Source organism: Schistocerca serialis, chromosome 10, assembly GCF_023864345.2.
Source record: "Schistocerca serialis cubense isolate TAMUIC-IGC-003099 chromosome 10, iqSchSeri2.2, whole genome shotgun sequence".
Lineage (NCBI taxonomy): Eukaryota > Metazoa > Arthropoda > Insecta > Orthoptera > Acrididae > Schistocerca > Schistocerca serialis.
In genome coordinates, this window is record NC_064647.1 from 129886631 (window position 1) to 130174988 (window position 288358).

The following is a 288358-nucleotide window of genomic DNA, read 5'->3' on the forward strand; positions in this document are numbered from 1 at the left end:
CCCTCCTTTTGCAGCAATGCAGGCTGCAATTCTCCCATGAAGAAGATCGTAGAGGTGCCGAATGTAGTCCTGAGGAATAGCCTACCATGCAGTGTCCACATGGTGCCTCAGGGGGGGCAGATTTCGTGCAGGTCGTGCAGACCCCACAACATGACGTTTCATCCGGTCCCAAACGTGCTCAATGGAGGACAGATCTGGGGATCGTGCTGGCCAGGGAAGTTGGCGTACAGCTTGAAGAGCACGTTGGGTGGCACGGGAAACATGTGGACGTGCATTGTCCTGTTGGAAAAGCATGTCGTCTTTTTGGTGCATGAACAGTAGCAAGACTGGTTGAATAATGGTTTCAACGTACTGTTCACTGTCCAATGTTCCCTCTACTATCACCAGAGGAGAACAGCCCAGTGTAGGATATGGTTCCGGGTGTTGCTCCTGTGTGTCTCTGTCGTACAGACTCCAGACGCCACAAACGCGTTCGACCGTCATTGGCATTAAGGCAGAAGCGACTCTCATCCCTGAAGACGCCACGTCACCATTCGTCCTTCCATAAACGCCTATCGTGACACCACTGGCGATGGGCTGAGCGATGTTGGGGCCTGAGCGAAAGACGCCCTAACGACACGCGGGATCGTAGCCCTACTTCACGGAGACGGTTGCGAATGGCTCTCTCCCGGAGCAACAGTGTCCCTAATTTGTTAAGAAGTGACGATGCGGTCCTGTACGGCACTTCGTACGATTCGACAGTCTTGGCGTGCACCTGTGCATCGCCGCTATCCGGACAGAGGTCGACGGCATGTGCACCTTCTGCTTGTCACTGGCGACAACATCGATGCAGTGTGGAGACCTCTCACCCCACGTGTTGCGCTGTTTTGCGGTATGTCCATCTGGCCTCCCACAGGCCCACTATACGCCCCCCTCTGACTCCGTCAATTGCACAAACGGTTCACGTACACGCTGTCGCGGCATGCTGACAATGTTGAAGACACACAAGGAACTCCGCATACCACGGCAAACTGGCTGCCACTGGCTCTAGCGGTGATCAACCGCTGAGCAGCTTGCAACATTCCAAGGCTGATAACGTAGTTCCTGGTGTGTCCGCAGTGAGGCGCGTTTGATCATCGCATGCACTGCCCTCTCATAGTGCCCCGTGCAAGTATAACAGATCTTATTCACTTGCGTCAATGTGTCCTTTTTTTCATTTTCCAGGAGTTATAGTGCTCGAACAGCAATTCCTGTTTTTATCCCGTGATGGTACAACTGTAACGGAAATACTATATTACTAAATCACCGGGAAAGACACGTGTTGTTACGTCTTGCACCTATCGATTAATATTTGAAATCTTTGGCACTACATCTCTGGAACCCGCGCTCATCAAACGGCACGTATAAAAGCAATTCGAACGGCGAAGCGCTGTCAGTGTGGACGCTGTCACAGCGGGTACTGGTATAATGTCTGGTGAGCGTCCTATATTTCTATTCTGCTTTATTTCCAGAATGTGGCCTTCTTCACGCTTTCTTAAATTTTATTTTGTATATAATTGCTTCTAGTGTATCAAGGATATGTGAAGTAATGAAACACGGAATTTTTTTCGCATAAGTTTAGCGAAATAGTTTGAATGAAATAACAGAAACCAGCATGAAGGTCTTATTTTGCGATCCGTAACTGTGGGATATTCTGTTAAGATCTCGCTTGTAGAACACAGCAAATTTTATATCTGCAAAACCTTTCTTTATGCGTAAAAACCGTGTTGGACTATAATCTCGTGAAGTATTTCAGTTTCGTTTAGGATGCGTGCTACACGTGGAGGCTAAGCACGTAAAAATATCTCGCTCGTGACGCTGTGTTTTTGGAGCATGTGTTTTTTTATCTCTGACTATTCTTACTTCCTTTAAGCGGAAGAATCAGGTTGAGCCGTGATCTTGAGAAGAACCGTATTTGAATACAATACTGTAGGTGACCATAAAGATATTATTTTGCGAAATATTATTTTCGATGGTCACATTTTGTTAGGGGTGTTAACTGAATCACAAATGTTCTGAATTCGTTAAACTCACATACAATGTGGTTAAGATAGCGCGTTAAATTTAGGTCCTTATGTAACTAATTGGTTGACTCAGTATTTGAGTCAGAAGTAAGCGAGAAGGAATCCCTTCCACCTGGAATACTGTCTAAAGTAGATAATTGTACTTCTTCCAGAAGCCTTTTTCAGGTTCTGGGTACTTTTACACTCACCTCCCAGTACTGATTCGTTTACTACTTAACGGTTTTTGTTGATGACAATAAAAATAATTTTCATCCACTCTGTGATGTAGACAGTCGCAATACAAGACTCAAACATATTTTAATGTAGCTTCCCCTCCTTGTCTAGGATTCAGTGTGGAATCGTTGTATTCGCTTCAGGCAAATCCCGGGATGGTTCCTTTGAAACGGCACGGCCAACTTCCCTCCAAACCCTTTCCCTTGCTGTTTGGTCCCCTCCCCCAAATCAACCATGCAACCAACTATTACAGTTCAATTTGGATTCACTTTATGCATTCCTTACAAATTACATCAAAGAGGAAATATTCTAGTGCATGCCTGTAAATGTATTGGTAAGTTTAAATTAGCTTTTGTGTATTGTTTAGTTATTGACGTGTACAATACAATTTCCAGAGTTAATATTTTATTGCTGCATGTCGCCTAGGAAATGCCCTCCAGCAAGTAGTCAAAATTTACAGAATGTGCAATACTGTTTAACTGTAGGTAAACGCAATAAAAGGTATACTAGCAGGAAATGGAAAAATGGACACACTGAGACTTAGCTATCATGTGAATAAAGTTCTTGTAACATACTATACAGATTAAATACTACATGCAATTCCGAAATTAAGAAAATTATACATTCTCTCAAAAATAAAAGGTCATATTATTTTGATGATGCTTCCAGTAGAGTACTAAAGATTTGTTCCCATATAATAAGCCCTGTCTTAAACGAAATATGTAATGCATCACTAACACATCACATTTTTCTGGAGAGACTGAAATGCTTCATTGACAGACCACACTATAAGAAAGATAATAGGAGAGTTGCCAATAGCTACCAACCTGTTTCACTTTAGCCTTCATTTTCCAAAACTTTTGAGAAAGTGATGAATTATAGAACATTATGTCACCTGAGCAACAATAACATCTTTAGCAAATCACAGTTTGATTTTACAAGTTTACTCACCATATTTTACAAGCATTAAAATTGTGAGAAAGTAGTGCCGGCTGGTATTCTCTGCGACCTAACTAAGGCTTTTGACTTTGCAGATCACAGCATCCTCCTAGATAAATTAAAGTTTTATGGGATTGATTGTACATCCAAGCAGTGGATAATGTAATGTCTAACCAGAACAGTGCAGAAAGTTGTACCTAGTAATTTAACCAATGTAGTCTGGGGATATTATTCTAACTAGGAAGAAATTCCATGTTAGATTCCCCAAGGCTCAATTTTAGGTCTGCTATTGTTCCTCATAAATGTAAATGATCTTCCACCTAGTATACAGTAAGCAGGATTTGTTCCTTCTGCAGATGAAACTAGTACTGTATTCAGTCCAAGCATTCAAAAACAGAAGAAATAGTAAACAGTATTCTTAAAAGTATCATTGGTTTTCTGTGTGTGAATGGCCTCACCCTCAAGTTTAAAAAGACACAACATATACAGTTCTGCACATCTGCATTAATGATAAGTCTAATACATGGTGAGGAAATAATAATAATAATTTCTTAGGTGTTCATGTTGATGAGAATAAACTGGAAAGAGAACATTTTGGAACTCCCAAAACAACTTTGTTCAGACACACTTGCCCTTAGCCCATTGCAAATATTGAGGAAAGAGAAATCAGTTAGTTGACAATTTTGCATATTTTAATTCAATAATGATGTAACTCATCTTTAAGAAAGAAAGTTTTAATTTTTCAAAACATGTAGTTCATTCCTTTTTAAAGAGTTCTGACTGCTGCTTCACAGAATATTCATTCCCATATGATGTTTGTTGCGAATAATCCACTGCTGTTCAAAAGGAACAATGATGTACATAATTATAATAACAGAAGGAAAAATGAGACTCATTACCAACATTAAGGTTGTCTTTAGCACCAAAATGGATGCATAATGCTGCAATTTTTTTTTAAAAATGATTTACCAAGTCATATAAAATGTCTGACAGACAGCAAAGGAAAATTGAGACAAGTTTAAAAAAAATTCTCCCTTCTGTTCTGTAGAATAATTTGTTACTGTAATGTGTAAAACGTGGTGGGTAGCGATCACTAACACACGTAAGAAAACTTCGTAAATGTTCATCACACAGGTATGTTTAAAAATTAAATTGCAATGTGAATCTAAAAGGACTCGTTCCACATCATTAACATTTATTGTGCAAGTAACCTATGGAACATGAAACTAACTAACGAACTCATAATCACAGAGTCGCACAGCCATGGACAGACTGTTCTGCTAAGAAATGTTTGTAGCTGGTATAGCATTATCTATCTACAGTGCTGTCCTACACGCAGATATAAGACGTGGACAATTGTAGAGGTGTAGGTCAGTACCTCAGCCACTAGTATTCCACATTATCTCAACCTATTGTCGCAGTTGGCCAAAGGTTGTTGCAGGTAATTCAACCTGGGCCAGAACTCTCTTATGTATCACACACCATCAGTAGAAAACATGTCTACTGATCATACTGATTAAACAATCATATAAATGTTTTGAGATAGTGTTGCATAAAGGCATTGCCCTGTTGGAGGAGCACGTATCCCTTATGTGGTAACAGCCTAGAATGGGCTAGATCAAGGGTAGTCAACCTTTTTTACCTATCTCCCATTTTTGTACTTGTTAGCAGGAAATTTTCTAAGCACCCACTAATTCGACAGTAAAGGGGATTTAGAAAGTAGGGAAGTAACTTTACATAATAAAATTTATAAATCAGAGTTGCAGCAAGTTAAAGCAAAAATGAAAATATCTGTAATCCCCAACGCCTGCCACACACCATGGAAGCTGGAAGGAATGCCCACTAATCAGTGGTACTGACCAGGTTGACTACCACTGGGCTATATGATGTTCTTGGATGTATTTCACATTTTTCAGTGTTCCTTTTAAAAAAAAAAAAAAAAAAAGGATGCATATAATCATCTACATTACTCCATGGTCCTAGTTGCATGTTGTCTACAGCATGGTTTGCAGGGAAAACAAAAATTTGATTTTCAATATTTCATATAATTATTCACAGAATTTAAAATGCTGGTGTAATCTCGTAATTAAGATGTATAATCTTATGTTCAAGATGTGTTGTTGTTGTGGTGGTCTTCAGTCCTGAGACTGCTTAGATGCAGCTCTCCATGCTACTCTATCCTGTGCAAGCTTCTTCATCTCCCAGTATCTACTGCAGCCTACATCCTTCTGAATCTATTTAGTGTAATCATCTCTTGGTCTCCCTCTACGATTTTTACCCTCCATGCTGCCCTCCAGTACTAAATTGGTGATCCCTTGATGCCTCAAAACATGTCCTACCACCCAGTCCCTTCTTCTAGTCAAGTTGTGCCACAAACTCCTCTTCTCCCCAATTCTATTCAATACCTCCTCATTAGTTAAGTGATCTATCCATCTAATCTTTAGCTTTCTTCTGTAACACCACATTTCGAAAGCTTCTATTCTCTTCTTGTCCAAACTAGTTATCGTCCATGTTTCACTTCTATACATGGCTACGCTCTGTACAAATACTTTCAAAAACGACTTCCTGACACTTAAATCTATACTCAATGTTAACAAATTTCTGTTCTTCAGAAACGCTTTCCTTGCCATTGCCAGTCTACATTTGATATCCTCGCTACTTCGACCTTCATCAGTTATTTTGCTCCCCAAATGGCAAAACTGCTTTACTACTTTAAGTGTCTCATTTCCTAATCTAATTCCCTCAGCATCACCCGACTTAATTCGACTACATTCCACTATCCTCATTTTGCTTTTGTTGATGTTATACCCTCCTTTCATGACACTGTCCATTCCGTTCAACTGCTCTTGCAAATCCTTTGCTGTCTCTGACAGAATTACAGTGTCATCGGCGAACCTCAAAGTTTTTATTTCTTCTCCATGGATTTTAATACGTACTCCGTATTTTTCTTTCGTTTCCTTTAGTGCTTGCTCAATATACAGATTGAATAACATCGAGGATAGGGTACAACCTTATCTCACTCACTTCCCAACCACTGCTTCCCTTTCATGCCCCTTGACCCTTATAACTGCCATATGGTTTCTGTACGAATTGTAAATAGTCTTTCGCTCCCTGTATTTTACTCCTGCCACCTTCAGAATCTGAAAGAGAGTATTCCAATCAACATTGTCAAAAGCTTTCTCTAAGTCTACAAATGCTAGAAACGTAGGTTTGCCTTTCCTTAATCTACCTTCTAAGATAAGTCGTAGGGTCAGTAGTACCTCACGAGTTCCAACATTTCTATGAAATCCAAACTGATCTTCCCCGAGGTCGGCTTCTACCAGTTTTTCCATTCATCTGTAAAGAATTCGCGTTAGTATTTTGCATCCGTGACTTATTAAACTGATTGTTCGGTAAGTTTCACACCTGTCAGCACCTACTTTCTTTGGGATTGGAATTATTATATTCCTATTGAAGTCTGAGGGTATTTCACCTGTCTCATACATCTTGCTCACCAGATGGTAGAGTTTTGTCAGGACTGGCTCTCCCAGGGCCGTCAGAAGTTCGAATGGAATGTTGTCTACTCCCGGGGCCTTGTTTCGACTCAGGTCTTTCAGTGCTCTGTCAAACTCTTCACGCAGTATCGTATCTCCCATTTCATCTACATCCTCTTCCATTTCCATAATATAGTCCTCAAGTACATTGCCCTTGTAAAGACCCTCTATATATTCCTTCCACCTTTCTGCTTTCCCTTCTTTGCTTAGAACTGGGTTTCCATCTGAGCTCTTGATATTCATATAAGTGGCTCTCTTTTCTCCAAAGGTCTCTTTAATTTTCCTGTAGGCAGTATCTATCTTACCCCTAGTGAGATAAGCCTCTACATCCTTACATTTGTCCTCTAGCCATCCCTGCTTAGCCATTTTGCACTTCCTGTCACTCTCACTTTTGAGATGTTTGTATTCCTTTTTGCCTGCGCTCATTTACTGCATTTTTATATTTTCTCCTTTCATCAATTAAATTCAATATTTCTTCTGTTACCCAAAGATTTCTACTAGCCCTCGTCTTTTTACCTACTTGATCGTCTGCTGCCTTCACTACTTCATCCCTCAGAGCTACCCATTCTTCTTCTACTGTATTTCTTTCCCCCATTCCTGTCAATTGTTCCCATATGCTCTCCCTGAAACTCTGTACAACCTCTGGTTTAGTCAGTGTATCCAGGTCCCATCTCCTGAAATTCCCACCTTTTTGCAGTTTCTTCAGTTTTAATCTACAGTTCATAACCAATAGATTGTGGTCAGAGTCCACATCTGCCCCTGGAAATGTCTTAAAATTCAAAACCTGGTTCCTAAATCACTGTCTTACCATTATATAATCTATCTGAAACCTGTCAGTATCTCCAGGCTTCTTCCATGTATACAACCTTCTTTTATGATTCTTGAACCAAGTGTTAGCTATGATTAAGTTGTGCTCTGTGCAAAATTCTATCAGGCAGCTTCCTCTTTCATTTCTTAGCCCCAATCCAAATTCATCTACTACGTTACCTTCTCTCCCTTTTCCTACTACCGAATTGCAGTCACCCATGACTATTAAGTTTTCGTCTCCCTTCACTATCTGAATAATTTCTTTTATCTCATCATACATTTCTTCAATTTCTTCGTCATCTGCAGAGCTAGTTGGCATATAAACTTTTACTACTGTAGTAGGTGTAGGCTTCGTATCTGTCTTGGCCACAATAATGCGTTCACTATGGACAAGAAGAGAATAGAAGCTTTTGAAATGTGGTGCTACAGAAGAATGCTGAAGATTAGATGGGTAGATCACATAACTAATGAGGAGGTACGGAATAGAATTGGGGAGAAGAGAAGCTTGTGGCACAACTTGACTAGAAATAGAGATCAGTTGGTAGGACATGTTCTGAGACATCGAGGAATCACCAATTTAGTATTGGAGGGGAGCGTGGAGGGTAAAAATCATAGAGGGAGACCAAGAGATGAATACACTAAGCAGATTCAGAAGGATGTAGGCTGCAGTAAGTACTGGGAGATGAAGAAGCTTGCACAGGATAGAGTAGCATGGAGAGCTACATCAAACCAGACTCTGGACTGAAGACAACAACAACAACAATGCTGTTTGTAGTAGCTTACCCGCACTCCTATTTTTTTTTTATTCATTATTAAACTGACTCCTGCATTACCCCTATTTGATTTTGTATTTATAACCCTGTATTCGCCAGACCAAAAGTCTTTTTCCTCCTGCCACCGAACTTCACCAATTCCTACTATATCTAACTTTAACCTGTTCATTCCCCTTTTTAATTTTTCCAACCTACCTGCTCGATTAAGCGATCTGACATTACATGCTCCGATCCGTAGAACGCCAGTTTTCTTTCTCCTGATAACGACGTCCTCCTGAGTAGTCCCCACCCGGAGATCTGAATGTGGAATTATTTTACCTCCGGAATATTTTATCCAAGAGGACGCCATCATCATTTAACCATACAGTAAAGCTGCATGCCCTCAGGAAAAATTACGGCTGTAGTTTCCCCTTGCTTTCAGCCGTTCGCAGTACCAGCACAGCAAGGCCGTTTTGGTTAGTGTTACAAGGCCAGATCAGTCAATCATCCAGACTGTTGCCCCTGCGACTACTGAAAAGGCTGCTGCCCCTCTTCAGGAACCACACGTTTGTCTGGCCTCTCAACAGATACCCCTCCGCCGTGGTTGCACCTACGGTACAGCTATCTGTATCACTGAGGCATGCAAGCCTCCCCACCAATGGCAAGGTCCATGGTTCTGGGGGGTATGTTCAAGATATAATACAATAAAACAAGTATTACAGCTAGAAACTGTGTATATGTCATGAGGCAGTGCAACTAATGGCAAACAAATTACTCAGACTTATATTCATTCAATATTTGAGAATGAGAAAGCATTTAGCAACTCAGAACAAACTTCACACATTCATGTATTTACAAAACAATTTAACTGACATTCCTCACAAAATATGGAAGGAAAAAAGTTCATCACTTCCTACATTTTTGCTGTTCATACAGTAAAACTTCACAGTCAAGCATGAGATTTTAATTCATAACTTCTTTACTACTAACTCAGTTCACAAGTTTTGCAGACCGTATCCATTTGTATCATTAGATGTATTTGGAAAATTATATCAATATATGACACCTAGTTCACAAATCAAACAATGGAAAATCCAGGATGGAATGTAACTCAGAGGAGCATTCCCCTCGTAACTCAGTACCATCCGGGACTGGAGCAACTGAATTACATTCTCCACCAGGGTTTTGATTACCTCTTGTCTTGCCCTGAAATGAGAAATGTCTTGCCCACTATACTTCCCACTCTTCCTACCATAGTATTCCAGCGTCCACTGAACCTACCCAATATATACTCGTCCATCCTTACACAACTCCTGCCCCCAGTCCCTTACCTCATGTCTCATACCCCTGTAATAGACCTAAATGCAAGACCTGTCCCATACATCCTCCTACCACCACCTACTCCAGTTCAGTCACTAACATCACCCATCCCATCAAAGGCAGGGCTACCTGTGAAACCAGTCGTGTGATTTGCAAGCTAAGCTGCAACCACTGTTCTACATTCTATGTAGGCATGACAACCGACAAGCTGTCTGTCCGCATGAATGGCGACCGACAAACTGTGACCAAAAGACAAGTGGACCACCCTGTTGCTGAACACGCTGCCAAACTTGATATCCCTCATCTCAATGACTGCTTCACAGCCTGTGCCATATGGATCCTTCCCACCAACACCAACTTTTCTGAATTGCGTAGGTGGGAACTTTCCCTGCAGTACAGCCTACGTTCCCATAACCCTTCTGGCCTCAACCTTTGTTAGTCACTGTCGTCAACCATCCAGCCCCCTCCTTGTTCCCATTCCAGCACTACACAGCCATCATTTTACCACCACACCACATCTTTTAATTTCTTTTTATTTCTCTCCTTTCCACTGCTTACCACCTCCCCCCTCTGCACCTTCACTCCTGCCCTTTGTCTAAACTGCAACACTCTACTGCCTGCCACTCCCACCATACTATCCCTCCCCCTCCCCGCCCCAGCCTCCTCCTTACCACCACCCATTCACTACTCCCATCATGCACTGGTGCTGCTGCTTGCAGTGTGGTTTCAGTTCTCTGAGACTGCAGACGTGTGTGAAAGTTGCATTTGCGTGAGTGTGTGTGTGTGCATGTGTGTATGTGTGTCTACTGCTGACAAAGGCCTTAATGACCGAAAGCTATAATTGTGTGAATCTTTTTGTTGTGCCTATTGCGACTCAGCATCTCCGCTAACTAGTTCAGGAAATATGCCATAAACATTAATATGTGAGAAAAACTACCTTTTGCTTAAAACAGGCAAATTAAACAGGCTATACTCTTCCAGTGTTTCATAATGACAGCTCCTTATGAATTTCAGTAAATTTTAAACATAATTTCAAACTTTTTCAAAATTTTTTCTTGCTTACATCTGAATGTGAAATACTTGACACATTAACTCATTTGTAAAGTAAACCAAAGTCCAAAGCTAATATGTAGCTGGGAATTTGATTCTTTAAATAATTGGGGCGCGATTACCAGAAATGTTCCTGTAAGCCGCTGTAAGAACTGATCACATAACTGCTGCTCAGAATAAAATCTTCTCAGTTTTCAAACCACATCATTTTGAATAGAGTCCTCAAGATGTGGCAGCTGTCTCTGCCATCATCACCAGGAGTAATACTTCACATCATTAAGCCATCCAGCCATGACTTCCACTACATATTAAGAGGTGGTCTGCATTTGCATTTTAGTGATGAGTGAGAGGAAGCCTTGGGAGCAATATTCTTACTACAACCCAGTTTCCAACTTCTAGTTTCCTAATGGTCTCTTTTATGTTTTTGTTTTGTTTTTAATGGGCGGCTGAGGAGGCAACCAGTCTTCTGATTGGTTTCATGCAGCCTGCCATGATTTAATTTCCCATACCAATCACACCTACACCTATTACGACCATCTCCTCCATTATCATGAAAAACAACTAAATGTTCAAAGCTGAGAAATCATTGTAGATGTTGTTTAAGATGAGTGCACTTTTTAGTTATTGCTATGCTAATAGAAACAGTGGGAAGTAAGATCAAATAATAAACATTGTTTCAGTCATACACTTCTTGTAGCTCCTTGTCAGAAACATGTCCTACTGAAGAACATGCCTTTCTGAAACAGCAGTTTCCATCTAGGAAGCTTGATCGAGGTAATAGCTTAAATCAAAACACTGTGTGTGTCAATTTTAGCTTTCTGTCTCTTTATTATGTTTTTTTCTCATATAGTAATTTGTAACATTTCATATTGTCCTCCTTTCCCTTCAGTTGATAAAACCACAACTTACTTCCAACAAGTATGAAGATAATAAGAGAATGACCAAAGATGCAAATCCTAGAGTTCAAAGATAATAATGTTTAAATATTGATTGTTCACATTCACAGGAATTTATAAATGATTAGTAATTAGCATTAACAAATGTTTTTTTATCTTTCAAAACAATAACAGAAACATTGTATTAGTCATAAGTTATGTCATGACTAAATTTTTAAATAAGTGCAACTTATACATCAAATGTGAAATTACCACTTATGCTTTACTAGAACATTTTGTGAATTTCTTGTATGTATCAGATACTCCCATACATCTCAAAAGAAGGTCCATTGACCAGTTCAATTACACACCCAATGCTGTAGATTATTAGTTTTGTTTATACAGGGTGATCCATTGATAAGTGACCAAGCCAAATATCTCGCAAAATAAGCATCAAACGAAAAAACTACAAAGAACGAAACTTGTCTAGGAGGAAACCAGATGGCGCTCTGGTTGGCCCACTAGATGGCGCTGCCATAGGTCAAACGGATATCAACTGCGTTTTTTAATATAGGAACTCCCATTTTTTATTACATATTCATGTAGTACATAAAGAAATATCAATGTTTTATCTGGACCACTTTTTTCAATTTATGATAGATGGAGCTGTAATAGTCAAAAATGTATAAGTGTGTGGTATCATGTAACATTCTACCAGTGCGGGCGGTATTTGCTTCATGATACATTACCCGTGTTGAAATTGACCTTTTACCAATTGTGAAAAAGGTCGATATTATGTTGATGTATGGCTATTGTGATCAAAATGCCCAACAGGCATGTGCTATGTATACTACTCGGTATCCTGGATGACATCATCAAAGTGTCCGGACCGTTCGCCAGATAGTTACATTATTTAAGGAAGCAGAAAGTGTTCAGCCACATGTGAATCGTCAACCGCGACCTGCAACAAACAATGATGCCCAAGTAGGTGTTTTAGCTGTTTCGTGGCTAATCTGCACATCAGTAGCAAACAAACTGCGCTAGAATCGGGAATCTCCAAAACGATGGCGTTGAGAATGCTACATCAACATTGATTGCACCCATACCATATTTCTATGCACCAGCAATTGCATGGCAACGAGATTGAACCTCGTGTACAGTTCTGCCACTAGGCACAAGAGAAATTACGGGACAATGCACGCGTTCTATTTAGCGACGAAGCGTCATACACCAACAGCAGTAACCTGAATTGGCATAATATGCACTATTGGGCAACAGAAAATCCACGATGGCAGTGACAAGTGGAACATCAGCGACCTTGGCAGCTTAATGTATGGTGCGGCAGTATGGGAGGAAGGATAATTGACCCCCATTTTATCGATGGCAATCTAAATGGTGCAATGTATGCTGATTTCCTACATAATGTTCTACCGATGTTTCGTTGCATGACAGAATGGCGATGTACTTCCAACATGATGGATGTCAGGCACATAGCTCACGTGCGGTTGAAGCGGTATTCAATAGCATATTTCATGACAGGTGGATTGGTCATTGAAGCACCATACCATGGCCTGCACGTTCACTGGATCTGACGTCCCCGGATTTCTTTCTGTGGGGAAAGCTGAAGGATATTGGCTATCGTGATGCACCGACAACGCTTGACAACATGCATCAGCGCATTGTCAATGCATATGCGAACATTACAGAAGGCAATCTGCTTGCTGTTGAGAGGAATGTCGTTACATGTATTGCCAAATGCATTGAGTTGATGGACATCAGTTTGAGCATTTATTGCATTAATGTGGTATTTACAGGTAAACACTGTAACAGCAGGCGTTCTCAAAAATGATAAGTTCACAAAGGTACTTGTATCACATTGGAACGACTGAAATAAAATGTTCAAAAGTACCTACATTCTGTATTTTAATTTAAAAAAACCTACCTGTTACCAACTGTTCGTCTAAAATTGTGAGCCATATGTTTGTGACTATTACAGTGCCATCTATCACAAAGCAAAAAATGTGGTCCAACTAAAACATTCATATTTCTTTACGTACTACATGAATATGCGATAAAAAATGGGGGTTCCTATTTTAAAAAATGCAGTAGATATCCGTTTGACCTATGGCACCGCCATCTAGTGGGCCAACCATAGCGCCATCTGGTTTATACCTTCAAGCTAGACAAGTTTCGTTCTTCGTAGTTTTTTCATTTGACGCTTATTTCGTGAGATATTTAGCCCAGTCACAATCAATGGACCACCCTTTATTCCAGTCATCCTGTCCAGTTTTTATTCTTTTCAGCTCCCTCTAATATCTTAATACACGTCATATCAGACTGTCCTTTCTTCTAGGCAATGTCACCCACATTTTCTTGTTTTTACTTATTCTGTGGAAAACCTTCTCATTTCTTATCAGACAAAATAGACCAAAACATACAACATGCTATTCATGTACTACAGCATCAAGGGTGGGAATGTCATTCTGCTGAGAATCATAACAAATAAGAATCATGGGAAAGGAGCAAGCTGACTCAGCAACAAGAGACACACTCGAAGAAAGTAACTTTGCCATTTCCTGGAATGCTGTTATCTCATTGTTGGGGAGATGAGTTATATATGTGCAGGAGAATGTGTTGCTAGATGTACAAATTAAAAAATTAAAACCAGTGAAGCCCACAGTTTTGGCATGGTAAACGTAGTTCCAAACACGCAGAGGGAAGATGTGGCCTTAACACAGCTGAGAATTGGGCACTGCCCTCTGATACGCAGGCACTTCCTCACGTCTTTGCAGAGATCGTGGTGCACCAGTTTCAGTGTGCCACATCGTACGTGATTGCATTTTAGATTCTGACAAGGACACTTAAATTTTTTTTATAATAATTTGCTCCGTGTGTTTGGTAACAATGATTGTGAAAAAGGTCTGAAGATTTATGTATTGTCAAGAATCCCATCCAGATTACTGGGATGGTATTTTAATGTGTTTCAGAGTGACTGGTTCATTCACTTTTGGTCAATGGATCAAGCCAGCCACAACTATCTGAATCATAATTTTACAGTTCTGCTTGAATATTCATTTCTCAGTTAGTACCTATTTTTAAACTCAGACTTGGCTTTTTATTTGAGTATTTTTAATACCCATGTATATTACTGTTCACTAAAATTTACTTGTTCTCACAGTGGTTGGCTCTTTGTGTATTCTCATTAGTGGTCATCCAGCAACTAGAGAATACTTTCAGAACTTTTTTCAGACAATTCTCACTTTATTTAGTATCCTGTAACTGCACTATTGTTTTATTTAAATGTGATCAAAAGGAATGAAGATGTATGTAGATGTGCATACTCTCATGTGTGATTCTGAATGCATTTTAGTACATCGAAAGGGAACCATTGCCTGTGTTTTCATTGCCAGACTGTCTCTGAAGTCTCTGATGTGTGTCCATGGGTCATTTTTGCCAAGAAGATTGCTTATGGGAAAAGACTTTGCTTTCCCTAAATATTTAGTTCATATACTGTGAGGATACTGAGAACCACATCATTCAGCATCTTGTGATTTTTATTTTCATCATTGTCACTATTGACTTATCAGCCCAGTCCAATATGTAAGCACAAACTCTATCACCTCTATGACTGCTTACTAAAACTCAACTCTGCCTGCTGTAATGCAAGTTTCTAAATTGTTGATGTTATTAAAATGGATGTTCCATTCTTACACTCAGTTTTTCTTTTTAAGCCTTATATAAATAATCTTTCGACGTTTCTTTTACTGCTACATAATTATGAATTATTATAAAAAATTCATTCTGATTTATTGGCTAGGACTGCAGACTATCTTTGGATTATAATTCCCCCTTATTATGTGGAAACATAATGAAAATTGCTTTGGGGAAAACTATCTGTTGACTTTACCCATGAAGAAGATTAGTTTCAAAAGCAATCAAACACAGCTATTAAAATTGTGCTGCTGCTGGTGCTGCCGATTATCAGCAATTTTATATAAATATTTTTGAATTCATCTTTCCCAGGACCTGGGATAGAATGTAGGCCTAAATATTATTTCATACATATCTAAGACATTTATTTGTTTTAAACAATGGAAAACCCAGGATGGAATGCAACAATATTATGAAAAGGATAGTTGCTACTAACCATATAGCCCGCCCCCAGTAGATGAGTGGTCAGCATGACAATGTCAATCCTAAGGGCCCGGGTTCGATTCCTGGCTGGGTCTGACATTTTTTCCACTCAGGGACTGGGTGTTTTGTTGTCCTAACCATCATCATTTCATCCCCATTGATGCACAAGACACCGAAGTGGCGTCAAATCGAAAGACTTGCACCCGGAGAATGGTCTACCTGATGGGAGGCCCTAGTCGCACGACATTTACATTTTATTCACTAACCATATGGCGGAGATACTGAGTTGCAAATAGACACAGCAAAAAGACTGTCACAAAATGAGCTCTCCTCCGAGAAGGCCTCTGTCAAAAAAAAAAATTATATTAGTAAGTGCTGCTCATGGGAGCCTGGAGGGGTGAGATGGAGAGAGGGGTGTGAAGAAAGGTGCTGTTGGGAGGTTAGACAGAAGGGGGGAGCAGGGGGTAGTGGTAAAGGAGAGTAGTGAAAAGACTGGGTGTGTTGGTAGAACAGAGGGCTGTGCTGTTCCGGAATGTGAACAGGGAATGGGTAAGGAGAATGACTAATGAAGGTTGAAGGTGGGAGGGTTATGGGAACATAGGATATATCTTAGGGAGAGTTCCCACCTGTGCAGTTCAGAAAAGCTGGTGTTGGTGGGGAGGATCCAGATATCCAGATAGCACAGGCTATGAAGCAGTCACTGGGATGAAGAATGTTGTTGGGCGGCGTGCTCAGCAACAGGGTGGTCACTTGTTTCTTGGCCACAGTTTGTCAGTGGCCATTCTTGTGGTGAGACAGCTTGTTGGTTGTTATGCCCGTGTAGAATGCAGCACAGTGGTTGCAGCTTAGCTTGTCGATCACATGACTGGTTTCATATGTAGCCTTGCCTTTGATGGGACAGGCGATTCTTGTGACTGGATTAGATGGTGGTGGGAGGACGTATGGGACAGGCCTTGCATCTAGGTCTATTACAGGGATACGAGCCTTGAGGCAAGGAAGGTGGAAGCAGAGGTTCTGTCGGAATGGATAAGGATATTGTGTAGGTTTGGTTGGAAGTGGGAAATGGTGCGTAGGACATTTCTGATTTTGGGCATGACAAGAAGTAGTTGAAATCCTGACAGAGAATGTAATTCATTGACTCAGTCCTGGGTGGTACTGAGTCATGAGGAAATACTCCTCAATGGCTGGACAGTGAGAATTCGGGAGGTGGTAGATGACTGGAAAGATAAGGCATGGGATATCTGTTCCCATCCCAGCACTGCACAGCCCTCTGTTCCACCAACACACCCAGTCCTTTTACTTCTTTTCCACTTCTCCCCCTCTATCTAAGTTCCCAACAGTACATAGCTGCCCTACCTTCTCTCCACCTCAACCCTGCACACTCCCACGAGCAGCATTTACCGCCCCCACCACTACTGTTATCCCTCCGCTTCCCCATCCCACCCTCCTCCTTACCCCCACCGGGTTTGGCTAAAAGTTCATTTTGTGGCAGTCTTTTTGTTGTGCCTATCTGCAACTCAGGATCTCCGCTGTATTGTGAGTAGCAACTATCCTTTTTACAGTGTTGTTACGTTTATTTGCTTAGTTTTCTTGTTCGCAGTACATGGATTAGATAAGTCATTTACATCTATGATGTCGATTCCTCTCAGTAACGAAGGGAATATTTAGGAAACTTTATCTTGTTTATGGTTTGATGCCTCATTTCTTCAAGAATTTAGTTTGATACTTTCATCAAAATGAAATGAAGAAAAGCAATAAGTAAAGTGTTACTGAATGTTTCAGGCACAAATCCTGAACACACATATAGTATGGACTGGTCACAAGGACACCCTTCTCAACAGGAAACAAGATGCATCTATGACTGTGGAACCTACAACTACAATCAAGAACAGTGGAGGTGAGCTAACAGGCATATTTCCCAAGAGATAACACACAACTCCATTTAGGATTTCACCCAAATCAGAAAACATTTTTATGCTATTTCACAATATCATGCTCGACCAGAATCTTTGAACTGCTGTGCAAAGAATATTACATTTTGAAGTCACAAAATGAAATAAGGATGACACAGTCAAAAATACATCTTAAAATTCCAGGAAAACTTCATTCACTGAAATGCAATAATTAATATATTAACCATACAAAACCATTGTACTTTGTGAACATATCTATTATAAAATCTCCCATTTGCATTGTGTTTGTGCAAATGCTACAGTAACATGGTAATTAAGAATATGACAAACCATGTGTTCATCAAGTAGTCCGAAAGTTTAATCAAGCTTTTGAAATTGGTATGACCACTATAACTGCAAATTACTACAGGCAAATGCACCACACTAACAAAGTGCAATATACAATTGCCAGGACAGCTATGCAACACACAAGTTCCAATAGAGATCCTGCTAATTCTTTCAGAAGTTGTCTATTTTAGATCCTAATATAAATTTTTCTGAACTCTGGAAACAACAACTAGCATGACAATTTTATCTTGCCCTTCATCTGATTATGTGCCATAGTGCTTATGTTTCTAGTGCCTCCACTCCCCCATTCTATCCACAGAATTCTCTTGTTTTTGTCTTTCCTCTTTCATCTTAATGCTCATATGATTTGTAGCAATTTGACCTGTATGTGTCTTTAGCTCTCGACTGCAATTAGTCATTTAAGCCATCATAAATTTGATCATTATATGTACAACTTGTACATATACAGTATATTAGTTATGAGGAAGTATCCCATAATTGTGGAAAACTAAATAACTTACAGAAATGTTTGATACAGCACTGAATGCAGTATGTCTTCAAGTTTTATTTACAAATGTTCATTGTGGTTAACTTTTGTAACCTGATAAATGTCCCATATGTACTCACTTTCCCGCCAAATCCTATGAAGCAAATCCTGATGTGTGGTGAGAACTCCTCATGTTATCCATTGTCGCAATTATCAATGTTCCCAGAAGTGGATGCATGAAAATTCTGTCTTTAATATAGCCCCATGCACCAAGTGGGGTTAAATCAGGTTATCATGGTGGCCAGAATATTGTTCCACCAAGTCCAGTCCAAGTCGGCTCATTACTATGGACACATGTCACAGCTTGGTGATGATAATGTGGGGGCACACTATCTTCCAGAAAATAAAATCCTGCTGTAATTGAGGCATTAGATAATGTTCAAGCATGTCCAGGTGTGATATTCTAGAAAAGTTTACTTGGAAAAAACCATAAATTATATTGCATCATACTGCACAAGGAAAAATTTACCTTAAGTGAGTCCTGTACATGTTCCATTACATTCTGCTCAGCCCATATCCGAACATTATGCTGCTTCCCTTTACTGCAGTAATGGAAGCTGGCATTGCCACTGAACACAATTTTATTAAGAAAATCATCTTCAGTGTGCATTTTGTTAAGCATTTCTACACAAAACTCATCTTTCTTTGTAGTTTGCCTTAAAGCTTGCAACATTTCCAGTTTGTAGGATCTGAATGACAAGAATTCCCATAATACCTACTGCATTGTAAAACTAGGCATATTCAATTCTAAACTGGCATGCCTCTTTGATTTCCCCAGGCATTTAATGTAAGACTGCCAAACTTATTCAGTTGTTGTCAGGGACTGCTGGCTGACCCTGACATGGTATCCTGTGTGATGTAAAACCAGTTTCAGTAAAACAGTTTTCCCAGTTAATAACAGTTTGCCATTGAAGTTGTGACTCATCACTACTTAGTCCTCATTGATTCTGAACTATAATAGCAGATTTGGTTTCATAAAACCATAAACAACACTGTCTGTGCTCTACTCCATTATACAACTCTATGATGACTGTTTGAATAACTCATGCGTGCACGCCACCTTGGAGGAACATCAGAAACTACCAGTGTTGGGTAGAAATAAAACTTGAATATATGCTGCATTCAGTGCTGTTTCAGACATTTCTGTAAGTTGTTGACACTTTTCATAATTAAAGGTTTCTTTTGTATAACTAATTTATAATCACTCTGTACTTCACCAGGGCTTCAGACTACTTTCATTCATGGGCTCAAAAAGAATTAACATCCTACCCACACTTCTTCCCATCTATCCCAAAGTGGTATACCCATGCCCATCAAATCTGTCATGAATCTTAGTCCACCGTTACTCCCCACCTAATCCTAACCCCTTGCCACATGGGTCATACCCCTGTGGGAGTCCTGTCTGATGCAACCACACAGCACATCCAACTTGAGTCCCATCACAGGTGTATCCTATCCTGTCAGAAGCAGGGCCACATGTGAAAGCTGTCATATCATATACTTGTTCTGCTGTAGCTTCACTATAGCAATATATGTGGGCACAACTATGAACAGGCAGACTACCTGTATGAATTACCATTGCCAAACTGTGACAGAGACCAGGGCTGACCAATCAGTGGTGAAAACACTGCCGTACACAACATGCTTGATTTCAGTGGCTATTTTCCAACCTTGCCATCTGGATCCTTATGGTCAACATCAGCTTTCCTAATGGGAATTGTCCTTCCAACACATCATTCAGTCCCTTAATCCTCCTGGGCCCAGTTGCCTTTAGTCCCTACCCAATGCCCACCACTGCCTCTCCCCCAAGATCATAATCTCACTCATCTTGCACACAGCCTCTCTCATCCTCTGTTCTACCTCATCTCCTAAGCCCCTTTTCCAAGTTATTATGTGCTGAACACAACTTTCCTTGCCTTGGACCAGACAAACTCATCGATTCCGCATTCGTATCCCATGCCCTTATTGACACTCCCATCAGTCGAGCATCTTCCCCTAATCCCTCTCTCTTCTCCTGGACCCCTTGCCCAATCAACCTGACACAAGGCTTCAGCCCTGTCAGTCTGCAGTGCTGGCACAATTAGTCAGGCAGGACAATGTTGACAAGCACATGCATGCTTGTGCATCTACTTACGTGTATGTGTATTCTGTTGGTTCTGTAGATGTTCTTTGTGAATGAATGTGTATACTACACTGATGCTGCAAAACATTTTGAACCCTGCCAGCAACAAGAATGAATACTGCCTGCTGGTGTTGGAGCTGCCTGATTCAGAAAGGAAAGAAGCCATGTACAAGAAAGCGAGAAAACATTGTTGTAAGATTGATATGGGCTGTAAAAGGGGAAATCCACTGATATAAGTGAATTTGGACATCATTGATACAAACAGAAATGTCTGTATGTAAGGTCAACTCACTCAAAACACTGGTAGCAGCTGTCCAGCAGGACCTGATAAATATGAGAATATCATTAGAACATAATCAAATGTGCAGCAGTGTGCATGTAGAGACTTTAGGTTACATAGCACAGCAGTTTAATAAATTTTTAGTGTAATTTCCTGTGATAAACTAGATGGTTAGCTATATATTGAGTGACTTTACCGCTTTCTCTACCTCATTCCCGTGTTTATCAACAATTTTTACAGTCTCTGCCACTCCTTTCTTCCTAGTTGTGACAATTTCTCTTCTTCACAATACTAGAGTAGCAATCTATCTTTTCTGTATTTGTTAATATTCCAACCTGTGTTTTCCATTGCTCTGTTAAAGTAACTGTTAGCTTTGTGAACATTCTATCATCACTTTGATGACAGAAAGTTAATTTAAGAGCAGCTAATACACATGCCTGTCAGTGTAGGGATGAGTCTTGATTCCACAAACAACCCAAATGTTGCACCAGGATCACTCTTAAATTACACAAAAGAGAGAGCAACCAAATGATATGATGCTCTTATCCACGTGTAAAGTACATTGAGTGAAACTGACTCCTGCCAAAATTGGTATGCTGCAGTTATCACCAGCTGGTGAATCCTACCTGTTAAAGCTGTAGCAGTCGGTCATGGGGCAGAGCACTGATCTTTAATTAACTTTCTGTCATCTAAGTGATGATAGGATCTTCACAAACCTAACCATTAGTTTAATGAAACAATGGAAAATACAGGTTGGAATATTAACAATTACAGAAAAGATTGCTACTCTCTGTAAAGACAAATTGTTGAGTTGCAGATAGGTGCAACTAAAAGACTGCTACACATCAACAGTTCTTCAATGGCAGCAGGTTCATTGCCCAGTAGGCTGAAGGTCTCACAAAGGCCTTCACAGACAGGGATTACCCGGACGTAGACAGCAAACAGATTTCCTGTGCCATATCTCTACACACACACACCATATCTTTCCACCGCTCCCAAGAACCTGCTAAAAAGAAGTGCCCCTTCCATCACTCAGTATCATCCTGGACTAAAACAATTGAACCACATCCCTCTTCAAGGCTTTGATAATCGACCATCGTTCTCTGATATGAGGGACACCCTACCCGAGATCATTCCCACTCCTCCTAAAGTGGTGTTCTGTCTATGCCACTCCCAATCCCAATCCCTTGCTGCAGTGATCATATCTCTGTGGAGGACCTACATGCCCAATCCACCCACCCTGCACATCGTATTCCAGTCTTGTCACAGGCTTATCCTGCCCCATCCGAGGCTGGAACTCCTGTGAAAGCATCCATGTTTTGTGCTCAGCTCTTTGTATTGGTATGACTACCAACCAGCTATCAACCTGGATGAATGGCCACCACCAAACTGTGACCAAGAGCAAAGTGGACCACCCTGCAGCACAACATGCAGCTGAACACAAAACGCTTAATTTCAGTGGCTGCTTCACAATCTGAGCCATGTGGATTCTTCTCTCTTCCACCAGCTTTTCTGAACTGTGCAGATGGGAATTATTTTCATGAAATCATCCCAGCCTCAACCTATTGTAACATACTGTCCCGCCCCCAGGGGCTCGGCATTCAGGTGCCGGGTACGGGCTTGGCAACCCCAGGGTTCCTGAGCTGGGGACTGGTAAGCGCCGCCAGTCCCCTGTCACCGTAAGCTCTGGGCATACTTCAGCGACCACCGTGTGGCACGGCAGTGGAATGTTGTGTGTCTCAGAGGATGGGGATCTTGGCTTGACCGCCCGGATCGCGAGGATGGAATAAACCTCTATAAACAACCCTTCAATCTCGAGGTGTGCTGCCCGCTGATGAGATGAATGGCTGTTGAGGTGGAACAGTCGTTAGCGGGCAACCTCTGGGGAACCTGCCGCACCTCAGTTGTATAAGGCTTACCTAGGCACGCGGGGCTCGGTCTGGGTGGACTTCTAGTTCCCTAGGTGCTCATGGGACCGAGATGGATCCTTCGAAATCCTCTTTTCTTCCTCCCAGCAGAAAGGGTGGGCCGCTGGAAGGTTCTAACACCCAGTCTCTCAAGAGGGCTCGTGCAGTCAGTCCCACTGACTCCGGCACTTCTTTGACAAGTCCAGTCTTAAGTAGCAGAATGCATTCTGGTAACCCAAATGTGTTTCTCATTGTGAAACGGAAGGAGGGTAGTTTTGAGAAGGTTTCGCCCTTCTATATACAAAAGGGTTTGGAGGGAATCTGTGGCTCCTTAAAATCAGTGAAGCGCTTACGTAATGGGACCTTGCTAGTGGAAACTTCCACTTCCCAGCAAGCAACTAACGTCCAATCTGCTAAATGCCTTGGAGAGTATGCCATAGACACTGAACTGCACAGCACCTTGAACTACAGCAAAGGGTTGTGACATGCCGGGATCTAGTTGACATTCCCAAGGAAGAACTGCAATGTGAGTGGGCTCCGGAAGGTATCGTTGATGTCCAACATATCATGAAGAGGGTTGATGGCAATCTTGTCAAATCCGACTCCTTTATTCTGACCTTCAGCAGCACGAAACTTCCTGAACATGTTAAAGTTGGCTTCCTTCGCCTTAGTGTGAGGCCTTATTACCCGACCCCAATGCGCTGTTTTAAATTCCAGTGTTTTGGGTATACCACCTTAGGATGTAAAGGTGAAGTGACTTGTGGCAACTGTGGTAAGGCTGCTCATGAAGGAGTTGGTTGCTCCTCTCCAGCCAAATGTATCAATTGCTCTGGGAACCACCCTGTTTGGAGTAGGGACTGCCGAATATTTTTAGAGGAATGCAAAGTCCAGGAAATAAAAACGACCAAGCGTATCCCCTATGGTGAGGCCAAGAAGATCTGTAAGTCAATACAACCTCCCACTTTTTCTACATCTTTTGCATCCCTGGTTAGAAGCCTACTCCAAAAGTCGATGCCTCAACACAGACAGAGGTGCTGAGTGTTGGCACTAATACCTGCAGCTGTCAGTGCACTTGCAACGCAGCCAGTGTTTCAGAGCCAGTAGCCCCTACTTGAATGACAGACAAAGGTACAGTCGCAAACTTGGGCCAGCCCCTGGCGCCTCCAACAGCTGAGGATGTTCCGAAGCCCAGTACAGCCATTACCACTCCCACATCAGCTCCCCCAAAGCCCACCAAACCGCAGAAAGCTCACGTACAGCAGCAGCAGTGGGTCAAATCCCGTGGTAAACCGTCTGACCATGCAGATGTTGTTTTACGTGAGGCTTAACCTGACTCTTCCCCAGAGTTGATGGAATACGATGTATGTGTGGGGCAATCATCTCGCCCCACGCCTGCCCCTCCACCTGCTGTGGTCTCCCCGCCCCGTCAGAGAGACAGGATGAAGGTGCTACCCCTATCATAGATGGCTCCCATACTTCAGTGGAACTTGCAAGGGTTCAGGACGCATGTGGAGGAACTTCATCTACTATCTCAGGGTAGACCACTGTTTCTATGTCTCCAGGAGACTTATTTCCATCCCTCTTACTCCCCTGAGCTACGAGGCTATACACTCCACAAAAAGGACGACCTGCGTGGAGAGAGAGCTAGAGGAGGCGTAGGTATTTTCGTCAGGACGGACTACCACTCCTCGCCTTTCTCACTTATGACGACTTTACAGGCCGTCGCTGTGTCCATGCACGTGTGTCATCCATTGACTGTATGTTCGCTTTACTTGCCCCCACATGATGCACTTGATGAAGCGGCCCTCACCGACCTTCTTACACAGCTCCCCCAGCCATTCATTATTTGTGGTGATTTTACTGCCCACAATGTGCTTTGGGTCTCTGCAATTACCTGTCCCAGGGGTAGAGCAATTGAGGGGCTTCTCCTGTCATCCTGTGCCTACTTGCTCAATGGAGGACAGAGCACTCATTTCTGCTCGACGACTGGGTCGTTCTCTGCGATTGATCTCTCGCTTTGCTCTCCAGCTCTTGCTGCGAGTGCTCATTGGGAAGTGGTCGCTGACTTGCACGGCAGTGATCATTTCCCAATCTGGATTCACCTGCCAGATCGCATGGGTCCTGAAAGGAGACCACCACGATGGGTGCTCCATGGAGCCGACTGGACATTTTATAGACAGTTGGCCCAGTTCGAACACTGTGCGAATGTTGAGGCGTGGGTGGATCATATTACCAAAACGGTCCACCACGCCGCTGCAACAGCCATTCCGCAGTCCACAGGCCACCGGAAGAGGCCACCTGTCCCTTGGTGGAGTGCCAAATGCAGCTCTGCAATCAGGACCAGGCGTGCTGCTCTGCGTTGGTTCCAGTGTCGGCCGACTGCTGATAATCTTGCAGCCTTTCGGGTGGCGAGGGCAAGATGTCGCTGCATTATTCATGAGAGCAAGAAGAGGTCGTGGCAAAAGTTCCTGAACACCATTAATCGTTCCACCAAAAGTTCCATTGTCTGGGAGACCATCAGGATAATTTCTGGCAGAGGTGCCCCATAGCTGCTGTAATGAATAATGGCCCTCTCCACATGGATCCGTGAGACATTGCCCAGACTATGGCAGCGTATTTTGCCACACTTACTGCAACAACCAGTCAGGATCCACGTTTCCAGCGCCATAGAGCGGTTGCTGAGAGATGTAGTCTGGACTTCCAGTCCACCTCCCATGAAGTTTACAACTGCCTATTTTCTATGTGGGAGCTGGATTCTGCATTGTCTGGAGATCGTGACACATCCCCTGGTCACGACAGGATCCATTACAGTATGCTATGGCACCTCATAATGCGCAACAAAGAAATCCTTCTCGCACTTTTTAATGCCATTTGGGCGTCGGGTGACTTTCCTGCCGGGTTTCGTGAGGCAGTTTTAATTCCTTTTTTAAAACCTGGGAAAGACTGCACGCACCCGAGTAGCTACCATAGTGTTGCCCTCACTAGTTGCATGGGGAAGACCTTGGAGTGGATGGTCAACCGCCACCTTGTCTGGATGTTAGAATCCTGGCAACTCCTTAGTCGCTTTCAGTGTGGATTCAGGAGGTTTTGTTCCACCTTCAATAACCTTGCCCTCCTGGAGGCGGCTATACAACAAGCTTTCCTACACCATCATCACCTTCTAGGTGTATTTTTTGACATCGAGAAGGCCTACGATACCACTTGGAGGTGTCTCATCCTGGAGCAGCTTCACAAATGGGGTTTTCGTGGTTGTCTTCGTCTTTTTATTCAGTTTTTCCTCTCGCCACGATATTTTAGATACCGAATTGGTGACGTCCTGTCTGATCGCTTTGAGCAGGAGAACGGTGTCCCTCAGGGTAGCGTTTTAAGTGTGACTCTCTTTGCCATCGCTATTAATAGCATTACGTCCATAGTGAAAATTCCTGTCCAGTGTTCCTTGTTTGTGGATGGTTTCTCTTTGTTTTGCTCTTCTTCAAGCCTTGCAACGACAACGCATCAGTTGCAACTTACTATTAGACGTTTGTGGATGACTGGGCGCAGAAGAGTGGTTTTAAGTTTTCCACCGAGAAGTTTGTATGTGTTCTTTTTCACCGTTCTCGTTTGATTTTAATTTTTCCTGAGTTGAGGATGAGGGACACTATTCTTACTTTTAAAGACACGGTGAGATTTCTGGGGCTCATTTTTGACTCGAAGCTTACGTGGTTACCTCATCTTAAAGACCTGAAACGGCGGTCGCTTCAGGCTTTAAGTATTTTAAAATGTCTTAGCCACAGTACATGGGGAGCTGACAGGACTTGTATGCTCCAGTTTTACACGGCATTTGTGCAATCTTGGCTCGATTATGGGTGCACGGTGTATGGGTCTGCGAGGCCTTCTTACTTAAAGATGTTGGACATTGTGCACCATAAAGGGCTTCGGTTGGCCACTGGGGCATTCCGAACTAGCCCCATACCAAGCCTATGTGCAGAGGATGGTGAACCGCTGCTTCATATGCGGCGGCGGCTACTTACAGTGCGCCAGGCATATAAAACTTTGTCCACACCGTACACACCTGCATACCATACCATTGCTCAGCCTCCTCTGGCATGGTTATTTCATAACTAGCAACATGCGACGCAGCCCTATGGGATTCGCGCACAGGATTGCCTCGCTGCGATGTCTACGGCTGGTCTTCGTGTTTTACATCGCTGTTGGAGCAGATCTCCACCTTGGCTCCTCCAGAGACCCAAACTTATTTTAGATTTGACTAATTTTAAGAAAGATGTCACACCAGATTTTACATTCCAGTCTCTGTTTTTTAACATTTTAGATGTGCATCACGGTTTCACTGTCGTTTACACTGATGGCTCCAAACAGGAGAATTTCCTTGGCTGTTCTGTGGTGTTCCCTGATCATGTTACCCAGATTTACCTCCCTGCTGAATATACCGTTTTCACAGCGGAGCTCCACGCGATCCTGAAGGCACTGGAGCAGATGACTCGTGTTCGGGGCGATCGATTTCTTCTCTGCTCCGATTCTCTTAGTGCCTTACAATCACTGCAGCACCTGTACCCGACTGAGGAGACGGTCCAGCTGATATATGACCAACTGTACTTGCTCCAATGGCGGGGTAAAGAGGTATCCTTCTGCTGGGTGCCTGGTTGTGTAGGAATATGGGGCAATGAACAGGTCGATCGTGCTGCCAAGGAGGCCTGCAGAGAGCAGGATGTGGTCCAGTGTCTTATCCCCTTGCAGTCTGTCATCTCTGCACTCCACAGGAAGTACATGGAGTTGTGGGAAGACGAATGGCTGGCGGTGACTGCCAATAAACTGCGGTCGGTAAAGTCAACCACTCGGCCATGACGTTCCTCCTGCTGGTTGCTCAGGTGGGAAGAGGTGGCCCTCACACGTCTTTGGATTGGGCACTGTCCTCTCACACATAGCTTTTTATTATGGTGGGAGGATCCTCCGTTTTGTGATGCTTGTGGTGTGCACATCTCTGTCCGGCACATTTTAACAGACTGCATTTTATACTGTGATGCAAGGGCAGAAGCACAAGTTGATTGGGATCTGCCTCATGTTTTAGCTAACGATGAGACGTGTGTGTCTAGGGTTTTTAAGTTTTATGATGTGTCTGCACTCTGGCCTAAACTTTTAGGCTGGAGGTTTTAGTGTATTGCAGAGTGGCTGACTCCTCCATTTTTTTCCTTGCGGTCAGCCAGCCACTTCCATCTGCTACATTGTTTTAGCTCCCTCTACCATTTTCTTTCTGTGTTGTCCACGTTTTACTGCTGACGCCCTGCTTCATCCCACGCTTCGGTGTGGGTGAGCACATATTTTTCAACGATTGTTCCCCGTGTTTTATGTTCCGTTTTATATTACTGTTCTGAGTTTTTTTCTTGACACCCGTCTCACTATGTTACTAAACGGGTGCTGAAGACCTTGCTGTTGTGCGCCCAAAACCCCCTGTACTACTACTACATACCGTCCCCACACCCTCCACCCAACAATTTCCAATAGAAGAGGAAGGGGGGGGGGGGGGAGTAAAGAGCCTCAGAGTGTGTCAGCAGAATACAGGGCTGTGAAGTGCGGGAATGGGCAGAGGAACTATCCTTTTCATAATATTATTACATTCCATTCTGGATTTTCCATTGGGTTCTGGGAACATAGGATATATTGCAGGGAGAGTTCCCACCTGTGCAACTCAGAAAAGCTGGCGTTGTTGGGATGTATCCAGATGGCACAGGCTGTGAAGCAGTCACTGAAATGAAGAACTCTATTTTTGATAAAGGCCTTATTGGCTGAAAGTTCACTTCCTGACAGTCTTTTGTTGTGCCTATCTGTGACTCGTCATCTCCTCTGTGTGATAAGTAGCAACTATCCTTCTCATACTGTTCCACCCCATTCTGGATTTTCCGTTGTTTAAATACTAGTGATTAAAGATATCTGACATCATGAACCAGCTACATTTAGATCAACTATCAAATCATGTGATGAACTGATTAGTGCTCTCAGATTCAGAGGAATAGGGTTCAAATCCCCATCCACCTATCCAGATATATGTTTTATGTTGTTTTCTTAATTCATTTAAGATGACTGCTGTGATGCCCCCTTTTTATTTTGTCTCCAGTCCAAGTCTGTACTTTATCTCTAATGAACTTCGGTTTCATTAAGTGCTAATCTTCCTTCCTTCAGGGTCACCAACACCATGCTTTAGTTTCAGAGTAAATATATAATGGAAGGAAAAAGGCATAACTCACTGTATAGCTGAGATGCTGAGTTGTTGAGTCACATAAAGAAGTTGATAGTTTTATGATGAACCCTTCAGAGCCTAATAAACTGAACATAAACATTATGACAAATTGCCCAAGAGCATGTTGTACCATCTTTTCAGTGCAATACTGTGGCAATTATGTATGGTTTGCAGTCAGCCAAGTTCACAGTAGGTTTCTGGAGGTATTGGCACCTGATGTCTATCCACAGGTCATGTAATTTCTATACACAATGGACTGGTGGTTAATGGGTTTGGAGCTTGTACCTAATAGCATCCCAGCTGTGATTCATTGTGTTCTGAGAGACAAATTTGGTGACAGGGCCTTCAAGGTGAGATTACTATCTTGCTCTACATAGCTTCACAAAGCTTCACAAAGAAGAATTGAAAGAAGTTGACATTACTAATGATATGCACTCACAGACTTCTGAAAATGTGTCTTATGATCAGAACTGTGTTTTCCATGCTAAAACTGACAGCAAAGAATTATTCTGTAGCTCAGGTGGTGTTGTCACCAAAGTTGAATTTACTGCAAGCCTTGAGGAATATGCTTTGTACAAGAAAAAGCAATGCATGCTGTGACTGTCAAACCTAAGCTCCAAACCAGGTATGAACAAAGTGGATGATGATGTTGGAAAAAATCAGACACCCCTTTTTAATAAAACTGTGTCAAGATATATTGTTGCTAGCATGCTGATTTAGGCACAGGGGTGGCTGTTGCTGCAAGAGAGGCACTCCCTGTTCCTGTTCCTTTAGCATTTAACAGTAGTTAAAGATGGGGAAGCTGCTGATGAAGTAGAAGCAATTCTGTTGTAGGAGGAACTGGAAGTGAGGTTAGCAGAAGGAACATTTCCCTTTTGCTTCTGAGGATAGCCTATCAGTGGACTGGCTGTGTGCTTACAAAGATGAACCCAACTATGGTAGCAGTAACAATGAAACAGGAGGAGCTGAATAAATCTGTGCAGTCACAGTATGCTATCCAACAAGTTGAGATGTCAAGCTTGAAGTACAATTGACATTGACACCAGAGGCTGTTACAACTGCAGAACCTATGATGACAAGCAGTGTGTGTGTTTTCCCCAGAATGCTTTTGTAGCTTTACCCGCTCCCACAGTGTCACAGATTAACATCACAACTGTTACACCACTGACTACAATTCTATGCCTTCCATCTGTGGTATCAGCATCAAATCTGATGAACCAGTGTACAAGCCAGCTGACTGGTTGTGTAAGTGTCCCATCAAATGGAATTATCATTTCTTACCTACCAAAGCCTGCTGCTGTGACAAGTCAAGTGCTGTGCTGTACCTCCCCTTCAGTAGCAGTACTCCTTCGTGAGCTCTGCCGATAGTTGTTCCAAAACGTCAAATCAAAAACAAACCAGTCTTCGAAACTTTTCAGGTATCTTTCAAGGTACAGTGGGAGAGGATGAAATTTTCAAGACTGTTCAAATAAGCCATAACCTGCTGCAGTTAATCAAGAATAAAGTTACCAAACATCTCTGGCTATCATACAGAACAGCCCAAATCAGGACCAGTTATATTGTCAGTCAGCCACCTCCATCTTTTTTAGCTGCTATCTCAAACACTACAGGTGTTCTAAAAAAAAAAAAATAAATAAAATAATATATAATCTCAGAAACCCCTGTTAGTGCTTGAGCTGCTGCCCAATATTGTGTGTTTACTTCTTCACAAACTGGAAATGAAACGACTAGTACCTCCACTAACACCAAGGCATTTACCATCATCTCCATGCTCCCCCCCCCCCCCTTCCCCCTCCTCGCGCGCGGCACACACACACACACACACACACACACACACACACACACACACACACACACACACACACACACGCACACACACACACCACCATGTTCTATCCTCTGGAAATACTACTGTTGGTCTGTTTGTTGATGTGTACCAGAAGAACAGACCATTAGTATATTTGGCTATAAATTACAGTGAACAACAATTTATGGTTAACTGTCTAAATCCAGCTATGCAGCCAGTCATCAGGAGGGAGAGGATGCAAGTTAATCCTAATTAGCTTGTGGTAATGTATCACCAGATGCTACATTACAGAGTTCTAGTGCCCAGCAATGGGGAAAATATGGCATCATGTAGTTGGACAATCTCAGATTTTGTTATGAAATGTGCACAACATATTTGTTTTTGTGAGGGGTGTATTTTTTGCAATGGAGAAAAATTGCTATAGCCTACTGGCTTACTCCTGTGACCCATATATGAGAAAGGGTTGAAAATGTTTCCACAATTGATATAAGTGTAAAGTACTTAAGTCTTGTGAAGGAGTGAATATTCTCATTTGTATTGTTAACTCAGGGAAATAGCATAGTACTTTGTGTTTGGCTTCCATTTCTGTATTTCACTGTCATTCTTCGATTGTCTATGATATCAGTTTTTTCTGACTTGCCAAATGGCCTTTCCTGTTCCACTCACAAATAGAGTGAGGGAAAAATGACTGTCCTTATGCATCCATATGAGCCCTAAATTCTCATATCTTCATGGTCCTTATGCACAGAATATGTTGGCAGTGGTAGAATCATTTGTCGTTTAGCTTCAAATGCTGGTTCTCTAAATTTTCTCAAAATTGTTTCTTGAAAAGAATGTCGCCTTCCCTCTGGGAGATTCTCAGTTGAGTTCCCAAAGCAATTCCATAACACTTACATGTTTTTCATGCCTATCTGCAACAAATCTAGCAGCCTGTCTCTGAATTGATTCGATATCTTTCTTCGATCCGACCTGGTACAGATCCCAAACACTTGAGCAGTACTCAAGAATAGGTTGCACCAGTGTCCCATGTGCAAGCTCATGTACACGTAACCATGTTGTTGTTGTGGTCTTCAGTCCTGAGACTGGTTTGATGCAGCTCTCCATGCTACTCTATCCTGTGCAAGTTTCTTCATCTCCCAGTGCCTACTGCAGCCTACATCCTTCTGAATCTGCTTACTGTATTCATCTCTTGGTCTCCCTCTACGAGTTTTACCCTCCACACTGCTCTCCAGTACTAAATTGGTGATCCCTTGATGCCTCAGAACATGTCCTACCAACCGATCCCTTCTTCTGGTCAAGTTGTGCCACAAACTCCTGTTCTCCCCAATTCTATTCAATACCTCCTAATTAGTTATGTGATCTACCCATTTAATCTTCAGCGTTCTTCTGTAGCACCACATTTCGAAAGCTTCTATTCTCTTCTTGTCTAAACTATTTATTGTTCATGTTTCACTTCCATACATGGCTACACTCCATACAAATACTTTCGGAAACGACTTCCTGACACTTAAATCAATACTCGATGTTAATAAATTTGTCTTCTTCAGAAACACTTTCCTCGCCATTGCCAGTCTACATTTTTACCCTCTCTACTTTGACCATCCATCAGTTATTTTGCTCCCCAAATAGCAAAACTCCTTTACTACTTTAAGTGTCTCATTTCCTAATCTAATTCTCTCAGCATCACCCGATTTAATTCGACTACATTCCATTATCCTGGTTTTGCTTTTGTTGATGTTCATCTTATACCCTCCTTTCAAGACACTGTCACCGAGCGAGGTGGCGCAGTGGTTAGCACACTGGACTCGCATTCGGGAGGACGACGGTTCAATCCCGTCTCCAGCCATCGTGATTTAGGTTTTCCGTGATTTCCCTAAATCGTTTCAGGCAAATGCCGGAATGGTTCATTTGAAAGGGCACGGCCGATTTCCTTCCCAATCTGTCCCTAACCCAAGCTTGCGCTCCGCCTCTAATGACCTCGTTGTCGACAGGACGTTAAACACTTACCACCACCACCACCACCACCACCACCACCACCACCAAGACACTGTCCATTCCGTTCAACTACTCTTCCAAGACCTTTGCTGTCTCTAACAGAATTACAATGTCATTGGTGAACCTCAAAATTTTTATTTCTTCTCCATGGATTTTAATACCTACTCCGAATTTTTCTTTTGTTTCCTTTACTGCTTGCTCAATATACAGATTGAATAACGTCGGGGAGAGGCTACGACCCTGTCTCGCTCCCTTCCCAACCACTGCTTCCCTTTCATGTCCCTCCACTCTTATAACTGCCACCTGCTTTCTGTACAAATTGTTAATAGCCTTTCGCTCCCTGTGTTTTACCCCTGCCACCTTCAGAATTTGAAAGAGAGTATTCGAGTCAACATTGTCAAAAGCTTTCTCTAAGTCTACAAATGCTAGAAACGTAGGTTTGCCCTTCCTTCTTTCCTTAATCTGTTTTCTAAGATAAGTCGTAGGGTCAGTATTGCCTCACGTGTTCCAAAATTTCTACGGAATCAAAACTGATATTCCCCGAGATCGGCTTCTAACAGTTTTTCCATTCTTCTGTAAAGAATTTGCGTTAGTATTTTGCAGCTGTGACTTATTAAACTGATAGTTCGGTAATTTACACATCTGTCTACACCTGCTTTCTTTGGGATTGGAATTATTATATTCTTCTTGAAGTCTGAAGGTATTTCGCCTGTCTCATACATCTTGCTCACCAGATCGTAGAGGTTTGTCAGGACTGGCTCTCCCAAGGCTGTCAGTAGTTCTAATGGAATGTTGTCTACTCCCAGGGCCTTGTTTCAACTTAGGTCTTTCAGTGCTCTGTCAAACTCTTCAACCAGTATCATATCTCCCATTTCATCTTCATCCATCTCCTCTTCCATTTTCATGATGTGGTCCTCAAGAACATCGCCCCGGTATAGACCCTCTATATACTCCTTCCACCTTTCTGCTTTCCCTTCTTTGCTTAGAACTGGGTTTCCCTCTGAACTCTTGGTATTCATGCAAGTGGTTCTCTTTTCTCCAAAGGTCTCTTTAATTTTGGTGTAGGCAGTATCCATCTTACCCCTCATGAGATAAGCCTCTACACCCTTACATTTGTCCTCTAGCCATCCCTGCTTAGTCATTTTGCACTTCCTGTCAATCTCATTTTTGAAATGTTTGTATTTCTTTTTGCCTGCTTCACTTGCTGCATTTTTGTATTTTCTCCTTTCATCAATTAGATTCAGTATCTCTTCTGTTACCCAAGGATTTCTACTAGCCCTCGTCTTTTTACCTACTCGATCCTCTGCCGCCTTCGCTATTTCATTCCTCAAAGCTACCCATTCTTCTTTTACTGTATTTCTTTCCCCCATTCCTGTCAATTGTTCCCTTATCCTCTCCCTGAAACTCTGTACAACCTCTGGTTCTTTCAGTTTATCCATGTCCCATCTCCTGAAATTCCCACCTTTTTGCATTTTCTTCAGTTTTAATCTACAGTTCATAACCAATAGATTGTGGTCAGAGTCCACATCTGCCCCTGGAATTGTCTTACAATTTAAAATCTGGTTCCTAAATCTCTGTCTTACCATTGTATAATCTATCTGAAACCTTTTAGTATCTCCAGGCTTCTTCCATGTATACAACCTTCTTTTATGATTCTTGAACCAAGTGTCAGCTATGATTAAGTTGTACTCTGTGCAAAATTCTACCAGGCAGCTTCCTCTTTCATTTTTTAGCCCCAATCCATATTCACCTGCTACGTTTCCTTCTCTTCCTTTTCCTACTACCGAATTCCAGTCACCCATGACTATTAAGTTTTTGTCTCCCTTCACTATGTGAATAATTTCTTTTATCTCATCATACATTTCATCAAGTTCTTCATCATCTGCAGAGCTAGTTGGCATATAAACTTGTACTACTGTAGTAGACATGGGCTTCGTGTCTATCTTGGCCACAATAATGCGTTCACTATGCTGTTTGCAGTAGCTTACCCGCACTCCTATCTTTTTATTCATTATTAAACCTACTCCTGCATTGCCCCTATTTGAATTTGTATTTATCACCCTGTATTGACCTGATCAAAAGTCTTGTTCCTCCTGCCACCGAACTTCACTAATTCCCAAATTTTAAATTTTCTAACGTACCTGCCCGATTAAGGGATCTGACATTCCACGCTCCAATCCATAGAATGCCAGTTTTCTTTCTCCTGATAACGATGTCCTCTTGAGTAGTCCCCGCCCGGAGATCTGAATGGGGGACTATTTTACCTCTGTAATATTTTACCCAAGAGGACGCCATCATCATTTAATCATACAGTAAAGCTGCATGCCCTTGGGAAAAATTATGGCTGTAGTTTCCCCTTGCTTTCAGCCGTTCGCAGTACCAAAACAGCAAGGCCGTTTTGGTTAGAGTTACAGGGCCAGATTAGTCAATCATCCAGACTGTTGCCCCTGCAACTACTGAAAAGGCTGCTGCCCCTCTTCAGGAACCACACGTTTGTCTGGTTTCTCAACAGATACCCCTCCGTTGTGGTTGCACCTACGGAACGGCTATCTGTATCGTTGAGGCACGCAAGCCTCCCCACCAACAGGTAACCATTACTTCCTAAAATTCTCCCAATAAACTGAAGTCACCTATTCGCCTCCACTATGACAGTTCTCACATTCATGCTTTGCAACTTTATACACTTAAATTTAAACGATGTGACTGTCAAGCAGGACACTACTGACGCTGTATCCAAAAATGACAGGTTTGTTCTTCCTACTCATCTGCATCAACTTATATTTTTCCACATTTAGAGCTAGCTGCCATTCATCACACCAACTGGAAATTTTGTTGCCTTTTCTTATTGTCTTGTATCATCCTTCAGTCACTCAACTGTGACATGCTTCTGGAGACCATAGCAGCATCAGCAAATAACCACAGAAGGCTGCCCAGTCTGTCCACCAAATCATTTATGTACACAGAGAATAACTGGTCCTATTACACTTCCCTGGGGGCACTCCTGACAATACCCTTGTCTGTGAATACTCACCATCAAGAACAACATATTTGGTTCTATTATTTAAGAAATGTTTCAGCCACTCACATATCTGTGAACTTATTTCATATGCTTGTACCTTCATTAACAACCTGAAATGGGGCACCACATCAAATGCTTCTGAGAAATCTAGAAATATGGGACCTGCCTTTTGCCCTTCATCTATTGTTTGCAGTATATCATGTGAGAAAAGGGCAAGCTGAGTTTTGTACAAGTGATGCTTTCTAAAACCTTGCTGATTCATGGACATAAGCTTCTGTCTCAAGAAAGTTTATTATATTGGAACTGAGAATTTGTTCAAGGATTCTGCTGCAAACTGAAGTTAGCAATATTGGTCTGTAATTTTGCAGGTCCAATCTTTTACCCTTCTGATATACTGGAGTCACCTGCACTTTTTTCCAGTCACTTGGGACTTTGCACTGTGTGACAGATTCAAGATAAATGCAGGCTAGGTAAGGGGTACTGCCATAGAGACACTCTTTATAAAATAAAACTTGGATCGGTGATTCATTTGCTTTCAAATCTTTCAGTTGTTTCTCTACACCAGGGGTGCTTGTTACCATGTTGTCCATACAGGAGTTCCTCCGATGGTCAAATGACAGTTGTTTGAATGATTATTCTGTGTGAATAATTTCTTGAACATGAAATTTAAAGTTTTGAATTTCATTTTTCTATCTTCAGCTGCCACACCAAATTGGTCAGCAAGGGACTAAATGGAATGCTTAGATCTGCTTTGCAATTTTATGTAAGAGCCTTAATGATGCTAAGATGGTAAATAAATTTTTATAGTTAAAATGTTTTGTGTGTTTCATATTCGCATGCTGTGCTGCCAGCTAAAATAAAATTTTGATTGTAATTTAATTTTCTTTCTAAAATTGTAGCCGTTCACAGAAATTGATCTGTTTTAGCATTATATACTATTTTTATTTACTTCTTTGATCATTAATTCTTTTGCTAGGTTTATTGTATTATTTCCATTATATTTGCTGTCTGTTGGCATGATGGTGGCCTTGTGACACAGACAGTTATTCTAGTTGAAGATACTGTCCCCAGTGGAGAACACATCAACCGTGAAGGGATGCACACAGTCCACAATAATGTTCACATAGTCCACAGTGTTCATGATACTTTCAGTTGCCATCGCAGGTCCCATGTAAGTTGAGGACAGTCTATCATATGGTGTAACACTGCCCCACTGGTCTGCATCCATGATACGGTGGATGTTATGTGCAGCCATTCACCTGGATGACAGCATATCCTGATACGACCATCAACCTGGTACAACAAGGAAAGTGGTTTATCCAGACAGATGAGATTTTCATTAATCCACGATCCATGGTCCAATCTTGATAATAACATGCCCACTGCAATCTTAATTGACAATAACCTGGGATCAGTATTGTTTGGTTGTCTGTTGCAGAACCCCATGTTCAGTAATGTATGCTGAACAGTGCACTCCAAAAAGCTTTAGGTGCAACAGCATTGTAGTCAGCTATCACACCTATCCTGCTTTACAGAGCAGGCAAGTCTCTGACTTCCACCTTCTGTTCTGAGGTGCAGACACCTGACACTTTATGAATTGCACAAGCTTCCACTAACCTTCACCCTCTCTCCATAAATGCTCACAACAGTGACATGCAATCAGCCAACCAGCTTTGTCATTTTTTCAGGCACCATGCTGTAACAATATGCCCTTTGTCAAATTCACTCATGCTAGCAGATTTCTCCACTTGTGACTTGTGTTGTTGCTAAATTGAAATTTTATTGTACCAAGCATATAAAAATCACTCATGGAAAGGTGTAGTGATTGTGGCAGTTGCAGAAAACATTAATATGTGTAATTCTTACAACTGGCACAAGCAATATAGGGTAAATCATATTTCAATAAGACATCTGGCAGTAGCAATCCATGTTGGTTTCATTTGACTGCAGTCTGAAGATGACTTTTTATGCAGTCTGATTCATTTATTTATTCACACATGATCTTCCATAAATGCCATCATTAAAGAGACCTTTTGGTGGTATGGAACAATTCAAGTTGTACGAAATATGATTTGCACACTTACAATGCAGGAAACAAAAATAATTTTCATTTTATATGTGGAATGATGTACTTTGGTGCAAACTTCCTCAAGTTTCAATCTAACATGAAGCAAGAAATTGGGAGTACCTACCAATTCAAAAGAAAATCATGAACATACCACACTAGCCACCCTTTCTACAAATTGTATGATTATTTAGATTCATAGCAAGTAGAAATGTTACTTATAAACTTGCTTGATAAGTGGTAGATACTGTGAACAGTACTTTCTTTTTACCAATGTAGACATTTGAAAATTGCCAATATCATCAAGTAAAAAATGAAACTACCATTAGGAAGTATTTCATATAACAGAGGTAGCAGCTACTTTTTCAAAGTACTGACTTTCCATCTAATTTACTAAACTATGTTTGGCTGTTATTGTTTTGAATCACGTTCACACTTTTACTTATAAAATACTTTATTAAAATATACATATGTTCACTTTACAAAAGACACACGAAGACTATCTATTGCGCCTCATCACTCACGCATATATACACAAACATAGCTGTCACCACAATCGATACTTCTCGAACATACTCGATATAACTTACTCTAGAACGATGTTCTGGAACTTTCTCATATCCGATATAAATGTATTACATAATTCCAACACACCTCCTTACATTTATATCGCGATGTTTAACATATTCCTAATTTTAATGAATTTTTCCTTACATAACGACTTTGTGAATATATCTGCAACATTTTCATTTGAATCTACTTTAACAATATCAATGAGTCCCTGTAAATAATACTCATTCACAAAATGGTAATGCACTTCTATGTATTTTGAATTCTTTGTAAAATTACCAAACTTCGCTATATTTAATGCTCCTGAATTATCTTCATATATGACAATAGGTTTTTCAAATTTAACATTAAAAATGTCTAAAATATCATGTACAAGTTTCACCTCGCTTACAGCTTCAGACAATGCTACATATTCTGCAAAAGTTGAAGCCTTTGTAACACTCGCTTGTTTTCTTGACTTCCAGAATACAACATTACCAAATAATCTAATTACATAACCAGAAGTTGACTTTCTATCCACACTGTCACCTGCCCAATCTGAATCCACAAAACAATCTAATCTCTCAGCACTTTCATTCCTACAATAGTTTAATTTCAAATCTTTAGTTAAATATAAATATTTCAAAATTCTCAAAGCATATTTAAAATGAGTACTACTGTAACAACTTTGGAATCAAGTAATTCACACTATAGCTAATATCTGGTCTAGAACCCGAACTTATGTACAAGAGTGCACCTATCAAGTTTCTATATCTAACGTCATTACAATCTTCATACGCTGGTTCTAACTTTAAATTTACTTCCATTGGAGTTTTGTACAAGATCGAATCTTCAATTTTATATTTCGCAGCTAACGAATCAATATATTTTTCTTGACTCAAACTCATAACTCTTGTTTCACAATCATAATTAATATCAATGCCAAGATATCTTTTTACCTCGCCTAAATCTTTCATATTAAATCGTTTTGACAATAAGTTCTTAATCTTAACAATTTTTTCTTTTCTCACACAGCAAATGAGCAAATCGTCGACAAAAATAATCAAATAAATCAAGACATCTCCATCTCGCAATACATAAAGACAATAATCATATTTACTCCTTTTAAAACCTAAACTTCTTAAAAACTCGTCAAGACAATTGTACCAAGCTCGTGAGCTTTCTCGCAAACCATACAATGCTTTATACAATTTACAGACTCTATCCATTCCAACAGTTATTAACACAAATAATATTAAGCACAGAACAACAGGTTTTTATTAATATTGCAAACAAATTAAGCATCTGTAGTCTGCTTAGGTTTTGTTGAAATACATCACGATTCTTTCGACATCCCTGATGGTTCTCCTTCTTGATATGATCCATAAAACTAAACTCCATCCAAATAGGCCATGAAGGCCCAACGGTACCAACCGGTTGCCGTGTCACCCTTCACCCCTCAGTCGTCACTGGATGCGGATATGGAGGGGCATGTGGTCAGCACACAGCTCTCCCAGCTGTATGTCAGTTTACGAGAATGGAGCCACTACTTCTCAATCAAGTAGCTCTTCAGTTTGCCTCACAAGGGCTGAGTGCACCCCACTTACCAACAGCACTCGGCAGACCAGATGGTCACCCATGCGAGTGCTAGCCCAGCCTAACAGCACTTAACTTCGACGATCTGATGGGAACCGGTGTTACCACTGCAGCAAGGCTGTTCGTATGATCCATGGAAAATGAATAAGAGAAATAGCAAGCAGAAATGGTCACTGCATGCGCTTTCCCTGCTTCTGTGATGTACACTCTGAGACAAAAAAAGAATGGAATCTCATTGGTTGGAGTTGAATTGTCTTCAGTGATGAATCCCACTTTGAAATGAGCAATAATGACCAGTGAAGACCTGTTTGGAGATTACCTGGACGGCAGTGGGATACCAGCCTGACTTTCATCTTCCATATGGCCTGCCAACCAGGAATGATGGCCTGTGGTGCCATTTCTTTTCATAGAAGGACCCCTTTAGTTGTCATTCATGGTGCCCTTACAGCACAGAGGTACATCGATGATGTTCTATGCCCCATTTTATTGCCCATCGTGGCTGGCCATCCTGGGATTACACTTCAGTGAGATAATGCCCGCGTGCATGTGGTGACGGTTTCTACTACTTGACTTTCTTGCGAAGCCCTACCTTGGCCAGCATGGTCACCAGATCTCTCACAAGGCACTCCAACCAGCTTGGGATTTTGACAATCTAACATGCCGATTGGATAGAATCTGTCACCACATCCTTCAGGAGGACATCAAACAGCTCTGTCAATCAGTGCCAGCCTGAAGAACTATGCGCGTAAGGGCCAGAAGTGGACCAACATGTTATTGTCTTGCTCAATTTTTGAAGCTCTTTTGCTTGAATAAATCATCCGTTTTTCTGAAACTGTAATCAGTTGCTTGTCTGTACATCCCATTACATCTACCAATTTCCATCCCATTCAGATAATTCCCATTGTAGTGTGTCTTTTTTTCTGAGTTTATATCAACCACTAATTCCTGTAAGTTCTACTCACATCAGTAACTATGGGAATTACTTCTAGATTTCTTTATATCACAAAGAGAGATCAATAAAGAAACTCTTAGACTTTTTGTCCACCAATGTGATACAATACTGATACATGTTCCTCGTGACACAGTGTTACAAATATCGCAGTTTTTATTGTAACAGAGGGTCAGCATAGACTGCATTGCTGTGGCTGAGTGTGTAACTACTTTCGGTTTCATTTATAAATAATTTAGAACTAAAGGAGACTACTCTCTGAGTATCAGAAGCGTTGAATCAATAACAGGCACATGACAAAAAGAAAACTTGCTAGCATTCAGAATAAATCCTTTGTCATGCTAGAGTACTGTTGCACAGAAAATTCAGTTCCTGGGTGTGGATATAAATTTTTAGAGTAAATATTTGGTGCAGACAGAATCAGGTCTGGTTCACATCATGTCACAGCCAATATTTGGGGATACAAAGAGTGCTGTGTGGCAGAAGGCAGATTGCCACTTATAATACATTGCTACAATGAGTTGAGCCATTATCCCAAAGCACAAACAGCACAGTATGGCAGCCCCTAATGTATCATTTGGCAAGCCATGCACTACAGAGCCGTAACATGTAACCACAATGCTCATGTGCTCCATGATGCCCTAGCATGGATGGAAGGTGTGAAAGCAATGGGAATGGGCAATAATTGAGGTACCACCGTGGGGACAAGTTCCCTGACACCTCTGGATAATGGGGGCAAATGATCACATCACCAGCCATGATGATGTTATCTCCAGCTTAATTACAACTGTTTCTGAAGCTTTAGTCTCAGTGTCTGGTCATCCTGTACGTATCCCTGATTCCAACAGAATGACAGTCTTGCTGATTGCAGAATAACCTGAACAGCAAATTGTGATGTGCTGCTTACAGCTGAAAGGAGACTTGCCTCCAACACCACATCCAGTCAGCTGTAGTTGTACTTAATGCTGCAAACTGCCATTGCCATTTGATCACCATTCTGACAGAAGAAGATGTGTGTGAGTCTGAGCCTGTTGAAGGGCCATAGCAAGTAAATGCTAACTTCCACTGACAACCTAGTAGGCATGAGATCTGAGTACCGGCTCCCTGGCTGCAGTACTATCTCTCAGGCTAAAGTTGTTGCCAGTCTGGGTCCTGGGCTTCTGCCTCAGTGACAGCTGCCACCCATGATACGCTGTCAACACTTACTTAAGTGCATGCCCCTCTTTGAGAGCACTAGGGCAAGCTATACTATAGCTCAATTCGCGCATGCCCACCCAGACGCCGGAGATTGCTGCGTTGCCAGTTGTACGCGCCAAGAGAAGCAGCGCCATAGTATAGTTCGTAAACTTATGTTTAGGGGGGAGCGCGCAGTTTATGAAGTAAAGCCACCACGGACGCATTAACCCTTTCGCTGCTACAGAGACGTGGTCCCCACATTCCACGATGTGCGCGATTTTGTCATCATTGCACTGCTCACCTGTGCAGACACATGGTGTTTAGACTGCTTTGACACACTTTATCATTCGATTTCACAAAAACTATTTGGCCCAAAAATTTGATTTTTACAAATCTTCTTGACTGATAACTTCCCCCCATAAATGACTTAATTTTGTTTCGAAGTTCAACGCAGTTATTGTGCAGCATTAGATGTAGTAAACCATTGCACGAAATTTTGAAGAGTTTGCAGAGGTGAAAGTCCATAGCATATACTTTCCGTATGGTCGACTTTAGTTGCCACTAGAAATTTCAAAAAATTACATTCAAACGAAAAAAATTCATGAAGTAAGGCACTTCGATTTTGTTTTTAAATAAAGAAAATATTAAGCGCTGAACAAGGCTTGAACTCAGAACCTTTCGCTTAGCAGCCATACACTTTAACCATTATGGTAACGCAGCTCGTCGTTCAATACATCTCCCGGAGGACTTTAAAATATCACGCAATATACCGACAAACACTGTTGGTATGACTATGAATTACTCACGTTTCGTCAAAGTACTATAGGAAATAAACAATTACCGCTGTTCTTTTTTGCGAGAAAGGGGTTAGTGAGAATGATACAAACACCTTTCCTTGCTATCGCCTGAAATGGGAGGCTTATTGCTTGTTTTGTTTAATTAATTAATAGAATATGAAGCAATTGGTATAAAGAATGCTTCTTCCAAACTTTCTATAAAAGAAAGTCTGCTATCAAGACACTGCTTTTGTTCAATTACTTTATTTATGACTGAACGTTTCTAAAACTGAAGGCAGTCGAGCTCTGGCAACTTCGTTCTCTGTTCATTGGCTGACTGTGTTTTGTGACGTCAGATGCGCAGAACGAACCTAAACTCGGCCGCCGTCATAAATGACGTGCACTTTAGCAGCCTGTAAACCACAGTAGGCTAGCACCTACAGATTCCTGTCTTGGGCTACCTGCATGACACCATAGGTGGTCCTTGACCTGCACAATAGTGTTGTAGTCAACGCAGTGCTGTGTCTGCATTTCTCCCCACATGAAAGTGTGTGAATCAGTGTATCTTCTGTCATACTGGAGAAGACATACTGTACTGTAAAATCACCAGTAATATAGATGATTCTAGATGAATCTGTTTAACTGATGTCATAGGGCACATGACAGCCATCCACACTAGCTCCCGTGCTGGGCCTCCAACACCAGTGGCGGTCGTCACCTCGCCTGCTCAACATCCACAACAAATACATGCACTTGCTGCCCCCCCCCCCCCCCCCACACCAAACACACACACTCCTGTGCCCCAACATTGTGTTGGTCAGACAGAAAACTCCAGGACTGCATTTTAACTGGTGGACTAGGGTGAAGTGAGGGTGTTGGGTGGGGTGGGTAGAGGAGAAGAGAGGTAGGATGCAGGAAGAGAGGTTGAGAATGGGTAGCTAGCCCTGAGGGAGGCAGCAGGTTTACTGGCTGTGAATGATGAATGCTGAAGGAAGGGGTGATATGTGCAGCAGCTACTTATCTGATTAACAGATGTTGGAGCCAGTGGGGAGCAGTGCACTATGAAGGTGATGTAGTGCCATGAAGGGAATCAAAAGATGTAGGGAGGCAAACTGTTAAATGGAGTGTGTGGGGACAGTAGGTTAATGGAGACTGAGGTCAGGATGGTTATGGGAGCGAAGCATATGTTGCAGGGATAACTCCCATCTGCATAGTTCAGCAAATCTGGTGGTGGGGATATGATCCTTGTGGAAAACCCAATGTGCCCCCCAGCACTTCCTATTCCAGTCCTATCACAGACTTATCCTACAGGTCTATCAGATGCAAGACCACCTGTGAAAGCAGCCATGTCATGTATCAGCTCTGCAGATATCATTGCACAGCCTTTTGTGTCATTGTGACAACCAACCAGCTGTCCACCAGAATGCAGGGCCACTTCCAAACTGTGACCAAGAATGAAGTAGTGAACATGCAGTTGAGGGCAACATGCTTGATTTCAATGGCTGCTTCACGACCTGGACCATCTGGATCCTTCCCAGCACCTGCTTCTTTTATAAACTACACAGATTGGAATTAGCCTTGCAACACATCCTTCACTCCTGTAACCCTCATGGCCTCAGTCTCCAGTACCCCACAGTCCCCACACTATACACCTGATGGCTTCCACTTCCTCTGTCCTTTCACTGCTCCACACCTCCACATCACCTTCATTATGCACTGAATCCCACCAGCTCTGGTCCCTGTGCATCACAAGTCTAGTCCATGCACTGCCACCCCTCTCTTCTACTAAAAAAAAAAATGGTTCAAATGGCTCTGAGCACATGGGACTCAACTGCTGAGGTCATTAGTTCCCTAGAACTTAGAACTACTCAAACCTAACTAACCTAAGGACATCACACACATCCATGCCCGAGGCAGGATTCGAACCTGCAACCGTAGCGGTCTTGCGGTTCCAGACTGCAGCGCCTTTAACCGCATGGCCACTTCGGCCAGCTCTCTTCTACTCAGTTAACCTACCTGCTGCCCTCTGAGACACTAGCTACTCATCACCAGTGCCACTTCATGCCTCCCACCACAATCTCACTCTACCTGCTCCACCTGGCATAACCCCATCCTTTCCTGGTCCATCTGCCGAAATGCAATCCTGATGTTTTCTTTCCATTCAACTCTCTCTCTCTCTCTCTCTCTCTCTCTCTCTCTCTCTCTCTCTCTCTCTCTCTCTCTCTCTCTCTCTCTCTCTCTCTCTCTCTCTCTGTGTGTGTGTGTGTGTGTGTGTGTGTGTGTGTGTGTGTGTGCGTGGTGAACACAGGAACCATGTCCAGGTCGACGTCGGGTGGGAGGGGAACACATTTCACCAGTTGGCAGGGAATGGCGGAGGTTGTGTCATGAGCACTGGATGAAGAGAAACACACAACGAACAGTGTATAATCACGCAGTATTATTGAGATGTCATGGATTATGTCCAGGGGGACAGGCACAAACACCTCGAGCAAGGGTACATTCAAGATGGGGGGCGTGAGAAACCTCGACAGGGTGAGGCAGGCGACAGTGGAGAGGTTAAGGGGACCGGCGAAGGGCCCGGCGGTGAGGGCGTGACCGTAGGTAAGCTCGATGTGGGGAGGCATGTGGTCACTCGATGTAGTGCGTGAGACCAGAGTAGAGGGCGAGGTCGGAGGAGATCTCGACGATTGGAGCTGGAAGTCACTCGATCGAGTGTGTAAGTCCGACGTGGAGGGAGTGGTCGGAGCATCGTGAGCCACGACAGTGAGTGGCGTGGTCGTGGCCTTAAGGGGGTAGAAGAAGTCTCGACATGAGCAGGCTTAAGTCTGTTGAGAGAGACTGTAACAGCTGAATATTTCATCTGGATGTCATAGGTGTTGGCTGAGCACCGGAGAACTCGGTACGGGCCGGTATATGGAGGTTGCAGGGGAGCACGGGCAGTGTCATCTCGGAGCATGATGTACTTGCAATTGTCCAGAGATTTCAGGACGTGAACCTTAGGGCGAGAATGGCTGGCGGGCAGAGGGATATGGAGGTTGATGAAGTGGCATCTGACGTGGTCCACGAAGGAAGGTAAGTCAGACTGGGGGAGAGAAGTGGAAGGGCTCACAAGTTCGCCAGGGAGAACAATGTTCTGACCGTATACGAACTCGGCTATTATGCCTTTGAGGTCTTCCTTATAGATCACACGAATGCCGAGTAGCACAAGGGGAAGGGCCTCCGTCCATAGAGAGTCGTGGCATCGAAGAGCCGCCTTGAAAGTGCGGTGCCAACGCTCGACTAGCCTGTTACGCACGAACACCAGGGTGGGCTAAATTATGCAATGCGTTGAAGACAGCTCGACGGAGCGTGGTTGGGATGAGGGGACGTAACGTGCCCGTACTGTCGTCACACCAGATCTCACCAGAAATGCAAGGGAAGGTGGTGCAGATGAAGTTTAGTGAAGAAGTAGAGTCTGAAATCAGGTTTTGTGTTTCCTTGTCGGCGGGTTGGAGGTTAGGCAGTTCAGAGAGGTCTAACAGCTAATGGATGGCGTCGACTCATGAAAGGAAATCAGCAACTATATTGTTAACACCCTTTATGTGTCTGACATCGCTGGTGAACTGAGATATGAAGTCCATATATCTGAAGCGGCGAGGAGGCAGGTCAGCTGGCGGGTTTGTAATGGGCACAGCCAGAGGTGTGTGGTCCGTTAAAACATAGAAAGGGCATCCCTCAATGTCAGTCTTAAAATGCTTGATCGCTTCATAGACCGCGAGCAACTCCCTGTCAAATGCGGAATGTTTCCATTGTGCATTGGTGAGCTTGCGCGAGAAGAACTGCAGAGGCGAAGTTTGGCCATCGACTGTCTGGCTAAGGACAGCGCTGATGGCAGTATCGCTCACGTCTGTGGTGATGAAAAGCTGCGCATTGGGATGAGGATGCGCAATGGTGCAGGCCTCGGCAAGATGATTTTTGTGGGCAGTGAAAGAGTCAGTTGTAGCAAGTGTCCATGGAATGGGCCAAGATCCAGAAGTGTAGGTGCCTACCAAGGTGCCCGTCAGTGGAGCCTGAATCTCCGCAGCCCAAGGTAGATGTCGGTGATAATAATTAACTGTCCCCAGAAAGTGCCGGACCTCTTTGAATGACGAAGGTCTGGGTATATTTAGTATTGTGTGTATTTTCTCATGAGGCGGTGAAATCCTGTCGGCAGAGACCCGAAAACCAATAAAAGTGACAGCGGGTTGATGTAGCTTCAATTTGTCCTGGTTGGTCTCGATGCCTGCTGTCGCAAGAGTGTTCATAACAGTTTGCATATGTCGAATGTTGTCCTCGATGGAGGAGCTGAACATAAGAATGTCATCAAGATATGCAAAGCAGAATTTTAGGTCGAATAGCACCGTTGATGAAGCGTTGCCAGGTCTGGGTTGCGTTTTTCAGACCGAAGGGCATGAATCTAAACTGAAATAACCCGATCGGGGTGGTGATTGCTGTCTTCTCAATGTCTTCAGGTGCCATGGGGATCTGGTGGTAGGCCCGTTTGCAATCGATGACAGAGAAAGTGGTTGCACCTGCGAGGGAACTGATAAAGTCAGCAATGTTGGGTATGGGGTAGGTGTCCATAATTGTTCGTGCATTTAGTCAACGGTAGTCTCCGCACATGCGCCAGGACCCGTCTTCCTTGGGTGTCATATGTATGGGTGTAGACCAGCTACTGGCAGAGGGTTCAATGACGCCGGAGCTTAGTAATTCAGAAATCTGATTTTTAAGGTCGGAGAGGCGCTCGGGACAAAGTCGACGTGGTTTCCTGGAGATCGGGGGACCTGGCGTGAGGCGAAGCTTGTGAACCGTGCCATTGGTGATGACGGAAATGTTGCTGGTGGCACGGGAGGCAGTTTGTTTACAATGTGTGGCAGGCGGGGCAGGCGAGGCATGGTCGTGGTGTTCGGAGCCATTTGGCGGATCCGACGGGAGCCGAGGTGGCAAAGTGTCCCAGGAGTCAATGCGACAAGATGGCCACTGGCCCGAAACAGTGGCACCGTGATCGGGTGAGCTCGGTAGAGCCTGTGAGCCGTTAGTGAATCCATTGTCCGAGGGCGTGGCCTGTGGCAGCTCGGTCACGGGTGAAACGCTTGGCACGAGTGCACTGTTTGTGTTGTCAGTGGTGGTTGCATGCCGGCGTGCAGGAGCCAAAGTTGTATAGTTTGAGGAGCGGTCCACGAGCCGTCAGTTCGGGAACACGTGGCGCATGTCGCGCATGCGCACTTGTGTCCGGCCGATTGTTAAACGCTGCCTTGTTAGGAGGGTGTGGCCCTGCGGAACTGTCAGTACTTGTTATGGCAGTCTTGATAGCACAGTTGCGAGGGGTAGCGGGAGGTTAACACATGGAGGCTCGATTGCTGGGACTGCAAGCAGATTCAGAGTGCTTACTGACCTTGCTTTGTCCTTGCTGTAGTGTCTGTAATTCCTTTGCTGCATCAGAGAGCTGAAGCTATGTTTCATGGAGCCGGAGGGAGAGCTCAAAGTTTTCCTTGCGTAGGTGAGCGACGTGTTCAAGCTTGACAAGGCACTTGTGCATGGTTTCTTGTAATGTCGTTGACAGAGATGAGCATGTACAGATGAGATGAGCCCAGACCAATGTGACATGGGGGGGTTTGCTCGACGGAGCACAGGGGAAGTGAGTCTTGGACGGATGATGAAACACGATGTTTCGCACTAGGTCCGGTGAAAGTTTGTGGTGTCGCAAGAAGTCAATGCCTAGTACAGGTTCGTCAATTTCACATACTAAAAAAGTCCACTCGATTTTGCAGTTTGCGGAGAGCGAGACAACATGGGAAGTTGAACCCGAGCATTGTAGTTTAGTTGAATTCATGGCTTGCAGTGAAGTATGATAAGGGCAGATGTTCGATGACGCTAAGGACGTAGGCAGCAGCGTAACATCGGCGTCTGTGTCCACAAGGAAAAGGTATCCTAATGAAATGTCTTTAATGTAACATCGTCCGCAATTATCTGGTTGTTCCCGGACAGAATGGAGTACTGGGGGGCCCCTGTCATGTTGTGTGCAGGAGGCGGCATCCGGACCTACCTGCGATTGGCATTTGGGAAGTGGCAGGGTGGTCTGCAGTTCTGTGCCGCCTCACCAAACCATGTGTGGAAGTAACAGTACGGGTAGTGTGGTTGTATTTCCTGCAGAACGTTTGTTGCCGGTGGCGGTGGCCAAGGTTCGGTGGCCGCAGCAGGTTCGGTTGCAGGAGGGTGCGTGACCGTGGGCGGAGCCGGTGACGTCCCAGTTGCTTGTTTACTGCTTCCCGGAGTGAGCAGAACGGTCGGCACAGTACGTCCCCGACCATGTCCGGCCACAGGACGATGAGCCTTAACCTGAGACTTGTCGTGTAGGCAGTGGCTGGCGAAATAGAGCAGGGATGCATCGTGTAGCTTGTTAGCAATTGTCATCCTTTGCTTGACAGGTTCGGGAGACCTTTGAGCCAGAGCAAAGCGGATGTGAGGGGAGAGTTTATCTGACCAGATGCCGAGGAGAGCTGTGTCAGAGAGCAGATCGGCGCTGACCAGGGCACGTAGCCGTCTACAGAGCTGGGAAGGTTTTTCGTTGCCTAGTTGCTTGATGTGGCACACTTGCTGTATTGCTGCCTCAGTTGAGCGTGCAAGCCGACGTAGAACTGTCTTTTTGGCTAGAGTGTACCGGGTAGATGAGTCCGGGGCATCGACCAGGTCAGCAATCAAGGCTACAGGTCGTGCAGGTGGGTGATGAGGCACAGAAACCTGGTTGACTCGTCGAGTTTGTAATGATCGAACACTTCGTCTACAATTTAGAACCAGGTTGTAGCTCTGTCGGGATTAAACGGCAGCAGCGTCAGTAAGCATTGTAGAATGTTCAGAAGAACAGGTTGAGTTGAGTTCGTCGGGGCACTGCCCGAATTGAGCTGTTGTTGCTGCATTATTCCAGGATAGTGTGCCTCCAGGAGGTGTGCCAATGACAGCTGTTCAGGTGGCAGCGTGAAGGTGACACGTTGTGATTGAGCGCGATCCGCAGGTGAGACACCATAATGTGTCGATTGTGGTCGCAGAAGCTCAACACGTTGCAGGTGTGTTCGGATTGACACATTGCAGAATACCGACGTGGATGAGGCACCGAGATGTGCCGAGAACGGTAGCAGAAGCTCGATTGGAGCCGGCACAGGGACGACACGTGAGAAAAAGTTCAAAGTTTGAGAACACGTGTTAGTCCGTGGAGAGCTCGAGGTATGGTCAGAGCCGGGGCCACCTGTGTTGCAGGGAGGCTGCAGAGGTGTGGGCTGTCCAGAAGCACAGTGTGGGAAATGATGTCGAACGTGGGACGGAATGTGTGAATGTTCACTGTTCATAGTCACTCCACTCAAAACGGTGTGCGGATGAGGTGAATGTCGTGGCACAAAACACTGAGGCGTAGCAGTGGGACAGAGGTGGAGGTCAGGCACAGATAACAAGTTATTGTTCCTGTTGCAGGCCGAGATATTGAAGTAGGAAGGCATGTGCAGATGCTGAACCAAAGCAGGCGAGGGCATGGTCAGATGCTGAGGGGGTTGACCTGTGAACAAAGCAGTTCTGGCCACGTGGCAGGTATCCGCATGGTACTGCACGGATTTCGGCGTGGCAAGTCATTGTCTGGCGGTAGTAGGTTGTCCGAAGAAGCATTTGCAGAAATCAGCATTGGTCCCGCCCTGCATGGAGATCCGTAAGAGGTAACTGCACAGTCGATGAGGGAGGGCACATGTGGCAGGAACAAAGGCATTTGATAGCCGGAGTCATGCACATTGCTAACCTCACTTATTGTTGCAGGCTCAAAAACGTCTGGCGAAATCGGCGGAATCATCGAGTGAGAGGCATTATGTTGCAGTCCTGGCGGGTGTACATTGCCCGCAACACAATGCATGTCGATCACAATATCCGGCATTAGGCACTGGGTCGAAGTCATTGTTCGAATGCGGTGTCGATGTAATACACACGAAAATAACCGATGTGGAGGTCGCGGACACAGTAAAATGGCGAAAATGGAAGACGTTACAACTCGGGGTCACCAGTGAGGAGGGTGTTCGGGTTGGTTGCACCATTAATCACACCCATTTAGCAGTAGTTCATTTATTAAAGTTAACACATACAAGGATCACAAAGAACTGACTGAACATGGCAGAACAGAGAAAGATAAGGCTTAGAGTCCAAAGATGAATGCATATCGATGTTGGTGTCGATTTCATCGGCACCACACTACCAAGTGCCTGTCGGCATCCCAGTGCTTCTGCTATTCAGCGAGTGGTCTCCTTTACTCCTAAATTATTTACATTCCACTGTCTTTGGTTTTGCTCAGATGAAAAAGAATAGTTACATTCCATACTATTTTTTAAAGTTCATATTATTTATTAATTCATGTATCTTCCAAAATTTACGTAACTAGAGGTTATCATGAATATTCTAAAACCTATGAGACAGTAGGTATTGAAATGTTAGAAAAATGTGGATACATATTTCATTCCTGGTTGGTGTTGTGGGACCCTGAGGAAAATTATTGCATCACCTTTTCAGTTCTTTGACACATAAATGTTTTTCAATTCATGGTTTGCTTGCCAGATCTCAGGCACAATTTAGTAAATTGGAGTACATCACACAGTCTGATTTACTGAAGCTTGACTAGTGTTTCCAGGTGTTCAAATGTTATCCACTGTTACTTGTAAGATCCTCATTATGACAACATTTATATCTACGTACATACTTTGCGAACAACTGTGAAGTTTATGGCAGAGCATACATAATATGGTACCACTGGTTGATGTTTCTCCCTGTGCCAATTTCATGCAGTGCTCATGAAGAATGACTGCTTTAGTGCTTCCATGTGTGATGTTATTAGTCTAATCTTGTCTTCATGATCACTATGGGGGCAATAGACAGGGGTTGAAAAATTCACTGGATTCTTCAAAATATAGTGTAGTTGGATAGATAAAAATCTTCTTCAGCAAACAAATCTACTCATGAAGCAGCAGCAGCAGCAGCAGGAGAACAAACGTTACAGAAATGTGAAGGTTTTTGGATAGAGGGGCTTTCTTCTGTGTCAGAACAGTTGAAGGGGAAGAAAGAGAAATGTAGGAAAAGGTGTTGCCCAGAATCCTGTGTCAGGGGAGAGTTAGCGGACAGTATGTGAAGGAAAGATTGATTGGTGAGGACAGCACCAGATGAGATTTGAAAACTTGAGAGGTTAGTGATGAAAGATAGGGCAATAAGCAGTACAAAGATTACCAGCAAAAAACTGTGCATTAGTTAACAAGAGCAGGAAGCTAGTGCATTGTGATCTCTAGACTTGAGAGGTTAGTGGTGAAAGATAGGGCAATAAGCAGTACAAAGATTACCAACAAAAAATTGTGCAGTAGTTAACAAGAGCAGAAAGCTAGTGCATTGTGATTCCTTGAATCTTCATTAAATACTGGCTCTTGAAATTTTGTTAGTAGGCTTTCAAGAGATAAATTGTGTCTGATCTCAAGAGTCTGCCAGTTCAGTTTTTTCTGTGATTCTCTCTCATGACTCAAACAAACCTGTGACCATTCACACTGCTATTCTTTCTATGCATTTGATACCACCAGTTAGTCCTGTTTGCTGTGGGTCCCAACACACTTGACCAGTATTCTGAGATGGTCCATTTGTAAGTAGTCTCCTTGAGAGAGCAACTGAATTTTCTGTATGTTCAGTCAGTGAACCAGTCTGCCCTATGCCTTAGTAATGACTGAGCCTTTGTGGTCATTCCATTTACACCCCTACAGATGATGTCACATGGGTGTTGTATTTATACGAGCAGACTGATGCTAACTGTAATAACTGTATGGTTATTATAGGATACTATTAAATGTGGACAGACTATAATGTGAAAATACCTTCTAGTACATGTAAGTCAGTGGCATTTTGTTGTAAGTATTCAGTCAGAACTAAGATAGTAGTTCATAGAAATAACAAACAATTGAACAGTTCAAATATTTTAACTACCTTGGATGTGAAATATCGTATAACTAAGAGGAATATCTGTAGATTAACTTGAATAGATTCAAATGTATTTATGGAACAATTAACAGAACTTCAAAGAAAAAAACACAGAAAGAAACACAACTGAAATTTGCCATCCCCATTATATCGAAGTGAACCCTTGAGTATTGATTAAAAGAAAATAAAAACAAATGCATGGAATAGAAATGAGATTTCTTAGAGCAGTGAAAGGAATGTAAAAGACTTAAGGAGTTGAAAATTTGGTGTGTGAAGGAAAAACTGGATGAAAACAAAACCAAATGGAATGAACATCTACAAAGAATTTTTCCAGAGAGACTACCATGTCAGATAAAGTGCTTTAAACCAAAACAGAGAAGAGATCTTGATTGACTGAGAAAAAGACGAAATCCTAACAGGCACAATTGGCCAAACGTGGAAAGTACAGAAGGAGAAGGGTACTACTTTTTTTCATTTTGCGAAGTATATTTAAAGCAATTTGCCTATATTTACACCGATTTTAATGCTTATCAAGATCTGACTGAATATTTATGCAGCTTTTCCTCAGACAGTACTTCACTACAGATAACTGAATCATCTGCAAAAATTACTATTAATATTGTCAGCCAGGTGATTAATACACACTATGAACAGAAAGGGTGCTAACATATTTCCCTGTGGCATGCCTGAAATAACTTCTGTATCTTTCAGTGACTCTCCATACAAGATAACATACTACATTCTCCCTGTCAAGAAATCCTCAACCAAGTGAGAAATATTGTTTTATACCCCATACAACCATACTTTTAATAACAAACATTGGCATGGTACTGAATGAAACTCCTTTTGTAACTCAATAAATACCGTATCCACTTGATTTGTTTGTTCCATGGCTTTCAGAATGAAATGTGACAAGTGCACATTTTGGATGCATGATCAGTGTGTCAGTGGCTGCAGAATTTTTTTGGAGTCACAAGGGGATTTTCCCAACTATGATGAGGAGCATTGGTTATAGATGTAAGTGGTTTTGCAAACTTTTGACCCTGTTTGAAGACTCCCAGTGGTAAAAATGCACTGCCATACTGGATTAACAGTCTACAATGACATCATACCGGATCAACAGTCTACTATGAGTTTCAAATGTAAATGTGTGTGAAAACCTAATAACATCACTCCTACATATTGCAAATGGTGCATCTGCTCAGTGCTGCCACTTAGTGAATGGTGGTGGTGGTGGTTAGTGTTTAACGTCCCGTCGACAACGAGGTCATTAGAGACGGAGCGCAAGCTCGGGTTAGGGAAGGATTGGGAAGGAAATCGGCCGTGCCCTTTCAAAGGAACCATCCCGGCATTTGCCTTAAACGATTTAGGGAAATCACGGAAAACCTAAATCAGGATGGCCGGAGACGGGATTGAACCGTCGTCCTCCCGAATGCGAGTCCAGTGTGCTAACCACTGCGCCACCTCGCTCGGTCTACTTAGTGAATCTCTAGCACAATATTGTGAACATAGTTATCAAGTATTGGCACAACTTTTCACTTTTTGTTGCACATTAAGGTTTTCACTCCAGTAGTACGTTTTAGGAGCTTAGTGACTCCTGTCATCTAATTTCTTGGGCCTATCAGAGGGTGGCTTTAGGGCTATCCTGAGGTTTCCAGAGAGCAATGTCTATATTACTGACTAACCCAGTTCATGGTTGGTTCATGATTCATGATTCCAGTTGCACGTAGCCTGTCTAACAGCTTCCAAGGGCAACAAAAATCTGATTTTCAATATTTCATATTATTACTGACCAGTATTGGAGCAAACATCTTGCAGCATCAGTAACCTCCCCATCATTCATGTACTGCTTCCCATGGAGTGAATCCTCCATTGGGCCAAAAAGATGGAATTCAGAAGGTATGAGATCTGGGCTGTAGGGTTGATAAGGAAGAACAATCCAATTAAGTTTCACAAGCTCCTTTCCAGTGCACAGACTTGCGTGAGGTTTTGTGTTGCCGTGGAGAAAGAGAAGTTTGTTTGGATTTTTGTGGTGATGAACTTGCTGAAGTCTCTTCGAATTTGCTGAGGATGACACAATACACTTATGAGTTGATCATTGCACCATGAGGGAGGACATCAAACAGAATAACCTCCTTCAGAGTCCCAGAAGATCGTTGCTATGACTTTACCAGTTGAGGGTATGGCTTTCAACTTCTTCCATGGATTGTTGTTTTGCTTCTGATGAACCCATATTTCTTTACCTGTAATGATGTTTGACAAAAAGTTGTCATAATTGGCCTCGTAATGTGCTAGCAGCTCCACACAGATGACCCTTCATTGCTCTTTACGGTCTCCTGTTTGGGCAGCGAGGAAGGCAACAGCTTAGAGTATCCTACCTGTGTTGAAAGAGACTTCCAGTTATGTAGTGAGGTGTTTGATTTTGATCCAGCAATCATCTCAAATGAGAGACTCCACATGTTCCAACATTGCAGGAGTTACAGCTTTGTGCAGCTGGCTGGCATGCAGGTCGTCTGATAGGACCACTTGACCTCATTGCAGACACCCCACCCAACAAGTTACCATGCTTTTGTTCATTGTCAGGTCTCTGTAGACATTTTACAAGCGCCTATGAATGTCTGTGGTAGTCTGGTTTTCCACCTGAGTAAACTTAATGACATCTCTCTGCTTGGAATACACCTCCATTACAGATACCATTTTTAAGGTTAAAGATAGTGGTGCCACCTATCAGAACTTCATGAAAGTATTGGGGCTGAAGTGGGAATATTCCGTGATGCCCCACAACAAACTCTGAGGGTTTTTTTTTTTTTTCCCAACAGAAATTGGCTGAGAAAAAAAGTTATTGGATTTCTTAATGAACAGTCTGTGTATAATGTTGTGTTAAACCTTTAACACATACAGGTAGTGCTGTTAGAAGCCATGTATATGTCTTGAGACAGCATAGCTCAATAGATGCAAATTACCCTGATTATAATCATCCAGTATTTGAGAATAAGAGCCCTTACTATCCTCCAACAAATTTCAAACAGTTTCAAACGTTTTTGAAACTTTTTGTCACTGACAGCTGCCGCAATACGATGTGTATCGAAATGAATCGTCCAATTAAAAAAAAATCGTAACTGTTATGTTATTTGAGATATGAGCACGAACAGCACACTGTCGGAAAGAGAAAACTGTTTTACGTGGTTCCTGCTAGGTAGCAGCAGGATGTGCCCACTTCAGTTCTAGTAAAAATGGTTTCGGGACAACAGAATGTGTTTTGTGTTCTATGTTTTGCACATTGAGGGTCAGTAATAACTGTTCAGCATGAATTTCAAACTAGGTATGGTGTGGAGCCTCCTACAGCACAGAACATTAAATGATGATGGCATGAACAACTCCAAGAAACAGATTGTTTGTGTAAAGACAAATCCCCGAGTGTCTGACACGGACATTGAACACGTCTACCGTAGTTTCACAAGGAGTCTGCAGAAATCTGTTAGCCCTGCAGCTCGACTGCTCGACCTGCCGCCCCCCCCCCCCCCCCCCCCCCATGTCCATCTGGTGTGTGTTGCTTTGACGTTTTCATGTGAAACCGTACAAAATTCAGCTTCTGCAACCTCTTCGTGAAGGTGACAGACAACAACGTGTGGAGTTTGTAATTTCGTTCTTGGCAAGATGGAGTATGACAGTTTTCTTCTGTACTTAGCGTTTAGTGACAAAGCAACATTCCATTTAAATTGAAAGGCGAACCATCATAATGTGAGAATATGGCGTATGAAACAACCACATCAAGCTGTACAACATGAGTTGTTTCACAATGAAAGGTGTACGAGCTATTTTGCTTTGTCGAGAACACTGTTACAGGAGTCTCGATATGCTTGAGAACTTCCTTCCTCCACAGTTTGAGACTGATTCAAATGACTTAATTTACCAACAGGATGTGACACCATTACATTGGCATCTGGAAGTGTGGGAATTTTTAATTCAAAGGATTACTGAACGATGGACCGGTTGGACAGGACCAAATGATTCAGCCTTACATTACTGGCCTCCAAGGTCACCAGACCTGACTGTATGTGATTATTTCTTGTGGGGGCTTATGAAAGACTCTGTTTATGTGCCTCTGTTAGCAACAATAATGAATGAACTGAGACATTGCGTAACAGCAGCTGTGGAAGCTGTAACTCAAGACATGCTCACTGCAGTGTGGGAACAATTTGAATACCACATTGACATGTGCTGTGCATCTCAAGGAGGGGGGGGGGGGGGGGAGGGACATATTGAACACCTATGACAAGGTATGAAAGAAACATTTTGAGTTTCCTGTTCATCAAAAACAAATTTCATTGTATATGATTATTAGTTTCTGAAATATAGACATGCCAAATCAGATGATTCGTTTTGAAATGCCCTGTACAATTAAACTTTTTTTATCACTTATTGAATTTCAGCTGATCATGCAGCAAAACTTCAGCATCAAGCATGGCATTTTAATTTATTTCTGTACTACTACTTCTATTTACAACATACTTCACAAACAGTATCCACATATTTCCCTGATTGTGTCAGCAAAATTATATCATTTCACAACACACGGGTTTAGCAAATATGACATTATAAACATTGAGATGCATGAAAAACAAGCTTTTGATTAAAATGGAATACAAATTACCCAGATCATATTCATCCAGTGATTCACAGTGATTCATAATGAGAGCACTTACTGGCTTCCAGCAACATTTAAACTTAATTTCAAACCTTTCCTAAACCTTTTCTTGCTTATATGCATAACGTCAAATATTTAAAATATTCACTCATTTGTAATGTAATCAAGCATTTGAAGCTATTTTACTCACAGGAGTCTGGTTCATTAAAGACTCAGGAGGTTACTGGACATCACCAACATTGGCTGTTGGCTCATATACCTCCTCTTTAAGCTCTCTGCCCAGAATAGGTGGGCAGTGCAATCTCTCAATTGCTTCCATTATCTCTCTCTGACTAATAGGTGAGTAACTTGATAAGTATCTGCATTTTTATCCTAATCATCTTTAGGGGCGGTACAAATAGTGTGATGGTGCTGATAACTTCACTATTGAGCACCAGTACACTCCAAAAACACCACCACCAACAACAACAATAAATAGTATGCTTGCCAGCTTCTAGAAGGCACCGTTTTCTTTGCTTCAGGTATCTTTCAGCACAGTCATATGTCATTTGATGCTTTTGCAAAATATTAATTGCTGCATGACTCTTCATTTGTGCAAATGAAGAACAGCAATCTACAATCAATTTTTTGTAGTCTGAAGTTGTACCATGAATTGAAATCCAAGCAAGATTGTCAGCACAGTACTGGGAAAAGTGTTACTATAATCCTGTATGCAATACTTGGGTATGTGCCACAGCACCAGGACACTGGTGTGCTATAGCCTGAATATTCTGCCAACAGTATCTGCATGGGCCAGCCATCAGAGGCCGTCTGTGGAGGGTCACATGACTTGTGCACATGACGGGGCATCTACCATGCTCTCTGCCAGAGCCCTCATTGTAAGCACAGTGTAACTGGCATTCATCCTCATATTGTGTACATATTTATTGTCAGCAACTGCTTGTATCAGTACCTGGATTATTTCTATGTTTTTCTTGTATTCTTGTATGTGGAAGAGGAATAAACTTTGGTTCATAGTGGGCATTCTGCTGTTTGTCCCTTACAGCATGATACAATTTGCAAAGGGTATGGTGTTCAGTGTGCTCACTCTATCTGGTTGTTCCTTCTGCTCATAGAATCTCGTTCAGGAGCAGCAGCAGAAGCAGCAGGAGGAGGCTCTTAGAATTGCTGTCACAAACTTGTCAGCCACATATTCTACACTGTCTTCCACACCTACCTACTGCACTTTCCCAATTACAACAATTCAGCTGAAGACTCTTCCTCACTTTTGGTGTCACTGATGCAAGCATGTGCAATGCTTTGTTTGTTTCTTGAGTTTCTTCTCAGATCTGCCAATTGTTGTGAGAGTTAGTTGAGGAATCAGTGTAACTTTTGTTCAATGAAATGTGTAGGTTGTTGTCCAATTATCATTGTAATTGCACGCATCATTGTAGAGCATGTAGAGTTCCATCATTGTCATAAAATTGCCCTCCAGGCATACCAGGCTCGGGCAGCTGACCTTCAGGACCTCAGTCGCAAATGTTAGTTCCTTTACAATGATTCCTGTGTTGATTGTATGGGCTGTGACACTGCCATTCGAGTGGATTTGGCACGGAGGTGTTTAATCGCACACTACAGTGCAAAATTCCATCTTTGGCTGAAGTGTTTAATATAGTTCATTCTTTTGAGGTACCTCTTGCCGCTGGTGATTGGGCTGAGGCGCATGTGACATTGCCGTGGTGGCTGCTGTTTCTGGTCAGCAGGCGTCAGTCAGTTCTTGAGGAGAGCATGACATGGCAGCCAGATAAATGTGGTCTCTGTGTCACACTGGATGGTGATGTGCCAAATGACCATCACAACAACAGCAGCACTTGACACTCCCATGTTGCCTGTACTGTTTAGTGCAACATGACAGGGCTGTGTGTCCTAAATGCTGGGTAACGTACAACAACTGTAGGAAAAAAAGGGCATATAGCATCTGTGTGTCATTACCAGCCTCTCTTACACATTGGACATGCATGTTAACTTCATGTGTCCAATGCTTGTGAACCATAACAAACTCTTTATCAAATTGCAAGTGCTGGACAAAGTGCTCTGACTACAAGTGCACATGAGTGCAGCTGTGACTTTACTGGACACACAAAATTATGTGGATTTGGTATTTTCAGCATTGTCTCTGGTTACTCAGTGTTTGTTTGGTCATAAAAAGCATTATTATGGCAAAGTGTTTACCAGCCAAAAAAGCATGAAGGTTGGAACAATTCAAATGCAGCTGAACAAGCATGGCGGAAAAGAAAAGGATGGGATGTAGAGTTACATCCATTATGAAGCCAATGTTACATAAGTTTGTAATCTGATTTTGATTTTCCACTGTGTGACTATTGATGAAGTTCCAAATCAAATGAATATAAGTCATGGTTCTGCATAGGAAATAATACATAACTAGATGAGGACCATCATACTAATGACGGTAAAATATTTTTGAAATAAATCGTCACTGGCGATGGAATTTATCTCTTCAAACCAGAGAGCAAAGGAAAGTGCTTGGAATGGAAACAGCCCAGATAGCCAGCCAAAAAGCAATTCATGGAGCAATCCTCTGCAGGAAAAGTGAGATTATAGTTTTCTTTAGGTGTACAGGACAAATTCTGGAACATTACATATAAAAGGTAAACAGTAACCATTCAACAGTATAGTAGCAGTTTTGTAGCTAGTTGAAGCCAGAACGGAAGTTTTGTTTCCAAATGGTATTCTTTAATTTTGCGTGATAGTACATGTCCACATATTACTGCTTACACTGTTATAACTTTCTAGAATACACATTTAGAAGTCTTGGAGTGCGCTGCACATAATCCTAGTTTTGTCCTACAGGATTTTTGGATGTTTGACCACTTAAAGATGGATTAAGAGATCGCTGAGGTGGAGGAAATACTGGCTACGTGACTTCTGCTCAACCAGAGAGCTTTTTTCTGAAAATATTGGAAAGCTTGTGCAATGATGATCCACATGCATTGAAGAGCATGGAATTTCTGTCATTGTAAATTTTGTACTGTTGTTATCATAAACTGAAAAAAATGTCAGCTGATACTTTCTGATCTACTGTTACAAGGTGTTGATGCTCTCAGCCTGCACTATTCTCATGTGTCCAACAGGGGGCATTAACAGTGGAGTTATGGGACTTTGTCACATAATGTATGTGTTAATAAGCCTGCATTATGGTGATCTCAAAATAAACATAAGCTATTAGTTAGTAAGTGACTCTCAAATTTCCTGTTCAGTACTTCTTGCCCAAGCCTAATTACTTAATTGTTAACATCCATCATTAATTTGTGTAATTGTTTCCTTCTGCCCACAGAGAAACATTTGTATCTCAAATGGAGAAATCTACAAACACTGACGGATTTTGTGATGCCTTGACAGCGGATTGTGGAGGACCAGAAGAAAGTGACAGTGAAATAGAAACTGAAGAGCACAAGGTATGCGCAATGATTGATGTAGTCTCACAAGTGGAAATAAAGAAAAAGGATGAAGTTCAGGTGTGAATAAATTTCCATTCTTCCATTTCTCTGTGGCTAACATTACTCACTGTCATTGATTAATGCATCCACATTTCTCTGTGACAGGACAACACACAAGACTTTCATGTTAAAAATGAGAATAAAGTAGCTTTGCAAGGGAATTGTATGCCACCAGGAAAGTGTTTGTATCATGTGAGTAACAATTTGTATCATGCTACTTTTATGTCACTGACTATACCAGCAAAAAAGTCATGACGGTATTCCAACACCATATCAAAAAGTGGTGAAGAATTTGAATCTAACTTTGGATCAGCGTTTCAACTAGGCAGAAAATACTTTTGCTACATGCAACAGGGAGGGCAGCGTGGAGGGTAAAAATCGTAGAGGGAGACCAAGAGATGAATACACTAAGCAGATTCAGAAGGATGTAGGTTGCAGTAGGTACTGGGAGATGAAAAAGCTTGCGCAGGATAGAGTAGCATGGAGAGCTGCATCAAACCAGTCTCGGGACTGAAGACCACAACAACAACAACATGCAGAAAGACTTCCTCTCCCTTAACGCCCTCAGAATGTTTTGTAACCTACTTCCACAAAATGCAGTGCATAAACCAGTGCAATTACTCATTCTCCTACAAACTTCCCCTTCACTTCAGGCATGGCAGTAGTAGTGAGAAAACTATATTCTTGGAACCAGCCATGAATATGTGTGTCCATTACATCTGCAATGACAACTTGATAATACCAGTTAGGTTGGCTGTGGCCAGACAAGTTAAGTTACCTGACTACCATACGCTATGTGTACTTCATCAGCTCCTTTAGGCATAAAATACAATGCCTCATAAAAGAAATTAAGCAGCTGTCAACTCATCATTTTTTTGAACACAAGGTCTCATTAATCTTGTATCCTACATGTGGCTATTCATAAAACAAAATCATTCACAAACTATTCCTCTGTTGGTACTGTCAACCTCAAAATGTGCTACCCTGCACTCCAAGTGCAACTCAATGCTGTGTCGCTTTTAAGAAGAAGCTGAAGAACTTACTTCTGTTACCTTCACAAATTTTCCCAACCAAGTAACATGAATGGTCAGTTTTCCTATTGTCATACAGTAAATACTCCAGTCTCATCCCATCATACTTAGGTCTCTCATCATTTTTCAGTTATGCCACTTCTCTCTCCCCCCCCTTCTCTCCCGTTATTAATTGTTTCATCATATTTATCACATTTCTCTTTCTCTACCTTTTCCATGATTAACTCTTGTCCATTGCTGCTAGTGTTCATAGTTTAAATATACTTTCTTGTCGTTTGTCTTTATTGTTATACTTGTCATAAACGAATGTAAATGTTTTTTTCTTATTTTGTATAATAATTTCAAAATATTGTGATCTATTGTATTAACTGACAGAAACACATTTTTAGCCTTTTTTCGCTAACTTTATTCTTACTTTATGACTTAAGTTTCAGGTTGTAAAGCTATTTTACAGTATACAACTGATCCCAAAGATGAGAAACAGGCAAATATAAAAAAATCAGCATCTTAATTTATTGACTCTTAAACTATAAACACAATTGCATATGAATTTACAAAATTCATTAGGACATCATTTGCAATAACTATGACTAAACAGGGAGCAAAAGGCAATTTACAACTTGGTGAGACAGCAGGTGGAAGAGTTGAGGAGCATGAAAGAGAAGTAGTGGTTGAGAAGGGAGTGAGACAGGGTTGTAGCCTATCCTTGATGTTATTCAATCTGTACATTGAACAAGCAGTAAAGGAAACCAGGGAAAATTTTGGAGTAGGAATTAAAGGTCAGGGAGAAGAAATAAAAACTTTGAGGTTTGTCGATGACATTGTAATTCTATCAGAAATAAAAAAAATAAGTTGGAAGAGCAGTTGCACTGAATGGGAGAGTGCCATGAAAGGAGAATGTAAGATGAACATTGTTATGTCCGCACTATAACACAACAAATATTCCATGATAACCAAATTTATTTGACCTTCTGTTGCTCAAAACAAAACTTAAGTTTGACTATACAACACTTCGCTGGCTGTAGCGCCAAGGAGAAATCTGAGTCACTAGTAAAGAAGACAAGTCCAAACCACTGCCGGGTAGTAACACAGTCATCGGTGAAGATTGAACTGGTTAAACATGCTCAGGGAGCTTGCTTAAATCTGCAGGTCCAACCAATCAGAGTGTTGGTAGATGGCGCCCTTATATGTTTGCTAACTCTGGTGGCACGGGCAGTGCCGCCAGGGTAATCCGTATCGATAGTTGTGTGTACGCTGCCGCTAACCCAACGATGGCGTGTTCACTTGCGCCAGTTGTTGACATCGTGTGCGGTGCCAGCGGTACTCACTGTGTGCTATGCGTGTTGTAGCACACCGCGCTGAGTTGACGGCTGCTGTGCGGCAGCCGATACGACACTCCTCCCCCCTTGAGAAGCTGTAAAACAGCGAGAATGTATGAATGACACATCCATTGGTTCCTCATCAGAGCTATGTGGGCGGGTTGTGGAATACGGTCGGAAATGACCTTTTTTGTGTCGAGGGACTCGTGGTTGTCGGGGAGGAAGGAAGGAACAAGGTGTGTAATGGCATTTCCTCGTCAGAGGATGGAAGAGACTTATGTGGAGGATCTTCCTGCTGTACGCGGCAGGTCCGGCGAGGGGCAGTGTAGGAGCCGGATCGACTGCAGGGGGATGTGGTGGCTGGCTGGCCTCGGCTTCCCTTTCGCCGTGAGGCTGTGTTGGATGCGGTCGAGGCCACCCGAGCACTGCCAAAACGAGCCCATCAATGGCGGTGGGTGTTTGCCGCGGAGACGTGCGGAGCGGCGGAGTGGCGGATAGGGTGGGGGCTACGCAATGGATGTCTGCGACAGCCATTGACTCTCCGAGGTTGTCTGAAGGCTGCCCACTGGAACAAAGAGATCAGATATAGGTGGAGGTGGGCTAGGTTGCTGGGACACAGCCGTGTGGATTTCCCACTGATTGACATCCGCGGTCTGTGAGCGCATGGACCGGAGGCGGAGTTGATTAGAGTGCCACAATACCTCCCGGTCCTGGAGTTGAACCTTGAAGACTTTCCTTCCACGTTGTTGTAAGATGTGGCTCGGCACCCAGTTAGGTTGGTTGCCGAACCCCCGGGCCCAGACAGGTGTGCCGGGACGGAAGCGTGGCATCTGCGGTGGTGGCACAGGCTTTGGGGCAGGCAGCAGGAGATTCAGCAGTGTCCGAGGCTGCTGGCCATGGGGCAACTCCGCTGGGCTCTTGTCACCCGTGGGTGTGGATCTATAAGAACAAAGAAACAGCGTTTGTGCAGTAGCGGTAGAGTGGTCTGTCACGTACTTCTTCATCTGTTGCTTAAAGGTTCGCACCATCCGTTCCACCTCACTGTTAGATTGAGGGTGAAACGGTGGTGTCGGGACATGGCGGATGCCATGATGGAGGCAAAAGTCAGAGAACTCATGGCTGCGGAATTGTGGGCCATTGTCTGTCACTAGTATTTCCGGCAGGCCTTCAATGGTGAAAATCTCTTCTCCATTGCCGCAAGAGTGACAGAGGTGGACATGGAGCTGCATCGGACCACGAATGGAAACTGGATTAAGCATAGACGAGTACCCAAAACATTTCGTTGGAAAAAGGTCCCACAAAATCGGCATGCACGCGTTCCCAAGGCCAGGAGCAGGGTGACCAAGAGGTGAACGTCTGCCGGGGTGCCGCCTGCTGGTCCTGGCAGGCGGGGCAAGTGCGTACCAAATCTTCGAGGGCAGTGGTTAGTCCCGGCCAGTAGACAAAACGATGAGCAAGGAGTTTGGTTGTTGTTATGCCCCAGTGGCCAACATGAAGTAATTTAAACACCTACAGGCGGAGGGATTGAGGAGCCACAACCCGCAGATGACGATCATCTGATGCCAGCAAAATCACTCCATCAGTTAGGAGCAGCTGATGTTTCACAGAGAAAAATTGGCGGAAAGCAGGCGAAGAGTGTGGAGGTTGCCGCTCTGGGCAACCTCTGATCATCAAGCCACGGACTAGTTGAAGATCCTCATCGGTGCATGTGGCTGTTGCAACCATGGAACTGGTGATAGGAAAAGCATCCATTGCAGCCTGTGCCTCCTCATCGATCTGAAAGCAAAGTAATTATTCAAAGTCGAAATCCTGATTTGGGCCACAAGGAAGTCGTGACAGGGCATCGCTATTGGCATGTTCTGAGGTTTTGTGGTAGTGGATTGAATAATTGTAGCGAGCTAGAAACAGTGCCCACCATTGCAGGTGATGCGCAGTTCTGTCCGGAACTTTAGACGCCGGATTCAAAAGGGCTATTAAGGGTTTGGGGTCAGTAATTAGGTGGAACTTGATTCCATACAAGAAAACGTGAAACTTCTTGAGGGCGAAAATAATCGCCAATGCCTCTTTTTCAATTTGTGAATATCCGCGTTGAGTCTGTGAGAGTTTTCGAAGCACAGGCGACAGGACGCTTGGAACCATCAGGATATCTGTGAGCCAAGACAGCACCAATGCTGAAGTCCGATGCACCTGTTGCTAACACTACCTGTCTGCCCGGCTCAAACCATGCCAGACAAGGAGCTGTGAGAAGGTGACTTTTTAGAGACTGGAAGGCCTGCTCACAAGCGGGTGACCAGATAAATGGGACGTTCTTTTTGCATAGATGAGAGAGCGGTGCAGTTTTGGTTGCTGCATCCGGTATAAACTTCCTGTAGTACACAATTTTTCCTAAAAATGAGTGGAGTTGAGTGAGTGTTGACGGTCTTGGAAGCTGAAGGATAGCCTTGATGTGTTTGTCCAAAGGTTGGACGCCACTCTGGGAGATACGGTGTCAGAGGTATTCAATTTCCCACTGGAAAAAACAGCATTTCTCTTTACGGCAGTGAAGACCAGCATCGTATAATACTAGAAACAGGTGGCGGAGGTTGCGTAGGTGGTCTGCTGGTGTGCGTCCCGTCACAATGATATCGTCCAGACAGTTGACACAGCCATCAATGCCAGCGACCAGTTGTTCGAGGAACCGCTGGTAAATAGCTGGGGCACTGGTGATACCATACATGAGGCGTTTAAGTCGATACAGCCTATGAGGCGTGTTAATGACCATAAAATCTTGTGATGCTGAATCCAAAGGCAATTGTAGATATGCTTCTGCCAAGTCAATTTTGGAAAAATATTTACCACCTTGGAGTTTGGTTAGCAATTCTTCTGGGCGAGGCAGGGGATATGTGTCAATCTCTGTCTGAGCATTTATGGTCACTTTGAAATCACCACACAATCTGATTTTCCCAGAAGGCTTCTTGATGACGACTAAGGGCTTCGCCCAGAACTGTATGAAATTGGTTCTAAAACCCCCATGGAAGTGAGACGGTCGAGTTCTTTCTGCACTTCAGTGCGTAGTGCCACAGGCACTGGGCGAGCGCGAAAAAATCGGGGCCGTGCATTAGTTTTCAAGGTGATGTCAGCTTCAAAGTTCTTCGCTGTTCCCAATTCTGGCTTGAATAATACCTGAAATTCTGTGCATAGGTCGTCCAATTCTGCGTAAGGTACGTCATCGGATATCAAGTTAACTGAGTCTTTGATGGAGAATCCAAAAGCTCTGAACGCATCCAGTCCAAACAGGTTGGCAGTGGAATCGCTATGTACAATGAGAAAAGGTAGGGTGCATGTCACACCATGATAAGTAGTTTGTAGATCGACTTGCAGGGTGTATACGACCCGGACATCCGGGAAAAACCCGGGAATTTTTTCGTCCAGGAGAAAACCGGGAAAAACCCGGGAATTTTTTTGAATATAAGGAATTTTTCATTGTTTTAGTTACCAGTTAAATTTATGTGATTTTGACTGGTAAGAACCAATACTCCAATGAAGGATATTTCTGTACCCCGCTTCTGCAGAATGATACTGCAGCAACAAAACATGAACAAGAGAGAGAGAAAAAAAAAAAAATAAATAAAACTTAAGTCGCAAAGGAAATGCGCCATATACAGCAACAAAACACAGTGCTCATATAAGCGTCTGCCAACCAAACTGTGTCAAAGGCTTTAGGAAGAATATGCAGTGCTTTCTAACAAGAAATTGCCTCAGATGAGTGTGACCTGACAGCTGTTTTCATTAGATTCAGTTGCGGGCGGGTTGTTGCGCATCCGCAGTTGAGTCGCGTATGAGTAGTACCTTCTCCCGCTTCTGGCTACAGATGTTTGCCTGGCCGCCACTATCTAAATTTCCCCAGTTTGGAAATAATGTAGATCCGGGGCTGATGCACAGAGCAGACTGAGTTGTAGTGGGGAGGTGGGTAGTCTCCTCGTGACCTGTGGTTACGTTTAGTGAGTTTGCTGATTCCTCTTCGTTTATTGCTCTCACAGTAAATGAAAACAAAATGGATTTCTGTGGCCGGGAGCTACCAACTTAATTAAAATATGTTCGTATAATTACAGAAGGCTAAAATATGTTGTTAGTTTTAGGTTTTATTTCCACCTTTCTGACAGTCAAGCATCAATTGCCTTGCAGAACAATGAAGTTATTTTTGTCGGTTTGCTAAAGAGATTTGGCTTTTATTAATATTTTGCACAGAGGCAGTCAATTTATTTGAAACGAAGTGTTTAATTTCACACTGTTGGCTAGTTTCAACTGTTCCCTGCATTTCAAGTGCACTTTTTCCATCTTCTAGCTCGTATGGCATTGTGCCATAATAAAGAACCAAACATGAGATAATACAGTACTGGTACTTGAGAAAATTTACATCCGAATCTGGACATAACGATTGTGCAGCCGAATTATGGTTTTTAGTATGGTTCACCAAATTCTGATGCTCTTGAAGTATCCTTTGATGTCTTGTTTCTATTATGACATAATGCAAGATCTTTTAACGTTTTACATGTACGAAGTTGCGGGCTTTCTGCATCGTCGTAGCTGCGCAGGCGCAGTGACGCCTGTTATCTGGCGCTCTCTGGCAACTGCTGAAATGAACCAATTTCTGACAGGTCACGGGAAAATATTGCGAATGGTGGCTTGAAAAGTGTTACTTTCAAAGTAAATTTCCTTTTACGCAAGATGAACCATGTGCGAGCATGTATGATGAATTTCTTAAATCACAGAGCATTTGACTCTCATTTAAAAATCAACTCTTTGAGGACAACCATCTGGAAGAATTTCGAGCCCAGAACAGACATTTATGTCGTTATTAAAAATTTTACTGGCGCATTTGTGTGATGTATCTTAAAGTGTAACACACGCAAAAAGATCAGCATTATATGTGGAAGCTTAGCTTCTCTTGCAGCGTATTAATCTTTGAGACCAATATTATTTGTGAAAGCTTTGTTTTTCTTGTAGCAACACTATGTTTATTAATGTAAACCATTAACTTTTCTTTTTTGTGCGTTTGCGCTACTAAGAGTGATCTCACTATTGGTTGACTACATCACGTGCCCTATGGTGTCATCATCTGGCGAGAACCCGTGACATGAGCCATGACTGGCTTACAAAAGCACATCGCAATCTCGATTTCATTGCTTCAGAAAGTAACATGCACTGTTTGGTGGAATTCGAATTTATACCTGCGCAAGACGAAAAAATGCAGCGTGCATGTTGCTGCACATCAAAGATCTTTCCAAAATGTGTTTTTTCCCCCCTCGGTTTCGTTTTCTAAAGTGCTGCCAATTTCTACGTCTGTGTAGAAAACCATAAACATTCTAAGGATTCATAAGTTATACAGAGCTGAGGAAAAGTATACTGTCACTTAAAACGTAAAAAGTGTATTTTCACCCAGGAGAAAGTGTATTCTCAACAGGGAAATCCGGGAAAAATCCGGGAATTTTTTTTCCTTGTCCATGTATACACCCTGACTTGACCTCGAAGTGGAATGTTCATCTTATTATAAGCTACCAGCCGCCTGGTGGGTTCCTGGAGAGGTGGGGCGCCGAGGCGAGCATACGTTTTTGAATTCAATAGACTAATGGCAGCCCCCGTATCCACTTGTAATTTTATCGGATGATTACTAATGCTGACGTCTATGTTCAGTTTGTTCGCTGGGTCTAGGAATTCAATGGAAGCTACCACATTTACATCCATCGGTTGTTCCGCCATGTATCGGTTTTGCCACTTATTTGCTGCCCGACAGACGGTAGCAAGATGGCCATTTAGTGAACAGTTTGTACAGTAGGTCCAACTGTCAGGCAGTCCTCTCTCTCGTGTCATTTGAAACAGTCACGGCAGGAAGGCAGTTTCTGGTGTGGCCGCTTTTTTGTACCGTGCGACGTGATCGTGGAGAAGGTCGGCCTTTCTTAACAGCATCATCATCTATTGCGGCTTCCGTGCAGAAATGGCGTTGCAGTTCCTCGGTCTCGCGGCTGCAAACCGGAGTATGTACTGCGGCGATATCGGCCCAAGTTTCTAACCGTTTTCCTGCGGCACTGGACACTTCAAACGTTTGGGCTAATTCTAGGACCTTATCGAGTGTCGGGTTTCCCAGTTGTAAAGCATTGTTTCGGAGTTCCTTATCAGGGGCACCATGTATAATCATGTCTTGAATCATTTCCTTGGCATAGGACTCCTTGTTCTGGGGAGTAACGAAACAACATTTCTGACTGAGGCCCTGTAGTTCCGCTGCCCACTCCCTATAAGACTGATTGGGCTGTTTCTTGCATTGGTAAAACTGATCTCAGGATGTAATGACGTGAGAATAACATTGATAAAACTGCGTTAGCAAGTCACACATGTGCTTGAAGGAGAGTTCTGAAGGAGTCGTGAGCGGAGCTAACTTGCACAAGAGCCAGTATACTGTAGGTTTGGACCAAGACAGGAAAAGAGATTTCATTAACTTGGCGTCGCATACCTGAAATGCTCGGAAATGTTCCCGTAGTCTGGTTTCGTAGGAGTCCCATTCTTCCAGTGACTCGTCGAAAAATGGAAAAGCAGGGACCTGCTGCTTCTGCTGGTTGAGGGTGATACTGGTAGGTATTGGTTCCAACTTGCTCATCAGCTGTTGTTGATTTACGGCTTGTTGATTTATCAGTTGCACAATAAGCGCTTCCAACGTCGTTGGTTCAACCTCCGTCGTCACCATTTCTGTTGTGTTATGTCCGCACTATAACACAACAAATATTCTGTGATAACCAAATTTATTTGACCTTCTGTCACTTAAAACAAAACTTAAGTTCGACTACACAACACTTCGCTGGCTGTAGCACCAAGGAGAAATCGGAGTCACTAGTAGAGAATACAAGTCCAAACCACTGCCAACCAGTTGATACCGACGCGTCGCAAGTTTCCAGCCAAGGAGGCCACAGTACGGTTCGGTCGTAGTGAATCCAGCAGCCGGATAATAACACAGTCATCGGTGAAGATTGAACTGGTTAAACGGGCTCAGGGAGCTCGCTTAAATCTGCAGGTCTGACCAATCAGAGTGTTGGTAGATGGCGCCCTTATACAGTTGCTCACTCTGGTGGCAAGGGCAGTGCCGCCAGGGTAATCCGTATCGATAGTGATGTATGTGTACGCTGCCGCTAACCCCGCAGACGATGCATTCACTTGCGCCAGTTGTTGACATCGTGTGCGGCGCCTGCGGTACTCGCTGTGTGCCGCGTGTGTTGTAGCACGCCGTGCTGAATTGACGGCTGCTGTGTGGCGGCCAATATGACAAACATCAACAGAAACAAAACAATGAAAACAGAATGTAGTCAAATTAAATCACATGATGCTGAGGGAATTTGACTAGGAAATGAGACATTAAAAATAGTAGGTGAGTTCTGCTATTTGGGCAGCAAAATAACTGATGTTGACCAAAGTAGAGAAGATATAAAATGTAAGACTGGCAATGGCAAGAATAGCATTTCTGAAGAAGAGAAGTTGTTTTAAAATCAAAATTATTTGTCTGGAGTGTAGCCATGTGTGGAAGTGAAACATGTACAATAAACAGTTTAGACAAGAAGAGAATAGATGCTTTTGAAAGTGGTGCTACAGAAGAATGCTGGAGATTTGATTGGTAGATCATGTAACTAATGAGGAGGTACTGAATAGAATTCAGGAGACAAGGAATTTGTGGTGCAACTTGACAAAAAGAAGGCAATGGATGATTATAACATTTTGATCTGAAGGGATCACCAATTTCATATTGGCTGAAAGTTTTAGGGGTGGGGGTGTGCTGGGGGGAGGGGTGGACCGGGGGTCGGGTGGGGGGGTACCGTAAAATCATTGAGAGCTGCATCAAACTAGTCTTAGGACTGTAGATCACAACAAGAACAACAGCAGGACTAAACAGACGTCTTGGTGGGGATATGCTTTATCTACGTGGAATGTTTCCCCATATATATATATATATATATATATATATATATATATATATATATATATATATATATATATATATATATATATATATTTTTTTTTTTTTTTTTTTTTTTTTTTTTTTTTTTTTCCCCATGCGGGAAAAATATATCTAAAAACAAAGATGATGTGACTTACCATACGAAAGCGCTGGCACGTCGATAGGTACACATACATACACACAAAATTCAAGCTTTCGCAAACAATGGTTGCTTCGTCAGGAAAGAGGGAAAGATGAAAAGATGTGGGTTTTAAGGGAGAGGGTAAGGAGTCATTCCAATCCCGGGAGCGGAAAGACTTACCTTAGGGGGAAAACAGGACAGGTATACACTCGCACACACACAAATATCCATCCGCACATACACAGACACAAGCAGACATTTGTAAAGGCAAAGAGTTTGGGCAGAGATGTCAGTTGAGGCGGAAGTACAGAGGCAAAGATGTTGTTGAAAGACAGGTGAGGTATGAGCAGCGACAACTTGAAATTAGCAGAGGTTGAGGCCTGGCGGATAATGAGAAGAGAGGATATACTGAAGGGCAAGTTCCCATCTCCGCAGTTCTGACAGGTTGGTGTTAGTGGGAAGTATCCAGATAACCCGGACTGTGTAACACTGTGCCAAGATGTGCTGGCCGTGCACCAAGGCATGTTTAGCCACAGGGTGATCTTCATTACCAACAAACACTGTCTGCCTGTGTCCATTCATGCAAATGGACAGTTTGTTGCTGGTCATTCCCACATAGAAAGCTTCACAGTGTAGGCAGGTCAGTTGGTAAATCACGTGGGTGCTTTCACACGTGGCTCTGCCTTTGATCGTGTACACCTTCGGGGTTACAGGACTGGAGTAGGTGGTGGTGGGAGGGTGCATTGGACAGGTTTTACACCGGGGGCAGTTACAAGGGGTAGGAGCCAGAGGGTAAGGAAGGTGGTTTGGGGATTTCATAGGAATGAACTAAGAGGTTACGAAGGTTAGGTGGACGGCGGAAAGACACTCTTGGTGGAGTGGGGAGGATTTCATGAAGGATGGATCTCATTTCAGGGCAGGACTTGAGGAAGTCGTGTCCCTGCTGGAGAGCCACATTCAGAGTCTGATCCAGTCCCGGAAAGTATCCTGTCACAAGTGGGGCACTTTTGTGGTTCTTCTGTGGGAGGGTCTGGGTTTGAGGGGATGAGGAAGTGGCTCTGGTTATTTGCTTCTGTACCAGGTCGGGAGGGTAGTTGCGGGATGTGAAAGCTGTTTTCAGGTTGTTGGTGTAATGGTTCAGAGGTTCTGGACTGGAGCAGATTCGTTTGCCATGAAGACCTGCCTGTAGGGAAGGGACCGTTTGATGTGGAATGGGTGGCAGCTGTCATAATGGAGGTACTGTTGCTTGTTGGTGGGTTTGATGTGGACGGACGTGTGAAGCTGGCCATTGGACAGATGGAGATCAACGTCAAGGAAAGTGGCGTGGGATTTGGAGTAGGACCAGGTGAATCTGATGGAACCAAAGGAGTTGAGGTTGAAGAGGAAATTCTGGAGTTCTTCTTCACTGTGAGTCCAGATCATGAAGATGTCATCAATAAATCTGTACCAAACTTTGGGTTGCAGACCTGGGTAACCAAGAAGGCTTTCTCTAAGTGACCCATGAATAGGTTGGCGTACGAGGGGGCCATCCTGGTATCCATGGCTGTTCCCTTTAATTGTTGGTATGTCTGGCCTTCAAAGGTGAAGAAGTTGTGGGTCAGGATGAAGCTGGCTAAGGTAATGAGGAAAGAGGTTTTAGGTAGGGTGGCAGGTGATCGGCGTGAAAGGAAGTGCTCCATCGCAGCGAGGCCCTGGACGTGCGGAATATTTGTGTATGAGGAAGTGGCATCAATGGTTACAAGGATGGTTTCCGGGGGTAATAGATTGGGTAAGGAGTCCAGGCGTTCGAGAAAGTGGTTGGTGTCTGTCATGAAGGATGGGAGACTGCATGTAATGGGTTGAAGGTGTTGATCTACGTAGGCAGAGATACGTTCTGTGGGGGCTTGGTAACCAGCTACAATGGGGTGGCCGGGATGATTGGGTTTGTGAATTTTAGGAAGAGGGTAGAAGGTAGGGGTGCGGGGTGTCGGTGGGGTCAGGAGGTTGATGGAGTCAGGTGAGAGGTTTTGTAGGGGGCCTAAGGTTCTGAGGATTCCTTGAAGCTCCGCCTGGGCATCAGGAATGGGATTACCTTGGCAAACTTGGTATGTGGTGTTGTCTGAAAGCTGACGCAGTCCCTCAGCCATATACTCCCGACGATCGAGTACCACGGTCATTGAACCCTTGTCCACCTGAAGAATGACGATGGATCGGTCAGCCTTCAGATCACAGATAGCTTGGGCTTCAGCAGTGGTGATGTTGGGAGTAGGATTAAGGGTTTTTAAGAAGGATTGAGAAACAAGGCTGGAAGTCAGAAATTCCTGGAAGGTTTGGAGAGGGTGATTTTGAGGAAGAGGAGGTGGGTCCAGCTGTGACGGAGGATGGAACTGTTCCAGGCAGGGTTCAATTTGTATAGTGTCTTGGGGAGTTGGATCATTAGGAGTAGGATTAGGATCATTTTTCTTCGTGGCAAAGTGATATTTCCAGCAGAGAGTACGAGTGTAGGACAGTAAATCTTTGACGAGGGCTGTTTAGTTGAATCTGGGAGTGGGGCTGAAGGTGAGGCCTTTGGATAGGACAGAGGTTTCGGATTGGGAGAGAGGTTTGGAGGAAAGGATAGCTACTGAATTAGGGTGTTGTGGTTCCAGATTGTGTTGATTGGAATTTTGGGGATTTGGAGGGAGTGGAGCTGGAAGTGGGAGATTGAGTAAATGGGAGAGACTGGGTTTGTGTGCAATGAGAGGAGGTTGAGGTTTGCTGGAAAGGTTGTGAAGGGTGAGTGAGTTGCCTTTCCGGAGGTGGGAAACCAGGAGATTGGGTAGTTTTTTGAGGCGGAGGGTGGCATGCTGTTCTAATTTGCAGTTGGCTTGTAGGAGGATGCTTTGAACAGCCAGTGTGGATGCGACAGAGGAAAGATTGTGGACTTTTATTATTTGCCTCTTCGTGGCAAACGAATCTGATCCAGTCCGGAATCCCTGAACCATTACACCAACAACCTGAAAACAGCTTTCACATCCCGCAACTACCCTCCCGACCTGGTACAGAAGCAAATAACCAGAGCCACTTCCTCATCCCCTCAAACCAAGACCCTCCCACAGAAGAACCACAAAAGTGCCCCACTTGTGACAGGATACTTTCCGGGACTGGATCAGACTCTGAATGTGGCTCTCCAGCAGGGACACGACTTCCTCAAGTCCTGCCCTGAAATGAGATCCATCCTTCATGAAATCCTCCCCACTCCACCAAGAGTGTCTTTCCGCCGTCCACCTAACCTTCGTAACCTCTTAGTTCATTCCTATGAAATCCCCAAACCACCTTCCTTACCCTCTGGCTCCTACCCTTGTAACTGCCCCCGGTGTAAAACCTGTCCAATGCACCCTCCCACCACCACCTACTCCAGTCCTGTAACCCCGAAGGTGTACACGATCAAAGGCAGAGCCACGTTCGAAAGCACCCACGTGATTTACCAACTGACCTGCCTACACTGTGAAGCTTTCTATGTGGGAATGACCAGCAACAAACTGTCCATTCGCATGAATGGACACAGGCAGACAGTGTTTGTTGGTAATGAGGATCACCCTGTGGCTAAACATGCCTTGGTGCACGGCCAGCACATATTGGCACAGTGTTACACTGTCCGGGTTATCTGGGTACTTCCCACTAACACCAACCTGTCAGAACTGTGGAGATGGGAACTTGCCCTTCAGTATATCCTCTCTTCTCATTATCCACCAGGCCTCAACCTCCGCTAATTTCAAGTTGCCGCTGCTCATACCTCACCTGTCTTTCAACAACATCTTTGCCTCTGTACTTCCGCCTCGACTGACATCTCTGCCCAAACACTTTGCCTTTACAAATGTTTGCTTGTGTCTGTGTATGTGCGGATGGATATTTGTGTGTGTGCGAGTGTATACCTGTCCTTTTTTCCCCCTAAGGTAAGTCTTTCCGCTCCCGGGATTGGAATGACTCCTTACCCTCTCCCTTAAAACCCAAATCCTTTCGTCTTTCCCTCTCCTTCCCTCTTTCCTGACGAGGCAACCGTTGGTTGCGAAAGCTAGAATTTTGTGTGTATGTTAGTGTGTCTATCGACGTGCCAGCGCTTTCGTTTGGTAAGTCACATCTTCTTTGTTTTTAGATATATTTTTCCCCACGTAGAATGTTTCCCTCTATTTTTTTTATATTTAGGGAAACATTCCACGTGGGAAAAATATATCTAAATATATATCTAAAAACAAAGATGATGTGACTCTGCCTTAAAACCCACATCCTTTTGTCTTTCTCTCTCCTTCCCTCTTTCCTGATGAGGCAACAGTTTTTTGCGAAAGCTTGAATTTTGTGTGTGTGTTTGTGTTTGTTTGTGTGTCTATCGACCTGCCAGCGCTTTTGTTCGGTAAGTCACCTCATCTTTGTTTTTATATATAATTTTTCCCACGTGGAATGTTTCCTTCCATTAATGTCTGCCTTGTGTCTGTATGTGTGGATGGATATGTGCGTGTGTGCGAGTGTATACCTGTCCTTTTTTCCCCCTAAGGTAAGTCTTTCCGCTCCCGGGATTGGAATGACTCCTTACCCTCTCCCTTAAAACCCACTTCCTTTCGTCTTCCCCTCTCCTTCCCTCTTTCCTGATGAGGCAACAGTTTGTTGCGAAAGCTTGAATTTTGTGTGTGTTTGTGTTTGTTTGTGTGTCTATCGACCTGCCAGCGCTTTTGTTCGGTAAGTCACCTCATCTTTGTTTTTTTATATATATATATATATATATATATATATAAAATAATACCTCTGAGTTTTTGCACCCTTTCCATCTATGTGTAGGACTTCTATATCTGTTACGTATTTGTTGTTTTTGTTCAACCAAAACTCCACAAAGGTCAAATGTTGCTGCTTTAATCTTCCAGCATCTGTGGTGTTCCCTGAGCCTTGTACAGATTGATATCCCCATCTAACCAACGTAGCAAGCAATAAATTAAGAACTTGACATGTTTATCTTTCCTTGGTCCTCATCTTTGGTATCTGTTATCTACTAGAAAATGTGTTTATAACTCAAAACACAGATCATACAGTAATAATAAATTTCGTAAAACAAGTCTAGAAAAGTGTCTTCTTTAGTTATAATGATAGAAAATGTTTTACCAAGAACCTACTATTGGATTAGTTAAAATATTGTGTTCTGCACTTGATATAACTTATGACACATTAATCCTGATGAATTTCATGTAAAATATGAGGTGTCTAGTATCAAAACTGGCCAAGTTGCTGAAGCCACATTTTTCATTAAGGATGAAAAACCTCTAGAGGTAAAACAATGATGGTCACACATGGTTTCCTTTCATAGTTGCATCCTTAATGGTTTAATATTTAAGTTCTATTGTTTCACGAAATGTAATCATAATGAGCCCATTTGTTTTTGTTAACTTAAACTGGCCATTGTTGTTGCAGTTTTGCATAATTTTATATATATATATATATATATATATATATCTCAGGAAAGAGGGAAGGAGAGGGGAAGACGAAAGGAAGTGGGTTTTAAGGGATGATGAGGCAACAGTTTGTTGCGAAAGCTTGAATTTTGTGTGTATGTTTGTTTGTGTGTCTATCGACCTGCCAGCGCTTTTGTTCGGTAAGTCGCCTCATCTTTGTTTTTATATATAATTTTTCCCACGTGGAATGTTTCCTTCTATATATATACACTCCTGGAAATTGAAATAAGAACACCGTGAATTCATTGTCCCAGGAAGGGGAAACTTTATTGACACATTCCTGGGGTCAGATACATCACATGATCACACTGACAGAACCACAGGCACATAGACACAGGCAACAGAGCATGCACAATGTCGGCACTAGTACAGTGTATATCCACCTTTCGCAGCAATGCAGGCTGCTATTCTCCCATGGAGACGATCGTAGAGATGCTGAATGTAGTCCTGTGGAACGGCTTGCCATGCCATTTCCACCTGGTGCCTCAGTTGGACCAGCGTTCGTGCTGGACGTGCAGACCGCGTGAGACGACGCTTCATCCAGTCCCAAACATGCTCAATGGGGGACAGATCCGGAGATCTTGCTGGGCAGGGTAGTTGACTTACACCTTCTAGAGCACGTTGGGTGGCACGGGATACATGCGGACGTGCATTGTCCTGTTGGAACAGCAAGTTCCCTTGCCGGTCTAGGAATGGTAGAACGATGGGTTCGATGACGGTTTGGATGTACCGTGCACTATTCAGTGTCCCCTCGACGATCACCAGTGGTGTACGGCCAGTGTAGGAGATCGCTCCCCAAACCATGATGCCAGGTGTTGACCCTGTGTGCCTCGGTCGTATGCAGTCCTGATTGTGGCACTCACCTGCACGGTGCCAAACACGCATACGACCATCATTGGCACCAAGGCAGAAGCGACTCTCATCGCTGAAGACGACACGTCTCCATTCGTCCCTCCATTCACGCCTGTCGCGACACCACTGGAGGCGGGCTGCACGATGTTGGGGCGTGAGCGGAAGACGGCCTAACGGTGTGCGGGACCATAGCCCAGCTTCATGGAGACGGTTGCGAATGGTCCTCGCCGATACCCCAGGAGCAACAGTGTCCCTAATTTGCTGGGAAGTGGCGGTGCGGTCCCCTACGGCACTGCGTAGGATCCTCCGGTCTTGGCGTGCATCCGTGCGTCGCTGCGGTCCGGTCCCAGGTCGACGGGCACGTGCACCTTCCGCCGACCACTGGCGACAACATCGATGTACTGTGGAGACCTCACGCCCCACGTGTTGAGCAATTCGGTGGTACGTCCACCCGGCCTCCCGCATGCCCACTATACGCCCTTGCTCAAAGTCCGTCAACTGCACCTACGGTTCACGGTTCACGTCCACGCTGTCGCGGCAAGCTACCAGTGTTAAAGACTGCGATGGAGCTCCGTATGCCACGGCAAACTGGCTGACACTGACGGCGGCGGTGCACAAATGCTGCGCAGCTAGCGCCATTCGACGGCCAACACCGCGGTTCCTGGTGTGTCCGCTGTGCCGTGCGTGTGATCATTGCTTGTACAGCCCTCTCGCAGTGTCCGGAGCAAGTATGGTGGGTCTGACACACCGGTGTCAATGTGTTCTTTTTTCCATTTCCAGGAGTGTATATATAGACACACACACACAAAAATGTCCTCTTTTTAAATTCCAAAAGTTTCTGAAGAAAGCAGTTAAATTAAAATAAAGTGACACTGTAATTGCTTTTCTACACAGTAATAAAAAATAATTTCAACAAAAATTGAATAATAAGTTATCAAAAAGAACAGCTGAAAACTGAGAACACAAAATAGGAATTCTTGCGCTCAAATTTTGTAGTCTACTCAGACCTTGAACACTATGAAAGAAAATGACCTTCAAATAACCAGGCACATTAACAGAATTAATATGATAGATACTGTTCACACAGACTGAGTAATATTGTTGTTTTAAGTCTTCAATCGTTCTCATTCAGATAACAATATCGAGCATTTCACATCAACCATTGATGGACTATGTTGGAACTCTTATTACATGTGTGACCTGTTTCACTAGCTGATGTTACTGTTTTACAAAACTGCAATGACTTAACATCTTCCCATGTTGAGCCAAAGTACCATGATGAAAAGGACCACTTCAGCTGTGCGATAGATCTTTATTTATGATCCAACTAGTTTTGCAGTGTGAGCTACATCTTCAGTGATATCTATTTATTTCATAATTTATTACAGTGGGCCAAAGTGTTTCTGCAGTAGATTTTTATGTCTCTTGTTTTAGAGACAGGAAGAGTAATGCCTTTGATCATTGTGTGAGGTGTCATTTGAGCCAGCAGTTTTCCTCTTTTATGCAGACGTCAGTGCTTCCCAACGCCAGTATTGCAGTATACCACACAGTTTACATGGACAGAATTTTTTACCTTCTCTGTTTTCTCCGTAATAATTATTTTGGTGTTAGCTACTGCAGAATACCATTGAGGAAGATGTTTGAGTGTATCAGCAACCTGTGATTTCCAATCACGTATCTCACAAGCCATATCCAGATGAAAAACATTTCAATGATTTGATAACATCGGTTCATATTCATCAGGGTAAACACCCCTTAAAATCATTAGTTGATACAAGAGATTGGTGTTGCCAATGTAAAAATGAATATTATGACTCCAAAGAATATACACTATAAGGAATTATTTTTCCTGCTGACATAATAACACTGTCTGAGGTGTGTGCTGCTCAAGCTACACGCTACAGAAACCAAAATTGTAGTTTAACCAAAGCTACTCAAAGGGGATAGGAAGCTAGGGATCTTTGCTGATGGACAAACTTGTGGTTGGTACATAATTTTAATTTCAACCAAAGAACAAATTTCATTATTACAGAATTACAGAATCAGAATAACAATATAAAAATTTAATTCGGACCTTTGGCCTCTTAAGGAAACATACAACTGACTTCAACAGTCTTTAAATTTCGGACGCTTGTCTTTCACCAAACTTAGAAAAACTATGCGATTGGACCATGATTTAATATAACAAACAGTATTTTAAAGATAATAATTAGATCTGATTGCAAAAGGATCACAGACAGTCACCAACATAAGCGCACTGTTAAGCTCATTGCTTATGTAATCAAAATTTCCGGTTACTTATGAAAAGATCTCATCTGTCTTGGTGGAGAGGCCGGATATTTAACTAAACGATGGGAGCGCGACATATACAAGGTGGCACTCGGAACAAACAAGTAAAAGCGACCGCTAAGTAATTTCGAAGATGATCAGGCTGCAAGCCAGGGCAGAAAACATGCCGAACACAGACACGATCTCAGCCTGCCCGCCAAGGCGACAAACCCCATCTCCCCCACATATCATTTCTGCAACAGCAAATAATTTATCCGGCAGACAAATTCAACTCGTGATTCAGCGTTTTCAAGACAATTTAAGGCTTACTACGTGTGTGATTATCTTTAACATAACTGAAAACCAAACTCAGACATTTACCAAATACATGAAAAATTAAAATTACACTGACTTAACGTAGCTGTGCCCTTCATATTAAAAGAAAGTATAAAACTAAAACTGGGCGAAGAGCACACTTATTAACATACTACATCAAATTAACACTATTCCCTTTTGCATTTGTTGAAATAATTACTCTCTGCTCTGCAGAAACAACACTTTGAAGTCTTAGAAATCTTAAGTTCAGTATAACACTCTCTTATTCAGAACCATGCTTAACTGATCTATGGCAGATACAACATACCACCATAAGTTTCACAAATCTTCACAGGTTAACAGCAGGATATGAATCGTACATAACTCAATGCTTCCTGTTACACAATGAGAAGATGTCCAGCACGAGATGATGGACCCACCACAATTTTGCACGCCAACTCGTCGACTAATCAGCACCGTACACCCGGCACGTGGCAAAATGGCAAGGACGGCAAGTATGGTGAGGCCCCAGGCACAGTGGATAGAGACATGGGCCTGCCTTCAAAACATATTGCCTCGTTGAACGCTGACCGGAGAGAGCCTTCAGCCACGCTCCAAGCTGGAAAAACAAAAGCGGAACAGTCAGAGATGCAAGACCAGACTAGTGTCACTATCGGCGACACAAGTGGAGCATAACTAGTGCCAGTTGCCAATCTCACCCTCCTATTCGAGATCCACCCACCAGAGGAGCCAATGGTAAAAGACTATGATGCCAACTTAACCTGGCTCAAGGGGTACTCTTGAAACCCTACCCGAGCTAAGCTCCTTTACCTGGAAATTCACTGGACTATGAATCTTACAGTTTTGGCACAGCCCACGATATCTTGGCTTAAGCTTGCTCTTTACATCCTGATCCATGGGAGTGGCCAAATTGCGAACAAATACCTAATTGCCAAATTTCCTCGGAAAGGGTTTTCACCCTTAATTGTACCTCTTTGCCTGCCGCCTGTGCAATAAATGTATGTTATTCTGAGCCCGCTGCCAATTTTCTCTCAAATCTTCAGGAGTGATCGATGCTGGCAACAAATCACTGATACTTCACAAGTTCGAGAGGGGAGAATTAACAGAATACGTGAACATTAATGCATTGGGTGCAACACCAGTGGCCTCATGTCTCGCAGAATTAAATGCCTGATTAAGCCAGGGAAGACTCAAATCCCATCTACTTGGTGACTTAGAATGGTGTATAGTCAAGGCTGCCTTTAAATTCTGGTTGACCCTCTCCGCAAAGGACACCTTCTGATTATATGGAGTGGTGGTAATATGTTTGATCCCATGGTTGAAACAAAAGGCCTTAAAGATCTTCAATAAAAAGGCTGGGGAACTGTCACTCACCAAGGATTTAGGTGGTCCAAACCGTGAAATTACTCTAGCCAACCCCACGAGTTGGTAGCAACCACACAAAGCAAGAGAAGGCATCGGCTACAACCAATACATATTTGTTACCCCTTCTAGTGCGTGACAATGGTTCTATGTATTCAATAAAGACTCTATTGAGAGGATAATAGCCCATGAGAAGTGCTTACATTGGGTTTCGGCCTTTTACATGCCTGACAACTTGCAACCAAATGACGCACTTCGTGATACAGTGAGTGCCAAACAAATCTTTCAAGGACCTTGGCTAAGGTCTTACACAGGCCTAAATGGCCACCAACTACAGACTCTCGGAAGTACTTAAGTACCATAGGTACCAAAAACATCAGCAAGCAAATCTTTAACTGCTGGTCCTTGCCCACCTGCTTGCAAAGGATACCACGACTGAGACAATAACCCGGAGAAAACTCCCTTAGCATTAACTTCTCCGTAACCAGTCCCCAGACCAAGTCCTCCAACTGCTTTTCTTGCAGTTCACAAAATAGCTCAGGAATATCCGACAATGTATCTCCCACCACAAATTGCGGTTCAGATCTTTGGGCCTCGGAAGGCTCCTCAGCAAACATACGACTTAATCCATCAGCTACTGCATTATCAGAACCCTTAGTATGTTTGATGTCAAAACAAAATGCTGAAATATGCACAGCCGAATGAGCAATTAAACTAATTTTTCATGACCTAGCCAGAACCCAGTTCAAACCCTGGTTATCTGTCTCTAGGAGCAATTGCTTATGATCAAGATAAAAGTTGAACTTCTCTAAGACAAATATAACTGCTAGGGCCTCTAGTTCATAAACAGAATAATTAGACTCAGGACCAGATAAACGGCATGACGCATAGGCTAAGGGCCTTCTTTGTCCCTCCTCTTCCTGGAATAAGACAGCTGCCATACCCACATGGGAAGCATCAGTTTGTACGTCCCAGTTCTTATCAAAATTTGGTACAGCCAGTAAGGGTGGATTAGAAATGGCAGCCTGAAAGGCAATTTGCTGGACCTCACCCCAAATGAACTCCCTATCCTCCTTACGAAGATTGTTGAGGAGAGCAGCTAATTGGGCAAAATTCGTTACGAACTTGTGAAAGTAATTCACCATTTCCACAAAGCGAGCGATTTCCTTCTTACTTCATGGAAGGGGGGAACTCGCGCAAAACCTTAGTTCTTTCCTGATCAATGCTGACCCCTTAGCCGAGACTAAGCGTCCCGAAAACGAAATCTGTGACCTACAAAGGGTAATTTTTGAGGAATTGATGTAAGCGGTCAAAAACTTGATCCAGATGATATGTGTGATCCTCTAGGGTTCGACTATAAACCACTATGTCATCAAGATAATTATACACGCAGACAAAATTCAGCTCGCCCAGAATGGCATCTAGTAAATGAGATAATACTGCTGTACCCATGGTCGAACCAAAAGGAACTCGATTGAATTCGAAAAGGTTCCAGTCAGCGGAAAATACTGTGACCGGCTTTGATGCTTCAGATAGGGGATCTGGTAATACGCCTCATTTAAATCGAGGATGATAAACATAGTCGCGGCAGAAAACCAGGTGAAACAGTTGTGTAAATCTGGAAGCGGCACAGATTCCAGGACTACCTTCTTGTTAAGATGACGGTAGTCTATAACAACATGAAAATCTTTGCCTTGTGTTTTTGGAACCAAGAAAATGAGTGTAGCATACAGCGAGGTGGATGGCCTAATCCTGAAGCATTTTATTAATTTTTTGCTTTAATATCCCCATCTTTGGAGGTGAAGACCGAGCAAGGTGGCGCAGTGGTAGCACACTGGACTCGCATTCAGGAGGATGACGGTTCAATCCCGTCTCCAGCCATCCTGATTTAGGTTTTCCGTGATTTCCCTAAATCATTTCAGGCAAATGCTGGGATGGTTCCTTTGAAAGGGCACGGCCGATTTCCTTCCCAATCCTTCCCTAACCCGAGCTTGCGCTCCGTCTCTAATGACCTCGTTGTCGACGGGATGTTAAACACTAACCTAACCTAACCTAACCTTTGGAGGTGATAATCTATATGGTGTCTGGTGAACAGGAACACTTGTCAGTCAAGATTATCTCGTACTCCAAAAGTTTCATCTCACCTAACCACTGGGACATCACCTGTGGGTACTGCTCCAGGCCCTCTCTCAAACCCCCTGCTTGCTCGATGGAAAGGTGACCTATCTCCACCTACACATTATCCAAATAGTCGTCACTAGTCCCCAGTGACAGATTACATGAACAAAGCGACATGACAGAATCAGGAGCAAATTTAAAATGGAAAGCACCATCTGCATAATTAATAACCAACCTTACATCCCAATATCATGGGAATCTTCAAATTACTAGCAATGATAAACTTATGTGGCCAGGAAAACCCATTAATGTGCCCAAAGGCAACTCACACCCGTCTGCAACATGACATCTTTGACAGGAGGGACTGATAAGGAAAATTTACACAAATGTCGGAATTCTAGATACCATGTCTGGTCAATTAAAGATAACGAACTATTGGAATCAACTAAATTACAAACTGGCTCATCTCCAATATGAGCATAAACATATGGCAAGGGAGAATGACTCACACTCTTAATCGCCTTACACTTCAAAGGCCAGTTACGGTCTTTGCTACCCTTACCTCACCTCTGGAATCAGCTATTCGGCCTAGGGCTCCTGGACGCGGGACACTGCCGCATTAAGTGATCGGTAGTTTGGCAACGATAACATCATAACACACGAGGACTATAGGACCCCCTTTCTCTATCACCACCAGAAATTACCATGCAAGGTTGTTCAATTGGCATTTCAGACGTTGATCAACTAGGGAGACCTTTTCTATGTAATCAATTAGATGCTGGAACTGTGCCAATGAAGTTGGACACTGCACAAATGTTAAGCGTGAATGATCTTGAGGATGCATGCCCTCAAGCAGATGTTCAATATTATCTATTTCTGATACCAAAATGTCAAGAGCAGCAACTGAAGTATGCACTCGATCAAAATATTGGGCTAGCATCTTATCATCTGTTTGTATCCTCCAATAGAAATCACATTCCAACTCTACCCTGTATTCAATGCGGGAGCTTTCTCCATAAAATTTTCCGACAGAGTTCAAACCAATGTTCCTTAATTCTGCAAGTCCTCTGCTAAGATCTTACCAAAGCACCCTCGAGCGATCTGATACAATAAAGACAAAATTACTCAATGCTTCACCCCCAATGCATCAGCATGAACTTGTAACCAGACAAACAACCACAACAATTCCTGAATATGATCTAAGGTTTCAATATGTGATTCAGAAATCCCTTCAAACAATTTTACAACAGGATTCAGTAATTTCAAAAAACAATCAGAATACACAGTTTTACATTGCACTCCCAGACCTTTATCTTTCATCTGCACAACGAGCTCATCTCCCAAACCTCCCTCACCCAAAGCAAGTGTGACAGTAGAAGATTTTAAATCACGAATGTCGCAAACAAGTTGATTTCAGAGTTCCTGCATTGCGTCACTGAGATGGACAGTTTATAAATCTGTTAAACAGTTATTATAGTGACTTAGGTGAGCCAGCACACAGTAAATTTGCTTCTGCGTAACTTGAGAATATCTTAAGAAGTCGAGTGTACGACCAATGTCATCCACTGACACTTTAATGTGTGCAAGCCACTCAGCCACATCAGCAAGGTAATCAACAGGAAGGGAGGCCGAAGTATCCGCCGCCACCGCCTGGAGCCGCGCCGCCAACTCAACATTGCCCTCCACGGGCAAACCATGGGTGCAGCTCGTAAATTAAATGTTTGTGGCACAAATATGAAATTCCAGGGCAGGTCCATCCACTCATGCCGGGCAACTGTGCAACTTTCTGAAACAGCAAAACATATTAGCTAAATTTACCAGACACTATTATCAGAATCTTTGACCATCAATACTAAGGGTATGAAAGGAACCCCCCCCCCCCCCCTTTTATCAGCTCTGTTACCAGTTGAGCTGTGCAATGCTCAAGTTACATGCTAGAGAAACCAAAGTTGCAATTTAACCACATCTACTCAAAGGGAACAAGAAGCTAGGGATCTTTGATGATGGACAAACTTGTGGTTGGTACATAATTTGAGTTTCAACCAAGGCACAAATTTCATTATTACAGAATCAGAATAACAATATAAAAATTTAATTTGGACCTTTGGCCTCTTAAGGAAATATACAACTGACTTCAACCGTCTTTAAATTTCGGACGCTTGTCCTTCAGCAAACTTAGAAAAACTATGTGATTGGATCATGAATTAATATAACAAACAGTATTTTAAAGATAATAATTAGATCTGATTGCAAAAGGATCACAGACAGTCATGACCATAAGCACACTGTTAATCCCATTGCTTATGTAATCAAAATTTACACAACACTAATGACTCACCTTGAGTTACTTATGGAAAGATCTCATCTGTCTTGGTGAACAGGCTGGATATTTAACTAAAAGATGGGAGCGTGACTTATACAAGAGGGCACTCTGAACAAATAAATAAAAGCAACCGCCAAGTAATTTCGAAGATGATCAGGCTGCAAGCCAGGGTAGAAAACATGCCGAACACACACACAATCTCAGCCTGGCCGACAAGGCAACAAAACCCCATCTGCCCCACATTTCTGCAACAGCAAATAATTTATCTGGCAGACAAATTCAACTCGTGATTCAGCGTTTTCAAGACCATTTAAGGCTTATTATGTGACTATCTGTAACATAACTGAAAACCAAACTCAGACATTTACCAAATACAAGAAAAATTAAAATTACACTGACTTAACAAAGCTGTGCCCTTCATACTAAAAGAAAGTCTAAAACCAAAACTGGGTGAAGAGCACACTAATTAACATACTACATCAAATTAACACTGCAAGGAACATTTAAAACAATCAGTAAAACTCTATTCCCTTTTGCATCTGCTGAAATAATTAGTCTGTTCTGTGCCAACAACATTTCGAAGCCTTAGAATTATTAAGTTCAGTATAACACTCTCTTATTCAGAACCATGCTTAACTGATCTCCGGCAGATACAACATGCCACCATAAGTTTCACAAATCTTCACAGGTTAACAGTAGAATATGAATCATACATAACTTAATGCTTCCAGTTACACGATGAGAAGACTTCCAGCATGACATGATGGACCCGCCACCATTTTGCACGCAAACACGTTGACTAATCAGCACCATACACCCGGGACACGGCAAAACGGCAAGGGTGGCGAGGCCCCAGGCACAGTGGATAGAGATGAGGGCCTGCCTTCAAAACATATTGTCTCATTGAACGTCAACTGGAGAGAGCCCTTGGCCACACTCCAAGCTGGAAAAACAAAGGCAGAACTGTCTGAGATACAAGACCAGACTATTGTTGATATCAGCGCCGCAAGTGGAGCATAACTAGTGCCAGTCGCCATGGCTCACTGTTGGTAATCTAAAAATATAAGATTTGGAAAAAAAAAAGTGCTGTGATACGGAGACTGTTTCTTGTTGCTTGACATGGCTGGTTATGCATTCACTGTCTGCAAGGCTTGGCCCATCCTGTTGCATGACTAAGAGTTGAATGCCCTGTAATACAAAGATTTTGATGCATATTGTTGTTTCACCCGACAGCAGTGGTGGATACAGAAAAGCCTCAAGAAGGGGGTGATGCGGATACTTTCAGCTACCTTTTCTTTTGCCATAATAAAAAATAATCAAGTCACATGCAAAGTTTAAGGAAGTTAAAATAAAACTTATTATACACATATAGAAGACAATGCCATATTATGATATAAAAAAGTTACAATTGTGGTTCTTGTCCTTAAATGATGAATTCTATGGACCTATTCTTCCTGACAAATTGTTTAATTACGTTGTCAATAGAACCATCACTGTGAGGGTGAGTGTTCAACAGACCTAAGCCATTAAGTTGATCCTCCTTTGTAATGTATCGTGATCACTAGAATGGCTACAACTTTTCTCGTAGGTATGTGTTAGGTATCTATATGCCAGACAGAAATGTATAAAATACGATGATGCTGGTGCATGTGCTACGTAGGAAAGTACATGATTTGATTTGATTTTGACAGGGAAGCTAAAACAGCTGAGGTCTAACCCGCCACTGCCCGCACCGAAGTTTAGTTTATTGTGCGATATCGCTCCCTGTATATCTAGTAAAGCCAACCAATATCCTCAAATAGTGCAAGGAGTCCCTTCACCAGTTTTTTGTTAGACATAATTTCTTCAGGTTTAGTTGTCCCAAAGATTCTGTATCTTTTGCTCTCCAATGCCGTGCAATCAAAGATTTGATGTGATGCAGTTTCTTCATCCTCATCACAGAGCCTACATTTTGCGTCTTCTCCATTATACCCATTGTGTGTAGGAGGTTTTTGAAATTCCCATGGCTGGTCATCAGTCCAGTCATGAGTTTGATCTCTTTCCTGTTCGATCCCAGGATTACAGAGCTTCTTTTAAAGCATTGCTTGGGCATCATTACCTTACCATGTTTTTGTTTATGGGCCTTTGTACAGTATCCTATGTGCTCTTTCCTAAGCCAGTTCCATAGTTCTAGTTTGATCATAGCCTTGGTGATTGTCAGGACAGGTTCCCATCCAATATATGGAGTCACTGCCCCCATCCTGGCCAATCTGTCAGCTTGTTCATTGTCACAGATCCCTGAGTGGCCAGGGACCCACACTACATTTACCCTATTGCTTCCTCCTAGCTCTGCCAGCGCCCTGTGGCATTCTACAGGAGCTGCCAGTGATTTCAGTGCTGCCTGACTGTCTGAATAGATGTAGACACTGTGGTCCTTGTAGCACCTACGCATATTCTCCTCCACACATGCCCTGATTGCAGTAATTTCAGCTTGTAATACTGAGGCCAGTTTTCCTAGGGATCTGATGCCCTCCAGTCTCGGCTGAACCCCGTACACCCCTGCCCCAACACCTTGGTCTGATTTCGACCCATCGGTGAACAATTGATACCTTTGTAGTCTTAAGAAGCTCCGCTACTGTCTTGACCAGCAACTTTGCATCTTCCCTGGGGGATATCATGGGCATCTTGTTCTTAAGCTATTCCACCATGTGCAGCCCCTCACAGACAAAAATGAGGACACCACAATCAAGGTAGACCCTCCTGAAGATGGATCCAGGACCAGGGTCTGCCTCTCCACCCCCACCCCCACCCCCACCCCACAGTCTTTTCAAATAGGACCATCTGTACAAGTTCCTCTTGCTGTAAGATGATGGCTACAAGTGGAAGCCTTCCTGAATGACTGCCATCTTAAAAACCGAGACTGCAGTACAGTATGTCTGTTTCCTTATTTCTTGCCTCGGTTTTTTCTGGGCTCACTTCTGCAGGGAGGAGGGAGTCTTAGATTCCTCCCTTATCTTCTTGCTGCCAGTCTTCGACATTGTGGGGGTCTGCATATCCCCTTCAACCTGAGGCAGTTTTTTCTTGAGGGTCTTAGGTTCAAGCCCCTTTAATTCCCTCCTCTTGTCTTAAGGAAGCTATTCTTTCCCTTCCTTTTTTCTCTGTTCCTTGAGCAGTTTCCTCCTCTGGCCCCATGCAAGACTTTAATCTAGATCTGGTCCAACTTCTCGGTTACAGTTCCCACGTCTGGCTTAGGTCTAGACCCTGATTCAATAGTGTGAATGCCTTCCATCAGTACTGACCCCAATGTTTGAGTGTCTGAGGTCTCAGTTTGCCCCTCAGTTTGTTTTATTTTCTTTAATCGTGTCCATATTGGTCCCATGAGATTTGGGGATATGTATGGTTCACACCACGAATATCCCGCACGGTGTAAGGCTACTTACTCAGGGAGGTTGCCCAGTATCCCTGAGGCTCCATTTTTGACGCATCCTCCCACATGCCACACCCCTCTGCATGGATTGCATCACACCTTGGGTTGGGAAATGGAATTGGGTAAGGACTAGGAGGGGATAGGGAAGATGGGATGTTATGGTACATTCTTAGTCTGATCCATCAGTTGAGGCCTTCCCAGCTGTAGGTCCTCTACCTTTGGCATAGCCCTCAGCTTCACGCAGATATGCAAGCATGGAGAGTGCTTCGTCAAGGTGGTGTCCCCCCAGAGAGGATACCCCTCATATGTATCCACCACTGCCTGAAAGTGGTGTACTTTACTTCAAACTGATAATGTAACCCATTTTCATAAATTCTGTAACTTGGCCAGTTTTTATACAGGGCACCTCATATATAGAATGCCTGGTTGTATGTAAGACAAGACCTGATGGCTCTAAGCTTCCCAAGTTAAATAAATCAATAAATACGAGGGCGGTTCAGAAAGTAACCTCCGATTGGTCACAGTGCGGGTTGTGGGGGGAGTAGCAACGCCATCTGTGCGTTCACGCACTCAACAGGTCAGTCGGCATCAAGCCGTGGTCGAGTGAATGTCGTACCTGCGCTAGTTTAGTTTTTGTGGCAGTTTGAAATGTGTGCTGCAATAGAAAACCCCGCCAAATGTGAAGTGCGTGCTCTCATAAGGTTTTTTACAGCCAAAGGATATTCTGCAGCAGCTATTCATCGTGAGCTTTGTGCCATGTACGGACCAAGAATTATGAGTGAAGGAGTTGTCTGTGAATGGGTACGTTTATTTAAAAGTGGACGACAAAACGTTCATGATGAAGAGAGGAGTGGTAGACCATCATTGGTGACTGACGAACTCGTTCAGACAGTTGATGCAAAAGTTCGTGAAAATCGACGTTTCTCAATGTCGGAGTTGTCTGCTGGTTTTCCACAGATTTCTAAGACTCTCTTGTACGAGATAGTGACAGCAAGATTGGGTTACCGTAAGTTCTGTGCACGATGGGTGCCCAAAATTCTTACCGACCACCGCAAAACTCAAAGAATGGCCTCTGCATTAGACTTTCTGTCACGTTATGAGGACGAAGGAGAACCATTGTTAAACAGAATCGTGACCAGTGACGAAACCTGGATTAAGTACGTGAACCCTGAGACAAAAGAACAATCAAAGATGTGGGCACATTCAAATTCGCCTACCAAACCAAGGAAAGCCTCACAAGATTTTTCTGCCAGAAAACTGATGGCAACGGTGTTTTGGGATGCCAAAGGGGTGTTGTTGGTTGAATTCATGGAACGTGGTACGACCATTAATCAAGACGTGTACTGTGAAACAATAAAAAAGTTACGACGGGCTATACAGAACAAACGCCGTGGTATGCTGACTTCTGGTATCGTTTTTTTGCACGATAACGCCCGTCCTCACTCTGCTCGCAGAACAACGGCCCTTCTTGAGTCCTTCAAGTGGGACGTTATCAACCATCCACCTTACAACCCAGACCTGGCGCCAAGTGATTATCACCTCTTCATGCATTTGAAGAAATGGCTCGGGTCACAGCGGTTTGATGACGATGAAGAGCTCAAAGATGCGGTCACAGGCTGGCTTCAGGCACAAGCGGGTGATTTTTATGCAGAAGGAATTTCAAAGCTTGTGAAGAGATACGATAAGTGCCTCAATCGCTATGGAGACTATGTAGAAAAATAGTGCAAAGATGTAGTTGTAAGATGTATATATTAAAATATTTTTATTTAACTTGGTGTATTTTTTTTAAATCAACCGGAGGTTACTTTCTGAACGGCCCTCGTAAATTATTAAGAAATAAAAATGCATGTTCTTAAATCTCAAAGAAATAATGTGAACTTCCCTATGATTTATTTTTCTTATTATTATGCATTTGACAGGTCATCTTAGACACCTCTCACTCAGTTCATGTATCACATTCATAACAATTATCATCATTCATTAAATGACTGTATAACTGACATAAAATTTGGCAGTTCTGTTTCTAAATGTCAAAGAGTGGAAGAGATTTACCATTCTATTTTTGTATGGTTAACTTCTGGTGTTATCACTGATTGATGTGTATATATTTTTCCTTAACAGGAAAGGATACTACCATGTTTCATAAAAAATGAAACAGCTTCACCAGCAAGTTTTGTGTCACCAGGGTGCGAAGCAAAATATGACTTTGAAGTGAGTATTGCATTATGTCACCTCCATCTTACTATGTTTATCACTAATTAATGTGCACATGTTCTTAATTCTAACTGAAACATAATCTCCTTCTGTTTATTTTTTCCATTTCATCTCATGTCTGGTTTTGATGGATCCTACTAGAATTCACTATTCAGTGCCAATGTCTTCAGCTCAGAGTAGAACTTAATTATTAATTTGTTACATTCCAAGGTCTGCCTCTACCTTCGGTTTTTGTTCTGTATAATTTCCACTAGTACCACAGATGTTATTCACTGATTTTTTTTAATGCATGCACTATCATTCCATTCCTTCTTGTTTTGTTTTCTATGTATCCCTTCCCTCAGTTGTCGTTTTGTCACTTCATTTAATTTTCAGCATCTTCGATGCTGTAATTCTCTTTTTTTTCCCTGTGTTTCCTTTGTTACAAACATAAGTTCTTAAAAATGTGTCTTTCTCAAATAAATGCCTGTGTTTGATAGTAGCTGACATCTTCCAGCAAGGAGTACTCTCTTTCACAGTGCTAATTTGATTCCTGTATGCCTTGTGCATCTCCTGTAATGTGTTAGTTGTATTTTGCTTCAAACGTTGTTGTCAGTGCTAATCTGCTTCCTGTTTTCCCCATGCATCTCCTGTGAAGCATTTCTTTGTTCAAAGGTTGTATAATTCCTTCACTTCGTGTACTGTGTCGTTCCCAGTTTTGATATTAAGTTTGCCACTAATTTCATATCCACTACTACTCGGGACAAATGTAAGGATGTAGAGGCTTATCTCACTAGGGGAAAGATAGATACCGCCTACAGGAAAATTAATGAGACTTTTGGAGAAAAGAGAGCCACTTGTATGAATATCAAGAGCTCAGATGGAAACCCAATTCTAAGCAAAGAAGGGAAATCAGAAAGGGGGAAAGAGTATATAGAGGGTCTATACAAGGGCGAAGTACTTGAGGACAATATTATGGAAGTGGAAGAGGATGTAGATGAAGATGAAATGGGCGATATGATACTGCGTGAAGAGTTTGACAGAGCACTGAAAGACCTGAGTCGAAACAGGGCCCCGTGAGTAGACAACATTCCATTAGAACTACTGACGGCCTTGGGAGAGCCAGTCCTGACAAAACTCTACCATCTGGTGAGCAAGATGTATGAGACAGGAGAAATACCCTCAGACTTCAAGAAGAGCATAATAACTCCAATCCCAAAGAAAGCAGGTGTTGACAGATGTGAAAATTATCAAACTATCAGTTTAATAAGTCACAGCTGCAAAATACTAACGCGAATTCCTTACAGATGAATGGAAAAACTGGTAGAAGCCAACCTCGGAGAAGATCAGTTTGGATTCCGTAGAAATTTTGGAACACGTGGGGCAATACTGACCTTACAACTTGTTGTTGTTTTTGTGGTCTTCAGTCCTGAGACTGGTTTGATGCAGCTCTCCATGCTACTCTATCCTGTGCAAGCTTCTTCATCTCCCAGTACCTACTGCAACCTACATCCTTCTGAATCTGCTTAGTGTATTCACCTCTTGGTCTCCCTCTACGATTTTTACCCTCCACGCTGCCCTCCAATACTAAATTGGTGATCCCTTGATGCCTCAGAACATGTCCTACCAAGCGATCCCTTCTTCTGGTCAAGTTGTGCCACAAACTTCTCTTCTCCCCAATCCTATTCAATACTTCCTCATTAGTTATGCGATCTACCCATCTAATCTTTAGCATTCTTCTGTAGCACCACATTTCGAAAGCTTCTATTCTCTTCTTGTCCAAACTATTTATTGTCCATGTTTCACTTCCATACATTGCTACACTCCATACAAATACTTTCAGAAACGACTTCCTGACACTTAAATCTATACTCGATGTTAACAAATTTCTCTTCTTCAGAAACGCTTTCCTTGCCATTGCCAGTCTACATTTTATATCCTCTCTACTTCGACCATCATCAGTTATTTTGCTCCCCAAATAGCAAAACTCCTTTACTACTTTAAGTGTCTCTTTTCCTAATCTAATTCCCTCAGCATCACCCGACTTAATTCGACTAAATTCCATTACCCTCGTTTTGCTTTTATTGATGTTCATCTTATATCCTCCTTTCAAGACACTGTCCATTCCGTTCAACTGCTCTTCCAAGTCCTTTACTGTCTCTGACAGAATTACAATGTCATCGGCGAACCTCAAAGTTTTTATTTCTTCTCCATAGATTTTAATACCTACTCCGAATTTTTCTTTTGTTTCCTTTACTGCTTGCTCAATATACAGATTGAACAACATCGGGGAGAGGCTACAACCCTGTCTCACTCCCTTCCCAACCACTGCTTCCCTTTCATGTCCCTCGACTCTTATAACTGCCATCTGGTTTCTGTACAAATTGTAAATAGCCTTTCGCTCCCTGTATTTTACCACTGCCACCTTTAGAATTTGAAAGAGAGTATTCCAGTCAACATTGTCAAAAGCTTTCTCTAAGTCTACAAATGCTAGAAACGTAGGTTTGCCTTTCCTTAATCTTTCTTCTAAGATAAGTCGTAAGGTCAGTATTGCCTCACGTGTTCCAGTGTTTCTACGGAATCCAAACTGATCTTCCCCGAGGTTGGCTTCTACTAGTTTTTCCATTCGTCTGTAAAGAACTCGTGTTAGTATTTTGCAGCTATGACTTATTAAACTCATAGTTCGGTAATTTTCACATCTGTCAACACCTGCTTTCTTTGGGATTGGAATTATTCTTCTTGAAGTCTGAGGGTATTTCGCCTGTTTCATACATCTTGCTCACCAGATGGTAGAGTTTTGTCAGTACTGGCTCTCCCAGGGCCATCAGAAGTTCCAATGGAATGTTGTCAACTCCGGGGGCCTTCTTTCGACTCAGGTCTTTCAGTGCTCCGTCAAACTCTTCACGCAGTATCGTATCTCCCATTTCATCTTCATCTACATCCTCTTCCATTTCCATAATATTGTCCTCAAGTACATCGCCCTTGTATAGACCCTCTATATACTCCTTCCACCTTTCTGCTTTCCCTTCTTTGCTTAGAACTGGGTTTCCATCTCCGCTCTTGATATTCATACAAGTCGTTCTCTTATCTCCAAAGGTCTCTTTAATTTTCCTGTAGGCAGTATCTATCTTATCCCTAGTGAGATAAGCCTCTACATCCTTACATTTGTCCTCTATCCATCCCTGCTTAGCCATTTTGCACTTCCTGTCGATCTCATTTTTGAGACGTTGGTATTCCTTTTTGCCTGCTTCATTTACTGCATTTTTATATTTTCTCCTTTCATCAATTAAATTCAATATTTCTTCTGCTACCCAAGGATTTCTACTAGCCCTCATCTTTTTACCTACTTGATCCTCTGCTGCCTTCACTACTTCATCCCTCAAAGCTACCCATTCTTCTTCTACTGTATTTCTTTGCCCCTTCCTGTCAATTGTTCCATTATGCTCTCCCTGAAACTCTGTACAATCTCTGGTTCTTTCAGTTTATCCAAGTCCCATCTCCTTAAATTCCCACCTTTTTGCAGTTTCTTCAGTTTTAATCTACAGGTCATAACCAATAGATTGTGGTCAGAGCCCACATCTGCCCCTGGAAACGTCTTACAATTTAAAACCTGGTTCCTAAATCTCTGTCTTACCATTATATAATCTATCTGATACCTTTTAGTATCTCCAGGGTTCTTCCATGTATACAATCGTCTTTCATGATTCTTAAACCATGTGTTAGCTATGATTATGTTGTGCTCTGTGCAAATTTCTACCAGGCGGCTTCCTCTTTCATTTCTTAGCCCCAATCCATATTCACCTACTACGTTTCCTTCTCTCCCTTTTCCTACACTCGAATTCCAGTCACCCATGACTATCAAATTTTCGTCTCCCTTCACTATCTGAATAATTTCTTTTATTTCATCATACATTTCTTCAATTTCTTCGTCATCTGCAGAGCTAGTTGGCATATAAACTTGTACTACTGTAGTAGGTGTGGGCTTCGTATCTATCTTGGCTACAATAATGCGTTCACTATGCTGTTTGTAGTAGCTTACCCGCATACCTATTTTGCTATTCATTATTAAACCTACTCCTGTTTTACCCCTGTTTGATTTTGTGTTTATAACCCTGTAGTCACCTGACCAGAAGTCTTGTTCCTCCTGCCACCGAACTTCACTAATTTCCACTATATCTAACTTTAACCTATCCATTTCCCTTTTTAAATTTTCTAACCTACCTGCCCGATTAAGGGATCTGACATTCCACGCTCCGATCCGTACAACGCCAGTTTTCTTTCTCCTGATAACGACATCCTCTTGAGTAGTCCCCGCCCGGAGATCCGAATGGGGGACTATTTTACCTCCGGAATATTTTACCCAAGAGGACGCCATCATTATTCAATCATACAGTAAAGCTGCATGCCCTCGGGAAAAATTACGGCTGTAGTTTCCCCTTGCTTTCAGCCGTTCGCAGTACCAGCACAGCAAGGCCGTTTTGGTTATTGTTAGAAGGCCAGATCAGTCAATCATCCAGACTGTTGCCCTTGCAACTACTGAAAGGGCTGCTGCCCCTCTTCAGGAACCACACGTTTGTCTGGCCTCTCAACAGATACCCCTCCGTTGTGGTTGCACCTACGGTACGGCTATCTGTATCGCTGAGGCACGCAAGCCTCCCCACCAACGGCAAGGTCCATGGTTCATGGGGGGGGGGGGGGGCCTTACAACTTATCTTAGAGGAAAGATTAAGGAAAGGCAAACCTACATTTCTAGCATTTGTAGACTAAAAGAAAGCTTTTGACAATGTTGACTGGAATACTCTCTTTCAAATTCTGAAGGTGGCAGGAGTAAAATACAGGGAGCGAAAGGCTATTTACAATTTGTACACAAACCAGATGGCAGTTATAAGAGTCGAGGGGCATGAAAGGGAAGCAGTGGTTGGGAAGGAAGTGAGACAGGGTTGTAGCCTCTCCCTGATGTTATTCAATCTGTATATTGAGCAAGCAGTAAAGGAAACAAAAGAAAAATTCAGAGTAGGTATTAAAATCCATGGAGAAGGCATAAAAACTTTGAGGTTCACCGATGACATTGTAATTCTGTCAGAGACAGCAAAGGACTTGGAAGAGCAGTTGAACAGAATGGACAGTGTCTTGAAAGGAGGATATATGATAAACATCAACAAAAGCAAAACGAGGATAATGGAATGTAGTCGAATTAAGTCGGGTGATGCTGAGGGAATTAGATTAGGAAATGAGACACTTAAAGTAGTAAAGGAGTTTTGCTATTTGGGGAGCAAAATAACTGATGATGGTCGAAGTAGAGAGGATATAAAATGTAGACTGGCAATGGCAAGGAAAGCGTTTCTGAAGAAGAGAAATTTGTTAACATCGAGTATAAATTTAAGTGTCAGGAAGTCATTTCTGAAAGTATTTGTATGGAGTGTAGCCATGTATGGAAGTGAAATGTGGACAATAAATAGTCTGGACAAGAAGAGAATAGAAGCTTTCGAAAGGTGGTGCTACAGAAGAATGCTGAAGATTAGATGGGTAGATCACATAAATAGTGAAGAGGTATTGAATAGAATTGGGGACAAGAGTAGTTTGTGGCACAACTTGACAAGAAGAAGTGATCGGTTGGTAGGACATGTTCTGGGGCATCAGGGGATCACAAATTTAGCTTTGGAGGGCAGCGTGGAGGGTAAAAATCGTAGAGGGAGACCAAGAGATGAGTACACTAAGCAGATTCAGCAGGATGTAGGTTGCAGTATGTACTGGGAGATGAAAAAGCTTGCACAGGATAGAGCAGCATGGTGAGCTGCATCAAATCAGTCTCAGGACTGAAAACAACAGCAACAACAACTACTCAGTACTTTTGTCTTTGTTTTACTGCAAATATGTAGTATGTGCTCGATAGACTGCTCATTTCATTAAAGAATTACTGTAATTCTTAAAAGTGGTGTGATGAGCTAATCTTGTAATTTGATTTTCCTTCACCCTAAATTTTAATCCCACTCATGGACATTTCTTTTACTTTCTGAATTGCTTTTCAATGTACTGGTAAACAGTAGAGCAGAAAGACTGCACCCATAGCCTTACACCATTTTAATTAGAACCTTTCTCTCTTAATCTTCTATTCTCATTGTCCTCTCATGGTTCTTGAGCACTGCCCATCTTTCGCTACAGCTTATAGTAGTGTTTCTGAGGATTTAAAACACCTTACAGTGTTTTTCATTGTTGAACACAGAACTGATTATTTTTTGACACTATTGACAGGTGTAGAAAAGAACTGCTTCTTTCCTGTTTTAACATTTCATAAAGCCAAATTGACTGTCATCTAATAAATCTAATAGACCCTCAAGTTCCTTTTCCATTATTTTGCGTATTATTCTTGTGATGTTAATGAGAAAATAAATAGCCAAAGGTAAGAAACCTAATAATAAATCTGTAAAACCACTGTGTTTACTGTTTGTTTTTGAACTCTCTAATCTAAACTAGTGGATGAATTCTCATGGTTTTTTGCAAGTAATTTGATCATATTTTGAGGCACCATTTAGTGCTTAGTTCATGAAAATGTAACCAAGGAAAAAAAATCATGATTTAAAGTTTTACTAAAATTTTCTTGTGTCAGTCTGGGTACACTATTCTCCAAAACAACTAGATAGCTTTTCATGGAGTTTTCACTGGCAACTTCAGTATAGTTAGGGGCACCATATAGGCTATATGTCACCAGAATTGGATGATGGAAAATAAGCTATTCATTCATAATACAAAAATGTATGTATGTTTGTAATATATGTAGGTATGTATGCATGCATGCATGCATGGTTGTATGTATGTATGTATGTATGTATGTATGTATGTGTTTAACCAGCATTTGAGGACTAGAACACTTAGTGACTTGCAACAAACTTTATACATAATTTCAAACCTTTACAAAACTTTTTTTCAGTGACACACTCTACATAATGCTAGAAGGAAAAAAGCTTATTGCTTACTAAGTTTTCCCTGTTCATTTTCACATCATGAATGACGTTTTCATTTATTACTCCTTTACTACTAACTGAATCCATGACACATTTTCCATAGTGTTGACATATACAACTGGATGTACCTGCAAAATTATATCATTGTATTACACATAGTTCAGAATATATGATGTCATAAACTTTGAGAACTAAACTGGAAGACTCTAAGAGATAGACATAAACTATCCTGAGAAAGTCTATTAACAAAGTTTCAAGAACTAGCTTTAAATGATTATTCTAGTGATATGCTACAAACCCTTATGTATTGCTTTCATTGGGATTGTGAGGATAAGATTAGAATCATTACTGCACACACACAGGCATTCAAACCATCATTCTTCCCATGATCCATGGGTGGATGGAACAGGAGGAGTCCCTAATAGCTTGTACAATGGGACATACCCTCTACCATGCACCTCACAGTGGTTTGCAGAGTATAGATGTAGGTGTAGATGTAGATGTCAAAATATGTGAAAAGCTCTTGCATCATGAATGATGTTTTAATTTATTATTACTAACCTGCTGAACAGATTGTTATGAAATTTGGTAAGGAGATAGCCTGCATCCTGAGGAAGAGCTTAGGGCACTTTAAAAAGTGTGCAGTACAAGATACTTACTGATTTGAAGAATATTGTGGGAGTTAGGAGAAAATATTTACTCTTTGTAAAAGCTATTTACTTTTTCACTTTGGAATTTTTCATATTTGTGAAAATGCTTTTCTTGGTTGATATGTGCTACATCATATGATTCAAAGTAATGAATGTAATGCTTGTTCAGTCTTAGATGTGTTTAATCCTTGTTTCCATGCCGTGTGTTGCATGGTGAAAGCTACGCATTTTATACTGATGGAAAAAAAATCTTAACACCAAGAAGGAGTTATATGACATAAACAAAAGTTGGTAGGCATGTTTCTACAGCTGAAAGATGACGTCTATTCAAATTTCACACCAGTCGCATAAGAGTGGCACTAGTGGTGCCACTGTGTGGACGCAAATCAGATTTGCTTTAAATACACACTGTAATGGTCATGAACATTAGTTACCTTCGAGATTGGATTTGATGAGTTGATGTCAGTCAAGAATGACTTTAAGGTGACAAAGACACCATTATCAGCACCTCACTGAATTTGAACAAAGTCATGTAATAGCACTACAAGAAGCTGGATGTTCCTTCTGCAGTATTGCAGAAAGACTTAGCAGGGATGTAGTCATTATATTTGATTGCTGGCAGTGGTTGTCACCAGAATTTACAGTAACTAGAAGACTGGGCTCTGGACGGCCTCATAGCACTACAGGGAGGTAAGATCGTGATGTTAGGTATATGAAACTGGCGCTTCGTACTGCATCTGCAGCGTCAGCTTGAGCAGTAGTTGGCACCACAGTGACATAACTGTTAAAAATCAGTTACTACAAGGACAGCTCTGTGCCAAGTGCCTTGTAGTATGCATTTCACTGCCCCAAACCACCACTGATTGTGACTTCAGTGGTGTCAAGCACTAGCTCATTGGAGGGCAGAATGGAAGTCTGTTGTGTTTTCAGATGAAAGCTGGTTCTGCCTCAGTACCAGTTGTAGCGTCGCCACCATTTAGGATAGGGAAAGTTAGTTTTGTGCAATATTCTGGGCACAAGTTACAGCCAGGTGCGGGCCAGATTGCAGCGAGTTACGTGTACCGACAGTTGCGAAGTAGAATAGAGGCCACAGGGCTGTCAGATTGCTGGAAGAGTATACGTAGCGGTTTTGCATGTCGTAAATCATAGGCAGAAGGGGCCCACTGCATAGAGTAATTAGGCATTGTATTTTCATATGTTGTACGTATCTTCGAATATAGCCTGCTGCGGACAGCAGTCCTTTTGAAGAGGGAGGAAGAGTGATGGTGATCCCTGTCCTCAGGTCACTGAAAAGGGGAGTGTTGGTGGTGAATCGGGGTGGACGCCATATGGGTGCAGCACCTGCATGGGGGTGGGCTGTACTCAAGGCAGGAAGATGTGGTGGTGTTGAGTCACCAGTGGGCATTAAGGTTGGTATGGAATGTATGGGAAATGCAGAATGAAGTAAGGAGGCTTGAGGAAGTGTTCGAAGAGCTTAGGCAATGTGCAGAGGGCAAGGGAATGCTGAAGGAAGTTACAGGGGAGAATAAGAAATTGCATGAGGCTTATAAGATGCTATGGAAGCAGGTAGGATGGATGGAGTAAGCGGTGCCACAGTTAAGATGGAAACAAGGATGGCTGAATGCAGGGGGAAAAATTTTAAAGACAGTTTTTGGAATCGCAGATGAAAGCAATATGAAAGAACTGAACAACACGATGGAAGCGGTGAGGCTACTTGCAGAGGAGAGTAGGGCAATGGAAGCTTGGCATGTAACTCAGATAGGGACATTGGAAGGGGAAGTCCCGAATAACACACAGTTGCTCCACATAACCTGGGAACCCTACAGGGGCATCTAGAAGTACTAGATAGCAGGATGTTAACCAGACTTTTGCAAGGAGTAGCTGACAGTTTGTGAGATCTGCGGGGAGTAATAACGTATCTGCAAGAACCGCTGCAGCATGCATTGCAAGGCCAAATAAGTACCAATTTGTTACCGCCGGACCAATATTTATGTGGGTTCTGCAAGGCGCAGAAGGAACTACAGTCAGGGTTATATTTAATAATGAAGCCCAGTGAGCAAAATTTGCCGTTTTTCTACCATGTCACAACAGTAAGGGTGACAACCGACCGCTCACGAGTATATATTTTGGTCCAATTCCTGGTTATGGGGAAGAACGCGAGGTTTCAGTGTTACACGGACCACCCATATCCAGTGATGTGGGGAGCATTGAGCAAGTTTGTGGAAGTGAAAACCAAAGAGGTATTGCTGATATCGGCAACTAGAAACCAGTACGCTGAGATGGCAAGGGAGGAATTACGAATCTGCCATTGAGGGAAGGCAATGGTATGTCCAGCCACGGTGGTAAGTACCAATCAGGACACATGCACAGTGCAGTTATTTTTAGCCAGGGGGAAAGGAATAGACTGTCCAAGGAACATCGTTGAGCCAAAATTGAGCTTGCAATGGCCCAGGATGCATTGGATCTTCTCCACCTACGAGAATTTGGTAGTAGTAGCAAGTTGTTTTGAGTGGAGAGTATTTGCAAAAGTGAAACATATAGAGCTTAAGGGAAATGGAATTTTAATCAATGGAATTGAGTGTAACATAATAGGACTAACCTTCCACCTGCCAGCATCAATTTCAGGAGTCACGCAATTGAATGTTACGCAGCCACAGCTGTACTGGCCAGAAGCCACTTTAGAGTTTTTCTCAAGGCAGAATCTGACCTTGTTGAATCAAACTCTGGAGCCGGGTCTGTTGAGATCTGTAAACCAGTTCATTTTAGAGCACGAGGGGTTCATATCACCCGAACGGCTTGTGCAACATGTTGCTCAGTATAGGGAAACAACGATAATTTTGAGCACCACTATGCCAAGTGTCATTGCAGACTTAACTTTTTTATGTGTTGTTTTCTTTCTGATCAGGCGGAGAGCTAATTCCAAGAGGGAACCAAGGGTAGTCCAAGTCTCAGTGGATTGGATACCGAGGGTGTGAGACGAGTAGGTACGAGGTTGATCAAGTAGTGGTCGTCCAGTAAGGAATTTTTATGTTTTGTTTCATGTCACAGTTTTAAGGGGCACTAGACCACATTTACGTTTTCTGATAGTAAGGAAATATGCCATAGGCACCAGCCCAAACAAGTTAAGAGCTAGTTAAGGGTCGACCCGGGGACCGAGTTTTTCTGAAGAGGTGAATAATAGGGAAAGTTAGTTTTGTGCAATATCCTGAGCACAAGTTACAGCCAGGTGTGGGCTGGATTGCAGTGAGTTATGTATACCAACAGTTGTGAAGTAGAATAGAGGCCACAGGGTTGTCAAGTTGCTGAAAGAGTATACGTAGCGGTTTTGCATGTCACAAACCACAGGCAGAAGGGGCCCAATGGCCAATCTAGCATGTTATGAGTACGTGGCACAAACTGGCGCTTATGGCAAAACAGAGGCCCACAGCTGCATATAAATAGGTGTGGGTTTCTATCGAGATTCGTTCAAGTGTGGCAGCTCTTGTGAATGGTGTGGCATGTTACACCACCAGCTACATGCAGCAGCAGATGGGGCACCAGCGTTCCAGTCCACTGCGTGTCACTGGTTCGACCCTCTGAGGCTGACACTGGGTTTGTAGCCAGCCAGTGGCGGGTCACTCCATGGCTCACTACTGCGAGCAGTCGTCCTTGTTTCCAGCACATGCAGGAGGCATCCCGAGGCGAGGGCCACAGATTCCGACTCCAGATCGCGGGCGCTTGTTGTCACTGTAATCTTAGCCATGCCCGTGAGAAGCACACAGTTGGCCGCCTGCGGCTCACACAGAATGGTGCTGAGTCGGCAGGGACACAGACCGCTGAGTCAACTGCCGGCATCCTGATGACACCGCAACTCCGCTGCCGTACAATGCCGACACACAGCAGTGTGGACACAGGTCACTGAGGCAGCCATTCTGTGCCAAGCTGTTTTGCAGACAGCGAAGTGGTGTCCTCAGTATTGTGGAACCCAGTGAAGCAGATCGAGAGGAACTGGGGCACTGCAGTTGGAAACAATAAATCACTTGGAAAGTTCGGACAAGTCTTAATATGGTGCCCTCTACCCCTTCCTGCTAAATTTGGTCATCCAGATACATTTGGTTGCAGAAGTTCCCACTACACAGTGATGGTGATTGGTTAAAAGGAGGCTGAGTAAGGGCAACCTGACTGCAAATTTGTACATCAGTTTGGTGATTCGACCTGTTACGCTGCCATTCATGAACAGCATTCCAGGAGGAAATCTCCAAGATAACACTTGTCCACATAATGCTATTGTAACCCAACGTGCTCTACAGTGTGTCGACACATTGCCTCAGCCAATTTGATCACCAGATCTGTATCTGATTGAGCACATATACCGTATTTACTCGAATCTAAGCCGCATTTTTTTTCCGGTTTTTGTAATCCAAAAAACCGCCTGCGGCTTAGAATCGAGTGCAAAGTAAGCGGAAGTTCTGAAAAATGTTGGTAGGTGCCGCCACAACTAACTTCTGCCATAGAATATATGTAGTGCAACAACAGGCATGTCTTGCAGGCACAAAGATAAATACTGGCGCCAAAACCTCTTGGTCAGTAAAAAAATTTAAAAAAAAAAAGGTAGAAAACGAGCTTTTTTCTCCACGCCGATTTTCGATCACTGCACTTTCATACATTATCCAACAAAGTAAATAGAAATTTCGTGTTGTTCATCTTCTAGCAGCATTTCAATGTACTACGAAAATCCGACTGGCAAGACTGTTTGGAGTGTTTGTCAATATGGGAAACTTTACGTCCTGAATTTTTTTCCTACCTGTGACAAGGGATGGTTGCTGCTAGGAACTTTTATGAATTGTGAATCACATGCAGTATTCTCTTCACCATAACAATAATACAAATATAAACATTTTGCCATGTATTCTTTCGTGTTTGCTGCTGTCTCATTTAAATCCTGTCTGCCTAATAAACTACGAAACTAGAGCGAGAGCACAGCAAATGCGGAAGAATACACAAATCATGTCATGTTTATATTCGTATTATTCTTATGCCTAATAGTGATACAGTCAGAAATGAAGCACGGCAATTGACTAGATTTTTAAATCTAAGATGACTCTAATTTCTGTGCAGAATATAATGTACTAAAGAGACGTCTGCAAAGATTTTCAAATGGAGAAAAATGTTCGCTAAACTCTCGTTCAGAACATCTTCCATCATATGCAGTCTATTATTTGGTTCTTGTTGATCATTATCAAAGAAAGCAGCAGTGTAAGTAACCGCGCACAAGAGCAAGCCATTATCAGAATGCGACAAACAATGCATGACACAGTACAGTAATGCATTTTCAGCTTAGAGTGACGTAAACACATAACGGCACTTATCAGATCAAAGAAAAATAAGCAATCAATTCAAACCAGACGAAGCACGTGAAAAAGGAAGGGTACCCGTATAAATACGGACAGAGCACCTGACACATAGCAATGGCTTCCTGGTAAAGCTTAACTGCTAAGCTTACGACTCGAACCAAACTACTGTAGCTGTATCGTCATTCGTTCGACCTCAATTGTGTCTCGTATCATAATGGAGCAACTTAGATTCGATTTCGAGGTGCGGCCTAAAACTTTTCTCTCCCCTTGAATTTCGAGTCTCAAATTTCAGGTGCGGCTTAGAATCGGGAAAATTTTTTTCCTTGATTTCGAGTCTCATTTTTCAGGTGTGGCTTAGATTCGAGTGCGGCTTAGATTCGAGTAAATACGGTAAGACATCATTGGACGATAACTCCAGTATCAATCACAAACAGCATTGACTGATCAGAAGCAACAGAGATGGAACTTTTATCCCACAAATTGACATACAGCATCTTTATATCACAATGTATGCACATTTGCATGCTTGCAATCCACATTCTGCCTATTACATCAGTTATTACTCTATGAGGACGGTTTGAAAAGTTCTCGGAAGCACCACAAGAGGTCAGTGCCAGTGCAATGAGTTGTTCATGTGATATTCATTGGGCTGTTGCTTATAAACATGTGCCATATCAGTGCTCTTGGAAGAGATCTGTGGCAGTGACGTGGCTCTGTTGCTGTTCCCATGCAGTGACTTGTGAAGATGAAGATGGAAAAAAATCAATATTCGAGCTGTGATTAAGTACCTCATAAAGAAAGGTATGAAAGCAAAGGACATTCATGTCAATTTCCAGAATACACTGGGGGACTCTGCTCCTTCATATTCAACTGTTGCCAAGTGGACAAATGAGTTTAAATTTGGTCGGGAGAACTTAGATGATGATCCGCGCAGTGGTCGGCCAAGATGTGTCACTACTCCATACATCGTTGGAAAAGTGCATAAAATGGTCATGGAGAATCACCAATTGAAAGTGCATGAAATTGCTCATGCTTGTCAGATGTCATCTGAAAGGGTATATCACATATTAACTGAAGAATTAGAAATGAAAAATTATCTGCAAGATGGGTGCCGCGACTCTTGATGTGCACCCGCACACATGTGCCGTTGCCATGGCAAAATCACGTGACCTGTGGTATGAATTGTTGCCGCACCTGCCTTATTCACCAGATATGTCCCTGTTAGACTTCCAACTCTTCCAAAACGGAAAATATTTCTTGGTGGACCAAGATCCACTTCGAACAAAGAGGTGACAGCCGGAACTGACAACTATTTTGCAGGCCTGGAGGACACTAATTTTTAAATGGAATCAAGACACTGGAACATTGTTGGAGCAAATGCATTGCTTTACAAGAAGACTACACTGAAAAATAAAAAAAAAGTTTCAGTGATGTAAGTAGTTTTTTTCTGTTCCATTCCGAAAACTTTTCAAACCACCCTCATATCAGTATTTCACATCTGCAAAGGCTTCTCACTCTTGCATTAACATCTGATGTTGCAATGTTAATCACTTAAATATTTTACCTAGATAAATGTGTTTCTCCAATTTCATTATCCTACATGAATTATTTTTCGGTATTGCAATTTTTTCCATCGGTGTATAATGTGTAGCTGCCCATTAATTTGTAATGTGGACCTCCTGCTATCTCACATTCAGGTAGACCTAGTAGTAGCAATTTCAAAGTAATCACAGACACTTAGCTTAATATATTAACATCCTCCATGGTAAATGAAATAGTACAGATGGACCCTACTAAAATTATGAATTGTAAGTATCCTTTAAATGAGAACAGAGGAAAATTTTCAATTCATTTTTATATGAGAAATTTACCAAATGGAGTAAAACCAAACTGTAAATTGCTTGCATATTTGAAACCTCATTACAAAGTTTTTTTGTTTTAGTTGTAAGCTTTTTGGGTCTCCTTCAAACGAGCTGTCAAGTGATCGAGTTCATTTTGGAAATGGGCTTCAAGAGTACCAACAATCATTTAAGCACATAACCTGTACAAAAAATTGATAGAAGTGAGATTTTTTGAAACAAAAAAGTGGTATTGACCAAACTGACTTTGAACTACTGGAAAAAGAGAAGGAACATTTGCATCAGGTTCTAAAATGAATTATACTCACCATCAGGCACCTAACTCAACATGATATGGCCTTAAGGAGAGATAGCAAAAAGTTCTATCAAGAAATGTAATGGTAAGTTTCTTGGTTTGATCGAAATGATAGCAGAATCTGACTTCATTTTGGAGAGAGATTTAAGGTGGGTAAAAACTTGGGAAATGCATGACCATTTTCTTGGGAAAAACATTCAAAATGAGCTCATAAATTTGCTTGCCAACAAACTAAAAACAGCATTATTAATTTTGTAAAAGAAAGTGAATATTTTTTGTTACACTGGATTGTACTCCTGATACAAGCCATAATGAACAAATAACATTGGTTGTTAGGCTTGTAAATTTATCAGAGGACACAGTGACTGTAGAAGAACGTTTCCTCCACTTTCTGAACATCACTTCAATGGCAGGAGAAAGTTGGACTGAAACGATTTTCTCAAAACTAGATCAACTAGGACTCAATATTCACGACTGCAGAGGCCAAAGCTACAATAATCACACAAAGATGAAAGGTTATTTATGTGATCCAAGTACATTTTATTTGCCATGTGCCAGCCACAGTCTTAACCTTGTGTTATCAGATGTGACAAAACCTACAACACACGCATTCACATTTTTTGGTGTAATTCAAAGAATATATGTTGTTTTTCAGTTCATCCATTCAGAAATGGAATATCTTATTAAATAGGATACCATCTTCAAATGTGAAGAATCTTTCTGATACTAGATGGGCTATTAGGGTGGAGAGTGCCAAAGCTATAAGATAACACTCAAGAGAAGTCAGAGATGCCCTTCTTGAGGTGGGCAATAACACTGTTGAATTGAAAACAAAGAGTGAAGCACACTAGCTTGCTGTGAACAAATTAGAAAGCTTTGAGTTTGTTCCAGGTGTTGTCATATGGTGTGAATTTCTCTTTGCCATTTATGCAGCAGAAAACACAAACATGAAAGTAGCAACTAAATACCTCAAAAGTCTATGGAAGTTTATTGAGGATTACTGTGATGAAGGTTTCATTCATGTGGAGGTAACAGCAAAAGAGATAGCTGAAAATTTACAGATTGAACCAAAATTTGGAGAAAAGAGAATCGGCAAGAAGGTGAAGCAATTTCATTATGAAGGTGATGAAATGGTTTGCAGAGCTCAACATTCAGAGGAGAAATACAAAGTCGATTTTTTTCTACCCTGTTGTTCAAACAGTGTTAAAGAGTTTCAAAGAAAGGTTAGGCCAACTGGCTAAGTATTCCAAAATATTTGGCCTTTTGTTTTCTCCAGAAATTTTAAAATAAATACAGGATGAAGAACTGAAAGTTCTATGTAAAAACCTTAAAGAGCTAAGTGTAAACATAAATGATGAATGTTCAAAAGATGTTGCCTCACACCATTTGACAGAAATGAAAGTGTTCAGAGAATGATGCCGAAGGAAGTGAAAACTTCTATGATAATATTAAAATACTTGAATGGCATTAATTTCCCAACATTTATTTTGCCCACTGAATATTGCTATCTGTTCCAACAACTGTCACCTCAACTGAAAGAATCTTTTCACATTTAAAGCTTATCAAGGATTATTTCAGAAGCAGCATCTTGCAAGAACACATGCCTTCTATTGCCATGCTGTCAGTGGAACACAACACAATTTCAAAATTGAATTTTGAAGATATTGTAGATGAATTTGCTCATTGAAAAGCAGGGAAAAGATGTTTCATGTAAAGTGTATAAAGCAGAAACCCCTTAGTGTTTATGACCTACAACTCATTTAATTTCTTGTAAATACGTAACACAGTCAAGTGATGAAAACATTTATTTGTATATCCCAAACAACACTTGTTAATCTTAATTGATTTTGAATTTCATTAAATTGGAAGGATTCCCATAGCTAAGTTAGTTTTTAGTATTAATATTTTAGTAATTACCATACCTATTAAGATTCCTTCTCTGATTAATTATTTTCCTATCACAACAGTAGGTCTGCTGTAGTAACAGTCTTTTGATATACTGGAAGTATGTCAATGATGAAACTTAGAATTCTTTTAAAAGTGTGTTAGGTGTATAACTTATGTTGTAGAAGTGGCGGTGAGGAGGAGGGACGTCAGAGAGCCCCACAAAGATTCGCATATGGCCCCATGCCTGTTGAGGCCAGCCCTGCACATCTCTTCCTCCCTCCTCTCTCTCTGCCCACCTCTTCCTCCCCTCATCTCTCTGTCCACCTCATGGAACCTCTGTCCATCTCCTCCTCCCTAAATTCTCTATCTCTCTGTTTCCTTCTCCCGTCCCTCTTTGTCCCTTCCTCTGCCCTGCTCTTCCATCTCACCTGCTGACTATCCCTCTACACCTTCCCTATGCGTTCTGCATCTCTCTCTCTCTCTCTCTCTCTCTCTCTCTCTCCTGTCCATTGCCTCCCCTCCCTCTGCCTATCCAGCTCCTCCTCCCCATTCTCTTTGTCTCCATATCTCCCTGCTCCCCTTGCTCTATCTATCCCCTCCTCACCACGTCTTGCTATTCATCTTCTCCTCCCCACATTTCCCTATTCATCTTTTCCTCCCCACCTCTTCCTATCCATCTCCTCTTGCTCCCACTCCCTATCTTGTCCTTCTCCAACTCTCTGTCTCCTTCCTTCCCATATCTCTTTGTCCTTATTCTCCTGTACTTCCTCTCTCTATCCATCCAATTCTAATCCCTCCCTCTGGCCATCTCATCCTCTATTTATCCCAACCTCCCATTAGCAGTATCCATCTACACATGTAGTCCTGCAAAATAGGTTGATGAAGCCAGCTGATACTACTGTTACAATACATCTGTAACGCAGGAAAGCCTACATTTCAGGGGCTTAAATTTTTTTTTTTAACCCCTGAAGTATAAGTTGGCATTTGGCATTTAAGACAGATTTATATAGCAGTCCAATAGTAATCCAGCACAACATGCCTGATGTGGAGGGCTGCCTACATGCTGGGGCTTGGAGAAATGTCCCCCCCCCCCCCCCCCTCATAATCCCCCTCCGTACCTCAACATGCAGGGTACCCTGTAAAGCAGGTTGATAAGGCTGGCTGGAACTGTTCTCTCACAACATACGTGTTACACAGGGCAGACTATATGGCAGACACTGAAAAAAGAAAAATATAGTTTTTCCCTGCACCTCCATTCCTAGTGGAGCTATGAGATTATAAACTCCCCAGTGCTGATATTTGTGAAGCTTGATGTTAGTGTGCCAAATTTGAATGAAATCAGTCAAGGGGTTTGGGAGGAGATCCCAGACATTCAAACATACATACAGTGTGCTTTTTATATTTATCAGTTAAGTCCCATAAGATTTCACACACACATTTCTTTTATATTTATATTTTTCCCCAAGGCTTTGACCACATACTTGTTAAACACATACATTTCACACATCTTTCCGATGCCCACTCTATGCCTATCTCTTCCTGCCACCACTCTGCCCATCTCATACTGTCCCTTTCTCTAGCTCCTTGTTCTCCCATCTCTCTGCAATGCCTTTCTCCTCCCGCTGTCCATTTCCTCCTCACCTCTCGATCTGACCCATCTCCTCCACATCTCCTTGTCAGCCCATCTCCTTTTTGCACCCTCTTCCCATCTCCTCTTACACCCTCTCTTGGCCCATCCCCTCCTGCCACCTCTCCCTGCCCCCCTCTTTCTCCCCCCTCTCTGTCCATCCACTCCTGCCCCTCTGTCAGTTCCCTGCCCTTCTCTCTCTGTCTGTCCTTTCTGGCCCCCTCTCTCCCTATCCATCTACTCCTGCCCCCTCTCTCTGTCCATCCCCTCTTCCATCCATCTGATATACTGGAAGTATGTCAATGATGAAACCATTTTTGTTTCACGTGTAGGGTGCCATGAAAACCAGATGAAAGAGACAGACCCATGCTGTTACCACCAGAACACACATGTTCTGTTGGGCAGCCCATATGTCGGGCCCTGACAAACCTTTTTGTGCCCCTGACAGATAGGCTTCCCTACAAAGCAGGGGGATAAGATGGGCTGATAGTATTACAACACAACAAGCCTATCATGCATTGCAGCCTATATGCCAGGGGCTGTAAAATGCATGTTAGGTGATATCTCCATACCTGTTGGAGCTAGGAGGTTATAACCCCACAGTGCTGATATTCCTGAAGCTTTCTGTTTGTGTGCCAGATTTGTGTGAAATAGATCTATGGGTTATAATAGCATTTTCCCTGTGGCTTCATATGCACTCATGTATGTCACTTACAATGCATACATCTCTTGGTCCATCTCCTTCTCCTTTCTCTCTCTGCTCGTCACCTCCTCACTTTCCTATTTGTCCATCTCATCCTCCCACCTCTCAAGCCATCTTCTCTTCCATCCACTCTTTCTGTCAATCTCCTTCCCTCCCTCCCTATGCCCATCTCACCTGCCTCTCTCTTTGTCCACCTCTTCCTCCCCCTCTCCTACCACCTCTTGTCTCCATCTCCCCATCTACCCATCTCAATGTTCCCCTAGCAAGCCCATCCACATATGTAGCCCCTGAAAAAGAGATTTATAAATCACGTTGGCACTGGTGCCAAAACATGTGTCTTTTGCAGCACATCCTCTATGCCAGGGGCTTGGAACACCACATTTCCATGCCATGTAGGCTGCCATGCTAAGCAGGCCAATGAAGCAGACTGACATTACTCCAACACAACACAACTGCTGTGCTGGGCAGTTTACGTGTCTGGACTGGAAAACAATTTCTTGCCCTTGATGTGTTGGATGCCTTGCAAAGTAGATCAATAAGACAGATTAATACTACATGGTAGGGACTTGCAAAATATGTATTTCTGTATCTCTGTAAATATTAGAGCTAGACCATTATAAACCACCAGAACTCCATTGCAGAGTGCAAATTTCATTCTGGAAACATCCTCCAAGCTGTGGCAAAGCCATGTCTCCAAAATATCCTTTCTTCCAGGAGTGTTAATTCTGCAGATTTCACAAGAGAGCTTCTGTGAGGTTTGGAAGGTAGGAGAGAGGTGCAGGTGGAAGTAAAGCTGTGAAGATGGGTTGTGAGCCATGCTCGGGTAGCCCAGTTCGTAGAGCTCTTGCCATGAGAAGCAAAGGTCTCAAGTTTGTCTTGATCCAGCGCACAATTTTAATCTGCCAAGAAGGTTCATTATAAACCTCCCTATGTTGGTCCTCTTGGGACAAGGAGTTTGTTTGCCAATTTGGTCCACTTTGTTCCAGGGGAATGGGAGGAGTTCCTGGATCAACCGAGGGTTGGAACTTAAATAGTGGCAACTATTTATTCACAACCAATACAAAAGAGTTACAGGTTTTCACATGTTACTGTCCTTCAAAGTAGTCACCAGCATTGTGTAGAATCCGTAGCCAGTGATGTGGAAGGTGTAGTATACTGTTAGCAGAGCCTGTTGTGTTGATGGTGTGAATGGAGCCATCTGCTGCCTGTTGAATCTCTGGAACAATTCTGAAGCGAATGCCACAAAGTGGTTCCTTCATCTTCAGAATCAAATCAAAGTCACGAGGACTTAAGTTGTATTACTGTTCGTTTTTGGAGCATCACCTGTGACCAGCTTTGCAAAAGAAGCGGCAACACTTCCTGAGCAACCCACCCATCATTTTGCATGACAATGTGTGGGCGCATACTGCACAAGCTGTGGCTGCTCTGTTCGGTCGATGGGACTGGGAAGTACTGTACCATCCACCATACTCCCCAGACTTAAGTCCTGGTGACTTTGATTTGATTCCAAAGATGAAGGATCCACTTCACGGCATTCACTTCAGAACTGTTCCAGAGATTCAACTGGCAGTAGACCGCTCCATTTGCACCATCGACAGAACAGACTCTGCTAATGGTATACTACGCCTTCCATATCACTGGCAATGGGTTCTACACAATGCTGGTGACTACTTTGAAGTACAGTAACAGGTGCAAACATGTGACTCTTTTGTATCAATTGTGAATAAACAGTTGTGACTATTTAAGTTCCAACCCTCATACATATTCCCAGCTGTATTCATATTAAGATAGAGATTAAATTAGATTCATAACATCAATACATAAGGCAACAAAGATTGATGTGGCTGAATGCTTCACACTTTTATATGAGACACCAAGACTCTCCATGACTTGCAGTTCACAGACTGAGTATATATATGTTTATCATTGATGTTCAGTGTAATTAATATACATATAACTTGTGTTTTTTTTGGAAACAACAGGCCATTAAATGTGTTTTCTTTTTACTCAGTGCCTAGACAGGGGCATTCAATTACTCTCAACTAGCAACAGTGGTTTAAAGATTTGTTTTATCCTTCCAGAATAATCATCTACCTCAACCAAGCACGTGTCCTTGTGCAATAAAGCGCATTTGCCCATATGAAGTATGTAATGGACTCGGGATCTGCAGCACCTGGTGAGTAAATGAAATTTTCGAAAGCTCTGATTTTACAATAGGTAGTGGCTCACCAGTTTTGCATTTTTTTTAAAATTAAGTTCTTCAGTTTATTCTTCTTTAACACTGATTTATTTGCTGTTAATTACAAAACACTGCTTTTGGTCACTGAAGTAAACATCATAACTGAGTCACAACCTCCAGCTCATAACACATGAAAAAACTCACAAAGATTTGTATTTGCTTAAATTTCTATAGGGGATTATCAAGGTTTTAGCTCAACAGATTAAAAGAAAAGACGGTTTTTTTTTCACTGCATTATAATACATTGCACCAGCCAAACTGCAGTTCCCCCCTGTGAATGCTGTTCTTGAACATGGGATAAATTGGTTGACATTTATAAGTAGCTGGAAATCACCCTGACTAGTGTCAAATGATTGGCAGCTGCTGCAAATCGGTGTGTTGGAAGAGCTCTTCAGATTCATGTATCTGTGATACCTGTAGCAGAGGTACATCAAGTATTATCATCTCCCCTAGTTTCTACCTCCTCTGCAGACAGTACAGACTCTGTCGTTACTTGTCCACTTGACTGCAAGTGGCATGCCAGTGTTAGATCTAGGAAATCTAGATCTAGATCTGGTGTGGTCCAGAGAGGACTCAGGGTGTTGTACCAATCCCTCTAACCGACAAGTTAGGAAGGTTAAGAAGACCAGCCTTGCACACGGAGTTTCAACAAAGTTCACAATTTTCAGCATTGTCACCAGAACTGATCATGGACCTTTGTTTCTGAGTCGAGTTGAAGGGCTGAACTAGAGGTTTTGAAAGTTCTGTGACAAGGTAGGCTATGACTTCCTGGACTTGAGCCATAGTGATGAGAAATGTAGGGTCCCCTTAAATGGATCAAATGTGCACTACACACAGATGCTGTTACTCAGGTAGTTGTCTGTGAGTGGGATGCACACAAGGGTGTTTTGGATTAAGTGACACTCTATGCAATCCAAATAGCAATAGCTATAGGAAAACCAGAGATATCAGTGTAAGATCGAAAGAAATGCTTCCCACAGGTGAGAATATTAAAATCCTAGTGGTAAACTGCCAAAGCATTGACAACAAAGTGTCAGAGTTTGAAGTGCTCATGAAAAGCAGTGACAATCACAATACTAGGTACAGAAAGCTGGCTGAAACCTGAAATTAATAGCCATGTGATTTTTGGGGAAAATTTAAGTGGATGTGGAGTTGGTATATTTGTCACAGTAGACAAGAAACTCAAAGACACTAAGGCAGAAATTAAAGCTGCATGCGAGATTATTTGGGTATGACGCAGTATCAGATATGGGGATAAAATAGTAACTGGATCCTTCTATCACCCATCAGACTCATCTCCTGATGTAACCAGAAATTTTAGAGAAGACATGAGTTCAATTTTCGTAAGTTACCCAATCATACTGTAATCATTAGTAGAGACTTTAATCATCAAACAATTAATTGGGAAAATTGCAGTTTTGGTAGTGGTGGGTGTTATAAGACATCCTGTGAAACCTGACGAAATGCCTTCTCTGAAAAATACCTAGAACAGATAACTGGAAACTCCACTCATGATGGAAATGTATTGTATCTGATGGCAACAAACAGACCTCACCTCTTTGAGGATGTACACATTGAAATGGTATCAGTGACTATAATGCAGTTGTGGCAACAATTACTAATAAAGTACAAAGGATAACTAAAACATGCAGGAAGATGTATATGTTCAGTAAACTAGATAAAAAAAATCAGTCATGTCATATCTCAGTGAGGAACTAGAAACTTTCGGCATAGGGCAGGAGCATGTAGAGGAACTCTGGCTTAACTTTAAAAGAATAGTTAGCCATGCACTGGATAGATATGCACCCAGTAGAACTGTTCATAATGGGATGGAACCTCTATGGTAGACAGTCACGTATAGCAACTTCTAAAGAAATAGAGATTACTGCATAATAGGTATGAAAACAAAACATAGAGCTATAGATTAGAGAGATGCCGAATGAAACACATTTGGCTGTGAAGAGAGCAATGTATGATGCCTTCTGTGACTAATGTAGCAGAATATTGTCAATTGATCTTTCACAAAAACCAAAGAAATTCTGGTTGTACAGAGAATCCAAAGAAATTCTGGTCATATGCAAAGGCTTTCATTGGCACAAAAGCTAGTGTCCAGTTCCTAGTGGATGAGACAAGAACAGAAATTGAGGGTAGCGAAGCAAAAGCTGAGATGCTTAACTCTGTCTTCAAATGTCGCTTTCAATGGGAAACCCAGGAGAATTGTCCCAATTTAATCCTCATACCACTGAAAAGATGAATGAAATAAGTATTAGTGTCAGTGGTATTGAGAAACAGCTGAAATTGTTTAAACTGAACAAAGCTCCAGGGCCCAATGGAGCCCCTCTCAAATTCAGTACTGAATTTGTGGCTGAATCAGCCCCTCGTCTAACTATAATCTATCATAGATCCCTTGAACAAAAAACCATGCCCAGCTCTTGGAAAGAGGTACAGGTCACACCCACCTACAAGAAGGGTAGTAGAAGTGATGTAAAAAACTACTTTCCAATATCCTTGACATTGATTTGTTGTAAAATCTTATAACATATTCCGAGCTCAAACATAAGGAGGTATTTTGAACAGAGTGGCCTCCTCAATGCCAACCAGCATGGATTTTGAAAACATCACTCATGTGAAATCCAACTCTCACTTTCCTCACATGACATACCGAAAGCTTTGGATCAAGGCAATCAGGTAGAGACCGCATTTCTTGATTTACAAAAAGCTTTCATCTCATTATCAACCTACACCCTATGATCATATGGGTTATCAAGTGAAATTTGTGACTGGACTAAGGGCTTTTTGGTAGGGAGGATACAACATGTTCTCCTGGGTGGACAGTCATTGTCAGGTGTAGAAGTAACTTCAGGTGTGCACCAAGGAAGTTCGTTTGGACACTTGCTGTTTATATTGTATATTAATGACCTTGCAAACAATATTTATAGTAAAATCAGGCTTTTTACAGATGATGCAGTTATCTACAATGAAGTACTATCTGAGAGAAGCTGCGTAAATCTTCAGTCAGATCTTGATAAGATTTCAACATGGTGCGAAGATTGGCAACTTGCTCTAAATGTTCAGAAATGTAAAATTGTGCACTTCACAAAAAGAAAAAAAAAGTAGTATCCTGTGACTATAATATCATTCATACAAATAGCTGGGTGAAACACTTTGTGGGGATTTGCATTGGAATGATCACATTGGTTCAGTCATGGGTGAAGTAGGTGCTAGACTTTGGTTTATTGGTAGAACACTGGGGAAGCGCAATAAGTCTACAAAGAACATTGCTTACAAATCACTCTTGTGACCAGTTCTAGAGTATTACTCAAGTGTGTGGGACCCATATCAGATAGTACTAACAGGATATATTGAACGTATACAAAGAAGGGCAGCACCATGAGTCACAAGTCTGTTTAATCCATGAGAAAGTGTCACAGAGATACCAAATGAACTGAACTGGAAAACTCTTGAAGATAGACATAAACTATCCCAATAAAGTCTGTTAACAAAGTTTCAAGAACTGGCTTTAAATGGTTACTCTCAAAATATACTACAACCCCTTATGTATCACTCACATATGGATGTTGAGGATAAGATTAGAATAATTACGGCATGCAGAGAGGCATTCAAACAATCATTCTTCCCATGCTCCATACGTGAATGGAAGAGGAAGAAACCCTAATAACTAGTACAATGAAACATACCCTCTGCCACACATCTTCTTGTGGTTTGCAGAGCACAGATGTAGATGTTGAAGTAGATGTAGAAAGATATATTGAACATTCAAAATTAGTAAAATACAATGATATATTTCAGTCTATGGCAGTCATGAAATCACCACAGCTTTCTTGCAACTGCTACTGCAGCATTGTCATGTAGCTGGAATGTATAAAACTACTGTGAATGGTTTGGCATTATATAAATGTGGAGTGTAGAAGCACAGTCAAAACACAAATTAGGACATATTTCAAAGTTAACCACACCATTATAAAGAGTAGCAGCAATAAAAAGATCTCCAAGATTGTGGTAATTGTGCCTAGTTTCAAATGTAATTTTTGAAATCTGCAAAGAAACTCATGAAACAAACTGTGGTTGGTGCAAAGCAGCATTAAATTCCAAGCATACAGATATATTCGTAATCAGACCCTTTTGAACTTAAACACATCAGGCCACAACGTATTTTCCATCTTAAACAAATTTCAGTGATATGATTACAACTCTGCTACTGTGAAATGTATATTTTACATTGCACTGAGATTTGGTTATTACATGTTGAAATTAATGGGAGACAGGATATTAATTTAAACACATTTTCCTTCTGGTATTGGAAAAGTAACAGCCAAATTAAGTGACTTGGAAATATGGACGTGAAACAATTAAAAATAGCAAGTTCTCCGTTTATAGTATTCCATTCCTCTGTTACCACACACAATATATTTGGAGCAATAGCACCATTTCAGCTGTCAAAATATTTGACAGCTGAAATGACACTCGTGCTCTAATTAGCTGATGTGCATTAACTTGACTCAAAAGGTTGCATTTTTTTATCCTATAGAGTTTCACGACTATTTGTCATAGACTGTGGCTATATCTTGATTGATATAAAACATTGATTTACATTTTAAACTTTTGTATGCTTGATACACAGTTTGGATTTACAGAAATTATTTTTATAAAATGAAACATGTTTCAGAAAATAAACAACTCCAGAATATGATAGAGGAAAACATTAAAATTTATTACATCATTGGTCTGAATGTGACAGAAACACATGCACAAGCATTATCATCCAATTATTACATCAAGAGATGTGTAAACTAAAACAACTGACCCCACTTACAGAAATGCCATAATGAATAGATGAGTGCTGCAGTGAGATGACAAATGATGAGACTGACACACGACAGAACAATTACTTGTTTGAAAATTCTATTTATTTTACCAAAAATGCTCCCATTCAATTTTACTCTTATTTTTGTTTATTTTTTTGTCCATTCAGTCATTATCTTCAGCTACCCAAAATATTCATCAACTCATTCTGTGGCTTCATTGACAATTTATATCATTTTCTTCTTGATACTGGACTTGGCATGTGAGCTCACCAATCATCCACTTTGTGTTGTGAGAAATGAACAGTGGCTGCAATGAACTTCTACAGAGACAGCTGTTGACTGTTTGTCAAAGAAGTTAAGATGAAATTGCCACTCCTAGTGGAACCAGGTTTTAAATTGTAAGACATTTCCAGGGGCAGATGTGGACTCTGACAACAATCTATTGGTTATGAAATGTAGATTAAAACTGAAGAAACTACAAAAAGGTGGGAATTTAAGGAGATGGGACCTGGATAAGCTGACTAAACCAAAGGTTGAACAGAGTTTCAGGGAGAGCACAAGGGAACAATTGACAGGAATGGGTGAAAGAAATACAGTAGAAGAAGAATGGGTAGCTCTGATGGATGAAGTATTGAAGGCAGCAGAGGATCAGGTAGGTAAAAAGACGGGGGCTAGTAGAAATCCTTGGGTCCTCGGGTAACAGAAGAGATACTGAATTTAATTGATGAAAGGACAAAATACAAAAATGCAGTAAGTGAAGCAGGCAAAAAGGAATACAAATGTCTCAAAAATGAGACAGACAGGAAGTGCAAAATGGCTAAAATGGAATGGCTAGAGGACAAATGTAAGGTTGTAGAGGCTTATCTCACGAGGGGTAAGACAGATACTGCCTACAGGAAAATTAAAGAGACCTTCGGAGAAAAGAGAACCACTTGCATGAATATCAAGAGCTCAGATGGAAGCCCAGTTCTAAGCAAAGAAGGGAAAGCAGAAAGGTGGAAGGACTATATAGAGGGTCTATACAGGGCCGATGTTCTTGAGGAGAATATCATGGAAATGGAAGAGGATGTAGATGAAGATGAAATGGGAGATATGATACTGCGTGAAGAGTTTGAAAGAGCACTGAAAGACCTAAGTTGAAACAAGGCCCCGGGAGTAGACAACATTCCATTAGAACTACTGACAACCTTGGGAGCGCCATTCCTGACAAAACTCTACCAACTGGTGAGCAAGATGTATGAGGCAGGCGAAATACCCTCAGACTTCAAGAAGAATATAATAATTACAATCCCAAAGAAAGCAGGTGTTAACAGATGTGAAAATTATCAAACTATCAGTTTAATAAGACACAGCTGCAAAATACTAACGCCAATTCTTTACAGGCGAATGGAAAAACTGGTAGAAGCCAACCTCAGTGAAGATCAGTTTGGATTCCATAGAAATGTTGGAACACGTGAGGCGATAGTGTCCCTATGACTTATCTTAGAAGAAACATTAAGCAAAGGCAAACCTACGTTTCTAGCATTTGTAGGCTTAGAGAAAGCTTTTGACATTGTTGACTGGAATACTCTCTTTCAAATTCTGAAGGTGGCAGGGGTAAAATACAGGGAGCGAAAGGCTATTTACAATTTGTACAGAAACCAGATGGCAGTTATAAGAGTCGAGGGAAATGAAAGGGAAGCAGTGGTTGGGAAGGGAGTGAGACAGGGTTGTAGCCTCTCCCCGATGTTATTCAATCTGTATATTGAACAAGCAATAAAGGAAACAAAAGAAAAATTTGGACTAGGTATTAAAATCCATGGAGAAGAAATAAAAACTTTGATGTTCGCCGATGACATTGTAATTCTGTCAGAGACAGCAAAGGACTTGGAAGAGCAGTTGAACAGAATGGACAGTGTCTTGAAAGGACATCAACAAAAGCAAAACAAGGATAATGGAATGTAGTCGAATTAAGTTGGGTGATGCTGAGGGAACTAGATTAGGAAATGAGATGCTTAAAGTAGTAAAGGAGTTTTGCTGTTTGGGGAGCAAAATAACTGATGATGGTTGAAGTAGAGAGGATATAAAATGTAGACTGGCAATGGCAAGGAAAGCGATTCTGAAGAAGCGAAATTTGTTGACATCGAGTATAGATTTAAGTGTCAGGAAGTCGTTTCTGAAAGTATTTGTATGGAGTGTAGCCATGTATGGAAGTGAAATGTCGACGAAAAATAGTTTGGACAAGAAGAGAGTAGAAGCTTTTCAAATGTGGTGCTACAGAAGAATGCTGAAGATTAGATGGGTAGATCACATAACTAATGAGGAAGTATTGAATAGGATTGGGGAGAAGAGAAGTTTGTGGCACAACTTGACCAGAAGAAGGGATCGGTTGGTAGGACATGTTCTGAGGCGTCAAGGGATCACCAATTTAGTACTGGAGGGCAGCATGGAGGGTAAAAATCGTAGAGGGAGACCAAGAGATGAGTACACTAAGCAGATTCAGAAGGATGTAGGCTGCAGTAGATACTGGGAGATGAAGAAGCTTGCACAGGATAGAGTAGCATGGAGAGCTGCATCTAACAAGTCTCAGGACTGAAGACAACAACAACAACAGTGGAACTGAAATAGTATTCTAGTTCTTCCTTTCTAAAAGAACATTTGAATATGGAATTGAGCAATTCTTCTTCATTTCATTACCCTCAGTTTTATTTTCTGTGTTATCTATGAGTGATTGTACCCCAAATTCAGTACATATGACCAGAATTTCTTTTGGTTTTAAATGAGATCTTTCAATAATATTCTGCTTGCACTTCTGACAGCCAAATCCATTTTATTTAGCATCTCTCTTTGTACAGCTCTAAGCTTTGTTTCAAAGCTATTGTGCTCCAGCCACTGTTTCTTTGGAACTTTGTTTTTAGAGATTGTATATTGTAGAGGGGGTCAACTATTTATCAAAACTTCAGTCACAATTCCTCTAGAAGCTCCTGCCCAGAGCTAAAGATTTCTCATCGAGATATGGCACTATCACCTATTTACCTACCTTGTAGAAAATGTCAGTCTTTATACTTCTTTTAGCCGCTCTTTGTACTTTGGTAATTATTATTAAAACAATGATCTCATGTTCTATGAACCAGTTTCAATGTGACTAGCGTGCAAGGTGGTCAGATCTTGTTGTCACCAGTGGATCCAGAAGACTGTCATCACGAATGGGCTAGCTGCCTGCACTAAGTAATTTTCAGAGAAAGCATTTAGTATTCTTTCATGGGATGTCTTGTCATGCTCACCACTTGCAAAACTGGAATATTCCAATTGTTTGTTGGATGATTAAAGTTTCTTCCATGATGATAGTTTGACTCAAGAATGTATGTATTGGTGAACAAGTTTTTACTTATATTTTCGGTTACATATGGGAGTGAGTAGCAAACAGCCACAGATTGAGGCTCACACTGTCTGTCAGATCATTTTTGTAAACAGAGAACAGGAGTGATCCTCTCACAATTCTCTGGTGATACCCTTGTCTGCTGTGAACACTTGCTGTCAAGGACAGTGTACTGGGTTATATTACTCTGGGAGTCTTCGAGCCAGTCACATGATCTGAGGACCTAATGCATATGCTCGGACCTTCCTTAACAGTCTCAGAGGGTTACATATGGGAGTGGTGGTCAATAAAAAGATCAAATTAAATGTTTATGCTCACCATTGATCCTGAGTCTTACGCAAATGCAGTTTTTGTCTAAGTGGGGTTTGAGTTTTTTTTATTACTATGTCAAATACACTCCTTCCATTTCACATTAGCCTGTTCTTTCAATGTACATTTAGATTTAAAAATCTCAGTTTGGGGTACTAGCCAGCTTCCTGTATCTATTATTGTGTCAGATCCCTTGTTGGATGACCACTTCAAACATCTGGAGTTCAATGCAAATGCTTCGGCAATTGATCACTTTTCTTTTCTTCTTCTTTTTCTTCATCTTCTTTTTTTTTTTTTTTTTTTTTTAAATAGTCTCATTAGTGAGGCTCATGTCTTTGGATCTTATATGAATATCTTAGTGTCTCATACATCTATCATTATCTGAGGGTCTATGTGCATTCTAATGCATCCCTGGCCCTGCTAGGGGGACACAAAGGTTCTCCATCCTATTGCACAAAACAATAAACTAACAACCTAGTTTGTCGCAGAATCTTCAATGCCTGTGGTGCAAACAGGTTTTTAATCTGCAGTAACCACAGAACATGGTGTCAAATATCCATTTAATTCAGTCTACCAAATGCCTCTATGTGCATCACGATGTGATTGGTAATCACTCTTTTCATTATATGATAACCTCCTTAAGCTCTTCATACACTGTGACAAGAAATTTAGACATTGACCAGTACAACTTGCAAGCTTTCTATCTCTACATTTACAAACATGCTCAGCAAGCCACCATACAGAGCATGGTGGAGGGTAACTTGTGCCTCTACTAGTCACTTTGTTTCCACTTGCATATAGAGCAATGATGTCTATATGCCTCTGTATGACCCCTAACTTACCATATCTTCAGCATTCTTATCCTAAACGTGCATTGGCGGCAGTAGAATCATTGGGCAGTCAGCTTAAAATGCCAGTTCTCCAAATTTTCTCAATAGCGTTCCATAAAAGAATGTCATTCTCCATTCAGGTATTGCCGTTTCAATTGATGATCAAATCTACCAATAACAAGCACACTTCTGAACAGCTCTGATGTCTTCCTTTAATCCAATGTGGTGGCAATCCCAAACACTCAAGCAGTACTCGAGAATGGGTCAAAATAGTGTTCTATCCACTGCCTCCTTTGCAGATTATTATCCTTACATGCTTTCTCCATTCGTACCTCTTTGTAATGTTATGCCTAGATATTTAATTGACATGACTATGTGAAGCAGCACTCTACTAATGCTGTATGGGACTGTCTTTCCTACTTATCTGCATTAACCTACAATTTTCTACCTTTAGAAGAAGCTGCCATTTATAACACCAACTAGAAATTCTTTCTAAGTTGTTTTGTATCCTCCTGTAGTCACTCAACAATGAAACCATCTCCCTTATCATACACTACATCATCTTTAGCAAACAGCCACAGATTGAGGCTCACACTGTCTGTCAGATCATTTTTGTAAACAGAGAACAGGAGTGATCCTCTCACAATTCTCTGGTGATACCCTTGTCTGCTGTGAACACTTGCTGTCAAGGACAGTGTACTGGGTTATATTACTCTGGGAGTCTTCGAGCCAGTCACATGATCTGAGGACCTATTGCATATGCTCGGACCTTCCTTAACAGTCTCAGAGGGGCACTGTATCAAACACAATCTGGAATTCTAGGAATATGCAATCTGCCTGTTGCCCTTCATTCATGGTTTGCAGGATATTATGAGGGAAAAGAACAAGGTGGTTTTCAGATGAGTGATACTTTCTAAATTCTTGATGATCTGTGAACTGGAGCTATTCTGTCTCAAGAGAATTTATTATATTCAAACTCATAATATGTTCATCATTTCTGCAGCAGACTGAAGATAAGGATATTAGTCTGTAATTTTGTGGATCAGTGTTTCACCTTTCTTATATATAAGAGGCACCTGCTCTTTTTTGCAGTCACTTAGGACTTTGCACTGTGTGTGAGATTTGCAATAAAGCCAGCTATGTAAGGGACAAGGCCATAGAGTACTCTCTGTAAAACCAAACTGGGTTGCCATCAGGATCTGCCAACATCTTTATTTTCAGCCCTTTCAGATTCCTATTACTATGTCCCCCGTCTGTGCCAATGGTTAAACAACCCTCCTTTGTTAATGATTTCTTAAATGCAAAATTTAAAACTTCATCTTTCATTTTGCTGTCTTCCATTGTCACACCAGACTGGTCAGTGAGTGACTGGATAGAAGCCTTTGACTTGCTTAATGATCTTACATAGGAATAGAATTTCCTTGGTTTCTCAGCAAGATCTTTTGTTAAGCTATGATGGTGGTGACTGTTGTATGCTTCACACACGAATATTTTTACATAAGTGCAAATTTCTAACTTTTTCCTTTGTCATTTGTGTGTTCTTTATTCAATGGTGAATGCAAGTCCCTGTTTACTCGGCATTTTATGAGTTTTGTTATTAAACTATCATGGGTCTTTTCCATCCTTAATCCACTTACTTGGCACATACGTTTTCAGAGTGTGATTTATAATACATTTAAATGTTGCCCAGAATTCTCTTCAGCCATCATATTAGAACTAAATGATGACCATTTATTTTCTAAGTGGGATGCTCTTTCTAGAAAAATTACTCTCCTATCCTTCTTCATTTGTTTATTAACTTAAGAACTATTGTTACTCTGATGGCATCATGATCTCTGTCTCTATACTGACACTGTCAATAATGTCTAAAATATTTCCATTGCACGTGAGCTACAGAACTAGCTGCTCAAGACAGATAAGTTAAAACTAATCTTTAACATGGTGGAACTGCGTGCCCACAAAATGTCACGCCACCTGTAACTGGCTCTATAAAGGTTCAGTACTATACATTTCTTCATCAGTGGCACGGGAGTTGTCCAGCCATGTGGTGACACTCTAGCAACCAGAATCGAGCGAGACCAGAGTGTACACGCCGATGGGTTGACAGCGCTAGGGGGAAATCGGCAGTACAAAGCAGACACGCACAACAGGAACAGCACAGACCACACAGTGAAATACCAGGATCAGAGAGCAAAACCAAATCGGATACCAAGACATAGCAACTGACAGTGAACAGAGCAACAATGAATAGGTAAATGATCATTAGCAGTGTCAGAACATGACTGCAGTCTGAGCCCCTGTGCTGCTATCTTTTTGGGTCCACCGTGAGGACAAATAGGCTGGCATGGTGGATGTGACCCACGCATGGTGCTGTGGCAGTGACAGCAGTGCTCACAGATTATAGGGGCATTGCCTAGTGGCTGTCGTCTACATCCATGCCTTCTGGCGGACTGTTGAAGTTGGCAGACTGGGAGGGATACCAGATCCCTTCTCCACTGAAATGGGTGCATAAGGACAATGTTTTGGGAGGTCAACAGGTGGTGTCCCATCAGTGAAAGCTACCAGATGGTCAAATGAAGGTGGAATATCAGACATTGGGCTGGGGAACTGCAATGTGGGGGATGACCCCATACTAGACGGAGACTCTGGTGATGTCTCAGCCTCGATCTCCATGCCCAATGGAGCTGCTGACCATGCCCTGAGCACAAATAGTACTCATGAGGTGGAGAGATGTGTGAGGGCAGGGACTCCAACTCAGAGCGATCCACCACTGGAGAAGTAGGCTGGAGGCTGGGAAGGAGTTGGTTCATGTGCCAATGCTCCAGACCTCTTGGGGTATCAACCATCGTAAGGCACCACCTGTGAGTGGCCACTTCCGTACCCGACATCTATGAGGGTTTTGCCCCATAAGAACATGCCCAAACAGTGGAACTTGGAAGGTTTTTTTTCAGCATGTCTGGAGTTCTGTGGGTTGGAGTGCCAGGAGATGGAGGAGGGCACATAGCTGCCGAGTATGGAGGAGTTCTGCTGGCCTGCGCTCATGGACAGGGGTGGACCTGTAGGTGCTCAGGAACATAAAGAGTGCCATTCTCATGGTAGATGCACCCATGGCCTTCAATATTTGTTGCTTAAATGTGTTCATCATCCACTCCACTTTGTCATTAGAGGAGGGATGAAAAGGAGAACTACACAGGTGTTTGATGCCATTGGCAGTGCAGAACAATTCAAAGGCTGTAGCCATGAATTGGGGCCCATTGCCAGTTACAGTGGTGTGGGGAAAGCACATCAGTGGTGAGAATATGCAGAAGGGCATTGAGTGTGGCAGCTGTAGTGGCAGATGCCATGCTGGCTGCTTAGTGGTAGTTTGGATAAGTGTCCATGACAATAAGCCACATAGAGCCAAAGAAGGAGCCAGTAAAGAGGAGATGAATGCAGTACCAAGTTCAATGGTGAGTAGGCCACGTGGTGAAAGACAGAGGTGGAGCAGCCTGATGATAAGCACTTGCAGCATATCAGTGCACCATAGCCCCCATGTCCTTGTTCAGTCCTGGCCCATAAACATGTCCCATGGCAAGGGCTTTCAATCATGACATACCCCAATGCCTGCGATGGAGGAGTTCAGAGAAATGAGTGCATAAAACAGTTGGGATGACAACACAGTGGGTACCTGCCTCCACATCCAGCAGGAGCGCATTGGAGATGATGGACAAATGATAATAGAGGCGAGCCCAGGGCAGGAGCTCAGGGTCAGCTGATTTCAAAAACTAAGTGGGCCCCTCTATGGAGTACACAGTGTATGACATGCCAAAAGATAAGACAGCAGTGTGTGTCCTTCGCAAAGTGAGTAACGGTAATGGGAAACTCATCCGAGATGTGTTGTCACTCCATATCGAAGTGAAAACAGGAAACCTCCAGTTGGTCAAATGTGCATCGGGTCCTGCGGATAAATGTGAGAGGGAATTTGCGTTTGCATGTTGTGCAGTAGGCTTGTACTTGATGGTGTAATTGTGGGAGCTAAAGAAAAAAGCCCAGTGCTGGGGCCTTTGAGCCATCCACTCTGGAAGCTAAGAATATGGTCCAAAGAGTGCTATTAATGGTGTATGGTCTGTAATGAGGGTAAACTGGGTCCCAAATAGATACACATGGAATTTCTTCACAACAAAGATGATTGCCATTGCCTCTTTCATGATCTGGGAGTAATTGCATTGGGCAGGCTTCATCATTTTGGATGCATAGGCGATCAGTTGCTCCACACCATCATCATTATGGTGTGCCACCACTGTTCCAATGCCATAGAGAGAAGCATCTGGTGCCAAAACAATGAGGATGGTGATGATGGGGAAAAGGGAGCTAGGCAGGCTGCAGAATGTAACATGTGCTTCAGGTGTGTGAAGGCCTGCCCACTGAAACAGAATGCTTTCCTTCCACAACTGGTTGAAGGGGTGCATAGTGTGTGCAGCCTGAAGAAGGAACGTAAAATAATAATTCACTTTCTCCAAGAAAGTCTGCAACTCCTGGAGGGTTTGGGTACATGGGGGAGAGTCAGTAGTGGAAACATTACTGCCAGAGGATAGAAACCTGTCTTTGTTGAGCAAGAGTCCTAGATAGAGGCCCTGCACCACACAGCATAGTAAAGAGGATACATTGGTTACACAGGTGGTCTTAGTGTGTGGTACCCATAACAATTAAGTCATCAAGGTAACTGGTAATGGACATTGTTAACTGTTCCAGGTATCTCTGGAAGATTGCTGGAATATAAGAAATCCCTAAAGCCAAAAGCTTGTCTTTGTATAAGCCGAAAGGCATGTTGATGACAACAATGCATTATGATTCCTCATCTAGTGGAATCTGTAAATACACATCAGCAAGGTCTAGTTTAGAAAATTTGCCTCCAACAAGCGTTGAGAGGAGATACTCTTGATGCGGTATGGGGTAGGTTTCCACCTGAGCTAGTGCACTGATTGTCAACTTAAAATCTCCACAAAGCTGGAGGGAGCCATTTGGCTTCTGGATCATGACCAGGGATGTAGCACGAGCACTAATGTTGACTGTTGTGAAGGCGATGGAGTTAGAGTTCATGCACCCTCCTGTGATGCAAATTAGGAGTCTGGTTTGACTACCTGATGCCTGACAGCAGACAGTTCAGAAATGTTCATCCATTCCACAAGTGCAGTGTGTCCAGTGATGATGGAAGTTGGCATGTTGGAGTATCAAAAACAGTCAGGACAAGAAGTCATACCCTGCTGTTTGCACCAGTCCAGCTGGACTGGCTGTTAAGACATCATTGACACATCCAAAAGTGATGAAACATGATGCTGCCATTGGGAAAAAGACTTCCGAGAATTCCGTCACTGTGGTGGTGGTGGTGGTGGTGGTGGTGGTGGTTGAACTGTTGCAACCTGGAGGTGAGCCATTAGATGTTCATTTGCTGCCTGTGCAATCTCAAAACAGTGCGTGATTTTCAGTATGTCATCTGAGGAAGGATTGTCCAGCCTGAGGGCTGTAGTGTGAACTTCTCGATTGGGATCTAATTGGACTTTACATCACAAATCAGGGAATTGGCAAGTGATGTTTTGCAAGACAGATTGGCACAGGTGAAATCACAAAAATGACTCAGACCTGGCAAATCCATCAACCGTGAGTGATAAGACTGGCTCGAAGGCTTGTGGTACTGATGGAATTTGAGGCACAACCTGAAAACTTGGAACCATTGTGAATAATAGTGTGACAGCAATGAACACATTTCCTGGGAAGTGAGTGCAACTGGGTTTGAGAGAGGAGCCAATTTCTTAATTAAAGAAAAGGTCTCTGACAAAGCCCAAGAATGGAAGAATGACCGTTGGAGAATGTCATCAGAAACCCAAAAAGCAGCAAAGTGCTGTTTCAGCCACTACAAATATTAGTCCCAATCTCCCTTTGTATCATTAAATGGTGGAAATGTGGATGGACAGGACTCTCTTTGGGAGGTGACCACAGTCTGGATGGGTTATGAATCTTGTACCTTTAATCATTTGGACAGAAGCTGAATTTACTGATGCAAAATGTCTGTTTGCTGCTAGGACTGCTGTTGCAATTGCTGTTGCTGTTGTTGTCGTTGCTGTTGCTGCTCCGTGAGGTGTACCAGTTCTGTGTCCATAATGCACTGTTAACCTTTCATCCTGTTACCAATTCTAGTAACTGGAATCGAGAGAGACCGGAGTGCTCTGGTCAACAGCATCAACAGGAAATTGCTGGTACAATGCAGACACACACAACAGGGATGACTGACAACACAGACCACATGGTGAAATACCAAGACCAGAGAGCAAAACTAAATCAGATACCAAGACATAGCAACTATCAGAGACCAGAGCAACAGTGAATAGATAAACAATCATGAGCGCTGTTGGAACATGACTGCGGTCGGAGCCTCTGCTAGCTTTATAGGACCACTGTGAGCACCGATAGACCAGCACAGCGGACATGGCCCATGCATAGTGCTGTAGTGGTGTCAGTGGCACTTGTAGATTATAGGGACATGGCCTATTGGCTGTCATCTACATCCATGCCTTCTTGCAGGCTGTCAAAATTGTTGGACCGGGATAACAGACACCCAGTATGGTTGACTCTCAAATTTAATTGGTTATAAATAAAACCTAACATTGCTTTTATTCTATAGCTGTGAACATTAATTGCATTGTTCACAGTAAATTAATGTTTAAACTTGACAGTATATTGACTGCACATTACGTCAGTGTTATTGTTGTTTATTTTGGAGGCTACTTTCAAACTTGCTTTATTGAGCTCTTTAATTTGTTTGTGATGTTTTCTTCATTAGAGGCAGACAGTACAGCATCGGATGAAATGTAACTACAAATAGCTATGACCAGTCACTTTTGAAATATTACTGTATTTTTACAAACTAGTTCTTGAGCTTTTTCAGGCCCATCTTCACATGTAGGATGTGGAAGTACACATAATCCTACTAGTAGCATGATGCTTGACACCGAGTTGCTTCACTGTGAAAGCAAAATAGGAAGTACTTTATTGTACTGCTGTATGTGGTAGTTGTTTGATAGTTGAATATGTTTACTTACTGTAACAGCATGGCAGAAATGGTGTTGACATCCAATTGGCAACTTCTTTTACTATTGCCTCTACTTTGCAGGTCTTCATGCCCATTGTATTTCTTCTCCAAAATTCATCCCAAAATGGATTTTTCATCCCTCTACTGGTATCTTTCTCAGGAATCATTTGGTGTCACTCAGTGGCTGAAGACCAAAACGCGTCAACCTCACTTCCACTTATAAAAGGATGTTTTCCCCACTGTTTTGATGAGGAATTTTGCCAATAACTTTTCCTGAGTAAGATCACAGCAGAAGGGTCAAAATGTCATGTTTTGGAGAATGTGTTTGAAGAATATTTACCTCTTCCTTTTTCCACTTGACTGCAACCTGTCACTGGCCTATCAACTGAAAGTGGCTATTCAAGGAATCTGTAGTTCAACTCCAATAATTTTCCTTTTGCAAAAGCATATTTGTATTCAGGTCTGTTGTCTTCATTTTGGTGTTTCTTTTTCTTTTCAATTTTTCTCACTTACGAACTACATTTCTTTTTGAATTTAAAGGTTATTAGTATTTCTTTTTGAATTTAAAGGTTATTAGTATTTTGCATTTCTGCTGCTAGGTTACTGAAAGTGAAACTTGCAGAGTAGTGCACACCTTTATGTATGATGGTGAAATAAGTGTTACCCAAATCCATATCAGTTTCCTACCTAGTTTTCATTAAGTGAACATTACAGTTAAATTTCCATGAATCGCAATGTTGACCACAAATCACATAAGGGAATGTCAGACATACACTCCTGGAAATGGAAAAAAAGAACACATTGACACCGGTGTGTCAGACCCACCATACTTGCTCCAGACACTGTGAGAGGGCTGTACAAGCAATGATCACACGCACGGCACAGCGGACACACCAGGAACCGCGGTGTTGGCCGTCGAATGGCGCTAGCTGCGCAGCATTTGTGCACCGCCGCCGTCAGTGTCAGCCAGTTTGCCATGGCATACGGAGCTCCATCGCAGTCTTTAACACTGGCAGCATGCCGCGACAGCGTGGACGTGAACCGTATGTGCAGTTGACGGACTTTGAGCGAGGGCGTATAGTGGACATGCGGGAGGCCGGGTGGACGTACCGCCGAATTGCTCAACACGTGAGGCGTGAGGTCTCCACAGTACATCGATGTTGTCGCCAGTGGTCGGCGGAAGGTGCATGTGCCCGTCGACCTGGGACCAGACTGCAGCGACGCACGGATGCACGCCAAGACCGTAGGATCCTACGCAGTGCCGTAGGGGACCGCACCGCCACTTCCCAGCAAATTAGAGACACTGTTGCTCCTGGGGTATCGGCGAGGACCATTCGCAACCGTCTCCATGAAGCTGGGCTACGGTCCCGCACACCGTTAGGCTGTCTTCCGCTCACGCCCCAACATCGTGCAGCCCGCCTCCAGTGGTGTCGCGACAGGCATGAATGGAGGGACGAATGGAGACGTGTCGTCTTCAGCGATGAGAGTCGCTTCTGCCTTGGTGCCAATGATGGTCGTATGCGTGTTTGGCGCCGTGCAGGTGAGCGCCACAATCAGGACTGCATACGACCGAGGCACACAGGGCCAACACCCGGCATCATGGTGTGGGGAGCGATCTCCTACACTGGCCGTACACCACTGGTGATCGTCGAGGGGACACTGAATAGTGCACGGTACATCCAAACCGTCATCGAACCCATCGTTCTACCATTCCTAGACCGGCAAGGGAACTTGCTGTTCCAACAGGACAATGCACGTCCGCATGTATCCCGTGCCACCCAACGTGCTCTAGTCAACTACCCTGGCCAGCAAGATCTCCGGATCTGTCCCCCATTGAGCATGTTTGGGACTGGATGAAGCATCGTCTCACGCGGTCTGCACGTCCAGCACGAACGCTGGTCCAACTGAGGCGCCAGGTGGAAATGGCATGGCAAGCCGTTCCACAGGACTACATCCAGCATCTCTACGATCGTCTCCATGGGAGAATAGCAGCCTGCATTGCTGCGAAAGGTGGATATACACTGTACTAGTGCCGACATTGTGCATGCTCTGTTGCCTGTGTCTATGTGCCTGTGGTTCTGTCAGTGTGTCATGTGATGTATCTGACCCCAGGAATGTGTCAATAAAGTTTCCCCGTCCTGGGACAATGAATTCACGGTGTTCTTATTTCAATTTCCAGGAGTGTAGAATTCTGAGACTATTGAACAATGGCCTGTACAAAGATGATATACAGATGCCACAGGTCAGTTTGACTGTCCCTTCCTGAGCTAAGAATACTATTTGTGATCTCACAAAATGTGACACCATACAATATACTGAAGTGAATGTATGCAAAATAAACAAGTTTTTGTGTTCCAGTGTTAGAGACAGAGTAAATTATTCTTATAGTTGAGTTTCTGTACTAGTTCCTGAATGTGACGCTGCTTTCTAAATAGCTTTTCATCTATCTTGAGATGTATCAGTGTTAATTTTCACTGTTTACGTGATTACCCTGTGAAAATAAAATTTCACTTGTACAAGAGTTCCACAACAGAAACTGTGTGTACATTGTTTTGAATCATAGTGTTTTTTTTTTTTTTTTTTTTTTTTTTTTTTTTTTTTTTTTTTTTTTTTTTTCTATAGCTATGCACCAAATTTTTTGTCTAAGGTAATTCTGGAGACCTATTTGCTTTTATTCAACAAGTATGAACTGATTTTTCCCGCATTAGATATTTATTATACTTGTATCAAGACACTGAAAATGAGACTAACATCAAATGTGATGAAAATAGTGCAGAAGTGTTTCATACGCTGTTTGAGACTACAGCCGTGCTGTAGAAAATTCACAGCACTGGTAGATACAGTTGGTCTACGCACACTCTGTTGTAGAAGGAGCTAATTAAATAAATATTAGTTTACATTTTGTAACAAATTAAAGTGACATTTTGTATTTATTACATTTAATTAAGATCTCTCTTACTCTCCCTCTCTCTTGATCTCACTCCTTTTTTACTTTTATGTTTTTTTTGCAGTATTGGAATTTGTAATGTGTCCTGAATTTTGGTCTAAAAAATATGGCCACCTTCAGTCAGCTTCAATCTGTTATCTGTAAGCCACAAGCTAATATTATCCAGTTCCTGTTACCTAAGACATTGCATCCCAAATCTTTGAAAATGACCCTAGTCTCATCTGCAAGTAGAAAATGATTTGAATCACATGCATTGTTCAGTGGGGGGTCATTGACACATATTAAGAAAAACAGTGGACCCAGAACAGAATCCGGTGGTATCATCTGCTTTACAGTACCTCAGTCAGATTCAAAACTGTTCTGTATTTGTCAACACTGGTGGTCTACATTTCTAGATATGAAGTGAACCACAGTTCAGGCATTTCTCTATTCTATAAAGTTCTAACAACTGCCAAAACATAGCATGCTAGACTCAATCAAACAGTAATCTTGGCTCATAAGCTTTTAAAATATCTACTTTCTTGCATGTGCTAACAAAGTATTATTTAACTTGCCAGCTGTTGACTGTTGTTATTTTAATCTAGTTGTTTATGAACAGCTTCTGAAACAATGCTACTTAAGGAAGTATCACTGCTTTTCTGGCAGACTTATGTTCACAAATGGAATACAGATACTGTTATTATTCTCAGGCATAATAAGTGTATGATATCTCTACAGTGCAACTGCTCATCATCTACAGCTACTAACTCTAATAAAGGTAGTTGTTAAGAGAACCATTATATATGCTTGCGTAATAGAATATCTTAGGCACACAGAGAAGTTAAGGAGCAATGATGCTATGTAGAGTGAGAAGGGATCCAGAGTCCCTGCTGGAGGACAACAACAAATACAATAATAATAACAAAAGTTTAGAATAAAAGTGTTGCAGGTAGAAGGATTACAAGAAACAGGGAACAGGAAAGCTGGCTCATACAATATGAGATATCTTGAACACCATAACCTCCTCCATGTGAATGAACATCATTTCAGGAAACAATGGTCATTTGAAACCCAACTTACACTTCTCTCAAATGGCATACTGAAAACCATTTATCACGGCAGTAAGGTGACTCCTGGAAAGCATTTGGCTCTGTAGTGCCCCAACACTTAACTAATAAAACTGTAACGATGTGGGGTATGAAACAAAATTTGTGACTAGATTGGGGATTTCTTGCTGTAGAGGATGCTCCATGTTACCTTGGATGCAGAGTCACCAAAAGGTGTAAAAGCATATGAAATGTATTCACACTTCAGAATGCAAACAACCATCATCTGTATAAGGGGATGACAATAATGAAAATTTGTACCAGACCAGGACTCAAACCATATTAGCAGTCACCTTTAATTTTGTATCTGCACACAACTCGTGGCCAGACCCAATCTTCTGTGTGACACCATTCCTGCATTACAACCTGTACTCGTAGCCACATTATGTAATTCCTGTGCAGGTGAGGATATTTTAATTGAAAGTTGCTGCCTGGTAGCTGCAATGTTAAGCAGAATTGTGCAATGTTGCTCCAGACAAGCATGCATGTCTGAAGGAACATTGCATTGTTCTTCTCAGCACTTCAGGCACTGCAGTGTTGTACTGGTGTAAATGTAAAATTAGTTTGAAGTGTACCCTATGCAAGTAAATTAGGATCCATGCTGTTCAGCTTGTGTGTTAGTTACCCGGCAGGCAGTATTAATAGTAACTTAAGACTTTTGTAGAACATACAATTATCTGTAAAGAAGAGCTGCCTGAAAAAATGTTCCATTCGTATTCAGTTAGATCTTAATAAGGTTACATAGGGTGCAAAGACTGACAAGGGGCTTTAAATGCTCAGAAATTTAAAACTCTGCAGTCCACAAAAACAGCAGTTTTAATGAGACATTCTTGGAATAAGTCAGCTCACACAAATACCTGGGAATATCAGTACGTGAGTATGCGAAGCAGGTTAAGCCCATAGGCTCAGTTATAAGTAAAACAAGTAATAGACTTTAATTTAATGGGATAGATAATTGGATAATTTTGTCAATAATTGATTGTTTTCATTGTTATATTAAGTCACAGACTTTGGATCATTAGTAAGATACTGAAAGAAATGCTGTCAGTCTACAAAGAAGATAGGTTACAAAGCTCTTATGTGACCTGTACAAGAATACTGTTCAGGTGTGTGAGACCTATACCAGAACTAACAAATAATACTGAAAGTATAGAAAGAATGGCAGCCTATATGGGTTGTTAGACTTATGAAAGAGTGTCAGAGAAACGCTGAAAAACCTGAAGTGGTAGATCTTTGAAGATAGATGCCAATTACCCCAACAAAATTTACTTTCAAAGATTCAAGTGTATGTATCAGTTCAGTATGGGCTGTGAAGACAAGATCGTAGCACACCACAAGGCATGTGAGTCATTTTTCCCAACTCCATATATTAATGGAAACCAGAGAAATCCTAACACATGGGAGAATGGGAAGTACACTCTGTCATGCACTCCACTGTGGCTTTCAGAGTGTGGATATGGAGGTAGATGGGAGGTTAGAAATGTTCTTCAGGCTATCTATAAATTTGTTTGAGATTCTATCTCTATACACTGGTAATTAAAATTTATTTCAGACCTGCAAACTCCCTCCACAGAGTATACATTGCAGTATAGAGCCAGTGGTTCATTCTTATTTCTTCTTTAATTGGATTTATCTAGAGGTGCCTTAACAAAAAAGTACACATTCAGGAACCAGCTTCTAAAAAAATATGTACTTATTGCTCATCAGCATTTTACTCTTTCTTATCTGCTTCTCTCTCCATCTTTTGCATGTGTGTTGAACGTCACTCACTTAACATTTTGCTCCTGTGTCCAATTACTTCTTTACATTTTATTTTGTACCTACCTTTTAATAATCTTTTGGTCATATGTCTGTCACATACAGCTTCTATTTCCAATTAGAACTTGTGAACAGCATCGCTTGATTTCTTTATTAAAATTTCTGGATTTTAACCAACTGACTGCCACCTGCTTCTTATCAGATAACTTCATGTTAATGCTTTCTAAATTCATTTTCAAGCAACAATAGAGAATGATTTAAATTGTGGATCTATGTCATCAACAGATGCGCATAAAGAAGTTTGATGCGAAGGAAGAACAGGGCTCGCCATAGCTTGGCCCTGAGGTATAGCGTAGATGCACTTAGTACAGAACCTAAAGATAGTGATACATGCACAAAATGTGATGTGTGGTTTCAAAACCCAAATTCTGCTATCTCAGCAGGTATCTATACTGAGAAGATATGGTTACTAACACTGACACCAGTTAGCACACTAAGCAGCAGATACAGAAATGCATATCCACCTCCTCACATTATTTGATTTCAAAAGCTAGTAAAATAAAGAATGAGAGAGATATTTGTGCATGCCCAGACTCTTACTGTGGGCATCTGTTGTAAGATGATACACTTACTGTTGCTCTGGAATATTACCTAAGTGATGGCAAAGATTTCAGCTGGTGAAGTCCTAACCAGACTGATGTTCTCTCTTTTAGTGAAAATAACGAACAAGTTAAAAAGGTAAAAAGATATATGACAAGATCAATAATAGAAGCATATCTCCTAATAAAAAAGGCAAACCTGGATTTAAAAACTGGTCTCACAAAATTCTACTCCTTATTACCAAATTGGGTAAAATACCAGCCAGTGAAGGAAGTATGCAGATGTATTTGCTGCACAAATTTTAAGCTTGTTTGTTACACCATAAGCAGCATCACAGGAAGGAAGTATGCAGAGCCGGACCTGATACTTTTGTGTATATGTCAAGAACCACAAGATAAATATTGGTTGCAAGGGTGGGCAATGTGACCTGGTGCTGAAGTGATGACTGTCAAAGCATTACACCTTAAGGATATTGACAATGACGTAACCTTTGCATTGTGGGATGGAGGAAAGTTGGTGAAAAAGGCAGTAGAGCCAGAGAAGTTTGTTTCAGAGGTTAGACATTGGGTCATGAAAGGAATAGCTCAGCATCATATCTGGAGGATTCAGAGACGTCACAGCAGAATTAAAATTGGGCACATCCCAAAATATTGGTACATTTGTTCTACATTTCGATTTTGCTGTGAACTGGTCTTTTGCTTTGTAGAATGAAATTCAAAGTCACCATTGGCATACATCACAGGTATCCATATTCACACATGTTGCTCACTTCCTTGGAACATCACACTGTTTTGCATGCTATGCTGTCAGCATTATAATTGATGACATAGCATCTAGAGGTCATGCATTTCCTAAACATGTGTGTGTGACTGATGGTGCGGCACCTCATTTTAAAAGCCACTTTCAGCTTTATGTGCTTGGTTGGTGGGTTGGTTGGTTTGGGGAAGGAGACCAGACAGCGTGGTCATCGGTCTCATCGGATTAGGGAAGGATTGGGAAGGAAGTCGGCCGTGCCCTTTCAAAGGAACCATCCCGGCATTTGCCTGGAGTGATTTAGGGAAATCACGGAAAACCTAAATCAGGATGGCCGGACGCGGGATTGAACCGTCGTCCTCCCGAACGCGAGTCCAGTGCCTAACCACTGCGCCACCTCGCTCGGTATATGTGCTTGGTGAACACTGCAGTACAGGAATTAAGACAAAGAAATGGATATTTTCAGCAACAGGTCATGGAAAAAGTGCATGTGATGGGGTAATAGATCTCTGCAAAAATCTTGCAACAAGAATTAATTTCCAGAATGAAGCTGTTGATGCTATAAGAGATGCTGCTGGATTTGTACACACCATATCAATATTAGTAACAAACATGAAACTCTTAATTCTAAATGAAAGTACATTAAAGTAATTCTGTTTAAATAAGATGGAAGAGTGGTCTTTTACGAAGCCTGTGGTAGGAATTCAATCAAGTCACTACTGAGTTGCATCTCAGAGTGGCATATTTATTGCAAGAACAGTTCTCCCAGAAGTGCAGCCTGTTACTGTGTGTGAAATGCAGAGATCACAGTACACATTAAAAGACTTTTTAGTGAGCCACATCACTTCTTGTGTATGATAATCAGTGGTGGGTGGGATATATAATAAGTCTCTCTCATGAGCTGTGAGATACAACTGTCTCCTTGATGACACATCAAGGTCCTGCTAATGCTTTCAAATGGCCATTACCAAAATATTACTGTGCAGTTCCCATTTCCCAAGTACTGCTCTTGTTGGATCATCCTTGTCTGTGTGCAAATTCAACTCAGCTATACAAGTTCAATGAGAAGCAGATGAAAACAACAAATGAACACTTCTCAACAGTGCAGTGTTAATTGTTACATTGCAGGCAATTTTAATTCACAGAAAGTCATGGATAAGTAAAATCATGACTGAAGACAACAGTAATTTGTGAATAATATTGTAAAAAGAAAAATGGGTATAAGTATTCTGTATCTCATTTTTGTTATAAAAGGTTTTTGAACAAAATTATGAAATGTCTGCCCTTCACTTATAATGTTGCAAAGTAATTATTATGATTCAGAAATACAGTTTTGGATGACATTTACTTAAAATCAGTGATCAGTTTAAGTATTTAAGCATCAATGATGTTCTGACCTTAAGATTAGAGCTATGTCTATCTAAGAAATTTCCCACATTTTATACTGATGAGTACTGTCCACTCTGATTGTACATTCCCTAAGAATCATGAAATTTTTAGAACATTTAGGATGGAGGTTTTGGAGAAAATAATTTGTGAATAACCAAACAATTTCAGATTCTTTCATCTTTAAGCACAAACATTTTGGCAGTTTAAGATTTTCGTGCATTAATGTCATAGCTGACAGTTAGCAGTCCTTCCACTTTATCATTTCTCAAGACAGTTAACATTCTGTGACTATTCATATTTTCAAAACATAATTTTGAAATTAACAAAAAGTTACAAATTTTCATAGTTTATTTTTCCAAAAAAAGAAAAGAAAAGAATGAAAAAAAAGGTGAGAAGTGTGTGTGTGTATTATTCATGTCTCATAGTATTGGGAACAAAACATTTATTGAAAATAAATTCAGATCTCTATCATTATGGTTTATTTATTTACTTACTTACTTACTCCATGTCACTATGGGCCTCTGAGGACCTTGGCCTCCTCAATCACAGATTTCCAATTGCCTCGCCCTTCAGCATGCCTGCACCACCTCCTCACTCCCACTGCTCTCAGGTCGGCTTCCACATCTTCCAGCCATCTGACACGGGGTCGTCCTCTCCTCCTCCTACCACCAGGATGTCCCATCATCATCATCATCTTCTTCGGGAGCCTGTCATACGCTGAACATGTCCTAACCATTTTAGCCTTCCCATTTTGATTAGCTTACCAAATCAGGTTCTTTCTACAGAGCCCTTATTTCTTCATTAGTCCTAATTCTCCATATCTCAAGTTCTTTTACAGGACCAAAAATCTTCCTCAGCACTTTCCTTTCCCATATTTTTAGCTTCTTCTCCAAAGCCTCTGTCAGCACAAATGCCTCACTGCCATATATAAGAACTCGTTTGATCACTGTTTTGTAAAGTGTCAGCTTTAGTTTCCTACTTCAGACACTTTTGAGCATGGTATATAGTGCTCTATATGATCTGTTGGCAGCCTTTCTTTGGTTTGTTATATCTTCCTTCACTTTGGTTTCTTACGTTACTACTCAGCCAAGATAAATGAAGCTATCTACTCTTTCAAAGTTGTACCCTTCTAATTGAAGATCATCTGTGTTCTTTCTAACTATCTGTTACCATATACTTAGATTTTGTCTCACTTATTTCTAAACAAAGGTTCCTGGCAGCGGCTTCAAACTCTTTGAAGGCTGACGTGTGTGCCTTCGTACTTCTAGCACTTATTACTACATCAGCTGCATAGGCTAAGATTTGCAGAAGTGTATTGTAAATATTAGCTTTCGGGTTTGTGGTTACTGATCTTACTGCATTCTCTAGCACAGGTTGAATAGTGCTGCGGCTAATGGGTCTCCCTGTCTTAGGCCTCCTCCTGTTGGGAATGATCTCGATAGACATCCCTGAACTTTAACGTGGCTTTTGCTGTTTTCCAGGGTCATCTCAGTTAATTTTATTAGCTTCTTAGGAAAATTGAATGCCTGCATTGTTTCCCACAGTGCTGATCTTTTAACTCTGTTATAGGCCTGTTTAAAGTCTATAAAGAGATGTTCTAACCTTATGTTATATTTGTAAGTCTTCTCCAGCATCATACATACAGTAAAGATATGGTCACCTGTAGACCTCCCAGATTTAAAACGTGCCTGGTACTTTCCTAGAACCTTTCCTGCTCTTTTACTTACTCTCCTTGTTATAGCCATAGAAACGATTTTGTAGAAGATATTAAGCAGAGATACTCCTCGGTAGTTCTTACACTGCATGCACGATCCTTTCTTATGTATAGGAGCAGATGGTTGCTAATGTCCAGTCCTCTGGCATTTTCTCTATTTCCCAGGCCATTGTAATTATTTTATGTATCCTCCGTACTAATATTTCACCTCCATGTATTATCAGTTCTGCCATTACCACGTCTTGTCCAGGGGCTTTGTTATTCCCAAGATGTTTCAAAATTTCTCTTAGCTCTTTTATCGATGGTGGTTCTGTGTCCACTGCATCATACTCTCCATCCACCTCCTGTTGTTCTTCAGTTTCTGGTCTATCTGTTTGACAGTAACACTTAAAAATGTTGTGCCAATGTTTCTATTATTTTTTTCCTTTCCAACTATCAAACTCCCTGTCTCATCTTTCAGCATGTCCATCCTTCTCTGGTATCCTCTCTTTATTTGTCCCATCCCATAAAAGAATTTCCTCCCCTGCTTATTTTCAAAGTTATTCTGTATTTCATCCATTCTTTCCCTTTCCTCTACTCTCTTTTTAATCCGTGCTAAATTCTTAGCTATCATTCTCTTCTCTTTAAACATAGCCACATTATTTTGTGTGGGTCTCTGTAACATTCTTTGTCTAGCTTGATTTCTGTCATCTATCACCTATCACCTTCGACCTCTTCTCATCAAACCATCCATTTCTTTTCTGTTTTCCTCTTTCTCCAAGTACCTCTTGAGCTGTTGTGTTTAAAACTATCTTAGTTTGCTCCCATAGTATGTTGATATCCTTTCGCTCCACCCCACTGATCTTTTGCAACTTCTCTTGCACTTTGTTCCTATACTCTTTCTTTTTCTTCTGATCTTTGAGCATCTCCACATTGTAGACCATACTTTTCTCCAATCCAGCCCTTCTGGCTTTAACTTCAATCCTTTCCTAGGTTTTGATTCTTACCAAAAGATGGTGTGAGTCAATATCCACTCCTTGGTGGCTAATCACATCCATCTACCAGTATATGATCTATTTGATTTCTTATCAACCTGTCAGGTGATCTCCAATTCTCTTATGAATGTCTTTCTGTGGGAAACACATGCTTTTAATCACTAGTCCTTTGCTACAAACAAATTAAATGTTTCCAACCATTGTTATTTGATTCCAGATGTTTACTATAAAGACCTGCCACCTGCTGGTTCTCTTTGTCTTTACCTACTTTAGCATTACAATCCCCCAGGATAATTTTGACATCATACATTGGCAGCTTATTATACACTTGCTTCAATTTCTCATAAAATTCTTCTTTCTCTTCATCAGCTTCATCTTCCATTGGGGCATGCACACTAATCAATGACAAGTTGGAGAATTTTCCCTTCAGCCTCAGTCAACATAATCTGGGATTTACTGTTTCATATTCCACCATGGCATGACTGGTGGACTTCTTTACCATAAAACCTGTTCCTAATCTATTTTCTTCTTCCCCACTATTGATCAAGGTTTAATGCTGAAGACCAACCACCTCTGTTTGTTTCCACCTTATCTCTTGCAATGCTGCAACATCAATTCGGTACCTCAATAATTCCTCCTCGAGCTTCCTACTGGTTCCCACCTGAAAGATACTTTTTCCATTCCATGTTCCGATATACCAAAATTGCTGCCATTTGACATGCCTCAGTTGTCGTAAGTTTGAGACAGTCTGGTTCTCGCTGTGAATTGGTTGCTGAACAACGAGTTTTTCCTGATATGGGGTTGTTAGCCCCAGGATCAACCCCCAATTGAGAGGACATGGATTTGTATCATGTTTACTCCCTCAGGGAAACTGGCTTCATCATGCCTCAAGAGCCCTCCGTGCCCTATGTTGTAGGGAATTGGAAATGACAAGGAAAAAGGATAGGATAGGACAGGAGACAGGATTGATAGGTTATTATGGGACACACTTCGTCTGGATCCTCCCCTTTTTCCTGTCCGGCATGGGTGACCCTGCTGGTAGCTACGTTACCCCGGCATAACCCTCTGCATCCAAGGCACACGAACCTCCTCACCTGCACTGACAGTGCTACATTAAGGCAGTGTCCCCTGAGGAGGGGTTTCTTTATTACAATTTCTCGATTTTCTGTTTCGTTACAACATTTTCACAAGTACAGCAGAGTCCCCGAACCCTGGTAATCCGAATGTTTGGTTAATCCAAAACTGTTTCTATACTCGCACTGCTCCCAAATCCTTGTCACAGGGATCATAACCCTGTGGAAGCCCTGGTGCAACATGTGATCAGTCCACTCACCAAACACTTCCTGGCACAAGTTTATCCTACCCCATAAAAGCTGGGCCACCTGCGACAGCAGCTATGTCCTGTACCATCTCTGCTGAAATCATTGCACAGCTCTTTATATTGGAATGGCTACTAATTGGCTATTTACAAGGATGAATGGTAACAGCCAAACTGTGGCCAAGAGCAAAGTGGTCTGCCCTGTGGCACAACATGCATGAGTTACCCTTACAACACATCCTCTGCTCCCAAAATTATCCCAGCTTCAAACTGCGGTAACCTACTGGTCCCTCATCATTCCACCCAACAGTTCCCACGCTATCTGTCCTATGACCTCCTCCCACTACACAATCTCTCACCCCCCATTTTGCATGTTATCTGCCAACACACTCATTGGCCCTTTCCCCTTCTCTGCTCCTCTCCTTTTCTGCTTCCTGTCCCCTGCCCCCTCCCTCACAGCCTCCCACAGCTGCTCCTGCAGCTGTCTAGACCTCACACGCTGTACCAGATAACTCTCTTCTCTCTCCACACAAGAAACTGCGCTATCCCTCCCCCTTTCCCACTCCCCCTGGCTTACTGCTCTTGTCCAGTGCAACAGTTGCATTGTCGCTGTAGCAGCCAGAGATAGTGGTCATGTGTGCATGATATGTGCACGCTTGTGTTAACTGTGTGTTTTCGTTTCTGAAAAAAGCTTTGGCTGAAAGTGTAACAGTGTTTTTGTTTTGCCTGTCATTCAGCTCAACATGTCATCTTTACAGTCAGTAGCAATCTATCATTTTAATGACATTGTTGATTTTCTGAGAAGGAGAAAGAAGTAGTATCCTTCTTTGTTCTACTTCCTTTTGGTGAAACTAAAGTCAGTCTCATTTGTCTTTGTATGATTGCAAAAGTTAACAATATGTTTTCATGTTAATCTGTCTCTGTCCAAGTTATTTATTTCACTCTCATTAATTTATAATCTTGCAATAATACATGTGTCACATATACTTGTCTTGTTTTTTGAACTGTATTAGGATTTAAATTTTCCAGGGCTGAAACAAGAATGCATGTAGATGCTGATATCCAGGCTGATTGTAAGTTGCATAAAAATAGTTCAATTAATTTAATCTTGTGTGCTCTGTAAGATATAGTTTCTGGTGTGTATTTGGTGTATTAAGAGAGTAATATAATACACAAAAAATGTATTTGCAGCTGTGAATACAAGCAACCATCAACTGTATAAGGGAGTAATGACAATGAAAATTTGTGCTGGACCCAGATTTCCCACTTTGTGTGAGTGGTCATCTCAACTGCTTTGGCTAGCTATGCATAACTCATGGACAGACCCATACTTTCATATGTCCTCATTGCTACATCACAGGTTGCACTTGTGCACATATTATATAACATGCATGCATATCCAAAGAAAGATTGCTTCATTCTTCTTAACAGCACAGGCACCAATACCAGACAGCGACTTTCAATTGAAATGTCCTCTCCTATAAGGGAGGACATAGTGTGTGTACAAATACAGTTTGTAATGCAGGAATGATGATATGTGGAAGTTTGGGTCTAGCCATGAGTCACACGTGGGTAGCCACAATGGTTAAGGTGACAGCTCGTATAAAGTGATAAATCTGTGTTTGAGTCCCAGAACGGCACAAATTTTCATTGTCATTATTCCTTTATACACTGCAATACTGTAAGTGTAATATAAGTTTTACTGTTTATCTTGCATGATACCCCAAATGGTGATGTCATTATTGTCAACGAATTTTTGTAAAAAATAATAGGATTGCATTAGATCTCTTGTATATAAAAATAAACAGACATAATTTGCTTAAATTTATGTAAAATATGGGCCTACAATACAACTGCATAAATTAATTGAAGTTGTGTGCAAATATAGCCTCTAAAGGACACACCTTTAAGATAAGAAATTGTTATACTTCTAATAGAATTAACAGACCTGTGTGTGTGTGTGTGTGTGTGTGTGTGTGTGTGTGTGTGTGTGTGTGTGTGTGTGTGTGTTGAGAGAGAGAGAGAGAGAGAGAGAGAGAGAGAGAGAGAGAGAGATACAACAAATTTAGGTCACTTACTCATTAACATTATCCGTTGTGGGCAATCCATGAGGAAGGAGGAATGCAAAGATGACAGTTTCGAGAAATGTGATAGAACTGATAAAGTATCTGAACTGGTCCACTAGAATAATATCATCAAAAATTATTTTTCTGCAAGAGTGATTGATTTTTATTTGGTCCTACATGATTACATTTTGTAAAGAGTGTGTACTTCTAATGTAGGGCAGATCTTAAAATATTTAGAATACAAGTTATAATGTGATAGTAATTTTGTAGCTACATATACTCTACATTTATATTTCTTAAGAAGCCTTTAACTACTTTTTAAATCAAATGACAACAACACAGACCTAAAAGAAAACATTATATATAATCATTTTATATTTAGCAGTATGTTTATATTCAGGTATAAATGTTATCTCCAAACACTATTTTGCACAAGTAAATACAAACAATTACTTAATGACAATAAAACATTTCCTGTTATTTACATTAACACTGCTCTACTCTGTGAATTTTTTTTTACTCGAAATAACCCGTAAGACATTTCTCAAACTTCCTTTCAGCTTTTGTATCCCATATATCCTTAGGTAGACACTTTTCCATATGTGTAGCTGACAACTATCAGTCTGTGTAGTATACTTCTCAGCCATTCTTTATTTATACATAGACTGAAACATTAATATCTTTAAATTTTGGAGGGCAGTTTTTATGAATCTCCTTTCTGTTCAGAATGATCCTAAAATGAGAAGAGCCTTGCCCCCCCACCCCCAGTGATGTGACCCTCCATGAATTCCTCTCCTGTGACAACCTTTCGATTTTGGAGTAGCACTTTTTGTTGCAAGCTATGTCCTCAATTACTTGCTGGATGTATACAAATCTCTGCTGCCTTCCCCTACAGTTTTTGCATTCCACATCTCCCTCTAGTACCATGGAAGTTATTCCTTTCCCTACCAGTCTTGCTGAGAACCTCCTCATTTCTTACCTTATCAGTTCACCAATTCAACATCTTTGTGAAGCACCACATCTCAGATCCTTTAATTCCCTTCTGTTCCAGCTTTCCCACAGTCCATATTTCACTACCATACAATGCTCTGCTCTGAATGTACATTGTCATAAATTTATTCCTCAAATTGAAGCATATATATACTAGTAGACTACTCTTGGCTAGGAATAAAAAGTCCATTAAATGCTAATAATTGATGCTAACTAGAGAATCAGACCATTAGCAAGAGAATGTGAGAAAAATCAGACCATTAGCAAGAGAATGTGAGAAAGGGAACCAAAGGAAAACATTATTTTAGAAGGTCTGCCTGAATAAAATTTCTGTATTACATTTATTTCTACCTTGTGCCCTAGAAAGTAATGCAGAAACTATACACCATTTATGGTATGGCTGCAGAAAACTTAGTTAATAGTAAACCAACTTTCACTTTAGCTATAATTTATGTGGGGGAGGTTTGAATAGAAGGGTGTCAAAGTCTTTGAAGATACCTCTTGAAAGCATACTGTTACAAAATCTAAATTTTTTGTTATCTTTTGTTTTAGAGTGACAGATACTTTATTGCCCACAAGGTATTTTTAGGGTGCATAAACTGTGGTGACAGTAATCAGTTGTATTTGGAATATAGTATCATAAATACACACACTTTTGAAAATAAGTGTAATAAAAAAGGAATACATCAGCATAAATCTGTGAGGTTTGTATGTAGCTTAATAACTTGTCACACAATTCAGTTAAATGAAGCTACATGGTTCCAGAGACATTTTCAAGTCTCAGGCATCTACGATGTATATATGCAGAACGAATAAACAAATGAAAATTGTTATCGAGACTGAACACACGACTCCTGCTCGTTCCTGCCTTTGTGCAAGTTTATATTCATTGATTCAGTCTGCATATATACATCATAGATGCCCGAGACTTGAAAAGGTCTCTGGAACCATATAGTTTCATGTAATTAAATCACCTACACATGGGTTTCAGGCAGGACCCCTGTTTCATTTGATTCTGAGCCTCTGCAATGCTGCTCGTGTTTAGGGGAATAGCTAGTGGGCTGAAGTAGTGTGTTTACATTTTACAGCATGTGGTTGTAGCTGTAGCGGTTATAAAGCTAAGTACTGACAAAGTTGTTTGTGCACTGTTATACAGATATTAAATTTAATAGTTTTCAGTGGTGTTTCATGCTGTTTGTGGCAAAATAACGATTTAAAAAACTTTTGGAAACGTTTGCTCGCTATGTTTTTTAGAGTTTTCTGTGCATTGAAGTTGATTAGTAAATTTTGTGCGGTAGTTTTCAGCTGATGATTCTTATTGTTTGTAGCAAAATATTTTAGTAAAATTTTCATTCACTGTTTTAACTTTGAGTGTTTCAGTGGCCACTTGAATTTTCAGGTTTAGCTAGTAAATTTTGTGAAGTTTTGTTGGTGTTGGTATTGGTTTTGGTTTAGTAGTATTAATAAAAGTTATTGCTTTCCTAGTAGAGAGAGAATTTCGAGATCAATATTCTTAGTTCTACAAATAGTTCTACTAGTGTAACTGAACTTAGGTAACGTAGGTGCTCAGTTTTATTCCGTAATCGTAAAATTTCAGCACGAGTGACCTCTGTCATAGATTTGTGAGTAGTGGGTTATGGTGTGGAATTTGTTCAAAGTATTTTCATTGGGGGGAATGCAGTGGGGAAGCCAGTGGGCATTCTAGCGAGACCCTCTCCTGGCTATGTAGAATCTGTAATAGAAATAAGTTGATAGAGGAGCAGAAGCATAAGATCTGTGCCATTCAGGTGCAGTTACAGTACACAAAAGTGGAACTGGACGGGTTGAAGAGAGTAAATGGTGCTGGGGAATGGGAACTGGCAGTTGCCAAGAATACAGCTAGCAGGAGGAGGTATACAGACAATTGTACTTTGCATATATACGATATGCGATTTGACCAACTGTCAGAGTTGAGAGGAGTCTCTTGTAGCTGTAGGTGTAAGAAACGTGAAACAATCCTCAGCAGTTAGGAGGCCTAAGGCAGCTGCAAAGTCTAGCAGAAAGAAGAAGGTTCTGCTGTTAGGTAGTTCACATGGTAGAGCTATGGGCCAGCAGTTGCAGCAAATGTTGGGGAGTGAGTACCATATCACCAGCATTGTGAAGCCTAGTGCAAGGTTGGCTCACGTGCGTGACAGCATAGGGGAGTTATATAGGAATTTTACAAAGGAGGATCAGGTAGTGATAGTGGGTGGAGCAGGGAAAAGTCTTGATAGGAACAGGTAATATGATGTAGGTGGTGACCTAGTAAAGATAGATACTCAAATTGGTGGCACTAATGTGCATTTGGAGCAGCTGTTTCAGCGTCATGACCGGCCTCATCTCAATGTGGCTCTTAGGTTGTTAATATGGGGCTGGAGAAGGCACTGGTTGGAGAGGGCATGAGTCACAATCCATTGATGCCAGTTGAGTCTATCAGTAGATCGGGTTTCACTAGGCATGGCCTGCACCTCAATAGGTATGAGAAGGGGAGGCTGACAAAGCTTATAGGTGACAGTGTAGGTCATGGAAAAATTCATGTGGTAGTTGGTGTTAGAGCTGCACCTTTTTTAGATTGAAGTCAGCTGATACGAGGGGAAGGCCTCAGAGACGGCCAACCGATTCGGCTCAGATTTGGCAGGTCGCTTGTGTACAACCTAAAACGAAGGAATCTAAGATATTTTGGGTCAACACCTCCATGTTTTTGAGAAAATCACCCTAAAGGTTATGATGAGCGATCGACTCAAAATTGGCGGGATCGATAGATAATTGTAAATAGAGCATTTTTCATCATCGGGTATGGGATCCGGAAACGCATACTTTTCCAGAAATCGGGGTAAGAAACTTTTAAAACTGCCGCGTTTGTACCCACATGGTTAACGCCTGTCGCCGACGGCGCCGATAGCGCAATGGCCAAGGTAACTGGCTAGGAATCGGAAAACCCGGGTTAGAATCTCGAAGAAACCTAGCGGATGTTATTCTTCTCGTTTGTATTTTTCCATATCTCAATTGATAGGGATAGGAGGGTTAACAAGGTAAGTAAATCAATAAGGAATGTTAATAATAAGGTAGGCAAACTAATTTCCCAAACACTGTGAGTTAGTAAAGTATTAAACTTTTAAGCCTTGTCACATGAAAACAACTCTGAGTAAAAGTGCTGTGACTTCCTCACAAGGGATCATAGATAGCCAACAGTGCGACACTTGTATACAGCGAGGCATGGGATGGAATGCACGTGGGGAGAGTTATGTTGTCCCGGTTGCCTCTTCGTCATATCATAGGGAAGGAACAGTGTAGCTGTCGAAAGATTGCATTCGTTAGATGCTCCTGGTGCCATAAGTATATTTGTTTGGAATGTTTATATGACAAGTATCATCCATCTAGTTGTTCGAAGAAAAGTGAGGACACGTAACAGTAACTGGAAGAGCCATTGTAAAGTGACCTGGAGTAGCATTTTAGTTGTTTACTATCCCAAGAGGTATGAGAATTTTATTTGCCTACTTTATTATCATTCCTTGTTGATTTACTTACGTTATTAACCCTCTTATCCCTATCAATTGAGATATTGAAGAATACAAACGAAAAGAATAACATCCACTACGTTTCTTCGACATTCGCAACCAGGTACCTTGGCCGATGCGCTATCGGTGCTGTCGGCAAAAAGCGTTGACCATGTGGGTACAGACGTGGCAGTTGTAAAAGTGTCTTACCTTGATTTCTGGAAAAGTATGCATTTTCGGACCCCATACCTGGTGATGAAAAATGCTCTATTTACAATTATCTATTGATCCCGCCAACTTTGAGTCGATCGCTCATCATAGCCTTTAGGGGTGATTTTCTCAAAAATGCGGGGTTGTTGACCCAAAATATCTTAGATTCCTTCGTTTTAGGTTGTACACAAGTGACCTACCAAATCTGAGCCGAATCGGTTTGCCGTGTCTGAGGCCTTCCCCTTGTTAGAGGGACTTCCTTTAAAAAGATATACCTAAGGAATCACCTTCAGAGGACGTCATGTTTCCAAGTAGAGAAGGAATTAGCATATTTCATCAAAATATAAGAGGTATTAGAGATTGAAGTTAGTGAAACACATATAGATGTTGACTCTGAAATTATTGGTATATCGGAGCACCACTTAAATAATTTGACAATTCAGAGGCTTCCTTTACCAGGATACAGATTAGCTGTCTGTTTTTTAAGGAGTTCCTTGGGAAGTGGGGGAGTGGTCATGTATGTAAAAAAAGCAGTATCCGTTAGCCCACACACATACCACGGCACTGCACTGAACAGGTATTTGAATGTTGTGTGGGGGCAGTTGAGTTTAGTGAAACTAAACTTCTAATTGTTGTTGTTTATAGAGCCCCTAACTCTGACTTCAGAGCATTTCTGTTCAACCGAGAGGGGGTTCTTGATTCACTTTAAAGGAAGTACCATAAATTAGTTATATGTGGTGACTTCAGTATTACTTTTGTGTATGATTGTGCAAGAAAAAGGATGTGGGTAGATCACTTAAACTCATATGATCTGATGCAAACTGTGTTTTTTCCAGCTAGGGTGGAGGGAAGCAGTAGCATAGCCATAGACAATATTTTTATTAATTCTTCATTACTACATGGACATTCTGTTAGTAAAAGGGTGAATGGCCTTTCAGACCATGATGCACAAATTTTAACACTAAAAGGCTTTTGTTCTCAAACAAATGTCACATATAATTACAAATTATGTAGGAAAGCTAACCCCATGGCAATAGAGTTTTTTAAACCTCATCAAGGAACAAGAGTGGCAGGATGTTTATAGTGCCAATAACAGAGATGACAAATATAATGCTTTCTTTACCTCATTTCTCATGCTCTTTGAGAGTTGCTTTCCATTAGAACGTTCTAAATGGGGTATTAGCAGTAAAAGGCAGCCTGGTTGGCTGACTTTTGGGATAATGATATCATGTAGAACAAAGTGTGAATTATATTAAAATGTTAGAAGTAATCACAGTCAAGCTACAGTAGCCCATTACAAACAGTATTGTAAGGTGCTTAAAAATGTTATGAGGAAGGCAACGAGTAAGTATATGGTATGCAAATAGAAAAGCTAATTTACAGGATGAAATTAAAACCATATGGTCTGTTGTGAAGGAAGTGTTTGGCCAGGAGCACAAAGTTGACGATATAAAGTCAGTTCATAGTAAAAATATTTCTGTTACTGTTAAATCAGATATGTGTACAGTTTTTAACAATCATTTTCTGATCATTGCTGGTGAATTAAATAAAAATTTAGTTTCTACAGGGAATCATATAACTCTCTTAGCAAATGCCTTTCTGAGACTAATGTCTGAAATATTCCTCTGTGATACTGACAAGGGGGAGATTGAGTCAATAATTAAATCACTGAAGACTTAAAGACTCTCATGGATATGATGGGGTGCCTAGCAGAGTATTAAAGTACTATGCTGCACATGTTATCCCTGTATTTAGCCATATTTGTAATTTTTCCTTTAGGAATGGTCAGTTTCCTGAACAATTAAAGTACTCAGTAGTAAAGCCTATTTATAAAAGGGAGAAAGGGATAATGTAGACAATTTTAGACCTGTTTCTATGCCATCAGTGTTTGCTAAAGTTATTGAAATGGCTTTGTATGTAAGGATAATTGATCATTTTATATCACACAATTTGCTATCAAATGTACAGTTTGGCTTTAGAAGTCGTTTAACAACTGAAAATGCTATATTCTCTTTTCTCTGTTAGGTACTGGATGCATTAAATAAAAGGTTTCAAACACTAGGCATATTTTTTGATTTAAGTTAGGCATTTGATTGCGTTCATCACAAAATATTGTTCCAGAAGTTGGACCATTATGGAATATGGGGAGTAGCTCACAATTGGTTCACCTCTTACTTTAACAACAGACAGCAAAAGGTCATTATTCAAAGTGTTGAGAATGGCTGTGATGTGGGGTCTGTGTGGGGTACAGTCAAATGGGGGGTGCCCCAGGGATAAGTGTTGGGCCATTCCTGCTCCTTATTTATGTACATGGTATGCCCTCTAGTATTACGGGTAATTTTAAAATATTTCTGTTTACTGATGACACTACCTTGGTAGTAAAGGATGTTGTGTGCAGCACTGGCTCAGTTTAAAATAGTGCAGTTCATGACATAAGTTCATGGCTTCTAGAAAATAAACCAACGTTAAATCACAGTAAGATTAAGTTTTTACAGTTTCTAACACACAATTCAACAAAACCCGACCTTTTAATTTCACAGAATGGGCATATGATTAGTGAAACTGAACAGTTCAAATTTCTAGGTGTTCAGATAGATGGTAAACTGTTGTGGGAAGCCCATGTTCAGGATCTTGTTCAAAGACTTAATGCTGCCATTTTTACTATTCGAATGGTATCTGAAGTAAGTGATTGTTTGACATGAAAATTAGTCTGCTTTGCTTATTTTCATTTGCTTATGTTGTAAGGTATTATATTTTGGAGGAAGTCTTCCCATTCAAAAAGGATATTTTTCACTCAGAAATTGGCAGCTCAGGCAGTAAGTGGTGTAAGTTCACGAGCCTGTTATTGGCCCCTGTTCATTAGTCCATATTGGCCTCTCTAGACATATATTCTTTACTGTTGTTTATTGTTAACAATATCAGATTATTCCCAAGAATAAGCAGCTTTCACTCAGTTAATACTCGGCACAAATCCAACCTGCATTTGGATCAGACTTCCTTAACTATTGTGTAGAAAGGCATGCAATATACTGCTGCATCCATTTACCATAAGCTACCACAAGAATTCAAAAATCTTACCAGTAATCCACACGCTTTCAAATTGAAACTGAAGAGTTTCTTCATGGGTTACTTCTTCTATTCTGTTGAGGAGTTCCTTGAAAAATCAAGCTGATACTTATGTTATATTGTTGATTGCTTTTACTTAAACTTATGGCTTTACTTTTTTGGGTTCATAAACATTTTATTTTTATCTGTTTATTACTTTTATGTTGTAATTTCATGTACTGACACGTTCCATGACCTTGAAGATTTGCTCCTCAATTTGGTCCTTAAAAAAAAAAAGTGAGAATGGGAGTTTGTATTGAGGAAAGACACGCTAGATAGCTCATTGTGGTTCAGCAAAGCCAATGTGCCAGGGTGGCATAGTGGTTAGGGCATCTAGTGAGCCAGAGACCTGTGTTCGAATCCTGGCTTTGGTACAAATTTTCATTCATTGCTTCAGTTTGCATATGTGCACAGTTGAAATAATGAAAATACCACAGAAATACCAGGTAGGAACATCAACAGTGTAGGAATAGCCAGAGTGCTAGTCTTAGTTATCTAACTTTTTAAAAAAGCTATTGCAATAGTCGTGACCTAACTGCACTGTCTGCTTTAGGTAAATATTTGAGTCATCACATACAAATGGCTCTGAGCACTGTGGGACTTAACATCTGTGGTCATCTGTCCCCATCACATACATTTTTCTGTGAGATCACCATAAAGAAATTAACATAACTTAATATGTTGACTGCCACAAGAACACTGCCAGAGGCAGCAGAGCCTCACACTTGATGTCCTGTGCCCTGCTGTTCCCACAAGCTCCATTCATTTAGCACAGTATATCTTTGGCTGGCATGTTTTTAACACAATCACAGCCACATGCAGCTTTTTGATTAACCATATAATGTGGAAGAACAAGTCCTATAAATGTGATTTTGGATTGACAACGTATTGTCAATTTAGCCTTAGTCACAGTTATGACTTCTTACAGTTCTACTTGACGTAAATTTCTTGCAGTACTGTGCATAGATTTGTATTTTTTGATTGAGTTGATGCAAGCATACTTGAAATCAGGTACAATACAACATTCTCTAGGTTCAAACAAAGCAAGCACAGTGTCAGGAAATATAACTGGATATTGTCTGAAAAGAAAAGAAAAGACAACTGACATAGTAAAAGTCCAAGTGAGATGCCAGGAATGTTGCTTGAAGATTTCTGAAACCTGTGGAAGGTCTGAAACTTTGGAATGAGTGAAGGAGGTAGCCACTCTCTATGAAAACTGCAATACATGGCTCTGTCCATCTTGATATCCACAGATGCACTATTGCTATGTTCCTGCATCCTCAGTTCTACATGCCTAGTTAACTGTGTATTGAATACATAATCATTTTATTTCTTTTTGTTTATAATTTATTTATGGTTTACAACTAGTTTTTGTTTGTAATTCTCATCAACAGATAACTAACATGCAGTATTCAGTGCCCCCATTGTGTGTTGAGTTCACTTATTTACACTGAGAGGTGACATATCTACAGGCATCCTAGTTTCTTTATTTCTTTCAAACTTTTAACATATAAGTGACACCTATGCTAAGAATAAACCTGTAAAACTGGTGTGTCTGTGTGGTTGTCTATTTGAAAAAGATTCTCCAAAACTACTTTACAAATTTTCATTGGGTTTTCACAGGTAACTTGAGCATAGCTTGGGACACCAAATAGGCTTTATTTCATCAAAATTGGATCATGGGAAAAATATATGGTAATTGAAAGTTTTATCTGTACTAATACTATAAATACGAAAGTAACTCTATAGGTTGTATTTCATGACTAATGTGGAGAAGTGATTTTGATAAAATTTGGTATGGAGATAGCTTGAACCCTGAAAATTAACATATACTACTTTAGAAAGTGTGTAGTACAGTATACTTATTAATTGGAAGAATATTATGTGATTCAGAGAAAAATATGTACTCTTTGAAAAAGTTATTTGCTGTTTGACTTTTGATGTTTATTACACTTGTAAAAATGCTTTTATTGATTTATATGTGCTACATAATATGATTCAAAGTAATGAATCCAGTGCTTATACAATCTGAAATGTGTTAAATCCATTCTCACACATAATGTACACATTTTTATAACTAGCTTAGCGCCAGTTTCTTTGCGGGTGTGAACTGTATGGTCTACACAAATTTTTTCTATTGTTGTTTGTTTGTTTGTTATTCTTTGATCAGATTTTTATGTTGTTCACAAATTGCAGCACCTTCTGAACTTTTCATGTTAATTAAGGCCATAGAAGCACAGTCCTTTCCAAATGTACTTCTGATCAGAAAGCAGTTATGTATCTGGAGTCGAAGTTTTTGTTAATCATGCCTTTTGCATTCTTGTGGTGCTATTTCCATAGAAACCTTTGTCCTCTAACACACATTTCTTGATAACTAACTGAGAAATGAAATGCAAATTTTGTAGATGTAGCTTTAAAAATACTTTAGTAGTTCTTGTCCCATCATGGTGCCAGTTTCATTATGCCTTGTACAAAGAAGTCCTTTTGGTTGGAGTAAAACTGTCTGCTTATTTCACTTCCATATCTGTTGCCAGGCCAGGAATTTCTTCATGAGACCAAACAGATGAAAGCCCAGATTGTATGGCTGGTGCTGGAACACCTCTCACCCATATTTGACAATTTTCTCACAAACAGAAGCAGCAACATGGAAACGAAGTGGTTGTCTGTCAGGTTATTAGGCACCCAGCGACCACTAACTTTACAAAATTTCAATGTATCATGAACAGTACTGTACACCACACCATAGAAAATGTGGGACTGCTGTGATAAGGGTCACAGTTGCACATACCATTCGTTCAGAATTGCTGCCTCAATGGTTCTGACATTCTGCAGGGTTGCAGAGATGACTGCCCACCTGGAGCATGGTGGATCACTAACATTCACACAGCCCTCTTGGAAGAATGCACATCACCTTGAGACATTGTACAGTCCATACAGTTCCCCATACACACCACACATGTTCCTGTGAGTTTAACTTGGTTTATGCCCTTTGGGCCACAAATATCAAAATACACTTTACTGCTCTTCACAAGTTAATGACAGTACCATGCACACTATGTTTGTTTCATAGTTCAGACTTCTCTTGCTAGAACTGCACATGAAACCAAACACCCTGTGTAGTGCAACCTTAAAACCACATTGCTGTGAAATTTCAACATTCCAGCTGCAATATCAGAGGGGAAATAATTATTGTGCATTACTGTCTGATCCTCCCTCACATTTCTTTATTTCTGACTGAGAGCACAAAACCAATGTTTGTAGGTATAGGCTTCAAAATTGTCTTACTAGCAATACATTTCCAAAAAACCTTTCATCCCCTGTTTCACCCACTTAGGGGAGGAATTTCAAAAAATAGCTTCTTAAATGATGCCTACAGTATAAGATTGACACTCTCTCAAAATTTCAAGTTTTATGCCTTAGCAGTTTGGGCTGGGCTATGAGGAGTCAGTACGCCAGGACATTGCCTTTTATATACTTAGATTTTCAGCTACTGCAGTCACACCATGCATAGATACGTACTCCTGCTCATGCCCCTCCTTATGCACTGATCAGCAGTGATGCTGTGTTTGCCGATGCATCTTGTGTTGGGATAGCTTGGGAGGATGAGAGTGGAGAGCATAACATGAGCAATGCCTACCCAAACAGACACACATGTGAAAGTAGTTGATGATACTGAATGTACAGTGGCTTACTTACTCAACACCACTCATTATAACGAAGCTACTGATATGCAAGCACAGCTGCAGGTGACAGCTAATGTATAAATATGGATAGGGTAAAATAATTTAATTGTATGTGAATTCCAATGTACTGGCCTCATCTGGAAGTGTGGCCACCAGTGGGCACTTTGTGACAGATGTCAGGTTCTGCTATGTTGCTGGTGAGCTAGTGGTGGTCATTTTGTTAATAGAGGAACATATTTTAACGTATCTTCAATTTATGCTTTGAACTTTCCTATGCGACAGTGACTCTGCTTCAACAGGTAACACATTAAGCTTACTCAGCTCTGGAAATCTATGCTGTGTTTTGAACTCTTGATAACTTAGTTTGTTTAGTTTCTCTTTTCTGAATGATAAAGAGAGGTCTACAGTGATCCAGTTTTTAGTTTGTTGTAATTGCAACAACTTTCTTGTATCATATTAATACACTTTTTCCCTTCTGCTTACTTGCTTTACATCTATAATTCTTAACAGATGTGGAATGTTTTGCTCTTAGCAGCATTTCTCATTGTGTTGACCTGAAGACAAGAATATTTGCTTATTTTGCATTCTTTTATTCCTTGTTGACTAAGGAATTATCTACTAGATTGGTGCCCCTGAACAGTTATTCACCAGTCAACCATACATATTACAGAAGCCTTTATGAGGTTCTTGAAGCTCTTGCACTCACTTTGCAATACATTTACTCCTTAATGGTTTTTTTTTTCTGACAGTAGAAACCAGTTTCAGGTCAACTGTGATCTGCAGAATCACAATAAAAGATGCCAAAATACACTGCCTGGATAAAAAAAGGAAATCTGAAGCACCCAGAAGACCTTGTCAGCTGTCAGGATAACTTCATACGTGTACCAACCATTAGTTGGAATGTAAATGATAAGTTGCTATTCTCTGTGAAAGGTAGAATAGCCACCTGTGTGTTTTTTTGTTTCCTGTGTTAAGTGTTCTTACCAGGCCTAGTAGTGTCTGTAGAGGGTGTGAACAGCATCAGATGTTGAGTGATCACTGTGAAGGAGTTCGAGATTGAATTGTTCCCAGTGCTGTATATGACCACTTTATTCATTAGCAAAAACTTTTGGATATTAATTGGTCCACCTTTTATTTCTTGATGACCACCGATTTTGAAAAGCTCAGACTTTGTTTTCCAAATTCTGCTGTTGTCACTGGAAGTATCTAGTTTGCCATAATATATAGTTCTTTAAATGAATATGATCACTCTCCAAATAATGTGCTGTATGTTCTTGGTTCCAAATACATTAATTCTTCACATTAACGTATGTTTTTTCAGGAACACTACAATAATCTTTCACTCTCATTGTGAAATATCAAAACTGACAACTCAAAATACAACAGAATGAATACACATTTTAAATTCATTCGTTCAGTCTAGTCCCTTTTCCTGCTGTCATCTGTGCCTCTTGCTCCAGGACTAATGAGCCTCTCTGACGCAGGACAGTGATTCATTGATCAGGTATAAACACCACTGCCAGGTACTGCCACTTGCTTAGTTAATGCTATTGTCGTGCCACTTCAAAGACACACATCATCCCTGCAGATCTCTTGCAATGTGTAAATATACACCAAAAACATGCACAACAGTTGCACTCTTCTACACATCAAAGTACTATGTTGTCTTGTAGTTCACGATCTCATTCATCGACAAGGTAGATTTTATGTCTACCTGGAGTGGCAAACATAAGTCGGAATTGGTAGCAGGATGTGACCGAGGTGTGACACAAGATCTGATGGCCAAGAAAAGATTAGTCTCAAAGTAAGGTGCCAGCAATCAGAAAGATTACTTATCTTTATTCTCCACACTGAAAACAGGCACCGTGTATTGCTCTCATAGGAAGTAGTTACGTAATTAAGTTCACAATACAATTCACAAATCCACAGTGCAATCCAAATCGTAACTAAGTTCTAAGCCCAAGGTTGTCATATAAGATCTATACAATAACACTTCAATAGTAACACAGCTAGCGAGCAAGAGTGAAATGCCCTGGCATCAGGTCTGTGCTCCCATTATATCTTGTGGCCATAGAGGGAGCTGCAGGCAAAAACTATTGAGTGGCACGACGTCTTCAGCCAGAGATAATGCCACGAACCTCCAGAGGCCGCGGCGTGAAGCTAAGGCCGACCACGGCGTACGTGCGGCCGTGCCGAGCGATGGCAAGGCGCGCGTGATTTGGTTAGGTCCGCAGACTTAGCATTAGACGTAAGAACATATCACTTTTCCAAAGTGATATGTAACCCATAAGATGCTGCATACTGGTGTAAGACAGTGATGGAGTTTGAAAGAGGCTTCATTACGGGTCTCCATTTAGGCAGCTGGTTGAGTAGTGCAATAACAAAATATGTGGTGCAGTTGGATGTGACAGTGGCCCAATGTTGGACTGCAGGGGAACATGAGGGCAGACATACTCATCGTCCAGGTTCTGGTAAACCATGTCTGACCAGCAAAAGGGGCCAGTGTCACACTGTGCACTAAGGACATCATTAACCCTTCACATTTGCATCTGCCATCTGAGAAAAGTTAATTCTATAACATTCTGTGTCATCCCACACTATGGTCACATACTAGTAGCAGCCAGACTACAGATTTACCATTCCACACTTAGGCTCCTGTTACAGCACAATTCAAATGGCTACATTTGGATTGGTGCCATGAATTGGAAGCATGGGCCATTGGTAAATGATGTCACTTTGTGTTCAGCGAGGAATCACAGTTATGTACTAATTTGGGTGACCATTGGCAGCAACTTATGGAGAGATCACAATCCTCCTTTGTTTTGGAGAGACATATGTTACTGCTGGTGATGTTACTCCTAGTATCATGATATGGGTAGCAATTGGGTACGATTTCAGGTCACTACTGATAGTGACTCTCCTGATGGCACAACTGTATGTCATACACACACTCTGTCCTCATGTGTTACCTGTCATGTGACAATATTGTGTAGCCATTTTTCAGCAGGACAATGCTCATCAATACATGGTATATGTGTCTATGAACTGTCTGCACAATGATGATGTACTTCGTCCCAGTGCCAGTATCTGGTATATGGAGATAAGTTATAACAGCTGTGGTTCAGCTTGTCTCAGTAGAGGATGCAATGGGTTTCTGACATCTTTTCCTACAGATTGTGTTGCATCCAGGCCAGAATGTGTAACATCATACTGATGAGTGAAATTATACTGCCAGGTTCTTTGTAAATTTGGTTCAATTTTGTAATCACCAAAACAGCATCACACACCCTCTTAACCAGTGAAACTTCATTTCCTTCCCTTCTTGAATTCTGGGTGCTTCACGTTTTTGCTGTGCAGTGTAATTTGCTTGTAGACTTGGCTTCCTTGCCTAGTTATGAGTGGAGCTATGTACTCTGCTGCATCTAACATTAGGCAAGAAATTTAAAATATCTAACAATTATGAAGGAAATAAAAGAACATAACTCATTAGCCTCTCCTTTTATACTTTATCTGAATACCTAGATTCAAGAAGTGATAGTTTTATTAGCTACATGGCATGTGGTTGTGTTCAGTATAAATATGCATGACAATTAATGTTTTACAATATGCAGGACTCATTATTTAGAAATGTAGATAACTATTTTCTTGGACCACTGTAATCAAATAAATATGCTACCACTAGGAGATTAACAGGAACTATTTAGTATTACTTGAGAGGAAGCAGCTCTTTTTGTAGTGAAGCTTTCTGTTTAATTTAGCTGACATATGAATCAGTAGTATTAAGCAATAGAGATGGCTTATTGTTAATGTGGCACACAGGTTTTCTACAATTTCCTTGTCTTTTATTAATGTTCACCTTGGCTAAATCCATTACCCTGCAGGTTCTCCTGCTTGCTAGGATCTACAGAGCAAGATGACTGAATGAGTGATAGCAAATATCTTCATTGCACTCCTTGTATGTCTCCATGCTAGGTGATCATGCAGTGAATTATGGTACAAATACATTTCACAGAACCCATATTGTCCAAGAAATCGCTGTCACTGAGAGTATATACATTTTCTATGCATTTCATCTATTTTCATGCTGTTTATGGAAAACCATTTCTTGACCATACTGAGTAATCCATCTGTTTCATGCATTCTTTCAGTAGGGTCTTTCCCACAAGAGAAGTAGGTTTTATCATCTGCAAAGTCATTGGATCCCAAGCTGGTTTGTGAATTCACTTAGCAGATCAACAGTATACAGACTTCAAATACAGACTACTGCTAGTTTCTGTGGCTGATTTAATGTCTTATGGCTAAGAGCATTCCAATGTAAATGGATTTATAAAAAGTCTACTTGCCAAGTGGCGGCAGGAGAACTCACACACACAAAATGGTTTAATTTTCACCTGCTTTGGGAGCCTGTGGCTGCTTTTTCTGGCAGAAGAGTTGAAGGGGAAGGTAGAGGGGTGAAAGAAAAGGACTGGAGAAGTTTAGGGAATGGGGTACTGTTCAGAAAACAGAACCCTGAATCAGGGGACACTTACCAGACAGGATGAGAAGAAGAAATTGATTGTTGGGAACTGCACCAGACCAGATTTGAAAACCTGAGAACTTAAAGGTGGAAGACAGGGTAATATGCAACACAAAAATTACTACTAAAACATCATGCATACGTTAATAAGAATGAAAAGGTAAGTGCATTTTATGTAACAGAGGTGGGAGGGGGAATGGCAAAAAATAGACAGGTCAGAAAATGAAAGACATAGAAAACTAAAATGGACTGGAGAAAGGAGTAGTTACTGTGAAGAAATCTGAGATGGAAGGAATTAATGTCAATTAAGGTAACCATTTCTTCACCGTAGCTATTCGTTTCTTCACTGTATTTTAGTTTTCTGCACCCTTCATTTTCTGGCCCCTCTGTTTTTTACTGTCGACCTTCCCACCTCTGTTACAATGCACTTAGCTTTTCATTCTTAACTTATGCGTGAAGTTTTAGAAGTCATCTACGTCTTGCATATTACCCTGTCTTCCGTGTTTAAGCTCTCAGGTTTTCAAATCTCATCCGGTGGAGCTTTCCAAGATATTTCTGCTCAGGACATTCTTTGATCAGATGTTCCGTAATGTATTAGTTGCACAATCGCAGACAGAACAGTAACAAAGTTTGTAGTGACACCTCTCCTTGGCAGCACAAGGTTTGGTCACCTTATGTCTAGATGGCTGCAGGTTATTGTTTGATCAAGAATGTACAGGACACTATAATCTGAATTCCACTACACACATTTATTTCTTGCAAAGTTTGCTTAGTAATATGAGTGACCATTTTATTGACTGTGACAATTTATTAGCTCACTGAGCCAGAACAGCACCTACAATACTGTGGGAAAGATAACATTGGTTTACGAAATTAAATTTTGTAAAAGTTTTGAGCACCAAAATAGGTTATCCCCATGCATTTAAACCTTCTGAACATGAATCTGGCATTGGTTTTTCCACAGCACCCATAGTTTTTGTATAAATTGTACTAGTTACTATCTAATTGTATTTGGTTTTTGTGTTACTTAAACAAAATTATTTCATCTGTAAATGATAATTTATCAATACAAAGATCTCAAAATACTAACGAAATATGTTTTCATATATATCTAAATTATTTTTTGATATTTGCTGGGCCTCATATGTGAGACACTACTATCCTGCAGTAGTGTCAAACAGCAGTCAGCCTTCATACTTGTTGCACATTGCTGCTGATAGTGTAGAATTTGTGAACTGTGATTTATTCGTCTCATAATGTACCTAATCTAAATCATTTGCTTCAGGTACCAGACACACATCAAAATTATGGTGAAATTTCACCATAAACATAGAACAGCTGATGTTAACAAACAGTGTCGCAATAATAATAATACAATTTGGTTATATATACATACAATAAAATCTAACACTTAATTGCTCATTGCTCAAACTGCCGTTTCATTCTCTATGAATTCTTCTATTGAATAGTAGCATTTCTCTCATAGAATCTGCTGTAGCCTTGTTTTCAGAATTTCTGGCTTCATGTTAAATATGTGTCTGTTCATTAACTTGTTATATATTGTCATCACCACATACTGTGGAGTACATGTATATAATTTCAACTAGTCTGTTCGTAGCATAAAATTATTTTTATTATTCATGTTACATATGTGGCTGAAATGATTTTGTCAAATAATTTTTGGGTGCTGTATAGGAAGATTATAATTCTGTAAATGTTTATGGAGGGAACAGTTAGCATTTGTAGTTTCCAAGATAATGGGCAACAAGAGACTGTTTGCTGTGCAGTACACATATATCTGTCAATTTGCTTTTGCAGTTTAGTATTCAAGATATACTACTTGTGCTGCCACAGAAAATTATACCATATCTAATAACAGATTCAAAATAACTATGGTAAGCAATTTTTCATGTACTCAAGTAAGTGTAATTTGCTAGTACATGCATTGCAAATGCAGAACTGCATAGTTTTTTGATAGGGAGTCAGTATGTGTACTTCAGCTTAAGTTCTTGTCCACATTAAGTCCTAGCAATTTGACCATATCAGCTTCTTCCATAAGTTGATTGTTATGTTGTCTTTTAAGTTCTACACATTTTGAATGATTGGTTTTGAAATGTACTATATGGGGTTTGCAAAAAATGTACTATGTGGGTTTTGCAATGTCAGTTTCAACTCATTTAACTGGAACCAGTTTTCTAAGTTATCCAGTGTGCTTATGATGGAGCTTGAAATTTTTTCTGCATTGTCATCTTCAATTAAAACAGAAGTATCAACTGCAAACAGAGCTGATGGGGAATTTATATTTATGGGTAAATCATTTACATAGACTAGGTCCCAAAATGGAGCCTTGAGGCACCCCAAGTGATATTGTACTCCATTTAGAATAATAATTCAATGCACTTCAAGTGATGGTTACCCTTTGTTCTCTGTTGTGTAAGTATGATGTGGACCAATTTAAAGCATTGCCCTTAATCCCATGTTTATCTAGTTTACAGATAAGCAAGTTATGGTTCACAGAGTCAAATGGGTTTGTGAGATCACAGAAGATACCTGCAGCTTTACTTCTCTCATTCAGTTATTTGCATATCCTTTCAACAAAGTTATTCACTGCTTCCAGAGTATCACTGTAGATATGGTCTGCAGAAATCTTTCCCTATGTTAATTGGAGACTTCTCCAAGAGCACCAGCAGGAAAAGATTCAAAGTGTGAGTGAAGAACATGCTGTTTTAATGATACGTTATAGCCAAGGTTATGGTAAGACAGTAGCAGTTCATTGACCAGCACATCCCTATTGTCTGCTCTGTCGTTTCCAAAGAAATCAGAACACAGTTTTATGAAAGAATTCAAGCAGTCCAGACCAAGAGGACTCAAAGATGTGACAAAATCAGGATTGTGAATAAGCTGTTTAATTTGAGGGCCAACAAATACACTTGCTTTCACTTTGGTTCTTGCAACACAGGCAATTTCTGACGTAAGTACATAAAGCCAAGTCCACCTTTATCCATTACAACAGCAGATGACTTGATAAGTCTAAGTTTTATGTGAAGTGGTGGTAATAAAATGTCTTTCAAATTCACCATTGGAACATTAGCTACGCTCTTCCAGCCAGGTTGCATTGTGTGCTGGCAGACCTAATCCATCTATTGATCACGGCTATCCCTTTTGCAAAGAAAACAGCAATACTTTGCATACCGAGATTGTAATCCTCTAAGTATCCCAGTTACTTTGAAGTCAGCACAGATTTGCCACCTGTGGCTGCTATTTTAAATTTCATTCAACAAAAGTTCCATGCTTCTGTGTCTTTTCTTCAAAATACTGGCATTAACTATGGAAACAGGAGGATGTACATTGCTGTTATGAAGGAGTACCATGTCGAAGCTAGTTTTGGAGCCATCGGTGAGTAGTCACCATTCCATTGGTACACGTTTCATTCTCATAGCATTAAACAGACCATTCACATCATTGCAGAAACAGAGTGAATTTTCCATATCAAAGAATGGTGTGAAGGCAGCCTGACTGTCAAAAGAAACAAACCCTAGCATCTTTGTCTAGCAAATTCCACTGTTTCAGATGTGAAACCAAAAGTTCAGCTTGTGCCTTAGAAAGATTCAGGTCCCTAACAAGGTCATTTGAATAATTTTGTGTCAGGAGATGTGGTGTCATTTGTTTGTAATTGAAATAAGAGCTATGTCTGTACTAGATTCAATCAGGGTTTCAACTTCCAGTGACCATGTTTATGGAGAGATGGGGCAGGTAAGGAAGAACTGTGTTACCTGGATTGAATAGCTGACTTGCTGGATGGCTGCTTGATCACCTTTCTATCCTTGCCATTCGTCCCTGCTATTTTAACCATGCAGGAACAGCAATCATCTATGTGATTGATCGGGGAATAGGAAAAGACATTGCAACTTTACCTTTGTTTCTTCACCCAACAATTAAGACAAGATGTAGAAAAGACAGATGTAGAAAAAACTGTTTGGGTGGTTTAAACATACTCATGACATTGTGCACACACTAACTCAAATGCACCAGTAAAACAAAATGAAACATTCAGCACAGGGTGTATTTATATTGCACTACTCACCTTGTGAATGCACAGTCAAACAAAGGAAGTATTTCCTCATGACTGATAATAGCATGGTGTACAGGATCAACAGACAATCATATGCACTCTCATCATGTTGTAAAAGATTGATTATACGTAAACTTTCTGGTAGTTGGTCATAAGGGCTGCCTTATAAGTTGCATTTCTTAAGAAATCTACTTATTTGTTTTTTGTAACAATTTTTATACAATGAATTATTTTTAAAACAGAAGGTGTTACAAAAAAGGCAAATAACACATTCATGCTTGGGGATTAAAATATGTAAGAAGCACTCATTATATATCTTGAAAAATTTTTCATTGTTGACAAGTTTAAATGTGACACATAATAAAATTCACATTTACGCAAAAGCATCACAGTTTGCTCTTGGTGTTTTCATGTAGGAAATTATCAGAGAAAAATATGCTGAGGTAATTCAATTAAATCAGTCCATAATGAGCAGCATCCAATTCAGGAATCACCTGTTTCAATGACAGTGCCATTTCACAGTCTTGCTAATGGCAACTGGCTCAGCTCTCCCAATTCCTTTTAAAAGGCCCCTCAGGTTGAATTGAGGGGTCTATGATACCTCAATACTTAATTTTAGTTGAGCTCCCTTCATGAAGATTATTCTTTATACCTTGCCATTCAGGGGTTCCTGGAATTATGCCAATACGAAGGAATGTTACATATGACCTAATGGAGGAACAAGCACTGTGGAAGGTTGATTTGATGTAACTTTTCACTGTTCTTGTTTTATTACTTCCTGACACCTAAACTGCAGAGACAAGACATGGTTGAGGGTGGATAACAATCATGTAGGAAGTGGTTTTGTTGTTCATATAAAAATGATAAAGCATTAATGAAGGTTAATGTCAGAACCGTTAATTTGTTTCCAGATTAGAAAATGATGTTCAGAAATTGGTTACACAAAGGATATAGCTATGATATGGAGATTAGTTGCTTCAGTTCCTGTGACATACTAGCTTATTTCTTCATGATGCTGTTACATATTTTGAGTTTCATGTTGATGTTTTCCTGGTATGTTTTGTAAATTAGGGACTGGTTCAAAGGTACTCCAAGCTTTTTATGGTTAAACATTCTACTTTTCCTGACAGTAGTTCACAATGAAGTGTTCTCTTGCTATTCTATTGTTTGAGTAGAATGCACTTGCTTATGTCTTATATGGATTTTGATAGGATCTCCATTTCTTGTAATATAAATTCAGTCTCTAGGTCCTTGGATGTTCCTTCCTTCTATGGCTTAGTAGTCCGAACAGTTGATGCTAGATCATCATCAAAGCAGAAAGTTATGCTAGTCGTATTCTTTTAGATGGAGTATATCGGAACCAGTATCAAACCCTGAGGTAACCTGTCAATGCTGTGCTTGTGCGAAACCCAAACCAGACCTTTGTCTGAGTTGTTTTCTGTCATTCATTGATTCACATACTGTGCTACGTAAATCCCACTGTGATGGAGAAAATTCAAGGATGTGATACAGAGATGTGTGGTGTACATTCCAAGCCATTTATAAGTATTACAAATGGGACAGAAGCCATCTTTCACTTTTCTGCTCGCAAGAAATTGTTCCTAACTGGATAAAATCTACTCTAGATCTACATCTATAATGTTCAAATCACCATGAGGTGCACGGCAGAGGGTATGTCCCATAGTACCAGTTATTAGTGTTTCTTCTTGTTCCATTCATGTATGGAGCATGAGAAGAATGATTGTTTCAATGCCTCAGTGCATGCAGTAATCATTCTGTTCTTATCCTCATTATTCCTCTGTGAGTGATATGTAGGGAATTGTGGTATATTTCTAAAGTCATCATTTAAAGCCAACTCTTGAAACTTTGTTAGTAGTCTTTCTTGGGATAGTTTACATCAATCTTCAAGAGTCTTCCATTTCAGTTCCTTCAAAATTTCTGTGATGTTCTCCTATGGATTCATGCTGTCCTTCTCTATATATGTTCAAATTCCCTGTTCGACCTATCTGGCATGGATCCCGTACACTTGAGCAATATTCTAGAATGGGTTGCATGAGTGATTTTTAAGCAATGTCATTTGTAGACTGACTGCCACTCCCACAGCATTCTATCAATAATCTGAAGTCTACCATTTTCTTTACCCTAATATGGTCATACCATTTCATAACCTACAAAGTGCTACACCTAGGTATTTGTATGAGGTGGCTGATTCCAACAGTGACTCAGTGATGTTATAGTCATAGGATACTACATTTTTTTTCATTTTGTGAAGTGCAAATTTTTACATTTCTGAACATTTAAAGCAAGTTGCCAGTCTTTGCACGATTTGAAATCTTATCAAGATCTGACTGAATTTTTATGCAGCTTCCTTCAGATAGTACTTCATTTTAGATAACTGCATCATCTGCAAAAAAGCCTTATTTTACTATTAATATTGTCTGCAAGATCATTAATATACAACATGAAGAGTGAGGGTCCTAACACAGTTCCCTGGGATACACCCAAAGTTACTCCTACATCTGACGATGACTGTCCATGCAAGAAACATGCTGCATACTCCCTGTCAAAAAGTCCTCAAAGTCCTCAATCCAGTCTCAAATTTCACTTGATACTCCATATGATCCCCCTCCCCATGAACCATGGACCTTGCCGTTGGTGGGGAGGCTTGCGTGCCTCAGTGATACAGATAGCCGTTCCGTAGGTGCAACCACAATGGAGGGGTATCTGTTGAGAAGCCAGACAAACATGTGGTTCCTGAAGAGGGGCAGCAGCCTTTTCAGTAGTTGCAGGGGCAACAGTCTGGATGATTGACTAATCTGGCCCTGTAACTCTAACCAAAACGGCCTTGCTGTTTTGATACTGCGAACGGCTGAAATCAAGGGGAAACTACAGCCGTAATTTTTCCCGAGGGCATGCAGCTTTACTGTATGGTTAAATGATGATGGCGTCCTCTTGGGTAAAATATTCCGGAAGTAAAATATTACCCCATTCGGATCTCCGGGCGGGGACTACTCAAGATGACATTGTTATCAGGAGAAAGAAAATTGGTGTTCTATGGATCAGAGCGTGGAATGTCAGATCCCTTAATCGGGCAGGTAGGATAGAAAATTTAAAAAGGGAAATGGATAGGTTAAAGTTAGATATAGTGGGAATTAGTGAAGTTCGGTGGCAGGAGGAACAAGACTTTTGGCCAGGTGAATACAGGGTTATAAATACAAAATCAAATAGGTGTAATGCAGGAGTAGGTTTAATAATTAATAAAAATATAGGAGTACGGGTAAGCTACTACAAACAGCATAGTGAACGCATTATTGTGGCCAAGATAGATATGAAGCCCACGCCTACCACAGTAGTACAAGTTTATATGCCAACTAGCTCTGCAGATGATGGAGAAATTTAAGAAATGTATGATGAAATAAAAGAAATTATTCAGATAGTGAAGGGAGACAAAAATTTAATAGTCATGGGTGACTGGAATTCGTTAGTAGGAAAAGGGAGAGAAGGAAACGTAGTAGATGAATATGGATTGGGGGTAAGAAACGAAAGAGGAAGCCGCCTGGTAGAATTTTGCACAGAGCACAACTTAATCATAGCTAACACTTGGTTCAAGAATCATAAAAGAAGATTGTATACATGGAAGAAGCCTGGAGATACTGACAGGTTTCAGATAGATTATATAATGGTAAGACAGAGATTTAGGAACCAGGTTTTAAATTGTAAGACATTTCCAGGGGCAGATGTGGACTCTGACCACAATTTATTGGTTATGAACTGTAGATTAAAACTGAAGAAAGGGTCAACAGAAGTGTCCGATCCCATGCGTCGGCTTTGACCCGTGACGTAAGGGTGTTGTCGTGTGTGACGTCATGACGGCGCGGAGTTTGGTTTGAGTGTGGCTGTCTCCAGTTCTGTTTTATCTTATTTTATTTACTTTTCTGATCTGTTCGTTCTGTCTCGTGGGATTTTTTTTAAAATTTAAAAACACTTATTACTTATTTTAATTATCTGTTTCCTCCAATTTCTGTTTTAGTTTATTATATTTATCTTTCTGATCTGTTCATTCTATCCCGTGAGATTTTTTTTTTAAAAAGACAAAAAACACTAATCAGCTACTGAAGCATCTTTATCTTCTATAGGTTGCAGGGGTTACGACCCCTGAGGAGGTGGGTGGGTATTCATGCATGGCTGTCTTCACTTACACGTTGTAGCTACGCAAGGCGTCTAAATTTGTTTATATTTAGTTTGCCCCCACCCAAAACACCCCATTTCCCACGCTTGTCCCGTTAGTGTCATTAGGCTTCTTGTGGAAAGTGCGTGTGTGTTTGTTTTTGTTTCCGCCATATTTGTGACGTCATGGGTCAAAGCAGACGGGCGGGATCGGATGCTTCCGTATTTCCTGAAGAAACTGCAAAAAGGTGGGAATTTAAGGAGATGGGACCTGGATAAACTGACTAAACCAGAGGTTGTACAGAGTTTCAGGGAGAGCATTAGGGAACAATTGACAAGAATGGGGAAAGAAATACAGTAGAAGAAGAATGGGTAGCTTTGAGGGATGAAGTAGTGAAGCCACCAGAGGATCCAGTAGGTAAAAAGACGAGGGCTAGTAGAAATCCTTGGGTAACAGAAGAAATATTGAATTTAATTGATGAAGGGAGAAAATATAAAAATGCAGTAAATGAAGTAGGCAAAAAAGAATACAAAAGTCTCAAAAATGAGATCAACAGGAAGCGCAAAATGGCTAAGCAGGGATGGCTAGAGGACAAATGTAAGGATGTAGAGGCTTATCTCACTAGGGATAAGATAGATACTGCCTAGAGGAAAATTAAAGAGACCTTTGGAGAAAGAGAACCACTTGTAAGAATATCAAGAGCTCAAATGGAAAACCAGTTCTAAGCAAAGAAGGGAAAGCAGAAAGGTGGAAGGAGTATATAAAAGGACTATACAAGGGTGATGTACTTGAGGACAATATTATGGAAATGGAAGAGGATGTAGATGAAGATGAAATGGGAGATATGATACTGCGTGAAGAGTTTGACGGAGCACTGAAAGACCTGAGTCAAAACAAAGCTCCGGGAGTAGACAACATTCCATTAGAGCTACTGACAGCCTTGGGAGAGCCTGTCCCGACAAAATTCTACCATCTGGTGAGCAAGATGTATGAGTCAGGTGAAATACCCTCAGACTTCAAGAAGAATATAATAATTCCAATCCCAAAGAAAGCAGGTGTTGACTGATGTGAAAATTACCGAACTGTCAGTTTAATAAGTCACGGCTGCAAAATACTAACGTGAATTCTTTACAGGCGAATGGAAAAACTAGTAGAAGCCGACCTTGGGGAAGATCAGTTTGGATTCCGTAGAAATATCGGAACACGTGAGGCAATACTGCCCCTACGACTTATCTTAGAAGCTAGATGAAGGAAAGGCAAACCTATGTTTCTAGTATTTGTAGACTTGGAGAAAGCTTTTGACAATGTTGACTCAAATACTCTCTTTCAAATTCTGAAGGTGGCAGGGGTAAAATACAGGGAGTGAAAGGCTATTCACAATTTGTACAGAAACCGGATGGCAGTTATAAGGGTCAAGGGGCATGAAAGGGAAGCAGCGGTTGTGAAGGGAGTCAGACAGAGTTGAAGCCTGTCCCTGATGTTATTCAATCTGTATATTGAGCCAGCAGTGAAGGAAACAAAAGAAAAATTTGGAGTAGGTATTAAAATCCATGGAGAAGAAATAAAAACTTTGAGGTTCGCCGATGACATTGTAATTCTGTCAGAGACAGCAAAGGACCTGGAAGAGCAGTTGAATGGAATGGATAGTGTCTTGAAAGGAGGATATAAGATGAACATCAACAAAAGCAAAATGAGGATAATGGAATTTAGTCGAATTAAGTCGGGTGATGCTGAGGGAATTAGATTAGGAAATGAGTAGTAAAGGAGTTTTGCTATTTGGGGAGCAAAATAACTGATGATGGTCGAAGCAGAGAGGATATAAAATGTAGACTGGCAATGGCAAGGAAAGCGTTTCTGAAGAAGAGAAATTTGTTAAAATCGAGTATAGATTTAAGTGTCAGGAAGTCTTTTCTGAAAGTATTTGTATGGAGTGTAGCCATGTATGGAAGTGAAACATGGATGATAAATAGTTTGGACAAGAAGAGAATAGAAGCTTTCTAAATGTGGTGCTACAGAAGAATGCTGAAGATTAGATGAGTAGATCACATAACTAATGAGAATGTATTGAATAGAATTGGGGAGAAGAGGAGTTTGTGGCACAATTTGACTAGAAGAAGGGATCGGTTGGTAGGACATGTTCTGAGGCATCAAGGGATCACCAGTTTAGTATTGGAGGGCAGCGTGGAGGGTAAAAATCATAGAGGGAGACCAAGAGATGAATACACTAAGCAGATTCAGAAGGATGTAGGTTGCGGTAGGTACTGGGAGATGAAGAAGCTTGCACAGGATAGAGTAGCATGGAGAGCTGCATCAAAGCAGTCTCAGGACTGAAGACCACAACAACAACAACAACAACAAGAACTCCATATGAGCATAATTTGCAATAAATGTTGGTGTGGCACTGAGTCAAGTGCTTTTTAGAAATGAAGAAATACTTCATTTATGTGATTGCCTTAACGTAAACCATTCAGTACATCATTTGAGAAAAGTGAGAGTTGGGTCTCATACGCTCAATATTTTCAGAACCCATGCTGGTTGTCCTTGAGGAGGTCATTCTGTTCAAAATACCTCATTATGTTTGAGCTCAGAATATGTTCTCAGATTCTACGAGAAATCTCCCGCACAATTTGTACCTAGAACTGTGAAGTTTTCAAAGGTTTCTGTGAGAATGTAGTCAGATTGGAGGTTTACTAAGTTCATAAAGAGTCAATGGCAGGGATCCCTTTTCTTCATATACCTCCTATTTACTTTCTTACCAGAACAGACAACTTTTATCTTCGGAGTAATGTATATGTTGAATTTTGTTTATAGATGGTATCTCTACAGCCAGTACAAGAATTTTAATTTGCCTGCAGATTGCATTCAAACTGGATCCCATGGTGATTTCATTATGATCACTCACATAATGACACCACACAAAATGACCTTAATCTCTTGAGTGCATTGAGGTTTGGTACTGGAAATCTATTCTGTTGTACAAAACAGTTGTGAGGGAACAGAAGCAAGCCCCACTCACACACCTCAGCTGTTATCTAGCTGTGGGATGAGTGAGTTGTGGGATGGGTGAGCTGTGGTAAAGGAGTAGCTGTGCTATTTATAATGAGAATGCCTCTGCCCCTTTTTTTTCGAGTGCCTGATAAAACTTATTGGTTGTTGTATATAATGTGTGGAAGTGAGTGAAAGCTTTGGAACTGAAAGAACTGAGATTAACAAGTTTATCTTTTGAAAGATATGTTGAGGTTAAACAGATTGGCAGATCAGCATCTCACTTTAATGCAGGTAACTAAACCTAAAAACAGAAGTTGAAGTCTGACACATACAAAAAGAACACTTATATTTATGAATGTGAAGAAAGAAACAGATCTTATCTTATCATTTTCCTGCCTTCTTTTTGTTTAAAAATCACAATGCAGAAGGGACCAATGACCGTGCAGTTTGGTCGCTTTAAACTTCAAACCCACCCACCCCACAATGCAGATTAGATGAAGCACATTAGTAATGTTCTGCATAGAAAATGACATGATTCACAAAATACCTAATTCAATGAAATGTTTACTGAGCTCTTTACATGAAAAAGATGCAAGAATGAGCTTTGTGTCAAAGAATTGCCTATAGTTCTGTTTTTCTTCCTTGCACATTATTTTTATCTAATTGTATGGAACAAAATTGTCTTCAGGGATGGGTCCCACTTCGAACTGAGCCCTGATGACCTGCAGTGACATGTCTGAAGATGCTCTGAACAGCAGTGGTATACCAGTGTGACTGTCATCTGCTGTACAGCCAAACAGCCACGAGTAATGGTCTCGGATGCCATTTAATTTTGTAGCAGGACCCCTTTGGTTGTCATCTGCAGTACCCAGCCCTTCACGGCAAGCCAACCTGGGCTTACATTTCAGCAGGGATAACGACCACCCACATGTGGTGAGAATCTGTGCTGCTTGTCTCCATGCTGGCTACACTTTATCTTGGCCAGAAACGTTGCCAGACCTCTCCCCAATTGAGAACGTTCGAAGTGTTATGGGCAGGGGCCTCCAACCAGCTTGAGAATTTGACAATCTAACACACCAATTGAATAGACTATGGCATGATATCCCTCAGGAGGACACCCATCAACTCTATCAATCAATGGCAAGTCAAAGAACTGCTTGCATAAGGGCCAAACGTGAATCAACACAGTATCAGTTTGTGAAGTCCTTTCTTTTGAATAAATCATCCAGTTTTTCTGAAATTGTAGTCTACTGATATTCAGGTAATTCTTTCAAAGTGCATGTTTCTTTCTTTCCATTTTTTTTTTCTTCTTGTTCTTGTTCTTGTTCTTCTTCGTCTTCCTAGAATGTATTACAGGTCGCGCTATAATGAATTTTGCACTATAGAGTGGAGTGTATACTGATTTGAAAGTTCCTGGTGGATTAAAATTGTGTTACACTGGGACACAGACCCAAAATGTTTGTCTTTCATGGGCAGCTGCTGTGCCTTCAAGCATGACCTCATGACTTGCCCTCACAGTTTCACTTTCTGCCAGTATCTCTTCCACTACCTTCCAAACTTCTCCGAAGTTCTCCTGCATAGCTTGTGGGACTAATATTCCAGGTTGCTGGTCCCACATAGTATACAGGAGAACTTCTGAGAAGTTACAAAGATAGGAGACAAGTTACTGGCGGAAGTGAATTGTGAGGGCAGGCTGTGAGTTGTGCTATGACACCTCAATCGGTAAAGCACTTGCCCACAAAAGGCAAAGTTTCTTGTTTTGAGTCTTGGTCCAGCACTTAATCTCTCAGGAGGTTACATATATTTTTTTGTTGGTTTCTTTATTTCATTTGCAGCTTTATTTTACAGAGAAAGTGTGTGTGTTCCAAAGAAACATTTTAATGATCTTCATATCATTTGATGATTTTGAACTTCTATAAATCCCCAGCTGTATAAGCCACACCTTTTTTGTAGACAATGTAGCTTTACTGATGTGGTTCTTGTAGTCTTTCCTCAGTACCACCAATCTCAATCACCTCAAAACTGAAAGTCTAAATGAGTGTTATGACACCCTTGACTTGCTTAAGGCAATAACAAATTTGTGTTTATAATTCACATTGACGTCACATAAAATCATTTACTTTTTAGCAAGCAATGTATATTTAAGTGCAAGGAAGGTGACATCAGATAAATGTAAAAAAGTTCACTTAGCTCTTTAAGATGAAGTTAGTAGCCAGAGACAAATATAAAACATCACACTTGAGGTCCCGGATGTTAAATGACATGGCATGGAGTTAATAGTTATTATGTCAGAAAAGTGTGGTTTATTTATTATTCCACACAGTTTCACATTGCCACATGAAAATTTGAACATATAAAACACAGAATGCTTTTCGCTTTCTGTATGCCACACATACTGGAAAGAGCTTTATGGGAATTAATTTAATCCACGTCAAAAATAGACACATTTAGCATCTGCAAACAGTAGTAATATGACAAACTGCATTATCCCAAAGCTTCTAGAACTTTCAGTGAGTCAGCGCTATGTTAGTGTGATTATCATTTTTAGATTATTCATCATAAAATTTAATTCCCTGACCAGTTCTTGAGGACATGTATTTATTTGAAGATTTTTAGTAATAACAGCTGATAACAAATGTGAAAACATTTGCACATATTAAAACTGAACACTTCTTGTTATGTCGAAACCTCAGTTAATTACATATTGATATAAGAAATATAAAAAAGTAAATGGTGACATAAATTTTATCTGCAGTTGAAATAATGTGTTAAAATTAAATTATGTATTTTTGTTTAAGTGGATTTGCTGTTGAATGTTTGTAAACTAATCTTCAGATTGCATCATAAATGGGAACAAGACCAAATCTGTCCAGAATTTAGTTGGTTTCAGATACTCACTAGTTGGGAAAAAGCTTTCATCAGACCTCACTTTTTACAGTGTGAGATAGCATTTTCTCAAAGATTTACACAACACCTCCATTTAGTTTGTGCTAATGCACATGTATATTCTTCTCTAAGTTCAATAATTAAATATGGTGACCAGTTTCTCTACTACAAAAGTTAGGGAAGTGTATTGAACCAGACACAACACCTACACCTAACTCTACTGAAGTAAATTGTGCTATGTTTATGTATACTTGAAAAAGCTGCAGTGCACACTTAACACTATTCTGTAGTAATTTATTGAAGAGGTTCACACTTTAGTAGCACAGTTAAGCCAGTCCATAATGAATTTCACTGATCCAACAAACTCTAGTTTTGATGGCAATGATGTTCCACACTTCTCATCTGTCATGACAGTTCAGTTAAAATATTCCTTAATGTGAAGTACTGTAATCACTCTAAAGCCCTAAAATATTAAAAGTTATCAAGTTTTATGAATGTCAGTGTGCATTTTTTCACATAAAGAAAATGCACAGTTGTGGCATGAATCAACACAGGAAGTATGCACCTGTATTAGGTTTTACTCATGAGCTTTCAGATGGCAGACTGTCAATTTTGGTGGTGTCTGAGTACTTATAGATCGGTGTAAGAGTAAACTGTTATTTTGTAAATTATATTATACTTTGAAAATCAGCTGGGCTGAAGTTTACTGTTTTGGATGAACTTTAAGATCTAATGTGATGCTGTCTTGTAGAAAATACTGCGGTTTAGAAATTTAGGAAATTACATGGACACTATTCTCCTTATGCAGTATGAGTTCCCTTTTTTACATGTATAAGCACCATTTTCAAATTATAATAAATTAAATGAAATTATTAATTGGTGTGTTAATCAATGAATGCCATACATAACCTTGTATAGAAAAATTAAAGTAACAAAAGTATATAGTCAAAGTTTGGAATTTAACAATTGTTATGACAAAATCTTCAACGATAAATGACAGTGGCTCTGATCATCAAGTTGAATTATTTCAGAAATTAATTAGTTTCTGATAATTTGAAGAGTTTTGCATGAAAGCCAGAATGCATAGCTTTGTGTTGGTGTGGATCATTATATGGAATTACACTGATCACCTCACAAAGGTTTTCGCATATAGTACTATGGTGTTAACTTTAATTAACTGCAACTTCTATTCAACCTGCTGAACTAATATCAGTGGAACCAGTACACTCAAAATAGGAATTTGAATAATATATTCAAGTGAAATATAGTCTAAATAATAACTTGGGATTTTAAAGTAAGTGTTACAAGCCAATAGGTAAATGTATCCAAAATAAGGTAAAATTTAATGAAGGAAAAAAATGTGGGGATGTGGTTGATTATGGGAATAGAAAAACATAACAGATGGGAAGAATCCACCTTGTTGTGTCACTGCTATTAATGTTCATGCTAGTCTGGGAATACACCAGAGGGTATTTGTTTATTTTGGTAGCTATTCACTATGCAACACAAAAAAATAATTTTCTTCAGGTCAGCAGATTTCCTCCACACTCTCACAAGAGAACAACCGTCAACTAGAAGATAACCATCACCCATTACAACACTTACAGGATATCCACATTTGATGGAGCTATACCTGTCGAGAGAAGAGCTCTGACAGCTGGCAACACAGTTGCCAGTATTCGACACAGACGGGCAGCGAGCCAGCAGCGGTCATCCAGCACTACGGCAACACTAGGCCACCGTAATGTAAACAAAAGCTCATCATCTGATTGGATGTCGTGGCTGCACGAAGCACGGGCACCAAGCCACGTTAACTGTCAGAGCTCTTCTCTCGCCGTACGCACTGTAGGGCATTCAGAGTTACTGGTACTGTCAAAGGACTTATGTTTTATTTTGCTGGGATCTGTGTTAGTCACATCTATAGTTGTTGTCCAGTGCTGACTTCTTCAAATAACAGAACTACAAATATTAAACATTAATTTCATGAATGTGGTAGACCTACGTTGGACTGAGTTGTGACTTATCTGCCTATCCTTCATCCTGCTTCCTAGTTCCTTTTTGCTGTTGATTAAAAATAAAACTGTGTAATTAAGTATCGGTGTTCATTATTCCTGTAGGGATTTATTGTACTCTTACTGTAACATTACACTTTGTGAACACTATAGTTGCATATTTTAGAACAATCATTTAATGTTCACAGCGTTTGCTATGATTTCCATTTCATAGATTTTTTTGATCTGTTGCACTACATTTTTGACAGCTGTTACATTATCCACATCGAATCCTCCCTTTCCTACAGCCTAAGCATTCATGATACCATATCTATTCCACCAATGAAACCATCACCACCAACAACCTCCACAAGGCTTTCTTCCCATAGCTATTCCACAGATCTGGCTCACAAACAATCTCAAAAACAATATCCTGCTTCAGCCTCTGACTAATGCAGTTCCCACTTCCAAAATACTCAGAAGGCACCCTTCTTGTCACCCTGAACCACCTAGGCCTTGAATGCCTTAAGACATTACTCCACTACAGGTATGACTTTCTTAAGTTGAACATTGCATTAACATCCTCTCTCCCTAATATTTGCCCCACGGAGTGTAATGTTATCTTCTGTCACTCTTATAACCTCTTAAATCTCCTGGCCAAATCTTTGGGTTACATAACATACTAGCAGGCTTTAAAGATTAAATATAGAAATGCTTCCAAAAATGAAAGTTTCACTCTATAGTGGAGTGTACGCTTTCTGGCAGATTAAAATTGTGTGGCAGACCAAGACTCAAACTAAGGACATTTGCCTTTCATGGGCAAGGTTCTACTGTCGAGCTACCCAAGCACAACGCCTGACTTGGTTGGTTGGTTGGTTGGTTTTGGGGAAGGAGACCAGACAGTGAGGTCATCGGTCTCATCAGATTAAGGAAGGACGGGGAAGGAAGTCGGCCGTGCCCTTTGAAAGGAACCATCCCGGCATTTGCCTGGAGCGATTGAGGGAAATCACGGAAAACCTAAATCAGGATGGCCGGATGCGGGATTGAACCGTCGTCCTCCCGAATGCGAGCCTGACTTGGTGGTCTCCAGCTTTAGTTCTACCAGTACCTTGCCTCTTATCTTCCAGACTTCACAGAAACTCTCCCACAAATCTTGTAAGATTAGTACTTCTGGAAGTGAGGCTATATTGGAGACATGACTTAGCCACAGCCTGGGGTATTTTCGAGGATAAATTTTCACTCTGCGGCAGAGTATGCACTGATCTGAAACTTCCTGGCAGATTAAAATTGTGTGTTGAATTGACACACGAACTCAGAACCTTTGCCTTTCACGGGCAAGTGCTCTGCTGATTTAGCTATCCAAGCATGGCCCATGAGCCATCTTCGCAACTTTACTTTCACCAGTACCTCATCTCCTACTTCCAGACAGAAGTTCTGGCGGAAGTAAAACTGTGAGGCAGGGTCGCGAGTCTTGCTTGGGTAACTCGGTCAGTTAGAGCACGTGCCTGTGAAAGGCAGAGGCCCGAGGTTTGAGTCTTGGTCTGACACACAGTTTTAACCTGCTGGGAAGTTTTACAGTAATGCTGTTTAACATCCATAAAATTCAAAACAATATAAAAAAATAAATATATCATTCAGCAGAAGAGGAGTTACTGCAAATCTATACCTATTATTTCTACTAATTTTGTAATGATGAAATAAGTGTATGAACTTTAGAATTAAGAACTGGATACACAAGCAAATTATTTAAGTTTGAAACATAGTGAAATTGCACATATTCAATTTTTTTCTTTTGTATTCTGTTTATGATTCAGAATTTTTGTAACTAAAACACCAAACCATTCTTTTAACCTAGTACTCTTGTAAATTATTTTCAGAATATTAAATTTTTATTTAAGATATACTTGGTAACTCACGTTGTGTCCCCTTAATTGAAAAACACACACACACACACACACACACACACACACACACACACACACACACACACACACACACCTATGTCCCTGCATAGAGCTAGTTGAACTAACAGTGCCTGTGCTGGTATTTTGGCAGGTGGAGTAGTTGTGGTGCGAGTAGTATCAGATGGGGTGGCTAGGGAGGGAAATGGCAGGGAAAGGGATCGGAGGTGGGTGTTTAGTGGCTCAGAGGGAGACAGCCAGTTTTCTAGCTAGGAATGCAGGACAGAGGGGTGGCAGGTATATGGGCTCAAAACATGATGTATGATTGTAGGAGCCAGTGGGTAGTGGCATACGCTAAATAAGTCAGGAGGGGTTACAGAATGGAGGAGGGGGAAACTGTTGGATGGAGTGTGCAGGAATAGTGGATTACCTGAGATTGAGGTCAGGATGCTTATGGGAGCAGTTGATGTGTTGTAAGGATAACTCCCTTAGTTCGGAGCAGCTGGTGGTGGATGGAAGGATCCAGATGTGCGAGTTGTGGAACAGCCATTGAAATTGTGCATGATGTGCACAGCTGCAATTTGTGCCACAGGGTGTTCAACTTTGATCTTGGTTATACTTTGATGGTCACCTTTCATCTTGATGGACAGTTGTTGGATGGTCATACCAACATAAAGAGCTATGCAGCAGTGTTGGTATGGCCCTGCCTCTGATGGGACAGGACAAGCCGGTCACAAGGCTAGAGTACTAGGTGCTGGCTGGGTGGGTTTGGCTGGTCTTGCAGCTTGGTCTGCTATGGCAAGGGGTCAGGAGTGCGAGTAGCATAGAGATGGGCTAGGATGTTGTGTATATTGGGTGGGTGACAGAACACTACTTTAGAAGGGGTGTGAAGGATCTTGGGTAGGATGTCTCTCATTTCAGGGCATGATGATAGATACCTTAGCAAAGGATATGGTTCAGTTGTTCCAGTACAAGGTGGTATTGGGTGATGACGGGGGTGCTCCTATGATTTTTTGGGGTAGTAGGAAGACTAGGGGTGTGTGAGGGTGTGGTATGGGAAATCTGTTTGTGGACAGGATCTGGGTGGTACTGCCTGCCTGTAAAGGCATTTGTGAGGCCTTCAGCATAATGGACAAGAGAGCTCTTGTCACTACAGATACATTATCCTTCGGTGGCTAGGCTGTATGAGAACAAATTTTTGTCTGTGGAATGGATGGCATATTTCCTCTCTTCTGTAAAAAAAGAAGATTTTCAGAGTTAATGGGTCACATAATTACCGATGGCAGCTGGATCACTTAGATCACATCCCATGTGCTTTCCATTCCCAGCAATAACAGCCTTTCTGAATTGTACAGATGGGAGCTCTCCCTACAACTTATCATCTGTTCCTTTAACCCTTGTGGTCTCAACACTTGCTAGTACCGGCCCTCCACCTGCCTCTATTCCCTTCCCTGCTCCCACTTCAGCCTCTCAGCACACCTGTAAGGCTCTTTTCCCTCCCCCCATCTCCCTGCCACAGCCGGAACACCTTCGTAGTGCTGCATCTAGTGACCTACCTCCTTGTCCCTGCCATATTCCTGCACACTCTCACAGGAAGAACTACAGCATTTTCCCCATCCCATAGCCTGTTACTCTCCCACTCTGCAACCTGGGCCTTTTCTTTACCCTTACTACCCACTCCAGCTGAGAATGCTGCTAACTGAATTTGGGCTTCATTGTGCAGAGATGACATTGGTCCTGTATGTGTGTGTGTGTGTGTGTGTGTGTGTGTGTGTGTGTGTGTGTGTGTGTGTGTGTGTGTGTGTGAAGGAGACCTTTAATAATTTAGTCTACGTTTAAATGCAATTTTCAGTGTGTCTGTCTGCTGCTCATCGCCTCCAGCATGTAAGGAATAGCAGAAAACGAAAACATAAATCCAAACTTAAGAGAACTTTTCAAGTAAGAAACACAAACCAAGAAATAAGTTTTTGTATACATAGGAGTACAGTATATCATATGTTCACTGAAAATAATTAGCCACAGTTTGAAATTGGTGGTCAGCAATACAAAAATTAGAGGTAATGACAGCTCCTTCTATCAATAGTTATGAATTGCAGTAGGTAACTAGGCTGTCATCATTGGGATAAAAATAACATCTCATTTGGCATCTGTGGCACGTTAAGAGCCAAGAGAATGACAACTATTACTATCATGCTTGAACAAAAATGGTTCAAATGGCTCTGAGCACTTAACATCTATGGTCATCAGTCCCCTAGAACTTAGAACTACTTAAACCTAACTAACCTAAGGACATCATGCCTGAACAGCTGCAGCACATTGAATGCAATGTAAAATAAAAGCAATGAAACACAATACAGAATTTTAACAATGGAAAATCCAGGAAGGAATGTAACAATATTAGAGTGGGAAAGTTGCTACTCGTCATATAGCAGAGATGCCGAGTCGCAGAAGGACACAACAAAAAGCGCACACACACACACACACACACACACACACACACACACACACACACACACACACACATGACTGCAGTCTCAGGCAACTGAAACCACAAAGACAAAGACAAAGACTTAAATGGCTGAAATATATTATTGTGAGAATTTTTTGTTTTGCGTATCTGTAACTCAGCATCTCCGCTATATGGTGAGTAGCAACTTTCCTTCTCTAATACAGAATATGAATACATATAGCATTTGAGAATAGATGTGATTGAATCAGCCAGACAACAAACAAACTGCTGAAATGAAATGAAATGGATATGACTAGGATAAAAGTTAATACTGTTAAAAAAAGATAAAAAAGACTTTAGCAGATGTGAACAAGTTGTTTGTTCTTGCTGTGCTGCATGTGAAAAAGTTGTGCATAAAATGCATAAATATATACTATTACTGTTTCCACTTATAGACAAATGATGTCTCAGTTGTACTTGGCGTCCATTTTAAAAATAATTTGTCTAGAAGCAAAACGGCTGATACTGAAAATATCTAAACCAAGATTTACTTCCTTGTTTTTAGGTTTTCAGATATGATGACAACTTTGTTTGTTATGCAGAATATTTTGACAATATGGCTAGATATTTTTATGTGGTTATGCAATTACAATATGAGGATGACTATGACAGGTGTGGAAATATTGAAATATTGTGTAAAGGTGGAATCATCAGCCCGTCTGCACACAGGAAAATATATTTCCTAACAAGATACCATTAAAAGTAACTGTCTGTATTGTTTGCCAGCAACTTAAATTTCAGTAAAACACTTTAATTCACTGAAAATCTTTCACTGATTAAATAATAAGTATGTGGTATCATTACATTACATGAATCAACAGTGATTAAGAACAAATAACTTATCCAATATATGTGCTTGTTGGTATGTTTTTCTAAAGTACTTTGTATGTCCTTTTCAGCATTTGAGTGTGGTTTCCCAATAAAATGTATAAAATGTGGAAAAACTATACAGGACCGGAGCTCTTGTCAACAGCGTTATTTAATACCCATTTATGAGTGTAATTCATGTATTGCACATGGCACAACAGGACCTAATATGACTTCATACCTTGAATCCATTGCTGGGTAAGTCGAAGGATTTCCCACCACCTTCTTTACTCTTGTACAATTCTTGAATTTTGTTATTGAAGTGTGTTGGAGTTGCTGTTATTGATTTTACATTTTTAGTAGCTCTGATATTTTCATTTTGCTTTGACATGCATGTCAAGATAGATGATTTCAATCCTAATGTATTAATTATTGTTGAATGGAACTGTCATTTCTAAATGGTGAAAAGAAGAATAGAAGATAACAATTGAATATGTTTAAAATTAAACTACTCAATGTTAACTACCCAATGAAAAAGTGTTGAGGTGAGTTATCAAAAGACACACACAATAAAGAGACTCTAAACTTTTCTAGCACATCCTTTGATGAGCTAGCAAAGTTTTCATTGTCCCTTTTATTTTTTTGGATCTGTTGACAACGCGACACTTCTGCTACTTGATGAATGGTTTTCTTTACTTTTAAATAATTTGTACTGCCAAAACTTCCTTTCCTGCGTATAAATTTATAATTAAATGTAAACAGAAATACCTCTGAATATGATGGTGTTTTTTGCAGAATTTTAAAATAATAATTAGTCAGTGATTTGGCAAATATGAAAGGGTACCCAAAGAAAGCAAAATTATTTTTTAAAAGCTCTGTATTTTCAAAATGTTTGCAAAACAACTTTATCCCCCTCAAAATCCTCTCCATTAAAATTAACGAATTTGTCCCACTTGTTCTTCCAATGTTCAAAACATTTTTTGTAGACATCTTTAGAAATGGCTGACAACCACTCCCTCATTTTCTTCCTAACTTCTTCAGTGTTGTCAAATCAGTGTTCACCCATGCCCTTTTTCATGCGCGGAAATAAGAAAGTCACACAGAAACAGGTCTTGTGAATAAGGCGCATTGTGCAGTGGAACCATGCTGTTTTTAGCCAAAAACTGTCTGACAGATATGGCTGTGTGTGTAGGTGCATTGTCGTGGTGGAAAAACCAGTCTCCTGTCTGCCACAAATCTGGTCTTTTTTTATGAACACTGTTCTGCAATTTTCTCAAAACTTCCAAATAAAAAATGTGACTGATGGTCTGACCTGGGGAACAAACTCTAAATGAACCTCATCCTTGGCATCAGAAAAGCAAATCAGCAATGTTTTGATGTTTGATTTGACTTGAAGTTTTTTTGGACAGAGTGATGATGTTGCCTTCCATTGGTTTGACTGTTGTTTTGTTTATTGGTCATAACCATAGCACGATGATTCATCAATAGTAATGATCTTTGACAGAAAATCTGGATCAGTTTCAAGCTGTTGTTTCAAAACACGACATGTTTCAACTCGATGTTCCTTTCGATTGTCAGTCAGAACCCAAGGAACAAACTTGGCATCAACTCTTTTCATTCCCAAATCTTCCATTAAATTCACTGAACCATTTTTCACTGAAACTTGCCATCATAAAAAATGAAACATGAACAAAACAGCATGAACAAAAACAATCACTGCAGAGGAACAGAACAAGCCACATCAACAACACAGGTAGCGCTGAACTGGCAATGAGTTGCACTATGAGCACCTAGTCACAGAAATGAATACTACACAAACTCTGCCTATGGCAATGTTATTCTGTTTTTTGGTACCCTCTCATATTCCCTGATAGACAAGAAGAAAATGCACCATTTACACCATCTTAAAAATGCAAGAAAGTAAATTATCTCTAACTGCAAACACTGTTTACTATTTCCATTCTTCTTGAAAAATTGGAAAAAATGACACCCTATTTGCGGGGATGGTGACTGATTTATTATATCATTTTTTTGACTCAATCACGTTTTTTATACAATCATAACCAGTTTTGACCTTTAAAGGCCATATTCAGGTGCTACAACAGAGAACAGAAAAGCTTAAATTAAGACCTGAAATAAGTGTAATTATTTTCAGTAGATTTACTTCTGAGCTTACTAAACTGCTATTACAATGTGTGTGGGTCATACTTGTGGACAGCATTTAATAGGTAAGTGTTCATGCATTGTCAATTAAGCATAAAATCAGAAATCAATAAGTTCTGCATATACAGCCAAGGGTACTTCTCCATCCCTACTCATTCCACAAGATGCACAAATCCTTAATAAGACAACACATATAAAAACCATAAAACAAGACATTTATTGAAATAATAGTTCAGTCAGTTACTCATCAAATACGAAAATAAACACAGGTCATTACAACAATAAAATCTATTTAGAACAAATTGAGCCCTTTACAATAAAAGACAGAGTATCAATCTTTATGGTATATTTTTCAGTGTCTTTAGGCACTGCACTTCAGGCTGTTAGATGTTTACACTACAACAGCGTAGTGCAGCTTGCTGGCTCTCTTCTTCTAGCTTCAAGCTGTATGCATTAGCTGGGTAGATATTGGGAAATGCAGATGTTGCCCAGATTGTACAGTGCTGCACTCATTCACAAGGTGGCCTCTGGTCAGCTGGAGCGTGTATACAGGAAGCAGCATCTAACTCAGCCAAGTCATAAATATTGAAGTATACATTAGTTGCAAACTTATTTTGTTCATTGTGGGGTCTATCTGATACTTTGTGTTTCATGCCATAAATCTCCAGATTTTCTACACTGTCTAACTGTCCAGGCAACAGCCTTGCCGCAGTGGATACACCGGTTCCCATGAGATCACCAAAGTTAAGCACTGTCGGGCGTGGTCAGTGCTTGGTTGGGTGACCGTCCAGGTCGCCATGCGCTGTTGCCATTTTTTGGGGTGCAGTCAGCCTCGTGATGCCAATTGAGTAGCTACTCGACCAAAAAGTTGTGGCTTCGGTCAAGAATACCATCATTACGACCGGGAGAGCAGTGTGCTGACCCAACGTCCCTCCTATCCTCATCCTCCACTGAGGATGACACGGCGGTCGTATGGTCCCGGTAGGCCACTCGTGGCCTGAAGACGGAATGAGTGAGTCTAACTGTCTCACTTTTTTTTTTTTTTTTTTTGACATTATGTAAAATTTTTAGTTGTTTGTCAGTGCTACCATCATCATGTTCCTCCTTATGCATTTGAAAACCTAATGCTGTTTTATTGCTGGTGCAGGTATGTTCTTCGAATCTCAAGTCAAAGGACCTGCCTGTCTAGACAATGTAGCAGTTATCACAATCATGGCATGATGTTTTGTAGACCTCATATTTCCCATATTTATTACTTATATATGGCAAAATGTGCCACACTCATGTTTTTATGTTATCTGCTGTGCTGAATGCAATTTTAACTCTTTTTTTATTTTTATTTTATTTTATTTTATTTTTAATATGTTATCTGATGTTTTGTCTATGTATTTCATGGTGGCATACTTGCATACTTGGCCTGATCAGATGCTGTCTGAACATACCATGGACATGATATTGGTAGCATTGATCAACAACTAAAAATTTTACATGTCAAAAACGTAGACAGTTTAACATTTATAAGAACTGGAGATTTATGATACAAAATACAAAGAACATGTTAAAATGCATATTTTAATTTGTGTACCGGGCTGGGTCTGTGTTTTCTAATATCTTTGCAGCTAACTTAAATGTTTCACAGCTGGAAGAAGAGTGCCAGTGAAGGAACTGCCCTGATTATTCATTCTGTGTCATCTCTCCTAAGCCTAAGTGCAGTGGCATAAACATCTAGCAGCCTGAAGTAAAAAAATAAATCATTAAGAATGCTACTATGGATCTTTTATTATAAAAACTTTACATTGTCCTAAACAGATTTTACTGTTTTAGCAACCTGTATTTACTTTAATATTTGATGAATAACTGACTGAACTATAACATGCACCTAGTGCAAAGATTAAGGAAGGGAAAGAATGTATGTAATTCCCTGATGTCTGATTTTATGTTTAGCTGACAATGCGTAAACACTCGTTCATCAAATGCTGCCCATAGGTACAAAACATATGCATTGTAATAGCACTTAAGTACTCCAGGTATAATGAAAATAATTGCACTCATTTCAGGTCTTAATTTAAGCTTTTCTGTTCTCTGGGGATCTGAAGATGGCCTTTCAAGGCTGAAGCTGTTTATGATTGCATCATAAAAAAGTGATTGAGTGAAAATACAAAAAATAATACATTTACAAGAAATTTTGAGAAAGTGTCCTACAATGAAATGTGATTCCCTTGTAACTTTCAGCTTGCTTTCAAAGAGATAAACAACCATTTGCATATATCCCATAGATGTACCCACTGAATTGATTGTGTAAACTCTGAGTAACTAAAATTTTATAGTATTAAAGACATCCCTCTTGCACAGGATGTCCTGCCTCCGTATCAAAATGCAACTGGTCACATTGAGAAACTGCACTGCAGAAATAAAATTAAACTCGCATCGGGATAACATTAATTGTAAAGTATCAAAAGGTTTGGTATCAAGTCCATTCCTACTCATAATTTAAATAAACAACATTTAATTTTGTTTTGAAAGATAATGTCCTGTGCTGACAGCAGTAGAGCTTGAACTAAGCCTCACTAGAGAGCCTGCACTGCAGCTGACAAGGTCTGCAACAAACACATAAGAAACAGTTCAAGGCTTAGTCTCATACACATTCCTTTTAAAGAATTTCAGATAAGAAACTGATTATCTGATGGTATCATAAACAGACACAGACAGCCTTTAGTTATATGAACCTGCGCACATTACACGTGTCTGTCCTCTCTTTGGGTATTCCTGTGTGGTATGGGATTTTTACCAGATAGTATATTGAGAATTTGTTCCTCATTGAATATGATATGTCAATTAAGTAATACTACAAGGTAAGCAGTGTAAAAGGGAGTGGTAAATCATGAAAACATGCTATGAAAGAAAATCCAAATTAGAACAGTTATTTTTTGCTAGAACGTTAACAAGTCAAAATCAAAGGCATAGCTGTGTGCCAGTACAGGATTGACAGATGAACTGAAAAAATTCAAACAAGGGAGCTCATTTTGTATTATAACAAAAAGTGGAAGATGGGATCACGGATATGATACGTGAGTTGGGGTGGCAGTCATTAAAACAAAGGCATTTCTTGCTGTAGTAAGATCTGGCCTCATAACTTTCTCTTCTGAACGCAAAAATATATTTCACCTACATGGGGAGAAATGACAAACTCAATAAAAGAAGAGAAATAAGAGCTCACAAAGATTTATGTCTTCATTTTCCCCTTGTGCTATCAAAAGTATGATGACAAAACAAAGAAATAGTTCGAAAATGATTTGTTGAACCCTCTGCCAAGCACTTAAGTGTTATATATATATCTAAAAACAAAGATGATGTGACTTACCAAACGAAGCGCTGGCAGGTCGATAGACACACAAACTAACACACAAAAACACACAAAATTCAAGCTTTCGCAACAAACTGTTGCCTCATCAGGAAAGAGGGATGGAGAGGGAAAGACGAAAGGATTTGGATTTTAAGGGAGAGGGTAAGGAGTCATTCCAATCCCGGGAGCGGAAAGACTTACCTTAGGGGGAAAAAAGGACGGGTATACACTCGCACACACACACATATCCATCCACACATATACAGACACAAGCAGACATATTTAAAGACAAAGAGTTTGGGCAGAGATGTCAGTCGAGGCGGAAGTGCAGAGGCAAAGATGTTGTTGAATGACAGGTGAGGTATGAGTGGCGGCAACTTGAAATTAGCGGAGATTGAGGCCTGGTGGGTAACGGGAAGAGAGGATATATTGAAGAGCAAGTTCCCATCTCCGGCGTTCGGATAGGTTGGTGTTAGTGGGAAGTATCCAGATAACCCGGACAGTGTAACACTGTGCCAAGATGTGCTGGCCGTGCACCAAGGCATGTTTGGCCACAGGGTGATCCTCATTACCAACAAACACTGTCTGCCTGTGTCCATTCATGCAAATGGACAGTTTGTTGCTGGTCATTCCCACATAGAATGCGTCACAGTGTAGGCAGGTCAGTTGGTAAAGTAGGTGGTGGTGGGAGGGTGCATGGGACAGGTTTTACACTGGGGGCGGTTACAAGAGTAGGAGCCAGAGGGTAGGGTAGGTGGTTTGGGGATTTCATAGTGATGAACTAACAGGTTACGAAGGTTAGGTGGACGGCGGAAAGATACTCTTGGTGGAGTGGAGAGGATTTCATGAAGGATGGATCTCATTTCAGGGCAGGATTTGAGGAAGTCGTATCCCTGCTGGAGAGCCACATTCAGAGTCTGGTCCAGTCCCGGAAAGTATCGTGTCACAAGTGGGGCACTTTTGTGGTTCTTCTGTGGGAAGTTCTGGGTTTGAGGGGATGAGGAAGTGGCTCTGGTTATTTGCTTCTGTACCAGGTCGGGAGGGTAGTTGCGGGATGCGAAAGCTGTTGTCAGGTTGTTGGCATAATGGTTCAGGGATTCTGGACTGGAGCAGATTCGTTTGCCACGAAGACCTAGGCTGTAGGGAAGGAACCGTTTGATGTGGAATGGGTGGCGGCTGTCATAATGGAGGTACTGTTGCTTGTTGGTGGGTTTGATGTGGACGGACATGTGAAGCTGGCCATTGGACAGATGGAGGTCAACGTCAAGGAAAGTGGCGTGGGATTTGGAGTAGGACCACATGAATCTGATGGAACCAAAGAAGTTGAGGTTGGAGAGGAAATTCTGGAGTTCTTCTTCACTGTGAGTCCAGATCATGAAGATGTCATCAATAAATCTGTACCAAACTTTGGGTTGGCAGACCTGGGTAACCAAGAAGGCTTTCTCTAAGTGACCCACTAATAGGTTGGCGTACGAGGGGGCCATCCTGGTATCCATGGCTGTTCCCTTAAATTGTTGGTATGTCTGGCCTTCAAAAGTGAAGAAGTTGTGGGTCAGGATGAAGCTGGCTAAGGTAATGAGGAAAGAGGTTTTAGGTAGGGTGGCAGGTGATCGGCGTGAAAGGAAGTGCTCCATCGCAGTGAGGCCCTGGACGTGCGGAATATTTGTGTATAGGGAAGTGGCATCAATGGTTACAAGGATGGTTTCCGGGGGTTACAGATTGGGTAAGGATTCCAGGGGTTCGAGAAAATGGTTGGTGTCTTTGATGAAGGATGGGAGACTGTATGTAAATATATATGCGGGATAAAATTGTATAGTAGATTACGGTAAAATGGGGAAGGTGAATACAAAGTGAGACTACTGGTAAAAACAGAAAGAGAAAATAAAGAGAAAAAGACGACAGGAAAGATTTCAAAAAGCAACAGCGACAATAACAAAGGTAATTGTTGGGTTCAAATTAATGATATGGTTATAATAGAGGGAAACATTCCACGTAGGAAAAATATATTTAAAAACAAAGATGATGTGACTTACCAAATGAAAGTGCTGGCAGGTCGACAGACACACAAACGAACACAAACATACACACAAAATTCAAGCTTTCGCAACAAACTGTTGCCTCATCAGGAAAGGGGAAGGAGAGGGAAAGACAAAAGGATGTGGGTTTTAAGGGAGAGGGTAAGGAGTCATTCCAATCCCGGGAGCGGAAAGACTTACCTTAGGGCGAAAAAAGGACCGGGTATACACTCGGACACACACACATATCCATCCACACATATACAGACACAAGCTGCTTGTGTCTGTGTATGTGCGGATGGATATGTGTGTGTGTGTGTGTGTGTGTGTGTGTGTGTGTGTGTGTGTGTGCGCTCCCGGGATTTGAATGACTCCTTACCCTCTCCCTTAAAACCCACATCCTGTCATCTTTCCCTCTCTTTCCTGATGAAGCAACTGTGGGTTGCGAAAGCTTGAAATTTGTATGTGTTTGTGTGTTTTTTATTGTGTCTATCTACCAGCGCTTTCTCGTTTGGTAAGTCACAGCATCGTTTTTAATATGTTTTTTCCATGTGGAATATATATATGTGGAAGGGGGGGGGGAGGGGGGGGGGGAGAATTTGTAAGATTTTAGATGGATAACAAGTTAGACTGGAATCAGTGCAAGGATGAATTAATACTGATGCCAAGAGCAGCATATTTTGCGCATACAGTTATCTCTGTGTTTGCCTAAAGACAAGATTAATGATCTGTTCTGCTTATTTTCATTACTAGTCATGTTATTGAAATACATGGCCAAGTGACATTTATGTGACTATTGCCTGCATTAGATGAGCAATTACCACTGAGAGACAGCAGTTGGCAGCGCCAGCAGTGGATGGTATATAACGTGCTTCAGGGGGAAGTGGACACTGTGCAGTCATTTTCATAATGTGAAAATGGAATGATTTATCCGATGTGCAAAAGGGCATGGTCATTAGCTTTTGGGCCAATGAAGGAAGCATTTTACAATGTAAAATAAAATGATAAGTATCTGTTTGGATTCTGGTCATGTTAGTTAGTCCAGTTTAGTTTGGTAACATGTGGTACGATTTCACTTGCATCCTGTACTGTGCATCACAATGCTCTGTTAAAGGATTACCTCTTTTCTGATGAATCTGGATAGTATGTGATTCCAGTTGCTCTGTAGAAGTTTGTGGAGCAGCTATGCTGTGCCAAACCTATGAAGACTCCTCCAAAGTATCTTCTCTGCTGCAGAAATTCCTAAAGCCTTCTGACTAACAATTTATACCAAATCATCAAATGATGGCTGAACATGTATTTTCACTTTGTGATCTGTTTCCAAATGTTTATTGCATAACTACATTTACAATTCAGTCAATTAATGTGACACTAATACATTCTTTTCCTATGAAAACTCAAACAATAGCACCATCACTCTAACCATAATACAAAACTTTCTTACATTACAATCAAAGAACATCATTTGTTTTTCTGCTAAGAGATTCCACGATCCTGTCAATTTTGTATGCATCTTGTGGGTCCATGGACTGCATACCAGATGCCGAGCAAATAGTCAGCATTCTCCTGGGTTCCACGCACTGTGGCTGTATCTTTCCTCATATCCCCTCTCTGTAGGAACAGATGTGATATGCACAAAAGGTCTGTTGATATTTGGCCTCCTATTTTATGTAAACATCTTTAGCTGATGTGACAATTCTTCATATAGCAGAACTGGCTTGATCCACTGTGTCCTGTTAAACTAAAACTTCCAAAATGGCTAAGTTGGTAAACTGTTAGCATGCCACTGTGGTTAAAGTATACTGTGCTTGGCAAAATGTTGCTAGCCCAAATCAGCATTGAGGCAACTGTGGTTCACCACAACCCATAGATGACGGTATTGAATCATGGCTGCAGAGATCTGTATGGGTGATAGATGTGCAACTATTGAGCAACTGACAGCCCAGGTGAATCAAGGGACTGCCAACATTGTCTTCTAAATGACTGTTCGGTGAAAGTTGCTGTGTATGGGCATCTGCGTAAAGCACCTGGTTCATACACCCATACTCACTGCTCTTCATTGGTGACAGAAGTTGGAATTAACATGTCACTACTGCAACTGAATATCCACTGAATGGGTACACAAGGCCTTTTCATGAGAATCATGTTTTATGCTACAGTGGACAGATTGCTGTTGGTGTGTACAGTATGAAATATGTGCAACAATCATCGGAAGGGTCCAGACTGGAGGAGGGCGACTATGATCTGTGTGATCTCATCTTTCTGGTAGGCACAATGGACCAAAACAAGTATGTATCCATCCCTGGGGACTACATCCACTCCAACGTGCAATTTGTTTATCCTTGTCCAGCAGGACAGTGCAATATGTCACACACATTGCAGTGTATGTGCATCGTTCAGGGTGCGCCAGGATGCATTTACCATCCTCTCAGACATGGCCAAACTCCCTGGATTTAAGCCCAGCTGAGATTCTGTGGAACCACCTCTGTTTGGCTTTACATTATGTGGATCCTCAACCAAGAAACCAAGCACAGGTGGCCATGGCACTGGATTCAGCATAGCACCAAATCCCTGTCAGTATCTTCCAGAACCTCACTGACTCTCTTTCTGCATGGCTCCCAACAGCTGACACTACAAAATGTGGTTATTCAGGCTTTTGACAGGTGGTCACATTAATGTGACTGTACAATGTAGCTTTTGGAGGTTTTCACCCAATTCAAATATAGTTTTGATTCAGCAGAAATGGCTGGTAAGAATACAGGGTTATTCATAAGTATCTCTGCTGGTTCAGAAGACAACTGCATGAAAACTGCAAGATGTAACTGAATTGTGACTTACTTAATAATAATACAAGATAAGAAAATAATCTTCATGTACTCTTTGCCTCTTTGGCAAGGGTTCAGTGCAGGATTCTATATCCTGGTATGTAGGTCTTCAGTAATTTCCCACCTGACACACAAGAAATTGAGAATCTCTGTAAATTTCAAAGAAATTTAAAAATGTTCTTTATTAATCATTCCTTCCACAGACATTCAGTTTCTCAGTTTATGAATTGAAGATACCTGTTATCAAATAACTGTTGCCCTTAAAAAACCTTGTTGTATTAATGTAGAAGTTTAGCTAGCAATAGGAGATAAACAACTATTTGATGACTGGAGAAGTGGCACGGTTGTCAATTTTTGACATGTTATGTACAGCTTGGTTAAACACATTTGTGGAAATGCAATGAAAGTTAAATAGAAATGGAGTTTCAACACCTGTTAATGTATATTCAACATAGTCCATATCCTTGAAAGTTCTCCTTCATGGTGACATCCACAGAATGAACTAAATGAATCAGTTAATGAACTATGTTAATGATGAGGTCATTAGATATGCAAGACTAGTTCAGATAAGTAAATAATGAGAAAGAAGATTAGCCAAGTCCCTTTGAAAGGCTCCATTCTGGCAGTGGCCTTAAATGACTCGGGGTAGCTGTGGAAAAATAAAATCTCTTTGACCAAATGGGAAATTCAAACTTACTCCTCATGAATAAAAGTCCAGCAGTTTAACCACTGTGTCCTGTCAGTTAGTGTTAATGAGAAAAAAATTGCCAAGGATAAGAAATAATCCAAAATGAATAGCAAACCAACATCCTGGCCATGGAAAACCTATTTTAGTTTCTCGCATGGAAGTAAGTGATGTAGAGGCCTTGCAGTGCTATACAATCATTTCTGAATGAATAGAAAATCTTTCTGTGAATGGGTTTTCATGTGGCTGATCAGTTTTGTGCACACATTCCTTCACAGTTCTAATAAGCAAAGTAAGGAGAACAGCCAGTGATGTGGCATTCCCCCACAGTTTCATTCTGGGGCAGTTTTTCTACTGCTCTGCTCTTCTAAGTCTTCTATAACTGATGGACAGTTCTCTTTTAACTTGGGTGGTTGAGGGTGTATCTTGACAGTTGTGATGTAGTGCTGCTTCAGGTTAACTTTGAATTTCTTCTTTCGACATCTTGATATGGACCAGTCACATCAGAGCTGAACACACACTTTAAGATGGGATGGATGGGTATACTGACCACATATCTGATGAGAGTTTATATTGTTCTAGAATAGTGTTGGTATTTCCACATCCAGCATCAACCACAACATTGGTATTTGTGTATTTGTCAAATAATTTGCAAGACATTTTGGAGGCACTGTTGCTCGATACGTGTGACATCTTGCTGTGAAACATGCATAGAAGATCAGAAGTTGCTTGTGTAGGACATTTTCTTATGGCAGATGGCCTACAGATCAGCAAACTAAGATGCAAACTTTGCTGTGTCAATAATGGTGCAACACAACTTAAAAAGACTGTTTTATTCTACTGCAGGAGGGAAAAGTGCATATATATTTACCTATATCACTTTAGGTTATTGGCTCAGATTATTGTTTTAAAGTTGTAAGTCTTAACAAAGCTAATACTGAAATTATTTAGAAGAGTCTTTCAGTGTGTATCAGGGAAACTTGTTTGACAATGTTGTGTTCATTGAGCCACTTCTCACATGTTATGGATAATGTATACAGTCCTTGATAAAAAAAATTGAAACACTTAGATGACATGATTGGATGTCAATGTAAGTTTGTATACATGTAGACCATTCTTTGTGACAGGTAAAACACCCACCATAGTGCATTAGTGTTGTTTGTGGGCCTATTTAGTGTCGTTGCAAGGCCCGATAGGATATATAACGGCTGTAAACGACATCAAATGTAGAGTGATTACTGTGAAGAACATGAAGATGCCATGTAGTGTTGTGGGACATCGTTATCAGCAGATGAGAGAGCTTGAAAGGGGCTTTGTTGTGGGTCTTCATTTGACCAGCTGGCCAGGTTGTGAAATATCCATTTTTAAGGGCATTAGGATGTGACAGTGGCCTGATGTCAGACTGTATGGGAACATGAGGATGATCATACTCTTCATCAGGTTCCAGTTGACTACATCTGACCATCACAAGGGAGGATTGCCATACTGTGCACGAAGCACATTGGGACCCTTGGCATCTGCACCTGCCATCAGAGAGCAAATAATAGACTCCCTGTAACAGTCTGTGTCACCTTGCACATTGGCTGTAGACTAGCAGCAGCCAGACTAGAGAATTAACATCCCACATGTGGGCTGCGACTAACAACAAAACACCAATGACTATTTGGATGTGTGTGGTGACAAGGATGCATGGTCTGCTGATGTGTGGCATCACATTGTGTTAATTGATGAGCCACAGTTCTGCATTCCCCAGGATGACCATCGTCAGCGAGTATGGTGGTGACCTCTTCTTAACAATATCTCTCATTCAATAATCAAACAATGGAAAATCCAGGATGGGATGTAACAATATTCTGAAAAGGATAGTTGCTACTCGCCATATAGTGGAGCCCCCCCCATGAACCATGGACCTTGCCGTTGGTGGGGAGGCTTGCGTGCCTCAGCGATACAGATAGCCGTACCGTAGGTGCAACCACAACGGAGGGGTATCTGTTGAGAGGCCAGACAAACGTGTGGTTCCTGAAGAGGGGCAGCAGCCTTTTCAGTAGTTGCAAGGGCAACAGTCTGGATGATTGACTGATCTGGCCTTGTAACAATAACCAAAATGGCCTTGCTGTGCTGGTACTGCGAACGGATGAAAGCAAGGGGAAACTACAGCCGTAATTTTTCCCGAGGGCATGCAGCTTTACTGTATGATTACATGATGATGGCGTCCTCTTGGGTAAAATATTCCGGAGGTAAAATAGTCCCTCATTCGGATCTCCGGGCGGGAACTACTCAAGAGGATGTCGTTATCAGGAGAAAGAAAACTGGCGTTCTACGGATCGGAGCGTGGAATGTCAGATCCCTTAATCAGGCAGGTAGGTTAGAAAATTTAAAAAGGGAAATGGATAGGTTGAAGTTAGATATAGTGGGAATTAGTGAAGTTCGGTGGCGGGAGGAACAAGACTACTGGTCAGGTGACTACAGGGTTACAAACACAAAATCAAATAGGGGTAATGCAGGAGTAGGTTTAATAATGAACAGGAAAATAGGAATGCGGGTAAGCTACTACAAACAGCATAGTGAACGCATTATTGTGGCCAAGATAGATACGAAGCCCACACCTATTACAGTAGTACAAGTTTATATGCCAACTAGCTCTGCAGATGACGAAGAAATTGAAGAAATATATGATGAAATAAAAGAAATTATTCAGATTGTGAAGGGAGACGAAAATTTAATAGTCATGGGTGACTGGAATTCGAGTGTAGGAAAAGGGAGAGAAGGAAACATAGTAGGTGAATATGGATTGGGGCTAAGAAATGAAAGAAGAAGCCGCCTGGTAGAATTTTGCACAGAGCACAACATAATCATAACTAACACTTGGTTTAAGAATCATGAAAGAAGGTTGTATACATGGAAGAACCCTGGAGATACTAAAAGGTATCAGATAGATTATATAATGGTAAGACAGAGATTTAGGAACCAGGTTTTAAATTGTAAGACATTTCCAGGGGCAGATGTGGACTCTGACCACAATCTATTGGTTATGACCTGTAGGTTAAAACTGAAGAAACTGCAAAAAGGTGGGAATTTAAGGAGATGGGACCTGGATAAACTAAAAGAACCAGAGGTTGTACAGAGATTCAGGGAGAGCATAAGGGAGCAATTGACAGGAATGGGGCAAAGAAATACAGTAGAAGCAGAATGGGTAGCTTTGAGGGATGAAGTAGTGAAGGCAGCAGAGGATCAAGTAGGTAAAAAGATGAGGGCTAGTAGAAATCCTTGGGTAACAGAAGAAATACTGAATTTCATTGATGAAAGGAGAAAATATAAAAATGCAGTAAGTGAAGCAGACAAAAAGGAATACAAACGTCTCAAAAATGAGATCGACAGGAAGTGCAAAATGGCTAAGCAGGGATGGCTAGAGGACAAATGTAAGGATGTAGAAGCCTATCTCACTAGGGGTAAGATAGATACCACCTACAGGAAAATTAGAGAGACCTTTGGAGAAAAGAGACCCACTTGTATGAATATCAAGAGCTCAGACGGAAACCCAGTTCTAAGCAAAGAAGGGAAAGCAGAAAGGTGGAAGGAGTATATAGAGGGTCTATACAAGGGCGATGTACTTGAGGACAATATTATGGAAATGGAAGAGGATGTAGACGAAGATGAAATGGGAGATATGATGCTGCGTGAAGAGTTTGACAGAGCACTGAAAGACCTGAGTCGAAACAAGGCCCCCGGAGTAGACAATATTCCATTGGAACTACTGACAGCCGTGGGAGAGCCAGTCCTGACGAAACTCTACCATCTGGTGAGCAAGATGTATGAAACAGGCGAAATACCCTCAGACTTCAGGAAGAATATAATAATTCCAATCCCAAAGAAAGCAAGTGTTGACAGATGTGAAAATTACCGAACTATCAGTTTAATAAGTCACAACTGCAAAATAGTAACACGAATTCTTTACAGACGAATAGAAAAACTAGTAGAAGCCAACCTCGGGGAAGATCAGTTTGGATTCCGTAGAAACACAGGAACACGTGAGGCAATACTGACCTTATGACTTATCTTAGAAGAAAGATTAAGGTAAGGCAAACCTACATTTCTAGCATTTGTAGACTTAGAGAAAGCTTTTGACAATGTTGACTGGAATACTCTCTTTCAAATTCTAAAGGTGGCAGGGGTAAAATACAGGGAGCGAAAGGCTATTTACAATTTGTACAGAAACCAGATGGCAGTTATAAGAGTCGAGGGACATGAAAGGGAAGCAGTGGTTGGGAAGGGAGTAAGACAGGGTTGTAGCCTCTCCCCGATGTTTTTCAATCTGTATATTGAGCAAGCAGTAAAGGAAACAAAAGAAAAATTCGGAGTAGGTATTAAAATCCATGGAGAAGAAATAAAAACTTTGAGGTTCGCCGATGACATTGTAATTCTGTCAGAGACAGCAAAGGACTTGGAAGAGCAGTTGAATGGAATGGACAGTGTCTTGAAAGGAGGATATTGATTCTGAGGGAATTAGATTAGGAAATGAGGCACTTAAAGTAGTAAAGGAGTTTTGCTATTTGGGGAGCAAAATAACTGATGATGGTCGAAGTAGAGAGGATATAAAATGTAGGCTGGCAATGGCAAGGAAAGCGTTTCTGAAGAAGAGAAATTTGTTAACATCCAGTATTGATTGAAGTGACAGGAAGTCATTTCTGAAAGTATTCGTATGGAGTGTAGCCATGTATGGAAGTGAAACATGGACGATAAATAGTTTGGACAAGAAGAGAATAGAAGCTTTCGAAATGTGGTGCTACAGGAGAATGCTGAAGATTAGATGGGTAGATCACATAACTAATGAGGAAGTATTGAATAGGATTGGGGAGAAGAGAAGTTTGTGGCACAACTTGACCAGAAGAAGGGATCGGTTGGTAGGACATGTTCTGAGGCATCAAGGGATCACCAATTTAGTATTGGAGGGCAGTGTGGAGGGTAAAAATCGTAGAGGGAGACCAAGAGATGAATACACTAAGCAGATTCAGAAGGATGTAGGTTGCAGTAGGTACTGGGAGATGAAGAAGCTTGCACAGGATAGAGTAGCATAGAGAGCTGCATCAAACCAGTCTCAGGACTGAAGATCGCAACAACAACAACATATAGTGGAGATGCTGAGTTGCAGATAGGCACAACAGAAAAACTGTTAGAAAGTGAGATTTTGGCCAACATTCGCCACCCACACACACATGCGCGTCTCTGTGGTGAGTTGTAGATGGTGACTGATCTCAATGATTTACTAATCAGAGTTAGCAGTTCTCCCTACTGCTCTTCAGTTTATTACCACTATTTTTTCTAGAAGAATTTTTCCATGAACTTTGTTTTCAGTCAAGATGCTATATACAGTAGCTCCAGAATCTGTAGTAGATTTGATAATGTTGCTGTATCAGCATATTGCATGGAATTCAGGAAACAAGATCTGGGTATGAAATTTTTATAGCAGGTTTGTTGTTGTTGTTACTGTTGCTGCTGCTGCTGTTATTATTGTTGTGGTCTTTATTCTGAAGACTTTTCATACTAGTCTGCCATTACAAATCTTCACGTAACTATCACGAGCTGTAACAGTTTGAATTTCCTGACTGTAGTTAAGTCTTGGTCTTCTTGTGCTATTTTTATCACACACAATTTTCATCTATTCATAAAACAATTAGTCCTTGTCCCTCAGGACCTGTCCTACCCTTTTATCCTTTGTTTTATTCAAGTACTGCTTTAAAGCTCTGCCCACTTCACTTCAGTACTAATCTTCTGTAGCACATTCCCAGGTGTAATTTGAAACTTAGCAAGACTTAAGGGGGGGGGGGGGGGGGGTGTCAAAGTAATGCAGGACTTTTTCTTTCGTTTTGCCTAATTTCAATTTTAAGGGCTTCAACACGCCCTGAAAGGTAATTTGGCATATTAGATTTAGAAAGAATATCTTTGAAACCAGGAAAATAACAAATGTGTTTCATATAAAAGTTGAAATATAATTAACGTCCCTGGAAACTGTACACTCAGCTTTTGTAAAAATATGTGATGGTACAATATAACCCCACAACCATTAATTAATTTTAAGAAATGAAAACTTTTGCTACAACACACATAAGATTTCACACCACATCCATCCATGAGTAATGAAGCTGGTTTCTCAAATACCAATTTTGGAAAATAAGCTGTACAAAATGTGCTGTCAGTGTATTTTCAACATAACTAATTAAAAAATCAAAACATTAATTATTATTCTAATTATTTGTTTAATTATTTTTGTTTTATGATTTAAATTGTTGTTTTATGTTTTAAATTCATGTTTTTTTAGTTTAGTGTTTCACATACATGTATTTTGTTAATTGAAAATTATAAGTAATTTTTTATAATAGAAGGAAACATTCCACGTGGGAAAAATTATATATAAAATCAAAGATGAGGTGACTTACCGAACGAAAGCGCTGGCAGGTCGATAGACACACAAACAAACACAAACATACACACAAAATTCAAGCTTTCGCAACAAACTGTTGCCTCATCAGGAAAGAGGGAAGGAGAGGGGAAGACGAAAGGAAGTGGGTTTTAAGGGAGAGGGTAAGGAGTCATTCCAATCCCGGGAGCGGAAAGACTTACCTTAGGGGGAAAAAAGGACAGGTATACACTCGCACACACGCACATATAGATATGTGCGTGTAAGTCTTTCCGCTCCCGGGATTGGAATGACTCCTTACCCTCTCCCTTAAAACCCACTTCCTTTAGTCTTCCCCTCTCCTTCCCTCTTTCCTGATGAGGCAACAGTTTGTTGCGAAAGCTTGAATTTTGTGTGTATGTTTGTGTTTGTTTGTGTGTCTATCGACCTGCTAGCGCTTTCGTTCGGTAAGTCACCTCATCTTTGATTTTATATATAAGTAATTTTTTATTATGATTGAGCGTCAGTAATGATAATTTTAAATGAAATGCTTAAAATGTGGTAGTTTTTACACCATGCATTTTGAATGAATGAAATTTCTTCACAGAGTACATGCAGCGGACAATATTATATGAAACAAAATTCAGTGGAATTTCAAATCCTGGCGGGTGATTCTCTAAATATCCTGATTTGTCATATTTCAGTACATTGGAAATCCTTGGCAAAGAGAACTGATTCTGTGCTGTTGACAGCTGCTTAATTACATTGGTTCTCGAGTGACTCACACCATAATCATTCTGTAGAACTAGATTGTAAAATCTCACAATGGCTGTACCTGTCCTCTGCAGCCTTGTGGGATCACCAGAAGAACAAGTTGTTTGTCTTCTGATATGATGCTGAAAACAGTTCTTTCACAATGACCAGTTCACTTTTCATAGTTTTAAAAGAAACTAATGGAGACTTTGGACTGAGAAACTGAGAACCTCTTTTTGAAGCTCCATATATTCTTATGATGGCATCAATATCAGGAAACCTAACATCTGACCATGTCAAAAGATATTTGACTGAAGTTTTTTTTCCTAGTGTGGAAGAGAAGTCTGTGTATCATTGTAAAATTTTTGGAGAGGTCCATGTAAAAGAACCGTTGGAAGACAAGGAAGTTGTTCAGCTGTTGATCTAAAAAGGCTTCATATAACAGGTGTAGCCATTGGACATAAATGGTTTTTGATGTTGGAGGACCTTGTGAGATTTTCAGATCTAATTCTGCTGAATGATTATGATGTCAGTCTCCACATGAGAAATAACATAATCAGGCTGCAGTCACTAGTACATAGTCAATTCTTTTTGCCAAAGTATTCATTGTACTGAAATATGACTGGTACAAATTAGGATAGCCAGAGAATCACCTGCCATGTTTGGAAATTCTGTTGAATTTTGTTTTATATTGTGTTGTCCATTGCATGTATTCTGTGACGAAATTGTATTCATTCAGTGTGCAAGGCATAAAAATGCTATGTTCTAAAAATTTCTTTACTGATTATCATTATTGACTTGGAACCATAATAAAGAATTTCTTATAATTTTCAATTAACAAAATACACATATGTGAAACTGTAAACAAAAAAACTTTAGTTGGAAACATGAAACAACAATTTAAAATATAAGACAAAAATAAGTGAAACAAATAATTACAATAATAATGAATGTTTTGATATTTTAAAATCTAAACCTGATATACCAAATTAACTTCCAGGGTGTGTTTATCCATTTACAAGTGAAATTGGGCAATAATGAAAAAATATATAGCGCTTTACTTTGACTCCCCCCCCCCCCCTACATATGTACCAAATTTAATCGAGATCATCTATTTCACTTGGCAATGTTTCCTTGAGAGTGAGGTGGCATAATGCACTCACATTCAAGAGGATGACAGAAAAATCTGCACCAGCCATCCAGATTTATGTTTTTCACAATTATCCTAAATCACTTCAGGTGATTGCCAGGATGGTTCCTTCGAAAGGGCACAGCTGTCTTCATGCCCATCCTTCAAACAATCTAAGCTTGTGGTCTGTCTGTAATGACCTTTATGTCAACACAACGTTAAACATTTTCTTTCTTCCTTTGTTTTCCATAGCAGCTTCTATTCTCTTCTTGTATGTACAATTCATCATCTACATTTTGCTTCTATATAAGATTACAGTCGACACAAATGCAAATAAAATATTTACAAACTCTTTAAGTGTGTGTTGTATGTAAATATATTCGTCTTTTCTTACTTTTGCCAATTTTCAGTTCATATCATCTCAACTTCTACAATTGTCAACAATTTTGGTGCTCAAATAGGAAAAGCCATTTACTACTTTCAGTGCATAAATTCCTGATCTAATTTCATTTGTGTTATTTAAATGAGTTCTAGTACATTACCCGTATTTCATTTTTATTGATGTTCACCTTGTAACCTCTTTTCAAGGCATTATTCATTCATTCTCAGTCCTTTTCATCTCTGACAGATCAATCACATCTTCAGCAAACCTTAAAGTTTTTATATCTTCTCACTCAACAGTAGGAGTGTAGAAGAAATCGAAAGTGTGTGTTCATTCAAAAGCTTTCTCTAAATCTTCGAATGGTGCAAATGTGTGTTTGCCTTTCTTCAACTTATCTTAAAAGATAGATCAGAGGTTCAACACACGAATGCATGGCCTCATGATGATATGCATTACTAAAATCATCTTCGGCTTCCAGTTATATCAGGTGGTTCAAATCCATAAAAGAAAGCACTATAATTTTTTTGGGAATTCCAACATTATAGAATAAAATAATGTTTACTTCCCAGAACAGACACTCTCGTGCAACACTAAGTACACTAAAATAAAGCCATAACTGTATTTGCAAGGAACTGAGGTGTCAAATATCAAATAGAGCACATACACTGCTGTTGGATGTGTATGTATTATAACCAGCTCCGTACTGCTGAAAAGCTGGCAAATGAACTACATAATACTACAGAGCCTCACCAGGTGGCAGCAGTCTTGGCAAAACATGTAATGTAGAAACAACATTAAGTTACATACAAAGTATGCCAATTTGTTTACATCAAAACCTTGCTTACAAAATTTTTGCAACATTATTGAGCATGGCAGTAATTTTTGCAACCATATTGATCAAGAAATATTTAGAGAAAATAATTTACATTTTCTGTTACATTTGGAAAGATGTGCCACATTAAGGAATAACACAATTTGAAGAGAAAATACAGTGATAGCAATATACATGTATACACTTTTTTTTTTACACAATTACAGTTTTACTGTTTTTTGTATATATAATACAGAAATAAAGCATGTTATGACACATGACATCACATAGTTACAAAATTTTCTAGAGGACAGCAGAACAGCATGAAGAGTATGACAGTGTGTATTACAATACGCAGAGAGGCGAGACCCATTATTATTTTCATTGGTCAACATTTTATGCTAGCTGCAGCAAGATAGTAATTGTGATGACAGACCAACATCAGAAATAATTATAGCATAAGCAGTGGTATACAGTGTAATAACCATTTTGTACTCAGCATTTTAGATAAATTTGCACATTAGCATAGCCCAGTTAAGACTTTTATGATGTATATCCGGCTTTACCACAGCTTATGTTAAATTATGTTAGCTTACATTATAATTATGTTAACAACCTTAATACATTTTTTGACAGTCTTTCACTTTATGTAATGTTGGTTTGTCATCACTATTACTATCTTGCTGTGTCTGATATAGAATGTACACTACTGATAATCATGGCCTTTGCCTCTGTGCCTATTGTCAATATTGCAATGTACATGGCTATATTCCTCACTGTTCTGCTATCATCTTGAAGATTTTATAACTATATGATGTCATATGTCTTATCACGCTTTATTTTTGTATTACATATACAGGGTGGTCCATTGATCATGACCGGGCCAAATATCACACAAAATAAGCGTCAAACAAAAAAACTACAAAGAACAACACTTGTCTAGCTTGCAGGGGGAAACCAGATGTTGCAGTGATTGGCCTGCTAGATGGCGCTGCCATAGGTCAAACAGATATCAACTGCATTTTTTAAAATAGGAACCCCCATTTTTGTTACATATTCGTGTAGTACATAAAGAAATATGAATGTTTTAGTTGGACCACTTTTTTCGCTTTGTGATAGATGGCACTGTAACAGTCACAAACATACGGCTCTCAATTTTAGACAAACAGTTGGTAACAGGTAGGTTTTTTAAATTAAAATACAGAACGTAGGTACGTTTGAACAGTTTAATTCGGTTGTTCCAATGTGATACATGTACCTTTGTGAACTTATCATTTCTGAGAATGCATCCTGTTACAGTGTGATTACATGTAAAAACCACATCAATGCAATAAATGCTCCAAATGATGTCCATCAACCTCAATGCATTTGGCAATACGTGTAACGACATTCCTCTCAACAGTGAGTAGTTCGCCTTCCGTAATGTTCGCACATACATCGACAATGCGCTGACTCATGTTGCCAGGTGTTGTCAGTGGAGCATGATAGCAAATATCCTTCAACTTTCCCCACAGAGAGAAGTCGGGGGATGTCAGATCCGGTGAACATTCGGGCCATGGTATGTTGCTTCGACGACCAATCCACCTGTCATGAAATATGCTATTCAATACCGCTTCAACTGCACGCGAGCTATGTGCCGCATACCCATCATGTTGGAAGTACATCGCTATTCTGTCATGCAGTGAAACATCTTGTAGTAACAGCAGTAGAACATTACTTAGGAAATCGGCATAAATTGCACCATTTAGATTGCCATCGATAAAATGGGGGACAATTATTCTTCCTCCCGTAATGCTGCACCGTACATTAACCTGCCAAGGTTGCTGATGTTCCACTTGTCACTGCCATTGTGGATTTTCCATTGCCCAATAGTGCGTATTATGCCGGTTTACGTTACTGCTGTTGGTGAATGATGCTTCGTCGCTAAATAGAATGCATACAAAAAATCTGTCATTGTCCCGCAATTTCTCTTGTGCCCAGTGGCAGAACTGTACATAACGTTCAAAGTTGTTGCCATGCAAGTCCTGGTGCATAGAAATATGGTACGGGTGCAATCAATGTTGATTTGGCATTCTCAACACTGACGTTTTTGAGATTCCCGATTCTCACGCAATTTGTCTGCTACTGATGTGCGGATTAGCTGCAACAGCAGCTAAAACACCTGCTTCGGCATCATCATTTGTTGCAGGTCATGGTTGACGTTTCACATGTGGCTGAACACTTCCTGTTTCCTTAAATAACGTAACTCTCTGGCGAACAGTCCAGACATTTGGATGATGTCATCCAGGATACCGAGCAGCATACATAGCACACGCCCGTTGGGCATTTTGATCACAATAGCGATACATGAACATGATATTGACCTTTTCCGCAATTGGTAAACGGTCCATTTTAACATGGGTAATGTATCATGCAGCAAATACCGTCCGCAATGGCGGAATGTTACATGATACCACGTACTTATACATTTATGACTATTACAGCACCATCGATCACAAAGTGAAAACAGTGGTCCAAATAAAACATTAATATTTCTTTATGTACTACATGAACATGTAATAAAAAATGGGGGTTCCTATTTTAAAAAACGCAGTTGATATCTGTTTGAGCTATGGCAGCGCCATGTAGTGGGCCAACCGTAGCGTCATCTGGTTTCCCCCTTCAAGCTAGACGAGTTTTGCTCTTTGTAGTTTTTTCGTTTGACGTTTATTTTGTGAGATATTTGGCCCGGTCACTATCAATGGACCGCCCTGTATAAAATCATGAAAATGTAAAAAAAGTTTATATATACATACTGCTATCATGATATTTTATCTTCAGATTGTTTTATTCCTTGACGCTGCTGCACCTTTTCAAATGTACATTATTTTCTCTAAATATTTTCCAGTCAGTATGATTGCAAAAATTTCTGTATGCTCTGTAATGATGCAATAACTTTGTAGACTGAGTTTGTATGTAGGTTAACATTGTTCCTACATTATACGTTTCGTCAAGACTACTGCTACCTGGCAGGGCTTTGTAGTATTATGAAGTTTGTTTCTCAATTTTTCAGCAATGTGGAGTTGGTTATCAGTATCTAAACATCCAATAGCAATGTACAAATATGTGCTCTATTTGGTATATATGACACATCAGTGCCTTGCCGATTCAGTTATGATTTTTATTTTAGTGTACTTAGCATTGTACAGAAGCATCTGTTCTGCGAGGTAAACATTATTTTAGTCTATGATATTGGAATCACCATTTTTAGCACTTTCTTGTATGTAATATTTTTAATTTCACAATTTGCCTCCATGTTTTCAATGGCCAGATGGCAGTATACCCCATGTACTGTATTTATAAATTTCATTTCCAGTCATATGTAAAACTGAATTAATGTTTTGTTCGAAATTATGTATGATAATTATAAACAATGTAACATATTTGTAACACTTACAGATCTGAATTTGACAGTATAACTGTGCCAAAGCTAGTAATCAGTATATGTATTAACTGTGATCTGAGCAATAAAACTTCTTTTTTGGAAGCTTTTTTTTACACTGATATACAGATTGCTCTCCCTATGATGCTGTCAGGTAATTACAACTTCCATTTTATTACATGTGTTCATGTATCTGTCATTTTTGATCATTCTGGCTCTTTTTATGACTTTCTCAAGTTTTGTTTTATAGGTTTTGAAATATTTATCAAATTCAGGTGTTGTGGGACACATTTAATAATTGAGCTGCTTGGGGGAACACAATGGTAAGTGCCATCACCGTGTATTTTGCGGTAGATGGCTAATGACACCACATGTGGGATGCACAATGCAGTAAACTTACTAGTAGTTCCAAATTCACTCAATAGATGTCAGGGCCGAGCTTAATGGTAAGCGCCACTGTCCTTCTGTTGCGGAAACATAATGGTAAGTGACAGAGAGAATGGCGGCAAGTAAAAACATCTCCGAGATTATGGCAACAGTGAACATGGCAGAAGATGAGAAATATACTTCCAATGAGACTAATATCTTCGAGAGGGATCCAGAATACAATCCTAACGATTCACACGACTCAGAGGTATGTTATTTTGTAAATATACTGTCTTTAGTACGTTTCACGAACATAATGGTAAGTGCATGTACATACCATTATGTTCCTGAAGTACATTAATTTTGAGGTTATTTTAGAATGGCTACATTTTTTTGGCTAAGTGGTGTGTGAATGCGCATTTCTCATTTATATTGTTACATGTAATAATAATAATGGTAACAGTAGTTTACGTTGTTATACATGTTAATAGCGAATCAGATCATATTGCCCAAAACAACGAACAGTGTATTGCTCCTGCAGAAACCATTCAGGAACAGACAAAGAGGTCGTCGCTGAAAAGGTGCTGCTGTGGCTAAAATAAGAACTGGAATAATGGTACTGTTTTGGAAATATCTAATTTCAACTGGTAGATTTCGTGTGATTGAACACCACTTCCCCGTGAGCGGGCACACCATGTTACCGTCCGATAGAGATTTCGTGACAATTGAAAATTACGTTCGCCGACAAGTACGAGATTGTAAAGTTCAGATCAGTGGTGCGAGATCATCAAGAAGTCGGCTAAGAAGAATCCGTTGCTTGTATATAATATGAAAAAGAGAGGATTTCTATCAAATACGATACTCTAAAGAAGTGTTTGTCTTCAGAAAAAAGACAGTTGACGGTCGAGATGTCAACCTAAGGAAAGTATGTAGGTGGAAGGTGACGTCGGAATATCCATCATCTTTATTCATCAGCGAGACATTTTGTCATGACATTTGGCATGAAATAAGCTTCAGGAAACATGGAAGGCAAGGACCATTTCCTATGCTTCGACTTAAATACAATGGGCCAAGGCTTATTGAAAAGAAGAAAGTTGCTGACGTCCTGTCGCTCCTAAATTACATACCTCCTGTCAACCATGGATTTATTCTGTCACTAAAGCCAACAGTTTTGGATGAAAAAGACATTAGTAATGAGAGTGATGAATGATTTTGCAGCTTCAGTAAAGTGTTGAACACTTACTGTAAAATTTTATATGTAATGTTCTATCATTATGTGTTGTTTATGGTGTATGGTAATGTAATAATTTTTGTATATTTCATTTGTTTTAGTCAGTTCTGAGTTTCATTTATGTCTGTATAGTAGAAGATAGATGATAGAATCACTGCAGAACAAAAGGACTGTTCAAAAAAAATTATTCAGATTTGCAGATCAATTGAAACTTTAGATACGCTGTATCTCGAAACTGTGATTTTGGTGCTTACCATTTTGTTCCCCCGAGCAGCTCAATTCTCCAAAGTAATTGTTTGTGTGCACATGCTTTTGTAATACCCATAATAATACATTTGTTTGTGCCAGCTATTTTTGACCACATAGCTTTTAATCGGAAGTGCTATATTAAAATGGTATTTAAATGTATCTATAAAGATTTAAAATTTGTTAAGCAGCAGTGGGAGAACACACACACATAAAAGGTAAGGAAATCTGCAAGCTGTTGGAGTCAGTTGCTCCTTCTCCTGGCAGAAGAGTGGAAGGGGAACATATAGGGACAAAGAAAAAGGACTGGTTGGGTTTAGGAAATGGGGAGGGTTGTGAAAAGTTGCCTAGAAACGAGGGTCAGGGAAGACTTTCTGAACAGGACATCTTCTGCCAAAAGAAGGCGCCACTGGCTCCAAAAGCTTGCACATTTCCTTATCTTTTATATGCGTGTGTTCACTTCCCTCACTTGGTGTATAGATTTTTTATTTTCAAAATTGATTATTTTCACAGTAATTTAAATTTGTCAGATATCTTTCCAATACCATAAATTTTCTCCCATGGTTTGATTTTTAAATAATTTATAAATATTTTGAGTTTCTGATCATTGTTAAGTTTTCTTGTCATATATGTTTGTTAGTTTGTTGACCTTTTCACTTTCAGTATTGTAACTTATGATTTGTGCATAGTGGTTTCCAAGTTGAGTCTTTACTGTTTCTGATTTGTGATGTTGTTAGTTAGAGTTGATTATTATTTGATCTATAGTGGATCTTGTATGGCTAGTTTCTTTTGTGGGCGAATGTATTGTGATTTTCAAGTTACTAGAGATTAAGAGTTTAAATAGTTTTGTTCTCATTTTATGGGGCTTGCTAAAGTCTGTATTAAAATCACCACAGATAAGAGTGATTTGCCTATTTTTTACAGTTTGAATGAATGTGTCTTCCATGAGTTGTACGTAGTTTTTTACGTCTTCATCAGGAGATCTGCAAAGGCATATTACAGTTGTTTTGAGTGATGATATCTGGCTAATATTTCAAAATCTTTTCCACAACGTATCATTTTTAGTTGTTCTAGATGTTTGTCAGCTCTTCCTTTTTTTGACAAAGTGGTGGAAACGTTTTCTACAAGTGCAGGCTTCCAAGATTAGATTAAATCAGATGTACTCTTCATTCCGATTGATCCCTATAAGGAGATGTCCAGAATGTAGAATACCTCAGAAGAATAAGAACATGCAATAAATATTTACAATGTAAAATAAATATGCTAATGTACTTCTCACATATCCCATGTGGAGGTGTAACGAGTCAAAAATTTTTTAAACATATTTTCACCTACTATCAAGCTGTAATCCCAAGAATTTAATACTGTCCACTTTTATATAAGTTTGGCATATATTTTAGGCATATACTGGTGGGAAAACCTCTTACAGGTTCTGAATTGCATGTAAGGTGTTTTTTCAAATTTTAATGATAACAAATTAACCAATCTAAGACCACACTTAATTTTTCTATTTATTTCAATGTTTATATCCTCTGGGGAGGAGAAGAAAAAAAGAAAAAAAAAAAAAAACGAACTTGGCATCTGGTAATATTACTGATGAAAAGTCATTAATATACACATGAAAATCAAGGGCCCAAAGATGGAACGTTGTGGGACAACAAATGTAACTAGTTTTGAATTGGATGATGGCTGATAGCTTAATTCTTTCTCTTTCCTAATGACATCTCTCATTTACTGTTAGATATACAGGAACTGAACAATTTTGCAGCATTTCCTGTTACACTGTAATATTCTAATTTACTTGAAAGGGTACTGTGATTTGCACATTCAGATGCTTTTGTCATGTCGCAAAATATCCCAGTAGCCAGTAATATATTGAAATCTTCTTCTTCTCCTCCCAGGGGGAAGGGTGTAGTGCCTGGGAGTTCTCACATCCATTCATCAAAAAGAATGAGGGAGGCTAGTCGTCCTGATAATCAACTTGTTGTCAGTAACGGGGGTCAAGGAGTCATGAATCGTAATGTCTTTGTAGTGATTAAGAGGAAGGAGGGGACATTTGAAAAAGTGTCCCCCATCTATATCCAAAAAAGGCTTAGAAGGGCTGGCTGGTACCCTAAAGTCTATGAAGTGGTTGCGCAATGGTTCCTTGCTTGTTGAGACTAACCAGGCAAAGCAGGTGGAACTCCTTAAGAAGTCATAGAAATTGCGTGAGTACAACATCATTGTTGAGTTGCATAACTCCCTTAATTCCAGCAATGGTGTGGTAACCTGCCATGATATTGTGGATATAGACGTTGCTGGACTCAAACAAGAATGGGCACCACAGGGGATCATAGATGTGGAACAAAGGATATGCAAGAACAATGGAGAGACTGAGAAGACTGCCACTTTTATTGTGATCTTCAGTTCTCCAACCCTACCTGAACATATCATGGCAGGTTTCCTCCAATTAAGGTTCGGCCCTACGTACCTAACCCCTTTGCGATACTTCAAATGCCAGCATTTTGCCATACAATGCTGAGTTGCAGAGGCAAAGCGATTTGTGGGAAGTGTGGAAAGGCAGCTCATGAAGCTGGAATGGACTGTCCATCTCCAGCAGTCTGTATGAACTGCTCTGGAAGCCACCCGGTCTGGAGCCAAGCCTGCCCTGTTTTTGCAGAGGAATGCAAAATACAGTAAATCAAAGTGACTAAGCGGATCCCATATGTAGAAGCCAAAAAGGACTATCAGGTTACGAAACCCCATCTTTGCTGTTTCTTATGCTTTGTTGGTGCAGAAACCTGTTACTAAGGTCGACGCTTTGACGACATCCAGTGTTCCATTATCCACCTCTAGCACCTGTACTTGCACTAGCACCTGTACTTGCACCTGTATGTGCCAAAGTAAAGTGAAAGACATAGAGACTCAAACAGCTACAATGGAAGAGACCAGTTATGCTTCCACAGTGCACAGCTTGAAGGAACCCCAAAAGCAGTGTGTCCCTCAATGCCAAGTTTCTTTGAAGAAAAGTGGCTCTGACCACCCACTTTCCCTCTCATCCTTGCTGGGAAAGTGAAGAGGGAAAGGATCCCAACATACGGGTCGAAAGCTGACCTGGGCACCATCAGATGTCATTTTGGCACGTGTGATTGATGAGGACATCATGGATTTTGATACCTCATCACCAGACACGGTCAGCCCCAAAAACCCCGCCTCATTCTACAAGCACCTCGCCACCGTGGCACAAAGACAGGGGTAAATCAAGACCACATTGACGAAATGGCTCCCATACTTCAGTGGAATATAAATGGATACATGACTCATCTGGCAGAACTGAGACTCCTTGTAGAGGACAGACCCTTTTGCCTCTACCTACAAGAGACTCATTTTAAAGAGACTGACACACCTGTACTTGGAGGATATCACCTTTATAGAAACGACGACCTTCCTGGTGACAGGGCAAAAGGTTGGGCTGCAGTGTCAGTAGAGGACACTTTTCACTCCTCACCTATTCTCTTAACAACAACACTACGTGTGGTTGCTGTTCGGATAGTGGACCATGTTGACATCACAGTGTGATCTGTGTACTTACCACCCCATGAGCCTCACAAATCTTCTTGATGAACTGCCCTGACCCTTTCTCCTTTTGGGGGACTTCAGTGCACACAGTGTACTATGGAGCTCTAACACCATATGCCCTAAGGGTCGGGTACTTGAGGATATGCTACACACAGCAGATCTTATAGTGCTGAACATGGATCAAGCCACACATTTTAGCACCGCTACAGGTTCGTCTACAGCCATAGACCTCTCCTTCTGCTCACCTGCTCTTTGGGACACTGCTCAGTGGGCAGTGGACAATGACCTTCATGGCAGTGACCATTTCCCAATCTGGATCCATCTGCCTGATGGAGCAGGTCCTGAAAGAAAGCCACCGAGATGGTTATTCAAGAAGGCTAACTGGATGCTTTAAGGCAGTTAGCTGTTTTTGAGCAATGTTATGGCATCCAGGACTGGGTGGCTCACATTACAGCTGTGATTCACCATGCTGCTGATGCATCCATCCCAAAGTCTGTGGAAGTGCCTAGGAGCTGACCTGTCCCTTGGTGGAATGATGAGTGTCACTTTGCAATCAGGAACAGGAGGGCAGCAATGTGCAGATTCAATCAATGCCTTACAGATGAGAATCTTGCAAATAATTTGGGAGAGTAAGCAGAGGTCTTGGCAAGTGTTCCTGAACTCCATCAATAGGTCCGCAGCCGCATGCAAAGTACGGGAAGCCATTAGGAGGATCTCATTTCACAACTGTCGACTGCGAAAAGCAGCTGTACGAATACACGGGTCTCTTTTAACATCGATAATGGATATAGCTCAGACAATGACTCAGTCGTATAAATCCATTATGGCCAATTCCAGCCAGGATCCCACCTTCCTTCAATATCGGGAGGCACAGGAGAAGGCTGATCTTGATTTCCGTTCCACCAACATGGAAGAATACAACCAGCCTTTCTCTCTGTGGGAGCTGGATTCTGCATTGTCAGTTGCTTGTGATACGAACCCTGGAAATGACCAGATAACCTACAGCATGTTACAACAGTTAGACCAACAGTTGAAGGAAGTCCTCCTTCAGCTCTTCAATAAAATTTGGATAACTTGCGACTTTCCCAACTCGTGGATGGAATCGATTTAAATCCCAATTTTAAAACTAGGAAAGGATCAGACAGACCCTGGTAGTTATCGTAGTATTAGCCTGACAATCTGTGTTGGAAAGACACTAGAGTGTATGGTCAATCAGTGTCTAGTGTGGGTCCTGGAAGCCAGGTCCCTACTCAGTCCCTCCCAGTGTGGATTCAGAAGCCTCGATAACCTGACCCTGCTCGAAGCTGCAATTCAATAACGTTTCCTTCATAAGCAACACTGATAAACTGTTTTCTTAAATTTTTAAAAGGTCTATGATACTACCTGGAGGCATAATATTTTGTCACAGCTCAATAAGTGGGGATTTCATGGGCGTCTACCAACCTTCATACGGTCCTTTCTCTTGGACAGTTATTTTAGATACAAGGTTGGGAATGTCTTGTCTGACTGTTTTAAGCAGGAGAATGGTGTCCCTCAAGGGACTGTTTTAAGTGTCATGGCTTTTGCCATTGCAATCAATAGTATTAAAACCACAGTGCGATGTCCAGTACTATGTTCCTTATTTGTGGACAACTTCTCCATCTTCTGTGCATCCTCCAGCCTCACCACAGCTACTTGGCAATTGCAACTGATGCACAGACGAGTGGAGGAATGGTCTTGCACCACAGGTTTTAAATTCTCTTTAGAGAAAACAGTTTGTGTTGCTTTTAATTGTTTCCACTCTGTTTAATTTGCCCGTTTTAAAAGTGGGGGCACCGATCGCACTTTTAAGGAAAAGGTGAAGTATCTGGGTCTTACCTTTGATGAGAAGTTAACATGGTTGCCACACCTTAAAGAGCTGAAACTGAGATGTCTCAAGGTCATAAACATCCTTAAATGTGTTAGTCATAGGTCTTGGTGTGCCGACAGTACATGTCTGCTCCAACTTTATAAGACCTTGAATACGGATGCCAGATTTATGGGTCAGCAAGGTCTTCATACCTTAAAATGCTGGATGCAGTTCACCACTAGGGTATTAGGCTGTCAACAAGGGCCTATCACATGAGCCCTGTTGTTAGTTTGTGTGCAGAGGCTGGTGAGCCTCTGCTGTCTATTCGACATCTTCTTCGCGTGGTATGCCAAGCATATAGGGCTCTGTACATTCCTACATCACCAGCATTTAGTTATGTTGTTCAGTCGCCACTGGAACAGCTGTTCGATCATTGACCACAAGCAACACGGCCATTTGGGATCCGTGCAAGGGAGAGCTTTGAATTATTACAGGTGGGTGGCATTAAGGTCCAAAGCCAGGGGTGGAGTAGGGCATCCCCCTGCTACTACCAAGGCCTACATTGCTTTTAGAACTGGCTGCTTACAAGAAGCATTGTATTCAGACCATGTTTGTAAAATTAAATTTAACAAAATTTTATGTAGCCATCCAGATTTATTACCGTCTACACGGATGGTTCTAAGCAGGGACATGTTTTCGGTTGTTCTGTCGTGTTCCCTGACACTGTACTTGGGACATGACTCCCAGAGCAGTTTTCAGTTTATTACACAGAATTGTTTGCTATCCTGAGGGCAATGGAGCAGATGAGACAGCGCCATGACGAAAAGTTTATCATCTTCCCTGATTCTCAGTGCCCTTCTTGCTGTTGGACAGATGTACCCAGCAGATCGAATGGTGCAGCAAGTGCAGGATGCTCTCCTTCTCTTGCACAGGCAAAACAAGGAAATCATTTTTTGCTGGGTTACAGGACGCATAGGCATCCAGGGAAACGAACTCGCTGATGCAATGCTAAGGAGTCTTGCTCCCTTCCTCCTCCTGCCAGCTGTTCAGTCCCTCTGCGGGCTGTCACTTCATTTGTGACCAGGAAGGCTATATGTTGGTGGGAGTCCCAGTGGCTGGAAGTGAGGAACAATAAACTACACTCCATCAAAAACTTCAGTGCGACCATGGATCACCTCCTTCCACCCGCAATCGCCTCCTTCCGCCCGTGACGGTGTGAAGAAGTAGCCTTTACTTGGGTTAGAGTGGGACATTGCCCACTGACACATGGCTTCCTCTTACATCTGGAGGAGACCCCAGTATGTCAGAGATGTGGGACACAGCCGTCAGTATGACATCTTTTAACGCAGTGTGTTCTATATGATGACCTGAGGGTTGAACTGGGTCTCCCACAGGAACTTCCCTCTATTTTAACTGATAACGAGGTGAGTGTTGTTCGTGTCTTAAAATTTTGTGCGGTGTTGGGAATTCTTCCCAAAACACTTGGTGTGCAACCTTAATGTGTCACAGAATGGCTGGGTCACGTATTATTTCTAAGTCATCATCCACCCATGCTTATTTGTCCCTTTCTTAACGACATCTTTACAGGTATTTTCTCCATGATTTTGATTAGTTATGCCTCTCTGTCTTGCTGGAGTTTTATTATGGGCTTTTCTGAACCTCACCTTCCTGGTGTTGCTTTATGTTTCCTGTGGTGGGATCAAATGTAGTTTTCCAGTTTATTTATCTCCTTTGATAGATTATGAAAATCTTTTTCGGTATAATATTAGTGCAAGGGCACTGATAACCTAGCTGTTTAGCGCCCTCCACCATAAATCATGATCGTCACCACCATCTGTAATATATTGCCTAATGAATGAAGCACATTTTCATTGTGTGTGTAGATAGCTTCCTCAATATCAGACGTCATTAAAAGTCCAAACTGAGACTTGGACAATATATTATTGAAGGCATAAAGGAATTACAGATATTGACTGTGAGTGGATATTAATTTAAGTCAATGGGGAAGGTAAAAAATTTGTGCCGGTGTGGCATTTGAACCTTAGGTATGCTGCTTACTGGGCAGATGCACTGACCACTGCTTCACACCTTGGTCATCACAAGTGCATGGAATACCCTAGCATGCCTCCTTTCAGACCAAATTCTCGACTTAGGTAGCCACACACTACTAATGTAGTGCCCATTGTCCATTATTCTCATTATTTGTGGCAATTCACTGATTCCTGTAAGAGTTCAGGCTTGGTGTACGTCCAAACAGAAGACGTTAATGGTTGTTCTCACCTAAAGTATATATATGTGGTGCCTGTTCTTGCAGACATGTCTTTATTATCTGTTGTCAGATGGTTAGAGCCTGACTGTATATTACCTTTTCTAAAATTTTTGAGATTGCTGGCAAAAGTGAAACTGTATTTCTTTATCTCCTTCCTTAAACAGAGGCTTAACTTCATCGTATTTCAACCATTCAAGAAATGTTCCAATGATAATTGATTGGGTACACATTTACTAAACTCAGAAGGACATTCTTTAATTTACTTTGTTGGTATTTGACCATATTTTTGATTTTAAAGCTTTAATAATGAATATTACTTGCTTGGATAGTGAGGATTATATTCATGTTAAGGATGTTAGGTGTACTATCTGGTCTGAGGTACTCCCTGGCAGCATCTACTGAACCTAACAAGCCCATCTTTTCAGTAACAGTCATGAAGCATTTGTTAAAAAGTTTTGTAACACTGCACACATCTTTACCAACGTATCATTTACTCTTAATGCTGTTTTGCCCTTCTTCATGTATGGTTCTGCAAGTTTCCTCCTTTGCTGTAGGGCGTATTGTCTTTATTTTGTTATCAGACATTATTATCTTTTTCTTGTAATGTATTTGTTTTGGAATCCCTATTACTATCTTTAATATTTTACAGTATGTCTTGTAATGTGCAGGGCTATTTATTGTTAACAGGTACAGTTTCCTTTTGATTTTACACAATAATTTTGTTCCTTGTGTAATCCATTGATTCTTCTATACGTTTTAATGAGCATGGTAATTTGATAAACTAAAAATCATACAGTTATGTCACTCAACTGTTAATAACTTTCTTTCAGGCACAATACAGCAGCTGATCCAAGAATTGTTCCCTGTGAGTACTGTAAGAAAAAATTCGAGACGGTCCGGGGCATGAGGATACATGTGGGGCATGTCCACAAAGGAGCCAGAGCTAAGCATTAATACGAGCTGCACAAAATGTTCTTTATAGAAAAGATTGTGCTCTGTGCAAGCATGATTTGAAATGGAATGCGAAGAAAAGAAAAATATTCAGTGCAGAGCAAATCTTCAAGCATTTTTAAGGTTTTTTTTACCATATATACCACATTTTGAGATATTTAAAAAATATCTTTTGTAATATTTACTGTATATAATTAAAAGTGTGTACTGTTTGATAGACTTTTAATAAAGTATTAATTAATTTATTCAATGTTCCTTTAGTAATATGATTATATCCTTATGAACATAATACACATGTGTTGTTGTAATAATCAGTTTTCATTCATTCATACATTGTATTCCATCAATCTTAGTGTGAAGGATAGCCTTTAGGGATGCAGAATAAATCAGATTATCACTAACAATAAAAAGCAGCCACTGTATGAAGTATACAACAACAGACACTGTAAACGTCCTGCTTTCCTCTTACACATTTATTTGTTGTCTCTATCTACTAATTCATACTAAGCATTTATTTAACTTCATTGACTTCAAAGCATGCCATCAGCTATCTCTATACTGGAAAAGTTACAGACATATGTAATATGAGTCCCAAGAGTCCAAACATTCTGATAAATCCATCCTAATATTATGAATGTAGAAATAACTCTGTCTGTTACATTTTCATAGCTAAATCTCTGAACATGTTTTGATGAAATTTGGTATTGAGATAACTTGAACCCTGAGGCTACTTTAGAAAGCAAAAAAGTATTTAAGTATCACTGTATTTTTAAGCATGATATACATGGGGATGGGGGGGAATGATTGGTGGAAGAGACCAAACAGCGAGGTCATCGGTCTCATCGGATTAGGAAAGGATGGGGAAGGAAATTGGCTGTGCCCTGTCAGAGAAACCATCCTAGCATTTGCATGAAGCGATTTAGGGAAATCCTGAAAATCCAAAATCAGGATGGCCGAACGCAGGATTGAACCGTTGTCCTCCCGAATGTGAGTCCAGTGTGCTAACCGTTGCACTACCTTGCTTGGTGATATACGTGAATGGGCTGCAGATAATGCTTGCACAGAGGTCAACGACTTGGAATGTTTACAGATTTTTCCATGGTAGTGTGAATCTAATGTTTAGTCATGCATACTGTTTCTAAATTTTAAAAAGAAATGATACACCACCTGACAAAGCTGATTTTTTACTGTGAAATATTGTGCAGGTACAGTACTAAGATCCGACGATAAGCCCTATGACCTTGTTTAAAACTATTAAGTTGGGCCAGCTTTAAGTTACATATTATTAATATTGTGTATTTTACAATAAGCCTCACAAACATAAATCTGATTTAACACACAGTTCTACAAGAACTTGAGGTGGGAAAGTTACTCAAACCCATCAAATATGGGAGAAGTCTTGTAACTTCTGTTACTTAGATGCAGAATATCATGCAGCCTTAAGAACTACAGAGACATAAGAATAGCCACAATCCTGTCACATTTTAGATGCTGATCACAATGCATCTCTTACAGCTTCTGAGGTCCTTGAAGAATCATGATGATTGTGGCACTTAAATCCTTTATGACAAAAATAGACACATTGTGCCTTTACATAAAGAAAGTGGGAGGCTTTAAGTGAGGCTGCATATGATTATGATCCATTATCTGCTTATGTTAGTCATCAACTTGTCATCTAAGGAACATTCAAATAGAGTCAGTGTTGTAGGGTACGTGTTAAACAAAACCATGCACACAGTAGAGTGAATGTACAAATACTGTCCCAATACTGCAACAAATGGCAGCTCATAGAAACTGTAGTGCACATGGTCCTGTGTGAAAACAAAATCAGAAGTTGGAACTGGACTAGGAAAAACTTTGCAGCTATAAACAGAACCACAGAAAGTCACTTACCAATAACTGAAGTTTTACTGTGTAACTGGAAATATTACCCATCCAGTAGCTTATGGGACACTTCGTGTTTTATGTGCTAGCAAACAAAATGTTGGACTCAGAAGAGTACATGTTTTCTTGCAAAAGTGCTTTTTAAGTTGCAAAATAATAATAATATAATAGTAATAATAATTTGATTTGGTTTCAACACTTTGCATCTGTTGTCCTATGTGGGGTACTATAAAGAATAGTTTTGCTCTTTGGAGCTGGAATACTTATTCTTTTCTCATCCCTTGCTCAAGAAATTCTCTTATGCTGGTACTACAATTAAAACTGTACTAATGCAGTAAAAATCCTCTGGTGACGAATTTTGTTTCATTTGCCAAAAGATATATGGCTTCCTTACAAGTATTTCATTGCACCCAGTGCATAGTATCTGAAGTTGTGGAAATATTTTCAAATGAATAATTGTTTAATAACTTATTTGTCACTATTTTGATGGTTTTGAGTTTTGTCAGTAGAAAGAACAGTTGCCATTGCAAGTGGCGATCTGTTATTTGTTTCTCCTTAATTTACTGCTTCAGTTCGGTTTTGCAATTTGCTTTTCCTGTGAGTGAGGTGTTTGAGTCTCAGGCTGGCATGAATTTTCCCTTTTTACCATTGGATTTATTTTAATATCTGATTGTGGCTGATGCCAAAATTTCTCTTGCATCAGTCTTTTCTGTGTTTGGTCCAAGTTCCACTGGGTTTTGTTACTTGTAAGTGACACATAATGTGAAAGTTACATTTATCTGTAAGCACTGCACACCAGCATAAATTACCAAATGACTATCTCTGGCCATTGTTCTAGTTGGGGGCTGCTTATTTGATGGCTTCCAGGGACAGCAAAAATTTTATTTTCAGTATTTCATATACTCATTGGTCAAATTTAAAAATTAAAAATGGTATCATAATCTACCCATTAACAGCTATAATCTTATGCTAGAGATTTAACACAGTAAGTCAAGTATTACACTTGGTAAACTGTGTATACATCTTGAGGTAGTGTAATTCATAGTGTGCTAGTAACCCAGCTATATTCAACTGGTATTGTGGGTTAAGAACATGTAATGACTTCGAGAGAGGTTTACCCTTTATTTCAAACCTTTACATATCTTTTTCTCACTATCACCCCTACAAAATGATGAAAGGAAACAAGTTTATAGTTTTTTCTCTGTTCATGAAGTAAAATAGCACCAGCAGGCATGATGTTTTAGTTTTATTACTTCTTCACACTATTCAAAATACATTTTTCAGCTGCATGCACATTTTACACATAATTGGTTTATCATTACCAACAGCACTGTAAGACTGCTCTGATGATGATGCTGCTGTATAAAGGAAAATATTGTTGTAGGATGATTGTATGGAACTATAGAAAGTCTTTGACAGAAATTCTTCTTGGTGTAATGAAGGACAGCTCTTTTCAAATTTATGTAAATGTAAGAGAATGCCTACAATAATGAGAAAGAAACCAGTGGTAACCAGTCACAAGATTAATGGTGAACATTTTGAGTACACCACATTGCATATTTAGCAATAAAAGTAAAGAGTGTTACAAGGTGGAATGAATATGTAAAATAAGTGAAGGCTAGTGGAAGCAGTATCAACGGGTTATCATGTGCTAATGCACTGCAGTGAATTGCAAATATCTCCCTAAAATTAAACCATTTCTCTTTGAATGCAAGCCAAAAATCACACTAAAATTGCACCATTTCCATTCTGCAAAGAAAATGAACAGAAACACATTTTGTAATTCTTTTTCTCACTTGCTGCCCTTATTTTACGACCCACCACCTAATTGCTTACTCAGCTATATTCAACTATTATTGACCTCTTAGCTGCTGTGACCGGTGTACGTGCCCTGATGCGGATTGTAATTTCAACACCAGTTCCCCCTTCTGGTTGCACCATTGCCTGTGTCCCGCTACATGGAGGCAGGTCCTATTTTGATCTTATTTTATTTGTTTTTCTATTTATTATTTTGATTTTCTTTTCTTTTTTCTTTTGTTTCTTTTGTTTTTCTTTTATTTTCTTTCTTTGACAGCTTATCCAAAAACCAGTTAACAAAAATTTAACAAGTGTTTTGAAAATTTGAAGAGAAATACAAATAAATAGTCATGAATGAAAAAGAAGAAAGAGGATAGGAAAGGAAGAAGTCTGAAGTCCCTCCACTGTGGGGTACTGAGAATGAAAGCCTCGGAATTGATCATCAAGCTGTTGATCCTCAGGCTCCAGTATCTTTTCCTTTAATCCTTAATCCATGAAGATCTATGTTATACTAGAGCCACTTCTAAGCTAATTACACTATTTACAGGTTTAAAGTGCCGTGTTTGCCTGTAGCAACTGCGACGGTGCGCCGACACTGTTTACGTTTATGTACATGTTTGGATCTAGTCTAGTATTATGCACTATCTTGGTAATGACTGTGTTAGATCTAGGACACTAATTCTAGGGTAAGGATATTTCTGTTGGGTCATTTGTTCTGTTTTAGTCCTCACCCTCCACACTATGGTGTCTGTCTAGGTGTTGCATATAGGTCTGTTGTCTGTTTTGTAATGCTGTATCCATGATATTAGGAAACCAGTGTCGGGTGCGGAAATAATGGTCGCCTACACTACCGTCCAGTTGGAGAAGGGATGGAGCCATCTGTTTTCGACTGTACATGCTCTGGTGTGATGCCATCTCTTCGGCATTGAGTGCTATATTGCTTACAGCACCAGATCAGTATTTTTCTTTGATATTGTGTGTAATGTACCGTGCAAGTGTGGAATATTTAGTGATTTTTGAAGGGTAGTTATTGTAATGGCACCATGAGTGAGTGGTCAAGCACACAGACTACTAATTCATTATCTTGGGTTTGTTTCCCACAGCCACCAACACTTTCTTTTCATTTTATTTCGTTTCTTACAGTGTTAAATTATAACTTATAGAATTTGAATATATTTAAACATTTCAATTTATATACATGAAATTAATATAGTCAACTTAGTTACAATTTCTGCCCTTGTAAGTCAAAAGGCTGTAGATGGTTGTAAGAAAAGCAAGTATATGAGGAGTTTTAGCGTGAAAAGGTTTTCTGTAGAAGGTCTGCTAAAGAAGTTGTTTCCCATAAGATCTCTGAATGTGAAGGTGAGATTTAAAGAGTTGGGGAGATCTATTCAAAATGTTAATCTAGCAACAGCAGCACGTGGGATGAAATTCATCGATTTTGCCCAAACTATCTGACTAGAAGCAGGCAGATGCCCCTTTCAAGTTCCTAGAATATTTCACCTGAGTGGTCTGTAGGAAAAGCTAAAACACTTTCCAAAGATTTACACACAGAGTTTGATGGACTTTTGGGCAGTAGCTCTCATAATGGCATGCAGTCAAATGCGCAGACTGGCAGTTCATCAGCTCAGGTTCAATTCCTGCTGGTACCATCAATTTCTTCCATTTTATTTTATTTCTCACACTGTTAAATGATAGATTATAAAATTTAAATATATTTAAACAGTACAATTTCTATACATAAAATGGATATATTCAGTTTAGTTATGATTACTTCTCTTGTAAATCAGAAGGCTATAGGCCACTACATTGTAGTACTTTGGCAAAATTTTACACAAGGGTCACTGAGTGGAAGAAAAGTTTGTTCAAAGAGCTCTGGGAAGCGTGTTGCACATGTGAAGGAAATTGCCACAAGATATTATTGTGACCAGCTCTAGGATATTGTTCCAGTGAGCGTGACAACAAAGATCATATGATTTCAGAGGCGCACTGCTGTGGCCATACCAGGCCAGTATAGGGCACACAAAAACATACCGGAAATACCCGGAGAACTTAAATTGGTGCCCCTTGAAGGAAGACGACATAGTTCTCATGAACCCTGTTGGATACATTTAAGGAGTGTGTATTTGAAGTAGTCTTTGCAACCAGTATGCTGCCAACACTGTTTATCTTACGAGGGGATTATGAGAACTGCATTATCATTCAAAGATTGCAGTGTCACACCAGAGTTGGCAATGCATATCGATTCCTCAGACATTTGGGATGTCTCACTGTACTCTGCAAAGATGAATGTGAGAGGCTGAAGAAGACATCCCCTCTCTCTCAGGTCAGCAGCACCCTCATCGGGAGGTCAATTTAGAGCCCAGCTCAGAAGAGCTCTGTTGCAGTTAATAATATAAGCTGAAGTAGACAACATCATTGAAAAGGGCCAAAATTTATTCAAGTGTTACACGGAAATGTAATTTTATGCATGTTGGACATTGTACTTCAGGAGACCAGTTTGTTAATTAGTGCATCAGGTGATGCTTCAATAGTCAGTGACACTTGTAAATTATCAACCATTACTGTGGCAAAGGATTCTGTCAAGTTGAATAAATATTTTTATCATTCACATAATAAAGTGAACTAATGTTTCATACGCTGTAGTTCCAGTGAGCCACCTCTCAGAGCAATCAAAGAACACATAGTTACGGCCAAATGACTGTTGTTTCGTCTGGTCATAGCAAGAATAAGATAAGAGAGATGAGATTGCATTCATAGACATACAATCATTTTCCTTCGCTCAGTAAGGCAAAGGAATGAGAAAAAAGCGTATGAGATCTGTAAAATGTAAACTTCGCCTTGCACTGTACAGTGAATTGTGGAGAATGTATCTATATGTAGACTGCCCCATTTTCTGCAGCTTGATAAGGGTAGATAACATGGTCATGGCAGAGAAAATGTTGGATAGTCTATCTTTACACTGTTATATCCAGCAACAAGACAGCTTAATAAATCTTTTGACTACATTGACTTAGAAGCTTGAAATTTTTACACTGCTGAGGGCCCACAGACTTCAGTACATGATAAGAATCTGAATACGTCAGCTTGTTCTGGAGAAAAAGGTGTCTTAACCCTTTGAAGGACAGGTGTCATTGTAACCTACCAGATACATTTGGTGAGCCAAAACATTATGGCCACTGTCGACCATGAGGTTATATGCTGCCTGGTGACACTAAGGGTATGTGACACGGTAAGAGAAGTACAGGGTGTCCCACTCAGACCTCCCAGATTTCAAGGAGCCAGGAGATAAAAACCATACTTATACGACAACGAAAAATGCACCACATTGCAGAGCATCTCAAAGAATTTATATCCCCCGCGTCAGAAGTACCAAGTATCGTCGCCAGAGTGCAGCATGGTATGAAGTGAAAATGGCGACTCCACAATAGTGTGTAAGCATTAGTGTGGTTTGCAGAAACAAAATCGCCGATTATTGTGCAAAGATATTATCGTCGTGTGTATGAATGTGGTCCACCTGATGAAAAACAATTAAGGAATGGTATAGGGAGTTTCTAGCAACAGGAAATGTTCTGAAACATCCTGGCAGTACACGTTATGGAGTTTCAGAAGAGACAGTGGAGGACATCAAACGTTTCTCAGAAACCCAAGTAAGTCAATTCGTCAAGCATCTAGCTAACTTGATGTACCTCGATCAACATTGCATCGGGTAGTTCACCAAAATCTTCGTATGTGTGCTTACAAAGTGCAAATTACGCAACATGTGACGCCAAATGGCAAACCATGTCGACAACAATTTGCTGCGGGTATGCTGCAGCGTATTGGTATGGATGCCACCTTCCTGGAAAGATGTTTATTCTCAGATGAGGCAACCTTTCATGTATCAGGAAGGGTTAATAGGCATTATGTTCGGATTTGGGGTTCACAAAATCCGCTCGTTGTCATTGAACATGTTCGTGACAGCCCTAAACTAAATGTCTGTGCAGGCTAATGCATGACAGGATTGTTGGACCGTTCTTCTTCGCGGAACAAACAGTGAATTGCACAGTGTATCTGGACATGTTGGAGCAGTTTGTGTACCCTCATGTACAAGACTTGCAACCCAACATCATTTTTCAACAAAACGGAGCTCCACTGCATTGGTCAACGGCTGTTCACAACTTTCTAGATAGGAAATTTCCCAATCGTTGGATCGGACGTGGAGGACCTATTGCCTGGCCACCACATTCACCCGACATTACACCGCTTGATTTCTTCATGTGGGGATTCGTGAAGGACTGTATGTATGCGACCAAAGCAGACGATATTCCTACGTTGCAACATCGTATCACCAATGCGATTGCAACAATAAGAGAGGAAATGTTTCAAAGACCTTTAATATAGACTTGACATTCTTCATGCTACAAATGGTTCACAAGTAGAGGTGTATTGATGATAAATAATCAAATTATTTGAGATGCTCTACAACGTGGTACATTTTTAAGTGACGTATCTACTGTGGTTTTTTCCTTGGGTCTATGAAATCAGGGAGGTTTCAGTGGGACACCCTTTTGTGAGTGGAGCAGAGTCTAATGGGGAATTATTCTATAAACGATAAGTGGCCCAAATGCGGAAATCCGGCGACTTGAAGCAGCTTTTACAAAAGTAGAATTTTTGTGGCCCAATTCCTGGGACCGAGCATTTCGGAAATGGCGCAGCTCATCAGCTGTCGGCGCGCTATTGTCATCACTATCTATGGAAAGTACACTACTGGCCATTAAAATTGCTACATCACGAAGATGACGTGCTACAGACTCAAAATTTAACCGACAGGGAGAAGATGCTGTGATATGGAAATGATTAACTTTTCAAAGCATCCACACAAGGTTGGCACCGGTGGTGACACCTACAACGTGCTGACATGAGGAAAGTTTCCAACCGATTTCTCATACACATACAGCAGTTGACCGGCGTTGTCTGGTGAAATGTTGTTGTGATGCCTCGTATAAGGAGGAAAAATATGTACCATCATGTTTCCGACTTTGATAAAGGTTAGATTGTAGCCTATCGCGATTGCGGTTTATCGTATCGCGACATTGCTGCTCGCGTTGGTTTAGATCCAATGACTGTTAGCACGATATGGAATTGGTGGGTTCAAGAGGGTAATACGGAACGCCGTGCTGGATCCCAACGGCCTCGTATCACTAGCAGTCGAGATGACAGGCATCGTATCCCCATGGCTGTAACGGATCGTGCAGCCACCTCTCGATCCCTGAGTGAACAGATGGGAACGTTTGCAAGACAACAACCATCTGCACGAACAGTTCGACGACGTTTCCAGCAGCATGAACTATCAGCTCCGAGACCATGGCTGCAGTTACCATTGACGCTGCATCGCAGACAGGAGCGCCTGCGATGGTGTACTCAACGACGAACCTCGGTGCACGAATGGCAAAACGTCATTTTTCCGGATGAATCCAGGTTCTGTTTAGAGCATCATGATGGTCGCATCCGTGTTTGGCGACATCGCTGTGAACGCACACTGGAAGCGTGTATTCATCATCGCCATACTCGCGTATCACCCAGCGTGATGGTATGGGGTGCCAGGGGTTACACGTCTCGGTCACCTCTTGTTCTTATTGACGGCGCTTTGAACAATGGACGCTACATTTCTGATGTGTTACGACCCGTGGCTCTACCCTTCATTAGATCCCTGCAAATCCCTACACTTCAGCAGGATAATGCCCGACCGCATGTTACAGGTCCTGTGCGGCCCTTTCTGGATACAGAAAATGTTCGACTGCTGCCCTGGCCAGCACATTGTCCAGATCTCTCACCAATTGAAAACGTCTGGTCAATGGTGACCGAGCAACTCGCTCGTCACAATACGCCAGTCACTACTCTTGATGAACTGTGGTATCGTGTTGAAGCTGCATGGGCAGCTGTACCTGTACACGCCATCCAAGCTCTGTTTGACTCAATGCCCAGGCGTATCACGGCCGTTATTACGGCCAGAGGTGGTTGTTCTGGGTACTGATTTCTCAGGATCTATGCACCCAAATTGCGTGAAAACGTAATCAAAAGTCAGTTCTAGTATAATATATTTGTCCAATGAATATCCGTTTATCATCTGCATTTCTTCTTGGTGTAGCAATTTTAATGGCCAGTAGTGTAGTTAAGAATGCAAAAACTACAGGTAGGCGACAAGAAGCTGGACGTCCATGCCTCATCACAGAACATAGGAATTGTTGGCTTGTCCTCTCTCTAAAGCAGATCTGATGATCGAGAAAAATGCTGGCGTAGGCACAAGTATTTTGGAGCACGCCATTCAGTGCACAGTATTGAACATGGTGTTCTGCAGTACAGGATCCCTTAGTATTCCCATGTTGACCGAACATCAGTTATGATTACAGATGGCAGGAGACCGTCGAGATTCCACCAAGGCTCAATGGAATCTTATTGCCTGGTCGAACGAATCCCATTTATTGTTAAACCAAGTCAATGGTCGTGTCAAGATCGCCGTCATCCCGGCCTGTGGGAGCAGTGTTATTTTATGGGGGACATTCATTTGGGCTTCCATGAGAAGGCACCAGGACAGCTGTGGACTACGTGAACATGATTAGGGACCACCTGTAACGCCTTGTGCTTGATGTCTTCCCCAACAATAGTGGTATATTCCAGCAGCATAGCTATCTGTATCACAAGTCCAGAATCGTCCTGCAGTGGTTTGAGGAGAGTGAACTCACGCTGATGTCTTGCCCAACAAATTCAGCTTATCTGAATCCAATGAAACCCAGATGGAACATTATCGGGCCCACAAACCAACAGCCCGTAAACTACGGGAAGTTTGTGACCAGTGTGTGCCGGCCGCTGTGACCGAGCGGTTCTAGGCGCTTCAGTCCGGCGCTTCAGTCCGGCACCGCGCGACTGCTACGGCCGCACGATCGAGTCCTACCTCGGGAATGAATGTGTGTGATGTCCTTTGGTTAGTAGGTTTAAGTAGTTCTAGGTCTAGGGGACTAATGACCTCATATGTTAAGTCCCGTAGTGCTTAGAGCCATTTGAACCATTTTGACCTGTGTCAAGTACTTATCGAATCCATGGCACACAGAATCACTGCTGAATTGTATTCCGGAAGTAGACCAACACGCTTTTAAGTAGATGGTCACAATGTTTCTGCTCATTAGTGCATGTAGAGTCTCTGACAGGGCAGTGGTCACTGTGACTTACCACACATATTTCTCAGTTTACCTTCCAGGGGCGGTAGTGCCGTCAAATAACCAACGAAATTGTTTCACTGATGGCAAGAAAATCACAGTGCAGTACTATTACCACGTATTTAAGACACGAGCTGATATTTCATGCATCGCAGGTGGTGTTCGTGGAAGTGTCGTGCATTTCTCTCTGGAGCTCTTCTTTATGCGTAACTATTTGTAACTATTTACGTGTTGAACTTCCCATAAATCTACAAGTAGTATTACATTTTATTCGAATAGTATTTTCTATACTTCACAGGAGGATTCCTGTGTGGTTAGCAACGCTAACAGTCGCCCTTCTTTTCCATTAAATATGTCTCGCCAAACTAACAATAACAGAGGAAGAATGATAGCGAATAATATTTGATAAAGATTGAAATGGAGCAGTTCTCCAATAAAGACTTTCGTCGAGAGGTATACAAAAGTTTGTTAGCACCAAAAATAGTTTCAGAGGCTGCTGCCTCATTATTTGGACACAAAAATAATTTATCATCTCAGTTCAAGACACACAAGCCATACGTAGGCGAAAATATTCGCCATGAAAGCAGGAAACATCAACACTTTCAATCATATAGAAGTAGAGCAGTTTGCAGTTCAAGAAAAATCCTAGCCCCAACTGTGTGGACGTGTTCAGTGTGCAAAGCACCTTTGCGCCCGAGAGCAGGCAAGAATTGTTTCAATAAATATTAAGAAAATTATAAGAAAGTTATAACAAAGTTGAGCCACTAACTAGCGATTTTGTATACCGCAGCGTGATGATTTGTTGTGGCGACCATATTTAATGCCTATATTTTGTAGTTGTTAGGATGAATCTTTACAAACCTACTATAGAAAACACATCATAATAATAAAACTAAAGTGTTACAAATGCATCAGATCTGAAATCAGGCCCCTCTTGGTTAAATTTTTGTGGCGCTTACCTGCCCTCAAAAAGTTAACAGACGGGTAAAAAATGACGAAAAAATATTTTTCGCCTTATATAGTTACAATTTCGAATCTTTTCCTTTGCTTGTGCTGTGATATTTTACTTCTTGCCAAATTTCATGATTCTACTCTATAGGTTTTGATGAGTGAATTTTCGAGTATCATAATGACATAAATGGTCGAATCTTTTGATTGCATTGACGTAGAAGTCTCTTTCTTTATTACATCGCAAGGGCAGTATAACTTAGTACGTAACACAAATTTTAACTTGATACATCTACCCGTTCCTCAGAAACGGTTTTCTTAACAATCTGACAGAGAGACGGACAATAGTGATCCTATAAGGCTTGACAATCTCTTCGAGTTTGCTGCCGGATCCTAAAATCAACTTGATTCAATATTTCGGCCATCCAGCTGTTCGCCATCTTCAGGAGAAAGCTGCTTTTGCTGGTGAGTCCTGCTGAGAACTGACGCCCGGCTGCAAATCGACTTCCTATATAGGCCTCCGTATAGTACACGCCGCATACGCCGTTCATCACAGTTGCCGCCCTCCAAGCTGCGTTTTCCTAGATGCGGGAATTTCCCGCAGCGGGCTCCGCCTGCGAGAAACGCTCGCGTTCCTCGGGAGGAGTCTGTACCGCACGTCGCCGCGATTTACTTGGACGGAGGAGCGTGGCTAGTCGAACTGGGCATCAGCGAGACGACAGCTCCACTGCTTTTTTTCGCGCGCACAAGCAACAACACACAGTTTTTAACAGAGTTGTTATAGAAACAACCACCAGAAATGTCGGCTGACCGCTTCTCTGCCTCAGAGGATGACCAACTGATCGAACTGATTTCCGAAAAGCAAATTCTGGGGAACATGGCCGACGCCGAGTGGAAAATCAAATGAAAAAAAAAAACGACTTAATTTGGTCAGAAATCAGAAGAAAACTGAATAAAACTATTGGCGAGTGGAACAGGGTTGGAGGAATCAGATAGTGGTGTCGAAAGTACCCTCCGCCACACACCATTATGTGGATTGTGGAGTATGAAGTAGATGTCTTTTATTATGTCCAATGTAATACATTTTGCCACTCGGTTACAGGAATTACTTCCGCACGAAACTGCTAGGAGAAACTATAGCACCCACCGACTTCCAACAAACTGTATAAAAATTATTTCGTACCTTTCCGAAACTTTTTCTCGCCTTCACCCTCCACGAAAATGTAAAGGGAAAAAGTTTGTTGCTTACTATATTTTGGACGTTGGTTTGGTAAAAGTTCCGCTTCAGACGTTACATTTTAATTTATTACTCCACTATTACCGACTCTATTGGCGAGAATTTTTGCGTATATTATCGACATATACTACTGAAGGCAACTGTAAAGGTATGTTGTTGTACGACGCTTAGTTTAGGAGATATGGCGTGATAAATATCGCGTAGCGCGAAAAATCAACTTCTCTTAAGGCACAAAATTTTCATTGAGTTAAAGAAAAGGTATCAGGAGGTAGTTCACTCTATCACGTGCAGTTGACAAATTCTAAAAAAAATGTTTCATTTTTTTAGATTCTGACGCGCGCCGCGCCTAGGAAAACTTTTCCGGTAGCTCCCTGCGACCCGCATCGCACAGTGGAAGACGCAAGCGTATTGCCCGCAGCTCGTGGTCGTGCGGTAGCGTTCTCGCTTCCCACGCCCGGGTTCCTGGGTTCGATTCCCGGCGGGGCCAGGGATTTTCTCTGCCTCGTGATGGCTGGGTGTTGTGTGATGTCCTCAGGTTAGTTAGGTTTAAGTAGTTCTAAGTTCTAGGGGACTGATGACCATAGATGTTACGTCCCATAGTGCTCAGAGCCATTTGAACCATTTGAACGCAAGCGTATTCCGCAGCACGCTGCGACAAATTCCTGCAGCTAGGAAAACGTCGCTTTAGTAGTACACCGGCGGCAACGATTTATGGCACTCAGGTACGATTTTAGAATACTCGGGCTGACCGCACCGAAGAGCTTTCTGTTTTGATGCGGGACACTACAGGATTCCAAAAATGGCTCTGAGCACTATGGGACTTAACTTCTGAGGTCATCAGTCCCCTAGAACTTAAACTACTTAAACCTAACTAACCTAAGGACATCATACACATCCATGCCCGAGGCAGGATTCGAACCTGCGACCGTAGCGATCGTGCGGTTCCAGACTGTAGCGCCTAGAACCGCTCGGCCACACCGGCCGGCACAGGATTCCACTTCGTGCCAGGAGGAAATCCATTGTCTCTATTAATTAAATTATCCGCCAAAATAATTTTAGTTGCCTCTTTACAGACACTGTTCCAAAAACCGGAAGTGTCGGTAACTATCACAGTTTCGTCAATTGTCATACCGTGTCCCTCGTTTAAGCAGTGTTCTGCTACCGCCGACTTTTCCAGGTGTTGTAGCCTCGTTTGACGGCGATGTTGCACACACCTTTCATGAACTGTGCGAATCGAAAGGCCGATGTAAGCCTTCCCACATTGACACAGAATTTTATATATACCGGGATTCCTAAGCCCCAAATCATCTTTCATATACCCGAGTAGTGCCCTAATTTGGAAGACGGACGGAACACACTCTTGATGTTAAAATTCTTCCGATCTATGAAGTTTCGCCTTCTACAGATTGAGGCACAGAACACTAAAAACCGCTACCGTATGAAGAAGACCGCATAACTTCGTGTGGAGAGCTTGATAACATAGACCTAAGCTTTGTAACGATAGTCAAAGCCACAGTACTTTTAGCGTTCGACAACGTTAGATCTGCAGTTCGTTAGAAACGCATACAATCACTTTTCCAGATCAGTTTTATCTGTGTGGCAGCAGTGTTCGGCAACTTTTTTAAAAAACCTTTTCCGGAGAACATAAAGTTAAGCCTGTCATGTAGGAAACAAATACACTCCCGGAAATGGAAAAAAGAACACATTGACACCGGTGTGTCAGACCCACCATACTTGCTCCGGACACTGCGAGAGGGCTGTACAAGCAATGATCACACGCACGGCACAGCGGACACACCAGGAACCGCGGTGTTGGCCGTCGAATGGCGCTAGCTGCGCAGCATTTGTGCACCGCCGCCGTCAGTGTCAGCCAGTTTGCCGTGGCAGACGGAGCTCCATCGCAGTCTTTAACACTGGTAGCATGCCGCGACAGCGTGGACGTGAACCGTATGTGCAGTTGACGGACTTTGAGCGAGGGCGTATAGTGGGCATGCGGGAGGCCGGGTGGACGTACCGCCGAATTGCTCAACACGTGGGGCGTGGGGTCTCCACAGTACATCGATGTTGTCGCCAGTGGTCGGCGGAAGGTGCACGTGCCCGTCGACCTGGGACCGGACCGCAGCGACGCACGGATGCACGCCAAGATCGTAGGATCCTACGCAGTGCCGTAGGGGACCGCACCGCCACTTCCCAGCAAATTAGGGACACTGCTGCTCCTGGGGTATCGGCGAGGACCATTCGCAACCGTCTCCATGAAGCTGGGCTACGGTCCCGCACACCGTTAGGCCGTCTTCCGCTCACGCCCCAACATCGTGCAGCCCGCCTCCAGTGGTGTCGCGACAGGCGTGAATGGAGGGACGAATGGAGACGTGTCGTCTTCAGCGATGAGATTCGCTTCTGCCTTGGTGCCAATGATGGTCGTATGCGTGTTTGGCACCGTGCAGGTGAGCGCCACAATCAGGACTGCATACGACCGAGGCACACAGGGCCAACACCCGGCATCATGGTGTGGGGAGCGATCTCCTACACTGGCCGTACACCACTGGTGATCGTCGAGGGGACACTGAATAGTGCACGGTACATCCAAACCGTCATCGAACCCATCGTTCTACCATTCCTAGACCGGCAAGGGAACTTGCTGTTCCAACAGGACAATGCACGTCCGCATGTATCCCGTGCCACCCAACGTGCTCTAGAAGGTATAAGTCAACTACTCTGGCCAGCAAGATCTCCGGATCTGTCCCCCATTGAGCATGTTTGGGACTGGATGAAGCGTCGTCTCACGCGGTCTGCACGTCCAGCACGAACGCTGGTCCAACTGAGGCGCCAGGTGGAAATGGCATGGCAAGCCGTTCCACAGGACTACATCCAGCATCTCTACGATCGTCTCCGTGGGAGAATAGCAGCCTGCATTGCTGCGAAAGGTGGATATACACTGTACTAGTGCCGACATTGTGCATGCTCTGTTGCCTGTGTCTATGTGCCTGTGGTTCTGTCAGTGTGATCATGTGATGTATCTGACCCCAGGAATGTGTCAATAAAGTTTCCCCTTCCTGGGACAATGAATTCACGGTGTTCTTATTTCAATTTCCAGGACTGTAGAAAACTGTTAGCGTATGGGTGTGTTCCACTTTGTGGTGAAAATGTTATTGCAGTATAACCGGTACAAATAAATAAACAAGAAAGATTACGGTTTAACGTCCCGTCGACATCAAGGACATTAGAGACGGAGCGCAAACTCGGATTGTTTCAATGACCTCTCCTCCCTAATGCGAGTCTGGACCACCTCTTTCGATTACTCGGAAGAGTGTAAATCAAAAGGTAATAGAAGCCCCGTGGGATGCCACTGCGGCAGTCCTCAGATTATCAGCTTAGCTCTTTCACACTCAGTCTCAGAATACTGCTGTTTCAGCTGGCTAAATCAACACCGATTCAAAGGAAGGCCTCGGCGCTTGTTCGTGACGTCACGTCAGCTAGGCACGGCGAACGCCAGGTCTGTTGCAGGCATACTCATAATGGTGGTGTCTCCCTCCCTGACACAGGAAAATATGAAACTATTGGCAGTAGTTGACCAACACACATTGTTCTGAGAGATTTCTTCAATCAATTAATTGTGCAATTCATTACACTTTTTAACAAATAGTGTACTCCTGAACTTAAATTTCCACCTGTTTTAAGGGTTGACATACAAAAACTTCATGGTCCAGCAGCTTCTTTACCTTATTTGTAAATCTGAGGAAGTTACGTTTGTACTGGGTTGCTTTTACAAGAAACTGTGAACATATTGGTGCTCTTCTTTAGGTATCTTGGTTGACTATGGGGTGAGGAATCTTGCGATTGTACACGTTGGGGGAGGGGGTGGGGGACAGAAGAAGGGGCAAAAGAGAGATACTTGTTTTATCAAATAAAATTTGTTTATCTTATAAAGTTTCTCCTTTCAGTTCCAAGAGGGGAATATTTATCTTTTCTAATGTGCATGTTTAAAAAAGTTTAATCTCAGCAGTATTTTCGATGTATGAAGCTATTTTGTTTCCTGTTTAGAATTCCTTTCGTAGAAAACGACTGTAATCTAATGACTGGCAAGAGTTGAACATTTACACATGGAAATTAGTTCACATTTCCTGTGACGCTGTCAAACGAAAATAAATAAATAAATAAAAGAAACGAGTTCATTGTAAGGGGGTTGGGGTAAGTTTCGATAACAAAATGGATCTAGTAAATATAGTTACTTTAATGAAAGATTTCCGAAGCTTGCAATGGGGCAAAGCGTTTTCTCATATTGATCTACATTTGTTTCGACAGGATTCAGTAATACAGAACTATGATCTTCATTTGTAGCTTTACGATAGTAAGAAAATCTTTCATCTAAATAAAACTGCAGAATCCAAAACAATACCAAACATTTTGTCCAAAAATAAGAGCTTTATAGTGATAAGGACGCCCAGGCGTTTCTGCCTGCGACAGACCTGGCGTTTGCCGCGCCTAGCTGACGTGACGTCACCAACAAGCGCCGAGGCCTTCCTTTGAGTCGGTGTTGGCTAAACGCGGTCACACTAAAATAATTGACACAGAGTTCGATCAAGTACTGCGCCTCGTCACATAGCGTATCTGTCCCACAAAACCGCGCAGGGCCGGTTCTTTATAACATTCCACCACCATCCATAAGCTCAAAGTCATTTGCAATCGTGTGGGGAAAAATAAAAAGCAAACAAGAATTAGCAGTTCATTCAGAATTTTCATAATCAGTAAGCCATTGTGGCGCATAGAAATCAATCTACAACATCCAAGATGACTGGAACAATCAATGGTAGGAGCAATTATCCTTGACGCGTCAAGTAACTGAAACTCCATGGGAACGACCAACTTGTCTTCACCTACCCTGAAGACACTGGTGCTTTCTGAATCGTATCGGAACTGAACGGGGTCGAAGTCCTCTCCTCAATGAAACTTCGGCGAAAAGTAGCAAACAGAACATCACATAACGTTAGAATGTTCCCTCCGTGCATTCTGGGAGGCAATGGAAGACATTCACAGTATGTTTGCAGAACGATTGTCTGAGCTTCAATACTGGACTATTATGAACTTGAGATTTGTAGCCGTATAGAAATGTATGTATCTTTTGTAAATGCTTGTCTACTACTTTCTCCTGTCATCAGACGATGAATAAATAACTCGGTCAGAGGATTAGCTGCCCTCTGCAATTAAAAAAAAACTGAGTGAATGGATCAATAACGAACTTCAACGAGCGTCAGGTGACGTCCGCTACGAACAATTGCAACGAAAAAAAAGAGCCACCGCTTCAAATTTTAATAAAAATCATCAGCAATGGCGGCCGAACTCTTACAGTATAGGAAGACATCGTCGTACTGGCAAAGGTCTTGTCAAAAAGGGAGTGAGTGTTGACAGACATTCAGGAAACTCTCTTTGCCTCGGGAGGATGGAAGGATATCAATGATTAGGCTGATTAATGACATTTCTATCCTTAGTGAAGGTGAAGAAGAATTACGGAATTGGCTGTATGAAATGAGCTGTCTAATGTGTCTCTAGGTCTACTCTGAGACGTTCCGCTTCCATAGGAGGAGACGGAAAAAAAAATGAAATGAAGTCCGATGCTTTACAGAGCGTAGGGGGGCGATGCGGAAGACCCGCACCTCCTTAATAAACAAGGTCCTAATGGAAGTGGTTTGCCGTTGCCATCCTCCGACCGTAATGGGGATGAAGGAGGATGACGAAGTCGTCACAAGAACACCCAGTCATCTCGAGGCAAGTAAAAATCCCAGACCCCGCCGGTAATCGAACCCGGAACCCAGTGCTCGGGAACGCAGCGAGACCACGGGTGGCGGACATAGGTGGAGATACTGGTGCATAAATTTAGTTTTCGATGTCGAAACTATCATTGAAACACCTTAGACCTAACGTTCCTAAAACGGATGTATGTACGTCTCTTCCACCTATCTAATCGTCTGACATCAGCATAGATCAGCCTACAGTTTGGTCCATTTGGTAAGATTAAATACAACGATAAGCCTATTAGACAGAACGCTGGTATATCATAAAAGTCCTCCCAAAACAACTAACAAGGGGAACTTCCGGTCCCGTAAATTAAGTTCGGGATGAGACTTCGCAGGTTAGTAGTATATCTCAAGAGTACCCACTCATAGAAGCCTTAAAGCGCACTATGTAGAAAATGCCGAAAAAAAAGAGCTTTAAAGTTTTAAACGTACCTCTTACACGGGTTATAAGTTAAGCAATTAAGTGAAGTATCTCAGTCGGTTCTCTGTTAGACTGTCATGTGTCCGACCTGAGTTCGATCCTATCTCGCTGCTAATGCACTTTCATTTTTTATTTTAAATTATTTTAAAAATTATAACAACTGTTAAGTAAAATTAATGACCAATTAAATCATAAATAATTATATTTTGATTATGGAACAGCTGTCACAGATACTTAAAATGTGAGTTATACTCATCAATAATGTCTTTTTATAAAGTTGAATGATCTCAAATGTATTTCTAGGTGGAGTTTCCACTATATAAATTCTTTTACAATATCATGTTCAGTTGCCAATTTTGTATTTTATGTGCAAGCACCAGAATGATAATTGTCATAAAAACATTGAAAACTAAAAATATTTTGGCATCTCGCACAATTTATAAAGGACGTTGTTTACAGGAACAACGATTTTAAAAAAAGATCTATTGAAAAAAATAGTTCATTGACATTCCTGAAAACTTCTCTTTAATCGGAAAGCCCATAAGCATACCAGGCATATCGATCATTTTGTATTTCGTACAGTCTCCACGAAAATCTATTTCTCTGTTTTTCAGATATGATAAGCTCAATTTTCTATATGCTTTATCAGATTTTTTAGTTGTCAATAAAAGTAGAGGTCCGCCGCTCGTGGTCTCGCGGTAGCGTTCTCGCTTCCCGAGCACTGCGACCCGGGCTCGATTCCCGGCGAGGTCAGGGATTTTGAGCAGCCCCGAGATGACTGGACGTTGTTGTGTCGTCATCATCATCATCAGTGCTGTTTTTATGGGGGATGGGTAGCCCTAAACTTTTTCGTCGACAAAATAATTTTCTTACGATGTTGAGGACTTGGAAGAGTGCCAAAGATATATTTCACGGACGTAAATGTTTTATTTCAGTTTTCGTGTTGGTAATTGCAATACGAACGATACCAGTGTAGTTTAGGTGGGAAAAGCGATGTCATTGACTGTTTCAAGCATTTCGAAGGTGCGACAACTGTTCTCGACAACTGAATCGCTGGCAGCCAGTTCGACAAGCATGTAGTGCCCTCGCCCGCTAATAGTGGGCGATGGTAGTGCTAAGCGGATATGCGTACGCTCAAACGCCGAGCTACCGATAGATGTCTCTACAGTACCACTACCTTGAAGATGTTGATGACGTCATGGCTAAAATCAGACGGATGGTAACCCATGCTTCAGTTATAAGTAATGTTCGCTGCATTATATCCAATGTCGGAGTACCCTCAAACTTATTTTTAGAAAAAAAGCACTGATCATCATCATCATTCATCTCCATTGCGGTCGGAGGAAGGCAACGGCAAACCACCTCCATTAGTACCTTGCGTAGTACGGCGGTGCGAATCTCCCGTAAAGTTCCCCTATGCTCTGTCAAGAAGCATGGGACGTAATTTCCATTCCATAAAAACAGACGTCACGTGATTGAACAAGTTGAGTACATTTCGGAGTTACCACTTTAATTGTACTTGTTGGTGATTTCTCGTCAACCTGAAAGATTTCGTCGTATACTTCAGGCTTTGGTTGTCCACTCCAAGAGTCAATAATTAACAAAATCGTTCAAATGGCTCCGACCACTATGGGACTTAACATCTGAGGTCATCAGTCCCCTATAACTTAGAACTACTTAAACCTAACTAACCTAAGGACATCACACATCCATGCCCGAGGCAGGATTCGAACCTGCGACCGTAGCAGTCGCGCGGTTCCGGCCTGAAGCGCCAATAACCGCTCGAGCACCGCGGCCGGCCAATAATTAACAGAAATCGTTCTTGACCCCATAAGATTTCAAACACCGATTGAGAAAGTCAGTATACAGTCCTGTCGTTAGATTTGGAAAACGTTATTACAACATTTTTATAAGTTTGCTTATATTCTTTTACTGTTTTTCGGACTCAGGGACCAAAGTTAGCGGTTGCCTCTTGTAAACAAGCAAACACTTGAGGTAGGATGTTTCCAGACAGAGTGAGAACATGTTGTTGTGGACTTCAGTCCTGAGACTGGTTTGACGCAGCTCTCCATGCTACTCTATCCTGTGCAAGCTGCTTCATCTCCCAGTACGTACTGCAGCCTACATCCTTCTGGATCTGCTTAGTGTATTCATCTATAGGTCTCCCTCTACGATTTTTACCCTCCACGCTGCCCTCTAATACTAAATTGGTGATCCCTTGATGCCTCAGAACATGTCCTAACAACCGATCCCTTCTTCTAGTCAAGTTGTGCCACAAACTCCTCTTCTCCCCGATTCTATTCAATACCTCCTCATTAGGTATGTGATCTACTCATCCAATCTTCAGCATTCTTCTGTAGCACAACATTTCGAAAGCTTCTATTCTCTTCTTGTCCAAACTAGTGAGAACATATTGAGCGTTATATGTATGCGTCACTTTATTCATATCGTGCCTTTGGACGAAAATAGTTTGCTTTCTTTGACAGCCAGAGTCATGTTGTACCCCGACTGATACTGACATGTTGGAAAGAAAGGAAAAAAAAAACGAAATTGAAGTATTTTGTCAGAGAAATGTAAAAATATAAAAATGAATTTTTAAATACCCTGCAATAAATACCTGCCTGGTCAGTGTTAATAATAACTTCTTTCTTGAAATCCTGTATCAAATTTAACGTCTGGGTTCGAAAAGTGTGTGCGGCTGCCAAGGATTCTTCGATCGTCGCTGTTTCTTTTCTTGAAACAAATCTTGTCACTTTCCGCTGACGAGTTCCGTGCTAATTTTTGAATCTATGAACCCAGCTGTCAGAAGCATTAAATTTAAAATCTGAAACCCGTTGCGCTGCTGCTGAGACCTACCGTTCCAAATTTCACTTATTCGCTTACTGATAATTATCTCGGTCTTCAACAAAACGATCGTACGTCCGGGAACTAATTGCTGCGTACTTACCTGATTGATTGCCGACTTTTTTCTTAACCGAGTGCATCCTTTTTTTTTTGTAAAGTATTTAAGTTTCCACGTGGGGTGAGCAACGTTAATTTTGTAATCCAAAGACAAACAGTCTACCTCTCTTGCCTTTATTTCTTCTAGTTCATATTCATCCGATGAGCTGTGGTCTTCGTACTTTTCGAAAGGTTCACCTTCAAAATTTTCATTTTCGTGAGCAAGTTCATCTTGAGTTACAAGTATTTTTTCGGCCAACATGTGCATACTATGCCAGCAAATTTCTTCGCCCATCAAAGTTGCTTCGCGATAAATTGTCGGCCGGCCGGTGTGGCTGAGCGGTTCTAAGCGCTTCAGTCTGGAACCGCGCGACCGCTACGGTCGCAAGTTCGAATCCTGCCTCGGGCATGGATGTGTGTGATGTCCGTAGGTTAGTTAGGTTTAAGTAGTTCTAAGTTCTAGGGGACTAATGACCTCAGATGTTAAGTCCCATAGTGCTCAGAGCCATTTTTTTTGTTGATAAATTGTCGTTGAAGATTCCGAAGCAATCAAATTATTTGCAGCAAGCAAGCTTTTGCAATAAACAACCGCATCTTTTAACATGACCTTCGACATTTCACTGTATAACGAATCTTCAGCTTCTGATACTTTCGCAATGTCTTCATTGGCAGACATTTTTAATTCAGAATAATGGAAAAATTCCAATCATATATCACAGTACAGAACGCTCCTATCTCTGCGAAACTGTAGTTCGCTTAGTTCTGTGCGGGCCTTAACACTTCCTGGTCGTTTGCCTGTTTATATACAAAAAAAGGGCAACAGCTATCCTGCCGGCCGGTCTGGCCGAGAGGTTCTAGGCGCTTCAGTCCGGAACCGCGAGACCGCTACGGTCGCAGGTTCGAATCCTGCCTCTGGCATGGATGTGTGTGACGTCCTTAGGTTAGTTAGGTTTAAGTAGTTCTAAGTTCTCGGGGACTGATGACCTCAGATGTTCAGTCCCATAGTGCTCAGAGCCAACAGCTATCCTCTGCTTTTCCACGAAGACACCGGTTCCTCAAATTTACAACGAATATTTACAACCTTTCCACAGCTTATAATATCGCCCAATTTGATAACAGCATTGTAATGACAGTTATTAATACTGTAATTTACTTCCATTAAAATGCATTTGAAATTATTCAACTTTTTAAAATGAAAGTATTCACGAGTGTAATTCACATTTTAAGAACGCTGTGACAGCTATTTCATTAACAAAATAAAATTATTTACGATTCAGTTGATAGTACTTGAGGTCATTAACTTAATTTAAAAGTTGTTATAATTTTTAAAACAATTAAGAAAAACAAAATAAAATCGAGCCCATAGGTAGGATCGATTCCGGAGCTTCTGTGTGAGCTATTTCACCTGTGCGCTATAATGCTTCTTCTGACGGTATATGAGATGCGTATCAGCTACGCTTAAAATTTTAGAGCCTTTTTCTCGGAATTTTCTGGATGGAGCACTTTAAGACTCATGTGAGTGGATATCCTTGAGGAATACTACCAATTTGCGAAGTCTCATCCCGAACTGAACTTCCGATACCGATAGGTCCCCATGTAATAAGTTACAAACACGAGTGAATATAGTGAGAAAGCTAGTAGTTAGTACATGGGGAGCGAATACATTAGTACTCCGTCGAGCTTCCCTTGCGTTGGCACACTCAGCAGCAGAATAATGTGCTCCAATTTGGCCCTGCAGTGCTCACGTGATGAAAGCCGATGTTCATTTGAACGTAACTACGAGAACCATTACTAGCATACTCAGATCTACTCCAACATGCTGGCTGGCAATATTACGAAGGAATGAAATGTCTTTTACCGATTCATGTAAGGTGCGCATAAATTTGGGCAAGGAGATTGCCATCTTGATTATTCAGGCATTATATCGAGATTCATGAATTATACAGGGTGAAAAGTATTTAAACCGACAAACTGTGGGGGGTTGTAGGGGACATCAAAACAAATATTTTTCCCTAATGTCATTTTTTCCTATGACGATTATTTAAACCTGTGGAGGCCGTATTACGCTCTTCAGTTGTAGGCAACTGCTGTCCACCAGTGTAGTAGTGCATTGTCTCTGTTTACTAATGGAGCGATACACCTGGAGTGAGTACACTGATGCTATGGTACGTACTACGTAGCGCACCACAACGGACGAGCTGCACAGCGGGTTTATCAACAACAATATCCTAATCGCCGTATCCCGCATCATACGACTTTTGCTGCTGTGTACCAACGTCTGCATGAGACCGGGTCATTTTGCAGATTACCTGGACAGGGACGCCGTAGCACGGTAAGAACGCTGCAAGTTGAGGAAGCTGCCTTGTAGCATGTGGAGCGGGATCCTTCAATCAGCACTCGTGCAATTGCACGTAACAAGAATGTAAGAACAGTCCATCGAGAGCAATTGTTACGTTCATTTCACTTAAGGTACGTTTACACTGGGATACATGTATCGCGACATGTATGAGCGACATGTCAATTTGACATGTCGCGATACATCACCTCATACAAAAATTCACGGAACTTGTATGCGGACCCTCCAGCTCATACATGTCGCGTATACATTTTGTATATCGCTTTTTGGCCATATACGCGACATGTATGAGCGACATTTGAAGAACTCGCGCATGCGCAGTACTATCATTTCCTGTCGTCTTGTCGACTGCCGCTTGTTTCGACGATTAGCGCATGCGTAGTACCAGGCTCTTTGGCGGCTGTTTGAGTTTTGAAGGTGCCGACTGTCGTTTCGACGTTAATGTATCTGCATAGAATATCAAAAACTGCCATATGCAACATTATTCTTCATGTTTGCGAGGCCATTGTGCAAGTTTTATCCCAAGAAGTGAAGGTAAAAGTTTTATATATATCAGAGTATGTAATACATTATATAATTTTTTCGTGCATCTGGCACGTATATCAATGTTTTGCTATTATTCCTGCGGCCTCGCTTGATAATGTTGAAAACGGATGCTAATGCCGACAATCGTGTGTGAGACGTTGGCATTAGCAATCGCGCGACAATGCAAATGTTTCCTCATGAAATCTTCGTTTTACGAGGAATCCCCAGTGGCTAAAAAACGAAGTGTTACTGCCAACTGATCCTCTGGTGGAATCGCTTCCCGAAAGTTTGTGTTGGTTTTGGACACAAGAGGAGCCACAAGTGATAACAAACCGCGGAAATCCTCCATACTCATCCTAACATAATTTCTAAAATATGCGCCATCCTCTAGCGTTAATTCGCGAGAAACTCTCTGTGCCACCATCTACGCTTCCTCCGCCTTTTCTTCCTATCATCTTCCAAAAGAGCAAGTGTATCAGCACATAAAAATGTGAAATCTTCCAAATCGTCGTCGGAAGCTATCGCACAGTGATATATATCAACCAGTGTAAACGCACGCTCATACATGTACGAGGTTGATACTTGTCAACTCAAACAAGTCGCGATACATGTCGCTAAGTCGCATATACATGTATCTCATACATGTGCCAATACAAATCGCAGTGTAAACGCACCTTTACAGCGTGTCCACAACCTGCAACCAGTTGATTATCCACCCAGAGCACAGTTTTCGCAGTGGTATTTGGAACAGTGTGAAATGCATCCTACATTTCCATCATCTGTGTTGTTTACCGATGAACAACGTTCGGGGGTGATGGAGTCTTCAACATGCACAATTCGCATGTTTGGAGTGAGGATAACCCACATGCCACAGTTACTAGCGCTCATCAAGTGCGGTTCTTCGTTAATGTGTGGGTCGGTGTTGTTGGGGACTGTTTAATTAAGCCGTATCTGCTGCCTAGTTGTTCTCTCTTGGTCATAAAAAAATGAAAAAGTGTCTGTTGGTTTGATAATTTGCCGCCAGCGAAATCTTCCTCTACCGGTTTAAATACTCCTCATAGGAAAAAATGACGTTAGGGGAAAATATTTGTTTTGATGTCTCCTACAACCTCCCAGAGTTTGTCGGTTTAAATACTTTTCACCCTGTATAGAAGATACCAATAAATATCTACACTGGGTTGTGGATTAAAATTTTGCGGTCTAGTTCGTACTGGCAGTTAATGGTGCGGCGATGTCGATAACCTGCAGTCTGTGGCAAGTTTACTCTTATTATTCCTTCTACATATTTCAATATTTTTGTCTACAGCAGCAACTACCTTCACGATTGAGCGAGCTGCTCCTGGGTACGCCTTATATTCCAATATCTGACTTCATAATCTCTGTCTGCCGGCCGCTGGTGACCGTGCGGTTCTAGGCGCTTCAGTCTGGAACCGCGCGATCACTACGGTCGCAGGTTCGAATCCTGCCTCGGGCATGGATGTGTGTGATGTCCTTAGGTTAGTTAGGTTTAAGTAGTTCTAAGTTCTAGGGGACTGATGACCTGAGATGTTAAGTCCCATAGTGCTCAGAGCCATTTGAACCATTTTGAACAATTGAGCGAGCGCTGCACCACGCTCCGCTATTGAATGGCTACTCAAAGGAGAGTTCATTTAAATGCGTTTCAAACCAATGTTCTTCACCAGCTCGCTACTTTCACATGTAGATTTTTTTGGGCTACAAAGGAATATCTCTCGGAAACTTTTTACTGCTTCAGCTGCAACGTCAGTTCAGCCGCAGCTTCTCCCTTTACAGACGCAACCAGTGTCCTTGAACTGTTGGTACCTCTCCAGAATGCTTTGTTGGGTTGAAAGTTGGACGTCTATGATTTTACTGTGTGCATACACAAACTCTGAGTCTGAGATATTATTAGCGCGAGCAGTTGTCGAGGGTAGTCGGAGGTGGTCGAAGGCAGGGTGCGCTGGAGAGAAGCCGCGAGACGTGAGAGGTAGGGAAGCCTGCCGTGAGCGTGCTAATGGCGCCGGGTGAGGGAATTTTTTTGATACTTTGCATTTTCACTGCACGTAGTTATTTGTTATTTGTTGCTTGTACACTGTAGGGATTCTGTCAGATTTATGTATGCTGCCGCTCTGTACCGAGGCCGGAAGCGTGTTTAATGAGTATAGCCATTACCGAACAATCAAAGGTTTGTGGACCGATTGTAATTATTTAAATCATCTATTTTCTACATATAGTAACTTAATAGTTACAATATCACTTCACAACATGTAATGCAAGCTATAACATGAATCTAAATGCTAAGTGCTGCGGTGGTTTGACAAATATATATCAATACTAATCTTCATCGAGAGATACCGAACCTCTCATTTACAAATAACCTGAATGATCGCTTTCGCCTGCGAGAGAGCAGAATTGTAAATAACATTGTGGCTTGTTAGCATTCCGTTATTTTTAACGAACTTGTGTATTCCGCTACTTTGCTAATGATTTTTTTCTGATAGTAGACTTGACTACTGAAGGACGTATTTTCAAGGGAGGGGTAGTTCCAGTGTTAAAGAAAAAGAAACGACAGGCGCCATTGCTGCGAGATATCAGAAAATATTAATTTTTGTCAATATACGCTCTTGTAAAAAGCTGAATGTTTACTGTAGTAGCGCGCTCTCGTATGAAGCTGAATATACACTGTAATAGTTGAGCACTGAGAAGAAAGTTTTTATGAAATAATGATTATCTTGAAAGGTAAAATTTTTCTCATTTCTGAAGTGAATATCATGCTCATCTTTCCTCTCCTAGGAATCGTAATTGCAAGCAAGTGCAAGCAAGCAGAAGATTCAGGATTCTGAATGCTAGGTAGTACTGTGCGATTCCCTGTTTAATAACACGGTCTTTTGGAATGAACAGATTCTCTTTTGTGAAAAGCGAAAATTTGTTGTAAGAGACGTATCCGTCTGACTTGCTCTCCAATAGCAGCGTCAAGAAATGTTCAGAGCTACATTACGACGCAGATCTTGAAAAGCTGTTTCTTACCCTGGCTGCTACGAAGAACTTTAACCTTGGGTGCCCTCGATTGCACTCCAAAGACGCCACGCATTGCTACAAAATTAATAATTTACTCTTTTTCGGCCAAGAAGACAGTAATTAAGATCCACAGCACTAAATATTTTATTTTTGACGAGAAAGTCAATTTAAAGTTTCATGTTCTAAAATAATATCAAAGGACATTTTTATTTAAATCATTTAATACTAGGAAGGAAAGAGGACCTGGTAAGAGTAGGCAACAGTACTTACAATCAATTTTGCAGCGGGAAGTTTCGAGGCTGCCTGTCTGTTTGTTCTTTTCGCTCTTATCAGGAATACTTAATAATTTTTCTAGTGGCCAAGAGAGGGTCATTAGAAAGTTTTCATTGGTTTCTTCCAATTTTCTTTACATCGATTAAGGTTAGTAGACCAAACCCCTCCTGATCATTCAGTTTTTTTTTTTTATTTGGTCTTTGAGTGTGTACTCAATTTAGCCATCGGCAACACATAGTGACAATGTAGACATAATTGAATAAACAAATACAGAAATGCATATTTACAAGAATATGAAGCTTGACTGTTACAGTTTTGTACATAATGTTTTAAAAATTGAATTGAATTGGAAAATAATTAAAAGTGTCTTGGCTTACAATTCACACCAATTCTGAAATATCTTCATCAGCAAGACATGTTTATAATTTACGTACAGAATTAAAACCTACAGATTGTGACCAGTACTCTTGATGAAGTTAACTATCACTTTATATAGACGAACGTCTTTAGTACACAAAAGAGAAGAAGCTGATTGAGGAAGATGGTAACCCATACTCAGCAATGTCTTCAGAAAGACCAACCGTTCACGGTCAAATTTGGGGCACAAAAGTAAGATGCGGTTGACATCAGCTTCCGACTCAGGATCACACTCACATGCTGGTGAACTGTAAACGTTGATCCGATGTAGATGTTGTGGGAAAGAGGCATGATTGAAGCGGAGTCTTATGATGGTAGAAATCCTGGATCGGTCCAGGTGCGTCCACATGAACCACGGCTGTGAAGGAATCCGAGGTTGTAGTACTGCGTAATAACCGCCTTTTGTCTGTTGATAAACGTTCCACATTTCCTGCCATTGTTGTCTTGCGTGATCCTTGACTTCACGTAAGTAGTCTGTATAAGGAAGGTGCAGATCCAGGACGGTGCCTAAGGTTGTCGCTTGTTTGGCTAATGCATCAACTGCATCATTACAGAGGATACCAGAGTGGGAAGGTACCCACAACAAATGGATCGTCCGGCCCGTGCGTGTGTTGCGAATATATTCAGATATCACATCCAAGACGTAACTGTTGGTTGTTTTGTTCCATCGACTGTACTGAATGTTTCTAAGAACGCTTTGCGAGTCAGATACTATCAATATCTTGGGGAAGGAAATGCTAGAGACAAACTTAATTGCTTCCAAAACTGCCACTGTCTCCGCCGTAAAAATAGAAGTGCTCGTAGGCAGTTTGAAGGTTTTGCGGGTCTGGATCTGAGGACAGAAAATAGCGCATCCTGTACACTCTTCTTGAGGAATTTTGGAGCCATCGGTATATACACAGAGAAAACCCGGCCATTGTGCTTGAACGAGACGATTGAAGCCAACGTTGACATTAGTACTGTCCAGTCAGGTCGTATTTAAATAATGATCTGGGAGCAGAGCATTTGAAAATCATATTCAAAAACAGGTAGATGCGCTGAACGCCGTATAGAATGTATGACAGGTGACCAAGTGTCAAAGCTGGCACAAACGGTTGGCACTTTATTCCTTCTGTGGGATGCAATCCACAGTCGATAAATGCAGTCTCTACTTTGATAGACGGAACTGTCCATAATGGCCATACCTTGAATGTAGAATTTGTCCGATAACATTTGGCGCCTAATGCTCAAGGTCATCTCCCCTGCTTCTATTAAAAGGGCGTTTGTGGTCGTCGATCGCATGGCTCCAAGACAGGCACGAATGGATCTATATTGAAGAGTATCTAATTTGGAGAGATGAATCTTTGACGCAGTGTGGTAGAATTGACAGCCATAGTCTAATCGAGATCGAATAATCCCTCGATACATGGTGAGTAAAACACTCTGGTGCGCTCCCCACCAGACACGAGTGAGTGATCTGATTACATTTAAACCTTCTTCACACTTGGTAACGGTGGATCGGATGTGGGGCGCCCAGCTTAATTGAGAGTCAAAAATCATCCCCAGAAATCGAGCGTGAGATTTTATTTGGAAGGTGTACTTGCCACAGGTAATGTGATCTTCAGTGCGAGCTGTCGTCGACTTGGAGAAGGGAACGACTGCTGATTTCTCAGCCGAGATCTCCAGCCCATTGATAGAGAGCCACTCATCGATGTGTGCGATGGTTGTGGTTAATGCCGTTTTGGCCTGACGATATGAAGCAGCAGTAGAATAAACACATAGATCATCAGCATACTGTAGGATTTTTGTGGGGGGAGTAATTATGCGTTCTAGGTCGTGCGTATATAGAGTACACAGGAGAGGACTTAAAACTGCACCTTGCGGCAAGCCCTGGGAGACATAAAAAGGTCCGATCATGGTACCTTTGAAACGGACGTAGACCGTTCTTTGAGTAATCAGGGTACTGATACCGTAGATCATCCGTGAAGGAATTCCGAATCCTGCCAGCTTGTCCAAGAGTATCGGTATTTGTACGTGATCATATGCACCCTTAACGTCAGGAAAAGCTGCCACTACTGTCTCTTTCGTTTGAAACGCTGACGTGATATCCATATTAAGCAAAAACAGGTTATCCTCGTTCCAGTGTTTTTGCAACACACGACGACAAGGCAATAGGTCTATAATTAGTACCGACATTTGGATCTTTACCACTTTTGAGGATTGGAATTATTACTTGCGTCTTCCATGTTGATATGAGGTCTGTCTTCATCCAGTACTGATTAAAAATGTTCAAGAGAAAGTCTTTCGCTTCTATAGGCAGGTGTGCAAGCATAGAGTAGTGTATATGAGCAATGCCAGGGCAACTGTCGCTCGATACTTTAATAGCTTCGTTGAGTTCTTCTTTAGAAAAAGGACGAAGGAGAACATGATAGCGGTTTTCTTCAGCAGGGAACCGATGGTTTAAAAATGGCACCGTGGGAGGACCGATTGTATCTATGAATTCCTCTAACTAGGCCGTGGTAGCAGGAGGGGAGGAAGACCGTCTTCTTGTTCTAAAAGCTTTTATTTTATGCCAGATGCTTGCCATATTGGTTTCATTATTTAGGGACAGGCAAAATTGTTTCCAACTGTCCTTCTTGGTTTTCTTCAGGAATTTGTTAACTCGCGCATTCACTTTTTGCACAGCCAAGAAGTTTCCCAATGAAGGATTCTGACGATAGGTTTTCAAGGCGAGCCGTCGCTTCGCAACTTCCTGAGAGCATTCAAAATTCCACCAAGGAGGAGAACGGTGCTTCATTACTGTAAACTCTTTTTTCTTAGGGATGCTGATGCCAGCTGCGATGTTCATAGCATTGAGTAAAACTGGGTATGCATCTTCGTCCCGCAAGTCACGTCTCGTATTTGCGAGTGCCCGCCGAACCGTTTCCTTACAAGAGGCCCAATTGGCTTCCTTGATTTTCCACGTACTATTAGAGTAACAGATGTGCGTCGTATCGACGTTGATGTTGATGTGAAACTCTACTGGGAGATGATCGGATCCCATTGAATCCTTTTTAACGCACCAATTAGATATTTCAGTAAAGCAGGGGGTGCAAAGAGTTACATCAACTGCGGAGGGTCTACGGAGAGGTGAAGTTATCATAGTAGGAGAGCCATCGTTGAGTATCACTAGGTTATTATCTTCGATAACGCTTATCAAGGTCCTGCCTTTCCTGTCTGTCACGTCTCCTCCCCACGCTACATGGTGGGCATTCACGTCTTTAGCTACGATAAAGGGAGGACGAAGCTGACTTATTAATTGTCTCCAGTCATCTTCCACGATACTGTGGTGGGGGGCGTTATACAACGAGACAACTGTAAAGGTTTTGTGGGCAGTTCGTATCTCCCCAGCAACTAATTCAAGGTTGGTGACAGGTACGTGTAACGGGTGTGGTCGATGCGGCAGCGAAGTTTTTACCAGTATAGCTACGCCGCCCCACCCATCGAGACGGTCTTCCCTTACTATAGAATAATTTTGAAAGCGAACAGTTCGTTCGAATTTGAACCAAGTTTCACATAACAGAACGATATCAGGCTGACTTACGAACAGTTCTCGTTGCAAGCTTTCTCTATTAGAATTAGCCGATCTCGCATTCCACTGCAATACTTTTAAAGTCGCCATAATTTAGGGAGAGAGAGAGATTGAAATATGCCCGTAACGAGGTGACGGATATCGGAATTGTTCATAGCACTGTTTTGTCTCTTGTTTTGCATGACAATATCAATCAAATTTATTATCTATAAGTTCAGCATGACCTTGAGGCTGTCGTTGATTGTGGGGTTGCTAATCTGTGGGCAGCAGGTTGGTATGGATTTTGGCTGATAGGAGTGAATGAATGTTGCGTGGGATATAACAGGCGGCGGTACTGAGATCACTCACGAACGTTACTTCCGTTGTTTACTTGCGCCTGCCGCCGGGGAGGCCGGTAAGCGACGTGTGTCTGATGGGGCACAGCTGCACACGGAGTTGCGTCCCCTCTTCCGCTTCGTTGAGTCTGCATGCTTGCGGCGGGCAGCGGCGGGAAGAGTTGTGGGTTTTGAAAGTCCGGAGAGCTCAAATTTGTTGGAGCAGGAATGATCGGAGCCGGCAAGTGATGTTGTTGAACCCCGGTGACTGATGCATAGGTTGGCATACGAGCAATAGACAGCGCATCCCTGAAGTCAATGTTGTTGAACGTAGCCAATTCTTGAGCTCGTCGACGTATATGGTATTCCGGGCACGAACGGTCCGTGGATGCGTGTTGTCCTCCGCAATGAGCGCAATTAGTGATAGGTGAGACACAGGATTCAACATTATGTTGTCCACTACATTTAATGCATCTCATTTGAGATCGACATTGTTTGCAGATGTGCCCGTAACGAAGACAATTAAAACACTGCCTGACAGTTAGTACATAAAGGTCGACGGGACATCTTGTTGCGCTGCAGTCTGGAACCGCAAGACCGTTACGGTCGCAGGTTCGAATCCTGCCTCGGGCATGGATGTTTGTGATGTCCTTAGGTTAGTTAGGTTTAACTAGTTCCAAGTTCTAGGGGACTAATGACCTCAGCAGTTGAGTCCCATAGTGCTCAGAGCCATTTGAACCATTTGACATCTTGTTCCGTGAATAGACACGGCTTCCGGTAAGGTTTGAGAGTCGAAGGTTAACAAACAGGTCTGCAATTGAACGATTTGGTCTTTACCATATCTCTTCGTAAACCTCCGAACGCCTACAACAGGAAAGGGAGATTGTACGACTTCCAAAATCTCCGCTTCTTCAAGGTTGGTGTCTACTTTCCTCATTACTCCCACCTTATGGACAACAAAGGAAGGAATGTAAGCTTCTATATTTTTGACTTTAATACCTCACTGGTAACTAGGAAATTAGCCTTGTCTGGGGTTTTCAGTTCCACCTTGTTTTTCCTGCTGAAGAGATGTTAAGTATACAATTCTTCACTTCTGGCAAGGAAATATGCAATAATTTCCCTAGTGCCATAGGGTGCAAGCGGCCTAAGTTTTTGTCCAAACATTCCATGTAAACTACGAATGGTCCCCTGTCTGTGCGTTTGTAAAAGTTGAGAGACCTCGGAGTAGGTGCAGGTCCCACAGGAGGGGTGTCAGTTGCAGCATGTTGGTTAGGAGTGAGCCCAGAAGCAGTTGCTACAGGGGGGTCAGCTAAATTTGAAACGTCAGTTACAGGTAAGAGTTGATTAGCGTCTGCTATGAAGGTTTTGGAATTTCTTAAATCCAGACTGACCTCACTTTGTCGCTTGTTTCTCGTAGCGGAGAAGCTGGAGGAATCCTGTTCAGATAAATCCATATGCTCTTCTGCCGGCTGTATCCCAGATTCTCCCCGAACAGCTGCTAACGAGTGGCTGATCACAGCCGTCGTGTTGTCCAATGTAGTTTCTGGAGGAGCTGGTAAGGGTGCTGCATCTGGATGTAGCCGCTGGGCAGGTGGTTTTTGTTGATGTTGTACCATAGAGGCGTCGAAGTTACCACCCCCTTCTCCATACACCCCACCATACATGGCGGGGCTTGTCGTCACCGATAGTAATGTCAGGTGTTAAGTGCTAGTCAGCACGCGGCCGGCCGCAGCGAGCACGTAAACAAGGGCCGTCCGCGAAGCTCGCCCACCGAAGCACGACTTGGCGCTGCTCACGGATGCGTTGACACCGCAAAAACACGCGGCAACACTAATTTGTAGGTTGGCTCTGAGCACTATGGGACTCAACTGCTGTGGTCATAAGTCCCCTAGAACTTAGAACTACTTAAACCTAACTAACCTAAGGACAGCACACAACACCCAGCCATCACGAGGCAGAGAAAATCTCTGACCCCGCCGGGAATCGAACCCGGGAACCCGGGCGTGGGAAGCGAGAACGCTACCGCACGACCGCGAGATGCGGGCCTAATTTGTAGGTGAACAGACACTAAATTATATATATTTTTCAATATTTCTCGAGAACCACACGAAAACTGATGGTTGTTGACGTTGCTAACCAGAGATAATGCGATCATTCAGTTTCTATGTATAAAAGTATGGCAGTAATTGTTGCAATTAGTCCATGCATTGCACTCTGCATGAATCACAGTATTGCTTTTTGAAATATTTTAGCATGTTCCTGATCAGGCAGTTGCAGCGGCAAGACGAAGTAAGTTGTCTGTTGCATACAGGTGCATTGCACAACAGTTGTTAGGACACGTTAGAGGTTATTTTAAAACTCGCAGTCAGATGGTTGTTGTTGCATAGCATTTTGTTGTTGTTGTTGCTTTCGCTCTGCTTTGCGTTAATTCAAAAGTTTTATTTCAGCAAGTTTCTAGTTCAGTATTTATTTTATAACAGTGAAGTTAACAGTTTTGTATTAAGATAGTTGTTTTGCATTTTTAAGCCATTTTCTTTATTGCTACAACTACAGTGAAAGCTAGAGTACAGGCAGGAATGGAGACAGTAGAAATAGTTTCAAACGAAGTTTCGGAAAATTTGAGACATAATGTAGGAAATTCTACTCAGGATAAAGAAATCAGTGAACTTTCGAACAATACTGTGAATAATCAGAGTGTAGACTACTACACTCCTGGAAATTGAAATAAGAACACCGTGAATTCATTGTCCCAGGAAGGGGAAACTTTATTGACACATTCCTGGGGTCAGATACATCACATGATCACACTGACAGAACCACAGGCACATAGACACAGGCAACAGAGCATGCACAATGTCGGCACTAGTACAGTGTATATCCACCTTTCGCAGCAATGCAGGCTGCTATTCTCCCATGGAGACGATCGTAGAGATGCTGGATGTAGTCCTGTGGAACGGCTTGCCATGCCATTTCCACCTGGCGCCTCAGTTGGACCAGCGTTCGTGCTGGACGTGCAGACCGCGTGAGACGACGCTTCATCCAGTCCCAAACATGCTCAATGGGGGACAGATCTGGAGATCTTGCTGGCCAGGGTAGTTGACTTACACCTTCTAGAGCACGTTGGGTGGCACGGGATACATGTGGACGTGCATTGTCCTGTTGGAACAGCAAGTTCCCTTGCCGGTCTAGGAATGGTAGAACGATGGGTTCGATGACGGTTTGGATGTACCGTGCACTATTCAGTGTCCCCTCGACGATCACCAGTGGTGTACGGCCAGTGTAGGAGATCGCTCCCCACACCATGATGCCGGGTGTTGGTCCTGTGTGCCTCGGTCGTATGCAGTCCTGATTGTGGCGCTCACCTGCACGGCGCCAAACACGCATACGACCATCATTGGCACCAAGGCAGAAGCGACTTTCATCGCTGAAGACGACACGTCTCCATTCGTCCCTCCATTCACGCCTGTCGCGACACTACTGGAGGCGGTCTGCACGATGTTGGGGCGTGAGCGGAAGACGGCCTAACGGTGTGCGGGACCGTAGCCCAGCTTCATGGAGACGGTTGCGAATAGTCCTCGCCGATACCCCAGGAGCAACAGTGTCCCTAATTTGCTGGTAAGTGGCGGTGCGGTCCCCTACGGCACTGCGTAGGATCCTACGGTCTTGGCGTGCGTCCGTGCGTCGCTGCGGCCCGGTCCCAGGTCGACGGGCACGTGCACCTTCCGCCGACCACTGGCGACAACATCGATGTACTGTGGAGACCTCACGCCCCACGTGTTGAGCAATTCGGCGGTACGTCCATCCGGCCTCCCGCATGCCCACTATACGCCCTCGCTCAAAGTCCGTCAACTGCACATACGGTTCACGTCCACGCTGTCGCGGCATGCTACCAGTGTTAAACACTGCGATGGAGCTCCGTATGCCACGGCAAACTGGCTGACGGCGGCGGTGCACAAATGCTGCGCAGCTAGCACCATTCGACGGCCAACACCGCGGTTCCTGGTGTGTCCGCTGTGCCGTGCGTGTGATCATTGCTTGTACAGCCCTCTCGCAGTGTCCGGAGCAAGTATGGTGGGTCTGACACACCGGTGTCAATGTGTTCTTTTTTCCATTTCCAGGAGTGTATTTGCCAGTCTCGCTTGATGAACTGCAGGGAACTACACGCAATTCAGATCATCAAAATACCGTGACACAATACCATTTTGCTATAAGAGGCTCAGGTATTGCTTCTATTTCTACAGAGCAAAGTAGCTGTGTCTTCCCCTCTTTCAGTAATAACGTTACACAATCTGTGCTCAATTTGGAGAAATCAAAGAATCTATTAACAGACACGAACAAAATTTCAAGGTAGGGGAAGAGAACTTCACATTGTTTCGTGACGAGACAAATCACAAGACCAAAGGATCTAGGGATATGAGATTAAAGACAATTTAAATCGTAAATTCAGGGTGTATGCGACCCGGGACAACCGCGAGATCCGGGAATTTTTTCATCCTGGAGAAAACATGGGATTTTTTTTTAGAATTCCGAGAATTTTTCATTGTTTTTTGTTTTCGGTTAAATTTTTGTAATATTGACTGGTAAAAAACCGATACTCTAACAAATGATATTACAGTATCCTGCTACTGCAGAACAATACTTCAGCAATAAAACATGAACGAGACAAAAAACGAAATTAAAACTTAAATTGCAAAGGAAATGCGCCATATACAACATCAAAACTCAGTGCTCATACAAGCGTCTACAAAATGTTTCAAATGACTCTGAGCACTATGGGACTTAACATCTGAGGTCATCAGTCCCCTAGAACTTAAAACTACTTAAACCTAACTAACCTAAGGACATCACACACATCCATGCCCGAGGCAGGATTCGAACCTGCGACCGTAGCAGCAGCGTGGTTCTGGACTGAACTGCCTAGAACCGCTAGGTCACAGCTGCCGGCCAAGCCTCTGCCATCAGCCAAATTTGTCAAAGCCTTTAGGAAGACTATGCAATGCTTGCCTCCGATGAGCGTGACGTCACAACTATTTACATTTGATTCGTTTTAGCAGTTACGAGTGTTCATGCGCATGCGCAGTTGAGTAGTACTTTCTGCCGCTTCTGGCTACAGAAATGTGGTTGTTGGCTGTGTAATTAGTCGCAGTAAACAGCTAGATGCTACACGGAAGAATTTTACTGGCGCTCCCAAACTGCCTGATTCAAACATAACCAATAGGTTTGGATCTATGAGCCCCGGGGGGGGATTCTTATTCTTGAGGAAAAAAAACTCTAAAACCTTGTTTCACAAAGCGCCCAGCATCCAGCGCCCATTGGTCTATCGATTATTCGTATGACTTAGAAACGCATCCCTATCGGTTTTTGAACATTTTTGAACACATTCTAAGTAATTCCATAAATTTTCGGGCGTGCAGTCGCATAGGTTCAACTTCTTCTTTTTCTGTAAGAAGTTGAATTTATGCGCAGTTATGCAATCTTTGAGCCGCGAAAATGTTAAGGTGCACATTCTAAGTTGATTTCTGAATGAATCATAAGTTGATTTGTGAATGCGCGCTTAGTGTACGTGATGTCTCTGTCAGGAGAACCTTCGTCGCATCTCGAAATAAACTTTCCTGCAGACAAAAGAAGCTATACGAGCTGAGCGGAGTAAAGGCGAACGGATGAATGCCAACCACTGCCTGATTATGTGGTTGATTGGGTTTGCAAATGATCAGCGTTGTTATAATTACTAGCGAAATCCGTAGATTCAGACTACCAGAGTGGAAATAACGACTAAAAGGAATAGCAGGTAAGAAAGATTACATATTATCTTCTGGGTGTATCCAAGAAAATGAAATTTTAACAGAAAATCTTTGACCAGATCGCTATACTACTAAGAGCCAGTTGTACAGTCCCTGGCTAGCAGCCGCTTTAAGTTGTAGTCTGGAAATAGGGCGGAAAACGCGTTGTACGAGCATGTCACAACGCCCAACCGGAGAGAGCAATCGCGGGGTAACTAAACCCCGGTGATTCTGACAGAGTTAGTGAAGTTAATCTGAAATAAGCTTTGACACAGGAGTAGTTACAGAATTAGTGATGACAAGACTATTTGTTAGAACGAGGAAGGAGAAGAAACGGGGACATCACACAAATAATGGAAGAATATGACGATTCCAAATTTGTATAAAAAAATTTCGTACTGCTACTTTTCGATCTCATGCTTGAGAAAGTGTAGCGTATGAATGAAGTATTAAACTATTTAATAACATAAAGCCTTTTGTTTGTAGTAGGCCTAATAGGCATTGATATTGGCACTTTGTGAATTATATTCTGTCGTGTTATAAAAGTGGCCATTTGTGCCAAAACAGTCTCGTTTATTTGGTGTGCGTTACAATTGCTGCACTATTAGGAAGGCCTGTTTTGTTTTATCTGGCTGATACTGACAAAATAGACGTAATCAGATCGAAAAACCACACCAGTCGTGCGTCCTATTTGTATTAACAACTTTTGCGGTATTAGTCAACGACATTACGATTTTTCATGTAGCCAAACGTTTGACGAACTATGATGAGGTAATAGATTCTTTCGCACAAGGGAAAGCACGCCATGTAAAGCTGTAGCAAGATTAGGGAGCAAAAAATTCTAGGAGCTAAGGACTGAAGAAATGTGTGCTGTCTTGCTTGTCTTTACTGGATTTATGTATTGTATATTTAATTTTATGCTAACAAAACAGCAAGTTGTTAGCTAATAGGGAATAAAGAGTGCAAATATTCTGAAGAGTTTTTGTATACAAATAATCCCATCCAGTATTAACTGCGAGTTAAAAAAGAGGGGCAGGATGTCAAACTGGCCGACTAGAAGCAAGAGAGCCACCACAGGACATTTTAATTTCCTCTGTCCCGAATATAGTTTGATGGCATCCATCACAAAATATACACGTTTCAATTCGACAGTGCGTAATACAGTGCCGTGCGATAGAAGAATGCTGTGTGAAGAGGCGTGGCACTGCACTTTGGCACACCTTAAACCGAATAACATGTCTTACATTTCCTCTAACACGTATGTTTTAAGTATGTGCGCTACAAAATGAAAATAATTTTGAAAATTCGTTTTTTTTTATATTTTTGACGTCCTATCTCAAACTCTCGAGGGAGGGGCGGGGGCGCCACTATCTAGTATTGCCCCGGTTCGGAAATATCGTAGATTCCGGGCTGATACGCAGAGCAGTGTACACTTTAGAGGGGAAGTGGGTAGTCTCCACGTGACCCGTGTTTACAATTAGTTGATTTTTGATGATATTTGGTTTGTGGAGCGCTCAACTGCGCAATCATCAGCGCCATTACGAAGTCCCGTTTTTTACACAACCCAAGTTTTGTACACAGTCCATTCTAGCCACTGTCACGAATGATGATGATGATGATGATGATGATGATGATGAAATAATGAGGACAACACATGCACCCAGTCCCCAGGCAGAGAAAATCCCCAACCCAGCCGGGAAGCAAACCCGGGACTCTGTGATCCAGAGGCAGCAACGCTAGCCACTAGACCACGAGTTGCAGACATTTACATTTAGTGATTTGCTGTTTCCTCATCGTTTACTGCTCTAAGGTCTAATGAAAACAAAACGGATATCTGTGGTCAGGAGCTATCAAGTGAATTAAAATACATTCACATAATTACGGAAGGCTAAAATATGTTATTAGCTTCAGATTTTATTTTATTTCCACCTTTCTGAGAGTCAAGTATTAATCGCCTTGCATAACAATGAAGTTATTTTTGTCGGTCTGCTAAAGAAATTTTCTTTTATTAAACTTTTCCGCTGAGGCAGTCAATATATTCGGTTTTACAGAGAGTACTCTACTGTATTGGCTCCTTACTTAGCTTGCATTTATCGCGAATCTCTTGCCCAACGTAAAGTCCCGAGCGACTGGAAAACAGCGCAGGTGACGCCTGTATATAAGAAGGGTAGAAGGACGGATCCTCAAAATTACAGACCAATATCCTTAGCATCGGTTTGTTGCAGGATTCTCGAACATATTCTCAGCTCGAATATAATTAATTTCCTTGAGACAGAGAAGTTGCTGTCCATGCATCAGCACGGCTTTAGAAAGCATCGCTCCTGCGAAATGCAACTCGCCCAGGATGAAGGGTATCAGACGGATGCCATATTCCTTGACTTCCGGAAAGTGTTTGACTCGGTGCCCCACTGCAGACTCCTAACTAAGGTACGAGCATATGGTATTGGTTCCCAAGTATGTGAGTGGCTCGAAGACTTCTTGAGTAATAGAATCCAGTACGTTGTCCTCGATGGGGAGTGTTCATCGGAGGTGAGGGTATCATCTGGAGTGCCCCAGGGAAGTGTGGTAGTTCCGCTTTTGTTTTCTATCTACATAAATGATCTTTTGGATAGGGTGGATAGCAATGTGCGGCTGTTTGCTGATGATGCTGTGGTGTACGGGAAGGTGTAGTCGTTGAGTGACTGTAGGAGGATACAAGATGACTTGGACAGGATTTGTGATTGGTGTAAAGAATGGCAGCTAACTGTAAATATAGAGAAATGAAAATTAATGCAGGTGAATAGGAAAAAGAATCCCGTAATGTTTGAATACTCCATTAGTAGTGTAGCGCTTGACACAGTCACGTCGATTAAATATTTGGGCGTAACATTACAGAGCAATATGAAGTGGGACAAGCATGTAATGACAGTTGTGGGGAATGCGGATAGTCGTCTTGGTTCATTGGTATTAGAATTTTGGGAAGATGTGGTTCATCTGTAAAGGAGACCGCTTATAAAACACTAATACGACCTATTCTTGAGTACTGCTCGAGCGTTTGGGATCCCTATCAGGTCGGATTGAGGGAGGACATAGAAGCAATTCAGAGGCGGGCTGCTATACTTGTTACTGGTAGGTTTGATCATCACGCGAATGTTACGGAAATGCTTCAGGAATTCGGATGGGAGTCTCTAGAGGAAAGGAGGCGTTCTTTTCGTGAATCGCTACTGAGGAAATTTAGAGAACCAGCATTTGAGGCTGACTGCAGTACAATTGTACTGCCGCCATCTTACATTTCGCGGTAAGACCACAAAGATAAGATAAGAGAGATTAGGGCTCGTACAGAGGCATATAGGCAGTCATTTTTCCCTCTTTCTGTTTGGGAGTGGAACAGGGAGAGAAGATGCTTGTTGTGGTATAAGGTACCCTCCGTACGCACCGTATGGTGGTTTCTGGAGTATGTATGTAGATGTAGATATTTGAAACGACGTGTTTAATTCCTCATTATTGGTTAGTTACAACTGTTCGCTGCATTTCAAGTGCACGTGTTCATCTTCTAGGACGTATGGCATTATGTCATAATAAAGAACGAAACATGAGATAATACAGTACTGGTACTACAAGAAAATTTACATCCCGAAAACCACATTGAAAAGCTTAATATCAGGTCGAAGCCTACTTCATTGGGAATCTGGACGTACGAATGTGCACTTTAAATGTGCACATTTTAGTATGGGTCGCGAAATTCCGATGCTCTTGGAATATCCTCTGATGTCTTGTTTCTTTTATGACATAATGTAAGGTCTTTTAATGTTTTACACATACGAAAGTATTACGAATGGTGGTTTGTAAAGCGTTACTTTCAAAGTAAATTTCCTTTTACGCAAGTTAAACTATGTGCGAGAATGTACGATGAATTTCTTAAATCACAGAGCGTTTGACTCTCATTTAAAAATAAACTCTTTGATTATGAGCCATTTAGAAGCATTTCGAGCCCAGACGGTCAGACATTTATGTCGTTATTGAAAATTTTGGTGGCACATATGTGTGATATATCTTACGGTGTAATACGCGCATAAAAGAACATTATATGTGAAAGCTTAGCTTCTCTTGCAGCGTATTAACCTTGGAGACCAATATTGTACGTGAAAGCTTTGCTTTTCTTGTAGCAACACTGTGTATATTAGTTTAAACCACAAAATTTACCTGTTTGTGTGTGTGATGTTGCTGTTGGCTGACTACATCACGTGTCCTATGGTCTGAATATCTGCTGTCATCCGCTGGCGAGATCACGTGACATGAGCGATGACTGGCTTAGAAAAGCATATCGGAATCTCGATTTCAGTGCTTCGGAAAGTAACATGCGGTGTTTCGTGGAATTTGAATTTATACTTTCGTAATACGAAAATACGCAGCGTACATGTTGCTGCACATCAAAGATCTTTCCAAAACGCGTTTTTTTCCCCTGAGTTTTGTTTCCTAAAGCGCCAGGAAATTCTACGCCCCTGTATAAAATCATAACCATTCAAAGGATTGATACGTTTTACAGTTCAGAGAGAAAATATACTTTCACTTAAAAAGGGAAAAGTGTTTTTTCACCTGGGAAAAGTGTATTTTTAGCCAGGAAATCAGGGAATTTTTTTTTTCCTTGTCCGCGTATACACCCTTCAAATTCGAAAAAACGTCAGAGTAGTTGAAAATTCAGGTATGCGAGGAACTGAAGTCTTACTGTTGTGTCTAGACAAGACAGCCTAGACACAATGAGAGGAAGCCGAAAGGCACGCGCTACGCTCACGCAGATGGCGTGAGATCTGAAACAGGATACGTAATGAATGCTATAAAGAAAAGTATGTAGCTTCTGGAATACTTAACTTTAATCCATCCTTTTAGTACATCTGGAGATTGTGGCGATACAAGTGAGACTCTTTAGATACATGCAATGTTACTAATGGCGCCTTGCTAGGTCGTAGCCATTGACTTAGCTGAAGGCTATTCTAACTATCTGCTCTGCAAATGAGCGAGGCTTCGTCAGTGTAGTCGCTAGCTACGTCGTCCGTACAACTGGGGCGAGTGCTAGTCCGTATCTCGAGACCTGCCTAGTGGTGGCGCTCGGTCTGCAATCACACAGTGGCGACACGCGGGTCCGACATGTACTAATGGACCGCGGCCGATTTAAAACTACCACCTAGCAAGTGTGGTGTCTGGCGGTGACACCACACTTACATTAACAAACTTGAGTCCAGACGTGACAATGTACAGTCTGTTGACATTGTTGATTTGAGACAACAGACGTCAATACAAGAATTGCAAATTGGCACAAAGTTCGAGTAATTACAGTTACAGACTAACACTGAAGTTCCAAAGACGCAAAAATCAATTGATGTCTGTTGCAAAACGTGTCGAAGAATTATCCGAGAGAGGGACGCAAACGAACATTGATTCAGACAAAAGTTCAGGCGATACTAAATGGCGCCAGCCGCGGTGGTCTAGTGGGTTTAGGCGCTCAGTCCGGAACCGCGCGACTGCTACGGTCGCAGGTTCGAATCCTGCCTCGGGCATGGATGTTTGTGACTTCCTTAGGTTAGTTAGGTTTAAGTAGTTCTAGGGGACTGATGACCTAAGATGTTAAGTTCCATAGTGCTCAGAGCCATTTGAACGATTTGATACTAAATGGTTCTGAGCACTATGCGACTTCTAAGGTCATCAGTCGCCTAGAACATAGGACTGACTAACCTAAGGACATCACACACATCCATGCCCGAGGCAGGATTCGAACCTGCGACCGTAGCGGTTGCTCGGTTCCAGACTGAAGCGCCTAGAACCGCATGGCCACTCCGGCCTGCAGTCGATACTCAGCCGGTTCCGTGCACTGATACCGAAGAATTTTAAGGAAGCGCAGATGACGATTAATCAGCAAAATAAACGTGACGCAAGAGCGATACGGGAACAGCTTGCCAGTATCTAAGTACAGATCGTTTGCTATAACGATACCAGTAGGTTCAATCATTCTTACGGTGGAAATTACAATGAACGCACTAAATTGGAAATTCTGATCACTTTTCTCGTCAACGTGATATGTTTTCAGGACACAATTAATGGAATGCGAGTTACGATATGACATAAAACTCAAAAGTTCATAAAAACGATGGTTTAGATTGCAAACATTTTCTCACTGTGTTGTTGTGGTCTTCAGTCCAGAGACTGGTTTGATGCAGCTCTCCTTGCTACTCTACCCTGTGCAAGCTTCTTCATCTCCCAGTACCTACTGCACCCTACATCCTTCTGAATCTGTTTAGTGTATTCATCTCTTGGTCTCCCTCTACGATTTTTACCCTCCACGCTGCCCTCCAATACTAAGTTGGTGATCCCTCGATGTCTCAGAACATGTCCTACCTACCGATGCCTTCTTCTAGTCAAGTTCTGCCACAAGCTCCTCTTCTCCCCAATTCTGTTCAATACCACCTCATTAGCTATGTGATCTACCCATCTAATCTTCAGCATTCTTCTGTAGCACCACATTTCGAAAGCTTCTATTCTCTTCTTGTCCAAACTATTTATCGTCCATGTTTCACTTCCATACATGGCTACACTCCATACAAATACTTTCAGAAATGACTTCCTGACACTTAAATCAATACTGGATGTTAACAAATTTCTCTTCTTCAGAAATGCTTTCCTTGCCATTGCCAGCCTACATTTTATATCCTCTCTACTTCGACCATCATCAGTTATTTTGCTCCCCAAATAGCAAAACTCCTTTCCTAATTTAAGTGCCTCATTTCCTAATCTAATTCCCTCAGCATCACCCGACTTAATTAAACTACATTCCATTATCCTTGTTTTGCTTTTGTTGATGTTCATCTTATATCCTCCTTTCAAGACACTGTCCATTCCATTCAACTGCTCTTCCAAGTCCTTTGCTGTCTCTGACAGAATTACAATGTCATTGGCAAACCTCAAAGTTTTTATTTCTTCTCCATGAATTTTAATACCTACTCCGAATTTTTCTTTTGTTTCCTTTACTGCTTGCTCAATATACAGATTGAACAACATCGGGGAGAGGCTACAACCCTGTCTTACTCCCTTCCCAACCACTGCTTCCCTTTCATGTCCCTCGACTCTTATAACTGCCATCTGGTTTCTGTACAAATTGTAAATAGTCTTTCGCTCCCTGTATTTTACCCCTGCCATCTTTAGAATTTGAAAGAGAGTATTTCAATCAACATTGTCAAAAGCTTTCTCTAAGTCTACAAATGCTAGAAACGTAGGTTTGCCTTTCCTTAATCTTTCTTCTAAGATAAGTCGTAAGGTCAGTATTGCCTCTCGTGTTCCAACATTTCTACGGAATCCAAACTGATCTTCCCCGAGGTCGGCTTCTACCAGTTTTTCCATTCGTCTGTAAGGAATTCGCGTTAGTATTGTGCAGCTGTGACTTGTTAAATTGATAGTTCGGTAATTTTCACATCTATCACCACCTGCTTTCTTTGGGATTGGTATTATTATATTCTTCTTGACATCTACAAGTATATCATCCAAAGTGGGGGAGAGGGTATTGTTACTTCAGTTCCATGAGGAATAGGGCGAATAGCTGATTCAAAGTTAGGGTAAAAATTTCCCTTTTTGTTTTTCAATTGAAACCTCGTACGTTGCAAGAACAAAAATACAAGTCATCACTATGATTTTTGGGCTCCCTCCAAACCATTGGTATTCCAGAACGTAAGGACTGCTTTTTACTTTGAAACCATTGCCTCAGTTCTTCAACACACACTGAAAAAACTTTGTGTGGGTCGCAAGGCATATCTTGATCACCTAACTTTATACAAAAACAGGCAAAATATATTTTTTCAACAAAATCGGTAATGTTTCTTTTTTGCTTTTTAACTGTATAGTTACCACAAATGTAGCAGAAGCAGTCTGGCGAGTTTATACATCCTCTGGTACCCATTGTCCATAGAACAACTTCACAACACAAGAAAACAGTCACTGCCTTATAGCACCAGTAACAACACGTGAACACGTGAACACGTGAACAGCACAGAGTGAAGAGGTACTGTGTACTGAAGGACAATAGCAGAAGTTCACTGCTTGGTGATGGTAGGGGAAGGGGCAGCACGACAGACAGGCACTGACATGAAAATACTGCTGTTTTCTCCTAATTACTCTTTATCTTACGTATATCTAGTATAAAAGCGGCTAAATAACAGTTTATGGAGATCCTAAAAACCAAAATTCAAACTCACTAGAGTGCTAAAATATCGAAAAAGCTAAAACTAGACAAGCAGTTTGTGAAATAACTGTACGTGATGGCATTTTTCCCGAAATAAGCGTTGAAAACACTGTAAAATAACGTAATAAATTTGAAACAATTTTTATGTCGCAGACCTGTGATATTTAACTAATCCGTACAGTCTGTTGTAATTAATCCGCATTTGTCTGACTAAATTATCTATCAGATAATATAGTATATTTTGGCAGGGCGTTGTAAGGATGACTTGGAAGCTTTTCAAACTCTTTTGCAAGAACTTGAATTTGGCAACAATGATAAAACACAAAGAGACAACAATAATCAGTATTCGGAAAATTACCGTCAGCAGGGGAACCGAAAACATGGAATTCATGTGAACGATGAGAGACGCGACGAAAACAGGCATGATATGAGACATCAGCCCTACAGTATAGATTACAGACGCTCTAGAAATGATTCCAGTGACCAATGGCATTATCAGTACACGAACAGAGATCGCGGATAGCTTGAACACAGACGTTATGGCGATGAAGACAATTTTAGACGCAATGGTAATGACAGAGTTAATCGAAATTGGCGTGATCGCACAAATTTCCATTCCGAACGTGGTGCTCAGGTTGTAGAAATAAGGGCATCGAGCCCACGGGACAATAATATTAATAACCGTTAAGCAAGACGAAGCAATTAGAATGACAGAGCAAACGAAAGTTGGCGCGATCATAGGAATTCAAATTCTGAGCGTGATGCAGCTGTAGAAATCAGACCTCCGAACCCAGGCAACAACTCCATGCAAAAGGAACCGACGCAACAATATCAGCCACGCCTGCAAACGAACGGTTTTGCAGTTGCCGACAGTCTGTACGCTAGCCATATTAATTTGATAGGTTTCGATGACATTAGGTACACACTGTTACAAGAACAAGGCGACTGTGAAAATACATTTGTACATCCTACTGTAAAAATTTCCGAAGGAAATGTTTCACTCTCCGTTGCACTTGATTTTGGTAGCCCAGTTAATGTGATTAGTGAGACAGTGTTCAGTAAATGTGGTCAATCACCTGTTTGTCCAATTTTGTCTCTATTAAGAACCAAACTGAAGGGAGTGAGTCACGGAAGGAGTGTAGATGTACGTAACCAAACGTTGTTAGTCTTCGTGTGTCAGGGACACAAGCTTTATGTGAATTTTTGAAAAGCCCCTCTTCTGCCAACAGAAGCAATTTTGGGTGTAGAGTTTCTAAGTGAATATAAAACGCTGCTAAATTTCTACGATGCTGAAGTAATGTTACGAGTAAATTAGGTACCTGTAACGCTTATGTTTCAAGGGTGGTTAAGAAAGGAAGAAGAAGATGTGAACTGTGCGTTATTTTCTCTTTCCGTTCGAGGCACAACACTCACTGAATTTGTCTGACAACTGCATGAACGACGTAACAACATTTCATTGTGAAGCTGAACAGTCTATTACCACAGAAAAGTTAATTAGAAAGGATGTACTCAGAGATGAAGGAATCAACTTCATCTCCGATGCAGACACACATGAATTATTCAGAGTTTTACAGTACATTCTGGAAGTTTTTTCTCAGAAGACAGGAACTATACGAAATTTTTTTTACGGATTCTATGTTAAGGAACACAATAAATTTTTTGTAGCACCTTATGGTTAAGCATGAAATACAATCGATGCTACATTAGAGAATTATTGAGCATGCTGTGAGTTCATACAACAATTGTTAAAAAGAAATACGATTCTATTAGACTTGCTCTCGGTTCCAGATAGATCAACACTATAATGCAACCAGAAAACAGATCGATTACAAACACTAGACGAATTATTTCAGAAATTCCATCGTGTAAAGGTAATGTCTTCTCGTGATTTATGACATAGTTTTTGAGAAATCTAATTGTGTTCTCAATGTAGGAAATACAAAGCCTTTCTCTGTTTTGGAAACTGCTACCAATTTAGAAAATTACCATTTGGTCTCAACGTTTCATCTGCTGCATTTATCTTAGGTCTGAATATTATCTTACCAAAGCATTTAACAGACAGGACGACACTTTGGTTGCGGAAAATTCATGGACAGAACACAATCAGGTACCGAACGAACTATTATAGACATTTCATGAGTATGGCATTACAATCAATTTAGAAAAACCAGGATTTGGTAAAATGTAAATTTCTTGGCCACATTGTCTCTACGAAAGAAATATCGCCCGTTCCAGAAAAACTGAAAGCAATTGAAGAAATGCCTGTGCCTATTAACAAACGACAACTTACAGGATTCTTAAATATTGTGAATTTTTATCGACGTTTCATCATCTCAGAGAGCTTATCTACGCCTAGAATACGTCAACTCACAGGTAAGAACACAGTTTGGGACTGGGATGATGTCACCCAGACCGAATATGATGATTTGAAAACCGCATTGCTTATGCACCCATATTATCACATCCTGATTTATCCTTTGACTTTTGCCTTTCGACGGATAGTTCAAAATCTGGTATTGGTGTAATACAATTGTTTCAAGAAATTGTAGGAAATAGAATTATTACACAGAAATGTATAACCTTTGCCAGTCAAGTCTTAACTAAAGCCGAACGTAACTATTCAGACACTGAGCCCGAAACATTAGCCATAGTTCGGGCATTTGACAAATTTCATTACTTTCTTCAAGGTAAATACACTAAGATATATACCGATCATGGGGCACTTCAGTTTCTTTGACGGCTAAACTGAATCATGATCGTTTAAGACGTTGAACTTTGTTTCTGCAAGAACTTAGTTTCACTGTGATTTACATTCCGGGTTCAGAAACCGTTATTGCTGATGCACTCTCACGCGCTCCTGTTGGTTTAGTCTAAAGGAATGAAGAAGATTGAAAGGAAAATAATTTTAGTTGTACATGCCGAAAGTGGCTTTTGAAAACTTTATTTCAACCTCATTATGTGATACTGCTCATGAACAGGAGAAAGATCCAGTCTGTAAAATAATAAAGGAGAAATGGCAAAACAAATTAAATACTGCTGTAAGACAGTTTTACCTTTTACGTAAAAAAAATTTATTCAGACGTATATGTCCTAACAGTCCTATTTGGATGTTGTGCATCCCAGACGAACTCGTTAACAAACTCATTTGGTACACACAGTTACGCACACTTTGGTGCTAAGAAATGTTCTCAGAAATTACGGGATACATGTTACTTCAACAATATGGTAAAGCGAATTCGTATCGTCTTAGGAAAATGCGAACTGTGCCAAAAGGGAAAACCGTCTACCATTACGCACAGAACACCACTGTTTCCGATCATTCCTGTGAAACTAACAGAATTAGCTGCTGTTGACATTTTCGGTCCTGTTACAAGAGCTAAACATGGCCATTCGTTTGTTTTTGTAGCGGTTGAGCTTATCTTGTATCATTTACACCTTTACGGAAAGCTACTACAAAATCTGTTTCTATAGCATTCGTAAAGAATGTTCTGAAAGTAGTGGGGCATGCTGACAAAATAATTTCCGATAATGGCCCACAATTTCGTTCTAGCGAATGGCTAAAAACTTTGAGACGTAGAAGAATTAGACCAAAACTTTATCACGTGTTACGCCATCTTGTCACCCCTCAGAACGCACTATGAAAGAATTAGGTAAGCTTTGCAGATTGTATTGCTATCGTCAACACAGAAATTGGGATTCATATCCATCTGATTTTTAAAATATCATTAACGAATACCAAATGATTCAACAACTGTACCTCCACTCCTTATGCTGAAAAGAAACTAGCACCAGATCGTATAAAACAGTTAGTAGCCTTCCCGACAAATTGGCGTTAAACGTGAAATAATGAAATAATTAATCTAGCATGGGAAAACATCAAGAAAGCAGCAGAGAAAAGGCAGAAGCTACAGGATCCACGAGTGAACATCAGGACTATACAGGTAAGTCAGCGTTGTTCAAATCGCTTCGCTTATCTCATAAGTAGTAAGTTTTTCTTGGTGTATGAAGGTCTTTTTACATACGGGGAATCGCACATTCAGATTCATGCATAACCACACATAAATCAAGAGGTCTTCATCACATCAAAGTGTACAAAGAATAGTTACCCTACGGCCTTAGTGTACTTTGGTAGACATATACATTGGCGAGAGTAGGTGCCCCAGCTTTTACAGTGCATTTTCTTACTTTAGCTTTCAGCACTGTTTCATACTCTTCAAGTAATCTGTGTATGTGTTAACGTATCTCTTACTGTCAATTACTTAATACGGAATTTTAAAAAAATCATGATAATCTATGATTTGTGTGGTGTGAAGAAAAGTACCTTGAATTTGCTGAGCATAGTCTGACAAGCTGATAAGACACTGGAAACAGACTTTTTTGGCATCTGTATTTTCACTGTGACAATACGGAATGGTAAGCCATCTGTGGACAATTTGAATTCTGCCGGTATTATTCGGAGTTCACTGGCGAAGTGTCTGATTGAAATGTAATTCTGTTATGTCCTTTCTTTTGAGATTTTGCTATAGCAGAGTAGACTGGGTTTTGATGTTCTAAGATACTCATTTTTTTCTTCAGGAAGATGGTTTGCACATATATTGAAGTTTTTGTGTCTTGTGCTAACTTGTGATGTTTATTTTGCTTTACCTTTACCAGACGGAATACTGTGTTATTTTTGGCGAAAGTGCAGGAGATGACTTTTTCTGTAGGTACATACACTACTGGCCATTAAAATTGCTACACCACGAAGATGACGTGCTACAGACGCGAAATTTAATCGACAGGAAGAAGATGCTGTGATATGCAAATAATTAGCTTTTCAGACCATTCACACAAGGTTGGCGCCGGTGGCGACACCTACAACGTGCTGACATGAGGAAAGTTTCCAACCGATTATTCATACACAAACAGCAGTTGACCGGCATTGCCTGGTGAAACGTTGTTGTGATGCCTCGTGTAAGGAGCAGAAATGCGTACCATCACGCTTCAGACTTTGATAAAGGTCGGATTGTAGCCTATCGCGATTGCTGTTATCGTATCGCGACATTACTGCTCGCGTTGGTCGAGATCCAATGACTGTTAGCAGAATATGGAATCGGTAGGTTTAGGGGGGTAATACGGAACGCCGTGCTGGATCCCAACGGCGTCGTATCACTAGCAGTCGAGATGACAGGCATCTTATCCGCATGGCTGTAACGGATCGTGCAGACACGTCTCGATCCCTGAGTCAACAGATGGGGAGGTTTGCAAGACAAAAACCATCTGAACGAACAGTTCGACGATGTTTCCAGCAGCAGGGACTATCAGCTCGGAGACCATGGCTGCGGTTACCCTTGACGCTGCATCACAGACAGGAGCGACTGCGATGGTGTACTCAACGACGAACCTGGGTGCACGAATGGCAGAACGTCACTTTTTCGCATGTATCCAGGTCCTGTTTACAGCATCATGATGGTCGCATCCGTGTTTGGCGACATCGCGGTGAACGCACATTGGAAGCGTGTATTCGTCATCGCCATACTGGCGTATCGCCTGCCGTGATGGTATGGGGTGCCATTGGTTACACGTCTCGGTCACCTCTTGTTCGCATTGACGGCACTTTGAACAGTGGACGTTACATTTCAGATGCGTTACGACCCGTGGCTCTACCCTTCATTCGATCCCTGCGAAACCCTACATTTCAGCAGGATAATGGACGACCGCATGTTGCAGGTCCTGTACGGGCCTTTCTGGATACAGAAAATGTTCGACTGCTGCCCTGGCCAGCGCATTCTCCAGACCCCTCACTGATTGAAAACGTCTGCTCAATGGTGGCCGAGCAACTGGCTCGTCACAGTACGCCAGTGATTACCCTTCATGAAATGTGGTATCGTGTTGGAGCTGCATGGGCAGCTGTACCTGTACACGCCATCCAAGCTCTGTTTGACTCAATGCCCAGGCGTATCGCCTTTATTACGGCCAGAGGTGGTTGTTCTGGGTACCGATTTCTCAGGATCTATGAACCCAAATTGCGTGAAAATGTAATCACATGTCAGTTCTAGTATAATATATTTGTCCAATAAATACCCGTTTATCATCTGCATTTCTTCTTGGTGTAGCAATTTTAATGACCAGTAGTGTATTTTGTGAAGTAGATCATGAACTGTAATGGTATAACTGCTGACTTTATTTTGAATGAGACGCCGCGTATGAGTGGTTCTGAACTGAGGAAGGTATTTCTGATGGGCAGTAGTTTTACTGGGAACATTTGTGAGTCGTGCTTGTTCTGCTATTTATGAAGTATTTTTGAAGAGTGGTAATTTCAGAGTTGTATGATGAGTCTAGGGAGTACTGTGCGATATAGATATGGAATATGACGAAGAATTTTGCTTTAGGATTTCCATGTGGGGCTTATGATGTTATTATTGTGCAGCTATTGCATATTTTTGATACAGTTTTGGTATATTACGTGAAGTGGACCATGAATCGTAGGTTGGCGAAGTACGTTGTCCTGAGAAAGACAGACGAGGCATTATATACAATTTAGTGTGAAAGCATTGTTTTGCAACTATTTATGGAAAAAGACAAGGTAAGTAGAGTACACTCTTTAAACGAAGCAACCCACAGCTGTGCTCGATACATGGAGGTTCTGTTTGTGCACACTTTATTCGAAGGTATAGTCACAGTGATCCCCCCCCCCCCCATGAACCATGGACCTTGCCGTTGGTGGGGAGGCTTGCCTGCCTCAACGATACAGATGGCCGTACCATAGCTGCAACCACAACGGAGGGGTATCTGTTTGAGGCCAGACAAACGTGTGGTTCCTGAAGAGGGGGTGGTTCCTGAAGAGGGGCAGCAGCCTTTTCAGTAGTTGCAAGGGCGTCTGGATGATTGACTGATCTGGCCTTCTAACAATAACCAAAACGGCCTTGCTGTGCTGGTACTGCGAACGGCTGAAAGCAAGGGGAAACTACAGCCGTAATTTTTCCCGAGGGCATGCAGCTTTACTGTATGATTAAATGATGATGGCGTCCTCTTGGGTAAAATATTCCGGAGGTAAAATAGTCCCTCATTCGGATCTCCGGGCGGGGACTACTCAAGAGGATGTCGTTATCAGGAGAAAGAAAACTGGCGTTCTACGGATCAGAGCGTGGAATGTCAGATCCCTTAATCGGGCAGGTAGGTTAGAAAATTTAAAAAGGGAAATGGAGAGGTTAAAGTTAGATATAGTGGGAATTAGTGAAGTTCGGTGGCAGGAGGAACAAGACTTCTGGTCAGGTGACTACAGGGTTATAAACACAAAATCAAATAGGGTTAATGCAGGAGTAGGTTTAATAATGAATAGGAAAATAGGAATGCGGGTAAGCTACTACAAACAGCATAGTGAACGCATTATTGTGGCCAAGATAGACACGAAGCCCACACCTACTACAGTAGTACAAGTTTATATGCCAACTAGCTCTGCAGATGACGAAGAAATTGAAGAAATGTATGATGAAATAAAAGAAATTATTCAGATTGTGAAGGGAGACGAAAATTTAATAGTCATGGGCGACTGGAATTGGAGTGTAGGAAAAGGGAGAGAAGAAAACATAGTAGGTGAATATGGATTGGGGGACAGAAATGAAAGAGGAAGCCGCCTGGTAGAATTTTGCACAGAGCACAACATAATCATAACTAACACTTGGTTTAAGAATCATGAAAGAAGGTTGTATACATGGAAGAACCCTGGAGATACTAAAAGGTATCAGATAGATTATATAATGGTAAGACAGAGATTTAGGAACCAGGTTTTAAATTGTAAGACATTTCCAGGGGCAGATGTGGACTCTGACCACAATCTATTGGTTATGACCTGTAGATTAAAACTGAAGAAACTGCAAAAAGGTGGGAATTTAAGGAGATGGGACCTGGATAAACTAAAAGAACCAGAGGTTGTACAGAGATTCAGGGAGAGCATAAGGGAGCAATTGACGGGAATGGGGGAAATAAATACAGTAGAAGAAGAATGGGTAGCTTTGAGGGATGAAGTAGTGAAGGCAGCAGAGGATCAAGTAGGTAAAAAGACGAGGGCTAGTAGAAATCCTTGGGTAACAGAAGAAATATTGAATTTAATTGATGAAAGGAGAAAATATAAAAATGCAGTAAGTGAAACAGGCAAAAAGGAATACAAACGTCTCAAAAATGAGATCAACAGGAAGTGCAAAATGGCTAAGCAGGGGTGGCTAGAGGACAAATGTAAGGATGTAGAGGCCTATCTCACTAGGGGTAAGATAGATACTGCCTACAGGAAAATTAAAGAGACCTTTGGAGATAAGAGAACGACTTGTATGAATATCAAGAGCTCAGATGGAAACCCAGTTCTAAGCAAAGAAGGGAAAGCTGAAAGGTGGAAGGAGTATATAGAGGGTCTATACAAGGGCGATGTACTTGAGGACAATATTATGGAAATGGAAGAGGATGTAGATGAAGATGAAATGGGAGATACGATACTGCGTGAAGAGTTTGACAGAGCACTGAAAGACCTGAGTCGAAACAAGGCCCCCGGAGTAGACAATATTTCATTGGAACTACTGACGGCCGTGGGAGAGCCAGTCCTGACAAAACTCTACCATCTGGTGAGCAAGATGTATGAAACAGGCGGAATACCCTCAGACTTCAAGAAGAATATAATAATTCCAATCCCAAAGAAAGCAGGTGTTGACAGATGTGAAAATTACCGAACTATCAGCTTAATAAGTCACAGCTGCAAAATACTAACACGAATTCTTTACAGACGAATGGAAAAACTAGTAGAAGCCAACCTCGGGGAAGATCAGTTTGGATTCCGTAGAAACACTGGAACACGTGAGGCAATACTGACCTTACGACTTATCTTAGAAGAAAGATTAAGGAAAGGCAAACCTACGTTTCTAGCATTTGTAGACTTAGAAAAAGCTTTTGACAATGTTGACTGGAATACTCTCTTTCAAATTCTAAAGGTGGCAGGGGTAAAATACAGGGAGCGAAAGGCTATTTACAATTTGTACAGAAACCAGATGGCAGTTATAAGAGTCGAGGGACATGAAAGGGAAGCAGTGGTTGGGAAGGGAGTAAGACAGGGTTGTAGCCTCTCCCCGATGTTGTTCAATCTGTATATTGAGCAAGCAGTAAAGGAAACAAAAGAAAAATTCGGGGTAGGCATTAAAATTCATGGAGAAGAAATAAAAACTTTGAGGTTCGCCGATGACATTGTAATTCTGTCAGAGACAGCAAAGGACTTGGAAGAGCAGTTGAATGGAATGGACAGTGTCTTGAAAGGAGGATATAAGATGAACATCATCAAAAGCAAAACAAGGATAATGGAATGTAGTCTAATTAAGTCGGGTGATGCTGAGGGAATTAGATTAGGAAATGAGGCACTTAAAGTAGTAAAGGAGTTTTGCTATTTGGGGAGCAAAATAACTGATGATGGTCGAAGTAGAGAGGATATAAAATGTAGGCTGGCAGTGGCAAGGAAAGCGTTTCTGAAGAAGAGAAATTTGTTAACATCCAGTATTGATTTAAGTGTCAGGAAGTCATTTCTGAAAGTATTCGTATGGAGTGTAGCCATGTATGGAAGTGAAACATGGACGATAAATAGTTTGGACAAGAAGAGAATAGAAGCTTTCGAAATGTGGTGCTACAGAAGAATGCTGAAGATTAGATGGGTAGATCACATAACTAATGAGGAGGTATTGAATAGGATTGGGGAGGAGAGAAGTTTGTGGCACAACTTGACCAGAAGAAGGGATCGGTTAGTACGACATGTTCTGAGGCATCAAGGGATCACCAATTTGGTATTGGAGGGCAGCGTGGAGGGTAAAAATCGTAGAGGGAGACCAAGAGATGAATACACTAAGCAGATTCAGAAGGATGTAGGTTGCAGTAGGTACTGGGAGATGAAAAAGCTTGCACAGGATAGAGTAGCATGGAGAGCTGCATCAAACCAGTCCCAGGACTGAAGACCACAACAACAACAACAGTCACAGTGATATCTTCGTAAGAGATTTATTTCGTCAGGAAAGGATTTCTGAGAGGACAGTACTACTGAGGTTTTATTGCTACTTACGAGATGTATTATGACGTTAAGAGTTATCGATTATGGGACGAAAACGAATTACAGTTTGAGATACAAATAATACCTGCTATAAACACTGTAAACTCTAGAAAACACGAAACTTCTACCTGAATAAAACACCAGCGCTTGCAGATGTCACTTTTCTTTTCACCTATTTGGAGATAACAGTGCATATGTGGATGTATCCATCAAGTAATGAGCTTGGATAGTTTTACAAAGAATTTTTTGTTTTATTGCCGAATTATGTGAGGTATGCGTGAAATAAATTTTCTAGCTCTGCCAAGTTGTGGAATGAAATTGTCTCAGTAAAAACATTTTGTTCTTCTACTTATTACTGTTTACACTCATTGTACTTTCTTTTTGTGTGTGACATGATCATAATTGAATTTTTCTTTATTGCAGAAGTAATAAAAAGAACACAGAACTCTATGCATTCGTAGGAACTAAAGACTGCTTTTCAGATCGGAGTATAACGTATGTAACGGGCGAGCTACATTCTAATAACATGGCTGTTGCTGTGGTCTGTTATAGAGAACTAGAGATTCCAGAAGTACCCAGCCCTGTTAAAAATATTGATCCATGACATGTACAGGGTATTTCAAAAATGACCGGTATATTTGAAACGGCAATACAAACTAAACGAGCAGCGATAGAAATACACCGTTTGTTACAATATGCTTGGGACAACAGTACATTTTCAGGCAGACAAACTTTCGAAATTACAGTAGTTACAATTTTCAACATCAGATGGCGCTGCGGTCTGGGAAACTATATGACGATATTTTCCACATATCCACCATGCGTAGCAATAATATGGCGTAGTCTCTGAATGAAATTACCCGAAACCTTTGACAACGTGTCTGGCGGAATGGCTTCACATGCAGATGAGATGTACTGCTTCAGCTGTTCAATTGTTTCTGGATTCTGGCGGTACACCTGGTCTTTCACGTGTCCCCACAGAAAGAAGTCACAGGGGTTCACGTCTGGCGAATAGGGAGGCCAATCCACGCCGCCTCCTGTATGTTTCGGATAGCCCAAAGCAATCACACGATCATCGAAATATTCATTCAGGAAATTAAAGACGTCGGCCGTGCGATGTGGCCGGGCACCATCTTGCATAAATCACGAGGTGTTCGCAGTGTCGTCTAAGGCAGTTTGTACCGCCACAAATTCACGAAGAATGTCCAGATAGCGAGATGCAGTAATCGTTTCGGATCTGAAAAATGGGCCAATGATTCCTTTGGAAGAAATGGCGGCCCAGACCAGTACTTTTTGAGGATGCAGGGACGATGGGACTGCAACATGGGGCTTTTCGGTTCCCCATATGCGCCAGTTCTGTTTATTGACGAAGCCGTCCAGGTAAAAATAAGCTTCGTCAGTAAACCAAATGCTGCCCACATGCATATCGCCGTCATCAATCCTGTGCACTATATCGTTAGCGAATGTCTCTCGTGCAGCAATGGTAGCGGCGCTGAGGGGTTGCCGCGTTTGAATTTTGTATGGATAGAGGTGTAAACTCTGGCGCATGAGACGATACGTGGACGCTGGCGTCATTTGGACCGCAGCTGCAACACGGCGGACGGAAACCCGAGGCCGCTGTTGGATCACCTGCTGCACTAGCTGCGCGTTGCCCTCTGTGGTTGCCGTACGCGGTCGCCCTACCTTTCCAGCACGTTCATCCGTCACATTCCCAGTCCGTTGAAATTTTTCAAACAGATCCTTTATTGTATCGCTTTTCGGTCCTTTGGTTACATGAAACCTCCGTTGAAAACTTCGTCTTGTTGCAACAACACTGTGTTCTAGGCGGTGGAATTCCAACACCAGAAAAATCCTCTGTTCTAAGGAATAAACCATGTTGTCCACAGCACACTTGCATGTTGTGAACAGCACACGCTTACAGCAGAAAGACGACGTACAGAATGGCGCACCCACAGACTGCGTTGTCTTCTATATCTTTCACATCACTTGCAGCGCCATCTGTTGTTGAAAATTGTAACTACTGTAATTTCTAAAGTTAGTCCGCCTGAAAATGTACTGTTGTCCCAAGCATATTGCAACAAACGGTGTATTTCTATCGCTGCTCGTTTAGTTTTTATTGCCGTTTCAAATATACCGGTCATTTTTGAAACACCCTGTATATAAATATGTTATGCGTTTCGACAACCTTTTCTTTTCAGTGTGTATCATTTTTACGCCTTGATGCAAGTTCGTCAGCTACATTTTTATGCATGATGTAAATAACTGTGTAAGATAAGTTACTTACTTCAGTATCTTAGTGTCTTTCTAGTTAAACAATTTTACTTCAGACTTTCTCTTATGGTTCTGCTACAGCAGTGATGCAGTGCCGATTCTCTCATGTTAAGTTAATGATGGTAAAATGATTAATTTTTCTTCTCTTGTCATTAAGCAATACTGAAGCTCAAGAGAAATTATTTGATTCATTTTCGGTTAGTAAACCATTTCTTTCAGCTACTACTGAACGGTTCGAGAGATATGTCTTTTGAATGTCGTATTTATTTTGCTGTTGTGACTAACTACATATGGCCGTAAAATTCTGTCTCTACACACAAGCAAGTTGACATTTGACATCTAACAATATTCACCTTGTGTTGTTACCTGCCATTTTTTGTTCAACGATCATACATACATTAATCCTTGCTCCATAGATCATGAATACGACATTTCGTAATGATGTGAAACATGTCACTTTAACAGAGGTTTTTTTAGACAAAATAATTAATTTTTATTTTTTTACAGTTACTACTTCATATCTATTAATTCATCTAGTGAGTAGAAGGAGTTGTTATTCAGAAATTCTTTTAGTTTGCTTTTAAATGTTGGTTGGCTACCTGTCAGACTTTTAATACTATTTGGCATGACCAAAGATTTTTATGGCAGCATAGTTCACCCCTTTCTGTGCCAAAGTGAGATTTAATCCAGAATAGTGAATATCATTATGTAAATATTAGTATGATTTTTGAGAAATGAAATAATTATGTCATAATAATAAGGAAGTACTTGTGATAATCACAGGCCCATTACTCAATGTTTGAATGTGTAATAAGTTATGAGAACTAAACTGAATATGCTGTCGTAAGAAACAACATTCTGTACTAACTTACGTTGACTGGAGCTCAAGTCATTTATACTGTATAAGAAGGAATTGACTGTATACTCACATATATATCTTTTCTTAAATATTTCCCTTAGAAATTGGATGATATGAACTTCATATTTTGGTTGTTTACCTGTAATATTACTGTGTATGTAAACGTATCATTGAACAATGCTAATTTTCTATTGCATGGTAAATTAAATTACATGTTACTATATATATAAACTCTGTGATCTCCAATTCATTGTAACACTTTTGTTGGAGATGTCACCATTAATGTATCTGGACACATCTGTACCTGTATGCCATTCAATGATGATATGAGTCATGTATTTTGTATGTTCTGGATCAAGACGTGTACTTTGTGGTATGCTGTGCACTGTACTTAGAAAATGAATTTATAAAGAACTAGTCTGCCACTATGTGATTGACCCAAATGTCATACTTACAACTGTACTTAAAGGAACTTGACACAGTTATGTAATTATCTGTGGGCATGCATATTTGAGTCATTTGCTGAGCACTCAGCTTATGTGCCTATTCACATAATGTTGACTTTTATATTCAATTACATTTAACTTATTATTATTCATTTATTCAATATGATTTGTTTCTGGTACTGTGTCATATATGAGGCTTCTGATCTCCTATGTAAATTATGTGTAATTGTTTTCTCAGACAGATAGAACGTCAATGCTTCTATGATCATCATAGATCTTTTAGTACTCAACAAGGTATACTTGTGCCTCATACTATTACTACAGATTCTGTATTGCATCTTTATCTGTATATGAAAAGGAATGACACATTAAAACATTTTGGTGCTGTTGTCAGTGGACATAATGGATGTAATGAGTCCCTGAGCCTGCTTACAACTAAAACTTGTGTGTTGTCAAATGAAAACATTAACATTTCTGGTGTGGTTGTCCGTGGACATAGTGTATGTGATGGTTTCCTGAGTGTGCTTACACCTGGAACGTGTGTGAGGTCAAATGAAAATATTAATATTTTGCTGTGGTTGTCAATGGGCATAATGTGTGTTGTCCCTGAGTCTGCTGCACCTAAAACCTGTGTTTCTTTACTTGGTTTTCTGTTGCCAGATGATTCTTATTCTGTTGAAGAACTGTATATAACGTTTTGTTGTCTTCTCAAATGAACTACCATGTCAGGTAGGCTTGTCACGTGGTTATGAGTGCTTACACACAGAAGACGACACTTGTATGTTATTTTTTCTTGACTATACTGTACAGCTTATCAATTTCTGTTATGTACACAACTTATGTAATTTTATTCTTATATTTATGTATTCTACCACTTTTGTAAAACATCTGATGTTATTCTTGTCAAGTTTGTTATGTAAGAATTTTGCGTTTGCTCCTTGCCAACATGTTAGGGATGAATCAACCAACAAAATTCTTAAAAGTGAGGGTGGGGGTTATGAATGTTGGACGTCTATGATTCTGCGGTGTGCATACACAAACTCTGAGTCTGAGATATTATTATCGCGAGTACTAGCGAGCGGGGAGTTGTCGAGGGGAGTCGTAAGTGGTCGAACACAGGGTGCGGCGGAGAGAAGCCGCGCGACATGAAAGGTCGCAAAAAATGGCTCTGAGCACTATGGGACTTAACTTATGAGGTCATCAGTCCCCTAGAACTTAGAACTACTTAAACCTAACTAACCTAAGGACATCACACACATCCAAGCCCGAGTCAGGATTCGAACCTGTGACCGTAGTGGTCGCGCGGTTCCAGACTGTAGCGCCTAGAACCGCTAGGCCACCCTGGCCGGCGAGAGGTCGCAAGGCTACCGTGATCGTGCTAGTAGTGCCGGAGGATTTTTTTGGTAATTTACCTTTTCGCTGCACGTAGATGTCGATTCCTTGCCCATTGCAGGGATTTTATCAGATTTATGTATGCATACACACAGTCGTATTTGTATCTTTGCTGTGACCAGAAACGTGTTTATTGAGTACAGTCATTAAGGGATAATTAAAAATCTGTGTAAAGTTTGTCAGCATTTAAATCGTCAATTTTCTGAATATAGTAAATTAAAATTATTTATTGGCTTCCTTCATTTTTCTTTACATAGTTTAAGATTAGTTGACCAAACCCCTCCTGATCATTCAATTTCTACGTATAAAAGTATGGCAGTAATTTGATTGATTGATCGTTATTGCCCAAAAATAAAACATTTACAAGGATGTAAAGCTTGTATAAGCAACGTCAATAAATGTACAAACAACAATGACAATAAATACACAAATAATTAATCTATGTTAGAAATTATGCTCACAGAACTATTCCATTGTATAAAAACAATTTTAAGTTCTTACAAATATCTTAAATTTTTTCAGCTGCAGACTCTTAACTGACTCTGGTAGTTTATTAAATAGCTTTACAGATGTGTGTTTGAAGCTGTTTACAGTTTTGGAATATGAGCAGTGGTCTTTTCTTACATCATTACAGTGTCGTGTATTATAACTACGTACATCAGAATTCAGATCAAAACTAGACAAGTTCTTTTTAATGTACAAGAGACATTGAAATATGTATATACATGGCAAGGTCATAATACTAAGTTTAATAAATAATTATCTACAGTGAGTTCTACATATCAGTCTGACAGCTTTTTTCTGGGCTGTAAATAAGTATTTTGGGTAACAATTATTTCCCCACAAGATTGTCCCATACGTCAAATGAGAGTGAATATAACTATAATAGACAGAAAGCAAAATTTTCTCGTCTACTGTTGCTTGTAATTTTATGAGCATAAATATTCATTTAGAAATTTTTGGTGTTAAATAAGTCACATGTGCCTACCAGCCTAAATTACACTCCTGGAAATGGAAAAAAGAACACATTGACACCGGTGTGTCAGACCCACCATACTTGCTCCGGACACTGCGAGAGGGCTGTACAAGCAATGATCACACGCACGGCACAGCGGACACACCAGGAACCGCGGTGTTGGCCGTCGAATGGCGCTAGCTGTGCAGCATTTGTGCACCGCCGCCGTCAGTGTCAGCCAGTTTGCCGTGGCATACGGAGCTCCATAGCAGTCTTTAACACTGGTAGCATGCCGCGACAGCGTGGACGTGAACCGTATGTGCAGTTGACGGACTTTGAGCGAGGGCGTATAGTGGGCATGCGGGAGGCCGGGTGGACGTACCGCCGAATTGCTCTACACGTGGGGCGTGAGGTCTCCACAGTACATCGATGTTGTCGCCAGTGGTCGGCGGAAGGTGCACGTGCCCGTCGACCTGGGACCGGACCGCAGCGACGCACGGATGCACGCCAAGACCGTAGGATCCTACGCAGTGCCGTAGGGGACCGCACCGCCACTTACCAGCAAATTAGGGACACTGTTGCTCCTGGGGTATCGGCGAGGACCATTCGCAACCGTCTCCATGAAGCTGGGCTACGGTCCCGCACACCGTTAGGCCGTCTTCCGCTCACGCCCCAACATCGTGCAGCCCGCCTCCAGTGGTGTCGCAACAGGCGTGAATGGAGGGACGAATGGAGACGTGTCGTCTTCAGCGATGAGAGTCGCTTCTGCCTTGGTGCCAATGATGGTCGTATGCGTGTTTGGCGCCGTGCAGGTGAGCGCCACAATCAGGACTGCATACGACCGAGGCACACAGGGCCAACATCCGGCATCATGGTGTAGGGAGCGATCTCCTACACTGGCCATACGCCACTGGTGATCGTCGATGGGACACTGAATAGTGCACGGTACATCCAAACCGTCATCGAACCCATCGTTCTACCATTCCTAGACCGGCAAGGGAACTTGCTGTTCCAACAGGACAATGCACGTCCGCATGTATCCCGTGCCACCCAACGTGCTCTAGAAGGTGTAAGTCAACTACCCTGGCCAGCAAGATCTCCGGATCTGTCCCCCATTGAGCATGTTTGGGACTGGATGAAGCGTCGTCTCACGCGGTCTGCACGTCCAGCACGAACGCTGGTCCAACTGAGGCGCCAGGTGGAAATGGCATGGCAAGCCGTTCCACAGGACTACATCCAGCATCTCTACGATCGTCTCCATGGGAGAATAGCAGCCTGCATTGCTGCGAAAGGTGGATATACACTGTACTAGTGCCGACATTGTGCATGCTCTGTTGCCTGTGTCTATGTGCCTGTGGTTCTGTCAGTGTGATCATGTGATGTATCTGACCCCAGGAATGTGTCAATAAAGTTTCCCTTTCTGGGACAATGAATTCACGGTGTTCTTATTTCAATTTCCAGGAGTGTATTTTGCAAAACAATGCCAAGAAACTTTACAGGAACTGTCTCTAAGGTGATTCTATTGTTATAAGAAATGTTTGATTCCTGTGTCTTATTTATATACATAGACGGGCTATTGGCATTGCACCAGTCAGAAAGTATATCTACCCTAAGTGAGGTAGAGTTACTTATGTTATTGTTCGTAGGCACTGTAACATTTAAACTGATTGTTGCAAATAGTCCATGCATTGCACTCTGCGTAGGTCGCAATATTGCTTTTTGAATATGTTAGCATGTTGCTGATCACGCATTTGCAGCGGCAAGACGAGGTAAGTTGTCTGTTGCGCACAGAAGAATTGCAGAACAGTCGTTAGGAGACGTTATAGGATATTTTAAAACCCGCAGTTAGATGGTTGAGAACTGATTTCTTTATAATTCGTGGAAGGAGTATTTCTTTCCCTCAATCACAACTGTATTTTTGTCAGGGATGGAACTTTACACATTTACGCATGTCTTTAAAAACAATTACCGACTACGTTTCAGGGTTGGTTGCTGTACGCCGTACTGTCTTGGGAACGCGCCCTGCGCCATAGTGACTAATTCAATCTTGTCGTATTGGAACACACAAAATCGCTTTCTGTTGATTAATCACCATTTTGCAAACTTCTATCACCCCGACGCCTGATGAATCACAGTGAAATCTGCAATTACACTAACAAAATTTTAATATGCGTTCTCTTCATTATTACTATTTATCGCTTGGGTATACAATTCATGGCAATATTTACACAATGAAGTACAAACGGAATATGCAAGAGACCTGATCTCAATTAGCGTTGGAGGTTGATGTCAAGAGAGCCTATCCATTCCATCGTTGTTGCAGAGGTGATATCCTTCCAAAAACGTTCAAAAGCCAAGGTCGTACACATATTTCATTATTAAAACAACCAGTTTCGACAGATTTTGCTGGCATTTTGAGGTGAAGAATCGAGCGTGATTCCGCGATACTTAGGGTGAGGGTTGATCTTAACCTTTTTGTTACAGATGACAATTATCGGATGGTTTGCTAAGCGGTTTTTGAAGTGGAAAGCTGTCACGTCAGTTTTCGTAGAGGTAGGGCACAATCTCCAATTTCTGTAATTCGAGGTCGCCGGCCGTTGTGACCGAGCGGTTCTAGGCTCTTCAGTCTGGAACCGCGCTGCTGCTACGGTCGCAGTTTCGAATCCTGCCTCGGGCATGGATGTGTGTGATGTCCTTCGGTTAGTTCTAAGTCTAGGGGACTGATGACCTCAGATGTTAAGTCTGATAGTGCTTAGAGTGATTTGAACCATTTGTAATTCGAGGGGAGTACAACAAATAATGCAGCAATTTTTTTTTCTGAGAGCACGTAGGTTTTATACAGGATTCCAATTCACCACATAATTCTCCCACGCTTTTGGCTACAAAACTCTGTTTTTCAACGTAATCTGCATTCAATGTAAAGGCTTTATGCCATCTCACTGGAAGGGTCTGTAGGACTAATTCAGTGTTGTCGTATTGGAACACACGAAATCGCTTTCTGTTGACTAATCACCATTTTGCAAACTTCTGTCACCCTGACGCCTGGCGAATCACAGTGCATTGTACCGCCCTAATGGTCGACGTCGGAGACGACGTCTTGTTGCAACAGTAACAGCCCCATCATCAAAGTACTGCTTCGTGCCGAGTGCATTCGTCTTTCGGCCAAGCAGATGGAAGTTGAAAGATGCCACATCCAGGTTGCAGGACAGATGAGCAAGAACAGTTCAGTGACGTTTTGTGAGCTGCTCTCGGCTGCAAAGACTTGTGTTAGGCCTTACGTTGTCACAGAGAATGAGAAGTTCGTTTGTATTTTTGTGACGACAAACTCGCTGAAGTCGTTTCTTCAGTTTCCTGAGGGTAGCAGAATACACTTCAGAGTAGACCGCTGCACTATGAGGGAGGACAAACAGCTCTATCTCTAGGAGACCTTCGCCATGACTCTCCTATGGAGAAGAAGTGATGTGACGCCACTTCATGCATTACCGCTTTGTTTCATGTGATGATGTTCGACAAATAATTATCACGTTCAGCTTCTTACTCGCAAGCAATTCCGCACAGATTGTCCTTGGTTGCAGTTTACAGTCTTCTGTTAGGCGGCAAGGAACCAGCGGTCACAGATATTTGAGTAGCCCAACTGGTGGATGAGTGTCAGCTCTACCAACAGAAACGTTGTAACGGTTCTTGAATTACGTAACCATTACGGCGCCTCACCTCAACCTCTCGATACCAGCAATATTCTACTGTGTTTCTGTAAACTAGTTAACATATTTCTGTGACAACGTTCAGATTTGATTTTATTAATGTAGAGGTACTTCGATACATCGATATGTATATATTGCAATGATATTATTCTTACGTGTATTCTTTCTTTTGTCACTATGATCTTTGACGTACTTGTAACTCTGATTTTTGGGCGCGTAAGCGGTTATTAGGGAGACAAGCTTTAGTCGTCATGTTAAAAAGACGCAAATTGTAGTCAGTTTATGAAATGTGAACTTTAACAGTGAGGAAGATATTTTCAAGTATGTTTTATATTGTGAAGTGATGTTTTGGAACGAGTTACGTGATATTGCAACAAAAGTAATAAAAAAGAAGTGTAACTTAAATTCGGAGTGCTGATTACATTTTTACGTCACCATTGTCCTAACTTGCAAAAGTTTAATCTTCAAGAATAGTTTATGAAACACATCTATAAAACTTTTGAATATCGCAGAATAACACCCAGGCCTCTTTGCATCCGAGCTTGGAATCATCACTACCTAGATTGAGCCATAGAGTTCACAACGAGACCAGCGTGGGAAACACGGAAAGATGAGTGCCTAGTTTATCCATTATTTCAAGAAATGACTTTATTAACTGTGCTCTAATGACACCTGCAACATAATATAACTTTGTTGTTGCCCGAAAGTGGCATATTTAGCAGCGTGAGCAACACTACAATCATAATTAATTTTTGACCTTTATTGTGGTAGGGTTGTTAGAACGTCCAGTTGTGCAGCGAGGTGTTTTATTGTGATCTGTCGATCACCTCGAATGAGAGTGTCCTCACGTTCCGAGACTAAGTGTTCCAGCTCGGTGCGGGAAACTGGACAGTTTTGTGTGGCTTTGTTGCGATGATGAAGACGCCCCACCCAACTCACCGTGCCATTGTTCATTACCAGGCGTCCGTAGAAATTCTGGAAGCCCCAATGAATATTTGTCAAGCTTTCGTTTCTGAAACTCGCATTAACGCAGTTACAATACTAATTTTGCAAGGTCATAATTAATATTTTACTATTACCACCTATAACACTACCGTATGCTACTGCTATACCATAACCTTAAAGTTGGAGACAGGTGTGAAAATAAAACTATCTTATTAAAGGAATTATGGTATAAAGCAACAGAAGCAACAGAGCGCTGTTACCCTCTGAGAGGAATTTTGTTATGTTGACCGCGTTTTGTTGACCTATCGGAGGTGGCTTATCGGAAGTGAAAGTCAGAATTACGTAAATATTCAGACAGTAGCGAGTAATGTTTTACCTAGCTACACTGTTTAAAGAATAAGGAAAACGGTCGCCAGCCTAATTAGGCAAGAGAAAGATTAACGTTCTTGTTTAAGAAAGTAGGTGTGAGTAACTTTAACGGACAAACACAACCTATATTTTGCCACACGCGAGTGCAATGAACTCTGATACCAGCATATGTTCACGGTTAAGATTGGAAGCTAACAGAGCAGAACAAACTATTTGCGTAAATATAACAGATAACGAAACACAATATTACTTTCCGGGCTTATTCAAACAAAATGGTCTTTATAACATTACTATTAATAGTCACTGCAGAATCATTAAGTGGACATAGGTTAAGTCTCTCTCAGTTAAATAGTTTACTATTTAAAATGAAAGTTAATTAGAATCCACTAGCAGGTTGCTTCTCACTATCTTTTGAATAAAGAAATTATTGTTTTGATAAATAGTGGTCTTCCCGTTACTTGTTACCTAGCATTAGCACAATAGGCAAACTGTGGATCCTGTTATACTATTAATATGCACTTCCAATACACAAGAGATACAAACACTTAGCAAACATGAATATATAACTATCTACTATTGCAGTTTTCCGTTTTTACTACAGTAAAACTTAATGTTCACAAATTTGCAAGAAACTGACTCACCTTTTAAAATTTACTACAGGCAGCATTATGATCATTAACTAAGCAACACTTTTTAAGCCTCAGTTTTAAGAACTTTTAATGTTTAAAAGAAACTGCAAATCGCCTTTATTACCACAGTCTTCTACTTTCAACTAAATCATTAAATAGGTAACTTTGAAACTCCGCAAAACTTTAATTTAGACTGTTTCCATCCCTGGGGGGTTTTCACAAGACTACATTTACTACCTCCCACAATTTCACTAAATCCACAGTAAATCTGAACACTTCCTTCTTACCAAAGATCAAACAACATTGTTTAATGTTCTGAGGCTTTCATTTTTTTCCATAAAATAGGACACTCGGTAATCATAGTTTAAATGGAGAGGAACCTGAGAGGTGTTGTGATAGGGAAAAAATCAAGGTAGGTACATGAATTCAATTATAAGTTACCTTATATTTGAGCACACTAACACATCCAATAAGCTGATCCTTCACTGTACATTATTATAGTATTCCGTTACAGTGATTGCGCAATGTGGTGGCAACTGCATGTTGGTAGGTGGATTTACAGGTAGAATTGCTGGTCCCTTCTTGGTGGCGATGATGGATACCAATTCCAGAATCGTTCCAGCTATTTATCCATCCATCCGAGGCATTGGAAAGTGGCAGAAAAGGCCTCTCTCGGAACCAGCACAATATACAGCTTTAACATGGGTGGTGCACAGTTTGGTAGCTCGTCCCCGACTGACTCTTGGTTCCACCTTTTCTACCTAGGCCAGCCACAATTTGCGCGCTCTACACAGTTTTGTTCCCGAGGGGAACCACTACACCTTTTACATACAAAGTAACTAAGAACCCTAAGTGAAGGTCAGCAGTTTACATAACAGCAAACAAACGCATTAAATAAAACAGAACATCTGCACATATTGACATTTCTACAAAAAATTATTCACACAGAAATTACAATTATTTGTTCCCTCCAAATGGGACAAAGAATTTAAATGACAGATATACTACAGTACATAGAATCAAATCATAACATCAAAGTTTTAACAAAGAAAGGAGTATACAATTTTATGTTATCGATTCAAACAAACACATTTACAGAAGCTCAATGATGTGACATTAAATAAAACAAAAGGCAAAATAAATCAGTAGAGCACTATAGTTATGGTGTCACACTTCTCGTAGGGAATTCCATCACAATGTGGTAAAGCCTGAAGATTTAGTGTTCATTTCCGCGGACATTCGTCCTGTTACTTGATCTAATAGTCGTCGGCGCCGTGTAGCCTTCCCCGGTGCAGATCGTAAATAGCTTTCCGTACAGGGGCAGCGAGCGTGCGATGTTACCTAATAGCTCCAGTTACTCGCCTAGCGTTTCCTAGACAACGGGTGCGGCCGGAGTACACGCGCCGGGAGAAATGCGGCGATTTCGCCGGCCGCGGCTCGTCCCTTAATGCGACGGCTTCTCGCTGCCTGCTCTTCCTTAACTGGCGCCTGCGTGACGCCATCATTGTTGTCGCGAGCCTTTGGCAGCCGTTCGGCGCACTCCGAGCGCGGCCGAGCGCGCGTATAAAAGCGAACGCTTGCCACCTGCAGGACATCCAGTTCTCAGCCGAGCCTTCCTGTGCTACCACAGACGTACGCCGCACTCCACAACCATGAAGATCACCGTAAGTACTCTTCCCCGAGATTAAACGCGCTGTTTGTGTTGCTGTTACTGTGCCAACACCGAGGCGAATCGTAAACCACTGTCGTAACCGGGTTTTACAGCGAGGTGCGCCACAATTCTGGGTGTTTTATCTGCACAAAACAAGGCCGTAGCGAAATCTGAGGAAGGATATATTCTAAGAAGATCTGTTCTCTAAAATTCATGGCTTTCCTCAGATGGAATACTGGTCTGATGCATCTCTCCATGCCAGTCTATCAACAGAAATACGCTTCATCTTTCGTGTATATACAGGGTGAGTCACCTAACGTTACCGCTGGATATATTTTGTAAACCACATCAAATACTGACGAACCGATTCCACAGACCGAACGTGAGGAGAGGGGCTAGTGTAATTGTTTAATACAAACCATACAAAAATACACGGAAGTATGTTTTTTAACACTAACCTACGTTTTTTTAAATGGAACCACGTTAGTTTTGTTAGCACATCTGAACATATAAACAAATACGTAATCAGTGACGTTTGTTGCATTGTAAAATGTTAATTACATCCGGAGATATTGTAACCTAAAGTTGACGCTTGAGTACCACTCCTCCGCTGTTCGATCGTGTGTATCGGAGAGCACTGCAACATACATCGCGTTTCTACAGAATGATCTGCCAACGTTACTCGAAAATGTCCCACTGGAAACGCATCGACGTATCAGCATGATGGTGCACCTGCACATTACGCAATTAACACTAGGCTGACCCTTGACAGGACGTTTCATAGGACGCGGAGGACGCATAAATTGGCCAGCACATTCTCCTGATCATACACCTCTGGACTTCTTTCTGTGGGGTACGTTAAAGGAGAATGTGTACCGTGATGTACCTACAACCCCAGAGGATATGAAACAACGTATTGTGGCAGCCTGCGGCGACGTTACACCAGATGTACTGCGGCGTGTATGACATTCATTACGCCAGAGATTGCAATTGTGTGCAGCAAATGATGGCCACCACATTGAACATCTATTGGCCTGACATGTCGAGACACACTCTATTCCACTCCGTAATTGAAAACGGAAACCACGTGTGTACGTTTACCTCACCCCTCATGGTAATGTACATGTGCGTCAGTGAAAAAGACCAATAAAAAGTTGTTAGCATGTGGACGTAATGTGCTGTTCCAGTCTCTTCTGTACCTAAGGTCCATCACCGTTCCCTTTGGATCCCTACGTAAATCGGTGCTCTCCGATACACACGATCGAACAGCGGAGGAGTGGTACTCAAGCGTCAACTTTAGGTTACAATATCTCCGAATGTAATTAACATTTTACAATGCAACAAACGGCACTGATTACGTATTTGTTTATATGTTCAGATGTGCTAACAAAACTAACGGGGTTCCATTTAAAAAAACGTAGGTTTGTGTTAAAAAACATACTTCCGTGCATTTTTGTATGGTTTGTATTAAACAATTACACTAGCCTCTCTCCTCACGTTCGGTCTGTGGAATCGGTTCGTCAGTATTTGATGTGATTTACGAAATATATCCAGCGGTAACGTTAGGTGACTCACCCTATATACAGACTGAAGCGACGAATGAAAATACGTACCAATGCCAAGGGTCGAAACCGAGCTCTGTTACAAATTTTCATTCGTAAATTGAAAAGGTCGCTGGGACCATGTAGTTTCATTTGATTAAAGCACCTACGCCTGGGTTTTCGTACGATGGTGAGGTGCTGTTCCAATACTGTTGGAGATCCTTTGCAATGCTGTTCAATTTTAGTGGGACTATCCAAGTGGGCTGAGCGCATGAATGAGAATATGGATTGAGAAAGGCGGTCCATGTATTGGTGCAAAAGCCACTGTGCTGGGATGATGTTATTGCATCAGCCTAGTGAGGAGGAGACCTGGGTTCGAATCCGAGTCTGGTTGGAAAAAACAAAGTCTGCATCAGATGATATGAGTTTAGGAGACCTTCCAACATCCTTTTCCTTGCACAATCACATACAAAATTAATACTGAAGTCACCACATATAACTAATATTTGGTACTTCTTATAAAGTGAATGAAGAACGCTTTCTAGCTTGAGCAGAAATGCTCTGAAGTCAGAGTTAGAGGCCTATAAACAACAACAATTAGAAGTTTAGTTTCACTAAATTCAACTGCCCCTGCACAACATTCAAATACTTGTTCAGTGCAGTGCCGTGATACGTGTGTGGACTCAGATGGAATATTGTTTTTTAGGTACATGGCCAGTCCCCGACTCCGCAAATAACTGCTTGAAAAACAGCCAGCTAATCTGTATCCTGATAAAGGAAGCTTCTGAAAAGCGTTCGATAATATAAAA

The 288358-nt window shown here is 41.3% G+C and overlaps 1 protein-coding gene and 2 pseudogenes across 1 annotated transcript; 2 read left to right on the forward strand and 1 right to left on the reverse strand.

Moving 5' to 3' along the window:
• Positions 1 to 1426: 1426 nt before the first annotated feature.
• On the forward strand, positions 1427 to 216103 carry LOC126425293 (uncharacterized). Its single transcript, XM_050088268.1, has 8 exons — positions 1427 to 1453; positions 17448 to 17562; positions 60904 to 61024; positions 91758 to 91847; positions 113227 to 113321; positions 143341 to 143384; positions 181811 to 181976; positions 215968 to 216103. The coding sequence occupies exons 1-8, from the start codon at positions 1447 to 1449 to the stop codon at positions 216089 to 216091; spliced, it is 762 nt and encodes a 253-aa protein (XP_049944225.1). The 5' UTR covers positions 1427 to 1446; the 3' UTR covers positions 216092 to 216103.
• On the reverse strand, positions 40033 to 40150 carry LOC126425623 (5S ribosomal RNA; annotated as a pseudogene).
• On the forward strand, positions 184575 to 184692 carry LOC126425363 (5S ribosomal RNA; annotated as a pseudogene).
• Positions 216104 to 288358: the final 72255 nt, after the last annotated feature.

Excerpts from the sequence above, each read along its gene's own strand:
- LOC126425293 (XM_050088268.1), top strand. Across the intron at positions 113,322-143,340 it reads CTCGGGATCTGCAGCACCTG|GGCTGAAACAAGAATGCATG; the intron begins GTGAGTAAATGA and ends TAAATTTTCCAG. Across the intron at positions 143,385-181,810 it reads TGCTGATATCCAGGCTGATT|CATTTGAGTGTGGTTTCCCA; the intron begins GTAAGTTGCATA and ends TGTCCTTTTCAG.